At 31.8% G+C, this 242,403-nt stretch overlaps 2 protein-coding genes and 1 long non-coding RNA gene across 6 annotated transcripts; 1 reads left to right on the top strand and 2 right to left on the bottom strand.

Annotated features, from left to right (window-relative positions):
- Window positions 1-18,400: 18,400 nt before the first annotated feature.
- Window positions 18,401-119,076, top strand: Ldh (Lactate dehydrogenase). 4 transcript variants are annotated; one of them, XM_088240322.1, is made up of 7 exons: window positions 18,401-18,476; window positions 91,227-91,362; window positions 106,427-106,544; window positions 109,834-109,958; window positions 112,974-113,196; window positions 115,231-115,472; window positions 116,823-119,076. In XM_088240322.1, exons 2-7 carry the CDS (start codon window positions 91,243-91,245, stop codon window positions 116,985-116,987), a joined length of 993 nt encoding a protein of 330 aa, XP_088096448.1. In that variant the 5' UTR covers window positions 18,401-18,476; window positions 91,227-91,242; the 3' UTR covers window positions 116,988-119,076. The 4 variants fall into 4 exon arrangements, with proteins under 4 accessions (XP_088096448.1, XP_088096447.1, XP_088096449.1 ...); XM_088240321.1 differs by lacking the exon at window positions 18,401-18,476 and adding an exon at window positions 75,957-76,137; XM_088240323.1 differs by lacking the exon at window positions 18,401-18,476 and adding an exon at window positions 77,734-77,862.
- On the bottom strand, window positions 110,165-111,895 carry LOC148272233 (uncharacterized). Its single transcript, XR_015824897.1, has 2 exons — window positions 111,241-111,895; window positions 110,165-111,100 (listed from the first exon to the last, which is right to left on the bottom strand). It is a non-coding gene; the product is annotated as an uncharacterized LOC148272233 (long non-coding RNA).
- Window positions 119,021-235,998, bottom strand: Best2 (bestrophin 2; the record flags this gene model as incomplete). The annotated part of the gene is given in 9 exon segments (XM_088240319.1): window positions 119,021-120,583; window positions 122,402-122,675; window positions 124,309-124,545; window positions 129,597-129,704; window positions 136,327-136,455; window positions 149,436-149,674; window positions 174,706-174,835; window positions 235,828-235,865; window positions 235,868-235,998. Coding segments are annotated over 9 exon segments (1,834 nt in total), but the record flags the coding sequence as incomplete, so codon positions are not given.
- Between the last annotated feature and the right edge of the window lie 6,405 nt (window positions 235,999-242,403).

Genomic DNA, 242,403 nt, shown 5'->3' with positions numbered 1-242,403 from the left:
GTCTTAGCTTACGGGGATTAAATTACTGGGATTGCAATTCGCCCCGCATAAGCAGATAAAGTTTGTGCTGGAAGAAATCATGCAAAAAAAACTGAAGCTTTTGCATTATTTGTGTGCGAAAGATGAGCCTGCGGGGCCTCCGACTGAAATAATAATATAGCTAGTGGCATTGCGCTTTGAGGGGATTAAATGGTATGTAAACATAACCTCAAATAACAAGTTATTTCGGACTGTTTTCAAGCAACAGTTGAACATTTAATACGCTTTTATAATTTCTAAGTTTCACAGAATTTCAATTAAAATTGGAAAAAAAAACAATACACAGCAGTCACTCATCAGTTCTCTTAAAAACATCGTCTTTATCAATTTAGTCTTTGAGCATTGCTTTCTTCAAAACAACGTTAAAAAAATACGTCTTAATGCCACTTTCTATTATTGTATTCTTTTTTTTTTAACTAAAAAGTAATGACAATTTAAATATCATATCACTTAAAAACTTGTTCGAAATAACTAATTTGACGTTTAGTTTATTAGTAAATAATTAATAATGTTGCCATACATAAATTAGTATGGCAGCACGTAAAAAAATAAAATACAACTCTAGGGACTGAAAAAAAAATAAAAATAATGTTTTTATTGGGTTGTTTGGGTAGAGTGGTGGCGAGAGAAAATTTAAGATGAGATTCGATCATCTCGGAGGCTGTGAAAAATCATCAAGTTCCGCGTTCGCACGTATGAATAGACGGAAGCTGTCCGTCTCTCAGCTGAGAGAAAGCGGGAACATCCGCCAAACGGAACTTGAGATGAATTTGGAAAATCGCGTCTTCCTGGTGCCTTATCGGATATGTGGAATAGTTATTTCCTTCACCATGTGTTCCCATTTTTATTCCCCATCATGATAATACAATCCTAATTAAAACTAAATGAATTTAAAGCCCAAAAGAAAATAAAGAAAACTTAAATTTAATCTGAAAACGAGTAATTTGGAAGATAATTTATAAAGCTTGAATGTTTTATGTACCTATGTTTATTAAACTAGAACATGATAATAATCTTAGAACTAGTTACAAACATGAGACAAAGAAAAATACTTACAGATCTAGGTCCTAAACTAATGCAGTTCGTAATTGTCACTCTTCACTAATATCTTAACTCTATCACAATATTATCGGTGGTTATGTGGAGAGATGACGGATGGTAGTCCGGATGCTGGGTTCGGACGAACACATGCTGGGTGATGTCCTGGCCGGAGATCTGCCATGGATAGAGCCATGGGCGGCTCTCGGGATTCGGTCCCGTGGCGATGGTGACGGCGACAGCCACCTGGAAGACTGGCCGGCCGTGGGCTGGGCACACGCGCTGGCGGTGCAGGAAACTGGCGTTCCTTTGGAGGACGATGGATGTCCTGGATGTGGAGGGACCTTCGCGGCTGGAAGGCGGCCTCCGATGACCCTCGTGGAGTAGTCGGATTCCACGAGGTTTGCTACGTAGCACTGGCTACCCGTACACTCACTTTATTCAACTTCCACGACTCTCGACATTGTATCGTCTCCGCGATCGACGGTACGATCGCGTCGACCCAACTCACTCTCCCGACTGTCGAACGACTCTTGGTCGACTCTCCTTCCCGACTGTTTTCCGACTCGGTTTGTTCCGACCGTTTGGGGTGGTTTTATAACACTCCAATTAGGAGGTCTCTCCTTCTCCCTTTCACTTATTGCCTAAAACTCATTGTCTCTTTTCCACACTTATTCATAAACACATCGTCATATTTAAAACTAAAATATTATGTTCTGCATATTATTTCTTATAAAACTAAATTATAATTAACTAAGATTAGAATCTTTATAAAATTAAATACGTTTAAACTAATTAGTTAAAAATAAACATAGAAAACTCAATCATTTAACTAATTTATATTATTGAATATTAGAAAGGAATCATTAATTAAAATATTGGAAATGATTTGCCTCCTAGTGTAGCGGTTGGCGCGTTCGTCTACCATACTTGAGGTCCTAGGTTCGATTCCTGGCAAGGTGGATGTAAAATATTTTTATACATATATTATAAAATAATCGCTGATGCGTTGCGATTGCGAAACTGGTGCAGTACCTTATGTACCACGGGCGTGGATTAGAAAATGATGGCGCAAAACTTAATTGGAGTTTTAAGTTAATATGTGGCAAGTTGTAATAATCGGCGCGCGTATAAATGAAGATGTATGAAATTTGAAGAAGAAAGGTTTGTATGTATCACAGAGGAATTAATTATGCGCTTTATTTTGTTATTTTTAAATAAGTTTTTAAAATACAAATATTATTTGAATGGCCATCGGTTTGTGAATTATTATTAAAAAGATTATGTTTTTCCCCAGCGGTAAACATGGGTCAATATTTATTGTTAAAGTTATTATTTTCAATAGAAAGTACTACTACTACTACCATCACGCCATTTCCCCGTAGGGGTAGGCAGAGAGAATAGACCGCCACACACGTCTATCCTGGCATACAATCCTAGCCTCTTCCACATTCATACATCTTGTCATACATGCCCTTCGGTTCTGTCTGCTTTTGACATGACCAGACTTAAGATTTTGGTTTATCTGATCATGCCACGTCTTCCTTGGTCGTCCTCGTAATAGAAAGGGTTTCGGAATTCCGGGTAATTCACCGCTCGGTCATTTGAATTTAACCCGAGGTCGTAATCGACACTAACAATGGACGAAATATTTGTAAATACCTAGTAACGGCTCTGGCTAATGGGGATTTATTTTAATGTATACATTTGTAAAGGTGGTCAATAAAATGGGGTTCTTTTGAGAATTGGCTGGCATGAACTAAAAGGTTATATTTAAAAGCATTATTGCTGAGAAACCCCAGATTAGAGAAAACAAAAGAATGTATTGGAAAGTTATATTTAAATTCGTATTGAAATATTTTAAAATATCGCCGCGTTTTTTCCCAATACAAATAAAGGTTGATTTTATAATTTAAAACGATAATACCTGCTTATTTTACGGGGACAAAAGATTTTAATTCCTATATTTTAAACAGGTATGTTTAGCTCGTATCAAATTGCCCAACATAATTAATTAAAAATATAGTTTTACTTATTACCGCATTCGGCCTCAAATATAATACAATCTATTATTTGGAGCAGGAATTAAAGGAAAAATTCCAGTATAAAACAATTAGATAAATTATTGTAATATAGAAAAAAGGCGTTTTTTTTTATTCAGATGTACTTGAATTATTATTAGTGGCCCTGAAGTGATTACTACTCGATATACAATTTTCTCCCAATAAAATTGTATCCTCACTCCTATCCATAGTTGGAAATGCTACACTTTTTAATACCTTTTTGATATACGTGTTACTTATCTTTTGCCAGGCAGTCATCATTCATTACTGTCATAAAACTGAAATTGATGGTTTATTTATTTTCCCTGCAGGGGTAAAATAATAATTTCCAGCTGAGAGCCAATTGCTGATAGTTTGGCTGTGTGCGTAGGTAGTGTGAACTCTGATATATCTGAACACGGCCTAAATGCCGAATATAATGCGCTGTTGCTATTTTTATTCCTGAAATATTTTAAGTAAAAAGTATCCCAGATAGCAATGAAACTTGGTACAAACTTGATTTAAGATTGATGGAAGGTTAAAAAGGAAAATTTGACGCGACAAGTTTTTTATCAAAAGTTGCTGGAATCTTGTTAAGCCAAGTTTGAAGAGACAAGTTTTTGCCAAAACTTGCTGGAAAGTTGTTATGTCAATAACGGTATTTCAGAATCCGAAAGTCATAGAATAATGATCAACACATTGCCATATACATTAAAATATGGAGAGAATTATTTTTTTGATTTATTTTTTATTTAAACAGTTATATTTAATCCCAGGACTTTTCTACAAGATCGATATTTTTTTTGCACCACAACAGGCCGTGAGGCCCAATTACAGTGATGAATTACAGCACGGTACACCCAGTCATAAGAAAAATCATATTTAATTTTTGTGTTCTCACCGGGAATCGAACCGAGAACCTTCCGTGTGTGAGTCAAATGTCTTAACCACTACACCACAGAGGCCGCCGGATTAAATTAGTTATTTTAAAACAGTGGTTAATTCCAAATAACATTCAGATTGGCAACATTTCTCCAATCATAGAAAAATCACCGTTTTACTCTGTGGATTATTAATTATATGTAGATCTAGTGCGCGGTGCTGCCGATAAATGAGTATTAATCAGGCATTTCTGTTTGGGTGATTTTTAATACTTTTAATATTGTTTCAATATTAATACTAAGTTTAAAGGATAAACTATTCATATGCCACCGAGGAAAAAACAACCAAAATGAGTTTTTGTAGAACTGTCATCCGACAAAACCGCCTTGTCCAAAGTTCTTTTGAGATAAGTTTGAATATATTTTACCATCATTAATATATCATTCACTGCATAATGCATACAACAGTTTCAACTGATTAATTATTAAATATCACAAACATTCTTCAGTCTTCAGTCACAGCCGGTAGAGACGGTACAGTTCGCAAATTCGCTTAAGTGAAGTCGGTGTTTTTTTTAAATATATGTGTTATTAGATTATCCAAATTAGTAAATAAATTAACAAACATTGAGAACTCTATAACTTTCTGCTTTACTATTAGTGTTTTTAGTTATATTAAATCTATTTGTGATCACAATTCTAAAAGGAGCGCTATTTACGAGTGTAAATAAATCGCTACCTACAACTGATAAGGAACAGCTGACTGCCGCCGTACGTAGCGTATTTACTACGAAGAAAGATGACGCGCGCAAATACAGAAATGATAATCAATTTAAGCGAACGTATTACAGCCCTAAGTGAAGAGATATTACAAATGAAAGACTTAATCATGGAACAAAATAAAATTATTCATTTGTTACTACCTAATCATATTTCTGGACAAAACTCGCTTTCGTATGTAGATGCCACAAATAAAGTAAACACCCCGAGACATACTATTATTGTGACTTCAGATGATCCGAAAGTCGACAGTGAGGAGGTTGCCAAATCAATCAAATCAAAGATCAGTGTCTGCGACCTAGGAATAGGCGTGCAAGAGTTTCGCAAAGTCGCGAAACGTAAAGTTATTATATCTTGCATAAATAAAGAAGATAAAAACACTTTAAAAAACGCCATTAACAATCAAACGAGTGGAGGATTAAAAGCTGAGGAGGTAGTCACTAAAAAACCATTAGTTATCTTTAAGTATGTCATGAACGAAATATCAGAAGATGAATTTTTTAAATGCCTTAAAAAACAAAACAAATTGCTTCAAAACATTGAACCGATGGACTTAAAGATTAAATATCGAAAGCGCGTTAGAAATCAGCATCTTTACCATATTGTTGCGGAAACAACTGCAGCTATTTGGAGGGAGCTAATATCTGCAGAGAAAGTGAATATCGGTTATCAACGCATAAGTGTACTAGATGAGTCGCCATTAATACAGTGCGGAAATTGTTTATTTTACGGACATACAAAGCGTTACTGCGATAGAAAACTGACGTGTGCATACTGCGGTAGTGAACATACAATGAAGGAATGCAATGTTAAAGTACAAAAGGACACCTCGCCAAAATGTGTAAACTGCGCCGACGGTGACGGATTAAACGTACATACGGCGTTCAGTCCGGATTGCCCAGTAAGAAAAAGGATGGAGCAGAAAGCGAGAGCGAGAATTCAATATACTTGCTAAAATTGAAAACTGGGATTTGGATTACATTGAAGAAACTAATCTAGCATACGAGCGCACAACTAATTTGGAAGAATGGATAAAAAGGGAAACAAATACTAGCAATCTCGTGTGTATTCAATTAAACATAAGATCGATATCTAAATATTGGGACGTTTTAAATATACATTTGAATAACTCGTTAGAAAATATCGACGTAATAAGTATTTGTGAAACTGTAATAACGGACCCACACCATATCGACTTATATACGTTACAGGGTTATAATATGTATTATTACTGCCGACCAAAAAAAACGGGAGGTGGAATATTACTCTATGTTAAAAATAATCTTAAATTTACGGAAACAAAAATTGAATGCACTGAAAACGTTTTTGAATTTGTGTGTGGATTATTAACTTTAAAAAATGGCAAAAAACACCACCTGTATTCAATATACCGTCCACCAAATACAAATAAAATGGTTTTTATAAAAGAAATTGAAAACGTTTTTAAAAAAATTGCGGAAAAGGACTCCATTATATTTCTCGGAGACATCAATTTAAATCTTCTAGATTGCAATGATGGGACAACTTTACAATATGAAAATATGATGGCCTCCTTCGGCATGACAAGATGTATTAAAGACGTAACAAGAGAGGTGATCGTTCAACAGAGGACAGTATGCTCGTGCCTGGATCACATCTATGTTCGTGACATGGAGCGCGTGGATTTAAGGACATGTGTTTATGAGAGTTATATAGCTGACCACTACCTGATAGCTCTTATCATTCCTGAAACTCCATTGATGGAAGACAAGAGTAAGCAGTCCCAACATTTTACTTTTCTATCTGATAAATTAATTAACATGAACATCAAACTAATAAATTGGGAGCCGCTTCTAGAGGAGACTGGATCTGTTTGTTTGTATAATAAAGTATATGAAAATTTTGAAAGAGTTTATTCCAAAAGTATAGTAGTTAGAAATATAGAAAATACGGTCAAAAACTGTGGAAGAAAAATATGGGCAAATTCTAATTTACTAGTAAAAATAAAAATAAAAGATGCACTTTGGAACAGATGGAAAAGATCACCTAAAAACATAACTTTTGAAAGGGAATTCAAAGCATATAGAAATAAATTAAACAAATATGTGCTCAAAACAAAGAAAAACTATTATAATAACAGGTTCTATGGTTGCGGCTATGACATTAAGTCTACTTGGAATGAAATTAATAAAGTATTAGGAAGAAATAATAAAACTGATTGTGACACAGTTATTGAAAAATATTTCTTACTGAAAAATTCAATAGAAGACACGACAGAAAAATTTGGATCTTTTTTTGAGGTTGGAGTGAAAGACTTGCTGCACAAATGCACTATTGAAACCAGTGAAATCACGTTTACACCAAAACAGCATTCAATGTATTTGCCTAGAGCTAAAACTTCTCAAATAACAAAAATTATAAGCTCGATGAAAAATTCTAAAACAACCGGTATTGACAATATAAGAATGTGCGATATCAAAAAACATGTCTCGGTGTTAGGTCCTATAATTACACACCTTATAAATATTATTTTGCTGACTGGTGTGATTCCGGAGATGTTTAAACATAGCATAGTTAGACCAATTTACAAAGGGGGGGATCATTCAATTGTTAATAATTATAGACCAATTTCACTTTTACCTGCAATTGAAAAAATTTTAGAAAAATATGTCTGCATTTATTTAGACATTTATTTAAAAAAGTTCAACATCATTGATCCTTTCCAATATGGTTTTCAAAAAAAAAAGAGTTGCGATGACTTGCTGCCGGATTTCGCAGATTTCATCAATAACAAATTAAATATTTTGCATCATGTCACTGTACTTTTCATCGATTTCTCAAAAGCTTTTGACACTTTGTGTCATTCTAAATTAATATGTATTTTGGAGTCAATTGGCATAAGGGGTAATTTATTAACTTTTTTTGAAAATTATTTAGTGGGGAGGAAAATGAGTATAAAAATAAAGAATTCATTAAGTCTAGCGAGGGAATGTCTATCAGGGGTGCCACAAGGGTCTATCTTGGGTCCTAAATTGTATATAATTTATGTGTCAGTGATTTGCAACGTTTTTAAAGAAGTAAGGAGATTTATTTTTGCAGATGACACCGCACTAGTTATTTCCAATAAAAACCCATTAGAATCACAAGAGATATTGCAAAGTGATTTCAATAAATTGTTAAAATGGGCTCATGACTATGGTCTCATTATAAATGCAAAAAAGACTAAATGCTTATACATAAAATCTCCTCATGCCAAAAAATATGTTTTGCCTAATATTATTGCTCATTGCACAGATTGCTTGCATGATGGTATTTCTAACACATGTAATTGTGAACTCATAGAATTTGTGGAGGAGTATAAGTATTTGGGTATTTTTATTGATCATAATTTTAAATGGGATCGTCATATATTTAAACTTTGTGATCGATTGCGGACTCTTGTGAGTACTTTCTATAAGTTATATTTTATTTTGCCTAAAATCACTCTTAAAATTATTTATTTTTCTTTAGTAGAATCAATAATAAGATATGGTATAAAGTCGTGGGGACATTCGACTAAAACTAATATTAAAATGATCCAGGGTCTACAGTATTCTATAGTTAAGCGAATTGTACCTGCAGAGATTTACGAACAAAGAAGTAATAATGATCTCCTGTACAAAACAATCAAAACTCTGCCTGTTCGAGGAATACTGTGGCTTTGCATCATTTTGGAACAATTTCATAGTAATACATTCAAGTTTCCTCTCAAACATAACCATAATACACGCTTCACGTCTAATGATGGCTTGGTAGTACCAAAAGTATGCAATAAATATGGAAATAGAACTCTCAAATATTTAGTACCTAGAATTTTTAATTTATTACCAAAAGAACTTAAATTTAACTCACATTGTAACAAGAGCAAAATAAGAGAGTGGCTACTCGATCAAGAGTTTATATATGAATAGTAGCTTAGGTATAAATATTTTATTTTTTCATGTATTTTCTTGTATTTAAAAAATAAATTTATATATTATTATTTGTATAAACATGTTTATTCTGATCTTTCCGGCTGTTAATTTTTATATGTAATTCATTGTTTTTATAAATGTAAATAATATTATTAAGTCAGTATAAATATAATCTTCACCAACAAGCTACAAAAAGTGGCTTGGTGGGATTTTAGTTTTAGTAAAAATATAACAAGTGAAATTTTTTTAAATTGTAAAAATGTATAATTATGCTATTAAATCAAATCAAATAAATTATACTATTAGGTAAGTCATTGCGTCAAAACATAATTGGTTGAATGATATTTTATGGTATGTATTTGGATTTGAATATCGGATACTTTTAACCCTGATGAAATCCCACTAGACAAAAAGCTAGTGAGTCATAAAACAGTTTTATTTATTTGTTTCAGAGCTGAGAGACAAAAGAATGCACCGGACTCTGATCTCCAGTCAATTGACATGAATTATTTGACATCACATCATCTGACTTTCTTGGCAAAAATAGCCCGTAATTTTTATTATATATTTAAAATAAATATACTGAGTAATAACAAGATATTTTATTTAGTAATAATATTTTTAAGAAGCTTCGTGTTTTTTGTTTTTTTTTTTGGTTTGTGTTTTTTTTTCAAGTTTGGATGGTAACTAGGAAGTTTGCTTTAAACTTGTCTCAAGTTTAAAGAGTTGCAATCTCAAACTTGGGTCAAGCTTGAACTCTTGATACTTCAAACTTGATACAAGCTTGAGGCAAGTTTAAATTGCTATCTGGGATTGTTTTGTATTTCGGTAAATACGGCACTTTGTTCACAAGCACAACTTTTTTGTTCTTTTTCTTCTTCTTCTTCATTGCAACCACCATCACCACCTTTTCTGCCATCAGACGACAAAGTAGGTAAATATATACATTTTTAAAATTATTTATTGAAATCTACAGTCATATACTTACACAATAATACGGATAAAATATTATAGATACTTAATACTACAGTCAAAATTATTTAAAACTTATAATTAACAATATACGTTATGTGTCGTAAGTAAAGTTATATTATACAAGAATAGAATTCGGAAAACGAAAATTTCAATGTTTATACATATTGGTAATAGTTATAGATAGCTATTTGTTACCATTGTAAAAAATCGTTTAAACTTATTTATTAGTGTTTTTCTCTCTTTTTTCGTATCTTTTTTTGAATTTATTTATAAGTTCCAAATATTTCTCTTCATCATTTTATTTACATCAGTATATATTTTTCAACATAAATATATACTATTTACCTAAGTATTAGTTTTAAATAATAATACATATATAATTTTTTTTTTATCATTAAATGTTATTCAAAATTGTTTTCTTTTTTTTTCAACTGGTTCAAAGTATTTCTAAAACCAAATTATAATTTTTTATCAATAATTCTATGATTGTTAATATTTAATTTTTTTATGTACCTATAGTGTACCTTTTTTAGACTTTCTTAACTTGTCAATTGATTATATTGTTTTAAATGCTCTGTATTACTTAGAATTATGCTTACATTTATAAATATATATATATATATATTATTGTATTTGTAACTTATATGTAAAAGGCACCAAGTGCCGTTTATTTCAATAAAATTAAAATATTTATGAGAAAATAATATTACTGTACTGTATAGATTTCCCCTTTGAATTTATTATTATTTAAGTGGAATATATCACTCGCATTGGCCCCAATAATGTTATTAGATAGGTTGCAAATTCTACTATCCATGGTTTTTTGCTGCATTAGTGTTTTCATCGGCAGAGTAAAAAAAATGGGGTGACGGGTACGTTTAAAGGGTAGATGGAAATTAATAAAACTATGTCAATTAGAGCAGTCAGTAATACCATTTAAGGGCTTGAATAAAAACATTAAGTCAGCAATCTGTCGTCTATTATCCAAAGAGTCTATCTTTAAATGTATTCTCGCTTCAAATTAAAAATTTATTTTTGACTTTTTTGTTTTTATATTTGTGATTTTCATAGTATAAAACTGCATGTTCAAGCCGACTTCTAACAAATGCGTAATACAAAATTTTCAGTGTATTATCTTAGAAATAATTTATTGACTGGTGACAAAACCTAACATTCACCTCTCATATGGCCGACATGATAGACCGAGTTATCACCGAGGTCCCGAATTATTTGAACATTTTTAACAGATTTGGTAACAAGGTTATTAATATATTGATGATGAATGATATTAATGTTTCGAGTAAAGGTGAGACGGAAGCTTTTGGATATGTTTAAATATAATTTGTTACCTACGAGTACAATATAAAGAAAGGCGGTCCAGATTAAATACACTAATTTTATCGTTTGAAATATGTTGGCGTCATCAGCACATATACAGGGTGTTCATTAAACCCTGTCACATCCGAATCCACGATGTTCAGTATGAGCAAGAAGACATATTGGCACATTAAAAAAATTTTTAGAACGAATAAAATTTAAAAAAATAAAATATCAAAAATAGAAAATGGTTGCTTACTTCTGCAGGAGAGAAACGAGGAGGGGGGAGTATAATACTGCGCCGCGCTCCCTTCACTTCTCCCCTGCAGAAGTAAGCAACTATTTGTTTTTTTAATATGCTAATATGTCTTCTTGCCCATACTAATCATCGTGGTTTCGGATGAGACAGGATTTAAAGAACACCCTGTAGATGAGTGTTTGAGCTCTTCAACAATGTCATTAATATATAAAACTAGCGGACCCGACAGACGTTGTCCTGCCCAAACGTTGGCTTGCCTGATATTAGCTTGGAAAAAGTATTTGAATTGATAAGTAGATAAGAAGGTACCTAGGTACTTGTTTATGGTTGAATTCCAAAAAAAAATATTTTAAAATATGGAATTCTTTTTACAAATGTCAAACTCGGCTCTTCTTACCAACAGGTGTGGACGTCATTCCAGAGATAATGTAGAACTATTACTAGTTCGTCATTCATAAATTGAGTTTTTTTTTATGCATGTTAAATGTAAATGTAAATGCCAGTTAATATTATTTTAGTATCACCAAAAATCCAGTAAAAAGAAAAAATGGGAAGAAATTATAAGGAATGCAAGGAAATCTGATTGAGATCTATAAAAAGCGAATGTTGTTTGTAAACATTCAAAAACAAACTTTTTTTAAACACAGAGTATTTTAATTTTTTTGTAAATGCATTCTCGAAAAAAACATTTATGCTCCTTACTTCTTTTTTTACATATAAAATTGAAGATTTTCATATCTACGAACACGCACAGCGCAAAGATCTATATTTCTCTGAAAACCGCACGTATATCGGTTAAGCCGTTTAGGAGGAGTTCAGTGACATCACACGTACAGAGAAATTATATATTTAAAGATATAAAAATATAAAATAATGGACCAAGATGGAACTTCGTTGGATACCCGATGGAGTTGGTTTAAAAGAAGATTGGAAACCTTACACACTGACCGCTTACGATCTGTACGTTACATATGATGTGATTCATCTGAAAAGGTCACCCTTATACCATGACTCCAAAGTTTTTGGAGGAGTATTTTGTGATTAATTTTATCAAACGCTTTCAAAAAGTCAGTATATATGACATTGATTTGAATACGTTTATCCATCGAGGCATTTAACGCCTCCGTGAAGCATGCTAATTTCGTTTCAACGGTGCGTTCCTTAACAAAACCGTGTTGCTGCAGTCTAATTTGAGGCTTGAGACTGCTGAATAGTTCGTTATAAATTATCTTCTCCATAACTTTACTCAGTATCGATATGGGGTGATAATTTTCAACATTGGCCTTATCACCCCTTTTCAGAATAGGGATAATAAATGCCCTTTTTCAAATTCTGTAACTGAGCCGTTTTTCACAGATAAATTAAATGGGATACGCTAAAGTATTAGCACATTTAACGAGAAAATAAGCTGGGAGCCCATCGAAACCGGCAGCTTGATTAGTACCTATCTAAATTGATGATAACTTTCTTAATTATGTCTATGGAAAAGCTGACAGTGGATAAATTATTATGAGTTTCAGGTCCTAGATTAAAATGTGATGAAGGTTCATTAGACTCATAGACAAAGTTAAAATATTCTGAGAACAAATCACAAATTTCAGATTCATAATCTGTTTCCTTATTTTTAAAATATAAAGCTTGAGGATAGGCTGTCCAAAAATATTTAGGGTTGAGTCTTATATTATTTTCTACGTGTTCCAAGTATTATTTGTAGCATTCCCTAGGCAACATTTTTTTCTCTAGATCTCAAGAGAGCAGTTGAATCCGAGTAGTTAGATAACTTTGTATATTTTTCTTGAGATTTATTTTTTTCTTTGTTGCTTTTAATCAATGAGTTAGTGTACCACAGTGGAAATTTTGATTATTTTCCTTCTTTACAAGGAATGTACTTAATAATTATATTATTTAGTCTCATTTAAAACGTTTCCGTCACATGATCAATGTCGGAAGATATGAGGATATCATTATCACCCCAGTTCACATTAGATATTGCTGTATTTATAATACCATAGTCAGCTTTTCTGAATTGGGAAATTTTTCTTAAATTGGATTTTAAGCAGCTCTGGTTTGCAGTAAAGGGTAATTGATAGAGCTCTGGAAAGGTACCTCGGCTACTAGCGGAGTGTCGCTATGTGAGATTATTAGATACTAAGTCCAAAATACGCAAATTTTGATTATGAAAATTATTAAGCTGGGAGAGATTATTGAACGATAAAAATTCTACAAATTGTTCGCTATTTGAATCGGTATAGTGAGTTGGGAGTTGGGAGGCATTTTTTATGGAACTAATTAACACAATATTTTTGGTCTTTTATTAAAAGTAAACGTAACTCTAACAACATTCCCTTGAATATGCAGTATAAAAACCAAGTGTCTAATAATGCCCAAGAAGTAGTCAACCACTTCTCTAATTATTTTAATTCGGTCTATACTCAAAGCAATTTGATCGATGAAGCCTGCATAACCTCCCCACTCCATCAAAGCACACGCAATGTTGCTACATCTTCAATTAACTTTTCTTACGACGATGTCCGTAAAATTCTTACTAAATTAGATTCTAGCAAAGGTGCTGGAAGCGATGACATTCCTCCATTATTCGCAATCAAATGTGCAAATCAACTTGCCAAACCTCTAACAATTATATTCAATCGCTCATTAAAAGATGGAGTCTTTCCGAGTCACTGGAAAAGAGCACTTATCATTCCCATTCATAAAAGTGGCCTCAAAAATAAAGTTGAGAATTATCGACCGGTCTCAATCTTACCAGTGTTTAGCAAAATATTTGAAATGTTAGTTTATAATCACCTTTTATCTGAAGTTGCTTTACACATTCCAAATGAACAGCACGGTTTTATGCGGAAACGATCAGTAGTTTCTAATTTAACGCTCTTCACAACCGATATTGCTGAGTATATGGCCAAGGGTTACAATCTGACGTTATTTACACTGATTATTCAAAGGCGTTTGATCGTGTTGATCATTCAATCCTCTTAAAAAAGTTAATAGCAATCGGAATTAATAGAGATCTCTTATGTTGGCTTGGTTCTTACATCAGTAAAAGGAGTCAGGCAGTCGTCGTTGGCGGGCACTCTTCTGACTTTTCCTTGCTTCCATCTGGTGTCCCTCAAGGTAGCCACTTAGGACCCCTTTTATTCAATGTATATGTTCATGATATAGGCGATTGTTTTAATAACTCTAAATACATTATGTATGCAGACGACATGAAGGTATACTTAAATATTGAAAATACTAATGACTGTCATAAAATGCAGGAGGACCTCACTAGACTGTCGGTTTATTGTATAAATAACAAACTATCGCTTAACCCTGAAAAATGCCTAAAAATAACATTCAAAAGAAAGACCCGTGCCATCGATTTTAATTACAAATTAAATAATACAAATATTAAATCTGTCGAAACAGTCCGTGATTTAGGTATCCTCTTAGATGAAAAATTAACTTTTAATCGTCACATCGATGGTATTACTGAAAAATCTTTTAGAACACTAGGATTTATACTACGCACAGGCAAACCGTTTCAAAATACCGATACTCTTAAAAAATTATATTTTTCTTATGTTCGTAGTTTACTAGAATTTTCTTCACCTGTCTGGTCTCCTTATTATAAAATTCATTCCTGCAAAATTGAAAGAATTCAAAAAATGTTTATAAAAAATTTAAACCGTAGATTACATCTCAATTTTCCAGATTATCGCCAAGCGTGCGTTTTTCATAATATCCAAACTCTCGCTGATAGACGAACCACAGCTGATATAGTGTTACTCACCAACATAATATCTGATAAAATAGATTCCCCCGAATTGGTTAACCGCATTCATCTTAAGGTACCACAGAGACAAACGCGTTATACACAACTTTTCCACATACCTAAATGCAGAACAAATTTGTCAAAAAACGCTACGATTAACTGTATTATGGATACGTATAACAGGAAATTTAACGAAATAGATATATTTACCAAAAATATTAAATTTATCAAAACTGCCATAGGTAATAAATTGTCTTTGTCCGCATCCTCCTCTCCGTTGCTCTCTATCCCTGAACATATATAAGTTTTATAGTGAGAAGTTCTTTTAATATAATTATGTATCCCCGTACTGCGGGCCAACTGTTTGTGACACCTGATTTTTATAATCCGAATCATTTCTATTAAACTTATATGTTATTCTTATATATATATTATGTAGGTGCATATAATATGCATTTGTGTGTTCGTTTTGAATCAACGTTCGCGTATTGTCAATCCTTATTTTATTGTTGTCATTATTTCGTATTTACTGCATTTTGTGATTACCTACTGTATTGTATAGGACTCGTCGCACATTATTCATTCGATGTATATCAGTTAAATTTAAAAAATAAAATGCTTTTTTTTTCTTCAGAATACGGTTTTGAAATTTAACATACTTAAAAAAAAAAAAAAAACGATTTATATCATTTCGTCATTTGAATTTTAACAAAAAGGTTTCTAACTTTTTACTAAGCTCTTTATTGTACCATTTTTAATACAATTTACAAGTTTTAAGCAAATATATTATTTTCATACTTACGCACCAGTACAAACGCACCCTCTCCCTCTTTCATTCCCACACGCACATGTATCCTCTCCCTCATTCATTCACGCATACACACATTCACATACACATGAATACAAACGTCACACAAATAAAATTACTAAACTTCTTTTCTTATATATTATGTGTCATTATATTTACAGTGGATTTTTTTAATTGGCTTTAGTATTGTTAAGATTTTTCTAATTATTTTGTTTATGTAATAGCTGTAAAAATCCCAAATAAAATGAAATAAAATAGAAATAAATAAAATAAAATAAAACAATTATATTTCACGCAAAGTTTGTTTTTTTTTATTTTGATAATTGATGTTTTGTTTATATTTTTAAATTATAAATATCTTAAATCCCCTTAGCGGGTTTCATACATTTTTTTTAAAGCGGGTTTTTATATTAATGACGTGTGAAGTTATACAATATATAAAATAAACAATTGCAAATGGAAAAAAAATATATAAATAAAATGTAAAAATCAATAATGGGCCTCTAGCTTAAAATGGGTAACTGACCAAATAATTTGTTCCACAATCAGATTGATATTTGAATTTTTTTCATTTTTTATTATTATTTAATGTTATTTCTTCTATTTGAATTTTTTATTTAATGCACAAAATACACAATTTTACATAGACACAATTATATGTTTTTTATGTCCCGACTTGTTAGAAAATTCCGAAAAAAATATTTATTCTTCGATAGTAATATTTTAATCACTATTTGTTTAAAGTTACTTTATATTTTTATGCTAACTATTATGGTTTAAGCCGGGCTCAGCATAAAAAAACCGTAAAATGTTTATGAATATGCACGTTAACCACCGTAATTGTAAACTAACTGGTAAAAGAAGAATAAAAATTGGACAATTGTTTTCGGGCGTTGCCTAGTAGGTGAATTGGTTCAGCCGGATGAATCTGACCCACATGATAAAGGTTTCAGCTTTTTAACTTCCCATTAGTCGACAGATGGAAGAGTACCTAGAGTAAATGTGGAAGTTTAAACATAGGTGGAATGGTAAATGTTACACAGTGTGTAACATTTACCATTCCGCACCGTTTACCTTCACACCGATATTTGTACCAATCAGAGCTTCTTTGAAGACCAAGTCAGAGTACAGGTTAAACAAAGCAGGCGAGAGAACACAACCCTGTCGGACCCCTCGCTGAATGGGAATACCTTGTGAAGTATTTCCATTTTCAATTTAATAATAGCACCCTGGTCCCAATACAGGTTTTTTATTATTCTCACATCCTTTTCGTCTATTCCGCAGCTTAGTAGCATTTTTATCAAATCTGAGTGTTTTACTCTGTCAAATGTTTTTTCGTACTCAATAAAACAAGCATAGATGTATTTTCTTTGGTCAAAACAGTTTTGAAGCAATATATTTATTGTTGTAAGCGCTTCCCGAGTACCAAAGCCATTTCTGAACCCAAACTGAGTGTCATCTAAATCTCGCTCACACCTTAGTCTTATTCTGGCATGTCTTATTTTAAGAAAAAAAATCAATATATGACGCATAAGACTTTTTTGGGTGTTGTTTTTTAGGTAATGTAATAAATATTGATCTTGGGGGATAATCCCCATTAGTTAACTAAAACTTAAAAAAAAAAAAAAAAATATATGTAAATTTATATAAAACGTATGTATTGTATAAGTAGGTATATACGCGTATTATGTAATGCCTTTAAATATTAATTGATTTTGTTTTATTTTTATTTTCAAAAGTGTTGTACTTTTTAAAGTTTTATTTGCTTATTTACTTATAATCTTCTTATTATTTTTATTTGTTAGACATTTTTGTTTCTGTTTTTATATTATTTTGTACACTTGCCAAACACAAGAGCCTGACTCTTTTTTTGGCAGGTTACAACCTGAATTGATCTGTTTTTTTATTTCTATGTTATTTTATGCTAAATAAAAAATAAAAACATTACGCAACTTTGAGGTAAGTAATTACTCAATTATTTGATTTCTCAAGGTAGTGTTGACCACCACTATCGTCCATATCGGCCCGCGGTGTGGCGGTTCGGGTTCGGGTTCGATTCCTGACACGGTTGACGCGAAATATTGAGATATCGGGTCTTCTCCTACTGAGCATTATTACTTCATAATATATTTTTTTAAAAACTGAAAATGTGTTTTTACGCTAGAATATTTCATAGTCCCTGGACTGGCACCTGAAGCCTAAGACAGATCATCTTACCTTCATGCCTTCATGTAACAAAAATGACCAAGATATGCTGCGATTGGCGCACGAATGCGGTGCCCTAAAAGGAATGAAGATGATAATGAAGATCATCGATGTCGTCTCCGATGTTAACAATATCACGAAACGTGCTAATCGGTTGTCTGGAATTACTTTTGCCGCGAAGTTTGTATTTGATTCCAACTTTTGTTCGAACGAAGTTACACCGAGTTCAGACAGAACTTAAATGCAGATTTCGTTTCCTCGGATGACGTCACCGGGGCGCCGCGGCGGCGACGCTGCGCGTGCGCGGCGCTCCTACGGGCGCGCGGCGCGGTCACCTTGCTTCGCCGGCCCAACTGTCATCGTCATTCCGCCGCGAGTTCCCTCCCGGCCCGCCGCCTGAGACGAAAGCCTCCTCTCCCGTAAATCTACAGGTAAGTCTACATACCTCTCTCACTTAAAATATTTCGATGGCACTTTTTAACATAAATTTACCAACACAAAAACTACAATTTTGAAATCATGTTTTTCAAAGTTTTATTTTATGCAGAGCGATTTGACATTAAAACGATGCTATACATGATTTGAAATTTAATTTACTGTGCGATGTAAGCGATTAAGTCAGTAAAAAGGCGAATGTATTTTTATTTTTGGAGGGTGCGCGTTTTTTCTTTTATCCACAACTTTTGAAACACGATGTTTTCTTATGAATGCGCAGAATCATACCATTACAAAAGTTTAATTCAAAATAATAGCTCAAAGTGCAGAATAAGTATACTTAAGCTACCAAAAAACTAAAAAACAATAATGTATTTAATTGAACACGTTGTAAGCAATTTTAAAAACTTGTTTTCTTAAAAATCACTGGTTATCATTAACTGTTTGTTATATTTTTTGTGTTTCTATTTTTAATTTGGAGAATTTCTCGGTTACGAATTTCGGAACTGAAGTTTGACCTAGTGCGTGTCATTCATTTGACCTCTGCAAGTATTTCCCTAAGCCAGAATGCTCACTGTTCCCCCCCCCCCCTTTAGTCCGTCCACCAAAGTAAATAATTCGACTCCTTTAACCTTGGGAAACATGATGTGTAATCTCAACTAACCTGTAATATTACACACTATTGTGAAACTATATGTTTATTACTACAATAACCATTAAAAATTAATCTTTTTTTGGACTACATTGGTGATTAAACTAATTCGTAAGAGAAGTTTTAATATTGGAAGTGCTTTCAGGCGTTGCGTTGCCTTGTTGGTGAAATAATTCAGCCAGATGAATCTCACTCACGCCAATAAAAGTTTCAGCTTAACATAGACAGAATGATGAATGTTACCAGCCAATGACAGGTTGTTAGCCCTGTAAATGCCTAGACTTCCATAATCCCCTGTCAAAAATATTATCCCCCTCTGATTTAGATTACAATTTATTTTATTTTATCTATTTCGAATACAAACAGATGTACAGGTTGAAAGATTATAAATAAAAACTGTAAAAAATTTATACATAGTAGGGCCTGCCATCCAATAATATGTATCCACTAAATTAGACTACAATAAAGCGACGACGGTTAAAACTATATAAATAATAAATATACCATATATTAATAAGGACAAAACAAGGAGATAGTAGGAAGGAAAATAAGGAAAATGATAATGAGTGGTGAAGGATAATTGAAGGAAAGTAGGAGTGGAAAATCTCATTTTATTTAATGATTAAGAGCAAGAAAAAAGTCAAAACGTATATTCTCTGTTATTAGCTCTCTTCGCAAAAACAATGTTCGTAAATATTTTAATTGAAATACTTTACATCTTCATTAAGAAGCTAATGCATTGCCTGACATCACCCGGCTTACCCATTATACATAGTTCAACTGGAGTATGAACTTACTATGTATTCTATATTTAAATAACAGTTGTGTATTTATAAAATTAGTTTCGACTCAAGTCGATCGATTTGTATTTTCTTTCGTGTCCATTAACTGATTTAAAAAATAAATCAAATATATTATGTCGATACTGAAATCTATTGCATCAGAGAGGGAAAACTTTTTTGAGAAGGGAATCTGAAAGTCTAGGTATTGATAGGGCTATATATATACTCAAAATGTGTACATACACTTTTATCATTACTCTTACTGGCTAACAACAATATTTTGAGTTTGTCCAAATTTATGCAGACAAGGACTGGATTCAACTCCCTGGGGAGCTGTTTACATTAACATATTACAACAGAGATGAAGAACATTTAAGAGAAGGTGATATATAAGTCTAGGCATCTACAGGGCTTATAACCTGTCATTGGCTGGTTTAAGTGGCCACTTTACACACTGTGTAACATTCACCATTCTGCCCATATTTTAACATCTATATCCCTTCAATTCTTTCATCTGTTGATGTTTGTGAAGTAAAAGAGCTGAAACATTTATTTATGCGGGTGAGATTCATTTAATTGAATTATTTCACCTACACTAGGCAACGCCTGAAAATTTTATTTTTTCAATTTCTATACTTCTTCACGGACCAAGTGGATTTATCAACAATATTTTGAGTTTGTCCAAATGTTTGCATACAAGGACTGGATTCAACTCCCTGGGGAGCTGTTAACATTAACATGCCTAGACTTCTATATCACCTTCTCTTAAATGTTCTTCATCTCTGTTGTAATATGTCAATCTTACTGGCTACTTAATTAGTGTTTTTTTTTTTTTTTAAATCTTAAAGTAGGGCACACATATCATGCATATTGTTATGTGTGTTCTAATAATAACATTGCAAATATATTTAATTTATAAATTGTTTATCACATATGTCTTGACCATTATTTTAAATTTTGATATGTTTTTTTCTTCATAAATATTTTTTTCCATTTCGTAATACTTTTTAATTGCTTTTTAATGTTGCTAATCTTGTTATATTTTAAGAAGCTGTAAATTAAAAGAAAAAGTTTATTGATTATTATATAAAACGTACAAATTAGTTAGTGAACTTTATTGATAGAAGTTCATTGCATTAGGGGTTAACATATATGATTTTTTTTAACTCTTAAAAGGCTGTACTAATAAATTCCTAATCCGTTAATATGAACAGCATAATGTACTTTTTAAAAGTTAACATGTGCAAGCCTTATCTCCCATTTAAAAAAAACAGCTGTTATTTTTAATTAATTAGGTTTTTTTAAGAACATAGTTTGTTTTTTAGTACAAATTTTTGACCAACTCTTCTTTCGACCAGTCCGTTTTTTGGTTGGCTCTAAGATATTGCATTTAGCAATAAGTCCGCCAAAGTACTTATTTTTTGTATTTAGTTACAATAAAATGTAACTTCCTGTAACCTCAAGTAAAAGACAGAATATTTTAAAGTTCTGACATTTGAAAAAAAAACACAGATACATACTGATAAATAATTCCTTTTCCATAATTTATAAAATATGTCACACAATTTAAGTCTGTTATAGCAAAATAAATTCACAATCATGTTCATTCATTTAACTAGCGTGCATTCCCGCTAACTGCCATAACCGACTGATTTTATATTTCTTCTTATGTTTTTGCCCCTGTCACACAAACACCGGCCCACAGAACAGCGTCTCTGTCTTCTTTGTTATACGTTCTATTCTCTAACTCTTTCTTATACAGTAAAACAGATTTATTGTTTAATTGGCGTCGTAAATATTTTTATATCCAGCATATTTATACAAGTTTTATTTCCAAATTTAATTTGAAAATATTCATTTGAAGATGACGAAAATTCAACTTCATCATTTAAATAAATAAAATAGATATATCAAGTCTTGTATCTTATGTAGACTCGGCAATTTTCAATTCAATTCGATTCATCTATTTAAATATTACATATACATTACACACATGCATTTAATACGTACGTATTATAAAAAAGAAAAAATAATAAAGAGACTCACGTCAAAGTAGTAGGAGAATCCTGCTCCGGAAAACCCCTTCGGATACATGGAACAGATCAATATCCAGAGCGACGTTGTTATTACGTTGTTATTATCCAGGCATTACCTATCGGCAGGTTGCTCTTGTATATTGGAATATGAAACAGTCTATGCTGACGCTGTCTTATGTAATTTTTAGGAACATACAAACCAATGCTCATCATAATCTCAGGATTATAGACAATACCGCGCAACAATCGATAAAAATGTGGAGTCAAATACACTTTCCTTCTAGTCTCTAAACTGTTGTAGCCAAGCATACCCTGGAGAAACTCGGTCGGATAGAGTCAAGGATAATACCCGCAATCTCTCACGTAGAGATATCTCAGAAACTTCTTTTGGATTTTCTCTATCATAAGAGAGTACTTCAGTTCACGTGGCCCCCAAAAAAAGCCACTCTCGAGTACTTTGCACCAAGGAGTTGTAAAGAGTTCTCAGTACGCGGGTATTTTCAAAAACCCTGGCAGTACGCAGAAAGAATCCCAACATCTTCAATCCATTACCACTGATTGTCTCTATATGTTCATGAAATGTCAAGGTTCTCACAAATTTAACGCCCAGAGCTTTAACATTTGATGTTCGTATCAGATTCTGGTCATTCATTTTGTAGCGAAAAAATAGAGTTTTTTAGGCCCTAGTGAAAGACGTGTTTCATGGCTACATAAAACCTACATTATATTGTAATGGTAATTGTTACAATCATTATAGTGTAAAGTTTCCGCAAGCTAAGTTTTGTAAAATTTCCATTGAAAATAAACGTGAAATTGGCATTTTTAATCAAAAGTGATATAAGCGCCATCTATGAATAATTGGTTTCATATTTTCCTTTAGAATCTATGTTAGCTACAGTTTACAGCAACTTAGCTGGCCGTAGGTACTCGGGGTTCGTATTTTAATGAGAAGTAAATGTTTATCTTCAATTTTATCTACAAAGTAAAATTAAGTTTTCTGTATACTTTTTTTTTCTCTGAACATGTTCAATTACGGATTACCGACGGAGATACTTAAACGCGAGCTACAAAAAACCCCGTAAAAGCCCTTAGTTTTATTTACCGTCTTTGGACGCACGGTATACAAATATCGCTAACGTTTTTGAAAAACGCAAAGTGCATCGATACAGAAAAAATCATTTTGATACTCTTTCTTTAAAAAAAAGGTTTATTTTTAGGGTGCGGAAATCGGGAATACGAGACCTCGATTTTGTCGATTTTAGTTAGGCATAATAAGTCCGAAGTGCAGTTGTCTTTTTCGCAAATTATCGGGAAGGCATCTGCGATAGAGTGAAATAAAAATGTGTAAAATACGTATTCATCAAAGTGCTCTACCACAGCATAATCCTCTTTAGACTAGCATTTTAGTGATTAATGATCCACTTCAGGAAAAAAAAATGTTTTAATAACTAAGGATTCCGGGTATACGAGTAGATACATCATTATTTTTATTATTTGTGCTTGATATAACAACACGAGACAATGAGGAAGTTCAGTGCTATGGGAAATTAGATATGAAAAATGTTTTCATTGTCGCGGTAAAAATTAAGGCATTTAATTGTATGGCGAAGTTTCTCAAAAATGTTTGAAAAAAACTTCAAAGCGATTATAAACTTAATTAAGCAAAAAATGATCGTTTGAACATAATTTTTATATGACTTTCAATCATTGCAAAAACGATATGCTTAACGATCGTCTGCATTTATCTACTGAGGTAGTACGTAGCAATTACAAAGCCGGCTCTCGATACGTTCTCTCAGAAAGACAGTAAAACAGATGAAAAAATATAATAACTTAATTTATTTTTGACAGTGGTAACTTTCTAACTATAGGACAGAACCCAACGAAATTATTTTTACATCAAGTCGCTCGTTTCTCATAATCTGACAGTTATGTCGTAATATAATTCAACTTCATAATTGACTTATTTTTCTCTCATATTTTTAATAGGCAAAAAAAAGTGCCAACCTCAAAACGATTTAAAATTTAAATAAATCGTAATTAAAGAAAAAAATGCTCGATGGAACAAAATTTTTGTCACTTTTAATTCGTAGATAAACGTATCGAGGGGTTCTAGAGCCTTCGGTATAAACCGATGTACTTACATCAAAACTTGATGGTGGGAGTATCGATAGTTTATCTTTGTAGTCGGTCGGGAGAATTTTATCTTCAACTATGACATAATATTGAATCTATGTCATTTTAGAGCGTAGATATGTGTACCGTGACGTACGCTTCCCCTTGTTTCATATCGATGTACCTACCCAAAAATTTAAAGGGGGGGATGGTAGTATATCTTTGTAATCGCTAGAGCGAATTTATCTTCAACTATACCGTCAAGGTGAAGGTATGACGTCTTTATCTTCCCATCATAATCGAGGCCCAGGTATGGTCTGATTGTGATTTATCTAACTTTTGGTATCGTTATATATATCGTCGGTATTAGAGACCGGCGTTTCGGTTATTTAATGGGAGCAGCAGTAACAGTTACAGTTTCACAAATTAAACGGCTCTGTGAAACTGTTTAGATTTAAATAAAATCATGATATTACGTATTTATTTATTTATAATTTTACATTGTTTGTATTCTTTTTTTAAAACATAATCATGTATGGCGTCTGTTCCTCTCCTCCTCACTTCTGTTCCCTGTCTCGTGCCGAGGGAAACATTTTACAAAATGTGAAACATGCCTTAAATTAGCTAATTAACAAAGTTAACATAATAATAACAAAAAAAAGTAATTAATCCAATTAACCTTATTATAATTAACATAATAAACAATAAAAACTAAAATAATCAGAAAAAACATAACCAATTTATATAGACCAATAGAATACTCAATAGAATACAATAAAATCTTATACTTAGTTTCAATAATAAAGTCTTATTCTGTCTTATTTTATTTTATTTTATCTCTAATTCTTAATATTTTATATATATTTATATTTTCGACACTTGACACTTGTGCAATATTTACACACATGTCCACCCTCATTCCAATATAACACCCACTCACCCACCCTCACTTACACTCACACAAACACACAAGTATGTATTGTACGTGTATTTAATGTATTTCTGTGGATATCTGTCATTGGTTTTATTCTCTGTATATTTTATTTGTTATATTTTTGTTACATGTATTACTGTTGATATCCCCAATAAATAAAAATTTAAAAAATAACAAATTTCATAAACAGTACGCATATTTTACCTATTTGGCTTGATTCACTCATCGATCCGTGCGCAACCTACCTCCACTATCCATTTCTTAGTGGCAATTTTTTATAGTGAGAACGTACTAATTGTCCTTGTGGATAATGGAAGTAGATTGTACACTTTAACCGAGTTGTAGGCCAATCCTCTTTGACCGAAGGTTGTATTTATATTTTTGCAGCATCAGGGTGGAGTACCTAGTATCTCTTGTATGTGTAACGGAAGGTAGATAATAATGTGTATGTGCGTATATAAACAGAGCTTTTACATAAAGTTGTGTTGTATCGGGTATTACAACTGTTAGTATAAGCTGTGTTCGTTTTTTCCCGAATGATGCAAACTAGAGAAACAAGACAAAAAAAATACAACACACTGCGCAAATGTCGCTAGCGGCTTGGCGGCTTTATTCTCTCGATTGAACTCGAACAGAAAGAGATGTCGAAAAATTTTTTTTTCGTCTACTTGACATTCCACTTTGAAGACTTGTATTCGAATAAAATTTGCAACGTAAAAGCAAACACAATATCTCAAAGAGCAGAAAATTTTATTTTGAATGACGTATGACCTTTGCCGTTTTGATTTACTTTTGGTGCTCATTTTTAAATTTGGATTAAAACGGACACAATTAACGTTAACACTACTACCATCACGCCATTTCTCCGTAGGGGTAGGCAGAGAGAATGGACGGTCACACACGTTTCATTTTTTTTCATTTCAATTTTTTTTTGCACAACAGGCCAGGAGGCCCAATTACAGTGGTGAATTACATTACAGAACAACCAGGCTTGAGAAAAATCAAATTTTATTTTTTGTGTTCTCACCGGGAATCGAACCCGGAACCTTCCGTGCGTGAGTCAAGCGTCTTGACCACTACACCACGGAGGCCGCCTATCGTCTATCCATACGTCTATCCTGGCATACAATCCTAGCTTCTTACGCATTCATACATCGTGTCGTACATGCTCTTCGGTTCTGTCTGCTTTTGACATGACCAGACTTAACATTTTGGTTATCTGATCATGCCACGTCTTCCTTGGCCGTCCTCATCTCACCTTACCGTTCATTTACGCCATATATACTTGTTTTACCATTCTTTCGCCGTCCATTCGTTCTACGTGACCAAACCATCTCAGAGACCTTTTCTTAATCTTATCAATTATACATCACTCTGTCAGATTTAAAATTTACACTAAAAATGTATTATGTAGCTTAGTAGACATTATAATAAAAAATATGTACATCTGGGAAGATGTACATATTTTTTATTATAGGGGGAGGGATCCCCTTCTTATCCTCTCTTTAAGCATTTTTGTCCTTATCCCCCCAATTTACAGTAACTTAATGTTCTTAAAATAAATATTTAAAAAATCTTTGATTATTGAGTACATGAAAATAACATTTTTATATGTATAAATTGTATGTATTTATTTGATATGTAATATATTTTCTTTACTAACTTTGTATACTATGTGGAAATCTGCTATTAGTTCTGAGTTTATACACTATATCTGTTTGTTTACTAAAAAAATGTATGTAGAACTGTTGATTTCCCAAATAAAATAAAATAAAATAAAATAAAATAAAATAAAATAAAATAAAATAAAATAAAATAAAATAAAATAAAATAAAATAAAATAAAATAAAATAAAATAAAATAAAATAAAATAAAATAAAATAAAATAAAATAAAATAAAATAAAATAAAATAAAATAAAATAAAATAAAATAAAATAAAATAAAATAAAATAAAATAAAATAAAATAAAATAAAATAAAATAAAATAAAATAAAATAAAATAAAATAAAATAAAATAAAATAAAATAAAATAAAATAAAATAAAATAAAATAAAATAAAATAAAATAAAATAAAATAAAATAAAATAAAATAAAATAAAATAAAATAAAATAAAATAAAATAAATTAAAATAAAATAAAATAAAATAAAATAAAATAAAATAAAATAAAATAAATTAAAATAAAATAAAATAAAATAAAATGTAATAAAATAAAATAAAATAAAATAAAATAAAATAAAATACTTGACTCAGATTTACACTCTCGCCTGATTTCATCATTCGTAACCCTGTCATACATTGATTTCCCACACATTCGTCTAAGAGATCGCATTTCAACCGCGTTCACTCGGCTTTCATCCTTCCTCTGCCAGTTCCATGTTTCACTTCTATACATAAGTGTTGGGACTAAAACTCCGTCGTGCACTGCCAGTTTAGCTTCGATTGACATATTTTAATTAGCAATTACTGTGCATTTCTCCGTTCATTTCTTTGCAAATCAAGCAAGGGAATTTCGATTCCTTGATAAAACTTTAAAAACTAGAGTCACCGCATACAAATTAAAACCCTGTAACTAACATCTTGCTACAGGCAGATTCTAGATTTCATTTTCCCATTGCTTTTATCAATTATTCCCGACAAAGTGAAAATGTTTTCCCTCTCAGTTGCAATAAGTGACAATATAAATAACTCCCTAGGGAGTGATGTCCAGCCTTACCTGCAGGCAATTTGACATCCTCTTTTTTTTTTAATAAAAAAAGATAAAAATATTTGCCTTCCTATGATTTACCCGAATATTTAAATTTTCGGGGGCATTTTCAACAAGTTGTAAATAATTTATTATTAGAATGTGGGAATCAAGTTGGGGAAGAATGGTACCACACGGTACCACAACCCGATTAAAAATACTAAAATGTTTGTTCAAGGATCGAACTAATGGTTGCTGCGTACATGCTAACTACTAACGTAACTAAATTAAACATCTTGATCACTTTTCTTTATTTTTTTTCATAGTTTAAACAATTTTGTATTTTCTTCTAAATTTGTTACAACAGAGGGGAAAACATTTTTGAGAAGAGCTACGGAAGTCTAGGCATTTACAGGGCTTATGATCTGTCATTGGCTGGTTTGATTGGCCCCTTTACACACTGTGTAACATTCACCATTCTGTCCGTGCTAAATATCCACAGTTCCTCAATTCTTCCATCTGTCGACTTAAGTGAAGTAAAAAAGCTGAAACCTTTATCACTTGGGTGAGATTCAACCGGCTAAGCCAAATCACCTACTAGGCAACGCCTGAAAACAATTTGCCAATTTCTTCTTTTACCAGTTAGTAGATTCAACAAAATTTTGTGTATATCCAAATGTTTGCAGACAGGCTGGATTTCCTTGCCAATGACAGGTCAGAAGCCTCCGGCCTCCGTGGTGTAGTGGTCAAGACGCTTGACTCACGCACGGAAGGTTCCGGGTTCGATTCCCGGTGAGAACACAGAAATTAAAATGTGATTTTTCTCAAGCCTGGGTGCTCTGTGATCTAATTCACCACTGTAATTAGGCCTCCTGGCCTGTTGTAGTGCAAAAAAATAATGTAAAAAAATGTTTTAAAAAAATATAAGCCTTGTAAATGCCTAGACTTCCCTATTCCCTTTTTAAAAATGTTTTCCCTCTCTGTTGCAACAAATTTAGATCGGAATGACTCCCTAGGGAGGAAATCCAGCCTGTCTGTTAACATTTGGACATACTGATAACATGTCTGTATTTTTTTAATCATTGTGAAAAACGGTTTTTGCACGCCCAAATCTTTGATCAATCAAATTGTCAAATTTACGACATTCATTTCGAGCGATATTTTGTGATCACAACCCACCCAAGAGATATGTCGTAAGTCATATTCCCTGCAATGCAGACTTTATAAAAATAGTGAAAATATTATTTCAACAAGTTACATATAAATAGGGTGAATATCGAAGTACCAGGCGTAGGGTTTTAATCCAACGTGTGTACAATTTCTGTATCTCAAATTCACTAGACAAAGTTACATTAACGAATGGATCCGTGACGCGTGTTGCAATGAGACGATAAGAGTTGTACTTCCTTCGTCGATATGGTAAACTCGAATATTCTATCCCAAAATATGAACATACAGTAAAACTTCATTTATCCGAACTCCAGTTATCCGGATTACCGAACATCCGAATCGTTATTGGGAAATAAAAAATATAGATGTTATAATAATAAATAAAAAAGATCGCTGGCTCATGTTGAAGTATGTTTGTTTCCAATTCGCTGTGTTATTTCAAAAGCAATAAATAAATGATCACAGAGTAAATTTTGCGTTTTCTTTCAAAACATTGCCTTCATTTCAATTAATTCGGATTCAATGAAATAAATTTGTAAAAAACATTATTACTAGAAATTGTTATTATTTTAGAGAAGGAGAAAAGATTCTAAATTACCTAATCTAAAATGTTTTTCATCTCTGTTATAAAATGTTAGTATTTAAATATGTTTCGGTTTCGATTACAATTGCGGCCGAAATTAGAACAGAAGCCGAAATTCGGTTTCAGTTTTGGCCGAAAATCTTGTGTCGGTCGGTCACTATAAATAAATTATATAAAACTGAAAAAATAATTTTTTACTCGATTTTTAGCTTGGCGTGCTGTAACCATTATTGTAGTAGAGGACCATACTCGTTTATTGATTTTAATTTGTTTTTATTGTGTGGGTGCGTAGCATGTAATTTGTGTAGTCCCATCTATGTATATTTGTGAATTTAAACATCCTTAATCACGTTTCCGGTCTTGTGAAGTTTTCATCTTGAGTTTCGAGTTTTTGTTCGGGCAGACGACCCCTAAGACATTCGTTGAAATTTATCTCTTATATTTTAGGCAAAATTTTATCATAAATTCAATCGCTAATACGAAATTATTTAATTATAATCGTTGCGCCGACAAAACCTGTTGAATAAAATAAAAAATAAAAATAAGGAGATGATTTCTATTTATGTTATGTTGTACAATAAAAGTTATTAAAAATATTTATAAAATACGTGATTTTTCTATTTTTTTATGAAATGAACGCCGTCGTAAAAAACTCTCTTTTATTTTAAAATAAATTAAAAATGTGTTTTTTGTGTGTTTATAAAAAAATGTGCAATTGAGTTTTCTATGAGTGTAGTAATGTGGCGATTTTTTATACATACACCTGATTTATTTTCCTTTGATCATGTTTAAAAGTATGTAAAACAAAATTGGTGAAGACTGTAGGTACAGTTATTTTTGAAAATACACCGGAACCTCTTTCGACACTTTTTTATAAGGTTTTCAAACGGTTGCGAATAACACAGTTCAATAATTTATTTTAAAAATATAAAAAAAATATTTAAAAATGCGTAATTGTAACACAATTATACTATTCGTTATAGGAATGCCCTATATCGCTCATTTACTCGCTTGGCGTAGGTATAATAAATAATATGTTATTTAATATAAATTTAAATTTATAATATATTTTTTTTTAAATTAAGATACAATAATACGAAAATATCGCTTACTACGAATCCCGATAAAAATATGCGAAAATGATTTAGAAAAATTAATGGTATTTTCAAAATCAATGGAGAAATGTTTTCAAACGTGTTTTTTTAATGAAATTGCTAAAAAATACGACTACAAAAACGTGACATGTTGGCTGTGACAATTGTCACGTTAAGATTCGTGACGATAATTTATTGAAATTTGAACGGTCACAAAGTCCAAAATTTAATCGAATCGTGGCGTATTCGGGGCGTGGCCAATGCAATGAACCGTTTTCGTGGGTATTTAAAATTATGAATCTATAAATATTTTTTATGTTACTAATAATAACAATGTTTTTTTACTAGACAGGACAGGAAAACGTCGTTTTACTCCGGGGTTCCGTTCTGGGAGACACCGGCGTAAAAAAAAATCGGTGTAAAATGAACACAAATATAATGTTAGGTTAGGTTCCGTGGCGAAAATTCTAAAAACAATATTTTATGTTTATTGAATGCATATCCTACATATATTCCAAATAAATTATAAATGTATATAATAAATACTTTTCTTTCTAAAATTCCTTTTATTTTTTATAATAATAAAATAAAAGATAATATAATCATACCTCTTTATTTTTCTTAAAAGCAAAACGAAAACTAACAAGGAAACAATTTTACACACACAATAGTCTGCTTTCGTCTACGGTAATATAATAAAACAACGTGTAAACGTGTGTCCGCTATTAGAATTGCAGCGCCTATTGTCGTCTGGTGTCGGCCGAACCGGGGAATCCCACGCCGACACCAACCGGCGTAAATCAAACCGGCACAAAACGACGTTTGCTTGTATTTCATAGACCATTACTAATTTAAAATATAAATAGAAAGCGAAATATTACCTAGAATAGATTGTCATCCAAGGAAACCTGCATAGCATTGTTTTTTTTTTAGTATATTTATTTTACAGGGTACTGCGTGGAACGTATCCCCCTTTTGAAAAAAGGTTCCAGTGCACAATCAAATTATCAGTATTATTTTTTATTATTATTTCAAGCGATATTTTATATTTTGTACTTGTTAACAATGTAAGGGTGCATTTTCTCATTGGCACAGTAAAATGCGACTCCATACACGTAGTTCAAGTATTTTACAATTGATCACTAATGATTTTTTTGGTATTTTTTTGCACCGCTGCTGTGTTCTGTTTTGGACTACTTCTGGTTAGTTTTATTTTGTATTATCTTTGCTGTTTGTTCAATTTAATTTACGTAATATTACACCAGTATTTTTTAAAAGTATTTTACAAATTTCTTTTCTGTTAGTGACAGTGCATTATAATCGTATTTATGTGTCTAAATATTACGTCTGCATAAAAAAAAAATTTAATGCACTGTGACGATACATGCTTTTTAAAGTTAGATTTTCCTTTTGTAATAGAAAAAATGACCCACTGAAATCCAAAATTAATATTACATATCGGATGCAATTATTGTTTAGTAAACCAAAACATATTTAAGGGCAAATATAAAAATACGAAGCCCGTAGGGTCGGTGAATTGAGGCCCAAATTTTCTAGCATGAAACAGGCGATAGCCGGCTCTTTCCTGCTAGCATATTATTATTTAAGTGCAAATATACAAATAAATAAAACACAAGACGAATATTATCGATTACCCACGCAAAATAACTTCATCTACGTTTTCGTTTTTCAGAAATTAGAATTTTAATTTTGATTTGAATTTTAACTTTTAGTTGTTGAATTTCATTAAAAAAAAATTTTTAACCATGTCGGTTTTTTTTGCACATTCCAGTTGTGGTATTTTTGTATATTAATTATTACTAAATTTTTTGTGTGATATTCTCATATTAAACCTAGTTTAGACATGTGAATATTTTGCATTACGTGATCTTATGTAAATCACCGACGAAAACTGAGAAAAATAGAATCTTCTATCTTTGTTTTAAATTTTAAACACCGCTAAATTTGAAATTACCGTCCATCAATTTCGAAAAATATAATTTGTTTTGCCGATTTCCCAATACTTACTGACATTTTTTTATGTAAATATTATTTTATTTAATTGGTGGTAAAACGGTATCACAGAAGTTCGTATTCGCGGATAGAAACGAAATAAAACTGTGATTCAAAGAACTAACCAAATTCTCTATTTAGTTTGATTGATTTCTTTATTGGCCATCAAACGCTTTTGCCTAAGCAGGCATCATCAAGAATAGCCAAAAATGAGTGAAACTGAACCGAGAAGTTTGATTGACACATTGCTTAAAATTAACGGAAAATAAATATACAAAAATAATTTCCAGAAAGTTTAGTGTTTTTTTTTCTAATTGGAAACCATAATTTTTCGTGTTATTTTGATGCATTGGACATTGCAATTTCAAATAAATCGCAGAGTGTATCAGTCATCGGTATATTACATACGTAATTTTACTTTTATTATATATTTCTTTTAACATATTTTTTCTTTTTGTTTCGTTTTAAAATTTCCCATATCGCCAAAACTCGGGATGGTTCGATACAGGATCAGTTCTAGCGGAAATATATATTTTGCCTATTTAACAAAACCACGGACCATGTTGTGGAGGCGGCTGGTCCAATTTACTTCATCAACATTCTACGCTTTGCATCCAAGACAAGTTTCTCAGCGGAAGACAAAAATCATAGATCGGTTAATAAGCTTGCATTTTTTATACAAACATTATTATTATTTATTTGTCAGCAATTGAATGGTGCGGAATTATATATTTACAAACTAAATCACTCATATAATAACATCGTGGGATAATTACTACAACTACGTAACTTCAAAATCAGCATTTTCGAGTTACCCACCAAAAATGATGTGTATTATTATTATCTTATCTCTTTCTGATTTTAATTTATCAAATATTTTTGTGTACCGTATATTATATTATTTTCACATATATACTTACTGTTAACTAATTTTCATTATTTGTTTTTAACAATAATTTGTTGATACCATTTTTTTTATACTTATAAGTATATGAAAATGTATTTATTTTTTTGTTTGAATTCTTTACAAGTTATTTACAATTTGCTTTTTAATTCAATTACTTTTATTATATCCATATAAAATATTTTTTTTCTTTTTTACTATGTAAAGTTTCACTTTTTATTTTGCATGGCAGTATGCTTCTTATTGTTTCTAAATGTATACAAAAAAGCATTGTTTATCTTTTAAATTTTTACGAACTATGTTTGTACTTAACTGTATATTTTTTGTAAATGCCCCTTGGGCGTTTTGTAAAATTAAAAAAAAAAAAAAAAAACACCCTTCGTTATGCTCCCCATGAATGCTACAAATAGACAAGTCTTCCATTCAAATCATCACAATATGATTTGAATGCATCACGACTTGTCTATTTTGAAGTTACCTGGTTGTAGTAATTACCCCGCGATATATAATAATCATAACCGGGCCCCTGGCTACTAAGTTCGAGCTTCTGGGATGTTTGCCGATATGGTCAACTCGTGTTTAGTGTATCGATAAAAAAATGTGAAAAAATCTTCTTTTGAGAAAAGAAACCTAATTTGATAAGATATGTTTTCTTATCTAGTGTTATTTTATATGGATATATGTGGTATATTTATAATTTTTTGATCAGACTTAAAATATTTAGATATTTACTATATTCATCACAAATAATAAAACGAATAACTCCAAATCCAAAATTTGAAATCAGGTACTTTTGGCTATCAATGTCGTTAAGGTACTTAGTGTATCTACTAAGCTTAGCAGGTGGGCTCTTTCTTTCGGAGAAATTCTTTCATAAAATTCACCTCGTGTAATTTGGTGTAATGGTCAGCGCGTTTGCCTATCATGCAAGAGGTCCCGGGTTCGATTTGCGACATGGTTTATTTTTTTAAATGATTTACCCGCTAAACCTCCATTTAGAGGCTTGTCATTAGATGGGAAAGAGTAGATATGGATGGAGGTTATGAAAAATACACCACAACACCCAGACCAATTGAGAAAATAAACTTTCTTGAATTTCGTCTAGCAACTGGCGGGAATCGAACCCGCGACGCCAGTTGCACAGTAAGCCGTCTAACCAACTGCGCCACGACGCCTGTTGATATGAAATATTGATTTAAAATGGTGTTTTCACACTAGAATATTTTATTGTCCCCGGACTGGTACTTGAAGCGTTAGACTGATCATCTTACCTTCATGTTACAAAAATGATCAATATGCGCTGCGATTGGTGTGCAAATGGTGCGGACCATTAGGTGCTTGAAGAAAACGGTGATGATGATTTTCGAAAATAATATAAAAATAAAATAAAATTTATTATGGAAATAAAAGATGAGTGATACTTAAATCCACAAATTTGGAGTAACCAATTCCGGTTTTATTGCTTTCGTCATCATTTTTTAACTTTTTTATTTTAATATGTACCTACGTAGTTTTCCGCACGCACCGAATAATTTCTGGTAAGTCTTGTTAAGCTGCAGATCAATTATCCCAAATGTTCGTGATATTTTAATGATTTGGTGCAATTTGCAGACACGCGAGAGCAAACAGTACGTGCCTCTCCGCCGCGCTGGTTCAAAAGGGGTTTTTAGGATAGGATTAGGAGGGTTCGGAAAAAAAGAATCGACCAAAACCCGTATGTCGCTCGCGTACGCAGATACTATTTTCATGCAGGTACAACCTGCAAAAAAGACAAACATGTATATTAGCTGGGGTACTTAGTACCGAACCTAGCTCATCCATTTATACTTGGGGGGAAATTGAGAAGAATATTCTTTTGTAATTAAATTAAAATATTTAAATTTATTTTAAAAGAGAGGGAAAACATTTTCGAGGAGAGAATATGGAAGTCTAGGCATTAAAAGGGCTTATGACCTGTCATTGACTGATTTAAGTGGCCACTTTACACACTGTGTAACTATATTTGAATATCTATATTCCTTCAATTCTTTCATCTGTTGATGTTTGTGAAGTTAAAAGAGCTGAATTCGGTCAATCTGGTCCACGAAGAAGTTAGTATAGAAATTGAAAATATAACATTGCAGGCGTTGCTTAGTATGTAGGTGAAATAATTCTATTATATGAATCTCACCCGCCCAAATAAAGGTTTCAACACTTTGAACCTTCTAGTTGAACCATTTTGAAATATGGTTCTTGGCTTTAAGAGCCACTTGATACAGGTATTTTGGGGGCCATCGGCCCCGCTCAAAAGTTACAGAAAGTGATCGTTATATACAAACAATGAATGTCATTATTTACATACAGCAATCAGCCGGGCATCACAGGCGCAATGCCAGCGAAGCCAGCTCCTACACTGGCATTGCGCCTGTGCCGAACCGAGAGCATACCAGATTTGCAAACATTAGGGTGTTATGTTAAAAAACTTAACAATAACACAAGCGCGTTCCGAACGATAAGAACGCCATCTTTTGTCTTAACTAAAAACCATTCGTCCTTAAGCTAAATCAGCACTGGAAACCCGTGTTTACAGAATTCACAAAATATTGTTTCCAAGTTTTTTATAAATTCTTAGATTTATTTTTTCTTAAAACAAGGATGAATAAGTCCGTAATATACAAAACGTATTTATCAATTATCAATTACGAAACAATAGGATGGGTAAAAGCACAAAAAGCCTTATTAAGAGTAGCCAAAAAAGGCAGGCTTTTTACAGAATTTCAAGTACTAGACATAAGGCAAATATACATAAATACCATTTTAAGATACTTTCACCAAAAGCCTGACAGACATAATGACGGACAACAAATTTACGACACTAGGCAAAGACAAAAAACAATACTTCTGCTGTAAAAAAAACTGATTACGGACAAAGGCACTATAATTTTCTGGTCTCTAAGCTATAACACTTTTTGAGTATAGATATATCGGTAAGCAAAATGAAAAACAATGTTTTCAAAACACTAGTTCATAAATGGATTACTTAAAGGATAAGACAGGAAGCCGAGGAATATGTTTCATATTATATCAGAATTTAATTTTAATTTCTTGAAATTCCTTTCTAATTTTATTAATGAAGGTATGTTTAAAGATTATTAATATTTTTGAAGTTAAAGAGCTGAAACCTTTATTTATGCGGATGAAATTCATCTCATTGTATTATTTCACCTAAATACTGGGCAACGCCTGAAATTTTTATTATTTTATTTTTTCCAATCATTTTAAGTATGTTTTGTATTATTTTCTATTGATTTCGATGATACTTTTATTTTGTGTATTTAATTTTTAATTAAATATTTTTTTTTTTGTTGTCTTCTTTAGAATTGAATTATTTATGATTTATGTTTTGTTTTTCAGGATTGTTATTCAATTGCATCACATGTTACTATAATTTAATTAATTAAATTTGTATTTTTCATTATTTATTTTAATGGCCTAGCACGGAAACAGCCTAAAAAGCCTTAATAAGTTCATGAATATGTAAACGAGTGTAATTTTGAATAAATAAACAATTACAAACACAATAACGTATTTCTATAGAAATGAAGAACATTTTAGAGAAGGCAATATAGAAGCCTAGGCATCTACAAGGCTTATGACCTGTCATTGGCTAGTTTAAGTGGCCACTTTACACATGATGTAAAATTTACCATTCTGCCCATATTTGAACATTTGTATTCCTTCAATTCTTTCATCTGCTGATGTTTGTGGAGTTAGAGCTGAAATCTTTATTTTTGCAGAATAATATGGGCAGAATAGTGAATGTTACACAGTGAGTAAAGTGGCCACTTAAACTATCCAATGACAGGTCATAAGCCCTGTATATGCCTAGAATTCTATATTACCTTTTCTAAAATGTTCTTAATTTCTGTTGTAATATGTTAATGTTAACAGCTCCCCAGGGAGTTGAATCCAGTCCTTGTCAAAAAAAATTTGGACAAACTCAAAATATTGTTGATTAACAGCATTGTACAGTTGAAAAATATGTTTTATGAAAATAACTAAGTAAAGCATTGAATTAATATTATGCGGGTTGGATGTATAGCATGTACGAGTACGCTTGTGGGTAGAACTGTAAATTATATTATAAAAATATCTTCTTATCATACAAATATTAGCCCAGACACATTCAACATTTTCTTATTAAAAAACGCTAGAGCCCGGATTATGAGACGACGAGTCTTTGACAGTAGAAAAGTAAAATAATTCGCTGGCTTTTCTTGCAAATAACCCCTGGAAAAGAAAAATGATAAAAGTGTCGTATATATTTTTGTCCCAGTTGTTTTGACGACGGCACTAATTTGCTCTGCAGAAACACAATATTCTCAGCGAATTCCTTTTTTGTTTTGTAAAAGCTTGGAGAGCGAATAACATGCCTGGAGGAAAATAAATAAAAATAGCTCCTGTTAGCTGAGCTAACGGGAGCTAACGGGAGCTAACAGGAGCTATATTTATCGGTTTACCGCAAAGTTGGTTACTGGTTTATAGTGGAAATACGAAGTGAAGTGACTAAACTTTAAGTCTGATCGACAGCGCTAATGAAGCATAATATATAAGAAAACATTCACCATGGCATTATTAAAATAATATTTTTAATACGTATTAATTGAAAATGAAGAAATAATACAATTACTAGTATTAACTGTTAACATGAGTTTTTTCCGTATTGTTGCAAATTTAAAAATGAGTACCATGAGTAAAATCTTTATTAAAAAAAAAAAGTTTTCTACTATTTTACAAATTAGTATAAAGTGTATTCTTCTTCATTATTTTACAACAGTTAATAATTAATAGCATCTTCGCCGAAAACTGCGCAAATATCGCGAGTTGCTTTGGCAGCATTATTCCCTCGATTGAACGCGAACAGAAAGGGGAATCAAAAATTCTCACTTTCGTCTTCTTGACATTTCACTTCGAAGGCTTGTAATCAAATAAAATAATATTTGTAACGTAAAAGCAAACACAATGTCTTGTCAAACAGAACATTTCCTTTCGAATTATATCCTTTCCCATTTTTTTTACTTACGCTGCTCATTTTCGCTGCTGAAAAAAACGGACGCAACATATGTTAACACCTGACATATTTTTTAAAAAAAACTTTTATTCTGTATTCTCTTAGGATTTTTTTTTAAAATTACCTACTTGCTGTGTGCCATCAAGTTTCACTAACGTACTTTATATCATTTACCAACTCACACAGTTCATATTTAACTATGGTGGTTATTAGGATTGATTTCCGGCAATGTATATTTAAAGAAATTCTTATTTTAGAAGCCTTATTCATAATAATATTTTATTTTTTTCTGTCCCTACCATTTGGATCTAAGTTCCTTGGCGTACCAATTCATAGTGCTATTTGCATTATTAGATGATAAAACTTTGGTACACAAAAATATGCAAAATAATGGGACAGAAATTGTTATATAAAAAAAAAACAAACCATCACACCGTTTTCCCATGGGGTTAGACAGCAAGGGCGAATTATTGTCTAAATAAGCGATTACGCACAGCTTGCCATTATGTTTTATTTTCGATAATAATGTTTTACAGTAACCATGTTTATGGGAAAATAATTGTTATTTATTATAATTCACCACCACCGTTTGTTTACAAAAAAATATCTATGAAGTGAAGCCTATTCTCGGTGAACGATGAAACTAGCCTCAGCTTATTCCTCCATACAAAAAAGTAAACGATATTTTGCGTCTTTAACCTGGCCGCGTTTAAAAGTACTAAAATATGCTTGCAGAATACAAATATTATTTGAAGATTCTCTAATTGAAAACTAGTATTACGAACATTTTTTTTGATAGGATACCGCTGAATTATTATGTATCACATAGGACATGTGGCGTTTGCAGTGGCCGTTTTTGACATTATTCGTTTTCAAAGGAATCGGTCAGGGCTTAGTGATGACATTTAAATAATATTGGAAATATCTGCTAAATGTCATTGTGATATTTTTTAATAAACTTTTGTACAAGTATTGCATTAAAATAGTAAAGAACAAAGATACGTACATATATCGCGTAGTTAATAATAATTGCTGTTTGAGTTGACTTCTACAGAACCACAGAAAAACATTATATTTATAATTATATTGCTTACATATTATGTACTCATACGTAGGTACAAATTGTTTTTTTTTTTTTTGTATATTACCTATAAAATAAATCACAGCTCGCCACTGATAGACAGAGATGATAGATCGCCATATCACTCGGTCGTTGCGTACAGACCTTGCTTCCTCACATACATTCGTGTATCTTCTCATGCACGCACGACGATTATTCCGACTTCTAAGTCATGTCCTTCTTCAAGTATTTGTTGAATTTAATCAAGCCACGTCTTTCACGATCTTTCTCGATTTCTGCATCCAACAACGTTCGCATCATAAATTATTTTAGCCAATCTTTCGCTGTCCATTCGCTCTACACGTCCAAACCAACGCAGCATTCCTTTCTTGATCTTGTCAATAATGCTCGTGTCAGCCTTGCATAATGCTCGGATCTCGACATGCACCTACCATGCTTTGTCGCTCCATACATAAGGGTAGACTCCAGGACTCCATGCTGAAATGCTTATTTAATTGTAAATGTAATACTTTAACTTTACTTGAAGTGAAGTAACGGACAATGCCATGACAAGAAGCAAAATTGTTCTTGAAATATCACGTTGTTAGTTGGTGGTTTTTCCGATACGTTTTTTTATTATTCAGAATAATAACTCACGATTTCTGCTCGTTTTTATAACGGAGTAATTGAAAACTGTTTGTTTATGCGCAATACGAAAGGTATGAGTATGTAAGGACTGTAATATTTTCTAGGGAATTTTAGTTTACCTCCTTTCAATACAATAGCATGCCTTACGGCAGGTGATTAGTACAGACTGAATCAATATAGTCTATGGAAGTATTAGATGTTGTGAAAACAACATTCTATGATGTAAAAAAAAATGAAAACAACGACAGAGATCGTGTAGACAATGAACAAGGCTTTTTTTTCTTTAAGCTATTTATTTGTTTTGTTTGTTCGCAACTTAATTTAATTTACGTTTATCGAGACACCGGTCCCATCTCCATGAGACTAACATCCTTTGTTGAGTTGGGACAAATAATATACTTGTGGCGAATTGTTTTCGGTGTATGGGGGATTATATTAAATTGGATTTACAAAAAAATAGTTACAAGGTTGCGTGTATTAAATAAAAGATTCTCTTACGTATTTCGTGGAGTTTTATTTGCTAATGTTATAACTAAAAATACCATGACATTAATTACAGAGAGATGTATAAACTACTGTTTGAAATCTAGCCATGTTAAATGAACGTGAATTGATTTTACATTTACGACGAATGTCGTTAGTTGTGTCGTGTCGGTCGACCGGTACCGGTGCTCATCGGAGAGAGCCTGATTTGCGTTTCCGTTTCGCCGCGCTTGGTGCCTTCTTACATAAATAAAATAAAAAATAATGCTCACTTAAATGCGGTACAAAAATAACAACACATGGGACATCAGTATAAAAAGAACAAACTAGGATTAATATTTGATTTACATGAAACAAACCAATCACAAATGAGATTAAATTCAAATCCCTCCTCTCAATAAAATAAAATCCAGTTCTGAATCTCTTTCCAAAATACTGTGCGATGAGCAACACTTAAAAATATACAAACGCCCATAGTAATAAGTCATCGTCATCATAATAGTGGTGCATAGGCCACTTAATTGGTGAATTAATTTAGCGTATCTTTATCGTTTTTGTATCATAGAAGGTAAGGTGGCCAGTCTTTTGCTTCAAGTGACCCTTAAAATCAATATTTCTCTTTTTTATTACATAAAAATGACATAATTACGATTTGTTCAATCAAAATCATTATTTTTTAAATCTATTTTTCGATTCAATTATATTTTTTTTAAAATATAACGTATACATTACAAACATACATTCAATACGAACACATTATAAAAAAGAAAACAATACATCATAGAGACTCATGTCAAAGTACTAGGAGAATCTTGTAATTACTAACTGTAGGTAACAAGTATGCTGATAACGACCCATTGAAAAAAAAAACACATTTTTTATGTACTTTGAAAAATGTAAATACATAAAAAAATAAGATGTTATCAATATGAATGCTTTCGTGTCATTTTTTATACATTATTTTTAATACGATACCCGTAGACATAAAAAAGTCGGTGAGTGGTTAAATACTAATATTTAAAAATATTATTTAAAATGTTTTACCACAAAGTTAATGCTTTGTATATAAATTATATTACTTTTTGTTGCACTGACAGTACACAAGTATTTCATTGATATAAAAATGTACATGATTTGGTTATAACGCATTCCTCACAGGAAAATTCCGTGTTGAGAAATATCTATAAGTTTTTTTTGACATTGAATAGTTTTTTTTAAATATTAAAAAATATGCAATAAACCCACTAATAATATTGGGCACAGTGCTACGCGCTGTTGCTAAAATATTATTTACACAACTTTTTTTTTTTAATATTGCACACTTATGATATTATTAGTATCGGAATATAAATCACATTAAAAACTCATTTAAATATGTCTAGCAAAGTTTGACGAAGAAATTTGTTTGACTAATTTATGTTTTATTATGGCATTTCCTTTATTTTATTTCCTGATAATGATCCGGATATTTGGCAATCTGGATAACTGGAGCTCGAATAAACGGAGTCCTACTGTAATAATGAGAATATTTCTATAAGTCCCGTACACTTTTTGGAAGAGTATTTAACATTTTAACAACAAGGAATATGTGCGATCTTTGGTCACACGCTGTTTTTAAATTTGGTACTAAGACAAAAAAAAAACGAAAAAAATCTACAAAAATTATATAATACCTATGTATTACTTAGAAGAAATATAAAAAAATGGACATGTGAAATATATCAAATGAAATTAGAACACTGTACAGACCTCCTTAGAACAGGAACAAGAAAACAACAGCCATTATAACAAAAAAATAAAATATTTGCAAATAAACCAAAATTTTAGGCCAAGTATAGTTTTTTTTACATTACTAAATACAATGTCAAAAAAAGAAGAAAGAAAAACGTAACTTTAAAAAGCCACTCCGCATCATTCCACAGGTAAAAAAAATATTACAATAATAATGAAATAATAAAAAAATAATAGAAAAAGTTTTTTTATCTACTCGGTATATACACAACCCGATTCATATTTACGATAGTTTATGTGATTCAAATGTTTTTTTTAATTCTTTCAATTCTTAAAATATAGGTATTTCGAAATAATTAATTTTATGGTAAATACATTTTTTTTATAGAAGAAAAGTATGGAGTCATGGTTAGATAATCATTGAATCGAATTGGATTAGAATTGTTTTTGAAAGTATTTTTAAAGATATTCAATTTGGAACACTCTGTATCGAATGTGGAGATGGGGAGTGGCAAAGGGGATGCTTTTATTAGTAGAGGCGAAATCCCTTAATTGAATAAAGAAGCCTTGAATCCTGTTACGGACCTAAACAAAAACCATGGCACTCTATTACACCCGTAAATTCTATCTAGTCTTATTTATATACTAGACACATGTCTTCATCAGCTATTTTGAATAGGAAAAAAACATAAAAAATTATATATTTGGAAATATCTTAGATAGGGTAAGATGATCAGTTTTACGCTTTTTTTAGTACCAGCCTAGAAGATGAAATATTGCAGTGTTAACGTTTTCAAATCAATATTTTATGTCGACCTTCTCTGGAATCAAACCTAGGGACTTAGCATGATAAACGAACGCGGCGCCCACTACACTACAAGACGAACTTATCACCACTCGATTTCCTGTTGCAGGATTTCGTCTGAGAGTAGCCATCTAAGAGGAAAATAAGAGAGAATAATGGGAAAAATAAGGAGAAAAACCTGTAACGTATATGAGTATATGTACAAGATAATTGAGCTGCGCTGCATTTGGTGTAATAATGCAGTGCCCTAAACACCGATGAATTAAATTATTCAAACATGTACAAGCTCTATCTGCCCCCTAAAAAAGAACAGTTGCAATTCAAAATTCATGTTTGCCTTCTATTCTAGAGGTCTTGACTTCGCTTCCTAGCAGGGTGAATGTAAAATATTATTTTCAAATACTTGTTTTATTCTTCGACTAGCAACCGAAGCGTAAGACTAATCACCTTATCTTCATGTACCAATGCAGTGTTTTATCCACCAATGGGTACGGAAAGGAGGATAAGATGATGAGTTTTGAAATTATGTACACATATTTTGAAAAATTTTAGAGAAAATTTTGACCAATTTTTCATCAGCCTGTTTCCGGTTGGCTGCTGCTGGCGAAAATTTATTTTAGTAGTGTGCGTATATTTTTGTACCTTTTTTTTTTTTTAATATCGGAAACATACAATTATTTATGAAAAAATTAAGTTTATTAAGTTATCATTGGGATATAATTAGGTTGCCATGAGGTACGCCTACGTCATCGGAGAATTGATTGAACTTAAGATCGATTTAATCATGACCTAGCTACATATGTAGTTCTATGTAGTTACGCTACTTTACGCTGCGCTGCGCTATGCTGTAATGTACAACATGTATTATGCTATGTACATATAGGTTTTCAAGTAAAATCAAGCCACAAGGTGCTAGAGATGTTCGTTTTTAATATCCATAATTTAAAATTGACAGAGCTTTGTGATTGGAAAATATTTATATATTTTATAACGAGTTCAATAAAAAACAGCTTCAAAATTTTTCATAATATTAAAAAATCAATTTGTTTCTTTTTTGGGCAAAACCGTGTGTGTTGGATTTTTTCCGACGTTTCGGCTACCATTGCAGGAGCCATCTTCAAGGTAAACTCAAGCAAATTGATAACAGTGACCGTGAAAACCTTCGTACCTATTTAACATTAAAAAATGTTTGTCTCTTTCTTTCTAAAAAAGTTGGTGATTTAAAAAAAAGTACTTTTAATTTAGCATTATTTAATTCCTCTGTGTTTTCTACCGAAACGAAAATTATTCACAAAAAATAAATGTTTACGTGCATTAATTTGATTGTATTTTCTTTACTACAAAATCTATAAAAACGTATGAAAATTGCATTCAAGATTAATCGGTAGAATTTGATTCAGAATAAAAAGATTTAAAAAGAATTAACTTTTGTGTACTACAATATTTATTTGATATTTTATTTCTTTTAGGAATTTTTACATTTAATGCATTTTACAGAATATAAATTGCTAATAAAAATATGTCAATCGAAGCTAAACTGGCAGTGCACAACGGAGTTTTAGTCCCAACACTTATGTATGGAAGTGAAACATGGAACTGGCAGAGAAAGGGTGAAAGCCGAGTGATCGTGGTTGAAATGCGATCTCTTAGACAAATGTGTGGGAAATCAATGTATGACAGGGTTACGAATGATGAAATCAGGCGAGAGTGTAAATCTGAGTCAAGTATAATTGATAAGATTAAGAAAGGGTCTCTGAGATGGTTTGGTCACGTAGAACAAATGGACGACGAAAGAATGGTAAAACAAGTATATATGGCGAAAATAAACGGTAACGTGAGATAAGGAGAGTTAAGTCTTAAGGAGTCTTGAGTCCAAAATCTTAAGTCTGGTCATGTCAAAAGTAGACAGAACCGAAGAGCATGTATGACAAGATGTATGAATGTGGAAGAAGCTAGGAATGTATTCCAGGATAGACGTGTGTGGTGGTCCATTCTCTCTGCCTACTCCTACGGAGAAATGGTGTGATGTTAGTAGTAGTAGTTGTAAAAATAAAAGAACTTTGATAATAAAAAAATGTGTTTATACATTTTCCACAGTAAATTACAGCAATAATATATTATATACCATGTATGTACCTAGCGATAAAAAATAAAACTAATTAATAAATTTTAATTTCAAGATGCCATGAATAAAAAATATATATGTTCTATTAAAATATAATAATAATCAATACAACAGCAATATTAAAAAACAATTATAAAGTATGCATGATGAGAATAAAGAAATTTAAAAAAAAAAATATATATATTCATATTTAGAAATTTTCTCTTTTATCATTTTCTCAAGTCAAACGGTCAGTTCGAGAATTCGGCTTAGAGTAACATACCGGCCATGTATTACATACGTACCTACATAATATATAAATTGCTTCTGTATAAATAGTCTATAAATAAATAAATTGATCGGTAGAATCTCTCAAAATCGGTAGATGTACCGAAAACTCGACAGGGTCTGCACTGTCTGCAGTCGGTAATGAATAAATAATATTTTAACATCTCTAGTGCGTAGTTTGTATTTGACGAACGTGTTGACGTCACCGGATTCTATCCCCATGGCCTAAATAACAAAAATTTTACCGCGGAACGTTGCTCCTTTATTTCGTTATATGCTATGTATATTCGTTTAACTGGCCGCGCATGTAGTGGTAAATAATAGATATCTCAAAATATATGAAGATAATTATTGAAGAAGGACTTGCCGTCTAGGCTATTACAGATCTTAGGTAGAAGTAAAGTATATAAATGCTTTAGGTGGTGATTCCAAAGAATCTAGCCTATATCATCAATAAAATTAACTCCTAACCGTACCCGATGGTGCATAAGGCACTGAATTGCAGTGGCGAGCGGTGAGTTTTAAGATTGATAAGCTGCGAAAATTCTGATAAAATGTATGGCACATAAAAAAGGTCTATATTATATTTGATAAATAATCTATAACCAATGGCACTAGCGGCTAACAGTTTCAGTTAAAATATTTTCTAATTTAATTCGCGCATTTAATTAACAGAAAAATGCATTTTAAAAAAAACGTACTTGCAAAAAACGGGACTATTTCATATTTGATAAATAATATATAACAAATGACACTAGCGGCTATTAATTTTAGTAAAAATATTTTCTCGTTTAACAGAAACATTTAATTAACAAAAAATTGCAAGAAACTGGAACCCGCGAGGACTCGTACCCCAACCCTAATTTTTAGAAAGCAACGACATATCCGCACGGATATTTCATGTACCAGTCCATTAGTCGAAAAAGTTATTTAAAAAAATGGTTATTCATTAGCGTACCGATAATTTTCACTTAATTGTGACTATCGTTAATACTTGTCTTGAAGTAAAACACTACTTCTTAGTAAATAATGATAAAATCTAAATTATTTAAAAGTATTCCTCACCGAAAACGATAGTTCACTAATAATTCGGGACACCCCAGTGAGGGAACATTATTCCGTATAAAAAAAGAATACAAACAATGTAAAAGTATAAATAAATAAATAAATTGCCTTTTTAGAATCATTCTTTCATCGATTTTTATATCACTTTAATATTCACAAAACGGTGAAAGTGATACAGATTACTATTCTTTGTGCATAATTTAGTCTTGACACTATTACATTTTAATTTACTAGTATCGTTTTTATCATAACTAAAACATTATTTTAAAAGTTTAAATGGATATAATTGAACTGTCATCGTCTGTTAAAAACATTTTATAATTCATGTATATTTTATTATTGTTTAGCAAATCTTTGTTTTTGAGAACTCACTAAAGTTTTCATACTGAAACTAAGGATTAAAATGTCAATCGATTCGTAATATTATTTATTTTACAACAAATTAACTTTCAAACCACCGAACAGGACTTAAGTATTATCCTAATCTAACTTCGATGTTATCTACTCGTTCACATATTTGTCATCTCGTTTTCACATTATAATGGGTGCGTCTCACTTGCACTGTCTTAAGTGAAGCAGTTTTATTTTCAAGAATAATAGATCTTACGAAGAAATGTTAAAAGGCTAAATTGCATCTAGGAAAGCTGCAAGATTTAAATAAAATCGCAAGTGAAATTTTTCTAAGGTAAATCTGAAATTTGTAGTTTGGAGACGTAATGAAATTCATGTTTTATCTTTAGCGACGCAAGCTCCTGTAATCCGGTATTAATAATTTTGGCCGATAGAGGCGCAGCTTGCTCGCTGTATAGAATATGATGTAATTTATTAACCCAAGAAATACAATGTATTATTATTATTACTTTTTTGTGATATGTTTTTTCCTAATAATAATTTAATATAAAATATTACTTTCAATGTCGAAAAAATATGATAAGCTGCAAATAATCTGTTATTAGGAGAGCTCGCCCCTGCTGCATTGTTACAGGAAGGTAAGGTTTCAGTTGCCGGACCAGGACAATAAAATACTATGGTGTAAAAACGCCTTGAAAACGAAGATTTCATGTCAATCTTCATACACGAGGTGGACTTATTTACACTCGATTTTCTTTTCCTCTCAGGTAAAAAACCTGAGTTTAACCATCGAGTCGCAAACGCTCATCCAGGGTTCTGGTTCTTTTTCACACTTGGAAATGTATTCTTCATCCGCCCGGAAACAATATGTAATGCTCAATGTGCAATGCTGTGCTCAAACCACTACTTCATTAACAATGCTCTAAAAACGTCAACGGTTAATTGAAATATTTGCAGGGAAAAGTTAGCCGGCAGCAACGTTACTCTTCACATAGATAAAATAGAATGTCTGTCGCGTGAAAAGGTTTTTTGCGATAAAGTACAAACTATTCAGACAGAGTGTTCAGATTTCAGATTCAAAATTTACAGGGAATCTCTTTGACTAACTGCTACATAATAAATTATGAAAGTGTATGGCAGAGTATTCACAATGAAGGGAATTTCCCTTAGACCGTACTGTATTGTACCATATAAATATTCAAAGTCACTTTAAAACGCCCAAAATTAGACAATTAAAATTTGTATTTTACAATTTCATTAAAATGAGTGTTTAATAAAATACACAACGAAACAGTAGACATACACCTAATGAGTAAATTAGTTTATTTTCAGCGCTTTTTGGTTCGTTGTAATGTTATGTGTTCATTCAAGTAACTTATATGTAACAGTTCTTCAGTGTACGCTATAGGAACTTAAACTTACGAACTAGAAAGGAAATACAAAAATATAAACATGAAAGATCTTATAACTCACGAGAACTTACAGTAAGATGCATCCGAGTAAGGCCGCACGTAATCCGACACATCCGACCGCAGGTTTCGGCTGAGCCAAAGTATCGGTAGAATTTTCGGCGGAACTTCAAATTAAACTGAAACTGTCCCAAACCGAAACTTCAGTCGGTCACCAGCAGAATTCACAAAATGTAAATAAAACATAATAATAATAAAGTATCTTTTTAAACATATTTTTTCCCATACTGCGGTTTTCTTAATTTGTTTAGATACCAGGCATGAGTTTGAACGTCTAAATTTCATATAAAGGATTAAAGACACGTTATAATTATTGTACCAATGCCGTGCCCTTCTGAGGACTAAAAATTCAATTTTATGTAATGTGATAATAGGCATGCCCTCTACCCTAAAAAATGATACTTAACTGATGCTCAAACGCTCAGTGGTGCAATGCCCAGAGCGTATTTAGTTCCTCCCTAGCTGCCAGTGGCGAGCCGTGATTTATTTCATAGGTAATCTATTAAAAATGTTCATTAATTTGTACTACATATAAGTACTTACATAACATGTAAGTAATGTAATTATAAATGACTATTTTTTTGTAATTCTGTGAAAATCAACTCAAACAACAATTATTATTAACCACGCGATAAACGTAGTTTTATTCTACACTATTTTAATACAATACTGATACAATGACATTCCGCAGATATTTCCACTATGATCTGTCATTGACAGTACTGTCAAGAGTGTCAAGACTTGAGCAGTGAGCACTGGCCGATTTCTTTTAAAATGAATAATGCCTAAAACGGCCACTGCGAACGCCACCTGTCCTTTGTGATACATAATATGTCAACGGTATCCCATCAAAGAAAAATAGTCCTTCGGAAATAATGTTCGAAATACTAGTTTCCAAATAGAGAATCTTCTAAAAATATTTGTAATCTGCAAGTTTGTTTTAGTACTAAAAAAGCCGACTTGGGTTGAAGACGAAAAATACAGTGTACTTTTTTGTATGGAAGAATAAGCTGAGGTAATCGGCTAGTTTCATCGTGACAATTACTTTATTTTTTTCGAATAAACATGGTTACTATAATTTATTATTATTTAAAGTCAAATATAGTGGTAAGCTGTGCATAATCGCTTACTTTGACGATTCGCCCCTGCTAGCTGGAGCATATGGGGTCTATGAATAGCCTCCAGGTAACAAAAAAAAACACAATTCCCCTCAGTAAACTGTTGGAATTTGCGCCTTTGATAAAATCTCTTGATCATCTATTTAACAATACTTTGTCGTATGAACTCTTCATTATATAATATACTTTACGCGTTCCGTAAAATGCATGGGTAAACGAACTCCCAAAGAATTTTTCATCACTTGAACCCTTTTCAACTCGTTCAGAGTTAAATTCAAAATTGCCCAACATTCCACAGGGATGACGTTTAATTCAGTGTTTTATCCTATATTCCTCGCAACATCGACAATATTAAAAGGCCGTTTACATGTAGACAAAACAATATTGTTATGACCATTGTCCACGTGTAAACAGCAATTTGTGGGACAAGATATGATGAACTTCAGCCCCACTGGAAATTGGATAAAAAAATGTTTTCATGCGCGCGGTAAGAATTAGAGCATTAAATTGTACCGAAAAATTTCTTGAAAATGTACGAATTTTTTTTACATATTTAATATATTAATGACTTATCACTACAATTTTAAAGGACAAATAATTATGTATGCTAATGACAGGACTATTTCACAAAAATCAAACTGACACATTTACTAACAAAGACATAAACGATGACCTAACTATGTTGACCAAATGGACAATTACAAACTTGCTTGCAAATTATGAAAAAAAGTGTAATAATTTAAATTTTGAATCTAGAAAAAAATGACATAAAATAGATGCTTACATAAACAAAGAACGACCAATTGAAATTGAACATGTTAAATATTTACAACAACAAACCATCACGCCGTTTCTCCGTAGGGGTAGGCAGAGAGGATAGAACGCCATAACACTATCTTGGCATACAGACCTCGCTTCCTCTACATTCATACATCTTCTTATGCACGCACGCCGATTATTCCTACTTTTGACATGTCCATCTTCAAGTATTTGATGGACTTGATCGTGCCATGTCTTTCTCGGTCTTCCTCGTTTTCTGCATCCATCAACATTTGCATCGTAGATCCTTTTAGTCGTTCTTTCGCTGTCCATTCGCTCTACATGTCCAAACCAACGCAGCACCCCTTTCTTAATTCTGTCAATAATGCATGTCTCAGCCTTACACACTTCACGGATCTCGACATTTGTGCACCTATCATACATCGTTTTACCACACATTCGCCTGAGGGATCGCATTTCGACAGCATTCAACCTATTTAAGACTTACAATAGACAGACAATTGACATGCACAGCTCAAATCAATAATTTAATTAGCAAAATAGCAAAATTATCGAGTCTTTTTTCAAAAATTCAAAAATTTTGTTCCAAAACGGAAAAAATTCTTATGTATGAAGCCTATGTCAAATCTAAAATATATTATGTTCAACAACTATGGGGAACGGAAAACCAAAATGTCATAAACAGACTACAACGACTGCAAAATACAATATTGTAGTATATGACCTCCCTTATCTACCACCAACTAACTTTAAAAAAAACTAAACAATGATATGTAAATGAACTTTTTCAACTAGAATCTTTATAATTTGTTCATAAGTTAGCCACTGATATTATTGTTGACAAAGAACTAAAACTGGAAGAAAATGTCATAAACATGGACATAATACAAGAATATCAGAACAATACCACATAGAATATTCCATAACATGACAAGGACAATCGATACTAATATATCAGGGACTGAAATGATATAATAAACTACCAGACAAAACTAAACAAAAGACTCAAACAAACTTTTCAAAAGACGTTAAAAATATCATTATCAACAACAGAATATAAATAAAAAATTATATATTAGTTTAACAACAATATTTTGAGTTTGTCCAAATTTTTGTAGATAAGGACTGGATTCAACTCCCTGGGGAGCTGTTTATATTAACATATTACAACAATAGTTGAATCCAGTCCTTGTCTACAAAAATTTGGACAAACTCAAAATATTGTTGATAAATTACCTGGTCCATGAAGAAGTATAGAAATTGAAAAAAATAACATTTTCAGGCGTTGCCTAGTATGTAGGTGAAATAATTCAATAAGATGAATCGCACCTGCATAAATAAAGGTTTTAGCTCTTTAACTTCACAAACATCAACAGATGAAATAATTGAAGGAATATAGATGTTCAAATATAGGCAGAATGGTGAATGTTACAGTGTGTAAAGTGGCCACTTAAACCAGCCATTGACAGGTCATAAGCCCTGTAGATGCCTAGACTTCTATATTACCTTCTCTTAAATGTTCTTCATCTCTGTTGTAATATGTTAATATATTAGTTTTGTAAAATTATTGTAATAATCCGTAAGGGTTAATAAATAAATTTCAAAATAAAAAAAAAAAAACGCACTACTTCGAATGACGTCACTGGTTCATATGAACCATTCAATGATATGAGAGCTTTGAAGGATATCCGGTTTGGTCACTGTAAACGAACCAGTTGAAAGAACTGTCTGAGAACAACCTCTGACGTCACACGCGGAGTTATTTCAGAAATACAAAACTTTGAAAAATCATAGCGCTGATAATACAAAAAAAAATAATTGACTGAGTGTAATATTCTATCAACAAATAAAAAAAGACACCGAACTTTCTCTTAGTCCCGAGACATCACCTCCGAGATATCCGTGGAACAATGATTATCCACACCACCGCGCGCGGTCGCCAGCGCCTGCCAGCTGCCGCATTGTAACTTTGTGGGAATAGCAATTTGCATGACGTGAACGTGTCGCTCTCAAAAATAAATCTTCTGGAAATGGCGGCAGAAAAAAATAATTTTTATTATTTAGTTCGTCCTTTAACAATTCCAGTACACCTTGGTATAAAATGAATATCAATTTTTGTGAATTTGTTAGTAACAAACGCCGTCGTGTATTTATTTTCGCAGCGCTCACGTGTGAATTTTCGTATTGTCCCCGCGTTCTGTCCCGCGCGGTCGAGGCTGTTCACGGAGCTGGGACGCGACAATATCGTCATATCTATTGTATTGTTCACTGCAAACGACCCTTTACTTTATTGCCCTCCCATAATCCCTCTTGTTATTGTACAGTTTATAATTTATGAAAGGTTTCTCCTGTTCAATGCGGGAGTTTTAATTCGAATACTTCGAACAGACCTATACACGAGGGAGAATAACGGAGTATGTAGTTTTTGAAAAATTAATTTGATTCCAGTCAGTATGGGAAGTGTAATATGTATTAGATCTGCGACATTCCATATCGTCCATTCCAGACCAGGTTTGGGTACATAGGTACACATACAATGCGGTATACATTCACCTTTGAGTCAGGTTTTTTTAATGAAAACATTGTCAATAAGATTTTTTACTACAAGCTAATACTACAAATTACAACATTTATAATATTTTGCAATACTTTGTGTAAATTACATACAAACAAACATGAATACTGGGATTCTAATCACATGAGTTATTTTAGATTTTAAAAAAGCCTTTGATATGGTACATGTTGAGACCATGATGAACAAATTAAACGATATTTTAGTAAAATTTCTAGAATATAAACTACTGAAATCAAACTTTATAATGATATTAGCAAATCGGAAGCAGTATACATACGTAAATGAAAAAAAAACCCAAAACAAACAGCAATTTTTGGAGTACCACAAGGATCTATTGAATGTAGTTATGCAGAAAGCAGCCAGCCATAGAAAAGTGAAACTCAGTTAATATCACGTTTGTGAAAGGTGTGAATAATCAAATCTACACAACAGTTGGAATGTTTTTGACTTTGACAAATGATAAACAATGAATACGTTAGTTTTTTTTAAATATTACAAACAAGAATCTTATTACGTATTTACCAGTTTTAATGATTTTTAAAGTGCCGTAATATTTTTACAGTGTTGTAAGTATTTTCTGCAAATTGAAAAATGCCGTTTTTGTGATCGGCACCATTTGCAGTTTTTTTGTATGAAAGTGGCCTGGTTGTTTTAACAGAACATAGAATTGACCTAACTGCACCCTATACCACCCGTAGAGTATAATGTATATACTCTAAGATAACACCAATATCTCATTTTTTCAAAATTGTGGAATGGCTGCTTTCTGCATAACCACGTTCTATTTTGGGTCCACTATTATATATTTTATGTATTAGGGACTTATCACTGTACAATTTTAAAGGAAAAAATATTATAGCTGAAACATTCCATATTCCCTTCTGATCGCGCCACTTGCCCGTTAGCAGATGCACGCTCGAAAATTGCTGGTTCGCGGGATGCGTTATCCTTTGTTCACTTTTACTTTGCTACAGAACCCTAAATACAATGATTGCAATTCCTACCTTATTCTGGGTTCTGGCACCATTATAGCTGGTACTTCTGTCGCGTGGCAGTTAGGATCATCCGATCTTGTTGTAAGGAAGGAGGGGCACTTGACGAATTACACAACAGAGTGGATTTAATTGTTTTTGATCGCAAAATATCTTTTTGCGATCGCGGTGAGAATATAAGAAATCAAAATATTTAACAAAATATTTTCACTTTTAAAATTCACATTCTACTGTTAATAATAATATTTTTAACATCTTTTGTAAAGGTTGTCTGAGTCTTTTGTTTAGTTTTGTCTGGTAGTTTATTGTATAATTTCAGTCCATGGTTTATTAGTCTCGATTGTCCTTTTCTCGTTTTAAAAGATTGTGTATGATATTTTTCTGATATTCTCGTATTGTGTTCATGTTTACTACAGTTTTTTTCAAGTTTTAATTCTTCGTCTACAATTACATCAGTGGCTAATTTATGAATACATTTTAAAGATTCTAGTTTAAAGAGTTCAGTTACATTTAATTGTTTAGTTTGTTCAAAAAGTTCTTTATTTGCCGTTAGATGGGGAAGGTCATATACTAACTTTAATATTTTGTTTTGCTGTCTTTGTAGTCTGTTTATGTCATTTTGATTTCCTGTTCCCCATAGTAGTTGCATATAACATATTTTGGTTTTTACATAGGCTTCATACATTAAAACTTTTTACTTTATTGGAACATAGTTTTTGATTTAAAAAAATAGACTCGATAAAGTCGCCACTTTGCTAATTTAATTGTTGATATGAATTGTCCATGTCAATTGTCTGTCTATTGTTAGTCCTAAGTATTTAACATGTTCAATTTCAGTTAGTCGCTCATTATTTATGTAAGCATCTACTTTGTGACATTTTTTTCTAGATTCAAAATGGATAATATTGATTTTTTTTTCATTAAGTGTAAGTAAGTTTGTGTTTGTCCATTTAGTCAACATAGTAAGGTCTTCGTTTATGTCATTGTTTGTTAATACGTCTGTTTGATTTTTATGGAAAAGTCCAATGTCTTCGGCATACATAATAATTTTCCCTTTAAAATTATACAGTGATAAGTCATTAATATATAAAATATACAATATTGGACCCAAAATAGATCCTTGTGGGACTTTTTTTTTCATTTACAAAGGTATACTGCTTCCGATTTGTTAAGTGTGATTTTAATAGTTTGTATTCTTGAGATTTTTTTTATATACTTACAATGCAGTAGCTAGTAGCTATGTATAAATGTTTTTTTTACACGGTATATAATTTTATCATCATCACCATCATTCCCTTTCCGCACCCAATGGTGCATAGGACACTGCATTGGTACACCAATCGCAGCATATCTTGATCATTTTTGTTGAAAGAAAGTAAGATGATCAGTCTTACGTTTCAGGTGCCAGCCCAGGGACTATGAAATATTCTAATGTAAAAAAACCTATTTAAATAAATATTTCATTTCAACCATACTGGGAATCGAACCCGAGACCTCTTCCATGGCAGGCGAACGCGCTGACCATTACACCACAAGGCGGACAATTTTATCATTGCACAATTATATATTTTTTAGAATTGTTAGAAAATTGTTAGGAAATTCCGTGTTAAGTTGGGACTCTTTATAAATATACAAAACAATATGCAAAATAATAATATAAAAATATACATAGTACAAATTTATACATGTCACGAAATATAATGCAGACAAGTTATTCAATAATACATGACAATATGTAATTAATAAATAATACTTATTTTATAATTCAATTCGGTAATTAATTTTGATAGTAAAAATAAATATAAAATATTTCAATAAAATAATTCAATAAAATAATAATAGTAACACATCTACTCGTATATGGTATAATGTGTAATTTAATAAACAGATTAATAAATAAATTTATGCTTCGATTCGAGCAATAGTTTAAATATATATATTATTATTCCAAATATTAGAATATGCGAAACTGAAGAAAGACATAGTCTTTATGAGCAAATCCGGGAAAGAAGTGGGAGCTTTCATTGTAACATCAAAAAAATATATATATCGACGGTTGAAAGACAAAATTTACTAAGCGACCTGGGATTTTACAGAAGAGCCACTTATTTTTTTTGTTTTTTTTTAATCAACAAAAAATCTCATAATATGTACATATAATTTGAATAAATATTTAAAATATGATACTTTTTTACTGATAAAAAAAATAAAATTATTGCGGTAGGCAAACAGTTGAATAAAATGAATAGGTAATTAATTAATTAATTTGTTGGCGTTAACACAAGTTGTGTCCGTTTTTACCAAAAGAAGAGAACAAGACACGACAAAAAAAACAAATTTATCAGTAACGTATGATCCCTTATTGAGTAATCTTTACATATATAATTCCTCTGCACGTGTGATGTCACTGAACTCCTCCTAAACGGCTTAACCGATTTACGTGCGGTTTTCAGAGAAAAATATATCTTTGTGCTGTGCGTGTTCGTAGATATTTAAATCTTCAATCCAATATGTAAAAAAGAAGTAAGGAGCATAAATGTTTTATTCATCGTTGCATTCGAGGAGAATGCATCTACAAAAAATGGAATTGTTTTGTGTTTAAAAAAAGTTTGTTTTTGAATGTTTTCAAACAGCATTTGTTTTTTGTGGATCTCAATCAGATTCTTTCCTCAAATTCCTTATAATTTCTCCCCATTTATTTATTTTTACTGGATTTTTGGCAATACTAAAATAATATTAAATTCAGTACATTTTTAAAAACCGTATTCCTACATAAGTACACCCCTCTGTTGGTGAAAAGACCGGAGTTTGACGTTTGCAAAAAGAATGCCATATTTGAAAAAATGTTTATTTTATGTTTTGGAACTCAACCATAAACAAGTACCTAGGTTCTTACTTAAATTCCATAATAGAATACTGTCAACTTTTTGTTTTGGATTTTAATCATAAACAAGTACCTAGATACCAACTTATCAACGAAAAGTCTTTTGCCAACGTTCGGGCCAGACAACGTCTGTCGTGTCCGCTAGTTTGTTGAGGGAGAAGACATTTATTACTCATTTGTTGTAGTTTTCCTCTTGTTCTCTTCATTTGGAATAAAACTGACACAACTTGCGTCAACACCGATAGCTTTGGCAAAAGTTTAATAATTAAACTTCCATGGCGGTGTTTGAGGAAGGCATTCTTATTTTATACCGACCCCGATCCTTCAATATTTTACAACACATTAGCCAATCATGTATTCTCCTTATTTGTTTTTTCTTTATTCCTTGGATCGGATCGCGAACAGAAAGAGGTGTCGAAATTGCTCACTTTCGTCCACTTGACAATAATTAAATAAATGTAACGTAAAAGCAAATACAATATCACATATTAAATACTAATTATTAAAGTCGTAATAAAACTTTCTTTTTATGCAATTTTTTCTCTGTTTTCGATGTTTATTATTATTATCTTATCTCTTTCTGAAATAAATCTATCAAATATTTTTGTGTACCGTATATTATATTATAACCATATATTATTACGGGAGAAAAAAAATATTCTCACATCTCACAACATCTTCGAGATTTGCACTGGTTAAAAAGCCCAGAGAGAATAAAATACAAGCTGTGCGGGACAGTATTCAAATCCCTTCATGAAATGGCCACAAAATACCTATCGGACCTTTGTATTCGGTAAAATACATGTCAAAGAAAATCTACTCTTAGGTCAGCATTTGATTCAGGAAGAGGAAAATTTGTTTTAAATCCGGCGCTCCCCAAACACTAGATTTGGAGATCGTGCTTTTGCCGCCGCCGGCCCCTCTGCCTGGAACCAATTGCCTTCAAACTTACGAATCATCGACAGTCCCAGTCAGTTCAGATCCCCACTAAAATCCCACTTCTTTAAACTATCATACCCTCAATTTTAAATCTGGAAATATAATGTATCACTTAAGTTTAGTTAGAATGTAAGTTTAGATATACAATTGTAAAGCGCCCTTGAGGTGATTTTTTACAAAAATGGCGCTATATAAATCAGCCAAATATTATCACTATTATTATACTTATACCCGTATGCAGAGACAAAACTTAAGGTGAGGAAAGTACATTCTAATCTCATATGTAGGGAATAATTCAAAGGTGAAGACAATAGAATGTACTTTCCTCACCTTAAGTTTTGTCTCTGCATACGGGTATCAATGTAAACTAATTGTTATTATTTGTTTTTAACATTAATTTATAAATACCATTTTTTTTGTTTAAATTTTTGACAAGTTAATTACAATTTGCTTTTTAATTCTAACATTTTTCATTTAATCCATTATTTTTATTTTTTATTATGCAAAGTTTCACTTTTTATTTTGTATTGCAGCATGCTTTTTTGTTTTCTACATGTATACAAAAAAAAGTTGTTTATTTTAATAATTATTACTTTCTATGTTTGTACTTACTTGTATATTTTTTGTAAATGCCCCTTGGGCGTATTGTAAAATTAAATAGATAAAAAATAAAATATCTTGTGGAACAGAAAATTTTCCTTCGAATGATGTAAACTTACATTTTTATTTTTGGTGGCTATTTTTAAATTGGAAACTAACGAAGACCATTTATGTTAAGATCCAATATTATTATTCTAAAAATTAATCTCTAGGTCTCATAGAATGAACAGTGTATCATTTACAGGCGCTCTGTGCAGTTATTCGCAAACGCTTATGAATTCACGTTTTGATGTTTTCCTTTTAGACTGGCTTTGATTATGAATATTCCGAGTAAAGTAGTATTTACCTCGTCGCTTGTCGTTTGAAGTTATCTGTACACTTTGACAAATAATTTCAAGTATGCTCCTTGAAATCAGTGATGTCCAATTTTATTTTTAAGAATAAAACTTTTAAAATTGACAGTTTTTATTAATACTACAGACTGAACATATTACAACAGGCATGAATAATATTTTACAGAAGGGAGTATACTAGTCTAGGCATCCACAAGTCTTATGGCCTGTCATTGGCTGGTTTTAGTGGCCACTTTACACACGCTGTAACCTTCACCATTCTGCCTTCATTATATTTATTTTATTTTATTAATTTTTCACGCCTATAAGGCTTTTACGTACATGAAAGTTGTATAAAACATGAGTATATAAACAACATAAAATTTAAAAAATACAATATAAGCAATAAAAGATATAACAGTGTTTACAAGTAAAGTTGATTAAAAAAAAGATAATGAGTACATAAACAACACAAATTTAAAAAAATACAATATAAAGAAATAAAAGTAGGAACAGTGTTAAGAAGTATACTTAGTATAAAAATAAAAATAAAAAGATGAGTGTATAAACAACATAAATTTTAAAAAATACAATATAAAAAAATATAATAGAGAACTGTGTTCCTTTGACTCGTCCATCTGTTAAAGTTTTTGAAGTAAAAGAGCTGAAACCTGTATTGTTGATGAATCCACCTGGTCCAAGAGGAAGTATAAAAATTGAAAAATATTTGTAGCTGTTGCCAGTACATACAAGGTTAAATAGTTTAATCAGATTAATCTTACTCGCTAACAAAACAACGAAAAAGGTTTCAGCTCTTCAACTATAAAAACGTCAACAGATGGAAGAATCGAAGGAATATAGTTGTTAAAAAATAGACAGAGTGGTGAATGTGTGTAAAGTGGCCACTTTAACCAGCCAATGACAGGTCATAAGCCCTGTGGATGCCTAGACTTCTATAAACCCTCCAGTAAAATGTTCTTCATGTTTGTTGTAACGTGTTAATATTATCAGCTCCGTAGGGGGTTGAATCCAGTCCTTTTCTACAATAATTTGGGTAAACTCAAAACATTGTTTGTACAGATTTATATTATATATTAGAAAAAATTTCATAAGCCAAATTACAAACAAATATTCAACTTAAACACTAAGGGTAAATCAAGCAAGCGAAGGAGTGCGGTATAGCGGAATACTTGAGAGGATCTATCGGTTTCCATATAGGCAATGCCTGTTCCGAGGAACCGATATATTGCGGCAAAAATAATATCATTTAGGGTCGTATTTGCTAAAGTGTACACGGATATAATTAGTATGAATGTAATATATAAGTACTGTCGAATTTGGTTATTACGAGGAAAATAGAATCTGCTCGTTATAATCTTACTTGTTTTACCAGAGAAAAGTTTTTTTTTTATACAATCGCTATTGCACATTGTCACTAAATAAACAAGTAAATACATATGTGTATATATAATTCATACAGAAAATTAAAAAAAATATTAGGGAAAATGAAAATAAATATTTACAAACATACCTATCACATGAAGACATTTAAAATTGTCGTTTCCAAATTGTTTTGCGAACTTTTACGCTTGCGCCTTTAAAATTGGTCCATCGATAGAAAATCCAGCGTTTCTTTGGATACAAAACCATTGGAGCAATGCTTCATCGACATTAGTACGATCGCACTTTCAAATTTTTTTGTGTCCGTGATATTCTTTTCAAATGCAGACAAATAAACATCCTTATTTTTCCACAATGTTGACACTGTGGATGAAGATAGAAAAAACTTTGTACACACTTCCACATTTTTTTACGCCACGTTCGATTTCACGAATAATTGTCACTTTTTCACGAGTTGAGAAACACTTCCTCTTGTTAGAAGACATGTTTATAATTCAGGGGTTAGATTTTGACTGATCTGGTCTAGAACTCATTTGACATCACCCACTTGTAATGTTTATTGTGTATTAAAATAAGCATAGAACATTAAAAAATCTAAAAAAAAACCCGTAACAAGCATGTCATTCATAAACTACAAAAGCAGCTGTAAATTGTAACAATGTGCCTGATCGGCACTTACTAAGTTCACAAAGCTTGGACTTTTTAAAAGCATGTGTGTTCATTTTTCAATATTGTCGGGGGAAAATCCAATTAGGTACTAAGACTCTTGCATAGCTATTATAAACATAATCCGATCCCAACGCCCGGCGGTATTTACCCTTTACGTTAGCCGACCGTTTGGATTTTATTACTTAGGTTCTTATTTCGAGAATTATGTTTTCAACAATTGAAGATTTTTTGTGTAATTTTTGACAATATTTTTGTTCGTTATGTCCGAGAAGTGGCTCGTTTTAACAGTGAATAATTGTATGGAGAAAACCGTGAACTAAAATGACTACTAATGTTTTCTTACAATATTTTAGTTTGTCCAAATGTTCATAGACAAAAGACTGGATTTCACCCCCTCGGGGGCCATTAAGATTAACAAATTATAACAGGTATGGAGAATACCTTAAAAAAGGGAATATGGAAGTCAAGGCATTTACAGGGCTTATGACCTGTCATTGGCTGGTTTTCAAACCATCAAATACATTAATGTGTACAGGTACCTACAAAATAAAATACAAGTAAAGAAAGTTAAAGCTAAAACAACAAAATTTAAAAATAATTACTACCTCAAAACAAGATCTGGGTACGTATTCTGATGGGAAGTTCAAATTTATCTTCAATTTTATCTACAAATTAAAATTAAGTTTTCTGTATGAAAAATAGTATATGCTTACATTTTTTTTTCTAAAAATGTTCAATTACCGGTTACCGACGAAGATACTTTTGATTTTCATGCAAATATAAACACTTTCGTATATAAATATCGATATTTATTGGAACCGTCTCAGTAGGGGTCAACACTGTTCTGGCATCGAGACAACACTATAACGTAGGCAAAAAGGTCCATAACCTTTTGCCAGAATCGTGGAAAGACGGGAGTGTTGTCAAGTTACGGAAGGTGTTGACCTCGCTCTTTCATGACATTGGTCGTAGGGAGTCAGAAAAGTTGATGCATGCCACGGATTGGAGAACCTTACTGGATGTCAAAAATATAATATAAAAAATAAGGAATAATTTTAAAAATATATATTTATAGATGACAACCATGAAGTTTCGCATAAATAAATTGTCTATGTTTTTATGAATGTATGTATGTGTATGCGCATGGGTGTATGTACGTGTGTGTGTATGTACATGTGTATATATGTGTATATTTATATATACATGTGTGTATATATGTGTATGTCTGTATGTATATGAATCAAAATGTGTATCCGAATAAGTTTATATTTTGTTTGTCTGTGCTCTATATTAATTTGTTAAGTATTATAATATATTAAAATGTAATTGCCTAGCTTGGAACGGGGTATGTACCCTTGTTAGCTGGGCAAAGTGAATATGGAATTGTATTTTGATAAAGAGTGTGAATAAATAAATAAATAAATAAATAAAAATAGCGATAAAGATAGCCGTTCATAATCGCGGCCCTGCTATCTTAGATATTTTTAAATTCAGAAAGACTTTTACCAAAAAAGTCGAATTCTAGTCTCGAGTTTGCAATGCGGCATATTGGTGCGTGCAAGCCATAGTTGGTTGGTTATGCATTTTTTGGTTGTCTACCATAGAATGTAACAGTTTTGTTGTTCTTTACGTCTTGGTAATTTGATGAGGCTTCGTCATAACGTACAGTTGTAGGATTTCATCCAATCAACGTCGGTTGACAAAAAGTGTGGATAATTTTCAAACTGAAATAACGTTTTTGCCAAGAGGCCCCGTTCCTTTATCGCGCCGAAAGTATTTTATATTTTTGATGAACGATTAAGCTCTCAAAGACAAAATTAGTTTTCAGGAGAGGACTGTATTTGAATTTTAAAAGTGAGATTTGTGTTGCAATTTCAGTGGTTTAAAAAACCATGATTTAAATCGGTATTTGGTCACCTTAGTATGTGTGTTTGTTGTTATTTTTTAATCATATTTAAGTGTGTATGATATCTGTTTTATATTTTTCTGATTATGTTTATTGTACTTGTTGGATATTTACTGTGTCCCGTGGTATCAGGACGTGTGATCACATTATGTAAATAAATACATAAGTTTTTAAATAAATCTAATCATTTTTTAACGTGATCTAGCATGTTAGTAATAGAGGTGGGCATTTTGGTTTTTATAAAAATAGCAATAACAGTTTCCGTTTCACAAATTAAGCTGTTTTGTAAAGACGTTTAAAAAATAACAGTTTAGTTCAGTTGGCCACTTATTTTATTTATTATGGTTCACAAACAAAAAATAATACCCACGACATTGGTATAATAATCACAATTTTTAATGTTTAGATATTGTTCATCAATTGAACGTAGTTATGCAGAAAGCAGCCAGCCATATAAAAGTGAAACTAAAATAGTAGCACTTTTGTGAAAAAAGTAAATAATCAAATCTACACAACAGTTGGAATGTTTTTGACTTTGACAAATGATGAACAATGGAATACATTAGTTTTTTTTATATTACAAACAAGAATCTTATATGTATTTGACCAGTATTAATGATTTTTAAAGTACAGTGAGATTTTTCAGGTGCTGGGGGAGTATTCTGCAAATAGAGAAATCCCGTTTTTGTGATCTAAATTATTTTCATAAGGTGATTTTTACAGTTTTTTAATGAAAGCGATCTGGCCGTTTTAAGCAGAATTTTGAGATTTGACCTTACTGCACTCGATAACACCAATATATCATTTTTTTAAAATTATGGATTGTGCTTTTTGTTCAATTATATGTGAACACAACATGCACAAATAAGTATAAAAAATGTTTTTTAAATGTAATTTTTAATTGACTGGCTCAATTAAATTATATTAATAAAATGAAAGTTATGACAGTAAATTAAACTAGCAGGTTATTACAATTTGTTTATTTTTAATTTATTTGTTATGATAATAATACATAAATAAGCACCAGATCTGAGGTTCAACGTATCGGATATGATATTATTCTGTTTGGAAGGTCAACTTTGCGTTAGGTACCTGCATAGAGATAAAAATAAAGTTGAAATCCAATTTTAGCACAATCCTGTCAGGGTTTGCACGATAATTAGCGTTAGTTTATTCAGCTTCACGAATATTACATACTTACTTCCCCTTCCCAGCGGGAGGCAACCCTGTAATGGTATCTACCCAATGTCTGCATTCATTGTTAATATAATCAGAGGGGCGATTACAAACGGACGATATAGAAGCCATACCTTCATAATATAGGATGCAGAACTAAGTTCGCACAGAGGCACTTCTTACATGTTGGTCCAAGATCCTTCAATCTTCTAACTAAGGAATTACGAAAGATTAAATCACAGGTACAGTTTAAAGTAGGTTTGAGGTCTTGGATTAGCATGGAAGGAACAGGACACCTCCTTAAACAAAAAATAATTAAAATAAAAAAATAAAATGCGTTCTGCAAATAAATTATGTTTTCGTAATATCAGCATATGATAATTTTGTTTTTCTTTTCTTTTCTTTTTTTTTCATTATTGCACTGAATTGGTACACCAACCGCCGCGCACTTGATATTTTTTGTTACATGAAAGTAAGGTTCAGTAAGGTTCAGGATCAGTCTTACGCTTCAGGTACCAGTCTAGGGATTATGAAACAATCTAGTGTGAGAACACACTTTTAAATAAATATTGTATATCAACCACATCGGGAGTCGAACCCGAAACCTCTTGATGGTAGGCAAACGTACGGGTGCTCTCGATAACTAATGAAGAAGATCTGTTTTTTTTATTTTAATATTTGTTAATTCACTATTAAACTAAGTCAATTTAAAAAATACATATATCGTATTATCTGCGCTATGATTTTTTATTTTTGAAATGACTCCGCGTGTGGTGTCAGAGGTTCTTCTCTGTCAGTTCTTCCGATTGATTCGTTTACGATAAGCAAACCGGATATCCTTCACAGCTCTCATATCATTGATTGGTTCATATGAACCAGTGACGTCGTTCAAAGTAGTGCGTTTTTATTAAAATATTTATACTTTTTTTTTGTACATTTTTAAGAAACGTCGTCATAAAATTGAATTCTTTAATTTTTCCCGCGTGCAAGAAAACATTTTTTGTATCTAAATTCCCGTAGGGCTGAAGTTCCTCATCATGGAGAGTGCGGTCGAATATTTAATAAACATATTTAAATGTGTTAATGCAAGTGAGTGAACAAATTAAACAAACAAATTTCGTTTGTATTAGTATTATTATATTATATATTTTACTTGAAAATACTCTGTCACGCACATACAGGATGTTCTTTAAACCTTGTCACATCGGAAACCACAATGATCAGTATGGGCAAGAAGACATATTTAAAAAATATTTAGGACAAAAAAATTTATAAAAAAATAAAATTTAAAAAAAAAAGAAATAGTTGCGTACTTCTGCAGGGGAGAAGTGAGGGAAGCGCGGCGCAGTATCAGACTACCCCCTCACCCTCCTCGTTTCTGCCCTGCAGAAGAAAGCAACCATTTGCTTTTTTTGAAATATTATTTTTTTAAATTTTATTAGTTCTAAAAAAATATTTGAATGTGCCAATATGTCTGCTTGCTCATACTGATCATCGTGGTTTCGGGTGTGACAGGACTTAATGAACATCCTGTATAAGAGAAGTTTACTAAATATTTAAATGGAAGATACAGGGTCGATAATTTATCTACGTTACCGCTCATGAGAATTTATCATATTTATCTACATCTTTACCGTCGTATATTCCGATTGTAATCTCACTTCAGGAATAAAAGGTATCGGGTGTCATCCCTCATATTTCTATTTTCTCCTATTGTGACAAATCCGGGGAAAACGAGACTGCAGAATCAGAATTCAACATTTTCAATTGACGATTCCGGTTTGCACAGTGCATCCCTGTAATTTTCAGTCAGCTTTAAAAATGACATTCTGATGTTGTCCATGTCCGGGCTGATGATGACTATAGTTCTGTTTGTGAGATAGAATCAGGTATCATTAGCAAATAGTTCGCTTTTACCAATTGACGAATATCACCCACCATTACACGTTGAATTATCTCAAGTGACTGAAAAAAGTTTTAAAATAACAGAAAACAATTTGAATTTTGTCAAAGCTGATTACATTAAAATAAATTAATTTCTTTTGAAAGTTGATTGGACTTTCTTGAATGCATGTTGTGATCTTAATATATTGTTAGAAACCTTTTACTATCATTTACATAAAGTGATAGATTTGTACTTTCCTATTACTAGACGTTTTGTAACTCCCTCATGGTTTAGTAAAGAACTAATTTGTTTAATTAGAAGGAAAAAAATGACCCATAAAGTTTATAAATTAACCCGTAATGTGACTGATTATGATATATTCAATAGTATTAGGAAGCAAGCTAAAACACTTGCTAGGCAATGTTATAAAAATTGTTTAAATAAACTGGAGGAATCCACTGTTCGTAAAACACAAAATATCTACAATTTTTTGAAGATACTTAATAGCACTGAGTCGGGAATACCCACTACTATGTATCTTGATAGCAAAATAGCTGAAAGTTCTCAAGAAGTTGCAAATTTATTTGCAGAAACCTTTGCCAAAGTTTATGTTAATGATTCAGTTCCAACTTCAAATATACCACCTTTTAACAATAACAACAGCATAATTAGTTTTAGTACATGTGAATTTTCTAACACGGATGTTGCTGAAAAAATAAAATCTTTAGACATAAATACTCGTGCGTCATCTGGTCCTGATAAAATTCAACCAATATTTTTATTGAAATGTGTTGATATTTTATCTATTCCCCTTAGATTTTTATTTAATTTTTCAATTAAAAATGGCATTTTTCCTGATCAATGGAAAATTAGCTATCTAACGCCTATTCATAAAAAGGTGATAGAACTGACGTGCTAAATATACCCAGACCTATATGTATACAGACAACAGTTCCCAAATTGTTTGAATATTTATTTTTATCCAAATTTCTTGCTTGTTTCTTGATTAACACAGCACAAACTATGGCTTGCATGCACCAATGTCGCGATTGTGTCGTATTGTAAACTCGAGACAAGATCTGGACTTTTATTTTGTTCGTGTTTTTATTTATTTATTTACTTTTTTTTTTACATTGCAAACAATAATAAATAATAAAAATAATGTGACCTCACAGGGGTTTCCCGTGCAGAGGACACTTAACAATATACTTTTTTTTATATGTAAGAATAGACTTAATATACAGAGAGAAATTATAAAATGTTAAGACAGTTTTAAACATTATGTATTTACGACATATTTAATATCTATTTACATATATTATTATTTGTATTATAAAACGCAAAATAAAATGACAAAAACATTTGTGTCGTTCGTGGAGCGGGTTATTTAATATTGTCTTCAATATATAAACGTATTCCTCTATTTTCTCCCTGGATTATGGCACTAGAGTAATATTATTTTATACACTATAAATATCAACCATAAGCGTGTCCCTATCGTAATTAAAAAAAATGTCTTTCATAAGAGCTGGGCTAAACCAAAAAACTTTGAAAGCGCCTTGTTTTATCTGCCGTCTTCGGACTTTGGACGTAAGGTATACGAATAAAAAAAGAAATATTAAGTGTTAAAACATAGGCAGAATGGAAATGTTACACAGAATTACTAGTGATAACTTAAACTAGTCAAGGACAGTTCATAATTCTGTTGAAGTATGCCTAAATAAAACGTGTTTTTTTAGGCATATTTTTATATTTACATATTACAACAAACATAAAAACATTTTACAGATGGGAACATGTAAATCTAGGCATCCATAGGGCAAATAACTTGTCTTTGGCTAGTTTAAGTGGCCACTTTACACTGCACACTGTGTAACATTTACCATTCTGCCTATACATCATTTTGTGAGTTAACACGGTTAAACCAATTCTGCAATAACAAAATATGTAATACAATAATGCATCTATTGCCACTAGAATTAGGCTTGTAAATTTAAGTTCTGAGTTTTCAGAGCTGATCAAAACTTTCCCGTAAAATATATAAAAAATGACGTATCACGTTTCACCATGTTTCAACAGAATTGTTACTTTGCAATCCTGCCTAGACTTCCATATTCATTCCTACCTCAGATGTTGCTTGATCAAATATTTCCACTGTGTAAACGAATAATCAACGACGATATTTGTCCAAGAACGGAACTGATTGCGTCTTGAAAATGTTCTTGAAATGTCTGAGAACGGAGTTCAAGATTTCGCAACATATATATTTTGTTGCGCTGTCTGTGACGCAATAAGTACTTAATTCTCCACACAAAAAACATCCAATATAATTAACTATACAACGCGAATTCTCACCGTCTATTTATTTTTCGAATAATTTCTTGTCAAAGTCAATTCCAGCTATCTAGGATCGCATGTCTGATCCATATAACATGCTATCATTTTATTCAGGACCATGCTTTCGGTGTACTTTTATTGACGAGGAGAGGCAATAGTTTCGTATTCTTGCACGACTTTATGTACAGAGTTGAAGTATACTTCAACATATTATGTTTTTCGGATGTTTTACTTTGGTCTTATATGTAGTGATTAAATAAATACGTATAATGCAATAAAAAACGTGGGTATATTTTCTAAATAATAAATAAAATGGAGTCGATGTTAAAAATCTCAAGTCTACAAAAACGTTGAAATAATATTGACTTCATATTTATGTTTTTGTTGACTTAGTAAGTTCGTATATAAATCAATAAATGAACAAAAAAATGGTTTGCTCAAAGCATTCATCATCATTCCCTTTCCACACTTAATGGTGCATAGGGCACTGCATTGGTACACCAATCGCGGTGTATCTTGATCATTTTTATTTATTTATTTATTAATTTACACGCCCTACGGGCTTTTACATATATTAGAAATTACATTCAAGTGCAGCAGTGAAACATAAGTATGTAAATTTAGTTAAAATTAAAGATAAAATTAAAAATGCTAAAAGATACAATAAAAAGTAAAAATCAGGAAATGTACCAACATAGGTATAGGGTACATAGAAAAATATTTAATAAATTTACATTTGAAAAAATACACACATACATAAAAGTTTATACATTATTATAGAGATACATGAGAAAACAAAATAGTAAATAAAGAACAATATTAAGAAATTTTATACAAATTAATTTATAACCTTTTGAATACTTAACCTATATTTATATAAAGACAGACGAAATATATCAACTTCACCATACTCGTTACCTAGCCGCTGGCCGGTGTAGTCTAGGTATTGGTGAATTGTAATAATAATTGTGACTGCCAGGAGATTAAAAAAATAACGTTAGCTGCCGAGTATTTCGAACAGGTACTTTCAAGCTGATAACACTAGTTAATTCCGGGACGTCCAATACGCCATTTGCTATTTTATATAAATTTCATAAATCATTTATAATTCTTCTCTTACAAAGAGTTGACATATTTAGTGTACATAATAAATTATCGTAATCAATATTTTCAGTGGGTATATTAAGTTTGTAATTGATGAATCTAAGGAATTTACGTTGTACTCTTTCTAACTTTAAAATAAGATGATCAGTCTTTAGCTGCATATTATTTAATATTTGAATTTTGGTTTTTCTGATCATTTTTTCAAAATCGTTTACAAATTACTACATATCCTGCAGCTACAGAGCGCATAGACAGTTGGAATACTAAACCCAATTTGTGAATGTTAAGTTTGAAATTATTCAATAGTTTATGACAATGATTGTTACGTTGCGTGGGCGTAAAGTTAGAAAATGTTCTTATTAGAAAAAACCCCTTTTTTTGGTTAAAACCTAAGTAATAAATTTATTTTGTGTGATAAAGTGCATTGATTGCGTTAATTTACGTCATTATTGCGTTAATTTACGTCATTATTGCGTTAATTTACGTCATTATTGCGTTAATTTACGTCATTATTGCGTTAATTTACGTCATTATTGCGTTAATTTACGTCATTATTAAGTTAATTTACGTCATTATTGAGTTAATTTACGTCATTATTATGTTAATTTACGTCATTATTGCGTTAAATTACCTAGAGTTTTATTACATAAAAAAATATATCAAAAGTACTAGTGATGCGCATTGTTTTTTTTATCGTTGTCCTTTTAACTATCATCGGAAGTTAATGTTTTTTTTATTTCAATTCTATTCAAATAAAAAAAAAAAATTACTCAAGAGAATCGAACCAGAAACCCTCTGAGGGTAAGGCAAGCCTCTAGACATTACATCACGAGTGCCTATTTGTAGGTATAAGTACACTAATTTTTAAATATCAATGTGTATGTTAATATAGGTAGAAACGTTATATATAAGATGTTCTGTATATTTACCTATTTTGTATTTCAAAAATGTATTTTGTAAAAAAAAATTATACAATAAAAAATAAAAAATAAATGTTCCTTATCAAATAGAACTTAATATTCTGTTCATATTGTATTTTATAACATTATGTACCTAGCTGCCTTAAACCTTTAATTGTATTTCTTTAGCTTATTAAAAAAAAAGAATTAAAAAAAATAGAAATATAAATATATATATATTGCCCTAATTTTTTTTAAAACCAACTTAACTTTTAAACACAGTTCTATATTTTATTACTTTCTATTCTATTTTTTTTAAATTTATGTTGTTAATACACTCATCTTTTTATTTTTATACCAACTATACTTCTTAACACTGTTCCTATATTTAATTTCTTTATATTGTGTTTTTTTTTTAAATCTATGTTGTTTATATACTCATCCTCTTTTTTTTATACCAACTTTACTTCTTAACACTGTTCTATCTTTTGTTGCTTTATATTGTATTTTTTAAATTTAATGTTGTTTATATACTTATATTTTGTAAAACTTTCATGTATGTAAAAGCCTTATGGGCGTGAAAAAAAAATAAAATTTAAAAAATTTAAAAAAATTCTCAGGTTTACATGATTTATTTTATTTAAAATGTTTTATGCAAACTCAAGCTAAAATTATGTCATAAAATAAAGCATCATGACCCAGTATGAAATTGAACTTGAACCTAAGACAGAACGCGTAACTACTATCTCACAAGATAGAAGTAAAATTAATATTATTACTGAAACAGAGTCAATAACGGTTCGGCACAATAATAATAATAATCATAGCTTATTAACAAAATAACAATTACTTTATCTACTACATACACATGGGTGGAAATCGATTATACGAAATACGATTTCTCTGGATCATGTCTAGTCTGCCTAATTAGGTACAACCTGTTTTAAGGAAGATATTTCTATGCACAAAAAAACAATAACATTACTACTTACTAGTGAATTTACTATACAGTTATACAATATTAACAATATTTTGAGTTCGTCCAAATTTTTTGTAGACAAGGACTGGATTCAACTCCCTGGGGAGCTGTTTATATTAACATATTACAACAGAGATGAAGAATATTTAAGAGAAGGTAATATAGAAGTGCAGGCATCTACAGGGCTTATGACCTGTCAATACCTGGTCCATGAAGAAGTATAGAAATTGAAAAAATAACATTTTTAGGCGTTGCCTAGTATGTAGCTAAAATAATTCAATTAAATGAATCTCACCCGCATAAATAAAGGTTTAAGCTCTTTAACTTCACAAACATCAACAACCAAAATGAACATAAACAGACTACAACGACGGCAAAATAAAATATTGTAGTATATGACCTCCCTTATCTACCACCAACTAAAGAACTAAAAAAAAAACTGAACAATGATATGTGAATGAACTTTTTCAACTAGAATCTTTATAATTTATTCATAAGTTAGCCACTGATATTATTGTAGACAAAGAACTAAAACTGCAAAAAAATGTAATAAACATGGACATAATACAAGAATATCAGAACAATACCACATAGAATATTCCATAACAAGACAAGGACAATCGAGACTAATATATCAGGGACTGAAATTATATAATAAACTACCAGACAAAACTAAACAAAAGACTCAAACAAACTTTTCAAAAGACGTTAAAAATATCATTATCAACAACAGAATATAAATAAAAAAATATATATTAGTTTAACAACAATATTTTGAGTTCGTCCAAATTTTTGTAGACAGGGACTGGATTCAACTCCCTGAGGAACTGTTTATATTAACATTGTTGTAATATGTTAACATAAACAACTCCCCAGGGAGTTGAATCCAGTCCTTGTCTACAAAAATTTGGACAAACTCAAAGTATTGTTGATAAATTACCTGGTCCATGAAGAAGTATAGAAATTGAAAAAATAATATTTTCAGGCATTGCCTAGTATGTAGGTGAAATAATTCAATTAGATGAATCTCACTTGCATAAATAAAGGTTTCAGCTCTTTAACTTCACAAACATCAACAGATGAAAGAATTGAAGGAACATAGATGTTCAAATATAGGCAGAATGGTGAATGTTACACAGTGTGTAAAGTGGCCACTTAAACCTGTAGATTAGCCATGTAGATGCATGGACTTCTATATTACCTTCTCTTAAATGTTCTTCATCTCTGTTGTAATATGTTAATATACAATATTAATTTATACCATTTATTATTTAAGAATGTATTTTGAGTAAATTTTCAAATTTTTCTCGACCTAAACCCAGTAACCAATTTTTCACATTTATTAAAAATTGAATCCGGGTCATGGTTTTACAATGTTCGGGTAACATATGAAATATTTTGGGGCCCAGAAACCTGACATTTCTTTGCCCGAATTCAGAGTTTGTGATAGACCCCATGACCCATCCTCTAGTTTGACTTCTGGTAGTGTGGGAGTGTTCCTTTTGGGATTCGGTAGAATAAATTCAATTAAAGTTTTAATAATATTTTTTTTTAAATCTATTACTAGACAATATAATTACGTATTTTAAAAATTATTTGAAAGAGTAATGATAGGTTGTGGCAGGCCTCCTTGGGTATTAAAATTATAAAATTCCCGTTCTATGAGCCAGCTTTACACTAATGAGGGAGTTCAGTGGTTTTTTAAAATATTGTTTTTGGCTCAGAGTAATAATTCTCTAGAGAAGCCCTTGCGCTCTATTGCGTAGAACAAAAGCGTTCCAAATTGTTGGTTTGGTTTTAGTTTGGTTTTTAGTTTGACAACATACGTGTGATGGACGGTTTCTGTTAGCGCTTGCAATTCTCAACAAAATTACATACGGCCCGTTGTATTGCTGTTATCCGTAGCTAACTTTATAGCCAACAATAATATAATGGGTTTTCTCCGTACGGGGGGTTCTATCAGGTTTTTAGACTGTCAAACAAAATGAGCAAAAAAAAAAAGTTTTTTTTCGTAATATCGGCGCAACGATTTTTTTAAGTTTTGTGGTTTTAAAATGACTCCGCCAGTATCGTCACAAGTTCTAGTCGGTGAGTTCTGCTGATTGGTGAGTTGGCTTCCCGGAAACGATTGATTCGGAAGAACTATTAACGTCGTTCAAAGCAGTTTTTTTTCCATGCATTTTAAAGAAACTTCCGTGTATAATTTAATGCTCTATTTTTTACCGCGCGTAAGAAAATATTTTTTGTATCCAATTTCCCGTAGCACTGAACTTCTTCATTCTATAGAAAACGGCAAATTATTTTTATGAATTTCAAGAAGTACTTAGGTATGTATTTTATATCAATAAACCAATTAAATATTACGTCATTAAATTATTTTCAATGTCAGGAATGGGGAGTCGAATCTCAGATTTCTGGTTCGTAGTCCGCGCACCGGAATCCGATCGTGTGATGTCTGACACGTAACACAGCTGATGAAACAGAATGAAATAAAACCCCACCTTGTGTATCAAGGCGTCAGAAGTCAGAAGGGAAATAGTGAGAAAGTCAGGCTATAAACGGATTCTGCGAAGTACGGGGAATCTTGCGCGTGCACACTAAGCCGAGATAGTGGCTAGGAACTGCGGACACTACACACGACACGCGACACACGGCAAGTTATGCACTCGTACCTCGTTTACTACGGTACTTCTGCATACACGGTTGACGAATCAACACGAAAAAATATCGTCTCACATATTGATTTAATTTTAATATTTTATTTCATTTATTTAGAATACAAACAGATGTGCAGGTTAAATGATTATAAATAGAAACTATAAAAAATGTATATGTAATAATAGTAGGGCCTGCCACCCAATAACATGTATTAACTTAATTAAGTTTAGTTTTCTTGCTATTACCTTGGAATAAGACTTTTTATTGATAAGTAGGTACCTAGGTACTTGTTGATGAATGGATTCCTAAACCCTTTTTAAGTGGGTACCTAGATACTTGTTAATGGTTGAACTCCAAAACATAAAATTATTCATTTTCAAATATAGGATTCTTTTTGCAAATGTCAAACTCAGATCTTCTCTCCAACAGGGGTATACTTTATTCATGAATGTAATTTTCAAAAATGTATTGAACGTCAGTTAATATTATTTTAGTATTACCAAAAATCCAGTAAAAAGAAATCAATGGGAAAAAATTATAAAGAATGTACGGAAATAATCTGATTAGGATCCATAAAAAGCGAATGTTGTTTGTAAACATTCTAAAACAAACTTTTTTTAAACACAAAAAAACAACATCCTTCTCGTCGAATGCAAGGTCAATGAAAAAAAGATTTATGCTTCTAACTTTTTTTTTACATATTCGATTGAAAAAATTAATTTACAAACACGCGAAGTGCAAAGATCTACGTTTAGCTGAAAACCGCACGTAAATCGGTTAAGCCATTTAGGAGGAGTTCAGTGACATCACATGTACAGAAGAATTATACGTATAAAAACTATATATGTTTCTAATAAAAATATTTATATAGTTTTATTCCACTTTTATTTATGATTTTTACCAGCGACCGGGTTTCGTCGTGACCGACATCACCAGACTCGTATACTATATATAAAAAATGTTAAAATAAAATTGTTAACTATGTATTAAGGAAATTGATGAGAAGTGGTGAAGGTTGAATGGAGGAAAGTAGGAGTGGAAAATCACATTAGATTTGATGACGAGAATAAAGAGCAAAAAAAGACAAAACGTCTTTTCTCTGTTATTCTGAATCTGAATCAAGCATATTAGTTCTCTTCTGTACCTATTTTTCATTTAAAGTTTATATTTGAAGCTCTAACTTTGTGGTTGATAATAATTGTAATAAAATAAATATAAACGTCTCTGTTTTTAGCCACTTTTTTTTTCTAACGACCGATTTCAAAGCCATACAGGCTCCATTATCAAGGTTCATTTAACATTTAACAAATAAATTCTATGCTATTCTTTTTGTAATTTAATGACACTGGATTAAGAGTTCGTCGTGTTGAAAATAAAATATTAAAATTAGATTATATGGATATCTTACAAATTAAAAAAGCGATTCGTAATCAGAAAAAAATAATAAATAACCAAATAAGCAATATTTAATTCAGCCCACATCTGTCTAGTTTTAAAGATCGTATCCACCTTACATTACACTTCACGTCTTTACAAGACAAAAAGACTTGATTTATAAGCTCCATATGTACATAATATTTAGTAAACATTGGTAAAAAAACGAGAGAGCGGCCTCCGTGGCGTAGTGGTTAAGACGCTTGACTCACAAACGGAAGGTTCCGGGTTCGATTGCCAGTGATAATACAAAAAATAATGTGATTTTTCTCAAGCCTGGGTGTTCTGTGATGTAATTCTCCACTGTTATTGGGCCTCCTGGCCCGTTGTGGTGCAAAAAGCAGAAAAAAAAATATTAAAAAAAAACCGTATTAACCAGAATCAATGGTCACGAGAGTAAATTACATTTTTTCAGAAAACATTATTGCACATGATATGTATTAAAAAATATTTTTTCAACGGACCAAGCTAGCATTGATTGCTTTATTTCTTAATAAGTATAAACATCAATTAGTAAAGTAAATTCAATAGTAACGGTAGCGAAAATAATCGTATTCTTCGAATTTCGCGGATTTTAAATCCTTATTAAAATTGAACCGTGTTAAGCGAAGCCAAATCCTTCGTGGACTGCGGCACGGCGACAGTTGAGTGCTTTAAATTTGCTTCTGGGAACGCACAACCGGCATAAGTCATAATTCAAACTAATCTGTCGGTGTGTATACTCAGTGGAAGGGGAAAAATCGCGTGGATTCACCTTTATGAGCGTTCCACGGACCGCGAACCGAGCAGTCTAAAACTCCACCGCGGTAGCGAGCGTCAACCGCGATAAAACCTTGGATACGACACAAAATAAGTTAAACACAGAATAAAAATAATAATACTAAGTTTTACTTAAATCCCTCGAAGCTTTAGTGCATTTAAGCTCAGTGCTTAGAAATCCTGCAGACGAAATTTAATCTGCCACAGGTGCGTCAAAGTTGTATTCCGTCTGAAATTTGAGTTAAGTAAACTCCGTTGGCCGCGCTAAAAATAGTACCTCTGAAAATATTTAATTTTTTCGATGTCTGGGCAAATTTACGCCCATTTTTCAAACTTTGAGTCGTTTTGACTTGCCCCTATATGACTGTTTTATGTGGGACATGCCTTTCGATATTATACAGATTATCAAATAAGTAAGGTAACCATGGCGACAATATTGATAACGCACACACATAATATTTACATTAGATAACGAACTTTATTGTAGGTACTGCAATAAGGTTGTTTGCATAAAAATTAGGGAATATAAATTCTCATATTCTCACACCTTTATGTACCGGTAAAATAGGGTGAATAGAAACAAAATTATATTCAATAGTCAATATTATTTTTTGTTTTTATCGCTTTGAAATTCTAGGACCGACTTGGACTTATATTTTTAGTCAGAATGTCGCTCTCACATCACACGAGTCTTTCTCGAGGATTTAATATAAAAGATTGCTTTTTGGTTTTTACTTCTTAAAAGGGGTCAATAGTAACACCATTTAGAGCGAATGGAAAATTTAAAGATATTTTGATAATCGTAAAAACAAAACTTTTACAAACGTTTATTTGAAGGTGTAAATTATTATTTATTTTTTAAAAGAAAATAAATTAAACCTATTAAAAAGTTAAGGTTTTTTTCACCCCACATGTGGTTTTTACCCTCCTAGTCGTTTCTATTCACCTCAAATTAAATAAAATCAGACATCTACGAAGAATCACCATTTGTGAAGCTTACTTGTCTAGTTTATATTGTAGACGATAGACTAATAAACTGATTTAAGTAATAATTTGTTACATTACCTTGGGTTATATTAGCAAATATTCAAAGATTTTTCACAAACGTAAAACCACCAACTTCTTAAGTATTGTTTTGTTTTCATTTTGGCGACCCACAGTAAATAGTATTTGCTTTCACGTTCGGGCAAGAAATTCTGCAATAATTTTAACGTGAGTTTCCAAAATCAAAATTAAGTATTTTAACGAAAACTGTTATCATCCTTTAATTGCGACTCACCCCACATTACAGTATTTGAGATTATTGGGTATAAGGAGTTACCATCAATAAACATTACATTTATTAAAACTACGTTCATTCATAACAAAAGTATTGTGGATTTCGCGGTTTGATAATTAATAGTTTTGTGTAATTAAAACAACGAAGGCATAATGATGTAACAAAAATAAATAAAATACCATTATTTATTTATTCTTTTACGTTATAATTTAAACAATTATCGAATGTACAGTTTGTTCAAATAAATCAAACAAAAATATTACATTTCAGATGTATTACAAATTAATAATAATTGATTATTATTATTCTTAAGAGAACAGTATATTCAGCAATAGTGGTTATTTGAATAACTTCCATATCTTAGATCGTGTGGTTTTGTGTTTTTAAAATACAGTGCATTTAAATTATTGTGAAACGATAAACTTTATTTACTGTAATTAACGAATACGACTATAGTTTTGGGAGAGTATGCCTCCCATCGACGGGTGTTATAATACTTATTTGAAACATAATTAATAGTGACTTAAATCTTATCAATAAAAAAAGTATTATGTCACAATAATTTATCATAAAGTGAAGTGTTACTCAGTGAAAGCCGAATGAATCAATATTTCGTTGCTATCTAATTTATTATTTTTATGCATTTAACAAAGGTAGGTGATACAATAAAACGAAACGAATTGATTTTGGATTATTTGTTTTTTTGTTTCGTTTTATTTTTTTTAATTTTTGCACAATAGGCCAGGAGAGCCCAGTGGTGAATAACAGAACACTGGCTTGAGAAAATACTAATACTTCATTTTTTTTTGGGTTCTCACCGGGAATCGAACCCGGAACCTTCCGCGTGTGAGTCAAGCACCTCAGCCGTTACACCACCGAGGCCACCATTATTTCTTAAAATGTTAAATTACGGCCGAGAGTTTATCTCCGATACCCTTTTATAACAAAAAGAAATGTTAACGCTTCCAATTGTAATTAAAAATTGTTCCAATTGTTACTAAAAATATTTTTTTGTGAATTAGAATAGCATTAAAGTTAGTATCAATTTATTTATTAACGGACATTGTTCATGTATACAATTTATAGGTTTTAAATATAACAATAAAAGAATAGTTAAAAACAATTATAAAAAAGAAAAGAAGCATTGACAAACATAAGGGACACCAAGACAAGATCTAGACTATATATTTAGTGCTCGTTTAAATCGTTGTAAACTTAAACCAAAAAAGCCCAGATCTTGTCTTGAGTTAAGAATACGACAAATACGGGTCATTGGAGAATTGAGGCCATAGTTTGTTATATGCTGATCGATGAACGGTACTTCATTTTTTCTCAACCTACGAGTCGCAATATTGAATTTTACTTGTCCCAGTAATGATGGAACATCGATTATACCATTTAGTATGCCGAACATATGTATATATGGAATCAATATTAGTTCTACGTTTTTGTCGACTAGAAATATTTAACATTGACTCGATATCAGCATAAGAATAATTACCTTGCTCTAGTCCAAGCATCCACGCTACTTTTCGAAGCAAGCGATGTTGGACTGATTCAATGCGATTGGCATAGAATGGAGACCAGACCACGGAGGCATATTCTAGAAGAGGGCGAACAGTTGAGCAATAAAGTGTTTTGATTGTACGGAGATTAGTAAAATCAGAGTATGTAAGTACCTATTACGTATTTAAAGATCTACATTAATTCGGTATAAATACATTTATTACATATATAGGTAGCTCTATGGAATTTATGTGATTTACTAAGAGATATATTTTTTTTTTAAAAAACCACATACTAGGCACTAGGCAGTTGAGATATAAAATACATTTTTAATTAATTATCATAAAAATAAAACGTTGTTATCATGTTACTTAATTTTAGTATTTTACAAGAACACTACTACAGTTTCGGGAGAGAACTCCGCCCATCAACGGGTTATATATAACTAGTAGTACATGCATAATATTGTGCATGGTTTCATTACCGAATCTATCATATAAAAGAATAAAATTGTGTAACGCTGATAAAAAAGTTTTATTTTCATAATAATGTATTATGAAGTGTTACGAAGTGAATGCCCATTCATTTAATAATATAATTCAAAAGTTCGAAAAAATTCAATGGACATTTCTTAGACATCTTAACTGGAGATGCGGGTATACCGATCTCAATTATATGTCTTCCTGCAAAAAACACTACTTGCTTACTTTAGAAGATCGCCGTCTACTGTTGGACATGGGGGTGCTTCATGACATACTTAGTGGACGCCTTGATAGTCCGGCTCTTTTGTCGGAGTTATCATTAAATGTCCCCGGCTACCGCACCCGTCACACGTCGAGCTCTCTATTTCATGTGCCAGCAGTTCGTACGAACTATGCCCAGAACTCTCCACTTATACGTTTTGTTAGTGAATATAATTTGAACTTTCCCCTTATTGATCCATTTGATTGTAAAAAAATAACATTTAAAATGCGCGTCTTAAAACATACTTTTTTGTCTTATACTTAGTTTCAATAATAAAGTCTTATTTTATCTTATCTTATTTTATTTTATTTTATTATATTTTATCTCTAATTCTTAATATTTTTAATATATTTGTATTTTCGACACTTGACACTTGTGCAATATTTACACACATGTCCACTCTCATTCCAATATAACACCCACTCACCCACCCTCTCACTCACTTACACTCACACAAACACACTATATAGTATGTATTGTACGTGTATTTAATGTATTTCTGTGGATATCTGTCATTGGTTTTATTCTCTGTATATTTTATTTGTTGCATTTTTGTTACATATATTACTGTTGATATCCCCAATAAAAAAAAATTAAAAAAACATTTTTAATATTTACGAAATACCATGGCTCAAGTAGAGGATGCCATGATTGCCACAAACCCAATAATTTGAAAGTCAGATTCTCACAAATAAAGCCGTATTTTGAACTGTCAATGTTATGATTATTGTAAACAGTGATAAAGTTCAGAGGTTTTTTTTTTTTTTTTATTCGTTAATATACTGTGAAGCTAAGCCAATTTTTTTTTTCAATTTTAATGCATCGTATTATTGGCGCTATGATTTTTTAAAGTTTTGTATTTCTGAAATAACTCCGCGTGTGACGTTAAAGGTTCACTTCCGCTTATTCTCGATCAGTTCTCCCCATTGGTCCATTTTCGGCCAGCAAACCGGAAATCTTCCACAACTCTCTTATCATTGGTTCATTCATATAAACCAGTGACGTCACGTCGTTCAAAGTAGTTCGTTTTAATTAAAATATTTTTGATTTATTTTGTACATTTTCAAGAAATTTTACAATACAATTTAATGCTCTAATTTTTACCGCGCATAAGAAAACATTTTTTGTATCAAATTTCCCGTAGGGCTGAAGTTCCTCATTGAATTCCGAATAAGTTTCAATTCATATTTGTCTTTTTTAAGCTTTTGAATTTGGCCGGGTTTGCAAATAATATCCTCATATTTAAAATTTCACATAGAAAATTCAAGCTATATCGATAAATAAAATCTAGTCGTCTTTTCATAATCGTGGCTCAGATCAGTTTTCCCAATTTTATAAGAGGCGGCTCAAACTCAATGTTTATTTGATATGAATCGGTAACGAATAAATATTTTAACTCTTGAATATGAATAATAAATTCCGAGAACCCTTAGGTCTGCCAACAAATATCCCAATTTTGATTTCTTTGATAACAAGTTGTCTTATTCATGCGATTTACTGAATCAAATTCTACTATAACCATCTCTCTTCATTTTCCATTCCCACCTAGTCCTGTTATTTCTCTTCCTTAATCTTATATCAATATTCCTGAATTTTTCCATACAATATTATGTCTTTTTTTCTATCATACATATAACGTACATATATCATCTTTAAAAATGGCGTATATATAAACACATTCACTCGGCGTATACATATATATTTAATTAATAATTTTGCATTTGTATCTACCCAAAATAAAATATTAACTATCGTACTTGGAAAATATAAACCAAACACATTTTTATCATTGTCTTAAAGATAAAACAGAAAGAATAAACACTCACGTGTAAGTTTTATGAACGCTTATTGAATAAAAATAACTTTGTCAATAATAAGTCAACACTGACACGAATTCAAACGAAAATACATATTCTAAGTATATTACGTATGTTTTTATTTTTATTTATTTAATTTTACAATACGCCCAAGGGGCATTCACAAAAAAATATACAGGTAAGTATGTACAAACTTAGTAAGTAATAATTTTAAATATATACAACACATTAAAAAAATAAATTGTATGCATGAAGAAACAATAAAAAGCATACTGCAATGCAAAATAAAAAGTGAAACTACGCATAGTAAAAAAAAAATATATGGATAAAAGAAAAATGTCAGAATTTAAAAGCAAATTGCAAATAACTTGTTAAGAATTTAAACAATATATATATATATAAATATATGTATACGTACAAAAAAAATAATGTTATAAACAAATAATAAAAAATAGTTTACAGTAAGTATATATAAGATAATGCACAAAAATATTTCATAAATTAATTTCAGAAAGAGATAGAAACAGAGAAAAACTTGGATGAAAAAGAAAGTTTTATTATTATTTTAATAATTAGTTTTAAACCGTGCATTTAAGTACGTAATGAAATACATCAAAATGTATCAAAACGATCGTGTCTTAATTCATTGTCAAAATAATTAAAGGGCTTCTTTTTGTTTGTGTCATTTTTTTGTTTTATTGAAATAATTAACTGAAAAAAAATAGCAATTTTCTAAATCTATGATAATAAAGTAAAAAAATAATTAATCAGGTAGAGAATGCTGATTAAATCAATAAAATATGAACAAATAAAAGTAATTTATACTTTGGCTTCTAAAATTAGCCACGTTTCAAAAATGTATTTTACTCATGAATAACTTTTGGTAGTGTGAAATGTTACTTCATTGTGCGAATTAAAATTATTTTTTTATTACCATAACACGAATCATACTAATCCATTTTATGTTTGGAAGTATAATATATGGCGAATATGATAGATCACCCGTATTATTTTTTAATCTAATCGTGAAGTGTTTTCTGGTTCAAATTTATACCTACCAATACCTACTACAATATCAATAATTAGTTATTTTATTTTGTTAAATAGATGCTCGCTAATTTATTTGTAATTGCTTTAAATTCGGGGTTTCTCATGTTTCTCATTTATGAATGTAATATTTTTTATGGGAAAAACGTTCTTATTCTAAATCCAGCCGAAATACTGTTTTAAAAGAAAAATCTCGATGATTTGTTTCGGATTTGTTATATTTGCTGTTATTAAAAAATGTAAATCACCAGAGCATTTAAAATAAAATGAATACGTGCATTTGATTTGTGCGGCATCTCTACCATAAACCCGCTCGAATTACTTTGTATTATTTTCTTTTTTTAATAAATGTAATTACACTCGTGCCACTCAACTTACGAAGGTTCTAAAGGTAAATGTTTGTCGGCTTACAGAGTGAACTTTTCCAATTTTCTTTATCGCGAAATTCTTTTTAGTTTCTTATGTCTGCCGAAGTCTCTCCCGCGTTTTCCTTCCAAATTCTCTCCATTCAAGGGCATTTCTCTCGACCTTTAACGTAGATTCACATCGGCAAGCCTCGGAACGTGGGTACGCGTGCGTCGCACTGCGCGTGTGCGGACTTCCTTTACTCCCCGCGAATATTGTGACCCAGATGCCAGTCGAAGGCGGGCGATCATACTGCGAGCGTCCAACTACACGAGTGCTCACAATGTCTGCAGAAAACGGCGAATCGGGACTCTCAAAACAGTTAAATCTTTTATTTACTTAAACATTACAGCTTATTAATCATCTCTTGCATGAGTTCGTGTATATTTTTGATATATTGTTATTGCATCTTCAGCGTTTTGCGCAAAACATACCCAAAAACTTTATATTATTTTACATTTTCTCACAAAATGTAACTTTTGTCTGTTGGATTGCATCCCCGACAATAGATGTCGCTCAATATGTATATTTATTTACGTGAATCTAATGTTAAAGCATTAAATTCGAAATTCATAACGACTTATAATTAGACGCCCAAGTTACGCAACAGCGAGAGCTCAATATTATATTATGTACTTTTATAAAAGGTATAAATATGTTCACATGTTTTCATTTCAAGGGCAAATATTTGACTTTGGCATTGAACAAGGTCGTCTTAATAATTGTTTCATTCATAGGCAAAAATTAACATCGTTTTCAAGATTTATGCAGTACCTACCTTTTATTTTGCTATAAAAAGTATTTTTTAAACTAGTTTTATAATGACAATAAAATACCTGAAGCAATTAGTTTCTGATGGGATTCATCAAATATATTAATGCGACAATACCGGTAAATTTAAAATGCAAGTTTATTGAAATGTTTTGGAATTTTTCTTTCAATTATTTAAATTTTAATTTCATTTTGATCATCCATCACTGGATTTTCACACTATTTGAAAATAAAATTAAAAACAGCAATATCCGTTCAGCAAAACAAAAATTATCAAGTTATATTAACTTTGTAATAAAGGAATCTGATGTATTTCATTTTTTGTAATTCTAAAATTTTCAGCGGTAATTTTCCTTTTCACTAATGCTTCACAAATAATTGTCACAGAATATTCATAGAAAATTTAATTAGGTACTCTCACTTGCTACTTGCTATCAAGATTGTTTATTTATTTAAAAGATTATGTTTTTAATGTTTCAAAATATGATTTCACTTACCACTGTTAATGTTTTTTGACGGATTTTGTTGAGCTGCTTTCTAAATTAATGAATTTACTATTGAAATCAAATATTTAATTTTAATTATATAATTTGAAAATTTTTCATTTTTTTGGTTGCTGTCTGATGCGTTTATCTGTGTAGAATATCACGGATTAGATTTTTAGAAAATGTTGTTTAAAGGAATATCACTTAACACTCAAATTGGCAAAACTACTTATATAAACAGTTTTTCGGTGGCCTCCGCGGTGCAGTGGTTAAGGCGTTGGAACATTCCGGGCTCGAATCCCGGTGAGAACACCAAAATAAAAAATAAACGATTTTTCTCAACCCTGGATGTTCAGTGCTTCATCGATGTAATTCATCGATGCAATTGCGCCTCCTGGACTGTTGTGGTGCAAAGAAAATACATAAAAATCTTTTTTTTTACACAAAAATATTTTTTTTTCTAACTAAAAAAATATTTATTGATAATTTGAATTTTTATCTTTATTTGAAAGTCTGTTTAATAAATTCCATATCCGTTTGAAATATTATGTGTATGAATTTGTAACTATGAAATGTGTTTATTTGTTTTTTAACTATATTATCAAAATATATTTTGATAAAAGGCCTCAGAAAGAAGCGAAACATTTAAAACCATAAATATTTTTAAAATTATGTTTTTTATATTTACGTTGAAATATGTGTTTCGTGTACAGATACGTTCTATAAACATTATACATATCATGCAAGTTAATTTATTAAAAGTTTAAATATTTCTGGGGTTAGTGCCAAAAGTGCATATGTCAGATTTTGGTAAAAATGAGCTGGGCATCAGAAAATTCTCCTAGATAGACTTTTTCTTTGTACTTTAGGTGCAGAAGTTAGTCATTTTGAGAATAATATATCAAAATATTTTTTCGGCATATTTTACAGCAAGAAATATCCCGAAGAAATTGACCTACGCTGTACAAATATTTAGATTTTTCATCTAATCACTTAGGTAATTGAAACACAAACACGAAAAATCGACACAGAAACAAACAATACCCGAACAATAAACTTTTTTGATATAAGCACTTCTAGCACTATCCCCAGATTTATGAAGCGTCATTTTTGTGATAAAACATACAAAAGTATGCCTGTTGTTTTTTTGCGTATTCTGAATTTCGCTACGCGATTGAACGCAACAATGTCATCATGATCGTTGAACAACGGCGCATGAGATTTTCTTCAATTTTACGAGTGGTTAAAAAAAAATGGACACTATGTCTCTACTCGATAAGTATAAAAGTATATTCTTTGGTACTCGGGTTAGTTTTATGCGTTTATTTTTTTAAACCTGGAATGAAAAGTTATTATAAAACCTTTTCAAGATCAAATATAAGAAAGCCAATGTTGCATTTATCACGCATACGTCATTGTTCGACGATCAGGACGCCGACGCGACGTGACGGTGTATATACAAATAACCAGCTGTAAGATTTAGCAACTCTGTGATATTATGCATTGTGTATCTATTTATCTGTGGATGTGCAGTACGTGTCTTATAACTTTGCACTTTGTAATACATTGAAAAGCTTTGTGTATAATACGTAGCGACATTCCAGCGCGGCATCTTATATGTACATCATTCTATGCGGATAGGTCTCAGAATATGCTATGTACTAATGTTTATTTATTTGACAATTGTAGTCTGCATCACTTTACGGGCTATTAAAATCCATTACGTTATGCGGACTGTAAATATGAATAACAAGTGAATGAATAGAAAGCAGATAGCTGTTAAACTGCCGATATGTACAGAAAAATAGATCAATATTATACGCAGAAGCCGTATTCAGCGAGCGAATTGCCCTATTAATGGGTAAATTCTGACTTGCATTATTTGTACGGCTTTTGGGTTCGGAAAACACTGCATGAGATCTCACTCTAGTACAAGTATTGGGAACATACAGAGTGATCTCTTTCTGTATATTTGGATTATACAGGTGTTCTTTAAACTCTGTCACATCCGAAACCGCGACGGTCACTATGGGCAAGAAAACATATTGGCATATTAAAAAAAATATTTAAAAAGCAGAAATTTTTTCAAAATAAAATATTTAAAAAAACAAATGGTTGCTTACTTCTGCAGGGGAGAAGCGAGGGGGGCGCGGCTATGTGGTTGACGGTGTATTAGACTCCCCCCTCCCCTTTCTTCGCTTCTCCCTTGCAGAAGTAAGGGACCATTTGTTTTTTTAATATTTTATTTTTGTAAATTTTGTTCGTTCTAAAAAAATATTTTAATGTGCCGATATGTCTTCTTGCTCATACTGATCATCGTGGTTTCGGGTGTGACAGAGTTTAAAGAACACCTGAAACCGTGAAGGCTGCATGCGTTTGAATCTCAATAATTGGCTAGAGAAGCTATTTAGCTCTATTGCATAAAACAAAAGCGTTGCATTTTTTTTTGTTTCATTTTTACTTTAACCACAAACGTCCAACGGACGGTTTTGGTTCGCGCTTGCAATTCTCGACCAGAGTACCTACCTGCGGCCGATTGTACTGCTGTAAAATGTAGCTAACTTCGTGGTTGATAATCAGAATAGTTTTTTATCTGTATTAGTCCGTGGCGTATTATTTCTCCAAGGTTTCCACGTATCCACCACTCTGTTGTTTAGAAAAAATACTGTGTTTTGTACTAATAGTTTGTACCGTGTCGCAGTCGGTAGTAAATAAACACTTTTTTTTCTACACAACGCACAGTTTACCCTGGAGGTGGCTCCGTCGACGATCCTACCTACACGGGATCACCAAGAAAAGACGATACACATTGATAACAGTTAATGTTAAAATGCTCCCACCTTTACTATGTATTGATAAATAAACATTTCATATATTTTTACCATACGTATCCGATAGTCACCCCTAGAGCCCGGGTGCAAAATAATTTGACAGATACTACGTCTAAGTAAATGTATAAATAATGGTATTTGAAAAATTGTGTAGCCAATTCATAATACTGCACATTCGATAAAATAGTCATAACTCAAAAATGTTATTTTTTAGTTAAGTATGCAGAATAAATTACAAAAAAAACTTGCATAAAAGTACGCTAGAAAAATTCACATAATGAGGAAGTTCAGTGGTTTTTTATTATATGTTAATAAACCATCAAGCTTAGCCAACATTTTTATTTTTTTGTATCGTATTATCATCGCTACGATTATTTAAAGTTTCGTAATTTTTTTTATTACTCCGCGCGTGATGTAACTAGTTCTCACAATATTATTTTTGGTATGTGTATATATATTTACATATTTATACACACACAATTCTGGGTTTTATCCCAAGGGGAAGTAGGTATATTATTATTTATATCACTACAGAGATGGGTAGAATTTTTTGTTTCAAGATTATGGATATTCGAGCGTTTACAGGGCTTATGACCTGTCATAGGTTGGGTTCAAGTGGCCACTTTTATGTAGAATTCTACAACATTCCCCATTCCGCTTATTAGCGAATATCCATATGTGTGTGTATAAATATGTAAATATATATACACATACCAAAAATAATATTGTGTAAACATGATCTGGTCAAAAAATTAAGTAAAAATAAATTGCAGAGTCATCTGCAGGCGATTACTAGTAATTAATTTAACTCGGATAGAGTCTTAGCTACATAAATAAAGTAATTTGCTTTAATACTTAACCTCAATATCAAATACATAGATGGCGCTCCAAACGCGCTAGCGAAAGCTTTCCTTGTTTCATGACATATATACAAAAACCAAAAATGTCACCGATATGGATATTCGCTAATAAGCGGAATGGGGAATGTTGTAGAATTCTACATAAAAGTGGCCACTTGAACCCAACCTATGACAGGTCATAAGCCCTGTAAACGCTCGAATATCCATAATCTTGAAACAAAAAATTCTACCCATCTCTGTAGTGATATAAATAATAACTAGTTCTCTTCGGCAAGTTCTCCTAATTGGTGGGTTGGCTTCACGGAAACCGGAAATCTCTCACAACACTCCACCGTCGGTTGATTTAGAAGAACTTGTGACGTCATTTAAAGTAGTTTTTCTTTTTCATTCATTTTAGAGGAACTTTGGTGTATCTTCAATGAACTGCTCTAATTTTTACCGCGTGTAAAAAATCATTTTTACATCCAATTTTCCGTAGCACTGAACTTCTTGATTCTAGCTTTACGATTTTTATCTGCTTGATGGCTGTACGGAAAACTTATACTTATTTGGACGCCGCCCCGCCCTCCGAACTCAAACCGTTTGATATTTGAACGTAGTTATGCAAAAAGCAGCCAGCCATAGAGAAACTGTGATAATAGCACTTCCATGAAAAGGGTGGATAATTGAATCCACGCAACAGTTGGAATGTTTTTTACTTTAACAAATGATAAATATAGCACGCATTCGTTTTTTTTATTGTACAAAAAAGGATTTAGTTATGTATATGACAAGATTTAATGATTTTTAAAGTCGTGCTGACCACACAACCTATGATGTATAATTTGCAGAAAACAGCCACCCCTAGCAAAACCCTGATGTGTTGTGTCATTACGTATTGATTATATTATTTTTTGTTTATATTAGGGTACTTAATTGTAACAAATAACTTAATTAGAGTTTTATCATAATTTAAAAAATTATTCGATTCCGTTTTAAGGGAATTTGGTGATTTTTTAAAGACTGGCTAACTACGCAACCTAAAATATGGATTTTGCAGAAAAAAGACAGATCAAATATTGAATGAAACTTCATACAAACTCAGAATGTAAAAGCCGACATTCATTTTCATGACATTTTGACATCGTTAAATTTTCATATGGCGATTATTACAAGTTTTTGTATGAAAGCAGAACATAGAATTCACCTTCCTGAACTTGATAACATCAATATCTATTTAAATTTATTTATGAAAACGTTTTTGAGAAGGGAATATGGAAGTCTAGGCATTTACAGGGCTAATGACCTGTCATTGGCTGGTTTAAGTGGCCACTTTACACACTGTGTAACATTCACGTTTCGTTTGAACATCCATATTTCCTCAACATTTTCTCTGTTGAAATAAATTTAAATATGAACAATGGAGAAAATCCAGCCAGTCTGCAAGCATTTGGACATACTCAAACATTGGTCAGTATCTATTGTTTTCTAAATTGTGGACTGTGGGCTGCTTTCTGTATGACTACGTTTATTTTAACTATTTTCTTTATGACAATCGAAATTTTCTACGCGAATTGTTTATGGCTTTTAAAATAAAAAATACGTGGTTATAAGACCACGTGTTCATTCAGTTTTATGGTTCTCCCGGAAATTCTGCTTATGACTCTATTTTATCGAATCTGCGATACGTACTACGTACTGAGTTATTTACAATCACGCAGTTTGTAAGCTTCATGGCAATTCCTCGTAACTTAATTAGAATTTACCGTCTGCATTCCCCCGGTTCCATAAGATGTCTCGTTTCCTTGAGATCTTTGAGTTAAACTTCTATCTTAGTTAATGGTCAATTAGTAAAGCTAGGGTTTCCTAGGACAGCGGTGCCCGGATCTTAACGGCCGTAGTAAACGGTGATGCGGTGGACAGCCGTCGGAACGGTGACTAGAGAGTGGTTTCCTAGGAAATCGGTGTTAATAAATGTTATAAAAACCGTTTTCCTAGGAAACCACTCTCTAGTCACCGTTACAACGGCTATCCACCGCATCACCGTTCACTACGGCCGTTAAGATACGGGCACCGCTGTCCTAGGAAACCCTAGCTTAAGTGCATCGTGCATGAAATAATAGCCATTAAATGTTTTATTTACTACCATTTTTATAAATACTGTAATATTTCATAAAACTACTAGTTATATTGTATTATACATATTTGAAAATCATTCGTAATTTTGACTTATTGATTTTTAGTATTAAACTTCAATTTTATTTTTAGACGACACATTTATTATATATATATACAGGGTGTGCATTAAACCCTGTCACATCCGAAACCACGATAATCAGTATGAGTAAGAAGACATATTGGCACATTCAAATATTTTTTTGGAACGAATAAAATTTAAAAAAATAAAATATCAAAAAAAGCAAATGGTTGCTTACTTCTGCAGGGGAGAATCGAGGGGGGGAGGGGCGGAGTCTGATACACCGACAACCTAGTGCCCCTCACTTCTCCCCTGCAGAAGTAAGCAACCATTTGTTTTTTTAAATATTTCATTTAAAAAAAAATATTTGTTCTAAATATTTTTTTTAATATGCTAATATGTCTTCTTGTCCATACCATAATGAACATTATGGTTTCAGATGTGACAGGGTTTAAATAACACCCTGTATAACGCATAAAAAAAATCGAACAAAATTTTGTTGATTATGTTGATGTTAATAAATTAATACCTATTGTGCTATGTAATCGACAAAGACAGTTGCAAATTTTGTATCTATATTGAATTTTAGGATGTAAAACTTCAGAAAATAAATCGATTCGGTAAATCCTTCGAGTCTTTGTAATCGAGCGTCCGGTCGTGCGAGAATGTAGCATAAACTAGAAATGAAACGGATAGTGATTTGACTGGATACGGGATACCGAATATTAGACATTATTCGATAAGGCATTTAACTGGGTTTTAAATACCCGGCGGCGCCGGTGGATATTTGGGCCAAGATATGCGCGCTCATGAAAGTCACAACTTGTCACATTTCAAGTCAATACATAAACATGAAATCGTTTATGTATTGACTTGAAAATGTCGCAGCAGACAAAACTGTTATTGAGCAGCGGCCTGTACAGTATTTTAAAAGAGGCTGTTATCTGAATCAGGTGGGTCTGATGAAAAGCGTAATCGTTTACCGACAACAAATACTAAAAAAACTTTTTTTAATTTATCACAATAATTTACTTCTACGAGCATTAGTATCGCTATTTATTTTTATATATTTTTTGAGTTGTTTTATTTATCAGGTATCTGGGAACATGCTTGCTATTAAAAAATGGCCGGATACCAGATAGTAGGTAACCAGATATCCGTTTCATCTCTAGCGTAAACAAATTTGTGAAGGTGTTATAAATACTAAAGCTAAGATTTGACACTGAAGACTACTTATTACTTATCGCTCCATTATAGTCAATCTAACTTCTTCAATTACACTTATCATCATTAAAAAATGATTTTGTACCTTCAGGATTAAATCATTTTCATCCCAGTAAACGAATTAAAATGTGTGTTCCTCTTTTGGCTTCAGATTACTATTCGACAACATGACTTCAGAAGTACTGTTGAGTCCCGTCTCGGAGCCGGTGCTGTGCTCCGGAAACAAAGTGTCTGTCGTAGGAGTGGGACAAGTTGGCATGGCGTGCGCCTTCAGCATCCTTTCACAGGTAAGTCCTCATCAAAACCTAACAGAAATACACATTTAATAGAATATAAACACTTCAATAAAAAAAAGTTTTATGCTACAACAAAGATGAAGAACATTTAAGAGAAGGTAATAAAGAAGTCTAGGCATCTACAGGGCTTATTACCTGTCATTGGCTTGTTTTAGTGGCCGCTTTACACACTGTGTAACATTCACCATTTTGACCATATTTGAACATCTTTATCTCTTCAGTTATTTCATCTGTTAATATTTATGAAGTTAAAGAGCTGAAACCTTTATTTATGCGCGTGAGATTCATCTAATTGAATTATTTCATCTACATACTAGGCAACGCCTGACAATTTTTTTTTCAGTCTATACTTCTTCATGGACTAGGTGGATTTATCAACAATATTTTGAGTTTGTCCAAATTTTTGGAGGACTGGATTCAACTCCCTGGGGAGCTGTTTATGTTAACATATTACAACAGATATGAAGATTACAAGATCTATATTACCTTTTCTTTAATGTTCTTCGTCTCTGTTGTAATATGTTAATATTAACAGCTCCCAAGGAAGTTGAATCTAGTCCTTGTCTACAAAAACTTGGAAAAACTCAAAATATTGTTGTTACATAAATACTATAACAGCAGTTTCATAAAAAGAAAACGCTTATATAACATTAAAAAAAAATTAAACAATGTGTGCATATGAAATTTATAATTTTAAAAAGAAAAGGATTTTTATTCATTTTTTAAGAGGCACAAAATACACATTAAATACAAAATATATATGAATCGGGTTGTAGTCCCGTGGCTAGAGTGTCTCGGACTCACGGCTCAAAGGTCCGTGGTGCGAATCCCACCCTACTCCAACTTGGATCCCATTTTCTAATAGTGAGTTATTTACTACTAGTTGAAAATGGCCCTCAAAATGAAATCTTTGGATGAATCATAAAAACGCAAATATTTCATTAAAAATAGTTTTAAAAATGCCAGGAGCAAAAAAATTAAAGGAGAATTAAAAAAAAAATAGTAATAATAATAACAATTAAAATAATTTTAAAATGAAGTATTCACGTAAATATGGCACACAATAAAGTATTTCCTACCCATACAAAAATATAAATGATAAAATAAACAAAAGTATAAAATTATAGTATTAAGATTTTCTAAAGATACTTGTTGCATTGCAGCCAGGGCTGATTCTGAACGGAATTGCGCGCGAAGTGATCGCTCTGTTAGCTTGTATTTAGTAAATTTTGTGTTCAGAATACCACCTCTGGTATCCTCTTATGAAACGTCAATGAATGTTTTAAATTATCAATGGTTGCTTCTAGAGATGGGTAAGATCCTGTGACCGAAACGATACTTGTAACTTGATCTGTATCTTTAAAGTGACCGAATCTTTTAAGTAATTCAACTGAACGAATGTATCTTTTGCTCATTTGGTGAGCAAAATTTAAAATTTTTCATTTAGGTCATCATATCTCCGCATCTTTCGCATCTTCGTATCATTTGTATCATCGTATCTTTCGTATCATTTGTTTCTTCGTTTCTTTCGGGACTCTAGTTCGTTTAGTTCTTTTGTTCACTTGAACGGAGTGTGAAGCTAAATTTCTGCATGTCCTACAGCTACAAAACCAGTGAATGTTTGAGCATCCTTGTAGTGCTTGAAATAATATTATGTTCTTTTCAATTATTTAAAAAAAGAAAAAGTAAATTATTTTTTTAATAATTTAAAGTCAGACTCACAGTGCAGTAATCAGTGCGTTTGCCTACCATGCAAGAGGTCTCGGGTTCGATTTCCGACATGGTTGACATGAAATATTTAATTAAAAATACGTTTTACACTCAAACATTTCAATGTCCCTTTAAATTAAAAAAAAATATTGCTGGTTTTATATGGAAAAATATTAATCATTTCAATATTTTTAGTAGGTTTATTTACAAAGAGAATATTTGTTTTCATGTATAAATATTAAGCTTTATACTTTGTTTTAGTCCTTTTGAGTATTTTTTTTATAATAGGGGAAAAGTGTTTACAAGAGAAGCCCCTGAATACATTTTTAAATAAATACAAAATAGTAAAATAAATGTCAATCCGCCCAAGTTTTATCGCGCTGTTTGGATTTGGACAGTTTGTGTTAATTGGGCCTACGCGTTCAATAAACTCACATTTGTAAACTTCAGAAATGCTTGTAGATAGAGCAAATAATGACTGTGTATGCGTCGCTTCAATAAAAAATAATTTACCTATACTTAACCTATCTACTAACTACGCATACCAGGGGCGCGCGGTGGGGTTTTTGATTAGGGAAGCAATTAATATAAAAGTAATGGGTACATAATAGTATACACTGCCCTTAAGAAATTAAACTAAATACTATATACATATGATTAGAAATAATAACAATAATTTAAAATTTCAAGTAATAAACTGTAAAAACAAATCAACCGACTTCACTATATATAGTATAATATAACTGCGAAGTATTTAATGGCGTTATATTTTATTTGACTAAAATGCAGTGAAACCAAAATAGATGTATTATCTTATTAAAAAACATGACTTTTCAACGAAAAAGAATTGGTCATTATTTGAACCCAAAAAATCAACATATGTAGTAGATTATAAACTGTTTTCTTATAACAAATCAACAATACATGGATGTAATATTTGAATTAAATTCTACACTTTATTTTGCATTCCTACTCCACCACAAAAAAAAAATTAAAATATTTTATTTAGCGCCAAAATACCAAAATCGCATCTGTGCTGCGCGGCGTTACGTTTGCATCGCATCTAAACTACATGAAAAATAATGCATTTTTTATTTATTATTTAACTTTTTGCACATAATGTTATTTGGACATTGGCGGGCTTATTGTTCTATTTTTATAATTCAAGTTACAGAACATGTTCAATAGAAAAAAAAGATTAAAAAGCTCAAGATATATAAAAATAGAAATAAACCTATTTGTTTACAAATTACCTTAAATCAAAACTATTACTCAATGGGAAAAGGGAAAAAAGAGGAAAAAGGAAAGGAGGAGATATTAAGGAAGAGAAAGGAGATGTTTCTTCAGACGTGATTTAAACAGAGATAATGTAGAAACATCTTTGATGGTGGATGGGAGATGATTCCACAGTCGAGCCGCTGTATGTATTGTATGTAATGTATTGGTATGTTTCGATTGCTTCCGTTGCCTAGTGAGAATTTTAGTCTGCACCTGCTCCCGGACTGAGCGTTCAGTACGGTGCTGGAATGGAATTTCGAATTTGCTTCCATCGTGATCGTTATTTAAATCGATACCCAGCCAGCCAGTAGCAAGTACTCGCCGATCAGGCGATCAGTACGCGCTGACAGCGCTGGTAAATGGATGTGCTGGGAGGTTGTGTTGCTTTTTATAAATTTTTTTTAGTCGATATTAAAATTCCTCCACAATTTATCGCGATTATTAATTAAATTATTTTTACATTATTTGTTTATAGTAATCTTAATGTTAGGTATTATGACTGATAATTCATTTATTAAACATGCTATTTTATAAACATTATTTGTCTAAATTTAGGGGAACCAATGGTTCCATGCGTTCCGTATGGTGAAACGGAACGCGGACACAATCGTTGCGAACGAATGAACTAAATGAGCTAGAGATATAAAAGATACGAATGATACGAAGATCCATTTCGTTCGGCGCTCTTTTCGTTCGCGAACTAACTGACCGAGATGAAAGAAACATATCTCTAGTTCAATGTTTCCGACCTTGTCAGTTTGACCGGGTCGTTCGCGAACCACACATGTCTATTGCTTGCCTTTTTTTGGAGTTAATCAAATCCGTAATGTAGTCGTCGTTCATACAAAGTTTTGAACAGTAGGATCATTTTGTAGAAATTCTAAGAATTTACGCCTCTTTATTTACGTGAGTGTAATTATTAATTGAAGTCATAATGATAGGCGGAGTTTGATCACAATATTGTATTTATTATATTATATTGATAGTTTTGGTATTGACTGATTATTAGCTCCGTGTCCTGGCGGGTTAAGAATACAGTTATGTGTGTTAAATAGAACCACAACCCTGGAAGAGCGTTTTCGACTCGATGGCTACTCTCAGGTATAAATTCTGAATAAGAAAATAGAGTAGAAATAAGCCAACCTTGTAGTGTAGTGGTTGGCGCGTTCGCCTATTGAGGTCCTGGGTTCGATTCCTGGCACGGTGGACGCGAAATATTGATTTTCAAGTTCGTTTGAACTCCAATAGTAAGGCTGAGAACAGATGATCGAAATACGATGCTATGGGTTTGCAAATGCAGTGCCTGATACACAAATATATGTGTAAAGGAGGATACTGACTGAGAATGCAAAGCGGAATGCTTATTATGATGACAATTGATTATTTATATATTATAACACTTTATTTACAAATACGTCTTTATATATTTCAAGTATATTTGAATAAATGTAGGTGCAAGATGTTGATTGTAAATTTTAATCTAAGTCTAGAATTAATATTACTCTTTCAAAGCTTTAAATGCGATTATCTCGGAACTTGTTTTAATTACTTAATGCATTCTGTCAGTGAAGCCTCGATATAAGGATGGGTATATTGCCCTATGAAACCAGAATCGTATATTTTTATTCAAAATTCGATACAAAAATAAAGTAAAAATCTACACTATACTATGAAGAGAGGAGGCGGAAGGGGAAGGAAAGAAGAAGGAGGCATGAAAAACTGAAATATTTAGGTGACATTCCAATCTTTACAATAACAATAACCGACTGGTAACATTATCCGCTTTTATAATATCCGGAAACCACAAAAGAAGTATTACGAATTCTAATAACTTCCCCTCTACAAGTAAAAAAACTGGATTTTATTCAGAAGGATTTTTTGATTAATTTCTTGCTGAAAGTTATTCTTGTGGATGTATTTTTCTCGGTAACTAGTGGAGGGATGGTTGGGAGTATTGATCAGTGCGCGGCCTGACTATAATGTTGTTGTGCATAAAAATAAAAAGTACTAACTATGTACCACCGGATCTAAAAATGGACGTTTCTGTTATTTAAAAGAAGTAGCAGTGGCAGTTGACGATTCCGAAATTAAACTGTTTCGTGAATTGGTTTCCATATAACAGTTTAAAGAAGCGTTGGCAAAAAATATAGTACAATCAACTACTGGAGCAGTTTCACAAACATAAATCAAACTGTTACTTGTAACAAACTAATCAAGATATGTGAAACAGTTTCTAAAATAACAGTTTATTTTGCCAACACTGAATTAAACTGTCATTTTTAGAAACCATTTTACGAATCAGTATAATTTATGAATTAATATTATCTTGACTAGTTTTTCTTTAATGTAACATTTTTTTTTCGTACCTGTTTTGATAGAATAAGTAATTTCAAATATTTTTTTCATTTTTTTACCACCAACTTGAATTTAATTAAAAACAGTACTTTTAAAACACATTTTGAGTTTTGCCAAATGTTTGTAGACAAAGATTGAATTTTACCATTGAAGAAAAATGGATTTTAAAACAAAGGCAAAATAGTGCCTGCCACTAAAACCAGCCAATGAGCCCTGTAAATCCCTAGACTTTTGTTTTTATCCGGTTTACATCTTTTTAAACTTTATATTATTTTTTTGTTAGACTGTAAGAGCATGCCATTTGCAATAAGTCCGCCATTGAAATATGAACACATTTGTTTCTTATGTACAGTGTGATTAGGGAATAAAGATCTAGTATAATTATTATTATTAATAGGCAATTCAACTCAACTTTTTTCTATAACTACTACCATCGCGCCATTTCTCTGTGGGGGTAGGCAGAGAGAATGGACCGCCGCACACGTCTATCCTGGCATACATTTCTATCTTCTTCCACATTCATACATCCCGTCATAGATGCCCTTCCATTCTGCCTACTTTAGACATGACCAGATTTAAGATTTTGGCTTATCTGATCATGCCACGTCTTCCTTGGTCGTCCTCGTCTCACGTGACCGTTCACTTTCGCCACATATACTTTTTTTACCATTCTTACGTCATCCTAAATCCAAAAATCATAAAAAAAAAAAAACAAATGTTTAATCCTTTCCATGTAGAAACATGACCAAACTATCTCAGATACCCTTTCTTAATCTTATCAATTTTACTTGAATCAGATTTACACTTACACTCTCGCCTGATTTCACCATTCGTAACCCTGTCATACATTAATTTCCCACACATTCGCTAAGAGATCGCATTTCCACCGCGTTCACTTGGCTTTCATCATTCTTCTGTCAGTTCCATGTTTCACTTCCATACATAGATGTTGGGACTAACATTCCGTTTTTTCTATAACTTTCCTCTATTTTTTTATAATAGGGGACCATAGAATTGAACGTAGTTATGCAGAAAGCAGCCAGCCATAGAAAAGTGAAACTGAAATAATAGCACTTTTGTGAAAAGAGTGAATAATCAAGTCTACACAACAGTTGGAATGTTTTTGACTTTAACAAATGATAAACAATGAAATATTAGTTTTTTTTTTCATTGGACAAACAAGAATCTTATTATGTATTAGACCAGTTTCAACGATTTTTGAAGAACCGTAAGATTTTTCTTATGCTGTGGGTGTTTTTAGCAAATTGAAAAATGACGTTTTTGTAATCGACACCATTTTCAGAAGGTGATTAATACAGTTTTTTGTATGAAAGCGGTCTGGCTGTTTTTAGCAGAACATAGAATTGACCTTACTGCACCTGATAACATTAATATCTCATTTTTTCAAAATTGTTGACTGGCTGCTTTCTGCATAACTACATTCAATTAAGAATAGTCCAGAAGGAGCGTAGAATCATATTTAAATACATCGGACTGTGTCCAGTAATTCCCCCACTCCACCTTACTTTCGCCGCGTGCATTCGTGAAATCGTCGGGTAATGTTGCTTGATGGGGAAAAAAAATCATAACACAAATGTTAGGTAAAAAAAAAGTAATCTGTTAATTTCTCTAAAATTTTATTGTGCACGCGGAAACATTGATTGACACAACAGAGTAAATAAGTAAAGGGTCATTTAATAAGAGTAAATGAATTAATGAACTTTGAACTTAAAATATAAAACAAATTTTATTTGACATAAAACGGATATTTTTAAATCATGTTAAATAATATTTGTTGTTTTAAAGAGAATGTCGTTCAAATGTCCCTCACGGCGTTGTTTAATCTGAGGTCTAATTTTCATTAATTCTTTCATTAGATGAGCAAAGTATGGTAAAAAAATTTACTACCCTGGCAACACTAACGAAATTTCCATTTTGTTTCTTCGACTATCTGACAGATGGAAAAATAATTCAATTTTTAAGTAATGCATTTGTTATATACACATTCATTTTCAAATTACAGATGAAATGTGATTGCATCCTGTTTCTTTAAGATCCTAGCAGTATGTCTAAACTTTTAAAGGACACAACACGGCATAGTTGAATTCAAATCAGGAGTTGCGTACTGAGCGAGGTCTACAAAGAAACTAATGGGTCAAAACGTAAACCTACTCATTTATGAGTCGCCTTCTGTTTGATGTGCGTATGCGGTTTCTGGACTAGTCTTAATTCTATGAGGGGGATCAAACGAGCAAAGATTGTGATTTCACTTATTTTTAGTGATGACATTTTTTGACGGTGAACGGTTAATAATATTTTTTTATAAGCACTAGCCAAAGCGTCTACATATATTTGATCAACATATGTATTTTCAGTTCGCCAGACACAACTGATGCCCCATAATTCGGTGTATTATTTCACCTATAAATACAGACAACATTTTACATTTATAGTTTCAACACAATTTGACCTATGTATTGTAGTGGATACTCGTAAGTGATTATTTTCAATTAATTATCTTGTAGAGTAATAAACACAGTGATTACCACGAAGGCTGGAGAAAGGCAGAGGGTAGTTGCCTTCGAAATGCGGTGCTGGAGATGTACATATGCTTCAAATCCTCTGGACGTTTTTCGGACGTACCATCAGACGAGACGAGAGCAGTCTTGAAAAATGAATGGTAGTGGGAGGGGTCGAAGAAAGCAAAGGGAGAGGAATATCCCCACTATATGGACTCGCAAGCGCACTAACTACTAGACCACGAGGCGGATTAATGTCCATTAAATTTCCTTTTTTCAGTTAGTAACTATCGCGTCGAAATCGTTTCTGGACGTCCAGGGTCCACACACACTTTAATTACATTTTGCATCAATTTTATTAATAAAATTTCCAAAATAAATCTGCGCTTCATAATTTTCTTCTTCTTTTTTTGCTAGTGTCACGTTTATTTTAATTACCGTAGAACTCTGTTTACCCGGATACTCGGATCGCCATCAGGTAATAAAAAATAAAAGTGATGGTATTTTATTTTACTAACATAAACGGCAAATCTGGCTTTTACAAAAAAAATATTTTATTAAAAAAAAAATTCTTAATGTTATAACAACAAATAAAAGTTTCTTAGTCAAAGCAATTAATTTTGCTGGACACGTTGAAGTATGTTTTTAACGTGACCAATTCGCTGTATTATTTCAAAAGCAATATAAATGTTATCTTACAGTAAACTTTTCGATTTCTTTTAAAACATTGCCAATTTAATGGTTCATCCAATTATTCGGATTTTTGCATATTCGAAGAACGTCTGGTTTTTATTCCGTCACCATTAGGGTATGCGTATATGTTCATGTGTGTATGTATGTGTGTATATATATATATATATATGCATGTTCATTTTTATTTTTATTTTCTTTTATTCAGGAAACATACAGTACAGTTACAAAGTTTAATATTTTACACAATTAGACTTAATTCTAATGGACCAGTGAAGTTTCCATATAAAAAGCAATTATATGTAAGGTTAATTATGAAAGTATAAAAAAGAGAAGGAAAAAGAAAACATAAATGAAAGTTGTTTAAAAATTAAAATTTAAGTGAAAAATATATATTTTAAGGTTTGTAGTTTGTAGTGAGTATTTACAAATGGAAATAATATTAAAAATGAAGAAAATTTGTAAGAGTAATTAAAAATTAAGAATGGAAATAAAGAATGAAAAACATGCTCAGATGTAAAAATAAAATAAAATAGTAATAACATTTTTTTTAAAAAAGGAAAAACAAAAACACATATTTATTTTAAGGGATTCAAAGAAACGATGAGAAGAATCTTTAAGTGAAATATAAGACAGTAAATTTAAATTTAGGTCAATTTAAAAAACATCTTCAAAATTAATGACACATTATAGTAAGAGCAGCAATGTATTGATTTTATTAACATATATAATATAAGTAATTAAAAGTAGTTTAAAAGTATAAAAACATGCCAATGGCAGCAGAGAAAAAAGAAAAAAGAAAAAAAATGCGTGTATATGTAATTCATGTGTGTATATGTATGTATGTGTATGTATGTATGTGTATGTATGCTTGTATACATACATATATGGATGTGTGTGTGTATGTGTATGTATGTTGTATTTGTACATTTATATGCATTTTCATTTCTTTTTTCATTGTTTTATATTTACTTACTATTTCTTCTTCTTCTCTTTCTTCCCTATTTTCCCATCCCACTTCCTTTCACCTGTACGTTTTGTTTCTTTATATTTTTGTTCCTATATGAAACTCATAATTGGTCTTGTTATTTGTTGTGATTCTTTGGTTTATTACTATGACTGTGCTGGTTTCAAAAAATAAATAAATAAAATAATTGAGTTTTACGGGTATCAATATTAATATTGCTGCTTCGATGTAGGAAATAATTATTTGTATTGAAATGACGAATCGGCCGAATGTAGTCACTGATAAATTTCGCGAAAAAAACAAGGATTATATTATTCGTGATTCGTGCATAGGTAGTGAACATATTCGCCTACTAAACAACGCCTCCATAATTCAGAACCTGAAGCTGACTGACAGACTCTCGACCATATGACTCAGAGTTCTCCGATATTTTGGTCACCTCTTAAGGAGAGAACGAAATTGCCTGGACGAGGGAGGTCTCCCATGCGCTGGTCTGACCAGATAAAAACTGCAACAGGCTCTTCCTGCGTGACAGCTTTTAGAAGAGTGGGGTGCCGAGACGACGCCGACGTGGTGGCCACGATCCTCGGTCGCGAAGGTCCGAATAGGAAGAGTGAACATATTATTACGAGTATATGTCCCTCAAGGTTCGCATCTTGGACCCTTATTTTTTATTATTTATATCAATGATATAAGTTTATGCATTCAAAACTCATTTTTTTTGCTATACGCTGATGACAATAAAGTATTTAAAATTGTGTCTTCAATAAATGATTGCGAAGTTCTTCAAGCTGACTTTATTGAATTCTGATAAATGTCTTGTCATGTCATTTACTCGAAAGAAAAAAAGTATACTATTTGACTACAAACTATCTGGGAAAATTGTCAATCGTTCAATGAAAGCGAGAGATTTGGGTGTACTGATGGATGATAAGCTTTTATTTAGAGATCACATAAATACAATAGAAGATAAGGCGTACAGACTTCAAGGGTTTATCTTACGAATCTCCAAGCCATTCTCATTACCAAATACATTAAAACTTCTTTACTATACTTATGTGCGAAGTCAACTCGAATTCGTTTCATTAGTATGGTCCCCTCAATATAATGTATATATTAATCAAATTGAAAACATTCAAAATAAATTTATAAGGAGCCTGGAATATCGTTTTGGCAACATTGAAAATGATTACGGCGCATCTTTGATCAATTTTAATATAGAATCACTACAAAAAAGGCGCCTTAGATATGATTTAATTTTTCTTTTCAAAATTCTCAATAATATAGTTGATTCGCCGTATCTTTTACAAAATATTGGTTTCCGTTGTCCTCTTCGCTATACTAGATTAAATTCCCTTTTGTTAAGTACCAACTTGTAAAAACAATTATACCTCGAATTCATTCATTAGACGTACCTGTAGAAATTATAACGGACTCAGTATTGATGTAGACATTTTTAACTGCACGTTGCATTTGTACAGAAAATTTCTTCATGGGGTCGATTATTTGGGATAGTTGCTGAATGTGCATCTTGAGTGGTTTATGCTATGTATATGTGCCGCATGTAATGTATATGTTTGTGTATGTTTTATATGTGCGTTCATGTGTGTGCGTGGATGGCTCGGAGTGTACATTCGGTATTTTTATTTATTTTAATTTATTACCTCCATGAAAAACGCAAATGTCAACAATTATTCTTTTCTCACTTAAAATTCTTATTTATTTTTTTGTCACATTTAATTTTTATATCTTTTTAATTTATGAAAACTTAATTGGTCTTTTTATGTTAAAAAATTGTTGTTTTTAATACTTATTTTGTATGACTGTATGTTTTCTGAATAAAATAAAATAAAAAAATAAAAAAATATATATATAAATTGAGTTTCAATTAAAAGTTTTAAAATTCCACATTCGATTTATTTCATAATTTAAAAGTACTCAAGACCCCCAAACGGGCCTCGTCCCATACCGCGATGGCGTCATTTGAACTGATTTGGCGGTTGATTGTGTATTCGAAATTGGAACCGAAACGAAAGGTCGATTTTACAAAGGTCTCATTATTTTTATTCACGGTAAATTAATTGTGTCGTGTAGATTTAGACGATACGTATGAAATGGGCCAAAGTATCGAATTTGGAATGAACGAGTAAATACTTCGTTTTTTTTGTAATAAATTTTATAAAAGGTACTTGTTTTTTTTAATGCTATACAGATGTACTTTTACACATCTAGTAAATGTTATCACTGTAACTCTCCAAAAAAGAGACTAACTCTTGTGCTTGGAGAGTGACTTACACTGTTGTAGTTGTTTATTTATAACAGTTTGTATAATTTTAAATAAACGAGTACATGTGAAAAAAAACATCGGATATATAAAGAAAAAAGCATAAAACAATAATACATTCAAACTAATTCAAATTTGATGTAGTTTTTTTAAATTTTTACCATCTCCTTTGTCTAAGCATTAATGATTGTCTTTGTAATCATCATTCCCCTTCCGCACCTAATAGTACACAGGGCACTGCATTGGTACACCGATCGCAGCGTATCTTGATCATTTTTGTTACATGAAGGTAAGATGATCAATCTTACGCTTCAGGTCTATGAAATATGCGTCCAGGGACTATGAAATATGCTAGTGTGAAAACACCCTATTTAACAAATATTTCACGTCAACAATGTCGGGAATCGAACCCGAGACCTCTTGCATGGTAGGCAAACGCGCAGACCATTACACCACGAGGCCTTTGTCAACGACAAATATATTATTATTCTAAAAATGCTGTAATGTACGGGCCTGTTTCATATGTATCGTGTTAATCCGGTCCGGTAAAACTACGGTGGGTGGATACATATTTATTATTTTCTTTTTTGGTTTTATTTATTTAGTTTCTACTCGCGGGTGAAAATTTTTCTGGGAACAGTCGCCGACTTTAATAATTATTAATTATAATAATTTGATTATTATTATCTTTGATATTTCACGTTTTTAATTTCAATTTGAATGTCAAAAGTTTGCTATACCGAATTATGTATAGATATTATTTTAGTGAATTTGCAACTGTATTTTAATATGGAAAGTTGATCTGTTTTTTTTTATATTTTTAATAAAAATATATATTCTCATTGTTTAAATACACCCGGAGTGGTATCCTGAACGCTAAAGCGCGCGTAGAAAACGCATTTTCAACGCGTATTTACGTACTAAATACACGCTAACACAGCGATCTCTTCGCGCGCAATTCCGTTCAGAATACCATCCCCGAGATGGTTTCGTTAAAATAACGTTCTTTAAATTCGCCAATATTGTTGATTAGTATATTAATACTGACAAATTCGCTTTTTATCAGTACCTTACCTACTTCTAGCGAAAAAACAGACTCAGAAAGAAAACGAATCATGAAAAACTATGTTGTTTTAGGAAGTCCTCATAGTGTACTCGTATGTATGGTCAATGGTCATTTGTCTGAATAACAAAGCTACTTACCTTTGTTTGGGTATATTACAATTATTATCAGTCTTGTATACAGATGCTCCTGTGCCTCGATTATGAACGCTATCTTTATCTGAATATATCGAGACGGTATACTTAACTTCTGTACTATCTGTATCTTACCTCGGTACGTTCTACCTACTTGTCATATCGACATTATATGATCGAAACAAGCCAATGAAATGACCGCAAACAATTATTCCGCGTTCCTTACGTCATTAACATTTAAAATAGTTCTCATTTATATTTTAAATAGGCTTCTTATCTACAGATTATAAACTTCAATTAATCCCAATTCAAGCAAAAAATGTTCGCTTGAACATGAATTTTGTATGACTTTCGGAAATCACCAAGACGGTACGCTTAACGATTGTCTGTATGTATCTACCGATAGACTACAAAGCCGGCTCCTTTAACGTCTTGATATATACACTCGGAAAGGTAGTAAAACAGATGGAAAAAATATAATTACTAAATAATTTTTTTTAGAGTGGTAACTTTCTAACGCCTAGATACTCTTATTTGTTAATAGGACAGAATCTAGCGACATTATTTCCACATCTAGGTGTTCGTTTTATTGATGTGACAAAATTTATTCATTTCTCTCTCATATTTGTAATAGGCCTTTAAGAAAAAAGTGCCAATCTCAAAACGATTAAAAATTTAAATAAATCGTAATTAAAGAAAAAACTGCTCGGTGGAACAAAATTTTTCTCACTTTTAATGCGTAGATAAACGTATCGAAGGGTTCTAGACCCGTCGGTATAAACCAATGTACTTACATCAAAACTTGATGGTATCGATAGTATATCTTTGTAGTCGGTCGGGAGACTTTTATCTTCAACTATGACGTCATACTGAAACTTTGTCATTTTAGAGCGTAGATATGTGTACCGTGACGTACGCTTCCCCTTGTTTAATATCGATGTACCTACCCAAAACTTGAAGGTGGGGGGTCGGTAATATATCTTTATAATCGCTAGAGGGAATTTATCTTCAACTATACCATCAAGGTGAAAGTATGACGTCTTCGTCTTCCCATCATAATCAAAGCACTGGACACTGATTAATATACAGAGTGTTCATTAAACCCTGTCACATCCAAAACCACGATGATCAGTATGGCAAGAAGACATATTGACACATAAAAATATTTTTTTAGAACGAATAAATTTTTTAAAAATAAAGTATAAAAAAAGCAAATGGTTGCTTACTTCTGTAGGGGAGAAACGGGGAGGGAGAGGGGGGAATCTGATACTGCGCCGCTCTCCCCTCACTTTTCCCCTGCAGAAGTAAGAAAATATTTGTTTTTTTTTTTTTAATTTTTTTGAATTTTTTGTTTTAATTTTTTTTTAATATGCCTATATGTTTTCTTGCCCATTACTGATCATCGTGGTTTCGGATGTGACAGGGTTTAAAGAACACCCTGTATATTATTCAATCATTAATAAACGATCAATGGATTACCTTATTACTTATTACCTATGTTGATGTATTCATCAAGGTAATTTCAAAAGAAAATATGAAACATATTATTTATAGATGGCGCTTTTATAATTTTTATTGAAAAATTACAATTTTACGTTTATTTTCAATGGAATTTTTACAAAAGTTGGTTTGCGGAAACTTTACACTATATTGATTGTAACAAATACCATAACAATATAATTTATGTTCTTTTCACAAAATGGTTTACAAAACAAAAAAATATTATTCTTATTTTTGGTTTTATACACAATTTTGTGAGCAAGCTAACACTCATACTTAAATTATAAATAAAAAATATTAGTTATGAATCAATCTTTCCAATTAGTTGCTGAGTTTATAATTCTAAAGATGACCAAATTAGTGGCTGGAAAATTTCCAATGAATAAAATGAAAGTGTGCGTGTGGAAGTGTACTAAGTATTTACATAAAGTATAACATGTGAAATTACAATGTAATTCCATTAAGGGTCATAATTAAATTTTCAAACTGCAAAACCGCAATTTTATCAAATCTGTAAGTTAGATTGAAACTCAGTGTATTTTTTCTATTTTTCAGCAAGTATCCGGAGATGTGGTTCTGGTGGATGTGATGGAGGACAAACTGAAGGGCGAGATGATGGATCTTCAGCATGGGTCTATGTTCCTAAGGAATGCTAAAATCCACGCAGGATCAGGTAATGAAACAACCCATCAATCTACTCAATGAGGAACTTCAGATCTACGAGAAATCGGACACAAAAAATATTTTCTGGCGTGCGGTAAAAATTAGAGCATGAAATTGCACGGAAAAGTTTCTTGAAAATGTACAAAAAAATAATAAAAAATATTTTAATTACCGTCACTTGTTCATATAAACCAACCAATAATGTGAGAGCTATGAAGGATATCCGGTTAACTAACAGAGAACAACCTCTGACGTCACACGAGTTTTTTCAGAAATCACAGCGCTGATAATACGATATGTAAAAAAAAAATTTTGGTTTTGTTTAATGGTCTATTAACAAATAAAAAAATATAAAAAAAGACACTGAACTTCCTGATTTTGTAAATGGACAATAAGTTTTTGTAAAAAAGTGCATTTTATCTAAAAACAAACAAACCATAGCGCCGTTTCTGTAGGGGTAGGCAGAGCAGATAGAACGCCCATCACTCTGTTTTTGCATACATACCTCATTTCTTCTACATTCATACATCTTCTCATGAATTTATTTCGACTTTTGACATGTCTCTCTTCAAGTATTTGTTGAATTTGGTCAAGCCATGTCTTTCCCGGTCTTTCTTGATTTCCGCATTCGACGAAATTCGCATCGTAATCCTTTTAGCCGTTCGCTCTATTCTTCTTTCTTGTATATTATCTACCTAATTACTACTACTACTACTACTACTTCTTCCACATTTATACATCTAGTCATACATGCCCTTTGGTTGTCTGCTTTTGACATGACCAGACCAGATCAGGTTTAGCTGATCATGCCACGCCTTCCTTGGTCATCCTTGTCTCACGTTACCGTTCACATTCTTATGTCATCCATTCCATGTAGAAACATGACCAAACCATCTCAGATACCCTTTCTTAATCTTATCAATTTTACTTGAATCAGATTTACTTACACTCTCGCCCGATTTCACCATTCGTAACCCTGTCATACATTAATTTCCCACACATTCGCTAAGAGATCGCATTTCGACCACGTTCATTTGGCTTTCATCATTCTTCTGTCAGTTCCATGTTTCACTTCCAAACATAAGTGTTGGGACTAAAACTCAGTTTTTTCAAAACTTCCTTCTAATTATTTTATGATAGGGGGGGGGACCAAACGAGCAAAGATTGTGATTTCACTTATTTTCAGTGATGACATTTTTTAACGGTGAGCGGTGAATAATATTTTTTTATTAGCACTAGCCAAAGTGCCTACATTTATTTTATCAAAATATGTATTTTCAGTTCGTCAGACACAACTAATGGCCCATAATTAATAACACTATAGTCCTTAAAATATAGCTTGATTAGAATGACAGCTGTCAAACTAATTTCATTAGTGATGGGAAATCACTGATCACTGATCAAATCGATTTTATCAATTATTTCATGCAATCATGAAACTCTGTTTTCAAAAATTGATATAAAATGCGAAAAAAAAGCCTATTATAGTATGTTTAACATAATTGTTCACCAAAAAATGAGACATTTACACTTTTTTCATCAACAACATCAAACGAATAATTTTTTTATTCAATCAATTTACATTGATCAATTTGTCCCATCTCTAACGTTTTTGCAAAATAATGTAATCTCGTGAGAGCGTCGTTAATAATTAGGTTTATTTTTGTTTTTTTTTGTTTTAAAGCTGATTTTTTTAAATGTTGATTTATGTTTCAAGCATTGTAATAAAACATAAATTAACACGCCAGATAGTTTTATTCCACTTTTATTTATAAATTTTTACCAGTGACCGGGTTTCGTCGTGACCGACATCATCAACTTCATAAAATTATGTAACCAGTTTTTATTGTATACATTCAAATAAAACTTAAATTCATATAATTGTTATTACCTTATACTTAAATGATTTTAATTTAAACTCTTTTATTTCCATAATTATATCTCATAAAGTGTCCATGCGGCTCCACTGTGAAATCATCTCCCATCCACCACCAGAGATGTTACTACAGTATCTCTTTTTAAATCACGTCTGAAGAAACATCTGCTTTCTCTTTCTTAATATCTTCTCCTTTCCTTTTTCCTCTTTCCTCTTTTTTCCTTTTCCCCATTGAGTAATAGTTTTGATTTAAGGCAATTATTATTTTATCAATTTTGCTCAATTTTTTGAAGGTAAGATGATCAGTCTTACGCTTCAGGTACCGGTCCAGGGATTATGAAATATTCTAGAGTGAAAACACCATTTTAAACAAGTATTTCATATCAATCATGCCGGGAATCGAACCCGAGACCTCTTGTTTGGTAGGCAAACACGATGACCACTACACCACGAGGCCGACATTAAAAAATATATTCCAACTATAATCATGTAAAATAATGGGTAAATAAGTGTAATGCATGGGTTACAAAATTACAAAAGTTTGTTCGTACAAAAGTGTTCAACAAAGTAATCTAAAATTAAATAGTAATAAAATAAATCATAATTTTTATATCGAGACAAAAGGAAATAAAAATGAGATTTTATAACAATTTAATATTAAACTCTTACGCAAAGTACTTATATTTTGAGATAACGAGGTTTACATATAATCAAAGATTAAAATATGTGTTTCTATTCAACTAGATTATGTAGGTATTAATATTGTAAAATTATTCACATTTCTTGTTTTTTTCCTGATTTTTCAGGAAAGGTTGAAAAGCAGTTACAATTTTGCTGTACGGAAACTGATCCACCTTTTTATAACAGTACTCAAAAACTATTAGCATTACTTACCGCTAATTACCAGATACATATATTAACACCTGCAGCAATATTTAGCACTATTTATATGTCTGAAGCAAAATTACTGTAACATAACTCAATTCATTCTATATTTGTCATTATAATGTAATGTCCATTGTGGATTAGGATATAAGAAGGGTTTTGGTCCTGTGGTTGTATCACAGATTTAAGGATTAGAGGTCTGAGCTTCAAACCCCACTTTACCACAACTTAATTCCCATTTTCTAACATGGTCGTTAACAAATTAAAGAAAATGGCCCCAAAATTTATAAATTTAGGTAAATTGTAAGAATGCAAATGTTTGTTAAATATGCATAGCTACATTATTATATTTATACATAAATACTTATATTTAATGTAATATATTATGCATGTACTACATATAAAAAGCAGATGTATTTTACATTGCCTTTTAAAAAGTTTTCCTTCTAAATATTTACAACTTAGTTGACAAATTTTATATTGCTCAAAGCATGAAATGACAAGTAATTTAACATGTTGGATTTTTTTGACATTTCAGACTATTCTTTGACTGCCGGATCAGCTCTGTGTATTGTGACGGCTGGTGCTCGTCAGCGTGAAGGAGAGTCTCGCCTAGATCTGGTACAAAGGAATACGGACATCTTCAAGTACATCATTCCACAGGTAAAAACATCCACACATACATAAACTAAATGCGTCTACCCTGTGATTTAGTGGTTTGCGTTTTTTGCTTACCATGCATTAGGTCTTGGTTTGATTCACTGTAAGGTTACTTGAAATGTTTATTAGAAAGGAGTTTTTACACTGCAATATTTCATAGCCCCTTCACTAGCACCTGGAGCGTAAGACTGATCATCTTGACTTCATGTACGTAACAAATAAATGAACAAGGTACACTGTGATTGGAGTAAGAATGTAGTACTTGCCAGTACTAGTAGCCTCCTTAGATGCGGATAGTGGAATTATGAATATGTTTATTATTAGACCGTTGCTTTGCCGTCCTTATAAAAAGAGTTGCATTTCCAAACTATAAAATGCTGGCAAAATCAAGAAAACAAGATGCTTCCTGCCACATATATTTTTTTTATGAACTTGTGCTGCATTTTATTGCTCATTACCGAGGGGTATACCACTTTTTAGAGTAGTAATTGGTTTTTGTTACCTTTAAATGTTTTTTAAAATAACCCATCCTAACAAGGATTTGTGCCATATGGTGTGCTTTAAACGTTTAAAAAATAAATGCAAATATATTTCAGTTTTAAAATTTATATCATTTAAAACAATAAATTTTGACAAGTTCAAAACTACTTCTGGGGATAAAACTGACAAGACATGAGATGAATTTATGGCAAGGGGAAGGTTTAGATTGGTGTACAAAGGATCCGCATCCTGAATGGGGCATCCAAACAACGCATGGCCTTTGCATTCCTCGCCAAGCTCGCACTCACACCGAGGACTGTCCGCAATATTGAGTTTAAACAAATGTTTATTCACACTACAGTGACCAATCCTCAGTCTGATAATATTGAAGACAATTCTTTTAGACAATTTGTAGGCATGATACCAGAGGGAGGGTCAGATGAAATTTTGTGTATTTTGGTATTGAATTCACTTGTTTGAATTTGAAGTTTGCCAAAACTGATTCCAACCAACAAAAGTGTCTTTTCTGATTTGATTCAGTTGATCGCAATTTTGTATGTTGAAATTAAAGGGAGGACTTCTATTGAGCAAGGCCCCCTTCGCAACTTCATTGGCCATTTCATTTCCCGAGATTCCACGGTTGACGGAACCCAAGTAATCATAACCTCATTATTATTTATATCACTACAGAGATATAAATAATAATATACCTACTCCCCCTTGGGATAAAAAACCCAGAATTGTGTGTGTATAAATATGTAAATATATATACATACCAAAAATAATATTGTGTAAAAATCATAACCTCCCTTCCGCCGTTCATGAGATCGAGGTGGTCTTCTTTGATAGAGCATATAATTTGGTTGCCAGATACTTAAAATGATTACTTAAGGTCAAAATGTGGAGTTTTTTTTGTTTATCGTTTTACAAAAATCACAACGATATGCCACATTAAAAATATGTTCGGTGATACATATTGTACTTTGATTTAAAAAAAACTAATATAGCTCATTTTATGTCAAATTAGAGATGCCACTTTCTTCACAAGGACGGCAGTGCTGAAGTAATGAGCAAAGAATGGCCAATGCAAAATAATATTTCCAGAACACGGAATATGGTGTATAATGAGGGACTTCAACCCTACAGGAAATTGGATACAAATAATGTTTTCTTGCACGCAGTAAAGCATAAAAAAAATGATAAAAAATATTTTAATAAAAATTAGTTCGTATGAATAAACCGATGATAAGAGAGCTGTGAAAAATTTCTGGTTTACTTACCCTCAACGGACCAATTGGCAGAACTGACCGAGAAGAAGCTGAGGAGAACTTGAGTCGTCACACGTGGAGTAATTTTAGAAACACAAAACTTTAAAAAGTCATAGCGCTGATAACACGGATACATGAAAATTAAAAAAAAAAATTGGCTTAGTTTAATAGTCTGTTGACATTACAGAAAAACCTCTGAACTTCCTCATTAAAGCACCGGTACTAATAACACTGAAATAATGATTTGATGGAAATAAAATTTAAGACCTTCTACATTTGATAATTATTTATGCATTTGACAGTTGTAGTCTGCATCACTTTAACCCATTACGTAATGCGGACTGTAAATATAAGTTAGAAGTTAATGAATAGAAAGCAGATAGCTGCCAAAATGCCGATATGATTATTTATTATGATTCTTCCTGCTTTTAGTCATCATCGCTGGAAGCTCTATTGTTTAGAATTCCACCCTAACCACAAGAAAAGTCTCCACTAGAGTGGATTTAAATTGGAAAAAAATCCAAACATATGGGCTGGCTGGAATATTAATTTGTTGAATCCCCAAATTTAACCAATTCAAAAAACACACTGACTCTTTTCTTAAGGAAACATACCCCAAAAATAAGTTGCAAATAAAATTTTGCAAATAAAACTGACAGTTATTATAATAATTATTCAGCGAATACATACTTCAGTTTCTTTAAGTCAAAGATTTTAATATTATATTTAAAATTTATACATTATTAAATAATAGAATATTTTATAGTCTCTGGACTGGTACCGGAAGTGTGAGAGAGATCATCTTACCTTCATGTAACAAAAATGATCACGATACATGATGATTTTGTAAATTTTTAGCAGCTCACCTTATTTAAATCTAAAATAATGTGAACTTTTTTATATTAAAGCAGAATATGTTGGTAACTAAATCATGATAGTCTGAATTACTGTGGATTTACTTTTTTAATTATTTGTTTCTAAACCACTTAAATAGAAAACATATCTCGAATTATATACAAGATTGGCGTTGTTTGCAACACCACAGCCAAATATCTTTTAAATTAACACAAAAGATGATATTTAGATACTTTAGCTGCATTATGAAATGTAATTTTAGAGAACATGGCAGAGTTAACTAACAGAGGTTAGTTGTTTTTATTATAATACTAAGTATGAAAAATTTACAAAATAAGATAAAATTCCGAGCTTAAATTATTGACAAATTAAAAAAAGGGCTGGTATGAAACTCATTGCCTTTTTTATGTTGCAGCTGATTAAGTACAGCCCTAACACTATTCTTCTCGTCGTCAGCAACCCAGTAGATGTTTTGACATATGTGGCCTGGAAACTGAGTGGTCTTCCTAAGAATAGAGTTATCGGTACAGGCACTAACTTGGATTCCTCCAGGTTCCGCTTCCTCATGTCTGATAAACTCGGAGTGGCTTCAACTTCCTGCCATGGCTTCATCATCGGGGAACATGGAGACAGCAGTGGTAATTTTAAAAAGTCTGATATGTAATAATGAATATCTCCAATCATAAAATGAAAAATCAATGAAATGAAGCAATTTTATTGGATACAAATAAATCCAATATTGATGTTTCATAGTGCATTTATTGTCAGTTTTAATTTCACAATTTCATTTATTTTTTAATAGGATTCATAGGATCTCCAGTAAATGTCAATTAATTATTGTATAATAAATTCCGGTATGCGTAAATAGTACTTCAACTTTATACACACCTTTAAAGTGATTCATTTAGTTTTTCATATTCAATAGAAAATGTCATACAATATTAAATATTCATTAATAAATATATTAAATATTTATAAATAAATTGCCCAATGGCGTCCACTTCGATTAGTTTTTTGTTGGTTGGTTGGTGAGCATAATGCATCGTTTATAATCTTAAAGATTTTTCTTGATTGACTTGTGTCAAAGAAAAAACCAAAATTGTTAAGCCGGCGTTTTACTTTTCACAACCACTCGGATTTTCCTCAGGTGTGGTGATACCGACTGAGCGAAAACGATGCCCGCCATCTCTGGGCGAGCAGTTCATGAATCAATTTAATTCATTTCTTCTTGACAGGGATAATCATCACATCAAATTGAACAACAATTATAATATACAAATCAAATTTACAATTTATTCCAGAAAAAGAACGATTCAATTTCAAGCTGTTTTGTCTTCTAAATATTCCCTAATTTTGTAATAACTTTTTCCAAACAGCTTGTGTTAAACAAAACTTTTAAATGGAATTGTTGAAAATGCTTGAATATCAATAGATAATTTGTTGTAAAAGCGTATACAGTTTCCTTGAAAAGAATAACTGACTTTTCGGAGCCTTTTTTGTATTCAAAGTTTTGACTCTGAGCTTTTTGCTTATTTTTTTTACTAATCTGTATTGATATACATAAATTAGCATACCTATATGTTCCGTCAATAAAAGGAAATGTTTTATTTATTTATTATACTGATTACATAAACGTAACATAAGCAATCAGTTTACTTGACCTTTAAAATGTTTGTTAATTTACTTTACCTGCTTTATCTATAAATCTTTAAAATTATAACAATAGATTTACCGAGGCTGATATTCTCTATGACAATGAATGTAAATTTAAGTCAAAAGTCATCAAAATAATAAGATAAGCAGATATTCAATTGATTTTATTATTATACACATGTTTTTCCTTTCTTATCTTTTTAAACTTTCTATTCGGTTTCATTTCTCAGTTTCTTTCATTTCTTGTCATAAGTGTAAACAATTTTTTTGATGTGGGCATGGGTGTACTACACTAATATACAATGAAATTGTAAATAAATTTTGTATATGCTGTTTGTTTACAAAATAAAATAATAATTCGTCAAGACCGCCATAATACAAAAAAACAGTCTTAACATATTTATTAATTGTCAAAATAAACAACTAAAGATATTTGGTACGATAGCAGTTTCACATATGTGTGGTACTTACCACCTATCGAGGAGTTTACGCCATTATGAGTTAACTGACTGCTGTGTGAAATGACGAATAAAATTAAAAATCCCACCGCTTCTTAATTCGTTTTCTTAATGCGAAGAACTAAGATCATCCACAATCCTCAACAGATCTGTGAGGTGTACGGAGAACTTCTGGTAATTAATTCAGTGGTAAGGGTGAGATAGAATACCGAAAGCTTACGATTTTTGCTCTATGAAATTTCCCCAAATTTCAAGATCACTTTTTCATGAAAAACTGGATTTTTGAAAAGTTTGTGCCGCAAACTCTTACTGAGGAACATAAAAATCAGAATGCAGGTTGCACTCTTTTATGAAGAGGGAATACAAAAGCTTGTGCTGCGCTATGCCAAGTGCCTACAAAATGGTGGAAGTTATCTAGAAAAATAGTTTAAGGTCCATAAGATGTTTTCACAATAAAAAAAAAATCTAAATACATACTTTACTTTTGATATACTTCATAGATCATATTTAGATAGTTAACAGTTGTCATTCAATGATATTAAGTTGAGATTTGTGTTTCAGTGGCCGTATGGTCTGGTGTCAACATTGCTGGTGTGAGGCTGCGTGACCTGTGTTCTCAGGTTGGGCACACTGACGACCCTGAGCACTGGCATGAGCTGCACAAGCAGGTCGTAGAGAGCGCTTACGAGGTCATCCGCCTCAAGGGCTACACTTCCTGGGCCATTGGCCTCAGCACAGCTAACCTAGCACAAGCCATCCTTCGCAATGTTGGAAGCATTCATGCTGTTTCAACTCTTGTTCAAGTAAGATGACACTTTTTGTATCATATGACTTTGCATGCAGATAGTTTTATTTAAAAATTACCTTTTTTGATTTGTGCGAAATGTTTTTCTTTAATTTCTAAATCTAGAATTTATTTCAATGTTCATGAGTTCTTACAATTTATTTAAGTATTGAGCGAAAAATGCGTTTTCAAAATACAATATGAATTATAGATATCAAAACATATGATAATATATAAATAGATAAATAACTGTGGTAGGAAATTGAATATCCTTGTTTTAGTATTCACTTATTACTAAATTCTCTACACAATTTTAAATAACCCCTTGCAGTTTTTAGAGAACTCGAAATGTATGAGGCATGTTAAAACAAAGATGGCATTCTCCATTGTTTTTTTGTTTTTAGTACACAATAAATGTTTTTTGTTTGTATTTTCCACAGGTTGCATTTTATTTTATTAAATAATAATTGTTGCCAGAAGTGTATATTTTATTGCAAATATTCGGTAAATTATCAATAGAAGGTTTTGGTTTGTTTTATGGTTTTGTTGTGTAACATAGAGGGGACTACCATTGTTGTTGCGGAACTAAATACATTGAAATTTTGTAAGGTATCCAAAATAAAACACTTTTATTGGATTTAATTTTACTTTTATTTTTTTTAAATATATGTATTATTAAAGTAACTTAAATATTTACAAAGTTTCCTTATAGACTGATAATAATTGCTGTTTAATGATATAGGTGCATAACAGTGTTAATAGTTTATGGGGGGGGGTATTAGTATTTTTATATAGACCAAGAAAAGTAGCGTAATAAATATGTACTCAGTATATCATAATGGGTTTAACAGCAATTATTGTTAGTGTATAAGGAAACTTTGTAAATATTTAAGTTAGTTTGATAATGTCCTAACAGGGCGAAACGCGTCACATATATTTTTTAAAAATAAAAGTAGAATTAAATAAAATAAGTGTTTTATTTTGGATACCTTACCAAATTTGAATAAGAAATTCTACCAATTATCTGCATGCACAATATGCTAATACATTGAGTCAAAAATATGAAATACTGCTCTCCCATTTATGCTCCGAAACCTTTGCAGTTGTCAATAGTATTTTTGTTTCACTATACATCACCATATCTAACTCATTTCAGACCAATAGTGGAGATTGACATCTTTGCCATAATTTTTTGAACATGCCTCATACTGTAGAATTTATCTGCTGTTTTAATTTTAGATAGTATTATGTATATTATAAAAATACTTTTGCTGATTTCCTTTTCTTCTCCACATTAAAACTAAATGAAATTATTTGCTGAACATTTATCTGTGTATAACTTTTTCCAAATTGTCAATGTTATCTGTAGGGTCAGCATGGAATAGATGAAGAGGTCTTCCTCTCCTTACCGTGTGTCCTGGGAGCCAAGGGAATATCCCATATTGTTAAGCAGCCTCTAGAGGAGGCTGAAATTGCGATGCTCCACAAGTCGGCTCAACTACTTAGCAGCGTCCAACAAAACCTCAAGATGTAAATATCTCTCTATGAGATTATATTGTATTTATTTTTGTAATAAATAATGTTTTCATATTTGTGTAATGTAAAGTAGTGTGAGTGTAAGCAGTTTTCAATAGTGACTTTTGAATGTGAGGTAAAATCAGATTGACAATTCAATATGTTTCAATATTCCACAATATTTTTTTATTTTTTTTGGTTATAAGAACTTTTCAAATCTATGATATATTAAGAGGAGGTGTCTAGAATTTGTTGTTTCTTGCCAATCTATGAATCTGTGTATGTAAATTTCATCAGTCTCAACTAAGTTTTGTTTACCCAACTAATTTCGCTAGTTGCTGTCCTTTTATCTCACCATTGTTTCAAGCAATCCCCCACTATATTGACGACATTTACACTTGCCCTTTCTTACAAATGATAAATTTTCATAACAGTATTTTATTTTATTCTTACAATTATATAGCTGTTTTATATGATTATGCATGAGATGAGAGTGAATCCACTAAAAATGTGTTTGAATAGAATTTATAGCAGAAAGACCTATGAATTTTTTACAAAGGAGATTACCACCGACCTATGAAGCTGATGGATGTAATATATTTAGGATAGTTGAAGTGAAATGTGTGGAAGACGCCTCCCCCCTTCGTGTATTGTGGCTTGACTGAATCAGTCCAAGCATTGTGTCCCAAGTGTTGTTCAATGGCTAGTAGATGTTGATGTCTTTGTGAAAATTTATAATGTCAAATATTTGATGGAATATTAGAACTACATATAATCAATGAATGTTGTAAACCTGGAATATGCTGAACGGTTATATATACCTTCGCTGACAACGTCTACCTCATTTATAAAAAACAAAAACCATGAAAATATGGTGTTATGATTTCCTTTACTTTGCATTTTTAAACCATGAAAATGGTAATATGACTGTAAATATAGGTAATTGATAAACACATATTGAATAATCAATAATTATATAGAAGTAATTATTAGTACGAGATATAAATACTCCGTAATATAGTCAAATGTCCTTAATTTTTGCACTGATAGATAAAATTTGGATTATAATTCGCTAATTATACCGCATAATATTGTGAGTATACTGGCAAAAAGCTTTAACTCTCCATTCCCTGTTTTGAGAAATCAAGCATTTAAGTTTTGTTCCAATTTTACTCTTTTATATCTTATTTTAATATAGTAAGATGTTAAGTGCTCATTTAAAAACATGTTTTTTATTTTATATTAAGTAAATATAAAGTTATTTAAAGCTTTTAGCCTGAAGAAAATATTGAGTTTCTGACTTAAACTTAAATTTATTTTTAAAACTACAGATATATGAAATTTAATATGACTTAGTGTATTTTGCCAGTTTGTAGAGCGTTAAAAACTTTACAAAACTGCATCATTAAGTCAAATCTGCATATTTTCGAGTTAAAGTTTTTTGCCAGTATACCCACGATATATTATATTACGCTAGATTACTCTACTTTGGAATGCTATTGTACCTTATTTGATATGGTGCACAATTTACTATAATGAAATATGAGTCTTATTGTAATTTTTAGACTTTTATAAATATGTATTTGATAAGATTTGGCTGCAATAAAATCTAAGCACTCTATGGTAAAGAAAAAAGAAGAAGAGAAATCGAAAGCCCCTTGTATAATACATGTAGTATGTATAGCTATTAAAACTCTCTTTGTAGACTTAACACAGAGAGATATTTTATGTTTTCACTTGTATTCGGTGTCTAATTAGGCCATTGAACCGCTTCATGTTAAACTATTGTCTGGCATTATCGCTCTGCTCGACTAGTTTTGAAGTGCTCTTTTGAGTACATAGTCACTATTTGCTTATTACTAGCCTATATATTGAATTCTATTCATATTGCATTGTATTGTGTGCGAGGACTTATTTGCATGTATGTCTGCACAGCACTGAAGCCCGTTTATTCAATGAGAAACTAAACCGAGAGAGAACCTCGTCACCTGCCGGCCTTAAGCTGGATACCACTGGGAACGAGGTTGAACGATTGGTAATGAAAATGCACTGTTTGGAATGTATGTATCCTGTATTTCTATAATAAATAAAATACAATTTGTCTAAAACGTTACTGTTTTTGATTTAACAATCCACAATTTCGCAACCTCATCATGAGCACAAAACATTTCAGAATGGTGCTGACAGCAAATTATAATATTAAACACCCATTAAAAAAAGTTTCATCTTAACTAGTTTTCAACACTGAAAATTACACAACATAAATTTATCTTGTATGTGATGTCTAATCACATTAGATTCACTTAACATTTAGATGATTTATTATTTACAACCTGCGCCACGTTACGTGACAGCCTGCACAAAGAAAATCACAAAATTTCAGTAAAGACACTAACTTAACTTACTACATTAAATTTATGACACATACAATCACTTGTATTTTCCAGTTGCAGTTTGGTCCAAAGGAATAAACTTGATGGCGACGTTCATATAATAATATATACAGTAATAGTTTGGTCACAGCTTCGCTTAAATCCCTTAATTTAAATATAAAAGCCACCATTTGTATACATAATTCAACTAAAATAAAAAATCTAAAGGAGATATGGGACGGTGGCATCAATCGGTAATAATAGTTATAATTCCATCAACAATCACAGAGAATATATAAAATAAATATTATGTTTGTTTGACATTAGTCGGAGTACGGTCCACTCTAATCAACAATCGGCTAAATCGTACATATTCATGTTTCGTTTATCACAGGCTCAGTTTGAATTATAACTGTCAGTACGGCATCGGGTTCTGTTCTCCAAGACATAATCACGAACGATAGCGTACTATTCTTCGTACTTGATTACCGCGGAAGAGCCATGGCTTAATTTAAAAACCAATATTAATTTACATACATACTGTCACTCATAACCCATCATATCGATCTAATCTCATTTCACAATATCAAACCTAAGAATACTTAGCCTACATGGTAGGATTATTCTAGGGGGTCGGCATTCACTAAAATATGATTCCCCTGGCAATCAAACTAGACATGTCCGACTATATTATATCACACATAAACCTCGCCCCACTTTCCTGACGAGCCACTCTGCTTGTGGCTGCTGTCAGATTTAGAAGATTTAGTGGACCGGGTGTCGTTGGAGTTTTCCGAATCTGGAGCAGAGGTCTCAGGCAAGGGCGGAGTGGTGGATCTGGCTTCAGCCGGTGTGGCTATAGCTGGTCGAGGAGAAGCAGTCCTCGGAGGAGTGACGATCTGCGAGACAGTCACCGGCGTGAAGGTCATGGGGGTCGCGGGCGCCGTGAGGACGGGGCCGAGGCCCGGAGACAGGACAGCCTGCGCCAGGGCTGTGGTGCCAGGCTGGTTAGGGTGAAGGGTGTTGTTCACTGAGCCGCTGTCTAGCTCTTGGATCGGAGACAGCACAAGAGCTCCCAGGACGGGGACTTCACTCTGGTACGAATGGTGCGCCATGAGCGCCACGCCCACGGGAGAGTTGGTGCTGATGGGAGACTGACGCTGCTGCTCGCGATCCGGAGTCGGGATGCGGGGGCGATTTTTTACTGTAGTGGGAACTGCAGATCCATTCATTTTTTGTGTTCCTTTAAAAAATACATAAGCCACATTACTTTTACATTCAAATCACAAATAGAGTTATTAGACACTCCACTTTGATGCTGCAAAAACAATTAAAAATTAACATCACTTTCAGTCAAAGGATTGGTGTACTTCTCCATTAAAGTGGACGATCTCCATTGTTCATAAGGACAATAATTGGTAAGTACTTTCACTATAAAATTGCTATCAAGAAGTGAAATAATGGAGGTGGGTTGCGTATGGATTAATGAGTAGATCCGGCCAAATAAAAGTGTTTTGGTTTTGTATTTTTTTTTTTGGATAAAATTTTATGTTAAAAGTAAAATTGTGTTTAATATGTACTAAGGGTACGGGACTCTTCAGTAGATTATTTTTATTAAAAAAAATAAATACAAAATCGTAAAAGACCACATAGCTATTTACACTTTGGTCAAATAAACTCGATATTTAGTATTTTTAATATCCGATTTCTACACTTTTATCCTTAAAAGTTAGTCTACTTATATTTTTTATGATAATCCTTGATCTGGTAAATAATATTACTACTTTACTAAGAGCCAGTGATTTAGTCTGATTGTAGAACTGTTAGGGATAGTATAAATAAGTATTTGTTTAGATGTATTAAGTAATTGTTTAAATTTTAATTTTAAGAATAAATTATACAAGAACAAGCCGTTTCATCATAGAGATAGGCGGTGGGAGTAGAATGCCACACCACTCTGTTTTCACATATAGACCTCGCGACCTCTACATTCATACATTTTTTCATGATTATTCTGTCCTCAAGTATTTGTTGGATTTGGTCATGCCATGTCTTTCTTGGTCTTTCTCGTTTTATATACGTATATAGCAACATTTACGTGGTAAGTCTTTTAAGAGGTTCTTTCTGGGCCCAACATGTTCAAACCAACGCAGTACCTCTTTTGTAATTTTGTTGATAATGCTTTCATTTTGAACGGATTCACCAGAGAGATCACATTTCAATAGCGTTCGACCCACTTCATCTTCGCTTTTCCAATTTTTCAATACATTATGGTACTTCCATACACCAAGACTCAATGAGGAAGTTCAGTGTTTTTTTTAAAAAAAAATTATTTGTTAATAGACTGTTAAACTAAGTCAAAAAATTTTTTTTTTAATTTTTATATATCGTATTATCGGCGCTACGATTTTTCAAAGTTTTGTATTTCTGAAATAACTCCGCGTGTAACGTCAGAGGTTCATTTTCGCTTATTCTCATTCAGTTCTTCCCATTGGTCCAGAAGCGACAAGCAGACCGGAAATCTTCCATAGCTCTCAGATCATAGGTTGATTCACATGAACCAGTGACGTCATTTAAAGTAGTGCGTTTTTATCAAAGTATTTTTTATTATTTTTTCTGTACATTTTCAAGAAACTTTGTAGTACAATTTAATGCTCTAATTTTTACCCCGCGTAAGAAAACATTTTTTGTATCCAATTTCCCGTAGGGCTGAAGTTCCTCATTGTAAACAGCTAATTTTGCCTCTTTTGACAAATATTTATTAGCTAAGGTTGATTTTAGTTTACCATTTACCCTGTGTCTAGCACTCACTCTTCTTTCAATATCTTTTTCTGTGTTCCCATTCCTAGTAAACATAGGTACTTTCCAGATACACAAATTCTTATATGCATTTCAGGATATTCCAGTTCACAATGAATTCACATTCAACTATACATTTATACCTTTCAAAAACAATCACATTAAAACTATCAGCAAATCGCTCTCCTAGCATACATCGTAAACTTTTTAGACTTTAGCAATAAAGATACAACATACATTTTTTTTAAATCATTGTCATTACCTAGTCGCTTAGAGTGCTGACTCCTGACTGACTTTCGACCGACAAATCTGTCATAGAGAGACATCTTATGTTGAAGAGGTGGAGGGTGGGTACCATTAGGAGATGAAACTACTCCAACTTCAGGGTTTGCGTACACTACTGAGTTATGCCTGTTTCTACTGAACAAACCACCTGAAGAGTAGGCAGTGGAAGATGAGCGCACCGATCCCATGCGAGATATTTGACGCTGGAACCAATTCTTTCTTCTTTCTACCAAAGGAGTGTCCACACTTTCCTGAAAATGTAAATAAGATACATTAAAAAATGTTATGGTTTTCCCAAAGAAGAATACTTGGTTCATTCAATTATATAAAGTATTCTTGAGGAGTAACACAAAAAAACATGTATTTAATATATATTTATAAATTTGCAATTCTTATGATTTCCTTAAAAATTTCAATTTCGGAATAATTTTCTGTTGGTGGGTGTTAGAAAATATGAAACATAATACTGTAGAGTAGGGTTCGAACCACGGACCTCCGGTCCTGAGTCCGCAACATTAACACAGCTCCCCAACCCAGCTTACATAATTTCATCGCAATATTTGAAATAGCTAATTATCATGTTTTTACATAATTCTAGAAAGACAGCTGTGTGGTGTGGTTAGTTTGAGTTTTATATATTTATTGGGGATATTAACAGATTAAAAATTATTTAACAAAAAATAAAACCAATGTCCACAGAAATACAATTCCCTAAAAGGGGTAAACTTCAGTATATACATTTATTTATTTATTACTGTTAAAGATTATTCAAAGAACCTTTACACATTAATATAAAAGAATGAATGAGGAAGTTCAGTGCTTTTTTAATTTTTTTACTAAAGTAAGCTAAAAATAAAAAATCTTTACGAATCGTATTATCAGTGCAATGATTTTTTTAAAGTTTTGTAATTCTGAAATTATTTGCATGTGTCGTATCAAGTTTTCTTTTGCTTCTTCTCGGTCAGTTCTGCCGAATGGTCCGTTGATGGTAAGTAAACTGGAAATCTTCCACAACTCTCTTATCATTGGTTGATTCATATGAACTAGTGACATTCAAAGTCGTTTGTTCATATTAAAAAATTTTTTTTGTACATTTAGAAGAAACTTTGCCTCACAATTTAATGCTCTAAATTGTACCGCGTGCAAGAAAACATTTTTTGTATCCAATTTCCTATTGGGCGGAAAGTTCCTCATTATCTATAATCACAATAGGTATATATAAAATTAAAATGGGAAAAGGATTTTTATTTTGAATTAATAAATGAGTTGAAATAATAAAATTGAAAATATTAATGAAGTGAAGAGATACAAGTTAGGAAAAATTTATTCATTTAAATAATTTGATGGTCCTATTAGGTAAAAAAGTATGTGAACTTAACTAAAAATTGCCTTTAACAACATGAAAAGAGCAAATATGAGAAGAAACACATGTCTCATATCACTTAATGTATTTCATTGAGTTTACACATTTAAAGTTAGCACCCAAAATTGTATGTCAAAAAATTAAATCAGTATGAAACTTTAAATCACACCTGCAGTTAGCTAATAGTAATTTGTACCTCTTTACCCAAATGTAACAGATTTAAGCAGAAGCAAAAATGTCGACGCTGGAAATGAAAAAGTTACCGAGCGACATGTAGTAATTTCACAAAAGAGCCAATTAAAGTTTTATTTATTAATTAAGAATCTTGCATTTTATATTTTTATTTAAATTATGTAGTAATCACATCGAAATAATACATATGAAAGAGATTTCATTATTAATAAAAAAAAAAACAAAAAAACTTTAATTGCCTCTTCTGTAAAGTTACTACATGAACCTTGGTATTTTTTTCCTTTCCAGCTCGATGCGTTTTTATTGAATAGATGGAACAGCTTGCTTACGTAATCGGCATAAGTGTCATCGGCGTGTGACTTCCTCGGTTCTGGGTTCAGATTGGCATAGAGTGCTTCGGCTTCGGGGACCTTGTAGTGGTCTGCAGACCCCGGGGGCTCTGCCCTGCGGTAGTGCTCTGCGGCCAGGGTGTAGGGCAGGTCTCGGGGCACTACGTCCTCCCAGTATTGGTCGCGCAACAGCTCAGGGTGCTCCTCATGCATCTCATCCACAATCATGTACGCCGCCTGGAAAAGGAGAGATAAGATGGAAATTGAATAGAATTTTAGATCACATTGTCATTAGATCGCAAAAACGAGATTGTTACACAAATGGATCTTGAAAGACAATCGTAAGCGGTCATCACAGTGGTTGGATAAATGGGGTTCCAGTCAAACAATGCCCAAAACTTTGGTCAATCACTCAAAAGAATTATATGGTTACAGCATGCTAGTACTGTGTAGGTATTATCCAAGAATAAAGAAGTTGAGTGTTTTTTTTTTATTTGTTAATAGACTATTAAAATAAGCCAAAAAAATATTTGTATTTTTTTTTATGTATCGTATTGCCAGCGCTATGATTTTTTAAAGTTTTGTATTTTTTAAATTACTAAGCGTGTGACGTCTCAAGTTCTCTTCCCCTTCTTCTCGACGAGTTATGCTGATTCGTCAGTTGACTTACCGTAAACCAGAAACCTATCACAAATCTCTTATCATTGGTTAATTTGCGTCACGCAAAGTAGTTCATTTTAATCAGTTTTTTCATACTTTTTCAAGAAAATTCACCTCACAATTTAATGTTCTAATTTTTAATGCACGTAAGAATACATATAAAATTAAGGTAACGGATAACAAACAATAATTTATAAGAGAAATTAAAATCTGGCTGAAGAAATCTAGGATAAAAGAAATAAAATAAATATTTGAATGACATGTGAAACATATATCTTTGAAAATGTTGAATACTGTACAGAGTTCTCCTTAGAACAGGTTTCCCTGGCCAGGAGGAAACTAATTAGGTTAAAACAGGTATTTTGGTATCTAGTGAAGCTGCTAGAAATATTTTCTTGTAATTTTTTACACGTCAAACACTTATTTTGTGTTGCAAGTATGCACTTTTTAACGCCTATTTAACGCCGTATTTCGTGAACTGAACTAAAAAAACGTATTTCTATTAAAAATATGACTAAAATAAAAAATGCTGCTTCACGACAATGGCCGGCCCCACACTCCAGGGCGGACGGTCTCTTAGCTGCAAGAGCTAAAGCTGGACTCTCGCTGGACCTTGCTCCAACTAATTCCGATTTTTTTCAAAATTTGGATAACTTAATTTTTATAATAGCATTTAAATTAGTTTCGGTCTTTTTTACCCTCTCCGATCGCTTTGTTTGTAATGTTAATATTTCCAATGTTCAGTTGCATACATATTCCTTCCCCAAGCAAATTTAATTTTATGAGAAGATTGCTTGGTTAGTCAGTGCATGTTAGGCCAGGTTGAATACCATAATTAAAATCAACTGACGGCTATTTTACGGGATCATCTGCAATTCTAAGAATCTAAAAGTAATTAAATAAATATGTAACACAAACACAATAATATCGCATCGAAGTCTCCTGTCATGGTCGAGGTTATATCTTTATAAAATTCAATAGTCTTTGGTTCCACCCCACAGTCGTCACGGTTACTGTTTGGGTCAAATAATTGAATAAATTCGACCATAAACTTTGTTGTAGTTTAATACATAAGAATTTATTATTGTTTTACACAAACAATCAATCTTAGTAAAGAAAGTCAACGAATAGTTTTCAAATTGAATTTTCAACGTGCCATAGAAGCTGCAGATCATATATTATATTCAACGTCAAACGTCAGTGAGCCACTAACCAATGAGCATTGCGCATGAAACGCAACCATAGAAAAACGCAAGCAATAGATTAACATTCTTTAAGTTATTTAGTACGAGTCCAAAAAAGGGTTAATAGTATATTTTTTAAATATATCTTTATTTAAGGCCTTACCTTTTGTTTACCAACGAAGAATCCAAAATGGCCTGGGTGGTATTTAGAATCTTCTCCATTTTTTACATAATATGATATGATATTATCATTTGATTTCTGTTTAATAAACGGAAAAGAATGGAGACGGTTTGGTCAATTCAACTTAATTAAGTGTTTTGGGTAATGCATAAGGTCGCAATAATATTTTTAATAAAAATCTTCATATCCGGTTTCACGCGTTCGTATTTATTTGACGTTTAATCATCAGTGTGGCCGTAAATGAATCAAAGTTTAGGTGAATGTAAAAATTTAAATCCCAAAATTAATCATTGTCTAGGAGATAGAGAAGGTTCAGAATACCACCCCTGAAAAAGAATAAACCAAGTATGTAAATTCATACTTGTATAGGGGTCAATATAAAAGAGGACTTTTTAAAAACAAAATAAACCTCATTTGCAGAACTTCACATTTATAAAAGTTAAACGTTTAAATGTAAAAAAAAAAACATCAACCATTCATTAAAAATACTAACAATAATTTATAACAAAGTCATTATTGCTGTTAATAAAATAAAATTAAAAAATGATTTATCATAAACATGCTGTCTACATTATTGTCATGGTTCATAATATTTTATACCTTTAGTGCTTTCTGCTTTTTGTATGATGCTTGTAAGTAGTATTTAGCTATTAATAATAATAAATTATGATTGTGTGTTAATAAAATTGAAACTATGCCAATCATATTATAATACGTATGTTGATTCGTATGATATTCTGAAATTTCCGTGGAATAGTAATGCTTAAAGTCTGGAAAATGAAAAAAAACCCGAGTGATTTTAACACAAAACTATGTATAAAATGTTGATCAAATTACAACAGAGATGGAAAACATTTTATAGAAGGAAATATGTAAGTCTAGGCATTTACAGGGCTTATAACCTGGCATTGGCTGGTTTAAATGGCCACTTTACCCACTATGTAATATTCACAATTTTGTCTATCCTTATACTTCCACTTGTTGCTTTTAGTAAAGTTAAAGAGCTGGAACCTTTATTGTTGTAAAGAGATTCATCTGATTTAATTATTTTACATATTAGGCAACGTTTGAAAGCAAATTTTCTCTACAAGCGTTTGGACAAACTCAAAATATTGTATAAAATATTTAATAAATAGATTTAAACGTATACCGTCAAACATGACAATTTTGCCCAGCCATGACAATTTTGCCCACTGCCGAGATCCTTAACAAAATCAAGTTTTAAAGTAAGAAAAGTTACTGGTATCATAAAAATTACATTTGGTAAGTATATTTTGATAGTTCCATGGCAAAACTAAATATTTAGTTTACCGCCAGCTTCAGTTGATCACTTGAAATTTGAAGTTAAACTTGAAGGTCTGTTTGTGTATATCTCCAAATATTGTCAAAACTTTTGTTGTTGCGGAGTTTGTGTTGAAAAGAGGCTAGTAAGTTTTATATATTTCATTGCATACATAATAAAGACGCTATAAAACATATTTCTGTATATCTATTTGAACAAACACAAGAGATATTTAAGTGGGCAAAATTGTCTTAGATTTCTTAGCTAGTGTTTTGATAATTTTGCCCACGTCTAGGGTTGTAAGATTTAACAAAACAGATTTAAAAATCGGATGGGCGTTTCAACTCAAATACACGCTGAAAATGACAAGCCAGTTATTCTGTTCATTTAAACTTTTTATACCACACAACATTTGGTAAACAATCCATCCGATTTTTCGGATCAAAAGATACCTACACCTTATAGAAGAGAACATTGAAAAAAATGTCATAGCGACACGGAAACAACAGACTTTGATGCCTACTCAGTTGACGAATCAACAGATTTCGTGACATTTATCATAAGTCATTACGACGAATATGAACAACGTGCCTCCGAATCTTTGGCCGAGGAAAACGAAAAAACAGTGTCTGATCCGCTTGAAATTAATAACGGTGAAGAAATCGCTTTCGTTTTAGTAAAATTTAACACCGTTGATACGCAAAATGACAAATATTATGTCGGTTAAGTTATCAGCGCATCAACTACCACAATTTTAATATTGTTATGTTATTTGTAAGACGCAAACCTAATGGAGCTTTGTGTGGTCTCAAGTTGATGATATTGCTGATGTATTTAATTGGAACATAGTAAAATCTTTGCCTGAACCTGTCATCTTGCGTCAAGGTTTTCATAAATTACCTTAAAAAGTAGTAGTAAACCTTAAAAACTGCAAGCTTGAGTAATTTTATGTTAGTAAATTAAAAATTGTTATACAAAAACCAATTGTAATTTTTACCATTCAAAAATAATTTAAACCATTAAAAAAATGTAAGAATATCCGACCACATTTAAGAAAGTTTTATTCATTAAATTTGCCAGCTTTTTGTGAAATTATGAAGACTTATTTTTTATTTTAAATGTTTTTTGTATAAATATTTTTAATAGTCCAAAGAAGAAAATAAAACACACAAAATCTTATGAATTCTGTGCATAAAATACAATTTCAAAATATAGGTAATCTAGCAAATAATTGCACTGCTGTACAAAAAAAATTAAGATCGTTTTTTTTCTACATACACATTTTAAGAAAAATAGTTTTGGGGGCAAGTTCCCTTAATGACGAAAATCGCATCAGAACTGAAATGGTTTGTAAAAATAAAAAAAATGGCTTATGCATAGTCAAACACGAACAAATTAAAAGGATTAGAGATAAACTCCTTTGGTTTTGTTAAAAATCCAATTATGTGCCAACCCTGGCCCACAAATCCACATTGTATAGAAAAATTGAGGAAACAGTTGACAATTTTGCCCACCGGTTTTTTTCATTGATTTTATAATGGTGATGCCTCAATGATGCTATTGTTTAAACATAAACAGTTTTTTTCACCCAAAAAGTAGTAATAAACCGTATGATATGGATGATAAAACCAAAAATAACAGTTAATTACCAAGTGGGCAAAATTGTCAACAAGTGGAGATAATTTTGCCCAGCATGTTTTGTCTTCTAAAATTGCATAAATAAAAGAAAAGCAAACGTTTTGTACTTATAAAAATGCTCAGAATAATTAGTATAACTAATCAACAAAATGGATAGGAGTAGTACCATACAAAAAAAATTATGATATTGTAAAAGTTTGTTAAAACTGGGCAAAATTGTCACGTTTGACGGTAATATTTTTGAATAACAAAAGTACTCTTGAACAACAACAGTTGAATTCTGTTTTTCAAATGGCGGAGCATTTCTGCGTGTATTATGTAATTGTTCAATTTATAAACGTACCTTTATGTGTCTGTCAATCAACCAGTTGAGTTCAATATCATCGTCGTCTTCTCCAAACGGATTGATTAGCACCTCTGCCACTTTGAGCCAGCCGACGTAGAAACAGAACTGAAAAAAACATAAAACTGTATTATATATTTGACAAAGACGGTCCAAATTTGATTATCATTGAATCTAGTCAAGAGTTATTGTCAATAAAGCATGATTTCGTAATTATTTTTGAGCACAGGTATTGCGTTCTAAAGTTTATTGCCAGCTTTGATAGCTCTCTGTATTCCTTTTCATATGCTAGGTATTTTCTAATGAACATGGATAGAGTGTGACCCCCGATACCTTTTAACTCAGGTGGGATTTTAGATTAGAATACGATAAGAAAGTCAAGAGGTTTGTTTATTAACTTCCCAACAAAAACTGTTGAATTAGCTTTAATATGGTTTTTACTCCAGTCGATCCCTCAAGATTGAGGATCGTGACCACCAAGTCGCACTCTCGAGACTGCAGTCTTTCGTTTATCTCAGCACCTCGCATTTCTAGAGCTGCCACAAACGAAGTGCCTGTCGCAGTTTTTATCTGGTGCGACCTGCGCACGGGAGACCTCCCTTGTCTTCTTCTTCCGTCTGCGCTGCCGATCACAACAAGCTTCTCCGGGCAATAATCCCACTCCTTCCCCGCAAGGTGATCAAAATATCGGAGAACTCGTCCGAGGCATGGTCGAGAGTCTGTCCGTTAGCTTCGATTCCTGACAAGACTCCAGGTTTCCGACTTCTTGCGACATCCACTGCAGACTTGAAATGGGAAGATGTTCAAAAGTTGGCAGCAAACAAAGAGGCCGATGCTCCAATATCAAAGTAAGATATTTTGAGATAACAATGACTTTGTAAAAATCATCAGAATTGCACGGGTGGTGTAATATTAAACAAAATGTTGAATGTTACACATTTGTAAAGTAACCAATTAAATCAGTTTATTACATAAGTCCTGCAAACGCCTTTACTCCCATACTCCCTTATCAAAGACGTTCTCCACCTCTGTTGAAAATAATTGTCGATATAACGAGACATTAAAAATGACATTAATTTTATGCAAGCCAAAGCTCTACCTCATTACCATTCTAAAAGGAATTGTAAATTCTCAGAAGTTGGTTTAATGCCTGTATCAAATAATTGAGTTTGTATAAAAACGATAAAAAAAGTCATGTCTGCAAACAGCCTTACTTCCAAGAATGGTTATAATTATTCTATGCCGACGGCTTATGAATACTTTCAAATAATATGTGTAAAAGGTTTGCAGTTAGATACCTACTTGTTAAACTGAGAGAACATAGTAGAAGAACCATTTAGAGCAGAGAGCATGGTAGTCTCGACATTTTCAGGGATATGTCCTCTCATTATTTTTACGTAGGTACTGTGTGTTACATTAACAATTCTCTCTTTGTTTAAATTTCCCAATCTTTACATGGCGTATTTTTATCTTGTAGTAGGTGGGTGCACATAATTTTAGATTAACCAAATTTAACAAGAGTTTATATCATCATTTTTTTACTGGTTCTTTGCTTCAGGTTCCGACTAGCTAGGAACATTCTGTGTTTAGGCAGGACCCTTTTGGTAGCATGTATTACAATAATATTGAAAAATGAAACATAAATATAAATACTCGTATTAATAAAAGCAGAACAGAGACATTTTAAAATTGAAACAGACAAAATATTACGTCAAAGAATATTGTGTAATAAAATAATTTACTGTTACATGCAGGAACTACGAGTATTGGTAATTACCCACATTATTCTTCTTTACTTCCCTACTGTTGTATGTCAACTTGTCTACATATTACCCATATTTACTTATCACGAATAAAACCTACATAATATTTCAAATACATTAACTACACATTGGTTTGCCATTATTTCTATGAATAATTTTCCAAATGCATGTTCTAAGCAGCCATAAATGCATTGTGCAGATCTGTAATTGAACGTAGTTATGCAGAAAGCAGCCAGCCATAGAAAAGTGAAACTGAGATAATAGCTAATAATTATATAGATAATTATTTTTTAATCATATTTAAGTGTGTATGATATCTGTTTTATATTTTTCTAATTATGTTTATTGTACTTGTTGGATATTTACTGTGTCCCGTGGTATCAAGACGTGTGATCACATTATGTAAATAAATAAAAACATTTTTTAACGTGATCTAGCATGTTAGTTATAGAGGTGGCCATTTTGGTTTTTTATAAAAATAGCAATAACAGTTACCGATTCACAAATTAAGCTGTTTTGTAAAGACGTTTAAAAAATAACAGTTTAGTTCAGTTGGCCACTTATTTTATTTATTATGGTTCACAAACAAAAAAATAATACCTATGACATTTTTATAATAATCACAATTTGTAATGTTTAGATATTGTTCATCAATTGAACGTAGTTATGCAGAAAGCAGCCAGCCATATAAAAGTGAAACTAAAATAATAGCATTTTTGTGAAAAGAGTGAATAATCAAATCTACACAACAGTTGGAATGTTTTTGACTTGAACGGATAAACAATGAATGTATCAGTTTTTTTTTGTAGTACAAACAAGAGTTTAATTATGTATTTGCCAAGTTTTAATGATTTTTAAAATTCGTTTAGATTTTCCTAGTGCTGTGGGTGTTTTCTGCAAATCGAGAAGTGCCGTTTTTGTGATAGACACCATTTTCAGAAGGTGATTAAAACAATTGTTTGTATGAAAGCGGTTAGGCTGTTTTTAGCAGAACATAGATTTGACCTTACTGCACCCGATAACATCAATATCTCATTTTTTCAAAATTGTGGACTGGCTGCTTTCTGCATGACTACGTTCAATTATTGTGTGTGGAATTTCATGTGGAATTATAACTACTAATCATGTGCCCTTTCACTAGAATGAGGAAGTTCAGTGCGACGAGAAATTGGATAAAAAAGCGTTTTCTCACATGCGGTAAAAATTTTAACATTCAATTGTACGGCGAAGTTTCTCTAAAATGCATAAAAATATTTTAATAAAAAATTAACTTCTTTAAATGACGTCACAAGTTCTTAAAAAACAACCAGTGACAAAGCGTTAACATAGATTTTCGGTTTCCGCGAAGCTAACCCACCAATCAGGACAACTCACCAAAGAGAACTGGTGACGTCACGCGCAGAAGAATTAAAATAATGCAAAACTCGAAGCGATGAAAATACGATACATAAAAATATATTTTTTTTTAATTATTAGTTTGATAGTCTATTAACAAAATGTATTTTTTATTTTTTTATTTATCAATAACTTGTACATATATTTATTAGGGACAGAGACGCAGTTTATAGCGACACAGTCAGGAACGACCCATGCCTGTAAACTTGCCCCAACTCGCTAGAAAATCCGTGTTGACTCGGGGCACTTGTAATGCATTCATAACCATACATACACACATGTATAGTATACATATACGAGTATATTCGCATTTACATGTTGATATTATATTTCATACATACATATTAAGTTTATACATATCATAAATACTTTACATATTTTATCACTTATTACATTATACATATATATATTTATATATATATATAAATATCCAAAAATAAAAAACACTTCTTTTCCTCATAAATATAAATTAATTTATATTAAGAATATAATAGTCTGAGTTGAAATTCAGGTTTAAGAGGTCATTGACTGTTTTACTAATAAACCAATTTCTATGACTATCAATTACATATATCATGATTGCTGAATAAAAGTATTTTATTTTGCATGTTAGTTTTAGGCATTTTAGTGACGCCACATTTACTGTATGTACGAGTATTGTGTATTGCACATTTACTTGGTTGCGGCTTCTAATTTATTGCTAAATACTGAGCCCTAGTGTCCATGTTGCGATTATGCTACTGTGGAGTGTGGGTACAATCTTTTTCTCTTCAGCGCAATAACATCTGGACTCTCATCAAATGTGCGTGAGTTCGGTGGAAAAAGTAAATAAAGATAACGCAATTGTAACGACAAAATCCGCGAACCCGCAAAATTCGAGCGTCTACCTGCTATCTGGCGAGTGGTGCAGTCATGAAATTCATAAAGTTGTTGTGGGTATTGTGAGATCATTCATGTGCGCTTTACAATAATATCAATATTTAAAAATATTCAACCATATGTTAAAATAAAATAATAGATTTTATTAGATTACACATTATTACCTAAGCATCGAATGATGGAACGTGTTTAGTGATAAACGTGAATGGATGCCCATCTCGGGTTATTTGCTCGCCACAAGGTGAATAAAAACGATGAAGGAATTAGTGGTACAGGGACCAGGGACGGATTAAAGGATCTTGATTTCGTGAAAGAAGTCAATAATGAATGAACAAGTGACAACGGCGATTGGTAATAGCGCAACGTCTCTCTCCAGGATGTCTCCAGAAGAGCTCGAGAAAGAGGCACATAGAGGAGGATCCCGACGACATGCCTCTCTCTTACCACTGTCACCACTCACCGCGACTTCTTTGACAAAAGTAAACAATTTAGAAGAAGAATCAGTGGGCAATGGAACCAACCACCGAAGATAAAAGCGAAACTAATTATCCTACGGCAAAATGTCAAACTCCATAAGTCAGAAAGTTTTCCAATGCTTGCATTAGAATCGATCTTAATTTTTATAATACCCAAATACCTAACAGTTCCAATCGCGACAATTCAGTTAGTCCCTGTGCAATATAAAATTTAGGAAAAAACTTTTTTTAAATTACAAAAATACCTAAAATTACGATTTTCAAAGAAGAAGTAAAACGGGATTGCTTAAATTTTTATTTATATTTATTTATTTTAGTTATAGCAGATTTGTTATTTTTATTTTATTTATTAGATTGAATAATTGAAGCAGCATTTTTTGTAACAATAATAATTATTCACGAACCAACTTCAGGTATGGTAATTAGTATGACCAAATATTTGACTATAAAACAAAATAAAATATAATTACTCGGTATTTTTTTAGAAAAGTCACAAATTAAAATTTATTTTTTAATTGCCTCTTTTGATAAACGATATTGTAAACTATAATAATTTTTATATGTACGTACATTTTTTAAATAAAAATTAATTGAATTACTCTATTACTCCGATGTTTTTCAATCTAACTTTTTTTATGGCTGTATTTTTAAAGTAATGTTAGGTATGTTACTTTTATTGACACTTTGTTTTTTTTTTTTAATATTTTTAATTACTTTTATATTGTACCTATGTTATCTTATATTGTAATTTATTCACCGCTGTTAAAAAACGTAAAAGGTTCTTTGAAGCGTACATAAATTTAAAAAAATAACTATTCACGACCTTCATACTGAGGGGATATTTCATCAAGACCAGATGGAAGACGAGTGTATGGAGGGGAAATTGATGAGCAATCATTATCTGGTGTTCAGCCATAATAGCCACACCCGATGTTTTACGCACACTTTAAATAGATATTTAGCCACGCGCCATTCGCCCTTCAGTATCTACTTTCAATAAGACTAGATCGGGTTTCTAGATCATGTTACCTATGAATATAGTAAACAATGTTAAAATTAAATCAGACTAGTTTTCAACGTGGAATATACGCGTTGATATTGCAAAGCGCTGAAATGTTGAGAATGAATTCAAGAGCTAATTTCTCTGAAAAGAAGTTGACATCACCAGTATAATGGAAAATTTTAGACAGTGTGTACCTACGTACATTTGAACCAGGTCAGTTCTGGTATGTTGCATGATCAGACTTTCATATTCCTATCTCAATTATTTTACCTGCCTCTGTGGAGATAAAAAGGTGTTTTGTGGTTTCCTCACCTCAGAATATATGTTTATTGACGCAATTGCAAGTTGTAAGCTATTATTTTGCTTGAAAGCAAATACTCACGAGTGAAGGGCGTATTGAACACACTATTCGATAAAATGTAAACAATGTGCGGAAGATTATACCCATAAATGAAACAGTAAAATTTGTAATAACACTACCGTAACAAATCTGTGTTTTGCATTTCATTACGATTGTCCTTTATTGTGTTTATAATAACAGTGTTCGCAGAACAAATGGCAATATTTATATGTAATGGGAAACATTTATTATTCTACGTAGAATGTTAAGTTAGTTCACCGGAATAAATAAATTTATTTAGATAATATAGGTACAAAAATAATTTTACAATTATTCTATGAATAAATCATATGTTAACTATTAACTATTAGCTACGCTAAGTACTTGCCTTTTCCACAGCTCCTCGTGTTAGCAAACAAACATGAAAATGTACATTTATTTTATTTATCCCAATTAAAATTAAAATCGGTATTTTTAACCATTTCCTTTTCGAACTGAAATTATTTACTACGTGTGGTGTGTAGTAATATCTCTGACGTTGATTACCCGACACATTGATTTTGTCACTCCCAGACTTTTTATTTTCTGTTATATTTACATGTATATTTTTTTCTGTTTGTCACTGTTTTAATATATATATATTTTTCATTTTATTTTTATGATTACATTTTGTTGAAGGCTTGAGCCGTTGAATAAGAGCGAATACGTGGTTATTTCATATGTACCCACGAAAAAAAACTTTGCCATGAAATGAATCCAAATGTCTTTTTTTGTTATAAATTTGTGTGGAAGAAAGTGTCATAATTATTCTTAATTCAAAATTCGAGTTGACAGTTTCATAGTCTGTTATCAACAAAAGTTAACTCATATTTACCTGGAGGGCTGTGAAGAGAGGAAAATAGATATCCGGATCTTCATATTTTCCCGAAGTTCCTTGATTTGGTACCATCTGCCTTCCCATCAATGCAGCGATGAAGTAAGTATACAGTGCTAATGTCACCACCTAGAATACAATACAAGATTTAACAATAAATAATATAACAAATATTTAGATGCGAGCAAGTAACTGCAGTTATGAAGAAGTGTGTTATTGAAATATCGTAAAACAACAAGCATCACAAAATGATTTAAACATCATTCAATGGACAAAAGGATATGAATTGAAGACCTTGTTCTAAAAACAGAAAATTATCAGGTTGTGGTCCCGTGGCTAGTGTTGCGGACTCACGGGCTAGAGGTCCGAGGTTCAAACCCCCCTCTACCCCAACTTGATTTCCATTTTCTAATAGTGAGTTATTTACAACTCGTAAAAAATGGCCACCAAAAATTGAAATATTTTGGTAAATTATAAGAAGGCTAATATTTATTTTTTACAATAAAAAATATATTTATATATTTATACTTTGACATTGTTTGTATTCTATTTTTTTTACAGAATAATGTTCCCTCACTGGGGTGTCCCGTGCCGAGGGAAACATTTTACAAAATATGAAACATGCCTTAAATTAGTTATTTAAATTTAAATCTAATTATAAATAAATATATTTATCTATAATTAGATTTTATTATTCTCTATTTATGAGACTATACAGTCGTGATTTCCAACTATTTCTAAAAAAACATAGGTAACTCAAATTTACTGTTTAAAATACGGTTTTTATAAAACAGCCACATGTCCACACCAATTTGTTTGAAAACAGTAATTGTCTATATCAGTTTGTTTGAATAAACGGAAAATTTCCTTTAAATAGCATGTAGTGCCACTATCACTCATTGTTTGTCTGTTCGAAAGGTGTTCTGAATAGTCTATTATATATCATGTTTTTAAAAGCGTTTACTGAATATTTTTACTAATATAAATATGGAGAGTTCACAACTATATAGGTACAAGTTTCTGAATAACAGCTATTTTTATTTCAGTCATTCATACTTACTAATTTCTTCATAGTTTGCACTAAAAACCACAAAAGTCCAAATATTGTCCAAGAATAGCAAATGTCTCACCAACATTATTTTTTTAAAATTATATTTTTTTCTTTGCATTTTACAATAGGTATACATAAGTTACATGTACAAAATACTTCACCACAAAAACCAAAAAAAACCCACTAAGGCCTGAGTGTAAAAGCTACTGAAAGAATACGATAGATATTAAAAAATAAAAAATAAATACAAATATCAGAACACATTTTTTTCAATTGAGATGAGAAAATTATAACAAAAGTATTTGATATTTATTTTTTAAAAAGCTATATAAAGCTGCTTTTTAATCCATAGTTTTAACAAAAATTGAAATTGGAATAAAGTCCAATAATTTATTCCCTATCATATTGTCCTTGTGAAATGCATTTTACGGTTTTACGAAAAATGAATGTCTTTGCCCGAGTCTGGATTTACAATAAAGGATTTCAAGTAAACTATTTAATGTTTTATTTTTGTTATCAAAAACATGTTTCACTTTGTAGTATGACATTTAATTTTTCAGAATTCGCAAATCATCTTATATCCGAAAACCATGAATTTAATCAAGAAACGGGTGTAGAAATTTTAATAAAAATGGTTTTCGTTTAGATAATTTAGAACAATCAAAAATTAGTAAAGCCATTAATCAAAAACTTCAAATAATAAATAATCAATTAAATTTAACTTCGAGTCCTCTTTTAAAACTATTCCCGTTGTGATTTATTTTATCTTCTTTCTCTCTCTTTCTTTCAATTTTCTGTCTCTTTGATACAATATTTTATTATATAATTAGCAACGTGTGTAATTATAAGTTAGTTAAATTCCTGACGATGAGGTAGTAACCTCGAAACCGGTCGAAGTGTAATAAAAAAAATTAAAGTGGTTCATACAAATTAATAAACAAATAAGTGTATTTAACATTTGACTAAATCTATTAAAATTTGTAGGAATTAAAATTTTTTAAATATTTAAATTTACAAACAACATTTTCAAGATTTATGCAGTGCACCAAAAGTATACCTATAATTAAATTACATAAAAATCTTGGTATTTAGTTTAAACACTCTCCTGAAAAATTGTTGGTTCGTGACATAATGTTTTTAAAACAAGGTCTTCAATTACAACACTAAATTTGCTGTACTATTTTTCCATTTAGATGAAAATGAAAATGTCTCGTATATTCTCACATTCAAATTAGTGAAAATTCCTTTAAATTTCAATATTTAAATCAAAGGACACATTAAACGTGTCAGTTAAAAATAGATAATAATATTTAAAAGCCTTAACTTAGTGACGAAACATTTAACTAAATTTCATGAAATATTTATACTAACCGACTTTTCTCGGTCCAGTTTAATATTTTTATGCAGCAACTATCCCCAAATTACTCAAAAAGATACCTTACCACGGTAGATTAAAAGCAGTAGGAGACTATTGGAAGAACTATGAAAGTCAAGGGACTTGAAATAAACTTATAAGATACTCAATTATTACTATGACTGCCCCCTGCATGAGATGTATCAATTAAATCCCAACACACACTTATGGGGTCATATCTGGAAGCTCCATCGTCCCCAATTCCACCTCAATCCTAAGAAAAACTTCCTTGCCAGCAGGGTAGTTTCAGGCTGGAATAAATTGCCAAATCTAGTTGTCCATTCCATTTCGGCCAACCAGCTTAAAAACCGTTTGGATGCTTTTTTAAAGGAATAAGAACTTAGACAAAAAGCAGTACACGAGATATAGGCGCATCAGCTAAGGCTGTCCGCTTATAACGAATAATAATAAATAAATAACTATGGTGAAGGTGTATAGTAGGTTTTGCATGTTGGTTTAAATGGTGTCCCGACGAAGAGTCGGGTACGTTTTAAAACCGGTAGACATAGAAAAGTCGGTAAGTGGCTATAATACAAATATTCAATAACATTCAGTTACTTGATCATAATCAAAAGATGTTTTTTAGTAAAAATATACTGCGGTAGCATTGACTTTTTCAAGGAAAATAATAAAATAAATATAAAACTGATTTAAATACCGAAATAAAATATAATTGAAATTGAATATTTCGTAAAATCATATTTGAGAAAAATCTTTATATATTTAAATAAACATAAAAAAATATTTTTGTGCCATTTATAACCCTTAATATCTCCATGCAATTAAGACTATCGTTAAAGACCCTAGCCAGGATTGTCGAAGTCTGTTCAGTTCATTCGTCGACCAAAGTATCGCAATATTTGAATATTTGCTTGATACTTTGGTCTGACGAATGACTGAAGATTCGACATCATGGTAGGGTCTTTACGATAGTCTGATCTTGTGGATTATAAGACAAGACGGAGATAACGGTGGGCACAGCACACGTGTTTCGCCCCGGGCAAGGTAGCCTATATAATATTTATATAAGTACGTATGTATTTATTATGTGGGGGAGAACGGGGTTAATTGCTCTTAAAACTCATTAAAATTTTGTGGATTTTTAAAGCAGCAGGCAATCAAATCGCTCTATAACGAAAAGCATGAAAAACTAATACAGAGTTTAAAAAAAAGAGTATTCGATATCAATAAAATGTAAGATTGTATCAACCTTCCCTTTCCTTATATTTAAAACAAAAAGTATTTTAGTAAGAAATCAATCGGCCCACTTTAAATATACATATTAAATATCAGTATTTTATTCTGGTTGAAAGTATTGAATGTTTTATTGTAGAAGTTCGTACTAAGTTTATGTACATGTACACACTAAACACTAGAATTTATTTTAAATGTCATTAGCGTGTAAATATATGTTATGGCACCTGTAACGTAAGACTGACCATGTTACCTTCATGTAACAAAACTGAATAAGATTCGATGCGCTGCGATTGGTGTACCAACGCAGCGTCCTATCCACGGTCTGGATGGAGAATGTGATGATAAAATGTTATTTTCTTTTTGATTATTGATATTATTGTGTATTTTTTATTTTATGCAACTAATTGAATAATGTGCCATAAATATCACAAATTAAAAGTAGAGTTAAAATATTTTCCATGAAACTGATTTTAGGTGTTTTTCCGTAGAACGTCTCTTAGCTGTGTTTGTCTACTTTTGATAAGTAAGTTTATTTATGTTTTGATAAGAAATGAATAAAAATAAACTCACAAATTTAATCAATTTATGTACATGTCTTTGTACTTTCCTAATGTGCAAGATGTGGAAGCAGAAGATGTGAAGACAAAAAATAAAGATACATATATATTGAAATAAATTGAGTGTTATACTGATGAGCTTATTGTACCGTTAAACGTGTGTAACAAGACATAAGTATCTCCATATGTACCAACTAGCCCCTGTACCAACTAGCCCCTGTATCAACTAGGCCTGCCCTACCCTACTGAGTACATCCACCAGCCTCCGAGTCCAACAGCTTAACCTTGACATTGTATTTTTTATCAATATAATAATTATGAGCAATCTTCAGATCCACCTGACCTCGAAGAGTTTGATGAGATTTTTTCGACACGAATATAATATATTGCGTCGTGTGAATCTACTCTCGAATTCCTGACTACGCTTGCGAAAATGGACGTCAGTAAGTAGATACACTCCAATATACGAGAATCTTAATTGACAACTACAGCTATAAACGTCAAGTTTTCAGACAGGTAAATGCGATGGACGGAGTCGATAAAATGTTAATTCTTATTTATAGCTTTATCCCTGGTTCAATTATTGCGAGTTCACCATTCTCAGTTGTCCTAAGACAGAACTTAGTGGTCCTGTGGTATGTAGCGTTGTGAACTCCGGATCAAAGGTCCGATGTTCTATCTCCATTCTGACATAGCTAAATTCCTGTTTTATATTACAGGTGCTAATCAAAAGTACCAAAAAAGTTTCAGTACAATACCCTTTCTTATAACCACCAAGTACCAGCATTAAAACATTGAAATGCTCATTTGCTGTAAACCATTGTAATTTTCATATTATGTACCCAGGGCCCCGATTACTATGGGAAGTTTACATTTATCTACAAAGTAAAATTAAGTTTTCTGCATGAAAAACAGAATATGCATACATTTTTTACGTATTGATAACAGTGACCGTAAAAACATACGCATCTATGAAATAATCATTGCTTACCGGTGAAAACTGGTAAAAATACACAAAGATGAACCACAAAAAAAGGAATGAAATAATAACGAAGTTATAAAATAAATACATTATTGGCTAGTATCTAGTGCCTAGATATGTCTACCAATGATGTTTGATTCAACTTACAATGATCTGGGAATAAATTAATAAATGTGCAATTTTATCATGTTTGAATTTTTGCAATAATTTAAAATATCTATCGACGAGGAAGTTCACCTTCGCACAAAGGCCAACGAAAGTAAAATTCAAATTACACTTTACAGTACCCAAGTATGTACAAATAATGAACACACTCGAATATAGCGCTCACATAATCTTGGTATTCATGATGTGAGATCATTTCTGAGGAAGAATTGAGACAGATGCTAATTTCGATACTGACATACTTAAATCACTTTTGAATCTGTGTACTTGTTACCTATTTTTTCTAGGACAACTCGAGTGAAAAATTTAAATAAGTAACGAAATCGCAACCGTATATTCAATATTTTACACGCAGCATACCAAGGCTTTAGAAAGAATATTGCATGTACGTGAAAAATCAGGTTGGTCCCTGCCAGCTGTCACTGTCACTCTATTTTTGAACTTTTAAAGAAAATGCCGAATAATTTTTAAAATTTTATTCCTTCAGACATTTAAAATCTAAAGCCCTGCAGTTTATCAGTATATAAAAAATTAAAAAAAAGTTTTTTTTGGAATAATTGTAAAAAAATAGGTTTACCTTAAGACATACCTTACAAAGAGGACTTGAAGCAATTTTGAAGTACTCATTTGTATGAATAAAAAAAAACAACATTGTTTTCGGCACAAAGAGCAGAGTGTCATCGACAAAAAGTTTAGCAGAATAACACTTTAAGCATTTAACAATATCATTTATATAAATAATAAAAAGTATTGGTTCCAGACTGATCCCTGTGGAACTCCTAGATTAGTAGTTTTTTCGAATGACAGTGTATTTACAAATTTTGTTTTTAGAGTTCTATCATTTGAATAATCACTAAACCATTTTAGATCATTAGTGTCAATTCCTATACTTTTTATTTTACACAGAAGTTCACTTTGGATTTTTTCGGAATGACATCTCTCATTAATGACTCATTTATAATTCCCACCAAATATTCTCCAACAACAGGCATTAAGTCCTTAATAATACTAATCGTTGAACCATCCTGGGATGGCTTTGGTTGCATCCTGTTTAGGATACTGGTTGATTTTTTTTAATCAACTTTACTGAATTTATAAATTTGACTGTAGATTATCCCTTGAATAATTTGGTTGTCTACACTTTGAGCTATGTCTGGAATGCTATTATATATTTTTTCTATCACAATCATCATCATCATTCCCTTTCGGCACCTAATGGTGCGTAGGGCACTGCATTGGTCCACTATCGCAGCGTATCTCGATCATTTTTGTTACATGAAGGTGAGGTGATCAGTCTTTCGCTTCATGTACCAGTCTAGGGACTATGAATTATTCTAGTGTAAAAACACCCCCTTAAATAATATTTCATATTAACCATGTCGGGAATCGAACCCGAGACCTCTTGCATGGTAGGCAAATGCGCTGACCATTACACCACGAGGCCGACAAATATAAATACTATACTGGATATAAAATGGTGATTGAATTTCTGGGCAATTTTTTTCTTGTTTGTTTATGTGCTGTCACAGAATACTATTTCATTAGGGCATTCTTTATGTTTACCACTGATTATCGCTTTTAATGTGATACACAACTTTTTAAAGTAATTTTTATGAGTAAATAATTAACTTTTTTTTATTTAAATTTATTTCAACAGAGAGGGATTTTTTTTTCTGGTTTAAGTGGCCACTTTACACACTGTGTAACATTCACCATTCTGCCCATGTTTGAACATCCACATTTCCTCAAATCTTCCATCTGTTGACTTTTGTGAAGTAAAAGAGCTGAAACCTTTATCTCGTGGGTGAGATTCATCCGGCTGAACCAAATCACCTACTAGGCAACGCCTGAAAACAATTTTTCAATTTTTATACATCTTCTTTTATCAGGTAGTAATTCAACAATGTTTGATTATGTCCAAATGCTTGCAGACTGGCTAGATTTCCTCACTAGGGAGTTGTTCATATTTAAATTTATTTCAACAGAGAGGGAACAACTCCCTAGGGAGGAAATCCAGCCAGTCTGCAAGCATTTGGACATAATCAAACATTGTTGAACTTTTTTTTAAGCTAAATTTCTTTGCTATTTGCATTTGTATATTTCCCATTCTTCATCTGATTGCATGATTTGAGCTACTTGGTATGAGTCATCTCTCTGTTTCTGAAGTTTACACGAGGGTTGTGAATACCATTTGTTAGCATTCTTGAATACATTTTTTAGTAGGCATGATGTTGTCAATTATTTTCATCATATTGTTCACAAATCTAAATATCTGCTTTATAATTTACTTCACATATGTATGTTTTATTATTCCAATTTTCTTTTGGGAGTTCCATACATATTTTTCCTTTGTTGTAATTCTGTTTTTCCCTATAAAAAATCTCTCCATCTTTAGTAGGTTTAGAATATCCATATTTAATAGTTATGACTATAGTCTCATGATCTGATATGTATTTTCAGTTCATGTGTAATATTGACTAACAAATAAAAATCTTTTGAAAAAACAAAATCTATGAGTGTTTTAGAATTTTGAGTATTTCTTGTATATTCTGCTACAAATTGCTTTATATAACTTGGAATTATTTGTTGTAATCTATTATTTTGCGCGGATTTTTTTTATATCTCCAGTCAGGAAAAAAGCTTTGATGTGTCTGCGTAATGTAAATAGTGTCTTTAAAATAAAAAAAATAAAAAAATAGATATTTTTTTGCAAATTATAAAATTTGTTACAATTTAAAAATACTTGGTACACTTCCACTTATTTATTTGACCAATTATCGCTTTCACCCTCTAATGGGCATCTTCAGACTGGTGAATATTGTACAGTGTAAAGATAATTTATATAAAACTAAATATTATCTGAAGTACATTTAAAAATAAGTTGAAAAAGATACAATAAGCAATATTTCAATGGAACGGAGTGAGACAAATGATTGAAACATGTGTTGGCGGTGTACTTTAAGAGAGGATTCTATTCTATGAAAAGCAATTATTGTTTTATTACAATATACAGGGTTCAACTAAGGGGGTTAATCAGAGTGAGTTTGTTGAATTCTATCTGCTGATTTATTAAAATTCTATCGCTATTATTTTTTATCCTATTTATTTCTAAAATTTCTAATCTATAAATTTTTAACCTTTATGTCCTACGTGTAATTTTTTTAAATGTTTTTTGATTCGTCAAAATTATGTTTTAATTCATTTAAATGTGATGCATAGTTTGATATACTGTTATTTAATAATTACAATGGAATTCCGTCAAAGAACTGTCAGTAAATAATTTAAATAAAATAATGTTATATTTTAGTTTAAAACATGTTTTCAGAGAATCCTCAAATGGTTTAGTATCTCTTCAGACCTGATTGGTGCTTAAATATTAATTTCATAATATTTAACAAAACCTACTTCTCAATAATTATCAATATCTTACATACTTTGTATTTAATGGTTTACCATTTATTAGTTAGTGTTCCTTCACTTGAAGCATTATAATTATGTTTCAAGTTTCTCTTAACTTAAACAATGCACCATTGAGCCTTGTTATGCAGAAAGCAGTCAGTCCACGAAAAAAGAAAGATATCGGTGTTATCGGATGCAGTAGAGTCAATTCTATTTTCTGCTAAAAACAGTCAGGCCTCTTTCATACAAAAACTGTAATAATCAGTTTGAAATAGTTTTGATCACAAAAATGGCATTTATCAACTTGCAGAAAACACCCACAGCTTTAGAAAAACCTTGCGTTGTAGATGCTGTTGGGAAGATTAATGATTCGATGAAAAAATATTTTTCTCTTAAATAAATCTATGTGTAAATACATAAGTATTTTAAAATTATAAATTCATTAATTTGATATGAATGACTCTTCACACATTCAATGTTTTGATGAGGTATCATTCAATATTAAATTTGTGTGTTTTCTGCAAAATGCATATTTAAGGTTGTGTGGTCAAACAGACATAAAAAATAATGAAAATTCATTTAACACATAATTGAATTATTTTCAAAGTTATTATTATAGATGAATTAAGTGATTCTTTGTACCCTAACATAAATGTAAAATAATGGCACAACATAGATCAGAGTTTTACTAAGGCCGACTGTTTTCTGCAAAATGCACATCTTAGGTTTTGTGGGCAGCCGGACATTTCAAATGGTCAAATGCACAATTAAATAACGTATGTATGCATTATTTATCATTCGTCAAAGTAAAAAACATTCCAACTGTTGTGTAGATTGGATTATTCACTCGTTTCACGAAAGTTCTATTATCTAAGTTTTTACTTTTCTTGGCTGCTTTCTGCATAACTACGTTCAAGTATAACACCATGTTTAACGACGACCAATGTCGTTCGTTAACTTTGTGCATGTAAGAACTGGTTAGAACAAGGGGTACTTAGAAACTTAAATCTTATGCGGTTTACGCAACGCAAATTACTAAAAACGTAGAAAATGCAAAGATGAACGATTTAAAAACTTTTAACCTCCAGACAACTTTTATTTGGATGCTTTGTGCTATATTTCACGTCAGTACTTTTAAATGGCTAATTGCTTTCTGCATAACTGCGTTCAATTATAACACCATATTCAATAACGACCAGAGTCGTTTGTCAACTTTGTGCATCTATGAAATGGTTTTTTTTTCTTCAATCAAATAACACAATGTATTTTACAAGTACAATACGTTGAGTTACATTCTCAAGAGTTACAAAACTCAATTCGGGGCATAAATAATATTAACATTTAGAAAATAACACATATTGAGAACAACAAAGAAACAAAGCAAGTTTAGCACCTTTATAACTAAATATACAACAACAATATATACGCCTAAAAACCTTTCTTACACAAATGGAATAAATATATATAAAAAACGCTTTTAAGAATAAAAAAATAAAAAAAGCTGTGAATCTACTAAGGGAGATAAGGTTGTTAATGAAACAGTTAGAACAGTATGAAGTGTGGTTATATTTTAAGTTCAGTTTTGAAAATCCAGTTATGATTGTTTTTAATATAAAGGTGGTTATTCAATAATATCCACCGAATATTCGAAGAAGCTTAATTAGACATTCGAAATGTATGCGCGGCTTAAATTATTCTAATTATGCACTATTTCAAACATGAAACTCCGCTTAATTTAGTTAGATAATTATTTGATCAGCTGCTAAATTATTTAATCGTCCCAAATTAAAGAAACTTTGTTTGAAATATTTATTTAAGAATTCATAATATTTTTCTACTTGCTGATTATAGTTAGATTAACACGAAATATTAGGCGAAGTATTATTTAGTCAAGGTGGATTGTTCTCAGTAGTTTTTTCCTGTAGTTTGTAATAATAATATTTTTACTACTTACTCGTAACACATGTCTCGCGTAAAATATTACTAATAACGCTGTTATAAATAATATCAATCAACGTCAATTAAATATTTGAATAAATAATCAGCATTATTTTTTAGTAGTTTTATTTGTTTTATCACAATAGGGTGGTTCCGTGTTAGGATAAGAATGCATATTTTTTTTGGGTTAATCACCAGGCCTATGAAAGCCCTAAGAGATTGGGAACAGTGACAAAGAATCGAACTTAACCTAAACAATCTTTACAATCTTAGAATCGTACACACTATCAAAGAAACTATTTGAATATACAGTAGGCATGGTCATGGCAAGATCTAGGCGGACATGGAAAGTGTGTCGTCTTCGAGAAAGGAGCGATAACACCGCTTGCTTCTTAAATGCTAGCGTTTGCTGTAGGAACACATTGACAGTACTGTTTGGAGAGATTTTGTGAACTGTTCCAAGGATCTTTGGCAGAAGTGAAAAGAACCCGACGTTGGTTTTAAAACTTCCTACAGCAAAGGCAGCATTAGTACGCAAATTACAGTGCGGTATATTAAGGTGAGCTTAGATATTATTTTGTGCAAGAATATTAATAAAGCCAAAACCTTTCTGAATTCGTGTAAAAGTATTCTGGAAGATCATATTGGTTAAATATAAGAGTATTTCATCCATTTCTAAATATTAAAGATTTTTCAAAAATTCGTTGAACCGATCCAATCTTCATTCAATCAAAAAAAAATGTCAAAAATGTCTTAAAATAACTAAAACGTAATATTGTAGTAAATAATAAATAAAAAAAAATAAAAAAAATAACATGTTACTACAGAGATAAAAACCATTTTAGAGGAGGTAATATAGAAGTCTGGGCATCTACAGGGCTGATGCCCTGTCGTTGGCTGGTTTAAATAGCCACTCTACACACTGTGTAACATTTACTGTTCTGCCCATGTTTTTTTAATTTGTTTTTTATTTGATAATTTATTTATTAACCCTTACGGATTATTACATTCTTGTTACAAAAATAACATTTTATTTTTTATTCATACTATGTTGTTGACAATAATATTTTTTATATGTTTTGAAAAGTTTGTCTGAGTTTGTTTTGTTTTGTCGGGTAGTTTATTGAAAAATTTCAGTCCATAGTTTATTAGTTTCTACTGTCCTTGTCTCGTTTTAGAAGGTTATTTATGATATTTTTCTGATATTTTCGTATTGTGTCCATGTTTACTATAATTTTTTTCACATTTTAGTTATTCGTCTACAATTTATGGATAAATGTTAATGATTCTAGTTTAACGAGTTCTGTTAACATCTATATCCCTTCAATTATTTCATATGTTGATGTCAGTGAAGTAAAAGAGCTGAAACCTTTATTTATGCGGGTAAAAAAAATAATTCAGGCGTTGCCTAGTATGTAGATGAAATAATTCAATTACACGAATCTCACCCGCATAAAATAAGTTTTAAGCTTTTTAACTTCACAAAAATCAACAGATGAAAAAATTGAAGGAACATAGACGTTCAAATATGGGCAGAATGGTGAATGTTACACAGTGTGTAAGGTGGCCATTCAAACCAGCCAACGATAGTCATAAGCTCTGTAGATGCCTAGACTTCTACTTTACCCTCTCTAAAATATTCTTCATCTCCGTTGTAATATGATAATATTAACAGCTCCCCAGGGAGTTGAATCCAGTCCTTGTCTACAAAAATTTGGACAAACTCAAAATATTGTTAGTATCTTCATTATATGAATATTATAATTAGGAGACCATAATTATAGAATGAAATTCAAGCAAGCTACGAACAAATAATTAAATGGTGAAATTGAAATTTTTGTGCATTTTAATGGTTTTCATATTCTCAAAATAAATCCACCTATTTTGTGTGTTCTCTTGGAGATGTAACTAATGTGGTGGTTGAATTTATATATTTAATAATTTATATATAGGTAAAAAATTACTTTTATTAAAAAATTATTCATTGTCATGACACCAATACAATAAAGCGTTCAGGTCATTTTGTAGTTTATGGCAGTCATAAATTGTTTTTATGATTTTGAATATTTTCTGAAAATATAAGCATAATATGTAAAAATATACTAGCTGGAATCCTGTAACTTTTGGAAGTGCGAAATAAAAAGTGAGTATTTTACAATTTACAGCTACCCGCCAATTCTAAACGAATCGTAGCAATATACATATGCAGAGACGGGTTATGGTTTCGAAGAATTGCAGACTTACGGATCAGAGGTCCGAGGTTTAAATCCCGTTCTACTGCCACGTAATTCGTATTTATTATTACAAAATAATTGACACCTCTATCAAAATGGCTTAAAAGTCAAAACATTTATAAAATTTGGGTTAATCATTGAAACGCAAATATTTCACTGGAAAAAAGCTTACCTGAGTGTATACTAGCGGGACGCACACCGTGTCATATCCTATGAGCCCTCCCAACCTCCTCCTAATGTCTGACAGTTCCATGAGCAAGGTCTGGACTATGTGGTCACTGGAGATAAGGCCCTCCTTCCTGGCTCTGTTGATGATGTTCGTAGCCCAGACCAGGGGCATCCAGTATTTGGACATGGGGCTTTTTCCGTCCATCTTCTCGAACACCTTCCGCTCGCTCTCCAGCATCAAGCCTGTAAGAAACCCATTACTGACATGTCTATCGGATGTGGATATTTACCGATGAAACGCCCAATTTTAAACGATAAACTGTGATGAGATCGAATTATTCTTTTATTATCGCAAAAAATTCGCGCAATTAGGGGTAAAAGAAACATAAAATGCAATGTAGCTAAGTATTACGTAAACACAATTAAATGTATGTATATCGAAATTGCGGTTATTAAATAATTGAATTTTTCATGGTGAAGATATATAATAATCGCCCATTTTAAATCATAAATAAACATTTGAATTTCCACGCAAAAATTATTTATCATACCAGTTTGATGATGTCGGTCACAGCAAAACCCAGACTCTTTAGTAAATTATTAAATAAAAAGTAGCCATATTTTATTATACATAATATTCATGTGTTTTTATTACAACATTTGAAATGCAGTTCCGCTAGGAAATGTAAGAATAAATATTTAATTGCATTCTTAAATAATGAATAGATGATTAAGTCTATAAAACAAACTAAAAAATGGACTTCATAAAGCAAAACTTACGAGTGTAATGGACCCAAATCCAGCATAGTATTGCTATTAAATTAATGTTGCTAAATTGTTGCGCACAACCACTTACCAATTTTCTTGTCTACTGGTAGTTTTCGGCGGTTATCTACAACTATTTAGCTACATTCAATAAAATGTTTGACCACAAAGATAACGCTTTAAATATTAATAGCATAATTAATATTTAAAATAAAAGGTTTTATATTTTCATGAAAATGAGTGGAGAATTTTATACCTTCCTCTTCGTTTAGTCGTCGCAGAGAAAGGATGAAAGCCGAGTGAACGCGGTTGAAATGCGATCTCTCTCTCGACGAATGTGTGGGAAATCAATGTATGACAGGGTTACGAATGATGAAATCAGGCGAGAGTGTAAATGTGAGTCAAGTATAATTGATAAGATTAAGAAAGGGTCTCTGAGATGGTTTGGTCACGTAGAACGAATGGACGACGAAATAATGGTAAAATTAGTATATATGGCGAAAATGAACGTTAACGTGAGACGAAGACGACCAAGGAAGACTTGGCATGATCAGACAAACCAAAATCTTAAGTCTGGTCATGTCAAAAGCAGACAGAACCGAAGGGCATGTATGACAAGATGTATGAATATGGAAGAGGCTAGGATTGTATGCCAGGATAGACGTGTGTGGCGGTCCATTCTCTCTGCCTACCCCTACGGGGAAATGGCGTGATGGTAGTAGTAGTAAAATAAAATGTTAAAAACCTCAGAAAAAAATATCTAATAAGTAATTTGTGCATAATTTTAATTTACAAATATGCATTCAATATATTCGTACCTTAAAGGATAAATCACGTGAGTCACATTGAACAAAATGATCAGGGAACAATATTTTGTGATTGTGTGATTTCCAAAACATCGTTACTTTTGAACAAAATCAGTTAATTTCAATCTTTAAAGAAAATTTGATGTAAAGTAATGATTGTTTTGATAAAAAAAGTAAATAATAACAAACAAAGGAGACTTGAGATTTTTATTTCAACTTACAAAAGCATTTTTATAACAAAAGTGGACTCCCGTGTTTTATCCTCTAACGTACAGATATTTTAATGTATGAATACATTAAATTATAAAAAAAAGTTTAATAGGCACGGGATACCCCAGGGAGAATACATAATTCCTTTTGGTAACGCCACATAACTCTGTGAGTATAGCACATTGACTTAATTGAGGCGTTCAAATTTATTTGCTACCTACTGGGCCTTGGTTAAAATGTTACAATGCCTACCGTGAGTACCAATTATTGTCTCGGCCCAATAGTAACATATCAACTGATCGTGTGTGCATGTGCTTTGATATTCTCACCGCGATCGCGAATAAGTCATTTTTACGATCGATAACTCATTAAATCCACTATGTCGTGTAATCGTCAAGTGCCCCTCCTTCCTGACCACAAGATCTGATCTGATCTGATCCTGATTGCCGTGACAGAAGTTACAGACAATAAAGGTGCCAGAACCCAGTACATGGTAGGTAATTGCATTCATTGTATTTAGGGTTCGGTGGCAAAGTAAAAAAGAAAAACCCATCCCGCGAACCAGGCTATTTCGAGTGATCATCTGCCAACAGGCAAATGGCGCGATCACCTTTTATACGCGTACATTTCACGTAAATGTTTATTTTCTTATCTAGGAGAGAAAGTGGACATGGACTTCTCATAAATCCAACAAAAACCGAAATTGTACTTGTTGGTAGTAAACAAATGTATTCAAAAGTGAATTTTTCCACACTTCCTCTTTTCAAAATAGATGGTACAGAAATTCCATTCATGACTTCAGTCAAAAACTTAGGTATTATCATTCATAAGCATTTAGAGTGGCACGATCAGGTTAACGAAGTTAGTCGTAAACTTTATAGCAGTTTGCACTCACTTAAAAGATTACAGAATTTCTCGCCAATTAATGTTAAGCAAACATTAGTCCAAAGCTCACCTCTTCCACTCCTTGACTACGCGGATGTATGTTATCCAGATGCTAACTCTGAATTGCTTGATAAGTTAGAACGATTGCAGAATATTTGTATTCCTTATATCTTTAATCTTCGCAAATTTGACCACATAACCGAGTATCGCACGCAACTACACTGGCTCAGTATCAGGCATAGAAGAAACATTCACATTCTATCACTTCTTCACAATATTTTAAATAATCCCACTTCGCCTGTTTATCTGAGAGAGCTCATCCAACCTCTTTCACAACACGGACTATCTCTTCGTTCTAGTAACGAGAGAACCCTTTTAATACCCTGTCATCGCTCTAATTTTTTTGCCTCCTCTTTCACAGTAGTAGCCGCTCGATTGTGGAATAATCTACCCACTAATGTAAGAGACGCCCCTTCTTTATTTACATTTAAGTCGAGATTGAAATGTCACTATCTAAATATTTAAATTGTTCCTTTATCCTTCTTCTTTCCTTCCCATCCCCTCTCCTCTCTTCATAGTAAAGTGTTATTTTTTTTTATACATATATTTATTTTTGTTAATCTTTGCTTTTAATTTTTGTATAAAATTGTAAGATTCAATATGTCCATGTATTTATAATTTTCTCAAACTGAACGGTTTGGGTAAGTAGGAAGAAATTACCTTAAGGCAATATGCCCGCCCTTATATGTATATTTATTGTACATGTATATAAAGTGTCAATAAATAAAAATAAATAAAAAGTAAGAGTAGTATTTTTACTGGAAAATGATGAATTATTAAATTGTATTATAAAATGGGAAATTAATGACAAAAAAGAGTTATAATACAAAAAATATTAACAAAGTGCAATATTAATAAAAGTTGTTACGTTAAATTCTTGGAATGTATGAAATTAATGTGAAATGAAAAAAATGCAACACGTTAAAAGGTCAACTACATAACATAACATGCGTTAACGCTTTAAAATTAAGTCGAATGACCTTTGAATAAAATTTTAAAAATGATATCATAGTGAATTTATTTAATAAAAGAATTTTGCTTATTATTATAATGAATAACATTTCACATTAAACACAATTAAACTTATTATGTAATTATGATAGTATTGGATACTTTTCATCTATTACTTAACCTTAGTAAAAAAATATACGTGTAAACTAGAGAAGGCCGATGATGTATGAAGTTTTTTATTTTTTTAGACATCAAAGTGAAAGAAATCTAAAAAGTTGCATTTTGGATCACATTAAATGTAAAAGTTATATAAAAAAAATATTCCATACTTCTTTCGGCCCTCAAATGAGGTTTGAAGTTTATAAATGTCTGAACATTTTGTTAATTATCAATAATGATAAAATTGTTTTTTGTCAATAAAAATATAATTTAATCACATAAAAAATTCAGACACGTTGTAAAACTACCGAAATGCAAAAAGTTTACACTCTGCGGAACTGATTCCGTTGAGCGCCTGGCTAATTAAAACAATGCTACCGATTTATTACAAAATAAATTGCAACTCACGCCATTATATGCTTATTTAATAAGGAGTGGACATTCAAAAATTTATTTGGATTTATTTTCTTACTTAAATACGAAATGACAGCCGGTTTTAAATTTTTCGAAAACTTCAAGCTCTGGTTGAGGGCTAAAAGTAGTATCAAATATTTTTTGCATTACGAGTAATCCAAAAGGCAACTTTTTAGACCCCTTTGTGTAGACTTATGCTAATTCATTTAAAATACGAATTTTTAGAACCAGAAAAAGTACACTGATCCTTGTTGAAGCGAGTAAAGAATGTTTTGTCAATTTGTCTTTGTTGCATTCCGTAAATAACAAAGGCAACAGATTGACAAAGAAGATACATACATGACAACGTGACAGACGCTGTTTCAGCGATGTATGCTGATGGAATCATTCATGCCAGGGGTGGTATTCTGAATGCCATGGCGGCGCGTAGAGAACGTTTTTTTGCTCGTTTTTATGTACTAAATGCACGTTGAAAAGGCGACTTCTACGCGCGCTTTACCGTTCAGAATATCAGCCCAGGGCTGGTATTCTGAACGGAATTGCGCGCGAAGAGATCGCTCTGTGAGCGTGTATTTAGTACGTAAATACGCGTTGAAAATTCGTTTTCTACGCGCACTATTGCGTTCAGAATACCGCCCCCGGGGGGTATTCTGAATTTTCTCTCCTAAAATGTCGTTTAAAAAAACGAATACGGTTTGATCAATTCTATTTTTGGAAAAAGGAAAGCATTGTTTGAAACATCATAAAAATTAACAGTTGGAATAATTTATGAATTATGGATGTCAAGTACTTTATAAACTGTGTAAAGTGGCGTAACTCAGGTAATAGGATACGTAAATACTAAATGTTATTAAATATTTGTATTTAACCACTTACCGACTTTTCTATGTCTACCGGTTTCGAGACGTAGCCGTCTCTTCGCCAGGACACCAATTAAACCAACATGCAAACCAACATGCAAAACCCACTATACACCTTCACCATAGTTGTTGCACAAAAATATAAAACCAACACGACATGCATTTTAATAAGCACATGCACTGATTAGGACAAACATGCACTGATTAACATAAGAAAATGTTTTGTTGTTTGAGAGTTAATGAAAAAAGTAGACAGGTTGGAGGGAGGGGGTAAGCTTAATACGTAAATGGTACGTAATAAATGGCACTTAAGGATACGTAAATGTCGAAACTTCCGTATCCCTTTTTTCAAATGTTCTCTATCTCTGTTGTAATTTCTTAATTACGACATTTTGTGCTTAGAAATATTTTTCTAGAACAATTTGATGACGATTATTCATGATGAATTTGCGTTACCTATCCCTGCGACAGGATTTACAATCCGCAGGTTATTTTGAGAACAACCGAGGCTTGATAATTACATTTCAATACAAATATTGAATACAGACGCCTGGCATCATGATAAGAATCATTTTATTGTTAAGAAATATGTTTTGTTGAATTAATTAAGTTGAAGGTTCCGGTAGGTATCCATTATTCTCCGAGTTTTCTTGGATATTTATTCAATTTTAAGTTCCGTCTTTGCGACTTATTTCATCTTCAGAACACGAAACTATAGCAACCGCACCTTTGATTATCAATGTATCTACACTTAAAAGTTTATGATTCCTACCTGGTGCTTTTGGAAAACAATCAATATATTCTTCATGCTATTTACCAAAATAATTATTTATGATTAGTTTTAAAAAATAAATTTTTAACTAATGGATTTGGAATTTGTAAAAAGTTATTGAATGTCGTTTTGGAATAAATCTAGAATGTGAAACAATTATTGTTATGTTATAACAATTATAATTATCCCTATATGAAGGGACATAAAGAATAACATTTCTGAAAAAAATTATGTATTTTTCATTTAGCGAACGATTGCTACAAATAAATAAATTTTCCTTCTTTAAAAAAAAGGCACTATCCCGGATTCAAACCAAAGATATTAACTCTTTTTTCTTTGGAATATTTTTATGTTTTTTAAACATTTTTTATTTCCTTTTTACTATAAAATAAAAAAGTACCTTATAATCTTTTACAAAATATTTTCTTTTCTCTTTCTTAAATAACAAAAAAATATTATACCTGTCTTTTTAGGAGCAAAATTCGGTTTTCTTTCGCTTTAAAAAAAGTCAACAGGTAGAAGAGTTGTGGAAATGTGGATGTTTAAAAATAGGAAGCAAGGTGAATGTTACATTGTGCGTAAAGTGACTACTTAAAACAGTCAATGACGGGTCATAAGCTCCGTCTAGACCTTTGTATTCCTTTCTCAAAAGTGTTTTCCTTTTCTGTTTCAATAAATTTATATAACGGATTTACTCGTGTAAACTGGTGAATAATATGAATGAAACCTGATTTTTTTGTCGAAAGTAAATTTGTTAGTCAATTTTTGTTGAGTGCTTGCTAAGCCGAATAATGAATTTTTTGTTCATTTTTATACGACATCTCTCTATTTCGATTTTTAAAGTGGAGTTTGAAGGTCAAACTAGTCTTACGTCGGTTTTGACTGATACATTATCTAGATTTTACATGTCTTTGGCTATGGAGGTATGGCATATGTTCACGTGATAATTTAATTACTTGATGTTTAATTTGAGAACAATGCTAACTTATTCCCATATCGTGATAGACGATTGTATATAAATTATACGAGTGCGCGAAGTATGGTTGCTGGGATGTTTGAGAAAAAAATGCACTAAGGTATCAGAAAAACATACAATACAATCGTTAAATGTATAAACATGCGCCGTGTTTATTCTACAATATTAAACAAAACTATGGTAAAGGAAAATATTATTACTATCGTATCTACATACTAACATACACCAGCTCATAAATTTTACGTCGTTTGTTAGAATGTTAGCAAAACCAATTGCCTTTTATCCTATGTACGTGATATATGCATTGATTGCTGATGTAATCTTTAAAAAATAGTTAACGAAAAATTGACGATTACATGAGCCCAGGTGTGAAGTAAACGAACTGAAATTTTAAAGGTGAAAAAAACTGATTGCTCATTAAACATTTCTGCAGTCAGCATAATCTTTTTTTTCTGGTTCTTTATGCACAAAAGATTCACGTTGATGAAAAACATCAAAACGGTTAAGTTAAAAAAAGGAAGAAAAAATATTGAGTTAAAAATTTTAACACAAAAGTTTGACCATTTAGTCAGTTGACTCAGTTTTCCTGCAATGTAATCACATAATATAATGTGGTTTCGATGTTAGTGATTAGTGGTTTGGCCGGATACCGGACTTCGCGAGCCTCTAAGCCGGATAGCCGCATATTCGGCCGCTGGATAGTAAGAGTTACAATAAGATCAATGAGTTGCGTATCAATATGGTTTATAACTTTATTAATTAAATAATTAAAATGGTTTTAGGAAGTCTTCACCTTTGGCCTTTATTTTTGATAAAAAAATAAAAACATTTCTTAATCTCTTTTTCTAGAATGTACGTATACTGGACACTAACGATAGTTTTTATACAAACAAGCGAATTTTTTAAATAATGTCGGTTACTTTTTTCGCCCCAAACAAGGTTCATATCATTAAATCAATTAAGTTAGGTACCTTGATTTCATCAAAATTTCCACAGTTTAATGAATATTAGGTATCCGTCGGATATTGAGCTATTTATTATCCGGTATCCGGCCGGAAAGCAAAACTACGCCGGATACCGGATAGTTACCGGATATCCATTTCTTCTCTAATGTAGATAAATAACAACATTAATAAACGTATTAAAAAAGCATTGCGTATCCGAAGTAATAAAGATTTTAGTTTTGAGTGCGAAAAAGAACCAGAATCCTGGACGAGTGTTTTTGACTCGATGGCTACTCTGAGGTAAAAAAAAAAAAGTCCTCGTTGTGTAATGGATTACGCATTCGCCTATCATTTTTGATGTCCTGGGTTCGATTCCTGGTGAGGTGGACGCGAAATGTTGGTTTGACAGGTGGTTCTACATTTCAATGTTCCGGACTGGCACCTGAAGCGTACGACTGATCACCTTATCTTCCATGCAGTTAAAATAATATGGATACGTTGCAATTGGAGTACCAATTCAGCACCGCTAGGTGTTCGAACACAAAGTATATATTTTAAGAAAATGCAGACTTAATACGAGTAGGTACTTGCTATTGTAATTTTTCAAGAATCTATTAGATCGACTGTGTTAAGACTTCAAACCACAATTTCGGCTAGAAATATTTTATTAGTTTCAATGGGTTTTTAACCAAATACGGTGGTCTTATACATATTTTGGTAAAAGGACTGCGCCAATGGGAGTTTTAATGTGTAAATACTTTTACTAGAATATGTATAAGATCTAAGTAATTCATTAAAAACACATTTAAAACAATGAAAACGCTTTTTACATGACTGTGGTTTAAATTCTTATCCTGAACAGCTGACGTAATATAATAAATTAATCACGTTTCTCGAAATCAATAATTTCATTTCAGTGCCTCGATTATGATGGAAGATAAAGACGTCATACCTTCACCTTGACGGTATAGTTAAAGATAGGTTTCTTGTGGCGATTTTAAAGATATACTACCGACCCCCCACCTTCAAGTTTTGGGTAGGTACATCGATATGAAACAAGGGGAAGCGTACGTCATGGTACTCATATCTACGCTCTAAAATGACATAGCTTCAGTATGACGTCATAGTTGAAGATAAAAGTCTCCCGACCGACTACAAAGGTATAGTACCGATACCCCACCATCAAGTTTTGATGTAAGTATATCAGTTCATACGGACGGGTCTAGAACCCCTCGATACGTTTATCTACGCATTAAAAGTGTCAAAAATTTTGTTCCACAGAGCAATTTTTCCTTTCATAATGATTAAAAATTTTAATCGTTTTGAGGTTGGCACTTTTTTTCTTAAAAGCCTCCTAAATATATGAGAGAGGAATAAGTAAGTTTTGAAGTCGAATTGAATTCCGACATAACTGTCACTGTAATAAAACGAACGCCTAGATGTGAAAATAATGTCGCTAGGTTCTGCCCTATTAACAAATAAGAGTATATAGGCGTTAGAAAGTTACCACTATAAAAAAATAATTTGGTTATTATATTTTTTTCATCTGTTTTACTATGAATGTATTAAGACGTTAAAGGATTCGGCTTTGTAGTCGATCGGTAGATACGTACAGACAATTGTTAAGCGTACCGTTTAGGTGATTTCCAAAAATCATACAAAATTCATGTTCAAGCGAACGTTTTTTGCTTGAATTGGAATTTATTGGAGTTTATAATCACTTTAAAGTGTTTTTTTTTTTACAGAAGCCTATTTGAAATATAAATGAGAACTTTTTTAAAGGAACGCAGACTAATTATTTGAGGTCATTCCATTGGCTTGTTTCTACCATAAGATGTCGATATGATAAGTAGGCAGAACGTACCAAGTCAAGATACAGATAGCACAGTAGTTAAGTAAACCGTCTCGATATATACAGATAAAGATAGCGTTCATAATCGAGGCACTCGAGTATTAAAAGTTGAGGATCGTAAATACCTGTTACATCCACTTATTGCCAATTCCGTTTGCTCAAAAACTGCAATTAATCAACACCAAATAACATGCATTTAGATACTAAATATTAGAATCAAAACTGGTAAAATACTGTTTTGACGTACAAAAGTCAGTTGTGACGTAAATGTGTTTTTGAAATAACATACGCACTTGAAGATAAACGCTTAAAAACATTTAGCATTGATACTCGTTTCAATTTACCAGTAATAAAAATATTTCTTGGAAATTTGCACAGCTGTGAGCAATGTTTTCGAATCGTACCATTGTCATTATAATATAAGCGTCTACGTGTGCTGCCGACCTTAACATCACTTATTTTTAAAAGTGGCATTTACTTTTTAGAATCCCATCTTATATTTAAACAAAAAAAAATTAAGTTGCAAATACTTCACATTATAAATCAAATTTATTATGTTCGATATTGTGTATAATGTAAGTATTTATGCAATCTTATTGCAGGGTGGAATACAAATTACACTCTCCAAGCACAATAGTTAGTCTCTTTTTTAGGAGAGTTACAGTGATATATAAAAGTAGATCGGTATAGAATATTTAAAAAAACATGAAAAAAAGAAAAAAAAGAAAACTGCAATATTTCAATGTTCCTAGACTGACACCCGAAGCGTGAGACTCACCTCACCTTCGTGTAACTGATAATAGTGTCCTATGCACCACTGGGTACGGAAAAGGGAGTGACAATGAGGAAGTTTATTATTATGTACTTACCGTTCAAAAAGAGTTACGTTTCTTCGCGTGATTTTAGTATTAATTTGCATCAACATAATATCATGATTATACAAACCATTTTATGTTTGTGACATAAATCTACTCGTATATTATGGGTAAGAGCTATTAAAATAATATAATTATACAGTTGTTTGCGTTTTAGTTGCTTGAGATGTTTTACTTTTACGGTAGGTATGGATCTTTTTGCAGCGACCAACCTAAGCGTATTTTTATACAACTATTTATGTCTTAGAAACATGTTCGCCTTTCAGTAATTGGTTAGAAGACATAACAGGTTTTGGGATCTTTCAAACAAAATAATTGTTATTGGCTGGCAAACAACGATCAAAATACAAAATGCTAATTATACACCAATAGACACAACTCGTATGTTGTGAAGATTTTTTCTGCCGTAATTAAATAATTACGTAATAAGTCAACAAAATTATTTTAAAAATAAAATAACCTTAAAGAGTGTATAGATATTGTTTAAGACATATTGAAGAACAAATGTCATCATCATAATTCCATGTTCACTCCCTAACTGGAGCATATGGTGTCCACAAAGGTCCTCCAGGCATCTCTGTCTGCTGCCAGTACCCGCGCCGCGATCATGAACGCTATCTTCATGGGTACATATCGATACGGTATAAGCTAATATCGATATTTATGTACGAAAATATCTATATTTGCATGAAAAATAAGTATCTTCGTACCCAATCTGTTCTTAAACATGTTTAAAAAACAAAATTTAAAACATATTCTATTTTTCGTAGAGAAAACTTTATTTTATTTTGTAGATAAAATTGAGGATAAATTTTAACTTCCCATTTGAATTCGGGCCCTGATCATTTTCCCAAGTCAGGTTCTCGTCCCGTAGTTTGGACATGATCTGCCGACGAACAGTCAGCAGCAGACGTCCAAGGCGTCGAAAACCTGATGCCTTGTAAAAAAGGCAAGCCCGGTTAAGGCTCTCAGGAGGCATCTGCAGTATATGGCCAAGTCAAAGTAAGAATGACATTTTATACAATATGCAGCTTAGACAAAACTATGGAGGTAGATACTTCTAGTTATTACTTACTGAATCCATGTCCGCTCCCTAGATGAAGCATATGGTGTCCACGAAATCTTTCCAGACCTGTCTGCGGCCAGCCCCCGCGTGTCCTCCCAAGTCAAGTCCGCGTCCAGTGGTTCAGCCGTGAACTGCCGACGAACTGTCAGCTGTAAACGCCCAGGACCGCGATAATCACCCGAGACACCCTTAACACACAGCTCAGCCAGCTGTATCGCATCCTCTTGATGACAGTAGTCGACGGAGGTTGCTTAGCCCTTTATTATATTTCTACATTCCTTACGAAGTCATACCAACACATGAACACACACCTAGTATCTTTCTGAGGCACCTATTATCAAAACTCAATCGATTGCTATTTTAAGCCCTAGCGAGGTGCAGGCATTGTAGACATGGGCGACATTTAGTTTTCACCGAGTAAACATCTGATGTCCAGACAGATTTCATAACTGTTGAATGCGATACCTGCTAATCCTATTCGCAGTCCCAGCTCTTTTTTAATGCAGTAATTTTCCGTTACATACATTACCAGATATTTAAAAATCTCGACCCTTTCTATATATTGGGCACCTAGGCATAAAATGTTACACATCGCTTTTTCCAATATTTATTTTCAAATCTTCAAACCAACAATGATTTGAAGGCCCCTGACCGAGTAATCGAAAATGGACAAGTCATCAGCATACTGGTGGCAGAGTTTTTGGAAGGAGGAGGAGATGCTGCTTGTTTGAAATTCTTAAGTTGAAACCCATAAGGATTATTTATAGTAACGGTGCAAGGAAGCAGCCCTGTCAAACTTCGGAGGTGACTTATTACTAATTTGTGACAACAACGTTAATTTCTAATCCGGCATTTGCTATTCAAGAGACGGGCGTTAATTAATTGTGAATTTTTTTAAGCACTCTATATTATGCTTCTATTATAGTGTTGGTCTGATCGGACTATCAAACTCTTTCGAAATCTACAAATCATAAAGAACTATTCAGCTCATGTTTTTTTAATACTCAATAATTTATCATCACCTTCCATATTTATGTTGAGAGAATTGGTGGGTTAAAATATTACTGAAATTAAATAAATAACTTTTCCATATCTTTTATTATGTACCCGCACTTATTCCGTGTCCAAGCGGATGAAGAATACCGTTTTGTTTGTAAAATAGAACCAGGGTGAGTGTTTTTAACTCCATGGCTGCTATCAGGAAAAAATCCTCAAAAAGGAAACCGAGTCGAGATAATTGGGTGTTGCTATCTTCGTCTACCATTCCATAAGTCTCAGGTTCGACTTCTGGGAGGGTTAAGATGAAGTATTTGCTTTTGAAGGTAGTTTTATACTTGAGTATTTCATTGATCACCTTTCCTTCCATGTAACAAAAATGATCCAAATACACCGTTATTGGAGTGCCAATGCATTGTCCTATGCACCACTGGGTGAGAATAGGAAATGATGATGCTTATACGTGTTAATTTCATTTACTTACAAAAAAACTTACGATTTCAAAAGCGAAGCAAAACGTATGATTCGAAAGCAATGTTTCGCTCGCATAATTAATGTACTTTGAGGCAACATCATTGAATCAAACTGTCAAAAATAGAGAAAAGAACTACAAACAAACGTGTTTGCTCAAATAAAAGGTATTCTAAGTATTTTTATTTACAAAATATGAAGGTATTATGTATTTTACACATTTCTGCGTGTCAGAGAGAACAAATGTAAACATTTTAAATTAACATACATTTTTTAAAAACTTTTAGATAGCAAATAAATACACTTCCAGATTGCATTTTTTGCGGAAAATTGCATCACATTTGATAAATGTGATTTGGTACACATGATTATTCCACAGCCCGCATCAAAAGAATGATTATATTACTGCAAAAGTGCATTTCACTATCTTTTTAGGTTATGAAATAGGCATATAATTTTACTTAACCAATTTTATTTGTAACTCGAAAATGAAGCAGTCCAAAACAACCCAATGATGGTAATAATAAATGATTTTGATATTATGCAGAAGGAGTTCCGATACATTATGATAGATGCATTTAATTTTGAACAAACAGTGACTCGATCAGCATTCCTCTTAGATCTTTTATATACCCTTATCCTCAAATACTAGTGTCTTTTTAATAATAAAAATACAGAGTGTATGCTAAACCATGTAATTTCAAAAACCACAATTATTGGCATGAGCAAGATGACTTATTGGCAAATTCAAATAAAACATTTAGAAGCGTTTCAACATTTAAAATAAAACCTAGCAGTTTCTTTGCAAAACGCCAATTTAGCTACCCCTCCGCAATTCTGTTTTCTCCCTTGTAGAAGTAAGCAACCATTCGGTATTTAAAAATGATTTCTTTTTTAGTTTTGAAACGCTTCTAAATTATTTTTTTAAATATGCCAACCCGCCTTCGTGCCCATACCGATAATCGTGGTTTAGGAGGTGACAGGGTTTATCATACACGTTGTAAAATTAAATTAAATATAATTTAGCACAGGTAATCCATCTTATGTTGTGTACCCTCCGCAGGAAACTAAAACAGCACTAAAATTGTATAATTAATTTTTGCTAGTTTATTTTTACTAATTATATATGTATTAGACCGGATGTGCTCGAAGATCGCAAACACAAAACACATTTATTCCGAAGACAATATTTTATGTATAAATATGTATATCGAGCAGCTAATGACATCTATAAAAAAGTTATCGGTATAAATATACTCTCAAATGAGAAGATTGAACGAGTGTTTTTGACTCGATGGCTACTCTTAGGAAAAATCCTGAAAAAGGAAATCGAGTAAGGTTAATTCGGCTTCGTAGCGCGGTGGTTGGCGCATTCGCCTACCGAGCTTGAGTTCCCGGGCTAGAATTCTGGAGGGGTAAACAAAAAAAAAAAAATTGCTGGTGTTTTAACGCTGCAATATTTCACCATAGCGCATAACCTTAATTTATTTATTTATGCAAAGGTACATTTAAAAAAAAAAGAAATTCCTTATTCCATGAAGCCAAGAACCATGTGTTGAGTTAGGAGACAACGTAATGTAAAGTGGAAGCTTACATATTATTCAAGAATATAATTATTACGTGAATGCGAATTTGGATCAAAATACAGTGCACTTGGTATTGCGATATACATATCTTATCCATATTTTTTTGATTTTTTACTTTTATCTCAACTTTTATCCAAGATTGACAGAATTTTCTTTGGAAACAAAGTATTTATCTTTGAGAAGGGGTGCCTAACAGAAATTATGACCTGTCATTAGCTGGTTTACATAATTCATTTAGACTTCCAATTTTAGTCTACGAACTATGATATTATACTATCATTTTTAAAACCTGTCTACTCATAATATTTGGCATACATCATAATTGCACGTAATCAAAATAACATTATGAATCGACAGACTGAAGCGAAATTGATCAAATACAATTTTGCTCGTTTTACCATATTTGTATACTTCGGTAGGTATATGTTTCATCAATATTACTTTTTAAATAATTACAATAATGCGACTGCCCCATAAAATTTAAGAGTTTTTGTAAAAGAAACAGCTTTATCAATAACACGGAATGACTTTCATTAATGTGGAAGGCCAAGAAAGACAGGGCATGATTAAATTCAACAAATACTTGAAGATGGACCAGTCAAAAGTAAAAATAAAGTGTGCGTGCATGAAAAGATGCATAAATTTTATTTTATTTAAATACAGTTAATATAGTTACATAAACGATTCATGTTTTTTTTCAATGAAATATACTTTTATTTATTTAGTTAATCTTTAAAAAAAGAGACTATTTATATTTATATCATTAATGTTCAAAGCATTAACTTTGTGGTCAAACATTTTGATTAATGTCAGCAAATATTAGTATGTAACCACTCACCGACGTTGTATGTGTACTTTAGCTCCCCTCCTTCCTAATCCCCACCACCAAAACATTCTGTGACTTATCGTTGAATATTATTAACCTAATTTAAGCGCATGTTCGGACATGGCGGTGTCTGCATTCCCTTTTACTCTCCATGTAATTTATGTATTTTTTCGTAAATACCATGTATACTACGGTGATGGTAAAGTTGATAGTGTATTTTAGTATTTGCATGTTTACAATTTTTTTTTTGCACCACAACAGGCTTGGAGGCCTAATTACAGTGGTGAATTATATCACAGAGCACCCAGGCTTGAGAAAAATCACATTCTAATTTTTGTGTTCTCACCGGGAATCGAACCCGGAACCTTCCGTGCGTGAGTCAAGCGTCTTGACCACTACACCACGGAGGCCGCCGATGTTGGTATAGTGAGTGTCCTGACGAAGAGACGGGAACGTCTCGAAACCGGTAGACATAAAATGTCGGTGAGTGGTAAAATAATAATATTTACCAGCATCAATTTATATTTGTATTTACAAAGTTCACGGTACAAGTATCTTTTACATGAATTTTTTGAGGATAATATTGTATTGATTGGCATATTCAAATAAAAAAACTAAGAAGCGTTTTAAAATTTTAGAAAAACATTGAAAAGAACAAATAATTGCTTATTTAAGCAGAGCGCAAATTTAAAGGAATGTATGCACGTATAGACAGATAAATATACCGTTTTATCCTCTCTGCCTACCCCTACAGCGAAATGACGTGTTCTTTTTGTTTACCTTATAACCTAAAAAATATGTGTGTAAGAGATTTACTTTGAATTACAAAATTTACTAGAATATGTTCCCTATCCCGCCTTGGTACTCGGTACTTGCCGCCTTGGTACTTAATATTTGGTACAATTGTAGCGTGATTTTGAATTGATTATTTTTGTCACATTGAAGATAATAATGTTTGGATAATTTATATAGCGCCATTTTTGTGAAAATCGCCTCAAGGGCGCTGTACAATAAATCAATATCCAAACACGCCTTGCAGCTACAGAGCGCATGGACGGTTGGGATTCTAGTTCCTCGTCTCCAAATATGATATATTACAATTATGATATATATGAGCTAGATAACAGAACGTCTTGCAGAGCGCATGGACAATTTTTTATTTTTAAAATTTTTATTTGACAATGAAGTTTAGAGTTTAAGTGATATTTCAAAAACGAAATAAAAAGCAAATTTATAAAATTGGAAGTTAAATAACAACAAGTCTTGCAGCTACTGAGCGCATGGACGGTTGAAATCCTAGACCCCATTTACTAAATTTAGATATTTGATAGTTGATAACATTTACATAATATGATAAAAATAATATGATAGTTAACATCACAAAAAGTCTTGCAGCTTCAAAACGCATCGACAAATAGAATTTCAACAACATAAGAATGATTTAAAAAAATTAAAAATAAAAATTAATTTTAAAAAACGAAATAATCATACATTGAGCAAAGAACTGGTAAGTATGGCAATTAAGTGAACATGTAACAGCACAAAAAGTGAAATATAAAAAACTAAACAAAGATAGCATTCCTTAACTTATTATTAAGGTTAACAAAATAGACGATACTCAAACTTGTCCCTGCTTTATTTTGGTATGCAGTAAACAGTATCTATTGTCTTTTTCCTAGTAAATAACTGTAAAAACACTTGGTTCACATTTGGCTGTTCCCTGGGAGATGATAGTAGAAATGCATCTGTGTGCGTAGTGTAGAGTGTAGGTAGGTACCAAGGAATCTATCCGCCTGTTAATTTTGTTTGTTATTACTATACGCATATTTCCCGCTTAAAATTTCTGATTATTATTATTTTACTTTGATTAAGATGTCAGATAAACTTGTGTGTGATTACTTTTGATATTCGAGTAATTTTACGTGATACAGGAAAAAACGTATCATTTGTATTTTTAAATGAACAAAGGTAGGTAGCACTATATTGTACAGATTTTTTTTTATAAAAAATAGTTAAATTTTGGCACTTGATCTTCACAAAAACACCTTTGTAAACAGTTTTAACGGAAGCACAGTTATAAAATCAAGAGAGTTTGTGGCGTTTGAATATATTTTAGTTAGGTTAGGTTAGAAAAAAGCGTTGAATATAATAACGTTTATAAAAGAATGCTTTAAATTAATTATCTCACTCTTTGTTTATCCACACCTTAGCGACTTAACTCAATGTTTATAACAATTTAACACATATTTGTGTATTTTAAACTAAAGTTGCAGAGAAGAACTATATTTCACACCCAGCCCACTCGGAGGCTGGGTGTGACATATAGATAAGATGAACAGTATAACGCTTCAGGTGCCAGTCATGAAACAATGAAATATTTCAGTGTAGAACCACCTTTGAACAAATACATCACGTCTCCCTGTCAGGAATTGAACACAGATCCATAAACACGGTAGATGAACGCGCCAATCCCTAAACAATGAGGTGGACTTATCTCCCCTATTTTCCCCTTTTTAGGATTTTACCTGAGAGCAGCTATTAGCTACGGAAGGTAACTAAAAAACTACAGAAATAAAGAAACGAATATCGGCGGGCCACAAAACATATTTCTTCTTGCTGCCAGTGTTTAAGTCAAGAAGCGTCCATAGGAAAACAAAGATAACCCAGTACAAGACCATTATTAGGACTGTATTGGCGTATGGATGCGAGGCACTGACCCTGACAGTGAGGTCCGCTGAGATGATGGATATGTTTTAAAGGAAAGTTCTTCGCCGAATCTGTGGTCCCGTGGAAGACGGAGAAGAGTGGCGCATTAGGAAAAATGCCGAATTGTACAGCAGCTATGAAGCCCCTAGTGTCTCAATGCACATAAAACTGCTCAGGTTGAGATGGGCTGGACACGTGAAAAGAATGCCCGTCGCGCGAGTAACTAAGAGAGTCATGACTGGACATCCAGGGGGTAAAAAAAGGATTGGAAGACCCAGACTTAGGTGGGGGGACAAGTTGCAAATTGGAAAATGGCTGCTGAGGACTGGCGGAGTTGGAGGCAAAAGTTAAAGGAGGCTAAGGCTCCATTTGGGCTGAAGCACCATCGAAGAAGAAGTAGCTATCGAGTCTCATATCACATTAGTATATCAGATACATCATACTCAAAACTGTATTCTTTATCAGCTTGGACACAAAATAGGTTAGGAATATATTATTTAAATAAAACAGTCGAAACGCTCTTTTCGTTTTTTAGAATATGTTTTAAAACTAGCTACTAGCTAGATATGTTGTGGTTTTGCTAAACTACGAGTAGTTTATAAAAAATATAAATTTGATTGATACAATTGCAAGTATTGAATAAGTCCACATCATGATTTAGTGATTAGCGCGTTTGATACCATGCAAGAGAAATCAAATAATTATTTGAAAAATTGTTTCATTGGAACAGTTTCAATAGAAGTATACGATTAATGACGATCTTTCATTTTTAAACAAAAAAATATCAAAGTGCACTGGGATCGATGTAATGAAGCAGTGCACTATTTCTTCGAAAAGCCTTAATGACGTATGCCTGCTTATGTAAGGATTTCCAGTTCAAAACTTTTACTGCTGACAGTTTATCGGCAGTTCATACTAGAACTTGCCCATCACATACCACACGCCGCATCTGAGGACTAAAGTCTCCTTGGCGATGCCCACATACAAGGAAAAATGGCTCTTAGCCGAACTAGGAATGCTGCCCTAAGGTTCATAGAATTACAGGAGGCAGGCAGGAAGAGAGGACTAGAAGGTGTTTGTGGACGCCGTGTGCTCCATTTAGGGAGCGGACATGGAACGATGGTGAACCAATAGGATTAATTATTTTATCACGTGGACATTTTATAAACCATGTGATAGAAAATAGATTAAACATAAGTTTAAGTCGAAAATGCTGAGATTTTGACCAAATAAATGTCAAAAAATTCTATGCATACCTACAATATTGTGATATAGGCAGATTTATGTAAAATACAGTTTTCTTACTGAAAATAATATGCAAAGTATAGTTATCATTTCTATGTATGTAATTGCATGGCGAAATAATAATGTGCTGTTCCTTGATTAACACAGCAAAAATTATGGCTTGCTTGCACTAATGTCTCGATTGTGTCACATTGTAAACTCGAAACAAGATCTGGACTTTTTTGGTGTAAGTTTTTCTAAATTTAAACAATCACTTATGATAGACCAGATCTTGTCTTGAGGTAGTAATTATAATGTAAATAAAGATATGTGTTTGCCAGTTTTTGAATGGAATAAGTCCGTTAATAAATGAACAAATTCAATAGAAGATATGTCACCACACCTGAATGATATCTTCAATCTTCTTCAATCTTCTTAAATCTTATTGTGCAACACATGTCAAGCAATCTAATTTCGATATTTATACGTGTATGGTGAGTATCTAGGTCGATCTAGAAGATTCACCTCATTGCCATTGAAACAGTTCAAAAAAATTCACCTGAAAACATGTCATGTTGCTGAATCGTGGGGAAGATTGGTTCCCCAACTGTTTAAGTCTAACTCTGTCCAATTTCCTGGACAAACACGCGTCTTACATTATTTTATATATCTCACAAATACACGTCTCACTTAGTGAAAGCAATCGATAAAGCGACTGACTTTGATGATAACTTAATGCTTATTCTTATTCTTAGAGGTAGGAGTCAGTGCTATGCAAGCTCCTGACGTCACTGCGATCAGTGAAGATCTATTGTGACGGGTCTCCGTGAATAGTTCTCGCCCTCTAAGCCCAGGTCTATAAAGAGCCTGGCTAACTTAATGCAGAATGGTTGTTGAAATTGTCTTGTGGCAGTGTTGCCATCATAAAAATAATTTTATTTTTATTTTCGTTATCACCATAAAATTTATAGCATTAACTGTGAGGTCAAACATTTTACAAAATTTAAATTAAATTTTTGTATATAACCACTTACCGAATTTTCTATGTCTACCAATAGGTTTCGAGACGTACGCGTCTTTTCGTCAGGACACCGATTAAACCAACATGTAAAACCCACTATACAACTTCTTTATAGTTGTTGCACAAAAATATATAACCAACATGGCACGCATTTTAATAAGCACATGCACTGATTAGATTATGAAAATATTTTATGTTGTTCGTGAAATAGTTTAAAAAAAGGAGGGGAAAGGACGGAGGAGCTTGAGTTTTATAGATTTAGTGAGACCGTTACAACAGAACATCGTATAACGGGCTATATTGAAAGGTTGATTGATTATTGATCAAAGGAACATTGTTTTTTAAAGCTTTCCTAATGTGAAATATTTCCATATTATTTACTCTTAACCCATTATTATTTGCATGTAAGAATTTAACTCCCGTATTTCAATTGAAGTCATGACTAAAATTGGTTAGGTGATTTGAGAATTCAGTGAAATCGTTATTGTGAAGACATCTCATTTGTTCTTTAGACTAGAAGGAATGTGTATTTGACTACACATTTTTATCGATCGTTGCGCGGTATGATCGATAATTTTGAAATTATGATTAGCATTGGTTTGTATGTTTCTGATAATTATTACCTAAGACAGCGTCAGCATAGATTGTTTCATATTCCGATATTCAGGACCAACCTGCCTGTGGTTATGCCTGTTGGAAGGGCTACCGCTATGCTGAACAACATCGCTCTGGATATTGATCTGTTCCATGTATCCGAAGGGGTTTTCCGGAGCAGGATTCTTCTACTACTTTGACATGAGTCTCTTTCGTGTATTTTTTCTTATTTTCTCTTTTATAATATGTACGTATTGAATATATTTATGTAATGTATGTGTTATATTTAAAATAAATTAATTTAATAAAATGAATTGAATTTAACACAAAGATCAAAATTCCTTGATGTTCTTTCAACGTAAAAAGAAGGGTAAAAATTGTATTTTCATTGGTAACCGCTTGAATCATATGATAAAATATTTTTATCTTTATTATTGAGTTTAATTGGTGTGCTGACAAAGAGACGGGTACGTCTCGAAACCGGTAGACATAGAAAAGTTGGTAAGCGGTACAAATATTTAATGACATTTAATTTTGTATTTATTTCAATACTCGAAATCCAGATGGTCGTATTGTATATAGTTTTTTTAAGTTCGCACCCTGAAATAACAACCTAAATAGACGTTTATAAACACAAACAACAATCACGGATACAAAGTCATAAAAAAACACATGATTAATGGACTGAATCGTTTTGAAGAATAAAGTGATTTAGGAACATGTTCGATTATACGCTCATCACGCATGCGCAGTACATAATATTTTACATAAAACATTTTACATAAATTTAGACGCATAAAATACTTAAGAATCCGAAATAAACCGTTAACTTCCTGTAAAAATGTACTAAGGCTTAAACTGTTTTTTCATAGCCAAATCATTTTAACATTCAATAGTCATTCGTAATTATTCAATATTAAATTATTAAAAAAACGAGCGCAATAGTAAAAAAAACACACGGAAATAATAATAAGAAAACTGTTTTATTTAAAGAAATATGTTTATCGATTTGAATTTGACATTGAATTTAATCGGTAAATATTTTCAGATAAATGTTAGCATATGGATATCTACATCGTACTCAGTTAAAAAGGAAAAACAAAATTTAAACTAATTAAATATATAAAATATATATATATTTTACTAACTTTATGATTGTTCATTATAATAAAATAAATAAAACTACTTTGTTTTTCAAAACTTTTTTTTCTACCGATCTATGCTATTTAAGCTTCATCAAGATATTACTATTATTAAAAACTAATGAAGTCTACCCAATTTTATTATATCAATATTGTGCTTCGTATGGAACTAATAAATCAAGTCTCTTTTTTGTAAGGATGGGAAGCGTAATTTGGAATTGATACGCTCAAAACTAGACAGGAGTGGACTAAAGGAAATATTTTTTATAAATTTTATTTTTGAAGTACTAACTTTTTGTGGTTTTTCATTATAATAAAATAAATAAAACAACTATATTTTTAACCACTAATAAAATAAGTGGTTAAAAACAAAGTTGTTTTATGTATTTGAAATATTGTTTATTTGTTTTTTTATTATTGTTTAGTTTTTTCAGTTTTAGATTTATTGGTTCCATACAAAGTACACTATTGATAGAATAAAACATGATAAAATTTATTAGTTAAGTATACCTTGATAAAGAAGCTTTTATAGATTTAAAACCAGTCGGTAGAAAAATAAAAAAATAAATGGTTAAACATAAGGTGGTTTTATTTATTTTATAAATTATATTATGAATAGTTCGTGCATATGCTTGCATTCTTTGATGGCAAAAAAAGATTGTTTATTGAAAAAAAATACAGTTTTTTCAGAAATTGGAACTTCACTGCTTTAGAAAATAAAACAAAGCAGCAAAACAATAAACAATAAACCATACGCAAAAATAGTTTATCAAGAGCGTTTACAAAATGCGTATTTATAAGTTTTAAAAATGAACATACGACATGCAAGAAATACCAACTATATCGCACATTTTAAAAATATAAATGAATAATAATATTAAACAATACAACGCGAATATATATATTTTTTATATTTAAAGATAAAAAAATAATATATTTAACCTTCAACAGATATTTACTTATGAAAATATGGACACAAATATATTTATTAGCATGTAAACATTTAGATTGTAGGTAAATCTCAAAATATTGAACAAATAAGATGGTTCATAATATAGGCAGCATAGTTTAAATGTAAGAAACTTTACCAATGAATGAAAATTATAGCAATTTTTTTGACTTTGAGTATGTCCAAATGTTTAGAGACAGGCTGGCACGCTCTAGGGAGTTATTAAGATCTAAATGTATCGCAACAAAGAGGAAAAACATTTTTGAGAAGGGATTATGGAAGTCGAGAATGACTGGTCATAACGTGGGTATTCTGCGTAAAAGCACCAGTCAAAATTTTGCTGTTTTGACTTAAAGATGAGGTTGTACTGTTGAAAAAATACTCTTCATCTGCAAAAACGCACTAAGTCCTATCTACACTACAAGTCGAGATATTTTCTGCAATAAGTCAATGTAACATAAATCCGTTCATCGAAAAAGCACCAAGGGACAAGGGACGCCGTACTGGTGGGCCATCAATAACGATATTTCGGATGTATTCAGCGGAGCTTATGGAGCAGTGCTGACTTGAGAAAAGGTGATATTGTTGGTCGGCGACATGATATCCCGTGGATGTTTAGTAAGTGATGTCTTATTATTATTTTCTTTCTTTTCTCTTTTTACTAATTAATTATTATTTTACCTAATGTAATAGGTACTTTACATTAGATAAAATGGTTACATAACTTTTTTAATCAAAGAAAAAAAAACATTTCTCACTAAGTGACTTTAGTAGGTACTTTGTGACTTCAATTCAAATTCCTTACTGTGGTATTATGTATCAGCAAAATGCACTAAGTCATGTCAATTCACTTTATTTTGAAAAAACTGTTCTCAAAGTTCAGTTATAATGTATCAAACTGTTGAATAAAATGTAGTATATAAATCAATTTATTATTTTTTTAAGTTGGCTTTGTAAGGTTTAGCATAAAAAAAGTTATTTCGTTACAAACTTTGAACTTTAATTATCTCAGAAGCAGTAATTTTGATTTAGTGCTTTTTCGCAGAATACCCACGATTATCCCTGTAAATATCTGGACTTTCATATCCCTTTTCCAAAATGTTTTCCCTCTCTGTTGTAATAAATGTATATTCTACTCTCAAAATTCTCAGTGTATTTTTTAATATTCTTAGCGTGAGTTAAAACGTTACCCATTTTTTATAATGTCCTTTGTTCATTCCACTGAATGTTTTACTTGATGTGAGTATTGTAGACTTAAATAAATAATTCATTGGTATAAATAAAGAGCATAAAAAACATAACCAATTAAAATCATATGTATAATCAATAATAAGGAAAAAATGAAGACAGGAAACCACTAAATAATAGCATTCAAGACGCAAACGCATTTTTCAATCAAATCAATATCATTGTGACTGATAAATATTATTTCGTCAGAGATTTGTATTTTTTAAAAAGGAATATGTAAAATTGTAATTTTTTTAATATTCAGATTTTACTATTCTTTAAGATCTCAGCGTACAAGAAAGCGCTCGATTAAATAGGATAAACAAAAATAAACAAGTATTGACTGAGAAAAGAATAAAGAACCATTCATTTGCCGGTTTAAGTGATTACATTACACGATGTGTAACATTCACCATACTGCCAAGTTTCTTAAATTATTCACTTAATTTATTTATTTTTATGAATGAATAAATAAATATATAGAATAATTTAAGAAACTTGGATGTACGATGAATGTTACACATTGTGTAATGTAATCACTAATGACTGGAAGTTTAAATTGGGGTATTTTTGCTGTTTGTATACGTTTCGATTGCGTTACAGCTTTCATCATTAGGGTTGATGTAATTTGTGGGGTTGTATGTGACCTTGCATAGACAGGATTTGTACCGTGTCTCAGTCGTCGTAACAGACCAAAATATCCACAGAAAAAACATAAACCCCGGTGATGGACAATAAACAATGAATGTTGGACTAGGTTAAAGAAAATATCGAAGGAGGAATAAAAAAATATAATAAACTGCTTAGATGGGAACGTGTTCCATTAGATTGTAAAGCATGTTCCCTAGAGCAGACATAAATGTTTACGCCTATATGAGAGCATGCTCTTAATGTAATTGAATTAATTTATAGTTATACTTATATTTCGCTCTCTTACCAGAATCGACGACGTGTTGCCACGAAGGGAATCTCCTCTTGACTCGAAGGGACACCCTCTGGAGCGTGATGACGTAAGCCAGGATGGCGTACCTGACAATATTTCTCCTCATCAGGCGGCCTGTCTCGTCCTGCAACATCACTGACAATTAGTCGCCGGATGTGCTCCAACAACAGGCACAAAACATCTATTTACAATTATATTATATAAAGCGGTAGTGTTGTATTTAATATAAAAATATTGTTGCATTTCATTGTAATTTAGGGGAGACCAGGGAGGGTTCGGACACGGGGAGTAAATGGACAACTTTAAATTTTGCGCCAAGTGTGTATTACAATTTCATTTCTCTTCGAAAATATTGTCCAATACGCAAACGGTACGACATCAGTTACGGTACGCATTCTTGCTTTTTTACTTACGTGATTAAATATTTCATTGTTTTTGTAAAAAATCTTCGTTCTATTTTGAATCCCAAAGCATCCTAAAGTTTATTTATACATTGGAGTATTTATTTAAAAGGTTAGTTCCCATAATGGTTATGTTTTTATTGAGTAAAAATATTTTCGCAATGATGGGGGACCCTTGGGATAGGTAGTCCTAAGTATCCCCCGTAAGTGGCGGCCTCCGTGGTGTAGTGGTCAAGACGCTTGACTCACACACGGAAGGTTCCGGGTTCGATTCCCGGTGAGAACACGAAAATTAAAAATGTGATTTTTCTCAAGCCTGGGTGTTCTGTGATGCAATTCACCACTGTAATTAGGCCTTCTGGCCTGTTGTGGTGCAAAAAAAAAATTAATGAAAAAGTTCCCTTTCACATATTATTGTGTATTTATAAAGTACAGTGGTGCCTCGCATAACGAACGCCTCGCACAGCGAACGCTGCACACAACGAACTTCCTTTTCGTTCATTTCACGATTCATACAACGAACTTCGCTTCACACAACGAACTTCGCTTCACACAACGAAGTCGCCCACTTCACACGATCACTGCCGATTTATTGCATCCTTCCGCGCAGGCAGTCGTTAGTCACTGAGCAGTACGCTTAACTTACGCACGTGTCGCAGCAATCGTTGAAGAGGATGTAGAGGAGCTTATTGAGGAACACAAAGAAGAGCTGACAACTGAAGAGCTCCAAACACTTCTGGCCCAACAACAGGACAATGCTCAAAGGGAAGCGTCATCTGATAACGAGGAGCAACAATCAAACAATCAACCAATTCCAACTGCTGACATCAAGAACATCCTGGTCAAATGGAAAGAAGTTCAGGAGTTTACCAATGCCCACTATCCGGATTCCGCTGAAGCAAACAGGATCAACGACCTGTACTCCGATACTCTTGTCCGTTATTTCCGGCAGATGTTGAAGAAAAGAGAGAAACAAACGACTTTGGACAGGTTTTTCACTGCACCATCGGCCAAAAAGCGGAAAATGGATGAAGATGTGCAAGATTCGATTATTTCTTAAAATTAAAAAATGTGTGTTTTTTTCATTATGTTTTTAGATGTATCTAAATAAAAATAATAACAAAAAATTTATCTTTTTTTTATGTCATCTTACCATATTTTATGCTACAGAACGAATTATTTTTTTTAACATGTATTGTTATGGGAAAACGCGTTTCACATAACGAACTTTTCGCATAACGAACTTGCTCCTGGAACGAATTAAGTTCGTTGTGTGAGGCACCACTGTAATTTGTTTCAGGGGATAGTGTTACGTAGACACAAAAGGGTGATAGACCAACCATTTACTGCAGAGGCAACAAAATAGACTGTGATGACCTTCCAAAATTAAAGTATTTGTGTAAATCAAAAGAAAATTAATTTTTCTTTTAAAAAAAAAATACAGAAAGAATAATGAGTCACTCGGAATAATGCTATTAAAACCACATAAAATTTACATTTATAATATATTAAATATCTCGGCGGCCTCCGTTGGGTAATGGTTAAGACGCATGACTCACGCACGGTAACCTGCCTAGTTAGATTCCCGGTGAGGACTCAAAAATTAAATGTGATTTTTCTCAAACCAGAGTGCTGTAAATCAAAGTGCAAAAAAAATCTATCGTTCTACTGAACTTTATTGAAAGTCTACTAATTATTAAACATTTTTTCAATTTTTCCATAGAATATTTTTTACTATTTATTCGTCCACAAAATAAGCAATCCACCCATAAATTAATAAACCAAAAACTCACTTTTTTCTTTGTTCAGAGATCTGTTTATTTTTAATATTATAATTATTTTATTTTTTATGAAACGTTTTTAACGTAAGTATTAATTCTGATCTCACTCATTTAAAATAAATAATGAAAACTATTGCAAAGTAAACATGGATTAATACTAAAATAACCTAAAAATAGTTTACGTTTACAGTTAATAAACTAAAATTATGTCATTTCTTTTTATAATTTCATAGTTTTTATTTTATTGTGTGAAATATCACGTTTTTTACGTAAGTATTTATTTTGATATCACTCATTTAGAACAAATAATCAAAACATCCCTTGTTCAGCACTTAAAACGTCTACAAAACAATTAAGAACGCGTGTGTATTCTCTATACAAAACGACGCATGTCTTCTACTATCGCTGGCACGTTTAACATTGTACTGAACAACAAAATAACATAGGGTGTATTCATGAATTTAAAAAAAAATAAATAATTCATCAAAAGGCAGGTGAAAACACGAAACAGTACACCACGAGGTCGACTAACTTCTACTCAATTTCTTTTAGCAAAACTTTCACTCGCGAGTAGAAACTAATTTATTAAATGAAACCAAAAAGGAAAATAATAAATATGTGTCAACCCACCCTAACTTTACCGGATGAGTGAATTGGCGCGATAAGTGTAAAACGGGCCCGTGATGACAGACGCCATCAGTCATTTTTAGAATAATAATGTATAAGATATTAAAAGATAGTTATAATTTGGATTTCAATTCCAACGTTATAAGAAAACAATGTGTACATGTTACTAAAAAAGTGAAAAACAAATGTTTGCAACAATGATAAAATATTTTTTTTATTTACATATTATCGGCTTCTGTCCAAATGCTCCTCATACCTTATCTGGTCTCACGCCGTTGCATGGGAGACTCCGGAAAAAGACATAATTTGCTATTTATAAAATCTTCTAAGAGCAACTTTGGTTTTTATGCCCCAATGTCCAGAATGTGTAGATTAGTCAATTCATCACACGACTTGGAATTCTTTGGGATAGATCTTCCGGCTTTTCGTAGATCTCTTCGCGACTAAATAGTGTGGGATGAAGTTGGATTGGCATGGTTTAGCTCAAAGCTATTGGTCTTTCGTTTTTTTAAATATATTGTATACAATTATTGTTTTGCCCTTGATTGTCTTTGCTAAATAGTTTTATGTTCCTTTTGTTCAGTTTCTTGCATTTATGTTTCTTCATGTAACTGTTGTAATTGGCTTAGGCCGTATATATATAATAAATAAATAAATAAATAATTTCAAATAAAAAAAATGTCATTTGTAAAGTATAAATATTTAGAAACATCAGTTGATTTTTTTTGTAGAATATCTTTATTAAGAGACTGTCTTCTGATATTTTTTCAAGTTCAACCGAAAAAAAAAAAAAAAAAAATCCGAAAATCTCCGAACCTTCCTTGGTAATCTTTATAGTATCGATCGGGCTTAGGGTAAAGACTTCAAACCCAATACCAGAATAAGCAGTCTCATAATTTCAAACGTATTTTTGACCGACTGCGTAGATGTTCTCCAGAACACTTTTCGGATTAAATCCTTTTGCCACAATATTTATAGGACCCAATAAATTGCCTAAAAACACATTAAAATAATATTTAACAGTAACTTAAATTTTTTGTCCTAAACAGTCAAATATTAATGGCCGATTTCACATCGGTCATACTAAGACGAAACGGTAAAATTAGGGGGATTGTATTTTATTTTTAAAGGTAAAATTCCTTCTGAAAAAAATCGAATAGAGATTGGTCGGTTTAATGGTATACTAGTTAGTGCTTTCGACAGTCAATAAAAATACAATAAATGTAACATAAAATAATACAGTAAACATCGATCCATCCTATTCGTGCCGTGTGAATTTTTACGATCATTTGAAATGGGCCATTAGGTCATGTCGCGAAGTTGCATTTCGCCCGGTTTGGAGATATTACGCAACTTCAGCAAGTTTTGTTTATTACCCTCCTAAACACCATATCGATGGTCTAGAAGACAAACGTGCCAAGTACAACATTTTAACTCCAAAAATGAGCACGTCGTACCATTTGCATTCAACAGATGTTTCATCTCTTCCCAAATCGTTGTTGCATATTCGTAATAAGTGACAAGAAAACAAAAACAAAAAAGCAGCTTGTCAAACTTTCAACTGCTCTCCTGAAAAATGACCAATTTTGAAATCAACACGTTTGTCTTCTAGACCATTGATACAAGAAGTTGTCTGACTAGAATCTTGTTTCGTACATTTCATAGATTTGTTACAAAAACTTTCATAATTAATAATTTGGAATTTTAGCAACACAGGGAAAAGCTTTTTAGAAAGAAATATGGAAGTCTAGTCTATTCTGCCTATGTTTAAACATTCTCCTTTCCTCCATCTATTGACTTTTGTGAAAAAAAAGAGCTGAACCCTTTATTAATGCAGGTGGATGTTTAAACATAGGCCGAATGGTGAATGTTACAGAGTGTGTAAAGTGGGTACTTAAATCAGCCATTGACAGGTCATAAATCTAGACTTGGAATGAAATCTAGCCTAGTATACAAACATTTAGACGTACTTAAATTATATTATTCATAATTAATTTAAAATGAAGATGATAGTAAGTTTGAAGATGTTTTTTAAATTGACTTAAATTTATTGTCTTATATTTCACTTAAAGATTCTTCTCATCGTTTCTTTGAATCCCTTAAAATATGTATGTGTATTTCCTTTTTTTTTTTTATGTTTTTACTATTTTATTTTATTTTTACATCTGAGCATGTTTTTCATTCTTCATTTTAATTCTTAACTTTTAATTACTCTTACAAATTTTCTTCATTTTTAATATTATTTTCATTTGTAAATACTCACTACAAACTACGAACTTTAAAATATCTTTTTTTTTACTTAAATTTTAATTTTTAAACAACTTCCATTTATGTTTATTTTTTCCTTCACTTTTTCATACTTTCATTAATAACCCAACATATAATTGCTTTATAATATGGAAACTTCACTGGTCCATTAGAGTTAAGTCTAACTGTGTAAAATATTAAACTTTGTAACTGTACTGTATTGTTCCTAAATAAAAGAAAATAAAATAAATAAAAATGTGGTTTAACATATCAAATTCCGTCAATTGATAATTTGTTACATGATACTGCTTTTGATTTGTCAGATTAAGGTCTTTGAAATATTTCAGAAAAGCAAAATATTTTCTAATCAATATTTGAAGGGAATGCAAAACCGCTACTGGACATAATCACTATTTATGAGAACATCCTCAAAATCAGTAGCCGAATGACTTTTTCTTTTGAGTTCAATGTGCACATTCAACTTTAAATGAATAGTCTTTTCGCTACTTGTTATACCACGCATAAGTTGCACATTGAACTGAAAAGAAGTAGTCTTTTTGTTACTAGCTCAGTTGGTCTACCCAAAAACAGTGATAATGCACAGTGGCGGTTTTGCATTTAACCCTCTTATTTCATGTCAAATTGCCTGGATAAAACACGATCATCGTGCATGATGGATTAACGTCGGCTCGCTACACAACAGTAGCGAGCTGTGATTTTTAAAATTAGTAATGAATTTGTACCTACATAATATGTTAGTAATAAATGACCATTTATTCTGCGGTCCTGTGAAAATTAGCTCAAACAACAATTATTATCAACCACGCAATAAAAGTAGCTTTTTTATATACTATTTTAAAATATTACTTGTGCAAAAGTTTATGAACAAGTACCACAATGATATTCAGCCGTAACTGTCAACACTGAGCACTGGCCGATTCCTTTTAAATTGAATAATGCCAAAAATGGCCACTGCGAACGCCACATGTCCTATGTGATATATAAGGCGGCAGACGGGCGTCGTGGCGCAGTTGGTTAGACGTCTAACTGTGAAAGATTTTTTCTCAATTGGTCTGGGTGTTGTGGTGTATTTTTCACTACCTCCTTCCATATCCCCTCTATCCCACCTGCTGACAAGCCTCAAAATAGAGACTTAGCTTTCCTTTAAAAATATGTATAGATATATATATATATATATGTTAATGGTATCTCAACAAAGAAAAAAAAAATGTTTGAAATAGGAGTACTAGTTTACAAATAGAGAATCTTTAAATAATAATTGTAATCTGCAAGCTTGTTTTAGTACTAAAAAAGCGACTTGGGTTAAAGACGCAAAATATAGTGTACTTTTTTGTATGGAGAAATAAACTGCGGTAATAGGCTAGTTTCATCGTTCACTGAGAACGGGCTGGGCGCTGGGCGCACTTAGATTTATATTTTTTTGTAGGAAAACATAAACGGTGATAATGATTTATAATTAATAATAATTATTTTATTTATTTTTGCATAAACGTATTCACTATTAAACATTATTATCAAAAGTCAAATATAATGGTAAGCTGAGCATAATCGCATATTTTGACGATTCGCCCCTGCTACACAACTATTATTACTCATCCGCTGTTTCATTTCTTGAACGATTTTTAATCACACGTAAAACATAAGTTCCAGTGATTGTTGGTGTACTTTTTATTACGAATTGCGCACGACTTCAAGGATATTAGGAGTGATAAGGTATACGGTATACTAAATCATATGAGAGGCTCACAGTCCAAGTAGCTTACATATTAAAATTTGTTGATACAACCGCAAATTGGTTTGTGGTCCCGTGGCTAGTGTTGCGGGCTCACGGATCAGAGGTCCGAGGTTCGAACCTCACTCTACCTCAACTTGATATCCATTTTCTAATAGTGAGTTATTTTCAAAATATAAATACTTTTGTAATTAATAAGAACGCAAGTATTTCTATTTTATAAAAAAAAAATATAGAATAATTTCAATGATCTTGTGCTTCTAAAAATTAAAGTTTTCAATTAATTACTTGTTTTACGGTACGATTTATTAAATTTACGTTATTTCTAAAAAGGGTTATATAAACCAAATGCACGTAACACATAGCTATGAGACCACTAAAATTTTTTTAGGAGCATTATTAGCTAAAAATAGAGTTGTTCATAAAAAACAAAAGAATTTTATTTGAATCAATAAATTACAGGAGAGTATTTTGTTAATAAACTTCATAATCATTCCCTTTCCGCACCTAATGGTGCATATAACACTGCGTTGGTACACCAATTGCAGCATATCTTGATTTTTTTTTGTTACATGAAGGTAAAATGATCAGTCTTACACTTCAGGTACCAGTCCAGGGACTATGAAATATTCTTTTGTAAAAACACTCTTTCCCATAAATATTTTATGTCAACCATGTCGGGAATCGAACCCGCGACATCTTGCATGGTAGGCAAACACTCTGTGCATTACGCCACGGGGCTGACCATAAATTTTATTATGTTTTTCCACAACGACGATTTAATGAATAAAATTATATCTTTTGGGATTTTGAAATTTGTTTTCAAGAAATTTTTTGTTATTTTTTTTTTTCTGTTTATTTTTATTTGTTACATTTATTGTACAAAATAAATAAGTCGAAAAAACTATAAATAAATGTACTTATATTTCAACGGGACCAATATTTCAACTGAGACGCAAGAAACAACTTTGAAAGGTATCTATAATTATTGGGGAACATGGAGATCTAGGTATTCAAAGGGCTTATGACCTGTCATTGACCTTTGTGTACCATTTACAAATAAATTAAGTAAATGATGTGTGTAAATTATAAATTGATCTATTTACGTCTTTACCTTTTACTTCTCACTTTATTATTAAAAATTTTACTGTAAATTTGTTTTATATTAATGATGTAATAACTTATATTTATATATAAGTTATTAATTTAAAAAATACTTTGTGTTTTATATTACTTTTTATTGTTGACTGAAAATGCTTTTATTTGAATGAAATAGATTAATTAAAAGTATAAAAAAATAAATACTTTTTATTTTAATTTACTAGTTATGGGTACTTTTTGCCTTTAACATCAATTACAAATCTACGATCTACGACGAATCTAATTGATTCACTGTTGCTTACAATTGTACAATCAAAATAATATGAATTGTTTTAAAAACATTATTAAACTACGCAGAATCATTTAGAAAAACATGTTTTATATTTTCACTTCATCAATTGTTATAACATTAAAAAATATTTATATACAATACACGTGGACATTGGCGGGCTTATAGCAACAAGAAATATCTTCTTAATAACCTAAAACAAACTGATGTTGGTTAAGTTTTGTACAATTATTTTCTTACAGCTGTTTCATAGTGGACGTAAGCCCTCCATTTAATTTTCCAAACTCAAAGTGAAAGGTGAAATCAGTAGTGAAAAATGATGTTTTTTTTAGTATGAGAGAAACCTAGCTCTTTTAAATGGTTTTCGGATATGTGTAAGGAGTGCTTTCACTGTTTAACAGTGGACAGATAGCCGATAGTGGTGGTGCATATGAAAATGTTAAAAATACACCCTAATAATAATTGTTATGACGATTGCGATGGATCTGAGTTCAGATAAGGAGTTTAGAACTGCTCAGGAAGAGAATTAAAAAAAAAAATGACATGATGAAAAAAGATGCATACAAAGGACAAATACAGCCCTTTTTTAATTATCGTTCCTTATAAACGAAGTGTGTTAGGTGCTTAGATTCGTGCGCTATCAACAGAGTCAAGAAAAGAGTATTGCGTTTGTTTTGACATATAGAGCGAATGGACAGCGAAAGGATGACTAAAAGGGTTTACGATGCGAATGTTGATGGATGCAAAAGGAGAAGACCAAGGAAGACATGGCCTGACCAAATACAACAAATACTTGAAGATGGACATGTTTAGTCGGAATAATCGGCGTGCGTGCATATTTTTGTTATTTTTTATTTAATATTTTTTTTTTGCAATATACATAAGAGGTAAAATAGAGCATTAAAAATAAAAGAATAATAACATTGCAATGAAATACATACGAACAGTAAGAATAGTAAACAAAATATCCCACAAAGGCATGGCCGGTTCGTATACAAGAAATGTTTATGATTTTTTTGCTCATATAATAAATAGACGGGTATAATATTTTTGTATAATATAAGAAAGAGAAAATAGTATATTCTGTAAAAGATTAGGAGGTACATTTTTTATTTTAGTTATTAAAAAAGGAAATAAAAAATAATTAAAAAACATAAAAATATTCCTTATGATATTAAAGGGCAAAAAAATATATTATGGAAAAAAAAAAAATATTTTTAGTTTGAATCCAGGAAAGTGCGTGTTTTTTAAAAACAAGAAAATTTTTAAGTTTTGGTTTGGCGAAATATTATCGAGAAAAAAAGAATAAAAAAAATTAGAGCCTATAAAATATGCATGTCTCTGTGCTAGCCTCGTTTTACGATGATGTATGTTTTATGTATGAATGTAAAGGAACCGAGGTCTGAACGAAGAGATAGAGTGATATGGCGTTGTATCCTCTCTGCCTACCCATACGGGGAAACGGCGTGAAGGTTTTTGTTTTGTTTTGTTTGTTATTAATATTAATATTGAAAAAAAAAATATTTAAGGTTTGTTTTCGACCCAACGAAATTAAGTTTCAACAAGTTATGGTTATCACTAGAGCCCGCCCAGGGCACTGCACATTGAATAAACATCTTGCTAGAATGAACCTTTTTAAAACTTCTAGATGTGAGTTTTGTAAATCTTGGTTTTACAGGTGGTTTTAAACTACAATAATTCACTGCTCTTGGACTGGACCTGAGGCGCTTAGACTCAACCCTACGTACAAGTTATACATGATCAAGATAAGTTGCATTTTGTGAACCTATGGAGTACCCTATGCATCAGCCGGTGTGTATATGGGTGTAGTAATAAAGATGATATGAGGTGGAGCTCTCCTTGACAAGGGAACGTTGAAGTATAGATAGGTATCACTTTGACCTAATTAATTAGCTTATTCGGTGTCCAGGCGGATGAAGAATACAGTTCGGTGTGTGAAATAGAACCAGAACTCTTGACAAGTGTTTTCAAATAGATGGCTGCCCTCAAGTGAAAATCCTGAATAGGGAAATCGATAGGAGATAAGTCCGTCTCACTCTTATCATTCCATTCCATTCATGAGGCCCCGGGTTCGATTGGCGTGTAGACATGAAATAATGATTTGAAAGGTTTTTTAAACTGGAATATTTAATTGTTTCTGGACTCGCACATGGAGCGCAGGACTTATAAAACTGAAATAAAGCGTTTTTGTGAAAAGAGTGAATAATCAAACTTACACAACAGTTGGATATTTTTGAATTTAACAAATGAAACGATAAATATATTAGTTTTTTTTATATTACGAACAAGAATTTTATTAATATGTTTCTTTTTTAGGTGAAACCGTGTGTGTTGAATTTGTTCCGATGTTTCGGCTACCATTGCAGGATCCTTGACAAGGGGAATGTTGAAGTATGCAAAGGTATTAGTTTGATCAGATTAAGAGAATATGCGGTGACAGACAATATTGATAAATAGGAACATTGTGTTTCTGTCACTCTTACGCAAATGCCTCCACGATACTGTGTGAAAAAGACGATTTCACATCGGGCTGATTATGCCTAAAGAAAATCAACCGAATCGACGTTTCGCTGTCCCGTTTTCCGCTCCTCGAAACTGAACCGATTTTGTTTTTTTATCAGAATATCATTTTCTGTGTCGGCCCTTTTTTTGTTGCAAAAAAAGTTGTATTTGCAACATTTGACAGCGAATAAAACTGGGTTCTTTTAAAAGCATTTGAAAGGTTTTAGTTTTCATAAAAAACAATTTATCAAAATAACAAAACAAAAGAAACACGTCAAAGGTATGTAAATCACTGCTCTAGTCCCATAATTCATGGAGAAAATACGGGTATACGTTTGTATGAAGAAAAGCGATACGGGATTTCCTTTCAACGCGTTACCAGTGACACGTTGACACTCTCGATGGCCACTCCTAGAGACGTAGCGACGCAGACGGAGTAGTCAGTCTGCTCGTGCAGATATTGGCCCTAGAAGATCAGCTGATCGAATGCAGTCCACCTTCATCTGTCTGCCCCAGTTTCTAGCTTAGATGCAGCGACTGACTTTAGCTAAAGTTGTATAACTGGTTCTAGAAAAGGTTGTATCGCTTCCTGCACATAACTACAACGTCCTGTTTCTGTCTGTAGAAAAATCACTAATTAGCATCACAGAAATAAGATAATACACTAGAACCTTTTAAAATACAACATTAGATTATGCATGTTACTTGCATAAAAATCGATTTGGGATTTTCAAAAAACACTGAATTATTTTCTATTTATTGTGTCTTGTTTTTTTTAATAAATATAAAAAATACATCATAATACTTTAAAAAATCGTAACAAACATTATTCACTACAAATATTACAAATATATTGTACGCCAAATAAGGAAAGGAGCGATGTAGATCATTTCAAAAGCGAATAATTATATTTCTATGACGCATTGTCAAATTAATGTCCGAAAATGAATTTTATTAAATTTTTGGATCGTTTTATTTTGAAGCCGTTACTATTTTATTCGACTTTATTTACGATTTTACTAAATAAACCAAACTCATCGATTATATTTTTTTATTTGAAAATTTATTTATTAACCCTAACGGATTATTACATTCATTTTACGAAAATAATATATACATTTTTATTCATACTCTGTTCAAAATAATATTTTTTACATCTTTTGATAAGTTTGTCCTAGTCTTTTATATTCATCATCATTCCCTTTCCACACCTAATGCACTGCATTGGTACACCAATCGCAGTGTATCTTGATAATTTTTGTTACATGAAGGTAAGATGATCAGTCTTACGCTTCAGGTACCAGTCCAGGGACTATGAAATATTCCAGTGTGAAAACGCCCCTTTTAATAAATGTTTCATATCAACCATGTCGGGAAAAGAACCCCAGACCTCTTGCATGGCAGGCTAACGCGCTGACCATCACACCGCAAGGCCGATAAAAATGTGTACAAAAAAAAAAAAAATTTTTAGAGATGAAAAATGAACAATAAAGCGCTTGTCTTAAGCGCAGAGAATTTGGTAATAAAGAACTCACACGAGAGGTAGTATCATACATGGTCAATATAGTGCAGGCAATTGGTAAAATAAAACAAAGTAGGGAAGAAAATGCCGAACACTCCTCTAGTGGAACGGAAGGCCTGTTGACTACTGCCAACAGGCCGGCTTCTCCTGAAGAGTTTTAAGTGGTTTCCTCTCCAAATCAAATTCAAATGCTGAGAAGTTCCCGATTGGCCCACAAAAGTATATCCCTTCTGGTTCTCACAGTTTAGAAAAATTAAAAAATATTTAATTGCAGAAAAATCCACTTTTTGAAATATAAACCCTGTATATTTATTTATTTATTATCATTATATTACATACACAAAATTATAATTTATGTAAAGTTGCTTTGACTGTCTAACTAGGGTTATTTACCCCGTTCTAAGACAGTCAAAAAATATAAAAAACAGAAATGAATTTATAGAAATAGTTATAAAGATACAGGACAAAGTGAAAAACAAAGTAAAAAATGGAGTAAAAAAACATGGTAAAAAATGTGGTAAAAACAAAGTAAAATGTAATAAAAACATAGTAAAATTGTAGTAAAAACATAGTAAAAATGTAGTAAAAACATTATAAAAATGTAGTAAAAACATAGTAAAAATGTAGTAAAAAAACGTAGCAGAAAAAACGATAAAAATAAAGTAATAAATGCAGTGAAAACATAGTAAAAACCATGAAAATATATAAATATGTCCATAAAAATATTTTGAAACTCAGTAAAATGCGAAATAAAAACAGAATACATAGTAAGAAACATATTTTAAGTCATAAAAAAATGAATGTATGTTGTATAGCAAAAAGCATATTTAAAGAAAGAAAAAAAAAACAGCAAAATACCGAGTAGAAAGAGAAAAAAAAACAACATATAAGAAATAAAGTAAAAGATGTAATATATATATATTTTTAAAAACATATTTAAAACAAATTAAAAAGTCATAAGGATCTTAAAAATTAAATCAGTAAAAAACTAAAAATATATATTAACAATTTAAATTAAAACATGTGTTGGCCATCTAACAGAGACTTTCTGCGACCAATTTTTACAAGGAAAGTAGTCAGCAACCTCTTTAGCTTGTGGTTCTTGCAACATTTCCATGACTGGCATTATATTATATAGTTTTTGTCCTATGTAGGAGTATTGTCTCTGTGCTAAGGAAGTTCTAACCATTTGTCGAGCAAGCAAGGTAATATAGGTATAAGCAAGGTAAATAATAAAGCAACTCCCATTTACAAAAAATAAAGATAAAAAGCGCAGAGAGTTCCGGATTCGATTCCCGGTGAGAGTTATTCATGTCTGGGTGTACAGTTATGTACTTCACCACTGTTATTTGAATTCTTGGCCTGTTATGTTGAAAAAAAATAGTAGTTATTATTATTCCCGCATAAAAAATGTCTTCTCTCAACCTGGTTTTACCTTTGTAGTTTGGCAGATAGAATGTATTCCGGAGAAACATATTACATTGAAATATCTTTAAAAAAAATAGTTGGAATATAAAAATAGTGCAGTTGATATGATTTTTTTCTTTTAGCATATAAATTTAAAGTGTGTACTTAAATAATATGTTCTACACAAGACTTCGAACAATGATCCTGCATTCAACAGTTCATTAAGAATGAAGGGATCTAAAAATGCAGGATGGTCTATCCCGAAGAATTCAAAGTGGTGTAGTGTTCAAGACGCTTGACTCACAAACGAAAGGTTCCGGGTTAGATGTCCGGTGAGAACAGAAAAATTAAATGTGATTTTTCTCAAGCCTGGGTGTTCTGTGAGTTATTCACCAGTGTAATTGGGCCTCCTAGCCTGTTATGGTACAAAAAACAAATTTTGCATAAATGTTTATAGTTTAGATTTTCTGGCCATAAATTGTTCCTAGAATATCAGATCAAAGATAAATTGAACGTAGTCATGCTGAAAGCAGACAGCCAAAGAATAATGAAACTGAGATAATAGTACTTTTATGAAAAGAGTAAAAAATAGAATTTACACAAAAATTTGAATGTTTTTGACTTTGACAAATAATATACAATGAATTCATGAGTTTTTAACTATTTAACAAACGGGAATCTTATTGTGTATTTGACCAGTTTTATTGATTTTTAAAGTACTGTAAGATTTTTTAGTGTTGTGGGTGTTTTTTGGAAATTGAGAAATGCCGTTTTTGTGATCGACACTATTTTGAGTAGATGATTATTACAGTTTTTTATATGAAAGCGGTCTGGCTGTTTTTAGCAGAACATAGAATCGACCTTACTGTATATCTATTTTTTCTAAATTGTGGACTGGCTGCTTTCTGCATAACTACATTCAATTGTGACTTAATGTCACATTTGGGAACAAAAAATAGATACCTGTCTATAATATCTGTGTTGATTACGTAAAGGGACTTAGTCAACGAAAGTATTATAGTATATTCGTTGACTTATCTCCCTTAACCTCATTAACACAGATATGTCTACAACCAACAAAATCCCACATCAAACTTTACCATAAAATAAAGTTAGAAAGCGCACACTATTGTACACCCATATTTGTTACTGAATTTATTTTGATTTATTCATCTAAAAAAAATATGTAAAGTTAATTATTTGTAAAAAACGTGTTATACAAAAAACGGAAATATTTAGTACCTTCCTCACAATTATAGTTTTTTGATTAACAATAGATCAATTATGTATATTTAAAACGTAGTTATGTACCGGTAATTGCTTTATTTGACTTACAAACGATTGTTTTGACCTTTGAAGCATCTCAACGTACGGTTCAGAAAAAAACGCAAAACAAAGATGGCACGAAGATATTTAGTAAAAAACAGATTAATGCGAAATTAAAACTTGGGCTACTAAAACTGTTCGGTTTTCGCCAATCTCATGAGAGAAACACCAAAACTCAGTACTATTAATGGAATCAAACAAAAACACTACAAAAAGACCACAGACATGATCCTCAAAAATTGTGCATCAATGATTTTATAAAAATAATTGTAATGTTAATCATTACGCTGAAAAAATCAGCCACACGTACACATTATTATACAATGTGTTTCGGGCTCAAGTGACGGGCCGTTATCATTTGAAACTATATTTTTTTAATCAGAAAAGTAAAAAGTGTTTAAAAAAAAGTAAACATTTTAGGGAAAGCTCTTACACTTTTTAATAAATCTTTACATTTTATAAAATCGCGGTAATAAAAAAATCTCTAAAAACAAAAATAATAAAAAATAACATATATTTTTGTAAAAAAAATATAGTGGCCAATTTTTCATGTATTTTTTTATTTTTATTTTATTTTATTGAAATAAACGGCACTTAGTGCCTTTTACATATTAGTTACAAATACAATTAAATATACATACATGTACGCATAAGTAATACAGAGCATTTAAAACAATATTATTAATTAAGAAAGTCTAAGAAATATAAACTATATAAAAGAATAAAATATTACCAGTTATAGAATTATCGATAAAAAAAGATAATTTGGTATTAGAGATACTTTGAACCAGTTAAAAAAATAACTAAGAAGTAAATTTTGAATAACATTAAAAATATATATTTATATATTATTATTGAAAACTAATATTTAGGTAAATAGTATATGTTTATGTATAAAAATATATAATGATGTAAAAAAAATGATAAAGAGAAATATTTTTTACTTATAAATTAATTCAAGAAAAGAAACGAAAAAAGAAAAAAGGTTATTGATAATTACGCAAATACCGATTTATTTGGAAGAACTTATGGTTAAGTATGTTATTTTTATTGATTATTATTTGACTAGACACTCTACAATACGCTACAGTACGCCGTGCGGGAGACGCCATCTCGCATTCGCTGTCATTGTCAGTTCCCCATTCCATTCTTTGGTCGATCGAGTAGAAATAAATTTATTGTGCCTGCCACATAGTTTTAAATCGCAGGGTTATTCATGCTCTAAGAAATATTATAAGATATGGTCGCTTCATGTATAGGAACATGTACGTAAATACAGCAATTTTACAATATTTTTTTTAAAGTAATAACTCGCTAAGCTTCAATATTAATTGTATAGGCTTGTCAGCAGGTGGGAACGATAGGATGTCAAAGGGAGTTAGGAAACACACAACACAACACCAGATCAAGAGAAGACCGTTTTTTCAAAACTCGACATTTGCTAGAAACGTATTTTTTTAGGAGAGGGTTTTATTTATTTATTATATATACGGCCTAAGCCAATAACAACAGTTACATGAAGAAACATAAATGCAAGAAACTGAACAAAAATAACATAAAACTATTTAGCAAAGACAAACAAGGGCAAAACAATAATTATATCCAATATATTCATAAAAACGAAAGACCTAAGACTTCGAGCAAAACCATGCCAATCCAACTTCATCCCACACTGTTTAGTCGCGAAGAGATCTAAGAAAAGCCGGAAGATCTATCCCAAAGAATTCCAAGTCATGTGATGAATTGACTAATCTACACATTCTGGACATTGGGGCATAAAAACCAAAGTTGCTCTTAGAAGATTTTATAAATAGCAGATTTTGAGTTCTGGTGACACGGTTGGGAACATGAAAAGAAGTTGATTGCAACAGAGATGGGACATCACTTATAGCATTAAGTATTTTGAAAATGCATATAAGGTCCATCACAGTTCTACGTCTCTCCAATGAAGACAGATTAAGAGATTGCTCTGGGTTCTTTGTGATTCAAATCAAATCGCGTGAACAATCTTTGTTTTAAAAAAATACACCTAACAACTAAACCAGAAAGGAATTTATTTCATCAGCATCCAATATAAAAATCAACGGATAGTACAATATAAAATATCGTGTTAAGGAAAACGACAGTACTTTAATATTTTGTGAGCCGGTTTTAGCCGGTTTTTAGCGTGTTTTGGTGAGTATTTTTTCAGGTAATCGATGCGCCTCAATACAGTCAATAAATAAAAAAAAATACACAAAAAAATCGCCATGAGGGGCGAATATCGTGCTTTAAAAAAACGATTCTCAATCGAGAAAAAAACTTTCTTGGATTTTTCTTGGACGCCAAATTCACAATTAGCCGTCTAACCAACTGCGCCACGATGCCTGACTTTCATTACTCATTTAATTTAAGGTGGTTGCGTTGTAATGAGCTCTGGTTCTGAGTCAGTAGGTTTGTTATCCTTGAGTCCGTCTTATGTCTTGCTCCAGACGAGAGTATCTTCTTCCAGCCTTGAAAGTAATTAGCGGATTACAAATAAAATAACATTATTGCTCAGGCAAGGTTGAAACGTGGTTGGAACTGAGTGGCGGGTCAGTGGTTGGTTTGAAATTCCCAAGTAAGCCGCTCTACTTTGTGGCAGAATAAAAAAACTGAACGAAACAATGTTTTTATGGATTTATTTACAGTATGTTTTATTTACCTGAAATGGGAAATTCAGTTTCGTAATAACTTTATTTTTAATTTACCATAGCGTTATTTACACCGTCAGAACACACAGAATACAATTAAGTGTGTGAAATAGAACCAAAATCCTGGACGAGCGTAATCGACTCGATGGTTGATCTCGGGAAAAAATCTTATAAGGACATCGAGTGTAGATACGTCCGTCTTGTTGTTAAGTGGTTGGCGCGGCGCAATTACATCACCTAACATTCCTGAGTTCGATTCCTGGTACGGTGGACGTAAAATATTGATTTTAAAGGCTGTTTTTACTGCAATAGTTTACTGTTTTTGGACTTTTTTATTTTTTTTTGTATTGGAGTTGCATTATTTTTTACCTTGCTTATAATGTACAGGGTTTTTATTTAAAAAAAAAAGGATTTTTTGCAATTAAATTACTTTGAATTTAAGCTAAGTTTTTGGGATCAGGAAGGATATTCTAAAGTAATCAGGAACTCCTCAGCATTTGCTCATGTGGAGAGAAACCACTTGAAACTCTTCAGGAGAAGCCGGCCTGTTGGCAGTAGTCAACAGGCCTTCCGTTCCACTTGAAGAGTGTTTGACATTTTGTTCCCTACTTTGGTTAATTTTATGAATTGCCTTAACAATTTTGACCATGTTTAATACTACCTCTCGTGAAGCGTAGGATTGATAACTTAACTGATGATCAAAATACACTGCATTTGTGTTTGCGAATACAGTGCCCTATGCACCACTGCATACGGAAAGGGGAATGATGATGATGTTGATTATGTTTACCAAACTTTGAACTGAAGGCATTATTTCAATATGATATATACAATACTTTAAAGATAGTCAATAATAAGAATAAGATAGACAGAAATACATTAAATTATTTAAACATATTGCAACAGAGATGAAGAACTTTTAAGAGAAGGTAATATAGAAGTCTAGGCATCTACAGGACTTATGTCCTGTCAAAGGATGGTTTAAGTGGCCACTTTACATACTGTGTAACATTAACCATTCTCCCCATACTTGGACATCAATTCTTTTATCTGTTGATGTTTGTGAAGTTAAAAGAGCTGAAATTGGTCAACCTGGTCCATGAAGAAGTATGGAAATTTAAAAATAACATTGCAGGCGTGGTCTAGTATGTAGGTGAAATAATTCTACTAGATGAATCTCACCCGCATAAATAAAGGTTTCAACACTTTGAACCTTCTAGTTGAACCATTTTGAAATATGGTTCTTGGCTTTAAGAGCCACTTGATACAGGTATTTTGGGGGCCATCGGCCCCGCTCAAAATTTACAGACAGTGATCGTTATATACAAACAATGAATATCATTATTTACATACAGCAATCAGCCAGGAATCACAGGCGCAATGCCAGCGATGCCAGATCCTACACTGGCATTGCGCCTGTGCCGAACCGAGAGCATACCAAATTTGCAAACATTAGGGTCTTATGTTAAAAAACTTAACAATAACACAAGCGCGTTCCGAACGATAAGAACGCCATCTTTTGTCTTAACGAAAAACCTCTCGTCCTTAAGCTAAATAAGCACTGGAAACCCGTGTTTACAGAATTCACAAAATAATGTTTCCAAGTTTTTATAAATTCTTAGATTTATTTTTTCTTAAAACAAGGATGAATAAGTCAGTAATATAAAAAAAGGTATTTATCAATTATCAATTACGAAACAATAGGATGGGTAAAAGCACAAAAAGCCTAACTAAAAGAAAAAAAAAGGCCTTATCAATATTCTACAGACAGGCTTTTTACAGAATTTCAATTACTAGACATAAGGCAAATATACACAAGGACCATTTTAAGATACTTTCACCAAAAGCCTAACAGACATAATGACGGACAACAAATTTACGACACTAGGCAAAGACAAAAAACAATACTTCTGCTATAAAAAAAAAACTGATTACGGACAAAGGCACTATAATTTTCTGGTCTCTAAGCTATACAACTTTGTGAGTATGGATATATCGGTTAGCAAAATGAAAAACAATGTTTTCATAACCCTAGTTCATAAATGGATTACTTAAAGGATAAGACAGGAAGCCGAGGAATATGTTTCATATTATATCAGAATATAATTTTAATTTCTTGAAAATACTTTCCAATTTTATTAATGAAGGTATGTTTAAAAATCATTGAAAAATTTTCTTATTTATTTTGAATTTTTACACAATAGTTGATGTGAAAGTATGTAAATAAGTTTAAATATGGAGTTCTACAAAATTAACACCAAATTAATCAATAGATTAAGAAAACTCTAACTAAGAAATTATTTAATTCCTCATTACTAAGGAATACAATAATTTAGTTTTAGACCGGCAAGTTTCTGTAGGTCATATAACGAGCTAGAAAGGACCCCACAGGAGAGACCCGAGTGGCAGAGGTGCAGAACTTTGCTGCAAACCAATATACAATATTAACCGGAGACAAATACAGTTTCATTGACTGCATCGAGAGAATTTTCCATTCGGTTTTCATTTTTGATTACGTCGCATCATGATGCATATTATATATTGGATATTATGAATTGGTTTATTTAGTCTACCGCGCGTAGCGGTTTTACAAGCCCACATCCTGTGAAAAAGGTCACAAGTAGTCGGATACCAACCATTATTCACATTTTTTTATTAGAGTCCGTACATAACAACTTTCGTTTTATTATTTTTATAATATTACGTAATTGAGAAAGTGCGATAGAACTCATTAATCTAAACCGCTTCGTGTCAAGAATGCCATTTATTGCAATAGAGAGGAAACCATTTTTGAGAAGGGAATATGGAAGTCTAAGACTACAGGGCCTGTGACCTATAATTAGCTGGTGTAAGTGATCACTTTACACATTGTGTGACATTCATTAATTAAATTAAATTGATTATGGATAACTTATATAGCGCCATTTTCGTAATAAAATACCACAAGGGCGCTTTACATGGTGATTCTATTGTTAAGTTAATTTAATTGAAGCTTTTAAATTTGTAATTTAATTAAAATAATTTATTTTGTTGTCACGTGCTACGGATTTATTCAAATGATTTAGAGAACAAGTGGGTTTTAAGTTTTTTCCGAAACATCACTTCACTTTCACAGCCTCGCACCTCTGCTGGGAGAGCATTCCATGCCATAGGGCCTGCGACCGCAAATGCGCGTTCACCAAATTTAGTGCGCTGTTTGCGTAGAGGTATAATAACTTTTCCTCTCGCCGTAGACGTAGCTGATCTAAGCGTGAGACGCCTGTCAGCTAGTTCATCTGGAATGCATAGTTCCCTTAGATATTCCGGAGCCGAGTTGTGCAGTGACTTATACATAAGCCAACAGAGTTTGTATTCGACCCTCTGTGGAAAACGTAGCCAGTGTAGTTCCCGAAGTAGTAGAGTGATATGACTGAACTTAGAGATTCCGAAAATAAGTCTCGCTGCGGCATTCAATACAGATTGTAGGTGAGTCATTTTGTTCATTGGTAGACCTGCATAGATACCATTACAATAATCGACTCTAGACACTACAAACGCATTTATTAATTGACGGGCGGCATCAACCGGCAAATTTTTGCGTATGCATTTAATTTGTCTCAGCTGGTAGAAGCATGAACTTATCGTTCTACTAATTTGAGCGTCAAGAGATAGGTCAGAATTGAGTAAAACTCCCAGTAGTTTAACGGTGGGTAAAGCGGTACTCCCTACATTAGGTAGAGCCGTATCCTGGATCAAATTCTGTCGTCTGGCTGAAGCCACCCACAGTTGTTCAGTTTTTGATGGGTTTAATGTTAATCTGTTTTCAGCCATCCAGTTTCCTATTTTCTTGATGCATCCATCAATTAAATTGACAAGCACACTTCTCTCGCCTGGTTTGCATTCATAACTCTTCCTTTGTTCAAACACTCATTTTTCATCTATCGATTTAGTAAAAGTGCTGAAGCCTTTATTAACTCTTGTGTGGCTGTAATGTCACACTAGTCGACATAAAACTCAATACTTGATATTCTCTTATTTTTTTAAATAATGTTTTTTTTTTTTAATCCTTAAATAGACATTTTTACACTTAATTTGGAAAGTAAAATTTGTATAACTATGCTGGATGTTAATACAAAAATATTTATCCAAGCCTCGCGAAGAATGAATGTGTTAATTCAGTAACACATCTGTATAAGAGAAAGCACGAAGATAGAACTCATAACAAGAAAGACAGAGACGCTGTTCTGTGACGGGTGTTGTGTAAAACAGATTCAGTCTGTTAAAGACAGTGATGGGGTGTGCGTAATATGACCGACCTATTTATGATTTTTAATTTATTTTGTTATAACAGGGCTAAATTATATGTTTGTTTGCATAAATTATAGAAAATGAATTATCAAACTGAACTTTTTTCAAATGTTTAAACTTAAGAATATTCCGTCTTTTACAAGAGGTAACACGATGTTACATCACCGCTTGCAAAGAGATTATTTACTACAGTCTTTTAAAAGTTTATATGGCTGAATTATTTTACTTACAAGGCGACGCCTAAAAAAATTATGGAAAACAGGAATGTGGAAGTCTAGGTACTATTTTAAACAATGTGTAACATTTACCATTCTGCCTATGTTAAAACATCCATTTTTTATCAACTCTTCTCTCTGGTGACTTTTAAAAGTAAAATTGTATCTCATTGTTATACGGGCCCTTGCATAAAAATAGTAATTTATAAAAATGAAAAGGATTTTCATGTGTTTCTTAGTAGGTAAAATAATACGATAAACGTCACCTACAACAAAAAATTGCTCTTTCCCTTAAATAAATACAACAAATCTATGAATTGAAGAAATATGGATGCTCAAACCACGTAGAATGAAGAATATTACACATTTTGTAAAATGATTACATACTTAACCAGCTAACGACGCGCGACGTGTAATAAAAAATTGTGTTGCTTTTCATTGAAAAAAATCTCTTATTGTTTTTATGTATATTTCATTTTTACTTTCTATGTTTATTCATTTACATATGTTTTATTTTTCTTTGAAATACTAGTATTTTACACGTATCTTATTTAAAAAAATATATAAATGGTATATTCTGTAATTTATTTTTGTTCTTCAATTTTTAATTACCGACGATATATTTTCAAATTTGTATTTAAGCTTCAATTTTTATTATTATCGGTATGTTTTCCAATTTATATTTTTGTTTAATTTCTTTATTACTAATGTTATATTTTATAATGTGTATTTGTGGTTCAATTTTTATTATTATCGGTATGTTTTATAATTTATAATAATTTTGTCTCATTTATTTACTATTAATGGCATATTTTCTAATTTATTTTTATGATTCAATTTTTATTATTATTACTTGCATGTTTTCTAATTTATATTTTTATTATTTTTTTCTGAAGTTATTATTATTCTTTGAATTTACTAAGCATCATTTAATGAAATTAAAAATAAAAAAAACACATGAAAAAAATAAGGTCCATCCTAAACACATGAATTTCCTAGCTAGTCGGGACCTGAAACAAATAAACTCTGTACATTTTAAAACTGTGAAATAAATAAATAAATAAAATAAAATAAATAAATAAGTTCTATAAATTCGAGGATTTCTACATCTTTGTTACTAAAACGTTCTTCACTTTAGTTGCAATATTTTTTTCTAAATAAAAATGTATATTGATGTCATTAAAAGTGTTTCAGACGAGTAACTTCTCCATAATGGCAGTTCTTGTGTACGGGAATAAGACAACTAAAACAGGTTTGTTGAAAACATAATTGTAGTATTATGGTTTTTGTTATTTGAATAGCAAAAAAACTTATAATAACTAGTTTATTGAGACATCTACACGCAAACAACTAGAATTATTCTAGTTCACAAGTTTGCATCATTAAAGACGCCATTTGGTGGAATGTTCCACGTTAATTCTTAAAAAGTAACATTAAACTGAACACTAGTTTCGCATAAATTTTATTTACAGCGACAACTTATTCAGAAAAAATAACTTATAAATGTATGCTCATTTAATTAACCAAAAAGTCGAAGGGTAATTTTCTAACATAAACGAGAGAATAGGGAAATATCAGGTTTCATTTTAAAAGGAATAAAAGCCTATAAAATACTGTCCAGTAAAAAAAAAATTGCTAATTATTAGTAGCATAAAAAATACTTTTAAATTTGTAATTTTGAATTCCCGCAAAAACGACGATTTCATTGGCCACGCCCCTAATACGTCACGATTCATGTTTATTGGTTCCTGCCATTGAAATTTGTGTAGAATAATTTCACGAATCTTAACGTCACAACCGTTGTGTTTTTCTAGCAACGTATTTTCATTAAATTTCTTTTTTACATTTATGAATGAAAACATTTCTCCACAATATCCATATTTATTTTGAAAGCACAATTAAATATTCTAAATCCATTTCATATGTTTTTATCGGTATTCGTAGTATGTGATATTTTCCTATTGTGTACTTTTCTTCTTATTTAATTTGTTCAGAATTATACTCCTTAACGGATGTGAATCGTGGCGCCTTGCTAAAATATAAAACAAGACAATCCAGAGATATCCAGGTGCCATTTGATATGTATGTTTGTTCATGTATTAATATTTAATTTTTATTTTTGCTATTATTTAATTTTGTACGTGCTTACACTTTCCACGGGGCCCTTGGCCTCATATAGCTTTGGATACGATATTATTGTTTTTTTTTTTTTGTACATATGTATTTGTATGAATATTTTTTTTTAATTAATGAAAAATTGAGTTTCGAGAATAGCTGAATCTTACAGAATTTTCCTTGTACGATGGTTATACTTTATAAGGAACGTAGACTTTGAAGAATATCATGTAAATTTAGGGTATGTGTAGTTAAGAAATATTGTCTAACTTTGTTGGAACAGAAAAGCTGTTTTTTTTTTCTTTCATTGAGTCAGTCTTTATTCAATAAAATACACACATTATTACAATATAAATACATTTTATAGAAAACAAAGTATTAAAACATATTTTGTCCTGATAAACTATTTAATAATAGTTTGTCATCGGGTGCTCAGACATTAGTTTGAATTAATAATCAAATGAAACAATACAGACATAATACTGTATACGTATAAAACAATGAACATATATTATTTTATTTTTGATGCTTTAAACAATATTATTAAAAAGATTGAAAGAAAAAAAAAAAAAAACTCAACAAAACCAGATAAAAATGGTTTTAAAAATAAATATTTTTTAAAGTAAGAAAATAGAGTTGAATAATACAATTAAAATTAAAGAATAGCCATTTACTTAAATATATTTTAAATATAAGAAAAAATATACACACATATAAATAGTGCGTGCTCATGAATATAATCAAAACACGATAAAAAATAAAACAAAGTAAATCGAAAATTTCAATTCATATCTACAGAAAAAAATAAAAATAATAAGAAAATTAGAAGTACCCATTTAAATTAAGATCTAAAAAATGAAAATAAAATAAGAAAGAAATAAAAGAAAAGGTTCAAGGTTAAACTAAGAAAATAACAAAAATGTATTCAATGAGAGATTAAAAATGTTTTACATAAATAATATATCAATATAGGAACGTTCTGTCTACTAACCACTTTCGTAATAAAAACATAATTTTATTTTTATTATGACATATTTTCATGTCAAGTGGCAACATATTTAATATTTTTGAAACAATATAATCCAACGTACGCTGTCCATATTTATTTTTTAATTTTGGTACAACAAGGCTATCAACAGATGTAAATCTTTTTAGATAGCTGTGTTCTAATTTACGAGTATTTTTATATATGGAGCTGAACCTGTTGGATAATAATTTTGTTCCATAAAATACCCTTAACTGGTAAAACTTTTAATTTATAATACATGAATGCAGTATCATGTCTCTGATTGTATACATAAATGGGTGCAATTGAAACTGAAAGCGGAAAAAGGTGTAAAGAGCTGAAATTCGCACAACAAAATATTAACGTAAATAAATAAACATTCTTTCTAGGTAAATAAATATACAAGAACTTAATTTTTAACCACCAATTTATATTTTTTTCTACCGGCTGGTTTCAAAACTACACAAGCAAGGGGGGAAAAAATATGAAAATAAAGAATAATTTGAAAAAAATATATGCACAAATGGCAATCATGAAGTTTTGCATTATATTAAATAAATTGTCTATGTTTTATAAATGTATGTGTGTGTATGCGCATAGGTCTATGTACAAGGGTGTGTATGTATATATGTGTGTATTTGTATGTATATGTAAACGTGTGTATGTATATATGTGTGTATATGTATGTACAAATATTTACATATATATACATATGTGTGTATGTATATGTATTAAAATATGTATACGAGTAAGTTTATATTTTAAAGGTATGTGCTTTCTATTAACTTGTAAACTATTATCATGTATCAAAATGTAATTGCCCAGTTTGGAATGGGGTATGTACACTTGTTAGCTGGGCAAAGTGAACATAAAATTAATTTATTTATAATAAAATGTATAAATAAATGAATAAAATAAATTTATTTTATTGTAATGAATAACCACAAAGTTAATGCTTTCATTACACATTTTATAAAAAACTTTTGTTGAAAAAACTACTATCAAGTGGAGGCAATATTGATGGCTGGGACACATGTGCGGCCTCCGCGGTGTAGTGGTCAAGACGCCTGACTCGCGCACGGAAGGTTCCGGGTTCGATTCCCGGCGAGAACACAAAAATTAAAATGTGATTTTTCTCAAGCCTGGTTGTTCTGTAATGTAATTCACCACTGTAATTGGGCCTCTTGGCCTGTTGTGGTGCAAAAAAATGAAATGAAAAAAAAAAAAAAAAGAAACATGCCTTAATCGAATGCTTGCTAATGTCGGAACCGCGGGACACAGATTTGACTTGGAACGACGCGACACTTAGGATTTATCAGCGGACGGAGAAGCCTGGAGGCGGTTTTTGTGAACGCCATACGCTCCAAACCGGGAGCGGACATACAAACCGCATGCATTACAAATAAATGTTCCCGGTGTATGTCAGATATGAACCAGAATTGTATATATATTTTTAAGCATTAAATTGCTAACAATATTTTGAGTTTGTCCAAATTTTTGTAGACAAGGACTGGATTCAACTCCCTGGGGAGCTGTTTATATTAACATATTACAACAGAGATGAAGAATCAACAATCAACTACAATCAACAGATGAAAGAATTGAAGGAATATAGATGTTCAAATATAGGCAGAATGGTGAATGTTACACAGTGTGTAAAGTGGCCACTTAAACCAGCCATTGACAGGTCATAAGCCCTGTAGATGCCTAGACTTCTATATTACCTTTCCTTAAATGTTCTTCATCTCTGTTGTTATATGTTTTGTTGTTATAAAAGTGCACTATTATGTAAATGTTGAAAATTGCAAATAATTGAAGAACTTCTGTAGTAAATAAGTCATGTAAATTACAATAATTATGGATTAACAATACCTCTTTTTAATAATAATTCACGGAGTGATTAAACGGTTTTGGAACATCTAGATGTTATTATAAAACGTATCAAAACACCTTTAAATTACATCCAATAACATCTGTATAAAAAACCCATAAAATTATGCTAGAAAACTGTACTGTGTCTTTAAATGGCTTGTATCTGAGATACTCAATCACCGAACTTTTCACAAGCAAATAAAATGTTTTAAGGCACGAATATTACTCCTTATTAATTAAATTAGTGTACGCTAACTTCCTAGAAATTATTATTCATTCAGTGTTGGAGTATTCGAATTTAAGTGCGATTTTCAGATCATTATTGACTGAAGGTGTATGTAGTCTTTGTAAATCAATCAGATTAGTATTGAGAGAGAAAATTCATTTCAGAAGATGTAATAAGGAAGCTCAATTTTCAGACGAATTTTATTTTAAAAGACAACAAAATATTGAGCTGGATAAACACTCCACAAAAAAATACTTACTGATTAAAAATTTAAATTGTTCTACATTTTTCAAAAAATGCAATCGGTATTATTTATTAATTAACTCAAAACATAACGCGCGTATTTTTTCGCTTTTATAATTTATTTTAAACAAAAAAATAAGAATATCAAACAGAGTTTCTTTATAGTATTCCTTATAATTACATAATTATTGATAAGTAGTATTTTCTCGTTTCCAAGTCCAAACTGCTATTTTCCTTTTATGTTTGTACCTTTTTTACAGTGCAACAGGCCAGAAGGCCTAATTACAGTGGTGAATTTCAACACAGAACAACCAGTCTAGATAAAAATGACATTGGTATTTTACATTTTTTTTTTAAATATTTGAGTTCTTATTATTTACTTAAATATTCAAATTTTCAGACTATTTCCTAAAAGTCGTAAATAACTAATGCTGGAAAAATGGAAATCGAGTTGTGGTAGAGTGGGATTTGAACCTCGAAGCTTTGGCCCGTGAGTCCACAATACTAACACGGGACCACAACCCGGTTCAAATGATTAGTGTTCTCACCGGGAATCGAATCCGGAGCCTTCAATGCGTGAGTCAAGCGACTAAGCCATCACACCACCCAGGCTGCATTGGTTGAATGTTAGCATTTGATTCCATTTATTATATTAGTTTTAAAATTACATAGGTTATAAAAAAATATATTCACCGGCAAGCCGTACCGAATGTTTAGTTAAAGTGTTTTTTTTTTTTATTATTTGATTTTATTTTTAACCATTGCAGTTATGTTATCTTGTTAACAATTTTTTTTTATCAATATTATGAATTATAAGCTAAGATTATATTTATTCATTTATTAATTTTTATAAATGTACTGCAAAAAATTAGTATACATAATTAATTACAGGGAATCTATATAAAACTAATTAATGTAAAATGAAAACGGAGTGTTCTCTGTCTACATCTAACATGGCTCAGCCTGTTTTAAGATGGAGATTTTTTATCTTTAGAGCATAAGTAGTCCTATACTAATAAAACAATAATATAAAAAAGAAAAACTAAAACTACTTAAATATAAATGCCTAGCTATCAAATGTAAGAAATTAAAAACCGTTATTTTACAAATATAAAGTATATATAAGTGCCAAGAATACATGTTACTTAAACATAAATAATATAGTATAATATATAATAAAAAACAAATATAAAGTAATGAAATACATAAAAATATAAATAATATGTGTATAAATTATATGAAGTACTACGTTTTTTGATTTACATAATATATTGATTGTTATCTTTTAGTTTTTTAAGTTTTTCAGGTCAATATTATTATTTTTCGTTTTTTTTATGTTCCAAATCTGCACAATGCAAAGGTCCCATGGATTTGAAATACAGTTAATTTTGTCATAATTGAATTATATATTTAATATTATTAATGTATAAAAATATTTGGAATTTTTTTTTTAGTAAATTAGGCTAAATTAGTGAAAGTACAAAAAAAATCTATTGATGTACAAAATGTTGTAATTTATGTAACATGCATTTTAAAAAATGTTTGAAATGTAATACAGGTACATTACGTAGGTACTGAATAAACCTGGGTCACCTCACTTCGTGCACGATGGGCGTGCCAAAGCTGTATGGTTTACTACGCTTGGTCGCACTTTAACAAAAGTTATCACTCTCATTATTTACACACATTTCAATAGACAATAAATTATTGTTTATGTCCGTTTGAACTAAAATTTTAGATCCTGGTCAACTAAATGGAAAATAAATAATAACGGTAGAAATTACGTCAAAAATATATAATTAAGTAAAAAAAAATGCGTCTGTCTAGCTTAGTAGCAGTTTATGTTGTTAAATGTAGCGGTTGTTATTATTATTAAGCATTTTACGTGATGCAACCAGGAGTTAGAACAAGTATAGAACTTCAGGATATGGAATCCCCAGTATGCCATATATAAGTAGAATAGAAAATATTCAAAACAAATTTATAAAGTACCTTAAATACAAAACCGGTATTTCTTATATATCTACTCTCACTGCCTCCACCTTCCATGGAATCATTTCTCTACAATACCGCAGAGTGTGTGCGGACCAACTACTGCTTTACAAAATTGTGACAGGAATGGTTGACTGTACAGAGCTGCTTGGTTTAATAACAATACATGTGCCAGCCAGGATTTGTAGACGGTACCACCTGTTTCATGTACCAATAAGTAAAACATCGTATGTTAAAAATGCTTTTTTTCGTAGGACTTTTTCAATGTACAATACAAAATTTAAATATATAGATTATACAAACATCACTCTGTCAGATTTAAAATTTACACTAAAAATGTATTATGTAACTTAGTAGACATTATAATAATAAATATGTACATCTCCCCCCCCCCCTCCTTATCCTCTCTTCAGGCATTTTTGTCCTTATCCCGCCCAATTTACAGTAACTTAATGTTCTTAAAATTAATATTTAAAAAATCTTTGATTATTGAGTACTTGAAAATAACATTTTTATATGTATAAATTGTATGTATTTATTTGATATGTAATATATATTTTCTGTACTAACTTTGTATACTATGTGGAAATCTGTTATTAGTTCTGAGTTTATACACTATATCTGTTTGTTTACTAAAAATATGTATGTAGAACTGTTGATTTCCCTAATAAAATAAAATAAATAAATAAAAATAATAATAAAAATAGAAGCGGATAATCATTAAAAAAATACAAATTGAGATAGCATTTTACGTGGAATGAGCATGCTAGAAATTCAGTTCTTTTGGACTCGCTCACGTAAGCCTCAATTACAATGGAAAGGCAGCAGTGTTATCTTCAATTGTCTATTTTTTTATTTATATATTTTATTTACGGCCTAAGCCAATTACAACAGTTATGTGAAGAAAAATGTGTTCAAGAAACTGAACAAAAAACATAAAACTATCTAGCAAAGACAAACAAGGGCAATAAAATAATAGTTACAAAATATACATAAACATGATAAACATATTATAGGACTTCGAGCTAAACCTGTATGAAAAAATAAGTATATATAGTTTTATCAAAATAAAGGTATTTAATTACTAAAAAAATACTAAAATTTTTCGTACAAATATACACATTTTCTTCAAAAAATTCGGTGTTTCTTTATAAAAAAATCGAAGATTACTCTGGTACCTTCCCACTGTAGTGCGGGCCGTGGACCCCGATTGCAATGGGAAGTTAACATTTTTGTCAATCTTTTTAAAGTTCGAGATTAGCGGAAATTGAATAATCTGCTTTCGTTCCATACTTTTATTTGCTTTTTATATATCTTGATGTTTTAATGTTTTTTCACTATGCATTTTTATATTATTAAATTAAGTACTCACTGTTATTTGGCATATTTTTATTACTCTCATTTCTTACTACGGTACAAAGTTAGTTTCTAGAAACCATATCTCAATTATCATTTCAATTATGTTTTGTTTTTTTTTTTCTATTGATTTCAATGATACTATTATTTTGCATAATTGATTATGTATGAATCTAAATCTGTATAATTTGTATTTTAATATTTATTTCTGATTTTTTTTTTTACATTGTCTTCTTTGGAATTTTATTATTTATTATTTGATACATTGTTTTTTTCTGGATTGTTATTTTATTGCATCACATTTCATTATAATTTAATTAAATTAATTTAACTATGTATTTTCAAATGTTAATAATTATGGCTTAATTAGTTCACGAATATTTAAACGAGTGTAGTTTTGAATGAATAAATAAATGAATCCTTAATTTTATCTAGAAAGAAAATTTTTGTGCATGAAAATTAGAATATATTTTTTTTCCTTCTTAACAAACAAAGATAACTCTGTTAACTTCCCATTGTTATCAGAGCCCTGGTTCCCGATGGTTGTATTAGTGGAAAGTTTACGTGTATTTTTAATTTTATGTTCAAAGTAAAAAAAAGTACTTCTGTTTGAAAATAGAAAATGTTTTTTTTTTATTTTAAAACATGTTAAATTACACGTTACTGACAAAAATACTTCAAATTATCATACTAATATTCATATTTTTATAAATAAATATAAATTTAGTTTATATCGTCTCTATATGTACTTATAAAGATAGCGTTTGTAATTGCCCCCAGATCTTTAATTAATTAAATAAAGTTAATCTAATTATCTGTAAAATACATAAAATATTTATTGATGATTATGATAAAATTATAAATAAACTTATCAATGAAACTTCTTGGTTTAATTTTACTTTTTATTATTTTGACCAACGAGCGCTTTCGCATAAGAAGGTATCTTTAAGATTGGTGAACTGTTTACAACATTTACAGTTTTTATACTATTCTTAACATATTTTGGAGATAAGATCAACTAAGTATTTTAACAGGGGACAGAAACATAAATATTTACAATTAGTTTGCTAAACAGTTCATTTTTGGGAGTTTTTGAACCGAAATTGGGATTAAGCTTTTATTATTTAAAAAGTGGGAAAAGAACACATTGCGAAATACAACAGAGTGAGAAATACACATTTTAACAGATAAAATTAGCATAATACTTCATTTTTGACAGAGAAGTTTACATACCTATAGATACATGACGAAATATTTTACGATACATACTTAGATAATACATTGTTAATGGAATGAAGTTATTCATTTTGATAGTTAATTTTATGTCTTGAAGATGCCTACTTAGGCAAAACCGCTCGTTGGTCTTAAATAATAAAAAGTAAAACTAAACCAAGAAGTTTCATTGATAAGTTTTTTATAATTTTATCATAATCATTAACTTTGGAGATTTATCAAGAAATATCAACAAAAAACATCAATATTAAAATATTTTTAAAAATGTATTTTTAAAACACGTTTAATTATAGGTTGACGAAGAAGTAACTTAACCCTTTTGTACAAATTTACACACTTTCGTAAACAAATCTCTCTCTCCTAACTCCCCATTGTGATCGGGGCTCTGTCGCAACGACCGTATTGAAGATGAGATCGTCACAGCACATTTCACATTTGCGTGCGCCATTGGCACAAGGCCTGCCAACTGGTAATCACAAACAATAATTATCATCGCAACAAAACAATACCGCAACCTTGGATGCTTGTAAAAATGTATTTTCTCCCGAGGTAGGCCGCTTTTCGAGTTAAAGCAAATGTGATGAATTATTTAAATAATAATCCAGGACAAAAGCAACAAGGATGATTTGCAACAGATAGTCTCTAGAATGTATGATGTATGCCTGGAGAGCGAATTGGCGATGAACGAAAGTAAGTCAAAAGTGATGGCATTTGAAAGGGATAGTGAGGTTACTGACTGCATAATAAATGTAAACAACGAATGTCTCGAGCAAGTAGAAAAATTTGTGTATCTGGGAAGCATGTTTTCAAGAGATGGAAGAGTAGAAAAAGATGTTGAAAGAAGAGTGAATGCGGGCAACAAAATGAACGAAGCACTAAGCGCAGTAATTTATAATAAAAATATGCCAATCGAAGCTAAACTGGCAGTTCACAACGGAGTTTTAGTCCCAACACTTATGTATGGAAGTGAAACATGGAACTGGCAGAGGAAGGATTGAACGCGGTCGAAACGCGATCTCTTAGACGAATGTGTGGGAAATCAATGTATGACAGTGTTACGAATGATGAAATCAGGCGAGAGTGTAAATCTGAGTCAAGTATAATTGATAAGATTAAGAAAGGGTCTCTGAGATGGTTTGGTCCCGTAGAACGAATGAACGACGAAAGAATGGTAAAACAAGTATATATGGCGAAAATGAACGGCCACGTGAGACGAGGACGACCGAGGAAGACGTGGCATGATCAGATAAACCAAAATCTTAAGTCTGGTCATGTCAAAAGCAGAGAGAACCGAAGGGCATGTATGACAAGATGTATGAATGTGGAGGAAGTTAGGAATGTATGCCAGGATAAACGTGTGTGGCGGTCCATTCTCTCTGCCTACACCTACGGGGAAATGGCGTGATGGTAGTAGTAGTAGTAGTAGTAGGACAAAACTCTTCGCTCAGTAATTCTTGGGAAATCATTTACTGGGGTAAACGAAACGAGTGGGTATTGTTTCCTTTTGCCGCCTTTTGCGAAGGAATTCGCCGTGTTCTGGTCACGTACGAGCAGCTGGCCATTCGTCAACATTTGTAAAACATATTTTGCATTTTATCGTTCTTCGTAGTGAGTTGTATAGGAATCAGCAGAAATTGGCCGTCTCTTAGTAGAGCAGTAATGTAGCAATATTTTTTGTTAATGGAATAGTGAAGGGTTGGCGGAATTTCAAACAAACAAACCATCACGCCGTTTCCCCGTAAGGGACGGCAGATATGATAGAACGCCATATCAGTCTATATTTGCATACATACCTCGCTTCCTCTACATTCATACATCTTCTCATGCACGCACGACGAGTGTTTCTACTCTTGACATGTCTTTCTCGGTCTTCTTTGTTTTCTGCATCCATCAGCATTCGCATCGTAAATATATCCTTTTTGCCGTATTTTCACTGTCCATTCGCTCTACATGTCCAAACCAACGCAGCACCCCTTTCTTGATTCTGTCGACAGTGCGTGTCTCAGCCTTGCACAGTTCACGGATTTCGACATTTGTGCACCTATCATACATCGAGGGATCGTTCCACGTCTTTCTCGTTTTCTGTATCCATCCACATCCTTTTGGCCGTTCATTCGCTGTCCATCCGCTCTACATTTCCGAGCGGAATTTAAAATTTAATCTACGTCGTAAATAAAAGACAGAAAAACCAAGAATAAAATAAGACTGCCGAAATGAAAAAAACACATTTTAAAACTTTCGTTACATGGGTTTAAATAAATTATACGATGAGTAGCAAGAGGAATAAAAAAATTAGTTACACTGAATACGACGTTTTAGAGCTGTTATTTTTTTTATATTACAAAATAAATTGAAATAGGTTTATTAAACTTTCCAGAGCTATTAACATTTTACAACAGAGATTAAGAACATTCAAGAGAAGGCAATAAAGAAGTCTAGGCATCTACAGGGCTTATCACCTGTCAATGGCTGGTTTAAGTGGCCACTTTACACTCTGTGTAACATTCACCATTCTGCCCATATTTGAACATTCTTCTATATTACCTTCTCTTAAATGTTCTTCATCTCTGTTGTGAAATGTTAATATAAACAGCTCCCCAGGGAGTTGAATCCAGTCCTTGTCTACAAAAATTTGGACAAACTCAAAATATTGTTTCCAGAACTACTTTAACGAAGAGTATTATTATTATTAGTAATATTGAAAGCATCAACTTTGAAGTCAAATATTTTACCAATGTTAGTAAATAATTTAATTTAATCATTTACGCACTTTTCTGGGTCTACCGGTTTCGACACGTACTCGTCCTGACAAAGTTGATTTAAAAAATCGATAAATAGATATTTACGATTTTTATTTACTAACACAACAACAACAACAACAACAACAAACCATCACGCCGTTTCCCCGTAGGGGTAGGCAGAGAGGACAGAACGCCATAACACTCTATCTTGGCATACAGACCTCGCTTCCTCTACATTTATACATCTTCTTATGCACGCACGCCGATTATTCCTACTTTTGACATGTCCATCTTCAAGTATTTGACGGACTTGATCGTGCCATGACTTTCTCGGTCTTCCTCGTTTTCTGCATCCATCAACATTTGCATCGTAGATCCTTTTAGTCGTTCTTTCGCTGTCCATTCGCTCTACATGTCCAAACAAACGCAGCACCCCTTTCTTGATTCTGTCAATAATGCATGTCTCAGCCTTACACACTTCACGGATCTCGACATTTGTTCACCTATCATACATCGTTTTACCACACATTCGCCTGAGTGATCGCATTTCGACAGCATTCAACCTACTTTCATCATTATTTTTCCAATTCCATACTTCACTCCCATACATTAGAGTTGGACATTTAATAAAGCGAATAATCATGTATATTTTTCGTTGGAATATATACAGGGAATATGCATAGTGGTGTTATATTATATTTTTTATGCAAAATTAATTTTATCATAAAATACATACTCTACGGGTTTAAATTAATATAAAATTATATGCGTGATTTGAATTTCAATTACAGCAGGGTTGTTATTTGGAAAGATAGCGATTTAAAATTGATCAAATAATTACAAATATAATTCTAGCATATTACAACGTAATAGAAGGTAATATAGAAGTTTAGGCATTTACAGAGCTTATGACCAGTCATTGACTGATTTAAGTGGCCGCTTTACACACTGTGTAACATTCACCATTCTGCCCATATTTGAATATCTATATTCCTTCGATTCTTTCATCTGTTGATATTTGTGAAGTTAAAAGAGCTGAATTCGGTCAATCTGGTCCATGAAGAAGTTAGTATAGAAATTGAAAATATAACATTGCAGGCGATGCTTAGTATGTAGGTGAAATAATTCTATTATATGAATCTCACCCGCCTAAATAAAGGTTACAACACTTTGATACTTCTAGTCGAACCATTTTGAAATATGGTTCTTGGCTTTAAGAGCCACTTGATACAGGTATTTTGGGGGCCATCGGCCCCGCTCTAAATTTACAGACAGTGATCGTTATATACAAACAATGAATATCATTATTTACATACAGCAATCAGCCAGGCATCACAGGCGCAATGCCAGCGAAGCCAGCTCCTACACTGGCATTGCGCCTGTGCCGAACCGAGAGCATACCATATTTGGAAACATTAGGGTCTTATGTTAAAAAACTTAACAATAACACAAGCGCGTTCCGAACGATAAGAACGCCATCTTTTGTCCTAACGAAAAACCACTCGTCCTTAAGCTAAATAAGCACTGGAAACCCGTGTTTACAGAATTCACAAAATATTGTTTCCAAGTTTTTATAAATTCTTGGATTTATTTTTTCTTAAAACAAGGATGGGTAAAAGCACAAAAAGCCTTACCAAGAGTTGCCAAAAAAAGGCCTTACCAATACTCTACAGACAGGCTTTTTACAGAATTTCAAGTACTGGACATAAGGCAAATATACATAAAAACAATTTTAAGATACTTTCACCAAAAGCCTAACAGACATAATGACGGACAACAAATTTAAGACACAAGGCAAAGACAAAAAACAATACTTCTGCTATAAAAAAAAAACTGATTACGGACAAAGGCACTATAATTTTCTAATCTCTAAGCTATACAACTTTTTGAGTATGGATATATCGGTAAGCAAAATGAAAAACAATGTTTTCAAAACACTAGTTCATAAATGGATTACTTAAAGGATAAGACAGGAAGCCGAGGAATATGTTTTATATTATATCAGAATTTAATTTTAATTTCTTGAAAGTCCTTTCTAATTTTATTAATGAAGGTATGTTTAAAGATTATCAATAACTTTGAAGTTAAAGAGCTGAAACATTTATTTATGCGGGTGACATTCATCTAATTGAATTATTTCACCTACGTACTAGGCAACGCATAAGCCCTGTAGATGCCTAGACTTCTATATTACCTTGTGTAAAATGTTCTTCACCTTTGTTGTAATTTGTTGATCTTAATGACTCCCTAGTGGGCGAAATCTAATCTTTTGGCTACAAAAATATTGTAACTGGACATTTGTTAATGCAGATTTTTTTTTCACAAAACGCTGAAAAATCCAGCGATATATTTAAATATAACTGTTGAATTAAAATTTTGCATTAAAACTTCCAACGATATATTTACATATAACTGTTGCAATTGGCTTAGGCTTAATACACAATAATAAATAAATAATTCAATATGCCTAAAAAAAGGATACAATAAATCAAATTTAGTCATCTATCAACATAATTATTATTCCAATCAGTTTTGCTCTACTGTGTGTTAACATAACTTTTGTCTGTTTTTTTTTAATTAAAAAAAAATGCATTTAAACTGATACCGTATTTGAAAGAAAATTGTCTGTTTTACAAGACATTTTGTTTGCTTTTACGTAAACAGTGTAAACGCATATTATTTTGTTTTATTACAATCCTTCAAAATAATACGTCAAGTAGACGAAAGTGAGCATTTTTGACAACTCTTTCTGTTCGCGTCCAATCGAGGGAATAAAAGAGAAAATATCACTCAATAATTAATTGACAATTTTGATAGAACGCTGAAAGAACAAGTTGTTGAAAGTACACTTTTTTACTTGTTCAGTAACACCGCAACTATGGATTATTATGCAGACTTCAGTACAAAAACTACGACTTTTTGCGATTGCGAGTCCAGTATTTAAAAAAAGTGTATTAAATTAAGTTAAAAACCCGGTACAAGTATCGAATTAAAACTCAATCAAGTTAAAACCCAACCACATCAAATCCATAAAAAACTATTGTCGTTAATAGTTTGCATTGAAAAACATTGCTACATTATATTTTTAAAACAGATTGTCAAGGATAACGTTCATCACATCAACTTTTATTTTACTATCGGTTTTGAGATGAAACCGTCTTTCCGTCAGGACTAACACTAAAATACAAATACCACTATACTCTAAACAATTGCACAAAAATATAAAGCCAACGTGCTCATAAGTCACATGATGTCAGAAACTAACACCAAATACACTGTTTATAATTTTAAAATAGTTTAATCTTGTGCGAACAATAGTTGAAAAGGGGAGGGTATGGAGAGGAGTATGAATTTACTAGGAACTAGGTGTTATATCGTATAAAGGGCTATATTGAAAGGTTATTTGACTATTGATTGTATGCTAAAGTGAAATATTTCCGTATAATTATTTTTTAAACTTTTGTAATTTTTTAGTAAGACTAACACCAGCATCTATATTAAAGTCATGATTTAAATTGGTTATGTGATTTGCGGATTCGGATGAGTTTATTTATTTAATTATTTATTTATACTTCATGTACCTACAATTAAAAAACACTTTGCAGAACTTATTGCTAAAAGCAATATTTTCAAGCAAATCATAAAACAGACTCGTCTAAAGAGTAGGTGGTCTAAAATTGTAATAAAAAACAAAGTATACATCAAAAGATACATACATGAAAAAACTAACAGCGGTTTTTTAACGGGAAGATAAGGCTTGCACAAATAAACTTAAATAAAAAGTACATTATTTCAAACGTATTAAAGAACGACGAATGTGGTATCAGTTGTGGAGGCAGCTCATTTTTTTATACTTTAACATGAATATAAAAACTTGAATATGCGTGTTACAGTAATTAGTGTCTTGACGAAGAGACGGGCCCGCTTCAAAACTGGTAGACATAGAAATGTCGGTAGGTAATACGTAAAATATTTACTTACATTTATTGATAAACATATGTTTGGAAACAGGAATTTATTTCGAGGTACCGATTATAAAAAAAACATATGATATCCCATTCAATAATGATTCGCAAACGGAATACCAAATTACGCATATGTACACACATGACAATATAAATATATTCTAGCTATACCAAAGTAAAAGAGAAATATATTTATCAACAAAACACTTTCATAATAAATATGTATATAAAAACCTCAGACTTTACCGTGTAAATATTACTATGAAAAAATTAATTATACTAATAATAATAATAATAATAACTCTTGTTATTATACCAATACTTTTGCTTTGATAATCAAAATCTTATAAGCTGAATTATAATAAAAGACGAGTGATACTTCAATCCACAAATTTGGAATATCCAGTGACTGGTTTCACCGCTTTCGCGACATCTTCGAGACTGGTATCTTTATTGAGGATTTCAATGTATATATACAAAACAGAGGTAAGGATAGATAATACAAAATCAAATTAAAGTAAATTAAATAAAGTTATTTTTATCTTACGGATCATTATCAAATTTTTTCGGGTTAACTAATGAGTTGATTAAATGCTATTTTAATGAGTTTAAGTATTTTATTTTTAGTGTCCCATACTGAATTTTGTTAATTAAAGTAAAGTAAACTGTTGACTAAAGTATCACTCTTTTATTTATATAATACATAACAATGAACTCCCATCAAGAATTTTCACTTACAAACTTAAATGTTTTTTTTATTTTTTTATTTATTTACAATTTTAAAAAACCCGTTAGGGTTACATTAGAAATTTAATATTGTCTAGTCATTTTATGTCTCGTCTAGTCTAGTTAGTTCAGTCATCATGTGCTTTTTCAGATTGATTTTAAATTTGTCTCCATTAAAAGTTTTCAAGTAGTAAGGTAGGTCGTTGTAGTGTTTAAGTCCATTATGTAGTATTTTTGACTGTCCTGTGTTTGTCTTTGCTTTTTCAATATGATAGTGTTTTTGTTGTCTGGTGTTATATTTATGTATGTCAGCATTTTTGACTAATATTATGTCGTCGTCTTGTATGTTTCCCAGTGTTATTTTGTGCACAATTTTTAAGGTCTCAATTTTAGTTAAGTAGTTTATGTCAAACTGGTGTGTTTTTTTGTACAGTTCAGTCGTAGAGGTCAGGTAGGGTAGGTTGTATGTTAGTTTAAGAATTTTATTTGGTTGTCTTTGTATTATAATACCATAAAACTTTGTTATTAGTTGAAATTGATAGCAACAGATATTATTTTAATGTATTCTCTTTTGTTCATAAAATGATTAATGGATATTCCTCAAAAGAGTTGACTAAAATGTATTTTTTAATCACGATATGAAACTAGAAATAAAAATTAAGTAGGGCAGCCATTTTGCAAGAAGACGAAGACGCAGAAGTCGTTGATGCACCGAGCTGTGCATTTATATTATAAAGAAATACTATTTGAAATACGAGAGGACTTTTTATAAATTTTTAAATGTCAGGGAAAAAAACATGTATGAAGCGGATTAGTTAGCTCTTAAATAGAAATTGTATTAAAATTGTGTTTTTATTACAATGAATGATTTTGCGGATGAATGTCATTGTATTCGGTTTTTTTCAATCGCTACGTGTCAGTTCTTTTAATTCATTAAAAATCAACTTAACCCTTGCTTACCTGTTTTTTTTTCGGGATTATTCTTGGATCTTCGTTTTGTAAAATGATTGATTTGTTTCTAATTTGTCGTGGTTTGAAAGTCTAATGTGCTGCTGTGGTTGGTGTGTGGTTCAGTAATTGTGCTGTCGGTGATTTTGCATGAACATCAACAAATCTTCCGGTTCTAATGTGCTGCTGTGGTTGGTGTGTGGTTCAGTAATTGTGCTGTCGGTGATTCTGCATGAACATCAACAAATCTTCCGGTTCTTCCCAAAATGAGGCACTTCAGCCCAACGGGAATTTGGATACAATAAATGTTTTCTTGCGCACGGTAAAAATTGGAGCATTGGAGCAAAAGTACAAAAAGTACCAAAAGTGTGTTATAAGTATGGTAAAAGAACTCTCAAATATTTAGTACCTAGCATTTTTAATTTATTGCCGAAAGAACTTAAATTTAACTCGCATTGTAGCAAGAGCAAAATGAGAAAGTGGCTACTCGATCAAAAGTTTATATGTGAATCGTAGCTTATAAGTAAATATTTTAAATATTCATATATTTTCTTGTATTTATTTTTTTTTTTACATATTATCATTTGTATGTATATACATGTATATTCTGAACATCTCGGCTGTTAATTTATATCTGTTATTCATTGTTATTATAAATGTAAATTATATTATATAAGTTAGTTTAAATAAAATCTCCACCAACAAGCTACAGAAACTGTCTTGGTGGAATTTTAGTTTTAGTAAAAATATAACAACTGAAATTGTAAAAAAATATAAAAATGTATAATTATATTATTTAAATAAAAAATAAATTAAACTTAATTAAGTTTAAAAAATATTTAGTAAAAACGAACTACTTTGAACGACGCCACTAGTTCATACGAATCAACCAATGATACAAGAGTTATGGAAGATTTCCGGTTTGATTGCCGTCAATGAACCAATGGGCAGAACTGATCGAGAATAAGCGGAAGAGAACCCTGACGTCACGCATGGAGTTATTTTAGAAATACAAAACTGTGCGCTGATAATACGATGTATAAAAATTGAAAAAAAAAAATTTGGCTTATTTTAATAGTCTATTAACAAATAAAAAAAACCATTGAACTTCTTCGTGTTTTGATCTCTGAAATCTTTTTCGTTACCACCTCAGTGTTGTGATGTGATAAAATGTAAGTTTCAAGTGTACATGTTTATGTGGTTTAGAAATGTTGATAATTAATAAATAGTAAAAACTTACATAAAGGAAAAGGGAGGAAGGTTTAATGTAGAAACTATTAAAAATTCTTTCTCTGTGGCTAAGTTAAATTAAAGTATAACGTTTATATTTGAAGTACTAAAAGTAAAAGTACGAGTAAAAGAACATATAAGATGCTTAAATAATAATAATTTTTCTGAATTCGCAAATCATCTGATAGAAAATAATCATAACTTCAATAAAGACACTGGATTAAAAGTACTTCACGTTGAAAATTAAATATTAAAATTAGACACCTTAAAAATTAAAAAAGCAGTTCATAATAAGAAAAAAAAAAATAATAACCAAATAAACTATATTTCTTTTAGTCTTCTGTCTAGCTTCGAAAATATTGATATCAAATTACGACCCTTGTATAAAAAAAAAGACTTGAGTTATTAGGTCCACGTGTAGTATTTGTGGACATGATAATAATAAAATAGGAATTAATTCATTAGTTACGCAAACCTAGATGAAGAAGCTTCTTTGCTTTAAAACCGGTCGGTGGAAAAAAAAATAATAAAAAAATACAGGTTAAAAACAAAGTTGTTTTATTTTTTTATTTTATTAAATTAAAGTTGTTTAATAACATGTAATAAACGGAATTAATTCGATGATTATGAATCAAATAGTTTGGTGACATGTATGAAGGGCGTAAGAGTAATTTTTTTTTTCAAAATAATTGAAATTGATTGCATATTATTATTTTTTAAATATCATAGAGGAAATAAACTTTTGTAGTTGAATTCAATACAAGTAATATTGTAAAAATATTTAATAGTTTTTGCTATCATTTGTGTTTGCAATATCGCTTGCCCAATGCAACAGTGAGGTAAACCCGAAATTTCAGATTTTGAGATACACATGCAAAAGTTACGTTAGTAAATTAATGTTTTCAATTAATGCAATTTTTAAGTTAGATAGTTAACCTTTCAAAGTTTTAACGGTTCGAACCGTCAGTAGGGTCGCAGAGATTCACATCTCGCTGGAGGGTGTGATTCTATTAAATGCTGCGAATGCCCAGTTGCATTCCATCGGCAGCACTACTGACTAGTCCAACTCGTTAGCGTCCACGTCGCGAACCCCTGGCAATGGGATCACACTCATAACTCATAGCAGATAAAGAGAAAATAATAGGCGAGTTTCTGGTGCCTCCAAACCAGAACCAACCAGCTAAGGGAAGGTAACTTCGACAAAAAAATCCACCGGAAAAGGCAACAGGGAACTACTCTGGTCATCTTTTACCAGGAATCACGATGGCGAGCATCCAACAAGCAGTTGTCCTGGCCTCGGAGTAGCGCAGGACCGAGATGCTTTCGCTGTTGTGATCATCAACGTCAGTCGGGGCGACCTGATAAGGCACCGCAAGAAGTTAACGTATCAGTCAAACCCTCTGCACTCCTCAAAGTATTATATAAGAATATGTTCTTTAGAGATGTGTCACTGTTGCTTTGGACTAGCGATATGGTAATGAAGAAGCATGACAATATCTGACATAGGCTCGCGATATATTTTTTTAATCTCACAGTGGAAGGGGCTATAAAAGCAGTAGAGTTCAATTCAAATAAAATTGCTGTTTACGAAATTATTTAAAAAAAATAGTTTCTCGTTTCACTGCTCTGTGTACCAATAGGTTCGAAAAGGGAAGGCGATGATGATATTGTTTATAATGCATGTGTTCTGGGGGTTAAAGGGTTACGTCCGCTATTTATGGGTCGCCAGGTAAGGGGTTAAGTGCCTTCGCAGGTACAACTGTCAAATAATAACAAAATACAGAATAGCGTTTCGCTTGAATAGCAAAATGAAAGCAAATTAGAAATTTCCCGTGCAAATGATATCGACGAGTGCCACAGTATATTGGTTGCGTGTCGTCTCGTTCTTCCCGCTTTGTTAGGTGTGGGAGAGAGCAAGACGGAGAGCGATCTAGAGCGAGAATTGACATGACTCCGACCATTACAATGCCCTCAGTACGTGCCACAGAGGGCCGAATTACAAAACGACCGCAACAGACACTAAACGGAGCCTTATTACCCCACCAGGGCTCCGATTACAATAAGAAGTTAACAGTTATCTTCAATTTTATCTACAAAGTAAAATTGAGATCTCTGTGTGAAAAATGGAATATGCACTTTTTCCCCCTAAAAGTGTTCAATTTCAGGTTACCGATGAAGATATAAAATTCGTAATTTTATACATTAATTTCGATTTAACTTTTTAGACAGTCGAAGATAACTCTGTTAACATACCATTGTAATCGGGGGCCTGGTATTTTAATTTGTTAACCTGTGTTCGTACCGTGTGCGTTTACAACACATCTCTTGGGTGGCCATGTCTAAATTGCATTAAAAATATAATTTCATCATCATCATTCCCTTTCCGCACCTAATGGTTCATAGGGCACTGCATTAGTCCACCAATCACAGCGTAAATTGATCATTTTTGTTACATGAAGGTAAGATGATCAGTTTTACGCTTCAGGTACCAGTCCAGGGACTATGAAATATTCTAGTGTAAAAAACACGCCTTTAAATAAATTTTTCACGTCAACCATGTCGGGAATCGAACCCAAAACCTATTGACTGACCACTTTACCACGAGGCCGACTATAATTTTAGTTTACGCTCATTATATTTACAAAACATTTTATTTAATTTTAGTTTAGGTAATTGAGAATAAGCGATTTAATTAAAATTTACTAAATGTTATTAAATATTTGGATATAACCACTAACAGACTTTTGTATGTATACCGGTTTCGAAACGTACCCGCCTCTTTGTCAGGAGACCAATTAAACTAAAATGCAAAACCCACTATACACCTTCACCATAGTTAAATGTAAAACCAACACGACATGCATTTTAAAGGGCAACCCTCAAATGCACTGATTAGTTTATAAACATATGTTGTAGGAGAAATAGTTGGATAAGAGGGAGGGAAACTATTTATCCCACAATATAAAATCTTCATAACCTAATCAGTGCCTGTTTGTCCTAATCAGTGTACGTGCTTATTAAAATACTGGTCGTGTTGGTTTAATATTTTTGTGCAACAACTATGGTGAAGGTGTATAGTGGGTTTTACATGTTGGTTTGATTGGTGTCCTGACGAAGAGACGGGTAACCGAAAACCTAAACCGGTAGATATAGAAAATATGGACATGGCGGCCTCTGTGGTGTAGTGGTCAAGACGCTTGACTCACACACATAAGGTTCCGGGTTTGATTCCCGGTGAGAACACAAAAATTAAACGTGATTTTTCTCAAGCCTGGGTGTTCTGTGATGTAATTCACTACTGTAATTGGGCCTCCTGGCCTGTTGAGTGCAAAAAAAGGTCTGCAAGTGGTTATAAATACTCGTATAAATATTTAATAACATTTAGTAAAACGTTTGACAGCAAAGTTAATGCTTTAAGTATTAATAATTCAAACTTATATAATTAGTCAGATGCCAAGAAGATGCGCGGCAGGCGTCAGGATGAAAGGCGAGAAGGAAAAAGTCAGGACTTTTCTTTACAAAAACGTATACTTGTATTTTCTCTCTGGATTATTACACACTGTCCACGTTACGTCACTTTTAAGTGTCCCTGTCTTTTTTTGTTCTGTAAATGGTACGAGTATTTTGTAGGAGTTAGGACCGTCTGAAAACCCCGAAAAGCGTATGGTTTTATTTTCTGTCTTCGGACGTAAAGTAAACAAATATGAGAACTATTTTTGAAAAAAGCAAAATGAGCCGATACAGAAAATTTATTTCCGATACTTTTATAGAAATGTAAATAAATACGACAAATTTTAGGGTGCGGAATAAAAATAAATGAATCAAAAATCTTTGCAAAAGACATGAAATTCGATTTTTTCAAGTTGAATTTATACAAATAATAACACGGCGTTATAGATAACTATTACCTTCACATTTTTACACTGAGCTCTAATATAACATTTTAACATTACACGATACTTTGAACGAAGTAAATCTTATCATTTTCTTTGGCGAACTGGGGTAAGTTGACGACATGAGAAAGTATTCAAATTAGCTGTTCATAATTATACTACTAAATAAATCAAATCCATTTATTACAGTTTTTATTAAAAAATAATGCTGACTGAGGCGACTGTCTTTTGCTCATTTTTCCATCACTTTAAATCAATTCTCTCGCTGATAGCGTACTAAATAAGTTCTTTGCAGGTGGTTCAGTAATTCAGTATTGTGTAAATTAAAAAAAAATAAGGAAGAAGAAAAAATCACAAATACACAATCAACACCAGATCAGGACTGCTCCAGGCACTTCCACGACTGCAGCCATCTGCTTTTTAGCCACATCTGAGGAGATGGCAGACAAATGTGGAACTGAAGATGGTGATTGCAATACTCAATGATGAGGGAAGTAAAAAATACAAATTTAATACAAGACAAACTTTTCCGTTTTGGTGATTTTCAAGTTTTAGCATCCTGCTGAATATTCAAATAAAAGTTCATATTGGAAATAAAAATTCTAGTTTACAAAAGCGTCGGATTTTTTAAACTTTTGGTTTGTAATCTAGAGCCTGGACTGCTATTCTAACCACTCTCGATTTGCATAGTAAATACGCGCTATAAAAGTGTTTTCTATGGCTACGAGAGCGTTTAGAATAGCAGAGCTGGGCTTCGATTGCCATAGGAAGTTAGCAGAGTTATCTTCGATTGTTCATAAAGAAAAATTAAATTCATGTACAAAAATTGTACATCTGTATTTATTTATTTTACAGAAACATACAGTCAACAATGATTAAATGACATAATAAAGATACGGTTTAAAGACAGACCAGCGAAGTTTCCAAATAAAAATCATTAAATTATGATAGATTTTAAAATTTATGCGTGCGTAAATATGTGTAAAAGGGTGTGTATTTTTATGAGAGTAATGCATTATTGTGTGTATTTGTTTGAGAGTAAGTGTTCAGGTGTGTGTAAGCGTGTAAGCGTGTGCATAATTAAAAAGCAAGTGGGAGTGTATCGCAGCCAAATAGGATTTATCAAAAAATGGAGAAAATAACAAAAGGAACGATAAAAGCAAGAGTTTTAGGCATAATTAGTGCTGCAGACTGGCAGAAAAGTATCTTCGTCGGTAACTTGTAAATAAATAGGTTTTTAAAAATGTGATTAGTTAGTAACTTCCCTTCGTAATACGGGCCCTGGTGTTCATTTTACAGTGCCCTATTCACCATTAATTGGAGATAAGAAAAACGGTTTGATTTGACATGTTACCAATACACTCCGTTAAATTAGCATTTTAAGCAGCGTTACACGACAATTTATGGTATAGGAACGTGTTAAAGAGACATTAAAAAAGAATACATACTTACGTACTATGTTCACAGGATAGTGTTGAGTAATTCTCATGTATTGTGTATTCATTATGGATTCCGATACTAATCGGTGAAAAAATGTCATCGTGCATACATACATACACATATACGTATATACTATGCACACTCTTGTACAAGTGAATGAGAATGTGTGCGTGGTCTTCATGCACACGTATCAATAACTCGAAACATTTCAATAAGAAAATTATCGCATTCTTAACACGACCCGGCTAATTATTAAGACTTAGGTCAGAGGGAATACTCGACAGAGACGATACAAAAGTTTTAAATGCTTACTTTGAGTGCAAGATATTTATCAAATTTAATTTTGCAGGGTCATTACTGGCAATTTTATCGCCCACGATTCCACTCGTACCCCAGTAAAAAAAAATTTTTACAGCCACTGAGGTAAAATTTAATAGAGATGATGATTCAAGAACGATAAGTTCCAAAAATTTTGCCCGAAACCAAAACTGCGCTGTAAACTGGCCGAAACCGAAACCGTAAAACCGAAAAACCGAAACATCGGTCAGTCACTAATAATCATATTACTATTACGCATTATTTAATTTTTTTTTTATTATTTTTTTTTTTTTTACAATATAAATAAGAGGTAAAACAGAGTTTTAAAAAATAAATATTAATGACATAAAAATAAAATACATACGAGTATTAACAGTAAGAATAAGAAACAAATAATCCCACAAAGGCATGGCCTGTTTGTGCGTATACAAGAAATGTTTATGAATTTTTCGCTTCTATAATAAATAGACAGATATACTATTTTTGTATATTGGAAAGAAAAAATAAAATATTCTGTGTAAGATTTAGAGGCACTTTTTTATTTAATAGCAATTAAAAATGGAAATTAAAAATACAAAAAAAGCAATAAAACATTCCTTATTATTAAAGGGCAACAAAATATATCATAAAAAAGAGTTAATATCTTTAGTTTGAATTCTGGATAGTTGGTGTTTTTAAAAGAAGGAAAATTTTGAAAGTATTACGAACGAAATATTATCAGTAAAAAATGTACTAAAAGTTTTAGGGCATATAAAATATGCATGTCTCTGTGCTAGCCTCGTTTTACAATATGATATTTCTAGCATACGATTCCTTCTTAGACTTGATCTATTTAAATTACTAGTAATTCATGTTAATTTTTTTTTAATTTACTTTTTGGGCCGTGTCATTTCGAAACCGCGTTAAACGAGGTTCCAGTGAATTATGATATGTGGGATGAGTCAGTGGTTGTCTGTATTTATCTGAATTATACTTGCAAGTAATGTAGGTATGGAATGGAGTAATCGAAGTGTAAGATTATAGACACTCCTAAGAAATAGGTTACTTTCCAAATATGGTGACGCGAAATACAACTGGCTAATTATTATCAATCAGACCAGGTCAGTCATTCTGCAAAGATGAGGTTAAGTTTGTCTATCATAAGCAAAAACATATTAGATATTCACTATTATATTCGGTTTCGAAATTTATTAATCCCTGTTCTTACCGCAATGGATTTCCTTTTCGAAAAAAGTTAAAGTATTATTTATATTTATAGCATTAACTGCAAAAAACTGAGTAGTGTTCAAAGTATAAATATCTTGGAATAATTATAGACCAGTATTTGAGATTGGATGGACAAATTGAAACTATAACTGCAAAAATTAAGCGCTTAATACATTTTTTCATCCCACTTAGAAAAATACTTAAAGTCCCGGACTTGAAACACCTATACCATGCACTGGCAAATTCTGTGTTGACTTACGGTCTCATTGGTTGGGGAGCTTGCACAAAAACCGCCCTTGAACCTGTAGCAATTGCACAGAAATCTTTAATCCGAGTCATTTAAAAAAAAAAAATTTCGTTATCCAAGTGACTTGCTCTTCGAAGAATTCAGAGTACTGAATATTATTCAACAGTATATATTGAGAACGGTTACACACATCAATAGAGACATTACCCAAGCGTCTACCACAACCATAATACAAGATACTCTAATAGGGATCTGATACTAAGTGAAGGGGTCAACACTGTTCTGGCATCGATACAACACTATTACGTGGGCAAAAAGGTCCATAACCTTTTGCCAGAATCGTGGAAAGACGGGAGCGTTGTCAAGTTACGGAAGGTGTTGACCTCGCTCTTTCATGACATTGGATGTAGGGAGTCAGAAAAGTCGATGCATGCCACGGATTGGATAATCTTACTGGATGTCAAAAATAAAATATAAAAAATAAAGAATAATTAAAAAAGTATATATTTATAGATGACAACCATGAAGTTTCGCATAAATAAATTGTCTATGTTTTTATGAATGTATGTATGTGTATGCGCATGGGTGTTGTATGTATGTACATGTGTATATATGTGTATAAATATGTATATATAATATATATATATAAATATATATGTGTGTATATATGTGTATGTCTGTATGTATATGAATCAAAATGTGTATCCGAATGAGTTTATATTTTGTTTGTCTGTGCTCTATATAAATTTGTTAACTATTATAATATATTAAAATGGAATTGCCTAGCTTGGAACGGGGTATGTACCCTTGTTAGCTGGGCAAAGTGAACATGGAATTGTATTTTGATGAGAGTGTGAATAAAATAAATAAAAATAAAATAAATAAACTTTGTGGTCAAACATTTTGCTAAATGTTATTGAATATGTGTGTGCAACAACTTTGAAGATGCACAGTGGGTTTTGCATGTTGGTTTAATTGGTGTCCTGACGATGAGACGGGTACGTCTCGTAATCAGAAACATTAAAAAGTCTCTAAGTGTTTGTATACTAATAGTAAGAAGTTAATTAAAAAACGTAAAACGAGTCCAATCTGAAGAGTGCTGAAAAATAGTTTTGTTGGTTTTTATAGTCAGGAAAATTCCAACTACGTTTTATTGACATCAATATGGGGAGTTTACCATCAGATAAATATGGATAGGTTTCCCACGGAGAAGTTGAGCATCACATCATGGAAGGTTTTCAGTTACAATATCTTCCACGTGACAAATTGTGACATAGAGATTTCTTGACAATCAATTTCCAGATTGACATTCATTTCATTACTAAGATTAGCATATCATAATTATGTATCGCATCCCAACATTCTGGTTCAGACTTACCGATGTGAAATTATTTTTGTCACTTTATATTTTAAAATGTCTGATACGAAAAACAGTCAGCAGAATTGTGTGAATAAAAATAAATATAGTGAAAAAGGACTCTTAACTTCAAACGTAACATTAACAGGATGTCTTGAAACGATGGATCGGAATGATTTTAATTAATTAAGACACCTTACACAAACATTGTAAACAACCGCTTTTGACGACTCCTTGTAACGGAAGAAAAGCTTAGAAAAACAACATTCGCTAGATGCGTTCGCCATAGAAAATATTAAAAGATTGGCTCCATTTACTTTTCTAATGTAACGAGATGCGTTTGGACTGAATCGTTACTGGTTGCAATCTGCAGCGTAAGACTGATCACCTCACCTTCACGTAGCCGATGAACGAACAACGCTGCATTTGGTTTACCAATGCAGTGCCCTATGCACCACGGGGTGCGGAAAGGGGTATGATGATGATGAATATGACGATTTAAGTAGGTATCATCTTAATGGGTGCTGATAATCTCGTCGCAACTCTTGCAGCCTTCACAGCTAACCGAAATACATTTACGTATGCGTCTTGGATAAACATATTAAGTACTCCAAAATAACGTCTATATTTAAGATGAAGTCCCATAATTGGATCTGATCGAGGAGATAGTAGTGACCACTGTATAAGATTGCTTCGGGAATAAATATATAATATCGATGCTGTCTTCATTATTATTCATATACGTATATATTTTATTTATTTTATTTTTATTTTATTAGGGAAATCAACAGTTCTACATACATATTTTTAGTAAACAAACAGATATAGTGTATAAACTCAGAACTAATAACAGATTTCCACATAGTATACAAAGTTAGTAAAGAATATATATATTACATATCAAATAAATACATACAATTTATACATATAAAAATGTTATTTTCAAGTACTCAATAATCAAAGATTTTTTAAATATTAATTTTAAGAACATTAAGTTTACTGTAAATTGGGCGGGATAAGGACAAAAATGCTTGAAGAGAGGACAAGGAGGGGGGGGGGAGATGTACATATTTATTATTATAATGTCTACTAAGTTACATAATACATTTTTAGTGTAAATTTTAAATCTGACAGAGTGATGTTTGTATAATCTATATTTTTAAATTTTGTATTGTACATTGAAAAAGTCCTACGAAAAAAAGCATTTTTAACATACGATGTTTTACTTATTGGTACATGAAACAGGTGGTACCGTCTACAAATCCTGGCTGGCACATGTATTGTTATTAAACCAAGCAGCTCTGTACAGTCAACAGTCAACAAGATGTTGGTCCGCACACACTCTGCGGTATTGTAGAGAAATGATTCCATGGAAGGTGGAGGCAGTGAGAGTAGATACATAAGAAATACCGGTTTTGTATTTAAGGTACTTTATAAATTTGTTTTGAATATTTTCTATTCTACTTATATATATAGCATACTGGGGATTCCATATCTGAGAGGCGTATTCCAAATGGCTTCTGACAAATGTATAATATAATGAAATAAGGGCCTTTGGATTATCAATATGTTTATCATATTTGAATAAACTTAATAGTGATGCATAATTATTTGTAAATATACTGGGTATTCTTTAAACCCTGTCACATCCGAAACCACGATAATCAGCAAGAAGACATGTTGGCACATTAAAATAAATTTTTAGAACGAATAAAAATTACAAAAATAAAATTTAAAAAAAAAACAAATGGTTGCTTACTTCTGCAGGGTGAAATGAGGAGGGAGGAGGGGGGAGTCTGATATACCGTCAACCGCGCAGCGGCGCCCCCCTCGCTTCTCCCCTGCAGAAGTACGCAACCATTTGTTTTTTTAAATATTTTATTTTAAAAAAAATGTTTATTCTAAATATTGTTTTAAATATGGTAATATGTCTTCTTGCCCATACTGATCATCGTGGTTTCGGATGTGACCGGGTTTGAAGAACACACTATATATTTAAACATTATTATTATGTTTATTAAATTACATATTCTACCATATATGTAGATGTGTTACTATTATTACTTTAATGTATTATTTTGTATTTATTTTTACTATCAATCAATTACCAAATTGAATTATACAATTACTATAAATCATTGATAACATATTGCCATGTATTATTATATAACCTTTCTGCAGAATGCATTCCATTTTTTGACATGTATAAATTTTTACTATTTATATTTTTCTATTATTATTCTGTATATTGTTTTGATTATTTTGTATATTGTTTTGATTATTTTGTACATAGTTTAATACAATTATAAATGTTTTTGATAATATAGAAGAGTCCCGACTTTTTCTAACAAGTCGAGACACAAAAAAATAAATATTTGTGCTCTATGATAGAATTTTGTATTTTGTGCATTAAATGAATAAATAAATTTAAATCATAAGTAAAAGCATTGTTAATTCAATTGAATAAATAAGAAAAAAATAAAGTAATGCCTACGTTAAATTTTTTAAACAATTAGTTTTTTACGGTCTTTTTGAATATTGGCATATTACGTGTGTATTATTAAACTTGAATAGAAAAACTGGGAATAACTAACTGTCAATGAATACGAACGTATGATTCACGATATCTTATAGTGTCAACGTAATTTAGTCAGCTTGACACGCTTTTAACGACTCGCGAAAAACGACTAAAACGACTAGTGACGATAGTTACGACTGCCCTAATATACGTATATGAACAAGTTAATATTTAACACTTTGTATCCCGGAGCCGTGTAAATACGTAATTATATAACCACGCGTAGTGTCCCGGTCCCGTGTTTTCACGTGGTTTACCAACTGTCTAAAAAACTGCACTTTATTGACATCTAGTGACTTTTATTGGTACTTTTTCGCTGTTGGTAAACTACCTTGAGGTGATTTTCACAAAAATGGCGCTTTATAAATTATCCAACCATAAAAATACGTGAAAACTGGGACACAACACGTGGTTATAATAATCACGTGTTTACACGGCTTCTGGATACAAAGCACAAAAAAGGGAGTGATAGTATATGTGCAAACATTGCAATGTGGCTCTCCATAAAGGCCAATGTTGGCAAAACTATCATACAAAAATGACTAATTGTATTGTTTCAAATAAATATTAGAAGTTTCAATGGATTAAACCCAGTATTTTCATAATTATGACACTTTTAAGGAACCCTTCACAAAGCATGATATTTCACAAAAATGAGCCGGGCACAGGGTAAATTCCATGTGTATTCGGCCGGTGCTCTTAGTGTTAACAACAATGTTTTGAGTTTGTCAAAATTATGTGCACAGGGACTTGATTCAACCCCCCTAGGGAGCTGTCGATATAAACATAATACAACAGAGATGAAGAACATTTTGGAGAAGGGAATTTAGAAGTCTAGTCTAGATTACTGTAATGGAATATACTCAAATCTCCCAAAATATCAAACTAATAAACTTCAATCTGTTTTCAATGCAGCAGCGAGGCTTTTTACGGGAGTAAAAAATATTCTCACATCTCACCACATCTTTGAGATTTGCACCGGTTAAAAAGCCCTGAGAGAATAAAATACAAGCTTTGCTGGACAGTATTCAAATCCCTTCATGAAATGGCTCCAAAATACCTATCGGACCTTTGTATCAAGGAAAATACATGTCAAAGAAAATCTACTCTTAGGTCAGCTTTTGATTCAGGAAGAGGAAAACTTGTCGAAATCCAGCGTTCCCAAACACTAGATTTGGAGATCGTGCTTTTGCCGCCGGCCCCTCTGCCTGGAACCAATCGCCTTCAAACTTGCGAATCATCGACAGTCCCAGTCAGTTCAGATTCCAACTAAAATCCCACTTCTTTAGACTATCATACCCTCAATTTTAAATCTGGAAATATAATATATCACTTAAGTTTAGTTAGAATGTAAGTTTAGGTATACAATTGTAAAGCCCCCTTGAGGTGATTTTTTACAAAAATGGCGCTATATAAATCAGCCAAATATTATTATTATTATTGTATTAGGCATCCACAGGGCTTATTTATTTATATATACGCCCAACGGGCATTTTAGGGACATATTAATAGATAAAAAATATTATAAAGGAAAGTAGAAGACAAAATGGTATATAGTAGACTTGGTGAGAAAATACAACTCGTCTAGGTCTCAATATTAATACAAAAAAGACTCAGATTATGTGCAACAAATCCTGTCCTGACCCTGATCAGCCTCTCTATAATAATGGACAGAGGATTGAGAAAGTTGACAGCTTTAAATACTTGGGAGTTTACATAACTGAGGATGGAAGCATGCACAAAGAGCTCGCAACCCGCCTAAGAATTGCAATTTAAAAAAATATTTAGAGCAAAGAATTAAAAAATATAAAAAAATCGAATGGTTGCTTACTTCTGCAGAGGAGAAGTGAGAGGAGCGCGGCGCATTATCAGACTCCCCCCACCCCCCTCCCTGTTATTCCCCTGCAGAAGTTAGCAACCATTTGCTTTTTTTTATATTTATTTTTTTTTATTTTATTTGTTCCAAAAAAATATTTTAATGTGCTAATATGTCTTCTTGCTGATACTGATCATCGTGGTTTCGGATGTGACAGGGTTTAATGAACACCCTGTATATTGGTAGCACTAGCTTTGTGATTATTAATTATAGTAAAATTAATATAAAACAACTTTGTTCTTAACCACCTTTTTATCTACTGACCTAAATATCTATCACTGTAAAAATAAAATACGATATATTTTATAATTTAAGTATACCCCGATTGAAAGCTCGTGTAGATTTGAAACCGGTCGGTAAATAAAATGAAAAATAAGTGGTTAAAACAAAGTTATTTTATATTTATGATATTATTGGATCTAAACGTCAATAATATTTTGAGTACACCCAAACCCTATAGACAGATAATTAATTACCTCCTTAGGAAGTTGCTACAGAAATTCAAATTGACTTAAATACAAAGTTTGGGTGGGTGCCCATTTTATGCATCGTGTAGCAATCACATGCTTTAAGCTTAACTACGTTTAATTCTGCTTTTCGTAGATAAAACAACCCTTCTTAATCTTACCCAGGTACACCAATGAAGGTTTCAGATTTTTTGCTTCCTAAAACCCATGGATGGAATAAAATTAAATAATTCAAATAAAGATTTAAAAATATGGGTAGAGAGGCAGTTTTAAAATACACTGCAAATATATTTACTCGTAAATTTACGAGTCAAAACTATTATCTGTAAAAGTAGCCTGCTTCTGCTATGGTTTAATTAAAAACGAAATTGATAGCTCGATTATAAGCATTATTAATTTGTTAATCGTTTGATGGAATCCACTAAAATGTATTAAATAAATTTCATTTGACACTTGAATCAATAATACAATACGTTTTGTTGAACGTCGTCAAATATTTCTCACCGTTGAATCATCTCCAGGTTATCTGAATCACTCTTTCGATTTTTAAAAAAGGTTAAAAGGTATTCTTTCACGGATTATAGCATTTAAAAATAACTAGATCAATACAACTGGCGTTCCAAGCCCAGAGCCTTGTGTATCACTTGAAATACGGAGGACGTGGAAAAATTACTAGACTTTCACATATTCCAAACTAGCTTGCTATCTATGTAATTTTTTGATATTTTTTTTTGTAATCATTCGAACTACCTACTTTCCGTTCTGCGTTATTTGTGTGAATAAATAAATAAATAATGATAAATCTAATAGGCTCAAAAAGCTTTAATATAATTTTGTGAATAATATTTACTATGTGGGCCGATAATTTTTTTTCTGAATTTTGAAATAAAAATGGTCTAAAAAGTTGTCTTTTGGATTACTCGGAATGAAAAAAAATCAAAAAAATTATTTAATAATACTTTTAGCCAGAGTTTGATGTTTTTGAAAAAGTCATTTTTTGCGCTAAATCAGCTGTCATTTCGTATTTAAGTAAGTAAAATCAGTCCAATTAATTTTTATAATGTGCATTAAACATTATTGAATAAGCTTCTTAGGGCGTGAGTTGCATTATGTTTTGTAATAAATGGGTAGCACTGTTTTCATGAGCCATTATTTTCGTCAATATTAACCAGGGGCTCAACGGAATCAGTTCCGCGGAGTGTAAACTTTTTGCATTTCGGTAGTTTTAAAACGTGTTTGAATTTGTAATGTGATTAAGTAATATCTTTATTAACAATACAGAAAATTAACAAAATATTCAGACAGTTATAAACTTCAAACCTCGGTTGAGGGCAAAAAATAGTATGAAATATTTTTTTAAATAAATTTTACGTTCAATGTGATCCAAAATGCAACTTTTTAGGCCTCTTTCACTTTGATGTTTAAAAAAAATTAAAACATCATCAGCCCACTCTAGTTTACACGTATATTATTTTACTAAGGTTAAGTAATAGATGAAAAGAAATCATAATTACATAATAGTTAATAAGTTTAATTGTGTTTAATGTGAAATTTTATTAATTGTCCCCCACAAGCATAATCGAAATATATATTTTTTTAAATTCGTGTCATATAAAATGTTTTTAATTTTGTAAATTGTCATTTTTAAGGCAGATAGGTGAAATTAATTTTAAATACTAAACAAGTATGGATAAAAATAGATTTAAGATCAGGTTTACTAATAAATTTATTGAAAAATCATTTTCAGTAGAGATTGTAAGCTTTTCTTCTGTTTTAAAACAATTTTAGCGTTTTACCATGAATTATACTTTTATTGCTGATCACACCCTTATGGACTTATTACATCATCGGAATATATGTCATATGATTTGTATGACACATTTGTCATTATTTAGCGCAAAAAATGCAACATCCATAGTTTGCATGAATTTATAATTAAGTCGCATATGTGGGAAGATGTACTTCCCAATATCAGCAACAGTTCTGTCATACATCACAGTGACTGGTAACTTTTCTTTAAAACATACCATCTCGTAGTAAGTGAATTTGTAAAACATTATTATAAACATCATTAAAATACCCAATTCAATTACAAGTTTAATAATGTAATTGAATTGGGTATTTTTAAAAATTTTGAAGCATTAACATTGCGTACCATTATTTTTTGATGTCCATTGATAATTAATAGAACAAACAATCCAAAAAACATAATATGTTTCACCCATTAGTTGATAAGAAATAGATAAAAGGGCGTCATGTAGCCGAAACTTCATGCATAGGTTTTAAACTAAAAAAAAGTATCTAAATTTATTTTAACAGAGGGAAAACGTTTTTGAGAAGGGAATATGGAAGTCTAGGCATTTACAGGATTTATGACCTATCATTAGCTGGTTTAAGTGGCCACTTTACACACTGTGTAACATTAACCATTCTGCCCATGTTTGAACATCCACATTTCATCAATTCTTCCATCTGTTGACTTTTGTGAAGTAAAAGAGCTTAAACCTTTATCACGTGGGTGAGATTCATCCGGGTGAACCAAATCACCTACTAGGCAACGCCATCATAAAGGTTTCAGCTCATTTACTTCACAAAAGTCAACTGATTGAAGAGTTGTGGAAATGTGGATGTTCAAACATGGGCAGAATGGTGAATGTTACACAGTGTGTAAAGTGGCCACTTAAACCAGCCAATGACAGGTCATAAGTCCTGTAAATGCCTGGACTTCCATATTCCCTCTTCAAAAACGTTTTCCCTCTGTTGAAATAAATTTAAATATGAACAACTCCCTAGGGAGAAAATCCAGCCATTCTGCAAACATTTGGACATACTCAAACATTCTTAAAAAAAGTAATCCAAAATAATACAAAGGGAAATTTTTTACCGTGAATTTCAAATAACACCGACAATTCAAACAATTTATTTGTTAAATAAATAGTTCTTCGTGAATAGTTTGGTAAACATCGTATAATCTGTAAGTATGGCTTGTACACCCTTTTGGCAGTTTTGTAATATTTAGCGAAATTTCACTAGGGTAAATAATATGGACCACATAGCCCCATTTTACACCACGGGGAAAAATCAAATAGCACGTAAAAATAACATAATATAGTGTAGATGGATATTATTCACTCTAAATTAATAACTTTTTATTACAATTATTTATTTTAAACCATGCAAATTCAATAGCCAGTACACCACGAGGTCGGCTAATATGCACTCGATTTCCTTTGTAGGATTTTTGCCTGAGTGTAACGGCTGAATAAATTAAAAATAATATAATAAATGTCAATCAACCCTGATTTTACCATGCCGTACGGGTTGCAAATACGACAAATAAATTTCAAGTATTTATTTTCATTGATGCTGTTATAAATATCTTGACATATGTATTCCTTAGTTAAAATTTCAAAGTAACACACTAACAAACACACTTTTTTTTTGTATTTATCATTAAATCATATAAAATATGAGGTAATAACAAAAATCAAATAAACCATTCTTATAGAACGATTTAAATACATCAAAATAAAATAACTGACTATTTTGATAATTTACTTAGAGCACCGGCTGAATACACATAGAAGTTACCCTGTGCCCGGCCCATTTTTGTGAAATTTCATGCTTTGTAAAGGGTTCCTTAAAAGTGTCATAATTATGAAAATACTGGGTTAAACCCATTGAAACTTCTCATATTTATTTGAAACAATACAATAAGTCATTTTTGTATGATAGTTTTGCCAACATTGACCTTTATGGAGAGCCACATTGCAATGTTTGCACATACACAGTGTCTCACTCCCTTTTTCGTGATTTTTATCCAGAAGCCGTGTAAACACGTAATTATTATAACCACGCGTTGTGTCCCAGTTTTCACGTATTGTTATGGTTAGATAATTTATAAAGCGCCATTTTTGTGAAAATCACCTCAAGGTAGTTTACCAGCAGCGAAACTGTACTAATAAAAGTCACTAGATGTCAATAAAGCGCACTTTTTTGGACAGCTGGTAAACCACGTGAAAATACGGGACCGGGACACAACGCGTGGTTATATAATCACGTGTGTACACGGCTCCGGGATACAATGTGTTAATAAAATGGTGGAAGTTGAAGATAAAAATGAAGGAAAAAAATTATGAGAAAAACATATTTCACCGCAGAAACGAAACGCAAATCGCATTAACACGTAGGACACGTTAAAAATTTATTGGTGATGAAACTGACAACATTAAACTTATGTTTATTTGCTTAAAGGCAGTTTATTACACATTATTTGAGACATAAGTCCCAACTCCATGGGACTAAAAGTCTTGTGTTGAGTTGGGACAAGCAATTAATTGACACAGACACATGCGTATTTATGACAAATATTTTATAGATATTTGATAAAAACACAACAATGAAAATAACAACAAAAAACAAATAAATGGCACATCAATATGGTAAACAGTATGGTAAACACTCGGAAAATCATCAAGCAGTTTTCCACTCAAATCCCTCCCTCTAAGGAAAATTCAGTCCTTAACTCCTCTCTTGAAAATAGTTTTTGTACTTGAGAGCTTAAAACGCTTGTCCAAAATATTGAACACTCTCGAAATACAATGAAATTAAAAATATTCAAGTATTTAAAATGATAGGTTCCAAAGTAAAACATACAATATATTGTAGTATGTATTTGATTCCAAAGCGCTAGAATAATCTATGATTTCAATTATTTAAATGTTATGTGAATAATTTGTTATGCATATTTGAATTAGGTAGGTAGTACAAAGGCAAAAAAATATATAATATTGTGATGTTTTTGATATTTAAAATAAATTCATATGATTCTCATATATTTAATACGGTAACATGTATACGCGTGTATACCAGGGGCGAATCGTCAAAGTAAGCGATTATGCACAGCTTACCATTATATTTGACTTTAAATAATAATAAATTATAGTAACCATGTTTATGGGAAAAAAATAACGTAATTGTCATTTATTATAAATCACCGTTTATATCTTTTTACAAAAAAATATCTATGAAGCGCGCCCAGCCCATTCTTACTGAACGATGAAACTAGCCGATTACCTCAGCTTATTCTTCCATACAAAAAAGTACACTGTATTTTTTGTCTTTAACCCAAGTCGTCTTTTTTAGTACTAAAACAAACTTGCAGATTACAAATATTTTTAGAAGATTCTCTATTTGGAAACTAGTATTTCGAACATTATTTCCGAAGGACTATTTTTCTTTGATGGGATACCGTTGACATATTACGTATCACATAGGACAGGTGGCGTTCCCAGTGACCGTTTTAGGCATTATTAATTTTAAAAGAAATCGGCCAGTGCTCAAGTCTTGACAGTACTGTCAATGACAGATCATAATGGAAATATCTGCGGAATGTCATTTTGGTATTTGTTAATAAACTTTTATGCAAGTATTGTATTAAAAATAGTGTAGAATAAAACTACGTTTATCGCGTGGTTAATAATAATTGTTATTTGAGTTGATTTTCACAGAAAATCAAAAAAATAGTCATTTAAAATTACATTACTTACATGTTATGTAAGTACTTATATGTAGTATAAATTAATGAACATTTTTAATAGATTACCTATAAAATAAATCACGGCTCGCCACTGGTGTATACTCTACGTCATCAAATGAATTAAGAAGAATGCTTTCTTTTAAACTGTTTTTCTTTTCATCAACTTTTTTATTCAATTAGAACTACTTATTTTTGTTCTAAAAACAAAAAAGGAACTGTTCATTTAAAAAAAAAAAAATATTTTCGGAATGATATACAAAAAAAGTTTGATTGGCAGTTCTAAATAAATCTCCATTTTAATTGAAACCATGTAAGGACCATTGTTTTGATCTAAGGTAATCTCTGAAAAACTCGATTGTTGAAATATGGTGAAAATATATGGAAAACTCACCGCTCCAGGAATCCCAGCGCTGATGAAGAGAGCCAGGTGTCAGGCCACGGGAGGAGCCGGTACTGCTCCCACCATCTCTTCACTATGAGGCTGACGTAGAAGCCCAGCACGAAGGACATGGGGATACTCTCACTTTGGGCTCCAAAATACAGCCGGATCCTTTCGAATATCCTGAAATGCAATCCACCAACAATATGACATTAGTCGCCGCCTACGTTCTTCACAAAATGCAGTTTCCCGATTTTAAAAATATTTTGAAAACAACGGATTATGAATTTATGGCAAAATGGTCGATGTAAATATTTAGGTTGTGAGTGAAATCACGAGAAAAATTAAAATACGTAAAAAAAACTCATGCCCTTGAAGATATATGTAATTGCATTAAGGGAAATATATTGTAAAACATCAAAACATATGGAATCCAATGGAAAATATAAGTTTTTATAAAACAGGTACTTTAAGCTAACAGTGTAAATGGGGGCTAAATTTCTAACTGTCTATGCGCTCTGTAGCTGCAAGACGTCCTGCAATCTAGCTCCTATCTATTATAATTTTTGATTGATCTTAATTGAAAACGAGGAACTAGAATCCCAACCGTCCATGCGCTCTGTAGCTGCAAGACGTACTGGGATATTTATTAATTGTACAGCGCCCTTGAGGTGATTTTCACAAAAATGGCGCTTTATAAATTATCCAACTATATATATATATAGTCGGTCATAATCATTTATGTGTATTTTAAGACGATATGTTTTTTTTCCAATTCAATGCCATTCAAAGGCGTTTATTCATGAATAAATTTTGACAGAATTAAATCAGTTCAATAAATACATTATTGTGATTTCAAATCAATTAAAACTAAAAATTACAAAATAGTATTGAAATGGTCATCTGAGTTCTAATATTATTTGACGGCTTCCATGGTGTAATAGATAAAACGCTCGATTCCCGGGCGGAAGGTTCTGAGTTCGATTCCTGGTGAAAACATAAAAATTAAAACATACGATTTTTCTCAAATCTAGGAGTTCTGCTAACTAACCACTACCACGGCATCCACACCATACCTGTAATTTCGCTTCCATTTTTAACAGAGATTGAAGATTACTAAAAAAGATTCTTTATTATTTAAAAACACAATTAAATTAATGCTTTTCAAACAGGCCCAGAAATACAAATATTTAGATTTTGTCTGGAGATGGTTAAAAAATAATTCAAATTTAGAATTGCTAATTTGGAATCATTAAATAATGATTTAGTACATCAAATTTTTTGTTTACAACGGCAAATTTTACTCCTCAAGGAGCTGACAAGGTTGAAATGAATTGTTACAGGGTTGGAGAACATTTTAGAGAAGAGAATATGGAAACCTAGGTATTTACAGGGTTAATGACCAGTCATTGGCTGGTTTAAGTAGCTACTTTACATGATGTATTCTGTTGTCTTTAAACATCTAAATTTCTTCAATTCTTCAATCTGTTAAAAAAATACTGTAATGGACATAGACTGTATAACTGAATTTGATACAAGTAAATACCGTTTTTGCTATATTTCGTATTTGCAATATGGTCATGAAGAATGACAATATCATAAAACGGCCCTAAATATAATTTTGAAAACTTACAGTAAAAGTTGGATATTCAAATGAAATTAAAATCGTGAAAATTTTAAGGGACTAACTTGTTTGCCAAAAAAACGCTGTTTTCGGGTTCGTGGAGGAAGTACTTCCACCGTTTATTTTTCTGACTTTTTTATTAATCAATATATTTCATAAATGGTACATGTTTTTTTATTCTATGCAAGTCTACTTTTATACATCTAGTAAATGTTATAACTGTAACATTCCAAAAAAAGAGACTTACTCTTGTGCCTTGTGTGCTCTTGTGAGAGTGACTTACACTGTTATAGTTGTTTATTTATGACAATTTATATAATTTTGATAATACGAGTACATAATAAAAAACAACTTTTAGGATATAAAAGGAAAAATAGAATATAATAATACATTCATACTCATTGAAATTGAATGCAGTTTTTACAATTAACAATATTTTGAGTTTGTCCAAATTTTTGTAGACAAGGACTCTCTGGGGAGCTGTTTATATTAACATATTACAACAGAGATGAAGAACATTTAAGAGAAGGTAATTTAGAAGTCTAGGCATCTACAGGGCTTATGACCTGTCAATGGCTGGTTTAAGTGGCCACTTTACACACTGTGTAACATTCACCATTCTGCCTATATTTGAACATCTATATTCCTTCAATTCTTTCATCTGTTGGTGTTTGTGAAGTTAAAGAGCTGAAACCTTTATTTATTCTCTTTTATTTATACTTAAGTTTATAGAAGTATAGAAATTGAAAAAATAACATTTTCAGGCGTTGCCTAGTGTGTAGGTGAAATAATTCAATTAGATGAATCTCACCCGCATAAATAAAGGTTTCAGCTCTTTAACATCACAAACATCAACAGATGAAAGAATTGAAGGAAAATAGGTGTTCAAATATAGGCAGAATGGTGAATGTTACACAGTGTAAAAGTGGCCACTTAAACCAGCCATTGACAGGTCATAAGCCCTGTAGATGCCTAGACTTCTAAATTACCTTCTCTTAAATGTTCTTCATCTCTGTTGTAATAAGTTTTTACAATTGTTAAAAAAAAAAAAAAAATTTACTTTGAATTTATTTATTGATGTATTTGTTTTCATAGTTTTTAGTTCATTTGGGAGATTATTATAATTTTTGACACCTTTGAAGAAAACGCTATTTTGACCATGACTTGCGTGCAATTTAATATTATTTTGGTATCTGAGTGACTTATTCGTCTTAAATTCTTTTATTTAATTAAATTTGCATACTAAAAATTATTTTATTAATGACATAAAAGAAGTATATGGAACTGACAATATTATTTTATTTGTTTTAGTTTTTTGATTATTTTTAAAATGTGTCGTTATTTATTGAAACCTGACTATCTCTTTGTGTTGTTTTGTTGATTTATTTATATATTGACCTCGAATAAGCGTGTAAATTATACATACGTTAAAGAAAAAAAAATGACAGAGATGAAGAACATTTTAGAGAAGGCAGGGCTTTATCTACAGGGCCACTTTACACACTGTGTAACATTCACCATTCTGCACATATTTGAACATATATATCCCTTCAGTTCTTTCATCTGTTGATGTTTGTGAAGTTAAAGAGCTGAAACATTTATTTATGCGGGTGAGTTTCATGTAATTGAATTAATATGTTAATTTTAACAGCTCCCCAGGGAGTTGAACCCCGTCCTTGTCTACAAATATTTGGACAAACTCAAAATATTCTTTATTAATAGAGTCTACTGTGTGAGTGTTAAGTGTTGATGGTTTCTTCGAAATTACTCTAATAATTAATCTTTGTTCTATTTTAAGAGGGTTAAATATATTGGCATATGCACCACCCCATCCAACAATACCATATTGTAACAAAAATTGTACAAATTAGCAAAAAGCTATTTTTAAATTATTGATTTTGAAGAGCTGAAACTCTCTTCTAATGAAAATCTTCGTTTTAATATGCTAAACTTATAGTTTTATAAAATGTGTAGACATAATACGAGTATAGTATGCAAACTTTTGTTTTTGTTAAATACGGTATAAATAATCTTCAAACCATAAGTTGAAATAAGGTCAATTGAAACGATCCTAAAAAAATATTAAACGCGTTACATTACGTGGTGCCAGAACAAAGTTGCTACATTACCAGCTGCTTGGCGCACTTGAGCAAACTCGGCGGTAAATAAACAAACCATAATATGCGCAAACAAGACTACCACAAAATCATTAGTTCGCCAAAAGGTAGCATCATGAGCAGGTGGGAGGAATAACAATATATAAAGTGATAGCAAACGATGGCATTTTGCGATGCAGACTGGCAAATTTATTAATAAAACCTAGATCATAACGAGACAGAATCGTGCGGTTTAAATGGATAATGCTTGATAAAATTAATGGATCAAAAGTTTCAAACCCTGAATTTTTCTATCGACTAATAAAGGAGTCTGACCGTGATATTGATGTGTCAAACCAGAAACAGTAAAATTATGATTTATTATTTTCTTCTTGCATTTACAATTGATACATTTTGTACCTCTATGAGTTTTGAATATAATTATCTTCAGGGCTAGTCTTAACAAGATTAGGTCAAAAGAGTTTAGAGTTGTTGATGATTGGCGATTGTCAATGATAACTTTGTAATTTTTGAATTTTAAACATCTGACAGCAAAAATTTACCGGTTTTTCTCTTGCACGTTTACAATTTACTGAATAATGTATCTTGGTATTTATCGTCCTTTCTTTGTTTGAAATAGATCCACTTTCATGGATTTTTTTTTTCTTCCATTTTCTGTTACCATTGGGTTTATTTGTGATATTTATTTCATGTTTAATAAAAAACAAGAATTAAATAAAAATTAATTCTATTGAAATGCGATATCTCAGTCAAATGTTTGGTAATACTGTGTACCTTAAGTGCACAAATATTGAAATCCGTACATTATTTAAATCTGAGATAAGCATTTTCGAAAAAATCAAGAAAGGAGATCCGCGTTGACTTTAACACGAAGAGCGAATGGGCAGTGAAACAGTGGCTTAAATATTTAAGATGCGACTGTTGATGTACGCAGAAATTGAGAAAGACTGAAAAAGACATGGCATGAGTAAATGTAACAAATACTTAAAGATGGACTTGTCAAATTTCAGAATGATCGCGCAATAAGCGCGCATGCTTGAGAATTTACCCAAACATTTCGATTTTGGGAGCATTTTCAACGACCTGTAAGTAACTCACTTTTAGGAAATGGGAATTATAGAGGTACGAATGAAGAGGAAGAGAGGTTTGTATGCAAAGGCAGATGAAAGCCGCGTTCTATCTTCTCTATCCACGTCAATGGGGAAACGCCGTAAATGTTTGTTTGTTTCTAACCATACTATTTAGAAACGATAAAAAACTATTAAACTATTTTATTTTTTGTTTAGAAACTTCTGTTTGTCTTTAAACCTTATCTTTATTATGCCATTTAATCATTGTTGACTGTATGTTTCTGTAAAATAAATAAAAATAAAATAAAATACTATCTTATAGAAGTTGATGACTTACAGTCGGAGCTAAGCTTTAAAAAAAACAAAATCACCATAACTTCCCAATCCGGACCTAGTGGTGCATAGGGCACTGAATTGGTGATCCATTTGCAGAATTTCTCGATCATTTTTTAAAAATATTTTTTTATTTTTATTTTCTTTTATTCAGGAAACATACAGTACAGTTACAAAATTTAATATTTTACACAATTAGACTTAATTCTAATGGACCAGTGAAGTTTTCATATTAAAAAGCAATTATATGTAAGGTTAATTATGAAAGTATAAAAAAGAGAAGGAAAAAGAAAACATAAATGAAAGGTGTTTAAAAATGAAAATTTAAGTGAAAAAAACATATTTTAAAGTTTGTAGTTTGTAGTGAGTATTTACAAATGGAAATAATATTAAAAATGAAGAAAATTTGTAAGAGTAATTAAAAATTAAGAATGGAAATAAAGAATGAAGAATTTATGTCATATAGATGGAAAGCTGATCAGTTTTATGATTAGGGTTTCAATGCAAGAGCAATGATATTCTGCAGTGTAGAGCCAACTTCAAAACCAATATTTCATATCCACCCTGCCAGAAGTCGAATCCAGAACTTTATGTATGGTGGGCTTTGTTCTTATTCTTATTCTTAGAGGTGGGGATCAGTGCTATGTAAGCTCCTGGCGTCACTGAGACCTGTGAAGATCCAGTGTGACGGGTCCCCGCGAATAGTTCTCGCCCTCCAAGCCCAGGTCTATTAATAGCCTGTCTACTGGGTGGAAGGCGTGAGTTTACATTTTGCTAAATCTCACCCTCAAAGCTCAGATCCGTCAAGTATTGGGATATTTGGCAGGAAGCGAGCTCTTTAACATCCTCAGGTTTAACCAGTGGTTCCCCGAGGAAGAGGCTCCTTTTATGATACAAAGCATCACCCTCACATAGAATGTGTAGAGGTGTTTCCTCATCTGCGCTGAAGAACCTACATCTAGAAGATTCGGAAAGGTTCATTTTTGCAAGTTGTGCACTTATGCAGATAAGAAACGTCATTGAAGACATGCCAGTTACGAATACGATTCTTCAGTTAGTTCTTCGTACATAAATGGTGGGCCTACGAGACGGACTTATCATCTTAAAATCGATTTTTAAATTATTTTTTTACTTTAAATTCACTTCAACACAGAGGGAAAACGCTTTTGAGAAGGGAATATGGAAGTCTAGGCATTTACAGGGCTTATGACCTGTCATTGGCTGGTTCAGCCAGTCTGCAAGCGTTTGGACATACTCAAACATTGTTGAATTACTACCTGGTAAAAGAAGAAGTATAATAATTGGAAAATTGTTTTCAGGCGTTGCCTAGTAGGTGATTTGGTTCCGCCGGATGAATCTCACCAACATCATAACGGTTTCAGCTCCTTTACTTCACAAAAGTCAACAGATGGAAGAGTTGAGGAAATGTGGATGTTCAAACATG

The sequence above is a fragment of the Micrasema longulum genome, unplaced genomic scaffold (assembly GCF_059751315.1).
Source record: "Micrasema longulum isolate JH-2025_06_02 unplaced genomic scaffold, ASM5975131v1 h1tg002421l, whole genome shotgun sequence".
Classification (NCBI taxonomy): Eukaryota; Metazoa; Arthropoda; class Insecta; order Trichoptera; family Brachycentridae; genus Micrasema; species Micrasema longulum.
The sequence above is the reverse complement of the archived record's forward strand: the minus strand, read 5'-3'. Positions and strand labels throughout refer to the sequence as shown.

What these genes read in the sequence shown, in the direction of transcription:
- Ldh (XM_088240320.1), top strand. Translation starts at nt 83,012, where the DNA reads ATGTCTGCAGAAAACGGCGAATCGGGACTCTCAAAACA. An exon ending in GAATCGGGACTCTCAAAACA is followed by an intron (nt 83,050 to 91,226) that starts GTTAAATCTTTT and finishes TTTTGGCTTCAG; the next exon opens with ATTACTATTCGACAACATGA. An exon ending in CTGTTTCAACTCTTGTTCAA is followed by an intron (nt 115,473 to 116,822) that starts GTAAGATGACAC and finishes TGTTATCTGTAG; the next exon opens with GGTCAGCATGGAATAGATGA.